Source organism: Amphiura filiformis, chromosome 6 (assembly GCF_039555335.1).
Source record: "Amphiura filiformis chromosome 6, Afil_fr2py, whole genome shotgun sequence".
NCBI lineage: Eukaryota > Metazoa > Echinodermata > Ophiuroidea > Amphilepidida > Amphiuridae > Amphiura > Amphiura filiformis.
Window position 1 is genome coordinate 75,204,777 of NC_092633.1, and position 255,819 is coordinate 75,460,595.

At 36.6% G+C, this 255,819-nt stretch overlaps 5 protein-coding genes across 6 annotated transcripts in view; 3 read left to right on the forward strand and 2 right to left on the reverse strand.

Moving 5' to 3' along the window:
• Positions 1–9,883, reverse strand: part of LOC140156036 (ragulator complex protein LAMTOR4-like) — a 14,217-nt gene extending 4,334 nt beyond the window's left edge. The window contains exons 1-3 of the mRNA XM_072179143.1: positions 9,773–9,883; positions 3,565–3,648; positions 2,170–2,287 (exon numbers count right to left, since the gene is read on the reverse strand). Coding sequence (XP_072035244.1) covers positions 2,170–2,287; positions 3,565–3,648; positions 9,773–9,775 — 205 coding nt within the window. The 5' untranslated portion in view covers positions 9,776–9,883. The remainder of the gene's footprint in view (positions 1–2,169; positions 2,288–3,564; positions 3,649–9,772) is intronic.
• Positions 9,884–29,252: 19,369 nt separating this feature from the next.
• LOC140156037 (F-box/SPRY domain-containing protein 1-like) lies at positions 29,253–158,386 on the reverse strand. The gene is made up of 2 exons (XM_072179144.1): positions 157,522–158,386; positions 29,253–30,269 (listed from the first exon to the last, which is right to left on the reverse strand). Exons 1-2 carry the CDS (start codon positions 158,179–158,181, stop codon positions 30,084–30,086), a joined length of 846 nt encoding a protein of 281 aa, XP_072035245.1. The 5' UTR covers positions 158,182–158,386; the 3' UTR covers positions 29,253–30,083.
• A 4,701-nt stretch (positions 158,387–163,087) lies between these two features.
• Positions 163,088–187,288, forward strand: LOC140156038 (ribonuclease H2 subunit B-like). Its single transcript, XM_072179145.1, has 10 exons — positions 163,088–163,305; positions 168,089–168,160; positions 168,790–168,897; positions 169,752–169,828; positions 170,462–170,576; positions 171,543–171,713; positions 180,659–180,740; positions 181,438–181,507; positions 184,340–184,426; positions 185,856–187,288. The coding sequence occupies exons 1-10, from the start codon at positions 163,167–163,169 to the stop codon at positions 185,958–185,960; spliced, it is 1,026 nt and encodes a 341-aa protein (XP_072035246.1). The 5' UTR covers positions 163,088–163,166; the 3' UTR covers positions 185,961–187,288.
• A 6,525-nt stretch (positions 187,289–193,813) lies between these two features.
• Positions 193,814–210,400, forward strand: LOC140156039 (solute carrier family 35 member G1-like). 2 transcript variants are annotated; one of them, XM_072179146.1, is made up of 5 exons: positions 193,814–193,987; positions 196,264–196,336; positions 202,644–202,948; positions 203,900–204,301; positions 209,677–210,400. In XM_072179146.1, exons 3-5 carry the CDS (start codon positions 202,666–202,668, stop codon positions 209,922–209,924), a joined length of 933 nt encoding a protein of 310 aa, XP_072035247.1. In that variant the 5' UTR covers positions 193,814–193,987; positions 196,264–196,336; positions 202,644–202,665; the 3' UTR covers positions 209,925–210,400. The 2 variants fall into 2 exon arrangements, with proteins under 2 accessions (XP_072035247.1, XP_072035248.1); XM_072179147.1 differs by lacking the exon at positions 193,814–193,987 and having other exon boundaries at positions 196,011–196,336.
• A 5,388-nt stretch (positions 210,401–215,788) lies between these two features.
• Positions 215,789–228,856, forward strand: LOC140156040 (solute carrier family 35 member G1-like). Its single transcript, XM_072179148.1, has 4 exons — positions 215,789–216,071; positions 218,884–219,188; positions 219,644–220,045; positions 228,226–228,856. The coding sequence occupies exons 2-4, from the start codon at positions 218,906–218,908 to the stop codon at positions 228,450–228,452; spliced, it is 912 nt and encodes a 303-aa protein (XP_072035249.1). The 5' UTR covers positions 215,789–216,071; positions 218,884–218,905; the 3' UTR covers positions 228,453–228,856.
• The last annotated feature ends 26,963 nt before the right edge of the window (positions 228,857–255,819 follow it).

The window sequence follows — 255,819 nt, forward strand, 5'->3', positions numbered from 1 at the left end:
TATCATCTTACCTGATAATCTTTTGAATGTGTCTGGTTTATCTGGGTTAATCTTCACTTTGCATGCTAGGTTCACCATACTCTTATCATCTTACCTGATAATCTTTTGAAAGTGTCTGGTTTATCTGGGTTAATCTTCACTTTGCATGCTAGGTTCACCATACTCTTATCATCTTACCTGATAATCTTTTGAATGTGTCTGGTTTATCTGGATTAATCTTCACTTTGCATGCTAGGTTCACCATACTCATATCATCTTACCTGATAATCTTTTGAATGTGTCTGGTTTATCTGGGTTAATCTTCACTTTGCATGTTAGGTTCACCATACTCATATCATCTTACCTGATAATCTTTTGAATGTGTCTGGTTTATCTGGGTTAATCTTCACTTTGCATGCTAGGTTCACCATACTCATATCATCTTACCTGATAATCTTTTGAATGTGTCTGGTTTATCTGGGTTAATCTTCACTTTGCATGCTAGGTTCACCATACTCATATCATCTTACCTGATAATCTTTTGAATGTGTCTGGTTTATCTGGGTTAATCTTCACTTTGCATGCTAGGTTCACCATACTCTTATCATCTTACCTGATAATCTTTTGAAAGTGTCTGGTTTATCTGGGTTAATCTTCACTTTGCATGCTAGGTTCACCATACTCTTATCATCTTACCTGATAATCTTTTGAATGTGTCTGGTTTATCTGGATTAATCTTCACTTTGCATGCTAGGTTCACCATACTCTTATCATCTTACCTGATAATCTTTTGAATGTGTCTGGTTTATCTGGATTAATCTTCACTTTGCATGCTAGGTTCACCATACTCTTATCATCTTACCTGATAATCTTTTGAATGTGTCTGGTTTATCTGGATTAATCTTCACTTTGCATGCTAGGTTCACCATACTCATATCATCTTACCTGATAATCTTTTGAATGTGTCTGGTTTATCTGGGTTAATCTTCACTTTGCATGCTAGGTTCACCATACTCTTATCATCTTACCTGATAATCTTTTGAATGTGTCTGGTTTATCTGGATTAATCTTCACTTTGCATGCTAGGTTCACCATACTCATATCATCTTACCTGATAATCTTTTGAATGTGTCTGGTTTATCTGGGTTAATCTTCACTTTGCATGCTAGGTTCACCATACTCATATCATCTTACCTGATAATCTTTTGAATGTGTCTGGTTTATCTGGGTTAATCTTCACTTTGCATGCTAGGTTCACCATACTCATATCATCTTACCTGATAATCTTTTGAATGTGTCTGGTTTATCTGGGTTAATCTTCACTTTGCATGCTAGGTTCACCATACTCATATCATCTTACCTGATAATCTTTTGAATGTGTCTGGTTTATCTGGATTAATCTTCACTTTGCATGCTACGTTCACCATACTCATATCATCTTACCTGATAATCTTTTGAATGTGTCTGGTTTATCTGGGTTAATCTTGACTTCGCATGCTAGGTTCACCATACTCATATCATCTTACCTGATAATCTTTTGAATGTGTCTGGTTTATCTGGATTAATCTTCACTTTGCATGCTAGGTTCACCATACTCTTATCATCTTACCTGATAATCTTTTGAATGTGTCTGGTTTATCTGGGTTAATCTTCACTTTGCATGCTAGGTTCACCATACTCATATCATCTTACCTGATAATCTTTTGAATGTGTCTGGTTTATCTGGGTTAATCTTCACTTTGCATGCTAGGTTGACCATACTCATATCATCTTACCTGATAATCTTTTGAAAGTGTCTGGTTTATCTGGATTAATCTTCACTTTGCATGCTAGGTTCACCATACTCATATCATCTTACCTGATAATCTTTTGAATGTGTCTGGTTTATCTGGGTTAATCTTCACTTTGCATGCTAGGTTGACCATACTCATATCATCTTACCTGATAATCTTTTGAATGTGTCTGGTTTATCTGGATTAATCTTCACTTTGCATGCTAGGTTGACCATACTCATATCATCTTACCTGATAATCTTTTGAATGTGTCTGGTTTATCTGGATTAATCTTCACTTTACATGCTAGGTTCACCATACTCATATCATCTTACCTGATAATCTTTTGAATGTGTCTGGTTTATCTGGATTAATCTTCACTTTGCATGCTAGGTTGACCATACTCATATCATCTTACCTGATAATCTTTTGAATGTGTCTGGTTTATCTGGATTAATCTTCACTTTACATGCTAGGTTGACCATACTCATGATGACACTCGCTGTCCTCTCATCATTCTCCAATTCACCTGAGGACTGCACAGATAGGATACAATGACAATTTCAATTAAGAATTTACACATAGCTAACTTTGGTTTGGTCACATTATGGCTCATTATTAAAAGAGGTTAGACTTGTATTTTTCATGTATTGTTCATAGGGTTACTCCACACTGCCATCAGTTTAATGTTGGTTTTTATAAAAATGGTAAGATGATCACTGAATATCTGTTACAAAAATTCCAAAGAATATGAATAAATTATACTCAACCAATCACTTATTTGTTCACAGCCCTTTTCTTTTAGCAAGTCAATACTGTAATCACCCAGGAGATTGATTTTGTTTGTTCACAACATAATCAAATTCAGAGTTTAAATGGTCAAAATGGTTTCCAGGTGGCCTGCCTAAAAAAAAATTACTCCCACACGCTGTTGAAAAACTGTCAGACGTAAAGTACTTGCTGCACTAACATATAATCTAAATCACAACCAGCAGAGTATCATGATCATGTATATTAAAGTCTTATTCAGATTCTCTTTTACAAATTAAGCGTACTGCTAGCCGTCCAGTGCGTATTATTTGCACAAGGTCCAATGCATACGCGCGCGTATACGCGATGGTTAAGCTGTCAAATGAAATCTGAATAAGACTTTACCAATCATTCCTCACTGCTTTAATAATTTGTTTGTGTACTAAATCATTTCACAGAGCAGCTAGCCCACATAAAGGTTAAAAAACAAAACAAAAATCAGTGTATCTGGCCAGATTCCAGCCGGTGACCTTCGTAATACTAGCATAACGCTCAGCAACAGAGCCACCCACGCTGGATTCAATTTATAAGGCTCAATTTATGTTTGTCACATTCCTAGCAGACTACATTAGAACTGCATCTATAATTAATACACGAATAGAAGCAAGGTCTTAGCCAGCCATGCGTCCACCCGTCTTTAAGACGGGCTAATCTAATTTTAGACGGGTGGATTTAATGGATTTTACAAATGTGATAGCTCTAAAACAGATGATTTTAAGGTTATATGAACTTGAGACTAATTCAGAGTGACATGTAAAGGCCAAATCATGACATATTTGACCCTAGTGAGTGACCCTTCCAATGGGTATAGACAAGTTGTTTTATATTTGAGGGTCAAATTTTGGTATCTGCTTGGACGGGTGGTTTCTGATTTCTGGCTAAGACTCTGAATAGAAGTATATAAATTTATTGCCTCCAACACAAAATTCATAGAGCTCATGGTAACAAAGAGGATATTAAGTGAATTAGTTCCTTTTGTGCTGAATGAGTTGGTAACACTTACAGACATAACTGCTCCATCTTCATTGATGATTAAATAACCAACTTGGTCTGGTATTCTCTCTAAATTATGTGGACCAGGACCACTCTGTTAGAAAAAAATAAATGCGTGGAAGAATATTATAAACTAGGCGGTTACCCGTATTTCGCGATTCTCGACTGTCATAGTTATTGGCTCTCAACCGTAGGTCTGACAAAAAGGTCACAATGGAACTTTTGTTTGTTAGTCCAATTTCCACCTACCCACCAAGTATGAGCTCCATCGGCAATTTGAAATTTTGACCTTTTTGACCTTTGTCCTCTTAACCGTAGGTCTGAAGAAAAGATCACAGTGGAAACTTTTGTTTGTTAGTCCAAGGTCCACCCACCCACCAAGTTTGAGCTCCATAGGAGCAATTTGAATTTGTTACCTTTCTTGACCTATGACCTCTTAACCGTAGGTATGATGAAAAGGTCACCGTGGAAACTTTTGTTTGTTAGTCCAAGGTCCACCCACCCACCAAGTTTGAGCTCCATAGGAGCAATTTGAATTGTTACCTTTCTGACCTATGACCTCTTAACCGTAGGTATGATGAAAAGGTCACTGTGGAAACTTTTGTTTGTTAGTCCAAGGTCCACCCACCCACCAAGTTTGAGCTCCATAGGGGCAATTTGAAATTATTACCTTTCTTGACCTATGACCTCTTAACCGTAGGTCTGACAAAAAGGTCATTGTGGAAACTTTTATTTGTTATTCCAAGTTCCATCCACCCACCAAGTTTGAGCTTCATAGGGCAGTTTGAAATTTTTACCTTTCTTGACCTTTGACCTCTTAACCGTTGGTCTGACGAAAAGGTCACCGTGGAAACTTTTGTTTGATAGTCCAAGGTCAACACAATGGCATGGCTAGATTTGCCATTTAAAGTATTTGAAATTAGACTTCAATTGGACTTGACCCCGTCCTTGACCTTTGACCTCAAGAAATATAAACTCGTTCATCCTCATACCAAGCTGCACCCACCCACCAAGTTTGAGCCCTGCACGAACCACGGTGGCCTCACATTAGCAGTCACAGACAGACAAACAGACAACTCTACAGAGAATAGCGTATTATTATATAGATTATAGAAACTACAATGTCCTTGTATGACCGTCATACACATCGGAGAGGAGGCAATTTTTTTTATTATAAATGATACATCCCAACAAATAGTTCATGTTCATTTACATGCAGAATCCATAGCAGATTTAATCTGCTTATAAAATATAAGATTGTACTTCTTGGTTCTACAATCTACATGCATTCATATCATTATCACAAAAACAAACCAAAACATTTTGATTACCGTACATTTTCCGAAAAAATCAAACACATTTGTCCAGTGGGTTAGCTAGCTTTTAAAGACCGGGAGTGGGGAGTTGATGAGGTGGAGGAGCACAAAATTGGAAACATATATTACAATTTTACATACTGATGGCTGATGGCCAGCGTTGGATGTACCATACTTTAAATTTTGCATAGCAATAGGCTCTCATTAAAAGTTTACTGCAAGTGCAAAACTCTTTAAGGGTTTGCCTTCCTACATCTCATCTATAATATTTTGCAGTAAACCTCTGACGAGACTCGAGAGCTTTTTAGTATTTTAGTACATCATGTATTTACTGCGTTAAGAAACGCACTTGTCGTTGTTTGATTGGCTGTCAATTCTGCTATTACCGAGTGGAAAATGAATTTATGTACATGATGCTAGCTCTTACTTTGCAATATCACGTATTACACGCTCATCAAAGGTAGGCAGGCTCACATCACACGCTATAGGTGGCATTATTTGTCCATAGTGAAGTGGAATGTGCCTGTACGGTCCAAAAATGGCTTTACTGTGGGGCTCAATGGAAAAAATCACTAAAAATTAAATTTGACAACCAAAACCTAAATGACTTTGACTTACTTTAGTACTGGCATAATACTGGATTTATAAACTATCACATAGTGCAATCTATGATCCACCAACTCGACACTCGTTAAAGCGCAAAAGCAATTTGTGTGTAAATCAAGACCATCCATAACAACTTTCTTACAGTAAAGAATAGGAGGTCATCTGGGGTCACATACAGTAGTGTACATTGTGTATATGTGCCTACTGTCACAATTTCACACACAGAATTTTGGGCAATTTGTTGACACTATTTTTGTCTGTAACTTCAAAATATGCACCGACAAGAAACATCATTGACCCCTTTGTTTATCTTTCAAATAAAAGAACTTTAAGCTAAAAATATTTAACTTCAAAATTTTATGAACATCCCTATCAAAGGTTTTCTGCAAAATATATACAATCATCAATATCAGAGATCATCAGAGATAGTCAATATGAATATACTGTACTACTAGTACTTAGGTAACCCAGGCAAACCTTAGTTAACACATTTCCACCAATCCAACACATTGAGGTGTCAACTAATGGTGTCATCAAGTTGTTGAAAAAGATCAACCCTCATAAAGCCACCGGTCCAGACAACATCCCAGCCCGTCTCTTAAAAGAACTCGCTGATAGCCTCGGACCCATGCTTGCCATTCTGTACCAGGCCTCTTTGGATAGTGGTATTCTCCCTGATGTGTGGAAGTCGGCCATCGTCGCACCAGTCTTCAAAAAGGGTGACCGGAATAAACCAGCCAATTATAGACCTATTTCACTCACCTCCATCTGTTGTATGCTCCTCGAGCATGTCGTACATAGCTCAGTGATGCGGCACTTCGAGTCACACAACATCTTGACTGACCACCAGCATGGTTTCAGGAAGTCCCGCTCATGTGAGTCTCAACTCATCATCACGGTTGACGACCTTGCTCACAACATGGATAAAGGCCTCCAAACCGACCTCATTCTTCTTGATTTCTCCAAGGCGTTTGACAAAGTGCCACACCATCGCCTCCTCCATAAACTCAAGTTCTATGGCATCCATGGGAGCCTGCTCGTCTGGATCAGCAACTTTCTCCAGGGCAGAGTCCAGAAGGTGGTTTTGGATGGAGAATCTTCAGACCAAACACCTGTGTCATCGGGAGTGCCCCAAGGAACAGTCCTGGGCCCACTACTCTTCTTGGCGTATATTAACGACCTCCCAGACTGCATCTCTGTTGACTCCCATGTGAGACTGTTTGCTGACGACAGCGTTATTTACCGTGTTATTAACAACACCGATGATGCAACCCAGCTCCAAAACGATCTTGACCCCTTGCAAGAATGGGAAAGGAAATGGCTGATGGAGTTCCACCCCGAGAAGTGCCAACTTCTTCGCATTACCAAACGCCGCAAGCCAGTGAATTCCACATCTTTTATCCATGACCATCCTCTGGAGGCAGTCCCATCCGCCAAATATCTGGGTGTTGAATTCACTGACAACTTATCCTGGAACAGACAAGCAGACTGCACCAGCAAGAAAGGCATGAAATCCCTTGGTTTCCCTACGACGCAACTTGAGCTGCTGTCCCCGTGACGTCAAGACCCGTTGCTACAATACATTTGTCAGACCAGTTGTTGAATATGCCAGCTGCGTATGGAATCCTACCACCAAGAGAAATATCACCAAGGTTGAGTCTGTACAACGCAGCGCTGCCAGGTACATCATGAACGACTACTCCCGAGAAAGCAGTGTTACATCCATGCTGAATGACCTCGGATGGGAATCTCTACAACAACGAAGAGCAATCTCCAAAGCCACCATGATGTACCGAATCATCAACCATCTCATTGACATTCCTGACAGCCAGCTGATACCCTCAAACACCACCACCAGGGGCAACTCTCAGAGATTCCATGTTCCATTCTCCCACAGCTTTACTGCAAGGCTCTTTCTTCCCAGACACTATCCGTCAGTGGAATGCCTTGCCCCAGGAAGTTGTCGAGTCGCCAACCCTAGACGTCTTCAAGTCCAGAGTGTGTGGCGTCTCCTTCACCTAACCAGTCCACTTTCCAGTCATCTTTTTAAGCTGCACATTCACCTTGTATATAGGATCAGCACTCTTTGTCTGCACTTACTTGAATGCACCACAACTAATGTGCGAGTATAGGCCTACTCCAGCGGAGGTTTCTGCACAGTATCGGAAGATGATGATGAAGATGATTTGCTAGTCAGCCAAATTCGCCGACAATGTCAATGCATTTTTACATAGAAATTTAAAACAAGTGCCCGAAGAAAGAAACCTACATAAATATGTTTTCTATACTTCACTTGACCCAAATATGTGATTTTTTATGGTGATAAGTCACCCGACATGGAATTTTAGAGGATTTGGATAGCAGTTCCATTAAAAAAAAGCTGCTATCATAATGAGACTTAAGATCTAGAAACACCCCCGAAATGAATTTTGCTAGCTGAAACTTTTTGATGAAAGTCAATCTTTGACAAGATGTAACTTTGCTACGGAAAGTGCTATGAAAAAATGGTTTTCAGTTTTGGCTTTGTTTACTCAAGGGCTTTAATTTGATATATGAAATGATGCAGTTTGATGGCAAATTTGAATTCACCTAGCATACCTATAGTACTACTACTAGACTATATTTCCTAGTACTAGTAGCGAGATCAGCGCATACGATGATTTACGCATTTGTATCTGTTTGTGTGTGAAACTTAGTGAAAACAACTCACCATTTCTCATCCTTTCAAAACTCCAAATACAATAGGAAATTATTTTTACAGAGTTTAAAGATGGAATTTTCCGATTATGTAAAGTTTTCCACAAAAAAGAACATTAAGCATGTTTTTAATGTCATGAACTTGTTGAAGTTCAGGAGTTACGACCGTAGCGACTCGTCGACGGGACGCCATTTTTTCGCTCTGCTTGAAATTCATGAAATCTCGATTTGGATTTATCCACGAGACTCCACGAGACTTACATCGATGATGTCATCATTTTATAGGGAATTTTGTGACCTTTGCACTCATACCAAACACGACGGGGTTTGTTTTGGGGAAAGCCCTTAATTTTTCAGTTTTTTGAGGTCTATTTTTTAGGTAAGATTTTCATGATTTTTTGGCGTAAAAAGTTGTTGAAATGGAGCAGAAGGAGGTCATTACACCTATATTACACCCATATAATATGAAATTTTAGAGTATTTTAAAGATGTTTGTGGTCATTCTTCTGCAGAAATCCATCGCGCATAGATGCATAAGCGAATTACTGTGATGACCCAGATTTGCAATTGGCCGTGAAAATCGACAACACGGGAGAAGTGGTGAGGTGGCGGTGCACGTGTTGTTCCTGATCGGGCTGACGCCGGGGTGGGAGATGTAGCGCATATCGGGTCATGTCGTATGTGGTAAAATGCAAAATGCACACTTAATTCAAGTGATATTATTTTTGTTACTACTTTTAATCAACTCTATGATACTTTAAGAATTTGTATAATTTTTTTCAATTTTTTTCACTTCCTTTGTATTTTTTTTTCAATACTAAAGTTGAGTAGTGCAGTGTCAGATGAGGTTGACAAGTAAACTAATGGCACTGGCAGAACATGTTCATGTGTTGCATGGGTCATATTAGATTATGATTACATATTCATTTGTTTATTTTTTTTTATTTATTCCTTTATTCATTCATTCCTAAATTTACTTGTTTATTTACTTACAATATTTATTTATTTATTTCTTGGAGGCAATATCATCGTCTCTAAAATAATGCTGTATTTATTGTATGCATAAAAACTTGACTCACAAAAAACCCAGTAAACTTCACATGACTTTAAATAGGCATAACCTCCCCATATTTTAAGTTATTATAGAGCTGATTCTGGCACCATTGTCTTTCTTTTTTAATGCCCTTTACATTGATACCAGGTTTGTAAGTGTTACTTGTAAAAATATTCAAGTGCTAGACAAATAAATCCAGGGTACCGTACCATAAACAAAAAATGACAGACAAATTCTGCTACCCTTCACAACTTCAAATAGGTATAACTCCCCCATACTTTGAGCTATAGAGCTGTTTTTGGTACCATTGTCTAAGTTTCTTAATGCTCTTTACAGTGATACCAAATTTGTAGATGTTCCTAGAATAAACCTAAAAAGTGTTGTCCTCGCTAGTACTAGTAGCAGTACACTACAAGGGCTTTACATGAAGAAAAATCTAAGCCCGTGTAGCCAAATTAAAGGGTACTTTAACATATTTAGTGAAATGCTTATTCGGATATAATTCTTAACTTTACATCGGATATCAGAATGAGACAAAAACTTACCATTTTAGCATGTATTTATGGTATTAAAAAGCTGGAAAAAAAACACTGATCACGAGATTTCGCGTAATATTGACTAAATGCAGCTCGTCGCCGTTTTCCTGACACTGGCACCAATCGACAGATGAGGGCTTCATTTTTGGCAGTTTCAGTTTCAGGCAGACGATGGTGGACTACATTATTCACTGTGGCAACAGCCAATATCGTAAACAAAACAGACAATATGACGGCAACACTGCCTGGACATTGGACGCCCCGTGCTGAGTTGTGTTTTTAGCTCTATTGGCCCCGTTACAGAAAAAAATGCACAAAATATATTTCTCAGTGAATGTATAAATTTTCACATAAAAATAAATATTTTTGGATTCAAAATAAATGTGAAGAAAAAAAAAATTATAGCCGGGAGTGAGCGGGGCTCGATCTCGGGACCCTATGCACCGCAGGCGAGACCCGTTACCATTAGACCAAGCGAACCGTGATACACAATGGGGGAAATTTTAGGTATATATCATAAACATACCGTGCGTTATTCATACAAAACATTCAAAAAACAGTACTTACAATGAGGTTCACTGGCGAACCTCAACGGATTTAGACCGATAAAATAGTGCTTAATAACATACGTACAGTTTTGGAATAATTTGAGACATTTTTGTGTTTACGTGTAAAACCAATGACAACGTCAAAATTCAGCCAATCTTGGCCGGCCCCCCCTGGTTTCAGGGAGTGTCAGTCCCAGGTAATTTCCTGGTCTGTGAAAGAAGATTGAGATGTACAAAACCGGGTACAAAGAAATAACAAAAGAAAGAAAACCACACCCAATTTGACTTTTAGTGCAGAGAGTTACAAGAGAAGGGAAAATTAATTTTGGTCAAGTAGAAAAGGGGCAAGGAAATTCAGTGGACATTTTTGTCAATGACCAACTCAGTTCCCAGTCCTCAAATAGGCCTAATATTATTAGACTGAGACTAAGTAATATTAGGAGGCTGAGACCAGGGGTTGAGAAAGCCTGGCACAAATTTTCACCTTTATTCATTTCCCCTGGATAAAGCCGTAACTAGCTAGTGCTTGTAACTCTAAAAAGTGACAACCCCAACAAAACTGCCCAACTTTTGTTCTGGAAGTTTCCACATTCTGAACTCCGAAAATAAAACTTTGATCCAATCGGGCATTTCGTGATCTACAGCCTCACCCCCCCCAACCCCACCACTTTTTCTCAAAAAAAGTTTAGATTTTTAATACCACTGGTACATAATGTTAATGTACCAAAAATTTCTTGCAGATTAATTCGTTTAGCAAAAATATCGCCAAATTTGAATTTCGTTCTGATACCAGAACGAAATTACAACAGTGGCCAATGGAGCCGCAGTGTAATAGGCCTACACATAATCATGCATAACTCGCAAACGCAAAATCGGAATCAATTGAAATTTTGGGAATAAGCTTTCTTAGCTTTTATTCTTGGATATCTACTGAAAAATGTCATAAAAAGAGGATGCTAGGATCACGAAATCCTCCTTTAAACAATATTATGATCATCTTGCATACTACCTATATACATGGTTTTATGTATTTGGGAAGTTATTTTGCTACACAATGGAAACAATCTTCATAGGCTTAGGAACCGGGGGCTTGGGGGCTCAACACCCTCAATAAATTTGGGTGGGGGCTGAAAGGTATTCCAGCCCCCCGCCCACCCCAATAATCCTAGGTGAGTTAAAAAATTGTGATAAAATAGAGGGAAAATGGGTTTTTGAGACCTATTTTTTTGCAAAATTTTATGGCTCCCAGGGGGAAACCCCCCTCGGGCACCCCCAGGGCGGCCCACCAAAAATCTTTTAAGTTTCAGCCCCCCCCATGTTGAAAATCTTCCTAAGCCAATGATCTTTTTGACACCTCAAATGGTAAAAAAAAAATGATTGGTCCATTTTAAGAATAGGCCTATAGTCCAAGTTTATTACGGTGCGAAAACTAAGGAATTGTCCCATCATTTTTATACCGGTATTGTTTCTCTAATTGCTTAGAACATCAGGAATAAATAAAAATTCCCTTTAAAAGGGAAGGCCAGCCTCAATGCAGAAGAGGTCTTGTAAATAGTTTGGGTCACCGTGAAAGGCATTTTTTAGGATCACGCTTACATCCATGTTACATGACAGTTCAACAAACCATCAATGGTGAGAACATGCACACTGAAACAGCAAAACACATTAACTCCTATAACTCCTGTCAACTCTTTAATTCATTACTCCAAATTGTTCTGTATTTTTGTCTTTACTGCTTTTTACCCATGCTTATTATTAAAATCAAGAAATACACTGCAGTTGTTAGTTAATTTGCTATGTTAACTCAACTTAGGCCTACATGCACATTTTGTTTTAAAATAATTTTATATTATTTCGCAATGTATAGTTTACTATAAAGTAGATAGTGGCAAGCACATGATAAAGGACTGATCATTCACTACAATCTTCACTTTTAAACTGTATTTTTTGAATGTGTTGATTGTTAGTCCGAAACTCCTGCAAAACTATGGACATGGCATCTTACCTACTCCATTCTGTAATAGTCTGCATTGTGTGTTTTCTCAGTCTTCAATCATTTTGTTGAATGTAATTTTATGAATCAAATAAAAAAAGATCGACATTGGCCTCACTTTAGTTATGTGTCATTTTACAGTACATGTATTTATAATTTATAAAGTAAGACAATAATTTATTTATTTTCTATAAGTGCATGTCAAAATATGGGATATATTGTTCAATATTATAGCTAGCCCTAAAAACTTTATTTTCAATCGGATTTTTCCCGTTGAAAAGACAAAACTGATGTTAAAGATAGCAATAATATCATCAATAACATTTTGAGTCAATTTTATCCATAAAACGATACAGGATAGGATAGATAATTACTTTGACTTCAATGTGGTCCATATATAATGAAGATTTTGATTCTACAACATTATTAGATCTGTTATCAACATATCAATTATGCACTCACAGGCAACCAAACATCATATTATGCTCTGTAGTCCACTGATATGACCTCGTGATCATTTCCCCGCTTTGACCATGGCATTTTTTTGATATGCTGATTGCTGAACAAGTTTATGTTTATATGTGTAGGCCTAACCTATGATAACTTTTTAAGTCATAATTAATTCAAACATAACTTTGGCAATACTCAATCGTTTTCGTTCGTTGAAACGGCAAAACATACTTTCTTTTCCTTCCAAATCGAATTAGCAGACATCAAAAACATTTCCACCACGAGAAGTAAAAAAAATAATTCATACCAATAGAAGAAGGCTATAATCTTAGCTAATCTTTAGTGTACACAAACCCCATCTCAGAATTTGGTACCAGCCCTATGGGCTGGCGAAAAGATAATTTTCATATTTTAATAGGCCTACATCAAAAGTCAAAGCTAAAAAGAATTGCCAAACCTTTACCGCCAAATGTCAGCTTGCAGCGTAAGCGAATCTACTACTGAAGGTCAGCATTCAGCAACATGCTCAATGGAAAAGATAGCCTCAGTTCAAAGTTAAAGATGTTAGGAAGCTTTTCAAGAATCTGCAATCAGATAAATCTACTGGTGCTGACGAAATCCCTGCCCATGTAAATAATTTTCTAAACCCATCGCAATCTGGGTTTCGTTTTCAATATTCAACTGCAACAACGGTTATTGATGTTGAAGATTTTATTCTTATGAACATGGATGAGGGAAAGGTAACTGGTGCCATATTTCTTGACCTTAAGAAGGCTTTTGACACTGTCAATCACAGTCTTCTTCTTAATAAGCTCAAGAAATTTGGCATCAGGGACTTTGAACTCAACTGGTTCAAATCCTATCTCAAAAATAGAATGCAGTCAGTAAAAGTAGGTAGTTCCTTATCAGATTTAAAACCAATTAACATTGGAATTCCACAAGGGTCTATATTAGGTCCTTTATTATTTATCATTTTTGTAAATGATCTTCCTGATAGTGTTATATGTAAAACAGTAATGTATGCTGATGATACGTCATTACTTGTTAGCTCATCAGATCCTTTGTGTCTTTAAAACAGCCTCAATCTTAACATGTGTAAAATTGCCAGTTGGTTTAAAAAGAACCACCTCACTCTGAATATCAGCAAAACAAAATTGATGTTTTTTGGTACCCCACAAAATCTTAGTAAGTACCAAAATATTTCTTTAATTTATGATGATGAGACTATTGAGAGAGTTGACAATTTCAAATATTTTGGTATTATTTTCGATAGTCACATGACTTGGTCACATCATATTGATTCAATTGCTTCCAATGTTTCTAAACATTGTGGTGTTATTCGTCGTGTTAAATACTATCTTCCAAATTATATTCTCAAAAAACTTGCTGATTCTCTTGTCATGCCTCATTTTGATTATTGCAGTCATGTTTGGTCCAACTGCTCTCTTACTCTGTCAAACAATTTACAAATTCTGTTGAACAACCTTGCCAGAATTATTCTTTCTGCTGATATCAGAACTAATATTGATTCAATGATGTCTTCTCTCAAGTGGCTCAAACTAGATAATAGGTGGAATAATAATATTCTTATTATGTTATATAAGTGCCTTACTGGTAGAGCTCCTGATTATCTTTGTTCCAAATTTTCATTTACCAAATCCACTCATGATCATAACACAAGAGGTACTTCCTCCAATTCACTTGTTGTTCCTCAATTTAACAATAACTCTGGTAAGAGATTGTTTCAGGTGAGAGCAGCAAATTTGTGGAATAGTTCTGTTGATGTTGACACTCGCAATAATTATATTTCATTGAGCCTAAGTGAATTTAAATCAAGAGCTCTCACAAACCCCACTGTTCATCGATTTTCACTTTTATATAATTTTTCATGATTCTTGTAATTTCTTTATAATGGTTTTGTATGTTTTCTTGTAATATTGTGTAATATTTAATTAAATTACACCCTGTATGTCACAGGGCCTCCAAGAATAACAGTGCTCTTACACTGAAGGAGCTACCCTGTATAAAGAAAGTTGAAATAAATAAACATCTCTCTGCTGTCACGGCGCAAGGTCATGGAGACAGTGTACAGAACCAACTTCAGATGTACCTCATTGGAAACCAACTGATATCAGATAGACAGTTTGGATTTAGGCCACACCACAACAAGCTGACGTACTTTACCATTCTGACCCAAGAGTGGTCCAACTCCCTGTGAGAGGTAATGGAGTGCGCCTGATTGCCCTGGATATCAAAGGATCATTTGACAAGGTCTGGCATAATGGCCTTAGCTCGAAACTCATGGCAAAAGGAGTATTCGGCAAGCTGCTCACTAAGATTAGGATAGCTACCTGACAGATCGGGATCCATCAAAGTTGTCTTATCTGGCCAGTCATGAGTAAAGTACTTCCTCCATCAATGCATCAGTTCCCCAGGGGTCAATATTGGGCCCACTTTTTTGTATTCAATGATGACCTGGGTGATGAGTGTGAAAACCAACTCTATCTCTACGCAGATTCCACCTTGTTTTTTTGAGATTACAACTAGAGACAACTGTGATGTGCGCATGTGCCCTGAGTGATTTAATTTGATTATGCATCTTTGTTTAAAAAAATTAAGTTATTTCATGAGTGATGACATTTTTTGGGAATTCCCTCTCATTCATCAAGCTGAACAAAAACAAATTGAATCATTTCCAATTTTGGATATTTGGGAATCGGAGTTTGTACACAGATTGCACCTGAGAACTACATTGTTATATGTACATATGAGCCCCATATATCACATAATATTGGCCCTAAATTGTAGATGTGCCTTTTGCCCATTTTGGCCCCAGATAAACAAGGCTGGGGGCCCCAGGGGCCCAAATGTTAAAACAAAGGACCGGCCGTTTCTCAGCAAATAAAATAGCTACAGGGTTCAGATGTGGTACACAGATAGGTCTTTAGTATTATATTGTCATATGTATATATAATCCCCATATGTCACATAATATAGGCCCCAGGGCCCCAAACGCTAAAACATAGGGCCGACGGTTACTCAGTAAATAAAGCAGCTACAAACCCCAGCTTGAGTCTACTGATAGCACTTGAGAATCATACTTCAACATAATTATGTACATGGGCCTCATAAGTCAAATATTATGGGCCCCAGGGCCCCAAATGTTAAAACAAAGGGCGGGCCGTTTCTCATCAAAGAAAGCAGCTTCCGGGCTCAGGATTTGTACTCAGATAGCACCTAAGAATTATATTGTTACTAACACCCACACACCCATCCACCCCACACACGTAGGACTAAACAGATAGATCGTATTATATCATAATTGGAAATACCAGCGTGAAGCGTTAAGGCTGTTCCAGTTAAATTACATACATATTGGCTGTTCCATTTAATTTACATACTCCCTCTGAAATGGCCCCAAAAAAGGCTGTTCCATTTCATTTACATACTCCCTCTGAAATGGCTGTTCCATTTAATTTACATACTCCCTCTGGAATAGTTTCCCCTGAATCATATTGCATAGCCTCACTGTGAGTAAGAGAGACTGACAACAGCAACCTATGGAGAGTAAGAGAGACAACTCCCCTGGGAGGGGACTTGTTATTGCTTCTTTATTTTAAGTGCTACGACAGTGCAACCTACATTCAATTAAAGCTTGTGACTTGGACTTTCACTTTTTACACATACAATTTCTTTATTTTAAGTCCTCAGCAAATAAGGACTGTAAGTTTGGGTAAACCGACAACATGCGGGTATAACCGTATTTGTGTACAAATATATAGCCTTCTAGTTTATTTACTAATTCTTTTTGCCGCCCCCTTCGTTTTTGCCGCCCCTGTTTTTGCCGCCCTTATTCTTCCGCCGCCTTCATTTTGGCCGCTCCCTGCTTTTTACCCGGGCTGGCGCCCAGGGACGGATTTAAGCAGTGGCCCGGTGGCCCGGGGCCAGTTGATTTTGCCTCGGGCCAGTAGACTTCAACAATACTATTCCGGCGGGCCACTAGATTTTTGATCCTGATATAACGCATATGAGGCAAGATATACTATCAGCGATGGACATAATTGGACACAGTTTCTGCTCCACATGTCACCTGTGTGTAATTTATATTTTTATTTAATGATATTTTTGTCCATTTATTCTTATCCTTGTGTTGCAAGCCAGTTGGAAATATATGGCCGCTTTTTACGGCGATGTAGGCCTACATACTATTTCCAAGCTCTTTCATGCTCTATCTGATGATGATAGCGATATCGCAAATACCGCATACTTGAACCTTTTCTTTTGTGCACTTTTGGAACTATAGATGACTGAACTTGTGTTAGTGACTAGTCTCTCTATATTGAATACGCTCAGTACAAAACAATTTAAAAAGTTCAGGTTTGCTTGAATTAAAGTTTGGTAACTGGTAGTCTCTAACTTTAAAAGTCGCATTGGAACGTGCAGGTCCAGAACCAGGATTTTTAAAAGTGGACTTTTGTTCAAAATTTTTTTGACCGACAAGGACTGAAAATCTCTATTTTTTCGCTTGCTTTTCGCGTGAATGGGACTTTTGGGTCAAAATAGGGGACTTTTTGGGCATTTGGCGAGGGGGTGTTCACCACCTGCCCCCTGTTTACGGGCATGGGAACATATTATATATCTTTATTTGCACTTTTTGGCGAGAACATATTGAAAAAGTTGGGCCAGTAAATTTATTGCAGGGCCAGTCGATTTGCCGTTTCACTGGCCCGGAGGGCCAGTAGAAAACTGAAACCTAAGTCTGTCCCTGCTGGCGCCCCCAAAGCCCCCCCAAAATATGCGCATGCTGAGCGCTCTGAGGAGAGTTGCGAATAAACTTGATGTCAGAGGCAGAGCAACCCTTTACATAGTGTTATGGAATATGTCTCACTGTCTTGGATGAGTGCCAGCGCCACCATTCTAGGATGACTAAACTCTATCCAGAGGAAGGCCCTTTGAATCATAGGCATGAGCGAAGAAGTATAGGGCTGAACATCACATCTCACCATTAAAGCTGTCAAGTGGCTGCAGCAACAGTACTCTACAAAATGCCCACCAGATCTGAAAGCTCTGCTATACCAAAGCCATTTGTAGTCAGAAGAGCTTGTCCATGCCTTGTCATGCTCTCACAGTACCAGTTTCTAGAACCATATCTATATCCACACTGCAGTTCATGCTTGGAATAACCAACCAGATGGAGAAGTTGAGATATTTCCAACAATGGTGCACCATCCTTCAAGGGCAGAGTGCATAAGCATCTCATTTTATTTGTCTGATGCTTTTCTATACCCCTTCACTCTTGTTGTTCCTAAGCTGCTGTGAACCACTGATTGGCCGAAGTGTTTTTTTCTTTTATAGTGCCTAGGTGCCTATATAACGAAGTTCACAGGCTATTGTTCACTCTAACATTTTATATAAAAAAAGGTCATGCGGCCTTTGTACCATTAATTTTGTTGATTTATCGCTAAGTCACCTATGCGTGTCCACTTTTCTTTAATTTCAAATTGTTTCAAAAGGGTCCAGACTTTGTTATCAACCAATGTTGACTTGTTTTAGACCTTGAAAAAAAAAATGTAAAAAATAAAACGGAACTGTCTGGTTTTGTCAACAAATAAACAACGGAAATTGTTAAATAAAGAATCAGTCTGCACACACTATCAATATCACACAATGACAAAGTGAAATTTTATTTGGATCACCAAATCCAATAATGCATTTTATTTTTTCTTAAGAAAATCTAATAATTCAGTCATATATAACAGTTGTGTATGATAATAATACACATAATAGAATTCCACATTAACAAATTGGTAGTATATGAAGTGATCACTATTTACACTGGGTGTGAGTGGATGTGATGTGATACAAGACAAACTTGTAGAATGGGGTCATGAAATCTTCAAAATTAGACAACTGCAAAAGGAGCACAAAATTAAGAGGAATACAAAAGTTAAAACCGGACATTAAATCAGAAACTTTGAAATTGATAAGTAGACAAAAAGATCAAGAATCACTTTGAATGAATGCAAGATTAAAGCCACAATGTACGATCATATCAAATCGAATTGGTTCATTTTTTTGTCAAACCTGATTTCTTAGCATGTACAAACTCCAACCTAAATGGAATTAGCCAAATTGGTTGGGTTTGTAGGTCAACAGAGCAATTTTATAATATAATGTCGTAATTGCAACAATAAATCCCCCATAGAAGTCCATGTTTAACAGTAAAAATAGTTGGTGAGGTTCATTTCATTTTACCTCATTATTTCTGCTTCAAATTGACAGAAACCCTTCCTGACAGTTATAACTAATTTATTTCATCATTTTTGGTAAAGAATAACAACATAAAAATTTGACGGAAATATTACATTATGGCTTTAAGTATCACAATTCTCTGTAGTCAACAAAGTTAAGAACTCTTGTCAACCGCTCTCCTGTGTAAATAGTGACCAATCCCTTACCAACATACTTCTCTATGTATCTCACAGTTATAACAAGTAAACTAGTGTTAGATCCATACAAGAAACAAGAAGGAAATGGACCAAATTAGGCTACTCAAATGTTATATTCATACTGTTGGGGCATTCTACCTTATAACTATGACATGGGCCAAACATTTCTGTGTACCTTGCTCAGTCATGTCTTTTACCACTGCAAATTAATATTACAAAGTGTGATACCTCACAATAACAAATGCAATGGATATAACAGTGTATGAAGAAAGTATAACATGTGCTTGATAGGGAAGCATATTTGCAAAACACATGGTTTAACAAATCACCCAGAATGTAGGTAATTTTGAGATCAGTGTTGTAAACCTGTAAGCGCATATGCAATCTTCAGTCTTACTGTAGTTCCAAGACCATATGTGACAAGATCTGGTCCATGGGGGCCAAAGGCGGGAAATTGGAAATTGAGATAAAGGTAAAAATATGGAGTCAAAACACAATAAAATACATAAGAAAATAGGCATCACAAAACTTCATAACTTTAGAACGAAGTGTGCTAGACCTTTGGTGTTTTCAGTATATGATAGCTTAATGTTTGTGTAACGTAATAATCATAGTAACTCAATTTTCAAAAATGCCTCCTTTGGCCCACATGGACCAGATCATGTCACATATAGACTTATATTCAGTAAAATATACCTGTAGACAGTCAGCATTTGATAAAACTTTTTGACCAAACAGAAATACTAGTAACTTGACATTTTGCATGAAGCTTCAGAGTGTTTAGTGCAACCACTATAATACTTGCAGCATACTAACAGTTGTGATACCAAATCAAGGGAATAATATATATGACCATAACATTACAATATCAGATGCTTGGAAACAATAATGACAGATGACAAACAAGTGAACAAAACTATCATATACTTAAAGTCTGTCCACTCTGAAGTACAAAGTAACAACGTGCGCGTATACAGCGCGTAAACAGTGTGCAGTGCTGCGACTCTGCTGCAGGTATGCGTGCCTTCAAAGTCGGCACAATGTGTGCGTCCGCGTCGGTACTTTGTACTTAAGAGTAGACTGACTGTAGAATTGAATAGTGCAATGAACTGCATTAAATTAAAGGAGGTTACACAAGATGAGTCCAGACTTCATAGTTTGATGTGACAATTAAAGGCGCATTTCATGATCCACAGCATCATCCCCTCTTTTCTCAAAAAAAAAAAGATGAGATTTGTATACACTGGAAACCTCTCGCTACATAATGTGTATGTACAATAAATTTCTTGAAGATTAATTTGTTTAGCAAAAATATTGTGAAATATGAAATATGTTCTGGAACTCCAGAACGACATCATAAAAAGAGGATGCTAGGATCACGAAATACTCCTTTAAGGAGCCTGGATTTATATGTTTCCTCGGCAGTGCTTTACTGGCTCTAGACAGGTTGAATAATACACAGTAGTAGTAACAAAAGTATAAATTGCAATGAATGTGTACATAAATAATATGTGACACGGTCAAGGGAAATGAGTCTTGAGTTACTTAATACAGATTTTGAGTTATTGGCAAGACAGGTGCCTAATTATTCTTCTTTTTAAGCAACTGATAACTTGGCACCAAGGATTTCAATTTTCAATGGGCTTGTATTATACAAATATTGACTGCTATGAGGGGCATGGTTAAAATTTTGAGATCTCAAAACCTTGGACCTATAATTTTAACCATGCCCCAAATAAAAAGCAGTCAATATGTTTTATATATTAAATCTTAAGATTCTGGTCATCTGTTTGGTTAAAAGCATAGAATTTGGGAAGAAAAATTAATAGTTTCAATGCGAACGGCACAGTTTACAATCTGCGATTTCCGCGTAATTATAGCGAGCGAAATTATTAACGTGTGCGTAATATCATTTTACGCTGGGAACAACGCACACGCAGAACTATGCCCGGGGAATAGTTACTTTTGCGGGCATAGTCAAAACTATGCCCACTCTTTTAACCAATCAGATGGTGGGAATCTTTAGAGGTATATAAAACAAAATATAGTTACGGTCCAGTTAAACTGATGTGAAAAAAACTGACTATGTTACTCGCTCATTAATACGATTCATTTGCTTGATCGTGTCATGTTTCATGTCCAAATATTGCACTATTGTACAAAGAGAAAGGGAAAAGAGGCAAAGGTAACTTTAATCTGATATTTTACTTCAAAACAAATGTTATACTTGATCTAAACCAGGGCTCAAAATACACAGGAGCTAATGGTGATTTGCTCCAGAAATGAACCAAAATAGCCCTTGTGAAAATGATTTGTCAATGACAATGAGTACTCACTCCGGCTACGTTTTGTAGAATTTACACCCCCTCATTTTTTGTAGAATCTACGGCCCTTGTTATCAAAAATTATTTGGGGCCCTGATCCAAATCCAGATCAATTTGACCAGGATTTTAGCAAAAGTTACAAACAAAGAAACCAGTGATCAACAGAAATGTGCCAAGATACAATTGTTGTAAGATGCAAGAGGTATTTCCAAACCTCGTAGTGTGTTGATGAATAAATAATTAACTAGAAACGTCACAGTTTTCAACACAAGGCGTCGATTGGGATGCCTCCACCATGGGGCAGTTTAAATTCAGAAAGATATTATAGCAGATAAATGTCAAACTGTATGAGTGGTAAACAAACAAACAAATATTACACTCAAATGACCTTTGACCTCATTATTTGACCTTATAACAAGCTTACCAACAAATATATGATGGTACCCATAATGCAGCTATGACCCAAGTTTGGTTGCATTATAACCAAAAGGCTTGAATAATGGTATTTTACAAAAGATCTTTGACCTCAGTATATGACCTGGAATACCCCCTTAAATATGGGGGTTCCCATAGTGTAGTTATAATCTAAGTTTAAAATAAAATTGGATCGATTGAGTCCATATTTATTGGTCGAGCTATGGGTTTTAAAATATTGGACGAGACATAGTCTAGTCCAATATTTTAACCAATAAATATTGGGTATAAAGCATCCAATTTTATCATTATTATGTGTTGGATCCAATATTTTCACACACTTGGATTCATCAAAACATAATAATGGTTGCAATAGGTTTAGAACTTTTCATATATTGGACAAATTTTAATTTACAAAAAAAGTAGAGTTTCTGACCATGGCCCACCTATCCTGAAATCTGAAGTCAATCTGCCTATCCATTCATGAGATACAGCATCCGTAAGTACGGTTATTGCAAAAGCAGTATGCCTCAAGGTGGAGGCATAAAACTCACCTGTCACGTGTCACCTATATAGAATATCATATGCAGAAATAATGCTGAAGTTTTGTCTACAATGAGAGATCCCTGAGCCTAGGAAAAGAAGGTAATAATATGGAATTTTGCCCTTCTAATATAAAAGAATTTGTATAAATTGTAATGGAAATTGTACAGCGGATATTTCTACATATATGTACTTATATGCTTTGGTTTTAAACTACAAAAATTGTCTTTAAAAAAATCTACAACTGACTATCAAAAAGTGTAATATTTTGTATAATGTTTGATATAACAAGTCAAGTGATATTCTGGTTAGGTAGGGGGTCATTAATATCATGATTATTACTAAATGTGATATCATCAACCAAAATCAGAACACTTTACCCAGGACACTATTAGAAGTGTTTGTATTATATAAATTTGTACAGGAGAAGTTGAGTTGAGAGATCTGCACTTTTTGGTTACAGTCAGTGTTCTTTTATGCTTTCAGAGCCCTGTTCAATATTGTGTGCAAAAATTATATTGAGAAAGTGAACATGTCTTATATTCAATGTGTGAGTTGTCGAGTTGTGGTGTGAGTTAAGAGGTAGATATGATGATACACAGTGTGTGAAAGTAACTGACGGAGTGAGATGACAACAAATAAGGTCATTACCAAACATAAAGACTGCCCTCTAGTGTTTCAATAGGGAAAATAAGGTCAGCGGCATATAAATGCGTATGTGGGAGGTGGTGATGTTGAATACTGTACTCTATTTATACAGTACAGTATATGTCGTTTTATAATAGTGTATGCAATAACACACAACACATTTAGTTTTAATATAGAGAAGGGAAAATGGATGAAAAATACAAATAATAAATAAATAAATAAAAAAAGAACACCAAATTTCACATTAGAATGAGAAATTAAAATGTTTCATTTAGTTGACAACATCACCTAATGAGGCCAGTGTTTCTTGGGGTACGTGGGACATTCAACAGGATTTTAATAGCCTATGCCGTATACACAGTAGGTATATATGCTGACTTTGACAGTCATCAGTTTGTGACAACCCTTGGGACATAATCTGATCCAGTTTAGCCAATATCAGTGTTTGAAATTGAAATGGGTAAAAATAAGGAGTAAAAATATAAAACCCAAGTAAACATGCATTTTGAAATATAACTTCACAGTCAAGATTACTAGAGATATGGTGTTCTCAGCATTGTGAAGCTTACCAAATGGCCAGTTAATGGTATGGTATATAATTTTCAACATAGCTGATATTGGCCTAATGGACCAGATCAGGTCATACATTATGAATAATGAATGTACCACAATTCTTTATATTTATAGTTCTATTTAAAGAGGACACTTTTTGTCAGTCATACTGCCATACCTCTAAAGGCTGCCTGCCTTGTGTGATTTGTTTTATTATTGTCATCTAATTGTGATATGACACACTATTTTGAGGTAACATCACAAAATTGCAATCTCATATCCATTCACAAATGGAAGAAGCCTGCTGGAATATAAAATAACAATCCCGGGATAACAATGCAATATTTTGTCACTTATGACAGAGTCATCCATACTTAAATTAAATTCTGTCTTCTATAAGGTACCATGGGCCAATACACATGATAAAACAAATAAAACAAGTGGCAGGTATGAATGGTTGTGGAATCAATCTACAATCAAGTGCAAATTTCCCTGGGACACTTGTTCATATTTCGCGCCCTCTGTTCAATAAAACCGGTCATATGAAGTTCGCCATATGATATTTTATTTGTATAGTTTCCAACCTATTTCGAATCCCCTCCCCTCCCTCCCCCCAATGTTGGAGCAAAAATATAGGCCATTTAAAAAATGAGGCGTTTGGTATACAACATTGAATAAGGGGTGCGAGGAGGGTCATTGAACTATGAAAGTGTCCCAGCAAATTTGCATTTGATTGTAGAGACCTGTTCCTCTGCTATCTTAAAAGCTACCTTAGAACTATCCTCAAACATGGCTGCCATTTCAATTGTTCAAATACTGTTCTGGTTGGCTTATTGCATAGGGTCTATATGAAATACAATAATGATAATAAAAATCACACAAGGCAAACCTTTGCGATACGAAAGTGTGTGATGCAAACAATGTTTTGTGCTGCAATTTTCATACCCTTATAAACTATAGTGCAAATAATCAAGCACATATTACAAAGAGTAAAAGGGTTGTAATAATGCGTAGATAACTAAAAGTTAACACGTTTTAAAAACACAAAAAAGGTGACATTGTCCCAATATGAAACACCAATTGCACAATAAATGTCACTTATGCAGCAGTTAGTTTGGATTAAAAAACAAAATCTTGGGAAATATTTTTGTTAGAATATTTCCCTCGCCTATTACAATATTTCTTTACTCCTTACTTTTTAATAAACATTGTATACATAATACCCAAATAAAGTAAATGGGTTTACTCTAATGCAGTCAGTGACATCAGTGATTATTTCATTGGCACAACTTGAAATCATGAATGTGAACAAACGCACATGTTCAAAGAAACCCCATAAATGTGTACATAAATAGCCACCTGAATGCACCAACGCCACTGGCTACAGCCTTTTCATCCAGGAACACTCTGATAAACTATCTGTTTTTCTTAAAACTAATAATACTGAAGTGTGTGTACAAGTAGAATGTAACAAAAACAAAACAGCACAATGAAGACAATGCTCAATGTGCAAAAAACAATGCTCACTCCATTTGGGAGGCAAGATCTGCACTAATGCGCAGTGTAAGTGCATATAACTTGTGTCGTCTGCACTCTAAGGAAGTCTACATTTATCTTGATTACAAAAATGTGCATTAATGCAGATCTAGGCTCCCGTTATGAGGGCAAATAATATTTCATCTACTTGGCTAGATTAGGTACAGGCTGTCCACTTTGAAGTACAAACCAAATCTGTGGCATCGGGGTCGATGCTTTGCATCACACGCACTGCGTGTTAAAAAAACGCGATGCATAAAGAGCGTGGTGCACTCGGCAATTACAAATTGCGCAGCAGTTTGTGTGCCAAAGAAGCATATACGCATTGCACTGAATCCCATACCTCCAGTTTCCGAGGTCTATTTACTTTGTACTTCTGAGTGGACGGACTATACATGATCTTCAAAGATCACAGTATTTGTGTGAAATGCATCTGTATATAAATGTTCGCATGATTACCGACACTTACCACATGGCTTTGTTGTTGAGTTATGGTACTAATTCTGTAATACTCTGATTTGGCACTTTATATTATTTTAAAAAACACATTTTTTTTAACTAAACAATTGCAATGAGTGGTTATTTAGACTATTCCAGTTAGAATCCATACACCCCTATTTAAGACATGCATTCCACACAGGGACTCCCAATTTCAAATGGGGTTACCTGAATGGGTGACTCCATATGAAATTTACACCCTGGTGTGGTAGATTAAGGTCATGTCTTCCACAGGGGGTATATGGAATTCAACTGGAACAGCTCATTTCTTATATAAGATGCTTTAATAAATTTTCACACAAATTCTGCAGAGTTTTTAAGCTTTCAAGTAAATGTAATTAATTGCCCCCTTTAACACATGTACATATCATCATTTCCATAGCACATTACATAAACACCTTTCTTCTAACAGTTATCAATTACAATACTGGTGACCATGATTACAATATATTGGTGATCAATATTTTCAAGACATAATTGGCTTGCATGCATCCATAATCATCATGTTTACAACATAATATGTTAGTAAAGATTAATCATTTCTAAAGATATATATTGTTTTATCTCTCTTCTATTGACAGCACTCTGTACAAACTATAATTCACTTCTATATACTTATATACATAAGAAACAGCATCACAACCTAACTGCCAACTTTGGACCCAAGATGAATCCTTGAGGAACCCCTATATCCATTGATCTCATTATCCAAAGAAAATGTACACTTTTCTTGGGTTGAGCTTATATAAATATAACTTAAACAAGTTGGTACCAAAATGGATCCTTGGGGAACCCCCTTATGAATGGCACCAATAGGCAGTGTTTGATGACTGGCTGATGACAATGTCCTCTTAATGCTGCGGATTCAATGAGGATGGAATTGATCTAGATAGAGTCCAATAACAAGGCAGTTGTGATGTGGCTCTGTATCTCTGAAAAAGGCTATTGAGGTTTCAACTTTGGAATAACCATCTGCATACATCTAGTTTCATATCTTTAAGGGGGTACTACACCCCTCGATAAATTTGTGTCAATTTTGCATTTTTCTCAAAAACTAATAACACAGTGGTAACAAAAGTTATGTATATTATAGGGCAAGGATTCCAATTACTACACTGGAATTTCAGTGACCCAAGACAAGCGGTTCGTTATTTATGATAAGAAATAAGGTACCGCTAGGGTGTACCTCATTTCCGATCATATATAATGAACCGCTTGTCTTGAGTCACTGAAATTTCCGTGTAGTAATTGGGATCCTTGCCCCAATAAACTACATAACTTTTGTTACCAGTGTGTTATTATTTTTTGAGAAAAAAAAAAAAATAGTCACAAATTTACCACAGGGGTGTAGTACCCCCTTAAAGAGAAGAAATATGGATTTCAAAAATGCTGACAAATTCACATTAGTAATAAATGTATTGGTTTCCTGATATCCCTGTGAGCCTGTGACATATTACTCACACCTGGTGGCAAAACAATACTTTCCTTTCATAAAATATTCTGTTCTATTCTGTTTTATATGAATTTGCAGAAAATAATTTATAGCCGAATGGTGAGCTTTGATAGTTAGAGTTGCAAGTAAAAATACATAACATCAATTTCAAAGAAAAAGATAATTTAGAATGAAAGAACAGCTGTCCTAATTACAAGTGATTTTAAAATTCTATCAGTTTTTGGTACCAAAGAGAAATGAGCTATGCATATCTCCTTCAATGCACATTTACATTCAAATGGTTCGAACAAATAGGTAGTTAGTTAATGTAACTAAAAATGTATGAGTTGTTTAAATAAAATCATAAATCACAACTCGTATACAAAATATTCATGTTTGTTTTCTCTTCTGAGCAACAATGATTAAGTTTTCCCATTGTAGAAATAGGAATTTCTCATAACAAAAATAGGGAGTTGAATTTTAAAGAACACATCAAGAGTCTGCACACTATTTAGCAGTAGGTCAGTCCATGCAAGTATCTGGAATGGCTGCCTTATGGTAATCTTGTGGCAAATTACACTATACTTTGATCAGCTTGTAATCGGTGAGCCTTATAACATCACAGATTAATATCAAAATATTTTATTTTGAGAATTTCTTGTGACATCTTGCCCTTAGCATCACAAATTATTAATTCAAGTCAAGTCCTATACTTTGTCTACTTTTTTTAACACACAAAATAAAGACCAGACATGTAAACTAATAACACTCTTAACGTGGATCTACTTTTTCGCGTAGTGGTAAAAGCCTAACATTTTCGCATATTACAAGCTGATCAAACTATATGTCAGTTAGTGTTTGTGATGGCTGCCTCATGGTATATCTTATGGCAAATTACATTATATCAGTCAGAAGAATGCAAGAACATCAGAAATGTCTTGGATTTTGACAATTCTTGGTGAGCAACACATCGCTCTCCAGCAAAATTAATGGAGAGCTTTCAGGAGAGTGATAACCCTCCTCACCTCAAAGCCTGTATTTTATTGTCTCTTAATGTTATTGCATTCTTCTGATGAAAACAATTAGATAATCCTAATACTTCTGGGTACTGTGCATATGGTTTGCGAGACATGTCTGTAAGTGATTCAGTGTTTGAATAACCATATCTGCAGCAGCTATCCAATGTCTGCACACATCAGCAGCTAAAACATCATTTATATACATAAGTACAAAAGGCAGCTATTCCAGACACAACTTCTTGCACTCACATGATCAATTGTTTTTGGGATAAGCCACAGATTTAATGAAAGGAGAGCTCTCAGACAGGACTTCTGACAATAGAGGTTGTCAGTCTGACATCCATGTCAGACATCTTTCTAGTGTACCACCAGCAACCTGTACTACACCTGGACAACATTCCATGCATACAGGTGGATGTAAGGTGATGGAACTATGATTTAATGCTAAGAAGATAATAGGCTGACAACCTCTATTATAGAAGCCACTTGACATGGCCACGATTGGAAGCAGACCTCGAATTAAGCTGTTGGGCATCACAATTTGCACTCCATAATTTGCCTGTTGTGATACAGCTTTCAAAGCGGAGTGATCCAACTTTAAATATGAAAAGCATTTTTTATTTGACATTGCACTTTGCACTCCCATTTTCAATTGATATTGCACCTAAACTGCAAAGTATGGTGCCAATTTGAGGTCTGATTGTGAGACTCTTCCATTGTGGCTGCCACTGTGAAAGAAACTATAGCACTAATCTGAGCCGAATTAAAAAGTTTAGTTTGTGTCTGATGTCAGGGCAAAGTCGGGGGCAAAGGTGTGGCGTGATTAGTTGCCGACCTGAGCAGTATGGCATTTTTGGTCTGCTTGTCATATCAGATGCAAACTAGTCTTTTTACTTCTGTCTCATGTCATATATAGGCAGCTTTCAGGAGCCCTGACACTGTTGTCGAAGCAAAGAGTTATCTCCCATTCATAGATATCTGTCTACCTATCTCAAAAATTAAATGGAATAAAAGCACATCCTATCTTTGACAAAATGAAGCTTTTTCATGTACCATACACATCCAACCAACTGAACAACTGGTGGGTGTGCCAAAAAAACAGCCTTGCATCGGATTTTGTATTGAGTTCCCAGAAAATTCATGAACTGCTTGTATTGATATATTGCACATTGCAGAAATAAATGGTTCACACACAAGTGTTTTTGTAGTTGTAAGTTGTAGCACCCCTGGAATTGTACATTAGTTTCTTCTCGGATTCATGTCGTTTTTTGCTTTTTGGGATCTAGTGTAATTCTGGGAGAACATCTTGAGGCAGCATGTATATATGTGGAACAACTGGCTCCAAGAAGATTGTATCCCATGATTCCTTGCATATCTCATAATATCCCTGCATTGTGGTGTTACCATGGTTACTAGGCAGCCATTTTGGATCTCTTGAGGTAGTCATCAGCCATTTTTCATCCTTTGTTTCTATGATAGGCGTCATATTCAAATGTCCACTGGTTAGCAACTGTCTCAGGAAAAAGAAGCTGCACACAATTTGTCTCCAACTGTGAATGATTTTATTCTAACTGCATCCTCAAGTCGACATTTTCCTCACTTCTCAAGAATTTGATTTCCTTACATTGCGGAAATGTATCAGAATGTATAACAAAACCTGTGGCTTATTTCTTATGGAAGTGTATTTCCATATAGCATATTTCATTTAGCAAAATATTACCATGTTTGACTCAGCACAGTCTGATATGCGCAAAATACATAATACACAAGTTTTCTTGTACATACTGATACTTTCTGATTTTCCCGCACAAGGAACCATCAAAACAGGAACCAGCATCATGCAAGGAACCATACATGCCTAGTAGTTTAAAAAGTGGACAAGTTTGTAATAAACCTCCCACAATGCAACATTCGTCATCCATCCAGCGGTTCACCTAAATATACCATAGTCACTTCTGTGTTTCCATAAACCGCTGATATTGCAGGATATAATTGTTCGTCTGGAAGACCACGGAATGCGACACCTAGAAATTCATATCCCCTCTCGAATGCAACATAATTGTCCTCCATGTCTAAAATCACCCGTATCTTTTCCCCGACCTGTGATAAGGAGAGACAAAAACAGATGGAGAAAAGTTAAGCTTCATATTTCATATCAGTTCACATTACATAAGTAATTTTTATAACTCACAAGTGTATACTGAAGGAAATGTCATTAATTCATCTACAAGCATAAATGCCTGTAAATGGTGGTTGTTTTAATGAAAGATATGAAAGGCAGACACCCTCCACAAAAGCATTATTTGGAGTTTGAGCAACTGATACAGGACCTATACAAACATGTATTATTGTCTTGTTTTTGTGGGTGTCTGCCTTATGTCTCTTTCATGAAAAAACTCACTAATTTAGACAGAATTCTACAGTATAAAAGCCCGCTACAAAAGTGTTCAATTTGGGTAACTTTATCCAAAGCCATCCAATATGGCGAAATTTTTCCTAGCTTAATATTTAGCTATTTTTATATTCCAATGGATAAGAACAGTTGCTGGATGAGCAGCATTGGAAATAGCTGGTATGGCGTAGCAAAATGCTACACAATTTGATCAATTTGCTACACAATTTTGGAGTTGAGTAGTGTTTTTATGCCATAGACTTACACGCTGAAGTATGTGAATGTACAGAGAGAAAAGTAATGCAGCAAATTTTGCTACGCATAAAAAAAAATGCTTACTTCCAACACTGTGGATGAGTGCAACAGAACATTTTAGACCTACAATATAAGTGGGCAACAGATACCTGTTTGCTTAACAAAAATACATTTACTAAATTGTTCCAGCATTTGATGATCACTCAATCATAAGTGTGTGCTTACAAAAATCTTCCTAAACCCAGAACACATACTTGTACAAATGTACATCTGGCAATAATATACAGTGTTGCCTATGGGTACAAATTGTGCAATATTTAGTGATTTCTGTCATGTCTTATTGGTATTTATGACACAATCTGATCCAATCATGCATTTTGAAAATTGAGTTGCTATCATCGGCAAATTTATTAGTATACAAGCTTCCTATTTCAGAAAAACTAACAATCCCACCATGCATGGTTCCAAAGATAAGTAAATTAAAATGTAAATTCATTTTCTTGCTTTCTTTCTTCTTATTTTTGTCCATGTCTTAATTTCACAGTTTCATCTTCGACCCGAGTGGATCTGATTGTGCCACATATTTCCATAAATATCATTTTTGGTAAAACTTATGCTGCTTGTCAATTTGTCATCATCAGATACCACTTCATGCAAATTTATGATCTTACAAAAATCAATAATTATTTGAAATTAGGAACCATCTGTAACATTAAAATCAAATGTGTGCTTATTCTACAGAACATTTATAGCAACACTGCCTATCTCCGTAATCATATCATCTCAAATGATTGAATTAATGTCATGCCCTAAAACTGAATCTCATCAGCATAATCTCTTAATCCTTTTATCCTGTCTCCGTGAAACCTGATCTTTTGCCCCTCTTCAACTAAGCCAGTTGTGAACCGTAAGTATGCTTCAAGCAAGCTTCTACTTCTGTATTTCTGTGTACGCATATATTTATGCGAGTTTGCAAAAAATATACAATTTCTAATTGGTACTTTGCATTTCTTGAAAGAAAAATCTGCAGTGATTTCTTTCTTCAAGCAACATTATTGCCATTGTGATTTGGTAATATGTATTTAAAATTCAGAACGCCCACATTTCACTGTTTGTACATGTACATAGAATCCGAAATAATTTTCACTATTTTACCTGATTTTCATATTTTGTTATTCCGATCCTTTTACATAAAAATGTGGAAATATTTATTTTTAGTATTTCTCTTCAGTATTTCAGTTGACATTTTACTCACATCCATGAATTTGACACCAAATGTCTAATTTGCAAAATTTTGCATCTATCTGATCAAAACCCACTAATTCAACCTCTAAAAAAAACCTATTTGCAAAGTAATCAGACTACAGATATTGGAACGCATTGTGATGAGACCCAACTATTGAAAACCAGGTCAACCACTGGTATTTTGATTCTCAAACAGCCATTTCCTTCTCCTTTTAGCTTTTGTTTCAAGAAAGAAAAAATCCTCCAAATCTAGGTCGGTCATTCTGTAATGCCCACAATCCCTCCTACATTATCAACAATTTAAACCTACCTACCCAGATTCCCCTAATTGCTGAACTGGTTTAGTCATCCCTTAATTAGTCTACCCCACATGTTATTTTAATGACCGACCATGACTAAAAACAATAACATCAGCTTGCGCTGGAGACCAAATCCCAATGGTCTGTTATGATTATACCTATCAGAAATTTATTGATCATTTAGCAGTTGATAAAGAAATCTCAGTGTACCTATGATTAGAGATTTGCAACCTGGAGGATTATTCTAGCCAAGCTGACAGTTTTTATGCTGATGGGTTGTTTTGTGAATGAATAATAATAAGTCTATCATAATGTTATCTTTCTGTCATCTGAAAATTTACTACAATAACCTAAGGCACCTTTAAGTAAACCTAAGAATTAAAGGTGCTCTATGCTGTTTTTATATTGAGAATTTACTACAGTAACCTTAACTCGAATGTAAGTTCATACAGTAACCTAAGGCACCTTTAAGTAAACCTAAGAATTAAAGGTGCTCTATGCTGTTTTTATATCGAGGTAAAACAGTGCTTTATGATCACAACTTTAAATAAAACTAGGGGATATTTTGACAAACAAGTTTCACAAAGTAACATTCATGCTAAAAATGCAAGGAGTATGGGACCAGTATATTGGAAGTGGTTCCAAAGTAAAACAAATGAGGCACCATTGAAATTGGTATGCAATGATGGTAATGTTTGGGGAATTAATAAAAGTGCCATTACTATTCAAATGAAAAAATTCACATTCAAATTCAAACAAAAGTACTTAGAAGTGCCTCAAAATGTCTGAACACCTATATTCATAATGTCGTAATGTTATCAACTCAAAATTAGAATGATCATGCAAACAACCACATTTTGAATAATATAAGATGCAATCACAAGACATTTTGACTCACTTACTGCAGGACTAATGGCTACAGAAAATCAAACTCTGAATATTTCTTTGTTTAGTGAGATTTAATATGCTTTGTTATTTTGATTCTATATATTGTGGGTCTTAATGTAAACTATGTCTCATTTTCTCTCCATTTCTGTTTTTTACTGTAGTAAATAAGACAAATACAAAACAAAAATTATTGTAAATTATTTTTGTCTAAAAAAAAAAAAACACATTGTAAAACAAAAGCACAACACTTTCAATCAGCATTAAATTAACAGACGCCCATGTTCCAAAACAAAGCAGTTTGTTGCACCAGGTGTAGTATGTTGCCAAAACAGTCACTGTTGTTACAAATAATGCTCCTAATATCAACACTACATTAGCATGTAAATAAAAGGTAAAAACAGCCTGGAGAAATATGCTAAGAAAAATGTTTAATATAACAATGATACCTCTGCTCCACCTGCCTTGTCTTGATTGACTTCAATTAATGTAGTATCATTATCGGGGAAATCTACCTGGCACTTTTTCCTGGTTTTTATAAATAAAGAAACATGCAGCTTTAACTATTGCGATCTAAGACTTCACACAATAGTGCATGGTGCATCAACAGACTCATTTGGTTGTTGCGATGTGTAGTATATATAATATGCCCCACAGCTTATATTGTATTGAGTATATAACCTACAGCCTATAATCATATGGATCAGCCTTCAGCATTGCCTTGAAGGTGCACTTAAGGTGAGTGCAATGGTAGGGGCCATATCTTAACCATTTTTAACCATTTAAATAAAAATCTGCAGTGCACTTCATAAAATTAATACAATGATCATTAGGCCAAAGAAAAAAAAACGGTTTGTCTCAAAGCTTGCGCACGCATTTGTAAAATTGCACGATTTAAAAAAAATAGAGATGCAGAAATTTTTTTATTAAAAATTTTTTTTTAGTTTTTTCCAGAAAAATTCAGCAAAAATCGGACTTTTTTCTCTGAAAATACCATAAAAATACCAAGTCCGGAATAAAAACAAAACAACACACATTTCACATTTCTTTTCAAACCACTCGTATGCTTTGAGACAAACCTTTTTCTTTTTTTTTGGCCTTATGAAATGCATCAAGGAATAAAAGCCAATAATGTATGAAAATGAAAGTTTGGGGCATGTTCCCCTCCTGAAAACAATCATGCACATGGGATAGAAATGACACCCTATACCAAGCTTTGGGATCTCCTTTATAGAATCCATACCATTCCCCTTGTATGTCTGCATTATTTGTACCCTAGGTCATGCTCCCTTCTGACCTGCCTTAAGATTATACTAATCCACAACTGGATCAGAATCAATCTGAACCAATCTGTATTTGTAGAGATCATGTAGATATCCCTAATTTTTATCAACATTTATCCTCTTCTTGCTGATGTAATTTACAAATTCAATGTCTTCATTTTATCAAATAAATGGTCAAAATTACTCAAGATTATTTTAAAAATAGTAACACACAAAAAAAACTGCAAACTGAGAACTAAGACTCAATGGCTTAATCGAGACGTATGTATTGAATTAGCTATACATCATTTGTTGTAAATTCTTGTATAGAATTCTTGTATTTAGTCTTGGTATGCATCTTTTCTTTTCCTTTCTCAGATTTTAACATGTAATTTTTTATACTTTTGAACAAAGATTTGCCCTCTGATGACCCACTTAAAAAGATGACAGTAATTTGTCTTATTGTTCAAAACATTTATAACCTGTCGACTTCTTTTGATTTGGTTCCAGTTAATATGTAATAAATGCTGCTTCTATTTCAACACAAAAACATAATTAGGAAGGGAAAATCCAATTTTCTATTCTTTTGTTACGCTCTCTAATTCAAAGCCAAGGTTCACAGGCTTGCTAATTGCAATCCATACATTACATTTCTTAATATTTGATCAAAACTTAATTATGTCTTCTTTGCTATTTAACAACACAGAAAGATAAATTTCCTTTAGCAATGGAAGCAATTACAATTGCATCACTAATGATATACATGCTTGATTGTAGCAATATACAGCTGCCTTAAGGGGAAAAAAAGCATAAAGCTTTATTTTGGCATGCATTAGAATTATCAGTTATGCAATGTTAATACAATGTCATGGCAGGATTACATTGCACATTATAGTTTTAAATAAGGTTACGGTTGCATTGGATTTGTATAGATACAGGTGAACACCCAGGTTAAAAAAAAGGGTTGAGAAATAGGCCGATTTGATATGATTTTGCCAATCTAATGTGTGGGCGAAAAAAAACCTGCAAATGAGTACACAAAAATAGCAGAGCAAACAAGGACACCTTGCAACCGAGCCCATCCATGCCTGCTCTACCTGCCAGTGTGTTGCAAAGAACATATAAATGCATATATAAAACAATGTCTTAATTGGCAGTGTATATCTCAGTTGGGTAGTAAAGAGGAGATAGCAATACATACATTATGACTTCCATAGAGAAATGCTGTCTTCAGTAGATAGCAATACAATAATGGCTTCCATAAAGAAATGCTGTCTTCAGTAGATAGCAATACAATATGGCTTCCATAAAGAAATGCTGTCTTCAGTAGATAGCAATACAATATGGCTTCCATAAAGAAATGCCGTCTTCAGTAGATAGCAATACAATAATGGCTTCAATAAAGAAATGCTGTCTTCAGTAGATAGCAATACAATAATGGCTTCCATAGAAGAGTCTGATTGGTCTATGGTTTGGAACTTAACTCAGGTGTGTAAAGTCCACGGTTAGATAGGAAAAAGTTGTAGGGCCTCATTGGCAGGTCTTTATGAGTATGTGCCTAGGTGAAAAGGGCCAATTTATAAACACTTTGAAAAATTAGGCAGATAATACGGTCTTACTATCCATATCAATCAGAATCACAGAATTCTCATCAAAACTTACAATGCTATTTACAACAATGTACGCAAACCCTCAAATACTGGCAGAATTGACCCAACCTGAAAGAACATATTTACATAGCAGCTGTTTGGTTCATTATGGCAACAGCATCTTTTAATTGCCGAACACACCAAATTCAAACACAAGATTTTACACATTAGTAATAATAATGCAATGCCTGATACATTAATACTTTTTGGTGCTTTGATTCCCGTAAGTGCATTATAGAATTTTTTTTAGAAGATAAAATTTCATATTGAACTATATAGTATCTACGTAATTTTATTTAAAAGCTTTCTACAATATCCAAGTTTCAAATATAAGGATGGCCCCAATCACTGCTTGAAAGTCTCGTACAGTATCACAAGAATGGCTGCCTTGTACATGTTGTAAAGGATTTGATTATTCTCCAATGCAAGAAAAAAGCAATAGCTGCCGTGAAGAAAGTGCCAACAGAATTACTGACATCATCAGTCGCCAGTTTGTCGTCTGCTTAGATTTAATCCATTCTGCGTATGTTGTAGAAAACAGCAGTGAAATCATGGGGTACCACAACCAATGCTATCCAATCACAGGAAAAAATGGTACTGATTAATTCATTCAGAAGTGTTAAAATACACAAACCATGAGTTTAAGGAATTATTAATATCACTAATGGACTATTCCTGTTGGAATCCATACACCCCTTATGGAAGTCATGACCTTAATCTTCCACACAGGGGGTATATTTCAAATGGAGCCAGCCATTCAGGTATTCCTATTTAAAATCTATACACTCCTGTGTGAAAGATTAAGGTCATGTCTTATAATAGGGTGTATGGATTTCCACTGGAATAGCCCATTGCATGCCTGTGGGGTGAACGGAAAGGTTTGCGCATAAATAATTAATTAGTGCTGTTTGTGTAATGAGCTACTCATCAAGTGACAGGAGGATAATATACCAAGCTAATTTATGTGTAAAAATTACTTGAATTATTGATTTTTGTACATGTGAAATTTGATAACGGTTTTCTGTTGGGGTGTTTAATTGAATACAAGATGTAAAACAATACTGGTGTAAAATCGATTGACAAAACAAATTAAAATCTGTCAATAACCAACAAACTGATAAACCAATTAACAGATGGCCAAAATGTATTCAAAATTTTAAGATTTCTTCGCTAACATTGAATGAAATTAGTAATTGTCATCTTTTTTATTAAACAATTTAAAAAAAAACAATTTAAAATTATTTTAAAATGTTACAAGATTTAAAATTTAGAATTATCCGCAAAAACCCAACAACCCAGGGTGGAGTGGACATGGTGGAGTGCCAAAGGTGCAATAATCCAGACTGGAGTACCAAAGGCACGACAGCGAGCAACTCATTTTCACCAAGCTATACTCCCACACACACATTGGCAGTAGATTGTGACACAGGCTACCACCACAGCTACATACGATTCTAAAAATATTTTCTCTCATAAAAGTAGGGTGATAAAACCCACTATTGGCCATCTTCTTCTTCCTGATTATTTCTTGACATTTCCATACAAGTCCAAGAAGCTTATACTGTAATCTTGGTTTCCACTTTGACAAAGCCCTGCAATCACATGTTCTAATTTGCTTTGACCTCTAGGCTTTATGCTGGACAATTGCAGATTGTGGTGAAATGGAAGGGATTGCGGCAAAACAAATTTGTAGGAAGATGCAATAATCTGTACTTGTACAAGCAATTGCCCTATGATATTTCTATGATACTTTGCCCTGATTTCAAAGTCTTGCAATGTAATCTACCTGGATTGACCTGGTCTTCTTCCTCAACTTGTACAAACCAATGGAAATGTATGAGGTAACAAAATGAAACAGAATAAATGAGAGAAATATGTGGGCAAAGAAATTTAACTTGTGTCTTTTAAACAAAATATGTGCATTTATATGGTGGTAATTACTAAGCCAGGTTTTATTAAAATGCGACAAAGAACTACTGATTTGTAGATTTTAATCATATAAAAGCTATAAATTTAGGTAGTTTTAAGAGGATCCAATGTTGATTTTGAAAGCAGCCAGCTGAATCAGTTTTATACAGCCTGTGTATCCGGACCTCTTTATAGGAATCTCTCTGTTATCCAGACAGGGAAGGCCCTGATTTTGCTTGTTTGCACCTCTGCAGGACCTCTCTTTTAACTATTTGCCACCTGTGATTGGGATTTTAGTTTTGCAATGCATCTACAACTGGTCTTGCCCATGTACAGATAATTTAATATAAAATGCTTAATTATCAATGCATTATCTTCTGAACAATCAACATATTATTTTCTTTAAATAATTGACAGAATGCCAAATTAGCAAGCTTACAATCATTGCAATTTAAATTTGATTGTGACCAAACACATTACATAAATACGCAAACCACAGAATTGTCGCATCTATCTTTAATACCAGCTCAAAATTTGTCATCATTTATTTATTTTCAATTTCACACCTTGGTTGGCTTCCTCCATACTGCACTTTAGATGTTGACGAAGACCTGACCTGACACTACAGTGAGTATTCAGGCTCATGGGATACAGGGCATCTCCAAAGGGTCAATTTTACGATTCATATAATTTGAACAGCCGATTGTCAAATGTTGTTACTGAGATGGGTTGATTTGATAAAACCTGAAGATGAATAGCATTTTATTTTCAAACTATTTGATCAATTTATGCATTGCATAGGAAATAGTCCTAAATATAAATTATTTTTACCGTAAGTGAAGTGGGTGCTGAGATGTGGCATGCATCCCAGTAATTTACCTTGCTCCCCCTCCCTCTAAATGAGCTCACAGGTTATACAAGTGCCAGCATATTAATTGCCTGCTCCTTAGAAGAAATTGGCCTTCCCTGCCACCCTCTCAAATTATGAAAACCTGGATTGGCGTAATGTTAAAACATTGTTAAAACACCACCATCAATATTTCTTCTATATGTAGGCCCTATGTATAGACTAAATATTTGTATAAAAATATTTCAAATCAAAACATTTTGCACCAGATTTTAATTATAAAGAACTCTAACACTTACTCCAGGGGCAAAAAAAGAATTTGAAAACTGGTCAACTTACAGGGGGACTGAGCGACTAAAATTGGCTGAAAGAGACTGATTTTGCAGATTTGCCAGGGGATTCCCCATTGCTCGTCTAGATCTGCCACTGTACTGTAGCCTTTAATTCACAAACCCTAACCAAAACAAACCTGCTAAGGTTATTTACAATTAGGCTCTCATTTGCCTATAATTGCTTGTGATGTCAAACACTATTAGCGATGCAACTGTCAAATGGAACTGAACACAATTTGTCCAACTCTGTAGAGTCCTTGCTCATTCACTTCTGCAGATGATGGTTCACTCACTGGAAATCAATAGAGAGTTCCCGTGTTTTGGGTTACCTGCCATCTTGGAGGGAAACCTAAACTCCGTTTACAATTTTCAGAATACCAACACTCACGCAATAATTAGCAAATGTTATTTTGTAGAATGTAGCACCAATAGGGTCATTGACCAAATCAAAGGAATGAGGAATACGGCGGTGCGAATCACGTTATAAACACTATTGTAGTCCGTTCCGCTTGATAATAAATGTATATAAATTGAATTTTAATAGCACTATCTACACTTTTAATTGTCTCATGAATTTATGATGACTAAACAACAGAGGGATAAATAAGTGTATATCTGAAGCCAGTGATTGCTAATCTTTGCTCAGTGTGTTACGGACATCATTGGAGTGTTCACTTGATTCAAGTAACAGGAAGGTGAGAGTTTATAGGGACAATGTCAAATGGTCACATGCCAAGCAGGACCTACTCCCAATTCCAGAAACACACAGCACTATTTTTTTGGAATTAAAAAAATATGATCTTGTTTTGCCAAATGAAACATAGCTAAATCCCAATCCTTTAGTTAGTCCAAACTAGCAATAAAAGTCAAATTTTACTATTTGGTCAATTTTTGGAAATAAGGGCCAAAAACACACATTTTTAGGGTGTTTTTCCTATACTGTGACAATCAAGTCTAAAGACTTGTACGAAGTCTAATTTCAATCTCTGCATTATAATTTTTGGAAAAGATATGTTTCATTCTTATAACCAATCATTTAATAAAAGTAACACAAAGAAGTGAAAATTATGAAATTAGAGCAAAATTGTGGCATAAACTTAAGATTTTGAATGCTTTGATTTTTGAGACTTGATTGTCAAAAAATGTCCCGAAAATGCATGTTATTGGCTCTGTTTTCAACAAATGAGTAAAATAGTGAACTCTTTCTTTTATCTCCAGTTAGAACTATGTTTCATTTGGCAGAACTTGATAAATTTTTTAATCCCAAAAAATTAGTGCTGCATTTTCAGGAATGGGGAGTACGGTACATACGACAGCCATTATGAATGCATGCGTTTTCATTGACTAGCTTTAGTAGTCTCCTCCATCGCTGTATCAGTTTGATTCCGCTCGTAGCTCAAATCAAATTGGTGGCAGAGATGATAATACTAGTTTTGGTCAGACGGTCGGCGGCTATCAAGCATACAAATAATATGGTGGCTATATACTTGGACCTAAAGTTACATACAAATTTATTGAATGGACCCACCCACCATAGTCTTTTCCCATTATTTTCATAATTCTAATTCCCCGGTTGAAAACACACACATACAATGTATCACTATTTATTGCATTTTTACCAAAAACATTTATGTGTCGCTCACACGTCCACATATTATACAGCTCAATACAACATACCATTATATGTGATTGACAAAACTTGATTAAATCAAACCTTCTCCCAGTACTGTGTTGCACATTAGTAAAGTGCAAATGAAACAGTTGGGTTGTCTGGTAAAAGCAGTGTTGGTAACACTACAGCAGACCAGTGTTTTGCCATGTTATCAGGAGAAACATGCTAGAAATCTCAGATATTGCAAGCATATTTGTCTTTGAAATGAGTATTTAGCCCAGTATGCCATTGGCCTTTAGGGCAACAAGTTGACACAATGGAAAAACAAAAACAAAAATCTGTGTTAGTTAATAACAGTCTGCTGCTTTATTTTCAATTTCCTCACCCTTAAGCTTCCTATAGCAACCTACCATAACCAGCCTGCATGCATCATAAATAAACCAACTTGCTCTAGCACAGTTCAGGAATCTTTATTCATTCATGTTATTTTAACATTTCACCTAGGGCTCCTATGTATGAGCTTAGATTACCCCAAAGCACAAGGTCAGATGATAAGTTCTAGACAAACACACAAAGTCTGAACTTAACCTGAGGGGATTTGTGATATAGCCCGGTTCATTACATTTGTTTGATTAGTTTTGACAAATCAATAGGATTGCAATTATTTGGTAATGATTTACAATGAATAGAAATTGATTGGAGGAAAGAATATAGACAATGCTACTGGTGGTCCAGATTAATATAATGCATTATCCTTTTTCTGGTGCATGTAAACCTTTTGTTTATTGTACAATAATATATTTTGCATCATTAGATTGTTTCCCTGATTCAAAAATAATCAACAACAACAATGATAAAAGTAACAATAATATTACTAACAACATTGCATGTTGTTCATAAACATGTCGTTGATTTAAATTAATGTTAGCCAATGTTTGTTACAAAAACATGTAACTGACATTTGTGGCATGCGTATCTACCTTATTAGAAGATATATTTCAGACCAAAATTCCAATTATTTTTGGCCAAGTTAAGAATTGTAAATATACTTGTGTGAACTTCACATGCATTTAGTTCAATCATACATTCTATGGTGCCAAAAATATTACTCTGGATAGTGGGCCTTCCCTACAAGACAGCTTTGCCCCCTTCCCCAAAATTTAATTTTGTAAAGCTATTGCTAAGGGCTTTATTGTTCTACCCCAGGTCATCAACATGGCCAACAAGATACCAGAAAATTTCAAGTATTAATACAGGGTGAGTCAAAAAAAGTGCAATAGAGAAAAGAATCCATTTTTGTTTAAGAACCGAGTTGAACTTTTTAGGTTTTAAAACATGTTATATATGGTATATCTATCAGTGACCTTGTGTGAAAAAAGTAAGGAATTAGCATTTACCGTTTTGTTTTTATAGCACATTTTATAGCGCTACCCAATTTTAATGTTTGTCCAAGAGACATCTAAAATGTGAATGTCAGCCCACTCTGTGTTAGGTAGATTTGGAACAACTGCTATTTTCTTAACCTCATTGGCATTAAAATAAAATGGAGCACCCAAAGTGTTATTGCCCTTGGTCTTGTTTAAGGAGAAGAAACATTATTTGTTGTTAAAGATGTTTATTCTCTATCAGAAAGACACAAATTTGTAGGCAGGCTTTTCAAATGTCAAAATGAAATGCGCGCAAATTGAAGTGGAGTGAATTTCAAAATATCCAAAAAGTTGGACATATTGGGATTTAAAAAAACGGGTGTTGGAGTCGAGTGAGGTATGAAGGACTTAAAGTAATGTTAGAAAGTTTGTAACACAAAAACAACCTTATTTAAGTTAAAGTCAGTTTCAGATCTGGTGTCTTTACCGTGCATTGTGTGCTCTCATTCAAAATACATGGTACCTCGTGGACAAATAACGAAATTGGGTATCGCAGCAAAAGGACTCATAAAAATTAAATGGTAGTCGCGATTCACTTCATATTTTCACAGAAGATGGCCATTGAGTGTAGTATTTATAGAAATTTTCAATATTTGGAAAGTTCGACTTAGTTTTTACATAAATATGGATTCTTTGCTCTAGTGCAGTTTTTTTGACTCACCCTGTATATCAGCATCACAGTGTCTTAATTTAGAACTGACCTCAACTTCCACGGTTTTTAGTTCAAATTGTTTAGTACTCACAAAATGCTATTTATAAAAATGCAACTGCTATTAACTGTCCATTGTTATAAAGGCAAAACAGCAAAAAATAATTATCAATTTATAGATGCCCACTTTGCACGAAAAAAGGTTGTACCTGGGTTGTTGCTAGGAAACAACGTTATGAAGCTTATAATACAGGCAGATGGTTACAAAGCATAAATTGTCAGTGAATTTCTAGTGCTTCTGTGTGTACAGGTCACTGTTCTCTTGGTCAATAACCTAAGTGGCTAAAATGCAGGTTTTTCTTTTCAATTAAAGAAATAAACAAATTGACAATAGCAAGCAAAAAAAAGGAAGAATTAAACAAAAAATAAATAAATAAATAAATATAATATTAAATGCAATTTCTAAATAAACAACACCATATAGCTTAATTAAACAAGAATCCAGGATGTTTTTACTTGAGAAATATCCGCACTTATAATCAACACATGGGCTTGGTAATGTTGCCAACTATCAGCAGATTGCAAAGTGGTCAATTTGTACTTAGTAATTCTCTACACATGACTTGGATTTTGACTTGATAGCATGCTATCTAATGAAGATAGAAATTCTCTGTACTGAACTTTGAATTTGATGTAATTGGTATACTATCTACTGAAGAGAGCAATTCTCTACACTGGACATGGGATATGATGTGAGTGGTATGCTATCTACTGAAGATAGCAATTCTCAACACTGAACTTGGGATTTGATGAGAGTGGCATGCTATCTACTGAAGATAGCAATTCTCTACACTGGACTAGGGATTTGATGTGAGTGGTATGTTATCTACTGAAGATAGCAATTCTCTACACTGGACTAGGGATTTGATGAGAGTGGTATGCTATCTACTGAAGATAGCAATTCTCTACACTGGACTTGGGATATGATGTGAGTGGTATGCTATCTACTGAAGATAGCAATTCTCAACACTGAACTTGGGATTTGATGAGAGTGGTATGCTATCTACTGAAGATAGCAATTCTCAACACTGAACTTGGGATTTGATGAGAGTGGTATGCTATCTACTGAAGATAGCAATTCTCAACACTGAACTTGGGATTTGATGAGAGTGGCATGCTATCTACTTAAGAGAGCAATTCGCTACACTGGACTTGGGATATGATGTGAGTGGTATGCTATCTACTGAAGATAGCAATTCTCTACACAGGACTTGGGATTTGATGTGAGAGGCATGCTATCTACTGAAGATAGCAATTCGCTACACTGGACTTGGGATTTGATGTGAGTGGTATGTTATCTACTGAAGATAGCAATTCTCTACACTGGACTTGGGATTTGATGTGAGAGGCATGCTATCTACTGAAGATAGCAATTCGCTACACTGGACTTGGGATTTGATGTGAGTGGTATGTTATCTACTGAAGATAGCAATTCTCTACACTGGACTTGGGATTTGATGTGAGAGGTATGCTATCTACTGAAGATAGCAATTCTCAACACTGGACTTGGGATTTGATGAGAGTGGTATGCTATCTACTGAAGATAGCAATTCTCTACACTGGACTAGGGATTTGATGAGAGTGGCATGCTATCTACTGAAGATAGCAATTCTCAACACTGGACTAGGGATTTGATGAGAGTGGCATGCTATCTACTGAAGATAGCAATTCTCAACACTTGACTTGGGATTTGATGTGAGTGGTATGCTATCTACTGAAGATAGCAATTCTCAACACTGGACTAGGGATTTGATGAGAGTGGTATGTTATCTACTGAAGATAGCAATTCTCAACACTGGACTAGGGATTTGATGAGAGTGGTATGTTATCTACTGAAGATAGCAATTCTCTACACTGGACTTGGGATATGATGTGAGTGGTATGCTATCTACTGAAGATAGCAATTCTCAACACTTGACTTGGGATTTGATGTGAGTGGTATGCTATCTACTGAAGATAGCAATTCTCAACACTGGACTAGGGATTTGATGAGAGTGGTATGTTATCTACTGAAGATAGCAATTCTCTACACTGGACTAGGGATTTGATGAGAGTGGTATGTTATCTACTGAAGATAGCAATTCTCTACACTGGACTAGGGATTTGATGTGAGTGGTATGCTATCTACTGAAGATAGCAATTCTCAACACTGAACTTGGGATTTGATGAGAGTGGCATGCTATCTACTTAAGAGAGCAATTCTCTACACTGGACTAGGGATTTGATGTGAGTGGTATGCTATCTACTGAAGATAGCAATTCTCTACACTGGACTAGGGATTTGATGTGAGTGGTATGCTATCTACTGAAGATAGCAATTCTCAACACTGAACTTGGGATTTGATGAGAGTGGTATGCTATCTACTGAAGATAGCAATTCTCAACACTGAACTTGGGATTTGATGAGAGTGGCATGCTATCTACTGAAGATAGCAATTCTCTACACTGGACTTGGGATTTGATGTGAGTGGTATGCTATCTACTGAAGATAGCAATTCTCTACACTGGACTTGGGATTTGATGTGAGTGGTATGTTATCTACTGAAGATAGCAATTCTCTACACTGGACTTGGGATTTGATGTGAGAGGCATGCTATCTACTGAAGATAGCAATTCGCTACACTGGACTTGGGATTTGATGTGAGTGGTATGCTATCTACTGAAGATAGCAATTCTCTACACTGAACTAGGGATTTGTTATGAGTGGTATGCTATCTACTGAAGATAGCAATTCTATCTATTGAAGATAGTACTTTTTCTACCTGAGTATCAAATTTCATGATTCTACTCCTTATTTTGACTATGAATCCTCACACCCAGCTTGCATTACATAGAGGCACTTGAGGATGAAAACGTTTTGTGATGTCAAAGGTGAAATATTATATTTGCAAATTTTCTCAATTACCATCAATGAATTTCAGAATTAGAACATCTAATTTAAACTTACTCAAAGTAGGTGTCACAAATTATCTTGCCTGTCAAATACTGTTTAATGTCACAAAAGTATTCAGCATCAACTATTTGTTACCAATTATCTAGACTATAAATCAGGCCTAAATGTTCTTTTTCATAATTTCATACTGAACAGGAAGACAAATACACCCTTAATGCAGCACCTATATGCCATGAAACTTGCATTGACAGGTTACAGCAATGCTGTGTACCTCTAAGTGTTGTAAGTCCAGTCACCCGGAACTGATTAACTGTTAATGACGTCTTATCTGAATTATTTCACAAGTGCAGTAGTGTGGGGTATTCCAGTGCTGCTACAATGCCGAAAATTGCCGATACTTATAAATAACTTATAAAATGAAATACAAAAACAAGCAGATAAAATACAAACCTGTTTGTGGGTGTGTATTTGCTATTATATGTTGTGTGTGGGGGTGGGGGTGTGTGGGTATATTGTGTAGGGGTGCATCTGTTTGCAACTTGAAACATGGTGAGGACAAAGTGAGGACATCCAGAATTTTTCAATCCTGTTTAATAATGTCCTTCATTCATTCATTCCTCTATATGTGTTGTACCTCAAATGTTTCCTCAAATGTTTGAGTTTTTCAAGGGGGTATAGAAGTCCTTGATTCATATGAATAGGGGTGGGGAGTGTGCAGGTGTGCGATGCTTATGTTGGTGTTTATATGCATGAGGGTTTTTTTTCAAAGCAAAGGTTGCTATCTTCAGTAGATAGCTTTTCTATCCTCAGTAAAGTAGCCATGCTTATTTTTCCTTCAAAACTTGTCTGGTTATAATAATGTGCAGGTCACTTTATGTATAATAGGACATCTTTGTTATTTATAGCCTACTTTTCCATACACTTGTTCTTTTCTTCAGTATTGAGAAATATGCATATTACAGATTACTATGTCTGCATGTGAAAGAACAACCCAATTTTAAGGTCTCTTTAAGGGATCTAAAATGAGCGTTTATTGCGTTTCGACAGTATTTTTTGTGGGACATGAGAGCACCTCAGACCTATCGAATTGCATTCTGAAATCTGAAGCATGTCTTTCTGATATCAAATAATTTTCATTTTTGAAAATCACAATATAATACAAATTTTATGACAAATTATAAAAATTTGATATTTTTCACATTTTGATATATAACAGTCCTCGAAGTAAATTATATAAATCTAATGATATATTCTTAAAGTGTATGTAGCAGAGAGGAAAAGCCGACGGTCAATTGAAAATTTTGACCTTTCATATTGAAGATATGGATTTTTTCCCCAAAAGACCTAATTTTTTTTGTGTTTTGGGAAAAAAATCCATATCTTCAAATATGAAAGGTCAAAATTTTCAATTGATCGTCGCTTTTCATCCCACGCATACACTTTAAGTATAAATCATCAGATTTATAAAGTTTACTTCAAGTACTGTTAAATATCAAAAATATCAATTTTAATGATTTGCCATAAAATGTGCATTAAAGTGCGAATTTCAAAAAATCAAAATTATTTGATATCAGAATGACATTCTTCGTATTAAAAATGCAATTCGATAAGTCTGATGTGCTCTAATGTCCCAAAATAAATACTGTCCAAACATTCATACCCCAGCCCTTAAGTTCTACCCTTCTTCAATTAAAAGGTTATGAATAATGATACATGCATTATCACTGGTATTTACACCAATTAAATCGGCAAAAGTATTGGCATATTCAAATAAATCTTTTAAAGGTGGACTGACCTGAGTGTATGTTGAGGTAAAGCCGGCTCATAAAACATTAACTATTATTTCTCCTGGCTATTTCCTATGTCTGCTTTCATCATAGGGGCTAATATATGATGCCAGATGTTCATTAAAGTTAAATAGAGTGGATAGAAGAAAGATAGAGACTATTTATTGGACTAGCATTCAGGGTGCTTGAAAAGGGACTAGTAATTAGATGAAACGATTAAATGAATTCTGAAAGGTCAGCAGGTGGGAATAAAGGAAAACTGGAGAAGAGATTTAGAGACAATTATTAACCATTCATTAACAATACTATACTACCAATGTTTTTCCAGACTTGCCTTTTGGATTTCAAGATAAGCTCGTCATTGATACAGAATCCAGACTTTTTTGAGGTTAGGGTGTGTTGAATAGATTATTTTTAATATATGGCTGCATTGAACTTAAAACAAGTGAATCAAGAGAGTTCTTGGTAAAGAGGAAAACGCAAGCAGAATTTCCCAGAATTTGCCACTATTAATAAATTTCCTTTGTGGTATTCGGCAATAAATACTGGTTAAACTTCCTCTACAGTATGCAGCAGCCATACCATGATTGAAAATAAAGGTTAGTCCACTAAGCACTTTCAGTCACACCTGCCAGTGTGTGTAAAGTTATCATTATATAAAACAATCTCCAATTCATCTTCTATTTAATTATTATTAATTTTCTTACCATCTGGTGATTAAATTTGCCAATCTTTGTTACACCTCATTCGTAATCTGATAATGTCATATCATACTAGGCTGATTTATCAACATACTTTTCTAATTCATGACTATAATAACAACACATACCTATGCATCAAATTCATACATTTCCGCAAGGTGGAATGCTCAATTCATCAGTTTGTAAAAAAACACATTCTTACAGGAAATTGCAATACAACGATTTCTCTATAATTTGATATATACGCATAAGCTTAAGTAGCTTCATTTTGATAACTGGGGAACCTACACAAGTTATGTTTTAATAATTTATACTTGCAATTACATATGACAATAATGTTCATGTCTGCATTTGAGATACATTCCTCCAGGTAGTGCAGGGTTTTCTTGTCTCGCATTATGTTCTACTAGATTTCAGCTTCTAATTGCCTTTCAAAATTTTAATTTCATATTTAATGCGTACAAAAAATGCTACCTTATCATTGTACATGGTAAGCACTCTTTAAAAAAGCACTCTTGGTATATACCCTTGGTAAATGTAATAAATTGTCATAAAAGTTTAGACATACTCTGTCTAATATTTTTATACACACAATTTGCACTCTCATATTCTCCACAGTGGCATAAATAGATGTTCATAATCAAGCAGTAGCAAGGAAAGCACAAAGTCCTCTGGCAAAATCAGGACCTTCGTATAGACACTGAATAAACTATACTTGAAGGAGGGTGACTTTACTAGGAGCTAATACTTTTGTCCTCTCTGCTTACATCACTGTCTGCATTAGCAACATAAATGTGTCTTAACGCCTGTGGACGAGACTGATGTTGGCAAATACAAATTTTTGATGTCCAAGTTTGACCGATCATAACTCTGTAACTGTAAATCTGACAAAGATGTTTGAGGTGTCATTTTAATCCATATCTAGTGATTTTATGTGAAAATGCAAAAATCTCAATTAACAAAATTTATGACATGTGCCTCATTTACTTGCGTTGGGTGACAAATATATATTATTTTGGAGAGTGTGACTCACTGGCTGGGTACTTGTCTCTGGTGAATGAAGTCCCAGGTTCAATTCCCAGTGATGGCAAATTGCTGGGGTATTACCTTGGATATAAACAGTCTTAATTTAGTTGACAACACCTGTATATTAAGTCAGACTTCAGCTCTCCCAGCGTGGATTGGCCCTTATTTCTAAAAATTGACCAAATATTAAAATTTGACTTTCATTGCCAGTTTGAACTAACTAAAGGATTAGGATTTAGGTATATTTCATTTTGCAAAACAGGATAGTATTTTTTTAATCCCAAAATGTAATGCTGTAATCTGCAATCGGGAGTAAAGAACAACAACGCCATTGCAAACGTTGAAGTAATCACCAAAATGTATCCCAGACAGGCAGGCATCAAAATGAATTTGGAATCCAAAATTGATTCCCTGCGACAAGTGACTATGTATTACATAATATAGCTCCATCACATCAGATATGCATACCTACAAGTCGGCAAACTTGCCCTGTTAAACATGACATTTACACAAATCATTTATCAGTCGTCTAACTCTTGAATGCAAACCCTTGGTGAGTAGTTTCTTCAAACACATCAACCATTAAGATTACCCTGTGTTTCACCTTGCCAAATGCTTGTCATATACTTGCATATTACGTCCCCGTCAACTTAGCAATAAGCCACACATTTTATCAGGTACTTTTCTTTTAATAGTATGTTTAAATACTCTGCCAGTAGTGGTGGAACCAACCATAGAGACTTAATCTTTAAGAGTTGACCAGATTCAAAAATATTTCTACATGGATGCTTAAAAAATACATCTCGACATACACACCCCACACACACAACACCTCTCAAGAAATACATGGATTTACTTTATCACACTATGTAGGTACACTGGGTTCATCAATGTTGATTTGTCAGATATCACAAAATCATTGCAGCTGTTCCAAGATATGTCAGTAGGCTTTTAAAAGGCAGGTATGTGGTTCTTGAGATATGGATCAGTACAGGGAAAATTATTTGAGCTGTATAAACTGAAAGAAACGCTAAACGTTCAACACTTCAAAGAAACAGTACCTTAAGCTACATTTAAAAAAATTAAAAAATCCTTCAATTTAATTTAAAAAAGCACGCCTCAATTCTTGCAATTGTAGTCAGAAATTGTTCAAATTATGCTCCATAACGTGAAACAAGAATCACACGTAAACAAACATTTAATAATAATCAACATCAATAAAATGATAACCATGCCTAAAGTCAAATAACTTTACCATGAAATGACAGCGATAACTGTAAATGTGCCTCCTTTTTTCCTTTCACTTTTTTTCACTTTCTTGTGTAAAACCATAATGTGAAAAGATACCTCACAAAAATTGATAAGCCAAAGTACATGCACCTTTTTGTACAAAATTTCTAAAAATAAATATCATATTTCATACCAAATTTGCTATAAATAATTTCATCAGCAATAGTGATATAGAATTGAAAAAAATATATTTGTTTCTACTAAAGACAAAAACCTGCACTTTTTGATGTCATGGCAATTAACAAAGCATACTAGGAGTCAAAATGAGCCTGGTGCCTGTGGCATTTATCAATAAGTTAATGCTTATATTGTGTAATTTCATGACTAATGAAAACATGTTCTTTACCTCGGGGAATAAAACATTTCTTTAAAAAGGCAAAGCTAAATAAATGATTGAAGTTGCACTTGAAATTTGGAAAATTTGAAGGATAAATAAAAAGAATTGAATGAAAATAGAATTGCTATATTGATGTGTCTTGTAGCATCAATCTTGAAAAAATATAATCATCTTCTATAGTTCTACAACAAAGTTTCTGTACATCTGTTCACATTTTCTTCCACTTATGAATACAAAATTGTGTTGCCAGAGGTTTGAGTTGGACTTCTTAGAATTGTTATTTCCAATTAATTTATGTTGCTACCTTAACCTTTACAAACACCACAGAGGAGTGTGTAATCAGGGGTGGGGGTAGATAGGGTGTGGCGCTCAGAATTTGAAAGGGGACCCATACCAATTTATAAAGGAATTTGGACCTATCTATGTACCAAAATTCAAAATTTTCGGCCAGATTTAACACAAATTGTCTTAATTTTTACAAATTTTCCTCCATAACCTATATTACCCGATTGCACATAATGCTGTGAAAGACCAAAAACTTAATATCCAAAACCAAAGTTATGTGACTGTTACAAAGTTTGATATCACATTCTGTACCTTAATAATGGTGATATTCCATGACCTTAAAAATCAAAAGCATACATCTTTTAAACTTCTTGTGGCTATATTATTTGAAATATTTTACTTGTATTAATATCCAACACAATTTCACACAACTGGTTAAGTAAGCTATATAGCTTACTCGGAACCATTTGAAGCTACATTATTTCAACCCACATATACCGTTAAGACTTCAGTAATGGAGTCAAATTACTTTTTATCAATTACCTATCCTGTAGTACTAGGAATTGTAATACAATACTTGTATGGCAGAACAGCATATCTTACATGTTCATTTCCCCATCGTATGCTTTCTTTTTCTATGGTTATGCCACCTCCATAATACGTGCAAAGAGGTTTCATCTATTGGGAAAAATTAAAGGTAGATTTGCTTCCTATTGCTGACGAAATAACCATTAAAAAAGAAATTAAAATGATGGGAATGTTCACACTATCCCTGTCATTTGCCCTGATGAATATTACGGTATATATCCCTGGTGTATACACTACCTCGGTAAAAGACAGTATAATTAAGCAAAGTGGATAACAAGGTACATCTTTTTGACATGACATGATGGTATATTCCAGGAGACCCATTTACCAATGTAAATGTTCCCTAGTGTATTCTGACACATCATACCAGTATGTGTACTGTCCCTAGATAATTTGCTGCGTAAATGCACTCTATGTTATTGATTCTTTCATAGACACACTCTACAAATATCAGCACCCGGTATATCTTGCCGAGATAATTCCTGGTGATGGGGTTACTTTTACCAGTATTTTACAAGGTGTTGATGTTTTAAGTGCCTAGACAAAAACAGGGGCAAAGTTACGAGGATAAACACAACAAATTGGGAAGGTAGCTAGGTGTGTTATGGGTTGGTAGCTGTTGGTATAAGTTCAAATTGGATTGATACCGTGGTGCATTTACATGTATATGATGCTTCTTTTAGTGATAAAGTTGCGATATTTGAGGCTGTGAAATAGAGCAGAAAACTACGTCAAAGTAACGCTGAATGTATGGAAAAAAACACCAAAAAGTTTATCAAATTTGATCCTAATAAGTGTTAAATTTGACATGGATTGAGTCAATTTGCCATGATTTCTGGTCCAACCTAAAATCATGTCAAAATTGATCCAAATATGTGAAAGAAATTGACATGGATAGACTGTTATAAGAGTTTTTTTTTTTATGTCAAGACATATCAAGGCATTAACAGCTGCTATAATTACGATAAAGCTGATGGGTTGGCGCCTAGATAGCTATTAACCTCCTTTTTGAAGCTGGTCCGTTTCACAATTCCAGGAATGTGAGGCGGGAGTGCATTCCATGTGCGGGCTGTAGATGGAATGAAAGACCGCTCATGACTAACAAAGACAACAACTTGAAGATCAATGGATGACAATATGAATCAAGAAATAAAACACTCCAGATGAAAGGATGAGATCAACATCTACTTGGGTATATAGGGAGGAATGAACTTGCAAAATAAAGCACCATATTGAACAATCTAATGGTCCTAGGTTGGGCAAATTTAATGCCGGAGACAGAATTACAGCTGTTGGAAATGTTTTACTGAACTCAGAAGTAGAAATAAAGGAAATGTTTGAACTCAATGAACCCTTGTAAACAAGTATATAGTGCAACATTTTTCCTGTGCATTTTCCCCCTCTGACCAGACACCACATTTTCGATAGGCTGCAAGTTTTTGCTCAAACAATCAGATTTGTATGGGGCTTTGTACTCCTTTTCAGAGTTTTGTGTAGCAAGTTTTAACCGGTGCGGAACACTCAGCGGAATATCTGCCTGGCAGACATTGGACTCTATACTTGCTTTAAACTGCTGAAGCTGGATTCATGCTCACAAGGTCAAATTTAGGACAGTACATTTTATTGTAATGAATGGCAAACCTGTGTGTTCATGGTTACATCATACTTTGTGATTTATGGGTGAAATCATACATGGCGATTTATTGCGTTGATGTATTTTCAATTCATATCGCCTTCGTAAATTAAACATCATCTAGTATACCTCTCTCATGTATACACCAAGACAATTATTCAACAATTAATTAAACGGCTACAAGCGGGAGCATACATAACATGAACTAACGCTGATACACCTGCAGACATCTCTATAGCTGCAGTACATTCATGTCTGAATGTTGGGCATCAATGACCTCAGTCTGTGGCTCTATTCAATTCACATTAATCAGGTTCATTCTGGGGCTACATATCCAAAGGGTCCCTTGATTACTTTTGTACTAATTTGCTTCTTTATTGAATTACCTTTGTAATAATTTCTTATTTGAGCGGTCAAATTAGCGCTAAGGTATGAAAATGGCATGTTCTTTCAAAAACAAATCTGAACATTTATACATGGTTATGTGTTACTTGATCCGGACTATGAAAGTCCAGATGAATCTGGAATTAACGCATTGTGTAGATGGCGCTTTGTAATCACACTTGATGTTTAGCGAGCCATAGTGATATCTTGAGTAGGCTGGGGCAATAGTTATAAATAACTTACTTGATATTATAAATGCTTAGGCTTACATTACAAACCAAACAAGAGCATATCAGGTTGGAGTTAGTGGACATATTACCTGTGTGTATGTATGTAATATCTAAAGTTTAGACTGCGTCGGCAATTAAATATGTAATATCTAATTGGATTCACTTCATTCTTAAAATTTGCTAGTATAGTGAAACAATGAATATATGCAAACCTGATTGTGTGTACATGTATTATGTATGTTTGTGGTAGGGAGAAGTGGAGGAGGAGTAAGCTTTGAGAAGTGTATATACATAAACCATTTGTGCCTATATCGTCAAATCTATGAGTTGTACTTCTTTCTCTTCATGAATGAGAAAAGCAGCCAACATTTTCAAGTCAAGAAAAATAAAAAGAGGAATTAAAAAAAAAGTCCAACAAGGCATTTTAGGAAACAACAAGAATACAGGATAAGATGCCCATTTTATATAAAAACTATTTAGTAAAGCAGTAAAAATAACAAGCGTTAGTGAATAACACGAAGATGAATTAACAATATGTCCAAATAATTTCTGATCTAATTATATCTTTATCTTTCTAAGCTATTTCTAACAGCCTTGAATACACCTACTCAGTTGCTAGGAATCCATCAAGTAAACCATCTCATTGCCTAATTCTAATGACTGTCATTTTCTTAGCTTCAAATCAAATTTGTTTTATTCAGCACTTTGAAAGATGGATTTGTTTTTGATTAATATGGCCTTACACTTAATTTACCATCAGTATTTTACATCATCTGTCTTGTAAGCTTACAATATTTGTCAAATTTATTCTTAAATCAAATCTGAAAGCAATTTTCTTCCATTTTCTGCATCAAACTAACATCACACATCAATTGCACAGCAAATTTAGCACAGATAATTGAGTAGTATGCTCATTTTAGATGATGACGAGTCTATGATTTGGAAGCTAAATTTTTATTTTGTGTTTTTATGTAATTATGATGGTTGAGTGGCATTTTGTCACGGTATGACTCAAAGTAACCTTAAGAGATTCAGGGTGCGTCAACTGCTGGATAGGTGGGGATTTCATTATCGGTCATCACCCACCCACCAACACTTACCAGGGTGTGGCGAATGCTGAATGGGTGGGGATTTCATTATGGTCATCACCCACCCACCAACACTTACCAGGGTGTGTCAAACGCTGGATGGGTGGAGATTTCATTGTGATCATCACCCATGCACATATTTTGGGGGCTTTGGGGGCGCGAGCCCCAGGGGTAAAAGCAGGGGGTGGCCAAAGAAGGGGCAGCAAAAAGAATTAATAAAGTAAAAAGGGCGGAAAAAATTTGAAAAAGTATAAAAATTGTAAAAAAAATGGTATTATATTTTTTTATCTCAAACCACCGAAAAAAAAATTTGGGTCAACCTTTTTGGGCTGATGAGGAAGGGGCGGCAAAATTTAATTTTCTTCAGCCCCCTGGGGTAGGAGCGGCCACGGTACGCCACTGTCACCCACCCACCAACACATGTGTACAAATCCAGGGGCAGGTGGCAGGATAACAGGGTAAATTGATCAGGGTGGCAAGGTACATTTAATATAGCGGTACAGGGGGCTGAGGAGAAGTCTCCAGAAGCTGTTACTTTTTAGAAGAAGAAATGTACATGGAGCACCTAAATTGGTGCAGGAATGCTGGAAAACTAGTTTAACTACTAAAATGAACAATTCTGTCAAAATACTTCCCCTTAAAAAATAGGGAAAGTGACCACCCTGTTTACTTCCCTGTGGTACTGACCCTGTATAAACCCATACATGTCTAAAAGTACACACATACCACCATGTACAGTGTATACACATACATGTACATACCATTGAAGAGTTGTCCTGTTAATTACAAAATATTTTATCATACTTTAATTATTCAAACATCTGGAGATACATTACACACTTATAAACACATTGCGTACACATTGGGTCATGTGTAAAATGCACAAAACCATTAAAAAAAAACATACAATGAACACAAACATTTAATACTGCACCAGGGTTAGAATTTCATCCCAAAGTGCAATCAAAAATCAATCTTGATTTGGGAAAATTGAATTTTTTTTTCATTCATCACTTGATCCTCCCAAATAATGCTAGATTTTTAAATTTGACAAGAATCAACTCTTTTTCAAAAAAAACTGAGACTGCCGATGTAAAAAATTGATGTTTTTTATGTAATTGAGTATGAGTATGATCTAATAGTGCACTTGATAGCCAAGCATCTGGAAACTGATTATTAAACCAACATACTAGCCATTGTTGCCCCTTCATTGCACTTCTACTATACCATGCATTCCACACATAAATGTGTGCATATAATGTGCATAGAATTTGCTATGTACTCATCAAACTATGAAAATGATGCAACGTAAATGTTCATGAAGTGGAAATAATGATTTTACACCATTCCCAGGAATATTCATAAATGTGCTCTTTTCAGCAGGGCATAAAATGACGGGTTTATTGTCGAGAACATTTTCTGATAGTAATTAGTATAGCCTTACTTTAATTTAGCACATAAATCTATAACAGCAACTCAAAATGCTAACTCAATAATGCTAATAATAAATAATAATAATAATGCTATCTTCAGTAGATAGCTGCTAATCTATTGTTTGAGTTGGTGTCACACAATTCTTACAGTGAGCCAATCCATAAGCAATTAGAATGGGTCATGTACGTACAATGCATATATGCCCTGTATTAAGAAAGCTATCTTCAGTAGATAGCTATTTATTTTCAGTAGAAAGCTATTAGCCTACTGCTGGCATATAACATTCCTACAATTAACCACACATACCAATACATAGGCATTTAGCAGAGATTCATGTTACTTCATGTATAACAACACTTCCTTAAATGAGGTCCTACAAATCTCATAAAAGTATCTTTAGTAGATAGCTAATAGAGTTTAAAATTATTTTTTCAATGTCAATGTGTTTTTCATGACTGCAAGGACCAAAACCTTTGGCTACTTCTGTATCATAAAAATGGGTGACACAGTCTTGATTTTATTTTGGCACCACAAAAAAATCCAATTCAAAATACAAATTATGATTATAATTATGCAAATACCTGGCCATTTCTATGCCAGGTTATCATCAGTGCACACATGTAGAAGAGTCATAGTATTCCCAGTGATGCTAGCAACCCACAGAGGATAGAAATCTGAAGCAAGAGTACACCACCTTTATGCTATTTGTTTAACACTTTGCCTGTGATGAAATATTTGTCATCAGGAAGCCTGTGGTGTCAGATGTGATGGATGGAAACAGGTTGCAATATCCTACAAAATACACCCATTTGGGCTGTTTTTAACTGATAAAACCTACAATTTGCTGGTGTCAATTTCACATTTGTGTGATAAAGCGCCCACTTGTACCAGTGTAAGTGGTTTCCCTTACTCACATTATGAGCTGCTATATTCAGTGGCATATTCTCAAGTTCATGTTTCAATGACCATGTATTGTTAGTTGTTAGCAAGATGAGCTAAGTGTCGGATACTTGCATATAATCGTTACACTAAGCCATGTTTTTATTGTGCACAGTGTTAGATGTAGTAAGATCTCAAAAATTCCTGTAGTCAAGAAGATTCAGCAGTGACTTTTATCATTAAGCTGAAAATGATGGTTTAACACTTTATCCGATGAGATAGGTTGTGAAAGGTGTTAGATGTGAAAGGCATAATTAACTGACCAGTTTCCGGTTCTTTTCTATTCTATGCAAATTTTCAGAACCTGATCCAAGGAGTACCAATATTTAAAGGGCTGAAGTAAACTACTCACAAGCATGACAAGTGTTGGGTAATTAGTAAAACAGTAACAGAATACAAAATAAAGAGAGCTTTTCAAGCCAGGCTTGTTGTGCTTAAGAGCGAAGTTAAAACTATGCTATAGCTACAGGGTGTCCCAGAATGATTTGTACCGTGTTTGCAAAAATAACTAAAAATAGAAGACGGGCAGTGTATCTATTTTTGATACCAGCATTATAATGTTGGACATGTCTCCTACTTATTCTGTTAATTTCAGCATGCTACCTTTATTTGTTTTGGCGTGCCATGCAATAATGTAAAATCGATGAAAAACGACTCGCATACCTTTGAAAAATGGCACGATACGAGTAAATGAAGAACGTGGGAGGTTTGGCACAGCATTTCGACGACAACAACTACTGTTGGGGTCACGCCTTTAAAGCTTGCGGACAGCTGCAATGTTCGCTCTAGTTCTTACAGTCTTACGAGCACCTGAAGCTTCACTCTGCCGATTCCTGACAATTCAGTGCTCGTCAAACTTCTTTACCTTATACACTATCGTCTAATGAATCTTCTTTGCGTCTCAACATAGCTGCCGGTTTGCCAGTAAGTTTTTGAAAGAAATCCACGCTACTGTACAGTAAATTGAGGAGCCGTCTTTTCTGTACCACAACCAGTTTGATCTCTGCAAGCATTTCAAATGACATGGACCTCACACCACATTAACTATATTTAAAACTACCGCCAAAGAGAGAATGGGATTAGGCCACAAATCCTTAATTCCATATGATGATTGCTTCAGAACGTCATAAATAATAGATAGATATCGGCTATTTAGTGGAAATATGAACAGGGCACAACTAAAATACCTGCATAACTTTTTCCAAATAACTTTGTGCTGAACGGTTAGTAATGTTACAGATTTTCAAAATAGGTTGCGTTGTCAAAACTTAGAATTCACCATTTTACGCAATCTTCTATAACTTCTACTAGAAACGTCCAATTTTAAAATCTAAAAATCTGAGAAAGCTAAATATATGTAGAACTAAAATGCAAGACAATATGACCATTCAACATGCCCTTCATACCTAAAAATTCCATCTTTCCGGTACAGATCATTCTGGGACACCCTGTATATGTTCAGTGCCAATAATGTCTTTCCTCACTATTTAAAAAAAATGTTTATGTCACCTATAGAGGTACTCTAACTTAAAAGATAATAGCCAACAAATAGGCAAATAGATAAAACCGGGGTACGACAGTACAACATAACCATACAGGGTGGGCCACAAACATGGGTTACATCTGCGGCAATTTGATACATCAATTACCTTTTTTCTAAGCAAATTTTCTTTGGCAATTTGCATTGAATTTGGTCAAAAATAATTTGGAATGTGTCCAATGTTTTTTTGAAAATTGGTAATGGATGGGCCCACTTACAAATTCTTAGCGGCACATCCACACCTAAACAAAACTTGAGTACCCCACCCCAGGTAAGTAAGCCAACACAACATATATGCCTGCTTTTGTTGTATCACACACTACTGAAGATAGAATGGTGGAACAGTCTACATGCTACCTACTGTATTTAAGTTTGTACTTCTGCCGATTAAAAGCTATCTACTGAAGATAGCATTGCCATACACATCCTACATGACCTTAACCTCCTCACATTGGGGATGTATGATTTCAGATTTTACTGAAAAGTTTTCAGATCTTTTTCTTCATTACTTAAGAGTGTATAACAGTATTTCACTCTACTGTTTTATCTGTGTACCAAATATTTACTGTGAATAGACCTTCAAGATGTTAACATCATGACCTAGATGCACTCAAACAAGGCATAAAATCTCCAGGGATTGCACCATTACCAAGAGATAGCTGGCTTCTTGAATTCAATGACGATAATATCTATGACTATTTCACACAAAATAGTGCCAGTTAAAAGGAGCTGATTAACATACAGAGCACCTATTTATATAGTATATGTAACAGATACTTGTGTCATATCCATTTGTGATGAGATCAAACCCAACTAGACTAAAAGCATCAAATGTGACTTTGAGATACCGGTATAAATCGGGAGTGGAAAAACAATAAGATGCAAAAGAAAACTGGCTTTATAAAGCTCATATCTTTGCAACCAAGTATGCTATGGACGTACGGATTTCAGTAATAGCACACTTGATTAGTGTGCAAGTTGATAATGATGGTAACTCATTTGTCAAAATGTCCTTCTTTGGCCTCCTTGGATCACATTGTGTCACATTTGTGACCATCCAGCACAACTGAGCCCTGAAGTCGCCAATCATCATTTTTGAGATATTCAACCAAAATATTCTGCTTGAAATTAGCTTTAAAATGATGTATATCATGTCTATAGTACTTGACATTTAAGTAGTGAAAAATCAATAAAACAGTCAATAAATCCTTTGTTTCCTAGTGTTTATTGTTAAGTTCAATAGAGCATATCTCAATTTGGTATGTTCATAAAATTTTGAAGTTCAATATTTTTAGCTGAAAGTTCTTTCATTTGAAAGAGAATCAAATTACCTAAACAATAAGGGGTGAATCATGTTTCTAGTGCATACTTTTGAAGTTACAGACAAAAATAGTGTCACCAAATTGACCAAAAGTTTGTGTGTGAAATTGTGACAGCAGGCACATGTACAATGTACACTACTGTATGTGACCCCAGATGACCTCCTATTCTTTACTGTAAGAAAGCTGTTTTGGATGGTCTTGATTTACACACAAATTGCTTTTGAGCTAAATCGAGTGTCAACTTGGTGGAACATGGATTGCACTATGTGATAGTTTATGAATCCAGTATCATGCCAGTACCAACATAAGTCAACATCACTTAGGTTTTGGTTGTCAAAATTAATTTTTAGTAATTTTTTCCATTGAGCCCCACTGTTAAGCCATTTTTGGACTGTACAGGCACATTCCACTTCCCTATGGACGAATAGCGCCACCTATAGTGTGTGATATGAGCCTGACTATCTCAATAGTGGCACTGGCGACATCCGGGCTCATTTATTTTATTTATTCGTTATTTATTCAGGAAATTCCATCAATACAAATGTACTGGTCTCCCTGGAAGACCTGATTAAAATTATATATATACATAATACATGAACATGATAATAACAAAATAAGAAATATATAATATACAAAATGAAAGAACCAAACATGCATGATACAAAACAAAATGCAGCAATGTTGAGCTCAAAATATAAATACAAAACTTACAGCAGACCAATTGCATTTTGAATCCACCCAAACTCATTGAATTAAAATTGATACGAAGATTTGGAGGAAGATTGTTCCAAGCAACTGAAGATCTGTAAAGGAAAGTTTTCTTTCCAGAAGAGGTTTTCCATATTGGAACAACCAAACTGTTTTGAGACTGACCCCTTGTACATTTGGAATGTGTAGAATGAGTGAAAGTAAAATGAGATGAAAGATAATTAGGAGCAATTTGTTGTGGTGGATGGTCACATTTATGCAGTAAACAGATACTTAGTGTATCAGCATTCTATGAAATATACTCCTCCTGTTAAATACCCATAAGGACAATTAAATTTATGAGCATTTGAATCATCACTTGCGCATTGTATCAATATATCTTCAAAAAGATGTGGCTGTCAAATGATGCCACAAGTTCAAGAGCTTTCAAGAGTGTAATAATCTTGGCCTTGAATATTATGCTTTATTTTGCATAATGGTACCAAAATGGTTTTCTTTGCAATCATCATATTTTATATGACTTTAAACTTGTTTAAAAAAAACCATGAATATATTTGCTTAATTATTAGGCCAAGTAAAATAAAAAACATGTTTCACGTCCGGGTTTTTGAAAAAAAGGAGGAAGAGGGTTTTTTATTATTTTTTATCGCAAAATCGGTGTAAATACCCATAATTTGAGCTGTTTTAGCGTATACAATAATGCCTGGAAAAAGGAGGAGGCCTCTTTTTATTTGTTGTTCTGAGAGATAGGGCCCCTCTAACTATCACAAAACCTTATAAAAGTGTTCCTTGTATATTAGCAAGGATGTAGAAAGCATCTCTATTTCCAAGACCAATTTTTGAAAAGTTATAACTGAATTTCAAAAAATAAAAATAAAATTGAAGAAACCTCAAAAAAGGAAGCGGGAGGGAACGTGAAACATGTTTTATTTTTTATTCGGCCTTATATACCTGGAAATTTTCAGGGTTTCATTAATGCTAAAGGAGCAAGAGGAAAATAACACCTTTCTAAAGCTAACAGAAGCAGGATTGTCACTAGTGTTTTATTAGTGTCGGTTGGTTTTTTAAGGAAAATGTTCATATTTCCAGCACAAAATACTACATTTTAAGGGTTTAAGACCAAAAATTGAAATATTCAGTATGTTCCGTCATATTAAATGCTGGTCGGGAAGGCTTCAGTAAGGGCTAAATGCTGGTTGTTAGCACTGAGTGCTGGCTGTGACCGACAGGCGTAGTGACATCCCCAAAAAGTAATGGTTGAACAGGACTCACTTTTGAAAAATGAAAGCCATGTTTACTAGATAGAACACAATTTAACTAGCTTGAAGTCAAATGTTGCACATCTTGTTAATGAAATGAGCAAACTTATGTATGGCATGACATGTACCGTATTCGTTCCAATAAGCGCCCGTGCCCTAATAAGCGCCCACCCAGGAAATTTCCAATTTGCTAAATTGGGTACCATCAATGTTGAAGTGACAAATAGACGTCGATATGGTGAAATAGCTGGATGACTACAAGTTCTATGTAAACTTGCAATACATTTTCTACATCAGAAAAGCTACTAAAACGTCTCAGGACTCTTTTAAAACATACGTAAATTTGTCTCTATTCAACACCCCTTACGAAAACATTAGGTAAACTAGGTAAAAAATAAGCGCCCACCCAAAATGACTTTGTTAAGCGCCCTGGGCGCTTATTGGAATGAATACGGTAGGCCTAAGGCTTCGGGATACACAATGTGGTCTGTTCATGTTACTTTATCAGCACCATTAACCCCATGAGAACTAACTGCCGATTGGCCAAAAAAGAGTTTTCATTATCAATTGGACCAATCAGCAACATTGTTAGAATAATTTCACCATGCAAAAAATTATGGTGAATTATTTCCAAAGCTCCATTCTGATTGGTGATTATAATGAAGATATCATGTAATTGACCAATCAGAGGCAATGTTAGATTTGCAGGTAGTGCTCAGGGGGTTAACAACATTCCTGTGAGTCTTCACCTTTGTCTGCAAAATCATGACCCTTATGATTGGCATCCAGCATCTTTGATCGCTTAAAAATTATCGATAAAAATAATCAATTTCCTCAGGTGCTTACCCTTTCAATTCAACATCCTTCCATTTTAGTCTCAAAATAAATATGAAATATTCATTAATTCTTACCCTTTTGTTTTCTCACCATTACCAAGGGAATCTTTTGCCTGATCATTGTGAGAATTTCCTGACAAACAAAACTACAAGCATTCCAATCTACCAGCTACTAAGTTCATTATCTTGTATGTATTGGCAAAGTTATAATGATTATTCTAGACAGCAAAACTCATACCCAAAAGAATGAAGTCAAAAGTCTGTATAACATATTCAAGCAAGCATTTTTGAATGGTGACAAGAGAGATGAGGTTATTCAGAAATGGCCATCTGTTGACTTATGACTCTACGAATCAATACTTTGCCTAAATCTACAGTCATTAAGATGCATTGAAAAAAGCAATCTTGTTAATGAGTGTACGTGGTAGCTTAAGGTCATGTATGGTGGCAATTCAGCAACAATCATCTCAGGTGTACTTTATGTGACCTATATTATACCATCCACCGATTAAAACATTTACTGATGAATAACTCTGAAGACTGAAAGCAAGTCTAACTAGAATTATGCGGTTCGTAATTAAGGTGGAAATAACCAGGTGTGCAAATAACAAAAGTTTGTAAATACAAATAATATGCAATATGCAAATAAACTCATTAATATTCATAAATATGCAAATAACGTGACACAAAACTATACAGCACAACAGGCTACCATATCCTATCACCATATTTTGTCTGAAGTTGATCATTTTGAAGTTGCACCTACATTACACCCGAACTTGAGGTGAACCAAAGTTAAGGTATATTTTGGATGCATCCTTAATGCTAAAACATACTATATAGGCTATGTCTTAATACAAACGATAGATCACAGTACTCTTTATTCATCAAACAAATATCCTTAAAAAAGCTTCAAGAATGCAGCCCCCACTTTGCTCTCACGTAACACATCAATTTTCTCATCATAAATTAAAAATATGAACAAATGTAAAACGTTTTTTTTTTGTTAAATACAAATGCAATTTACATCACCACTGGGTATTAATTATAATTTTATTTATAGATATAACACTCCAGAGAAAAAGAACTTCAATGAAGAAAAAGAAAGAAAACTTCAAGAAAGCAATAAATGTCAGCATCCAACAAAGCGAGCTCCTTGGTGCCTCTTGCACAACGGCAGATTTGTTGTTAGGTTGATGTATTAGAAAGATCTGCTAATTGCATACAAGTAAAGCTTAATGCCCAAATAAAGTACATGCAGAGTTATTCTACCATCCTTGCCATCATTCGTGTACTTAAGTATGCCACAGTGGCGTCGAGAAGCTTCAGAAATTGACTGACAACAAAATGCTCTACCTATCTGCTTGGCACTTATGCTTTTGTTTTATCAATCAACCTGTTTGTCTCTGAGTTTGTTCCGTAGGGATAAATTAATTGGAATTACTTTTCTCATACAGCAAAGTCTGAAGAAAGTAGCATTATATTGCCATTTTCATCTTATTTAATAAATTACCAGATACAATTTTGTATTTTTCTAGAATATCTGTGTCAAGAGTCTTACATGCATATCAGCAGCAAAACATTTTTAATAAAACAAACTAGACTATCATCACTGAGAGGGAGAATCAGTATTCGAAATAAGCGCTTGATATAAGCACTAGTCCTTTTGTCCGCTTGTCCAAAACTGTTCAACAGACAATCACTAGATTGTGATTAATGAAGTCATGTTTCAATGAAAAAGTGATAGCATAATCCTTAATTGTGGGCCATTCTATGAGCCATAGTGAAAAAAACATTTTTACTTTTAATATACAAACCCCTAGTTTACCTCAATTTACCTCGAAACTTGGGACTCATATTATTTTGGTACAGGCCTCAATGTAATGTACAAAACACAATATGAAAACATCTGACCATGCCCCTTTAATCAGCATGTTCAGTTCTTAATATTTTTCATTAATTGACACTCCCTCTGTACAAGTTTAAGGTAATGTCTTCCATAGGGGTGTATGAATTTCAACTGGAATAGCCCAATTTCACACAAATTGTCACAAGAATCTTTGGGAGGTTGATTTAATTCTTGGATTTGTGCTGAAACTTTAACATTGACAGAAAATGGAAATCTCCTAAATTGAGGACAAAATTCAATGTTTTCCATTAATATTTTATATGACTAAAGTATGAGACTAGAGTCTGCATTGAATGAGTATGAATATCATGTTGGTTATATAACACAATCTGATTCAATCAGACTAAAGTCAAAAATTGAAAATTGAGTTACCATTACTGTACTTGTGTCTAATCCTATATCCTTGCCATACTTTACATATGTTACAAAGTTGTGACATTTCATAATGTTAATTTCTGTATTTTTTTTACTTGTTTTTTTTGCTCCCTATTTTCACCTATACCTCAATTTCATAATTGCTAACTTTGGTCTGAGTGATTGGATCAAATTGTGTCATATATTATGTAGCCTAATTGGTTCAACAAGTGGTCAACATGATTCCTTATTTAATCATGGTTTCATGATTCCTAATTTCAAAAAAATCTTGTAATTTCACATTTTTGCTTGCCATGCAGTCAGAGCTCCCTTACCCTACCCTCCCATGTAAATCCCTTCATATCCCTCCTTGTAATTACATTATGTTCATTAACAGAGACTGATAAAGGCCACAGATAATGAAATTAAAGGCTCTTAGCTCATCTAGCGTTAAGTCAAACACTCTTATTAATTCAACCTATGTGAGTGGAGTCAGCATTAAAAAAGACCTAAGACGGTGTTTACTTGTATATCAGGCATATCCAACCTTCTATACTTTATAAATAAATAAAAGAAACCTTCAGAAGGGTTTACGGTCATATTCTTGGCATCCTAAATAATGATTATGTGCCAATTTGTTATCAACGTTTCCACTAAAGGTCACTCAAAAACGCATTTCCTTTTTCTGTTATAATTCTTATAACCTTAATTACAAATATCTTGTATTATAATTAAGACCTAAATATTCATGCTTACTCTATTAAACCTTGAAATAGCTAGCAAAAAATCCTGAAAATCACCACTTTCCTATATTTTGTACAGTGAAAGAGAGGAAATTGGGAATTCAAATCACACATCTGGTTATGTAAACTTTCATGAATCAACCATCTGTAAATGTATGGAGTGAGTTGGTGCACACTCTTTGCATACTTTCTGCCATGTTACTAGTGCCGTCGTCGACATGCCTTATGTCGACATAATGTCGACGTCGGCACGAATCCCGACATGTTGACATCAAAAAATTCTAAAAAAAAAAAAAAATTTTTTTTTTTTTTTTTTTCAAAAAAAAATATTTTGGCCAGAAAAGTAAGTTATAGGCCCAAAATTACTTGTTATTCAAGGTTGGAAACCAGAGAAATACTGCTACTAAAAAAAAAAAAAAATGCCAATTTTTTTTTACAAAGTTGGATAAATTTGTTTATTTTGATTACCTTTGCTTCTATTGAACAGTCAGGGACACATTGAATTAGTATGCATTGCTAGCTGTTCAATAGAAGCAAAAGTAATTAAAATATACAAATGTATCAACTTTGTAAAAAAAATTGGCATTTTTTTTTTTTTTGAGTAGCAGTATTTCTGGTTTCAACCTTGAATAAGTCATTTGGGCCTATAACTTGCTTTTCTGGCCAAAAAATATTTTTGAAATTAAAAAAAAAAAATTTTTTTTTTTTTTTTAGAATTTTTTTATGTCGACACACTGTCGACGTCGGTATACGAATTTTATCGACATGTCGACATTAAAAAACGGTGCCGACGACGGCACTACATGTTACATGATATAAGCCCCTGGGGGGAACTCCCTATCTGAAATGGCAGGGATGTGCCTCGGCCATGTTAAAAGTAGGGGGCATTCAAGTCAAATGTACAATTACAAAAATATGGGGTCATTCAGTACACAACCTGAATAAAAATGGGGTCATTCGGTATGAAACTCTGAAAAAAGGATGGTCATTGGGGTAACAAAAAGTAAAATGGGAGTCATTGAGTACAGCCTGGATTTGCCAAAAGAGTATCATTAAGTACACATAAATAAGTACCAAACTGCGTAAAAACAACTTGGCCACCTTGGAAATGTGAAAAATCTCATTATTTCTGGAGGAGAACACAAATACCACCTAAATTTGGGAATTAAAAGGGGGGTCATTGGGTATAGAAAATAGAAAAAGGGGTCATTGAGTACATGAATTTTTTTAAGGGGGTCATTGGGTAATAGGTAGGACCATAACACAAAAAAGGGGGTCATTGGGTACAAGCCTGTTTGAAAAAGGGGGTCTATCCCGAGGCACATGATGCATATCTGTTATGGAAATGCCCCCGGGTAAAAAAGCCTAAATACTTGTTCTCATTTCTTCTTGGTATAAAAACATGTCAAACAAAATAGGCAAGCATCTTCCTGCCAATTTAGTCATGATCATACTCTAACTCAAGTAGGTTGAGCGACTTGTGGAAATCAATTTAATTACACAACGACACTATGGATAGCATGGTCAGGCAGTAAGGCAAGTTGGCAGTCGCTATACCCAGCGGCAGATGGCTGACCGACTGACCGGCTAGCTGGTTAACTGGTTGAGAGGTGCTACACTTGTTTGTTTGTTTGTGAAACAGGGGTAGAGAATATCAATGATATATCATCAACTGGCTTCCAAGGACGACTTAATTAGATTTACATCATGAAAAGTGATACCTCTTGTTCTTTTTTGGCAGTGGCAGCACCAAGAATGTTTTTTTGGGAGGGGGCATTGGGTCAAAGTGAATTTCTTTTTTTGGGGAATCAACCAATTTTGTGCAAAATTGCCGCAAAGAGTGGGAAATTTCACCATTTTGGGTTTTTACTGGGGGAACTGAGGGGAAAGACAAGCCCCTATGGCACCACCACTGTTTTAGCAGTTTTTAATTTTGCTATATAATATTATACTTATCATGCCATTTCAAATGTTTACATTTTGAAAAAAAAAAGCATAAATGAACAATTAATGTGTATTTCAGTACATAAATCACAGCACCAATGGTGTTGGAGCCCATTGTTTTTGAGAAGCATTTGAGATCTTTTCTAAGTAAAGTTGATCACCCTTTTGTATGTATGAACTTGTTTGTGAAATAAACCCATTGCAATTTTTAAAACATGATTTGGATAGTTGCAAAATGCACTTTAAATAGCTTCATCCCATGAGGGAAAATAGAGTGATGAACAAGCTGAGCTGAATAAATCAAGGTTGTGATGATGGTATCCAGACAAGTCACCTTATAACATCCCATTATATCCTTGTTTCACTGACTTAAGCACCATGTAAGAGAGACTATAAATACTGACAATAAATTTTGAAACTATAGCTATTTGCCTTTAAATCATTGCAAACTCATATATCACAGGCATCTTTATTGGACAATTTTAAAATGCATAATTCAGGTACAATTGCTGCTAAGCCAGACGTTTCAGATTTGGACCAATCAAGTGTAATTAATTCAGGTGCCTTTAAACTTTCTTTTCTTACATGTATGGTTTGTTGGTTACAGGTCGATAATCCAAAGTGTCATTAGTCTGAAAACCCAATATTTTACATAATCCTATAACCTTACCTAACCCGAAACTTCACCCTAACCCTAACCTATACAAGAATCTGACTTGACACATTCCTACACTTCACTGGCGGCCATAGCTGGGGGCCTTCCATCCATTTTACGCGACGTAAGTATCATAGGTGTGCAGCGTTTACCACTCCTGTGCTATGCGCTCTGATGCGCTTGCAAAAGTGGGTGTCTAGGATCGCAATCCAAATGATCTAAGCTAGTTTGGTGCGGAAGGCCCCCAGCTATGGCCGACTTAATCCTGACCATTACTTGGCTCGTCGGATTCGTCTATAACTTTTTTCTTTCATATCTTACCTGCATATGACAACAACATGGCAGCAGACGGTGGCAGGCACATGTAAAAGAAAACACAAAAAAATAAAATAAGATATTAATGTATATAATAATGGTATGTACAGGATAACCTAATTTGGAAACAAAAGGTCAAAATGAAGATTTATGTATGAGGAAATTAAGCCCATTAGTATAGTTACATCATAGTAGCCTATAGAAATTGAAACCAAATTCAATATTATACGAGTGGATATTCATACGTAGTGGTAGATAAAATGATTAAAGAGTTTAACTTCAACACTACACTATTTTTCGCTCTCCTGGAACATTTTCACTAGTTCGACTAGCGTCTTCAGCAGATGGTGAAGGTTATCCCGATCGTAGACAAGATACCATCACAGCATCGCCATCTGCTGAAGACGCTAGTCGAACTAGTGAAAACGTTCCAGGTGAGCAAAAAATAGTGTAGTGTTGAAGTTAAACTCTTTAATCAAATTCAATATCATTGTTGGATTTGATCAAATTGAAATCATTTGAAATGTACATTGAAGTTTCTTGTTGTAAATCTACAAAGTCACTTTTTGAAGGAAGATATTGAAATGACAAATTTCTTTACCAATACAAAATTGCTATGGCAGTTAAAGGGGTACTGATTATAGATGGCTGGTACCGATGTGAAAATAATATGTGATCCTGTTACGGCTGTATAAGTCAGATACTTGCCAAATTTCCTTAAGACACAGATGATATTTTTTATTTTTTATGTGCTTCTTGAAAAATTGCATCAATTTCAACATGACGATAGATCCAGGGATATTTACTAGTTAAACATTAAATGTGCCATCCAGGGTGATTCCTATTAAAAATTTGTTATGTTAGAGGCAAATCCCGGCTATCACCTGATACCCTCAATGCAAATATGCCGCCAACCACATTACCCTTCTCAACAAAATGACGTCAAATTTTTTAATCGTCAAGAAAGTGTTGACACACAGCATTCATACCATAGAGAATAAAGTGGAGACCTAAGGTAAACAGATAGTTCAGCCTCATCCCTGTGCCATAGTCTAATTCCTTCTGTTCATTAAATAGAAATATGATATGACCTCAGCTTTTGTGGGTATGAGTTTCAATACACAAAAACAGGCACGGTTGAAATATATGTTTGATGTAAATATACCGCCCGCGACTTAGCTCACAAGAGATTGTGCTAAATGGTATGGAGTGGTATAATTAATTAAATCATCAAAGTAGAGATATGTCACAAGAAAATTGGCCATGTTCCCTCGAGGGTGTTCTTCAACAGATGCCATATCGGCAAGATGATGTCTTATTCTGCCGCTGTATATATAGGTAGAACTGCATAATGGTTTAAATGACATATTCACCTATCTTATGGCTGCGCAATATATTTACATGGACCCAAAAGTCCTCAGAGATTTTGTGCATTTTTTCTGAAAATCAAAAGAGTGGGTTGTAAATGCTTGGAATGTTTGTACTCATTTGAAATTATTTCTTATATGGTTTTCATGATATGGGAGTACACATATTGAAATCTGATCACCTTTAATATAGTCTTCACAACACACAAACAAAAAATGGTCTTGCATACAAGTACTTAAAAAAAATAGCATTGTTTTGAAGAACATACCTCATCTCAAAGAGCAGTGGTATTAAGAAGCAGTGCAGTGGTGAGGATGAATTGAGATTGTTTCCATAACCATGTTAGATGAAGTTGTATAGTGGTGAGGGGGATGTCCCAGAGTAAGGTGTGAGATCAAGTTGTCCAGTGGTGAGGGGGATGTCCCAGAGTAAGGTGTGAGATCAAGCTGTCCATTGGTGAGGGGGATGTCCCAGAGTAAGGTGTGAGATCAAGTTGTCCAGTGGTGAGGGGGATGTCCCAGAGTAAGGTGTGAGATCAAGCTGTCCATTGGTGAGGGGGATGTCCCAGAGTAAGGTGTGAGATCAAGTTGTCCAGTGGTGAGGGGATGTCCCAGAGTAAGGTGTGAGATCAAGCTGTCCATTGGTGAGGGGGATGTCCCAGAGTAAGGTGTGAGATCAAGTTGTCCAGTGGTGAGGGGGATGTCCCAGAGTAAGGTGTGAGATCAAGCTGTCCAGTGGTGAGGGGGATGTCCCAGAGTAAGGTGTGAGATCAAGTTGTCCAGTGGTGAGGGGGATGTCCCAGAGTAAGGTGTGAGATCAAGTTGTCCAGTGGTGAGGGGGAGTAAGGTGTGAGATCAAGCTGTCCATTGGTGGGTGGGAATTGCAATTCTGTTCCTGTGTTCATGTTAGGTCCTAAAGTAAATTATGTGAGATCAATATGTGCAGTGGTAACCTTCTTCTTCTAAATTTATGTCAACTTCATTGATAAAGGCTCAGACACGGAGTGTGTGCGGCGGGCTAACTAGTCTAACTTGTTTAGGGCTTCCTTAAATGCTGCTGGTGATGGTGCTTTGATGGAAAGAAGCTGCTTCAGTGGTAAGGGGAGGATTGTGATTATGTTACGTTCATGTTAGGTCCCAGAGTAATGTGCATGATTCTTCAGCCAATCATTTTATGAAGAAAATGCATCTCCAGAGAACACTGTTCAGCTATCTGTTTACAAAAGCAGGGCATCTCATGCCATGCATACCCACAATACAGTATTCATCTATAATCGATTAAGTGCCGGTTTTAAAAATCTGACATGGAAAGTGAGATTGTTAACCGCACACCGTCTCTTGTCAACTAAACAATTAATGTCGGTGAGTGCAATAACTGCTTACCACGCCAGCCATATATATGTCATGTTACATAGCCTGCAAGGGTTTTGACTTCACATAAATAGGATAGGTCCCCATCTCTATGGCCTACATATTGGAGGCCCTGTACATATCCACACAGCTGCCTTTTTTGATGTTATATCACGGGCAGAATGCACAAATATCATAACACTAGGATTCCAAACATGCTCATCCATCAGGACCAAGTTATGTGACCCCTATACGATTGACTGTACATAAAATGACCTTTGAGTGTTTTGGGTACAAAAACTCATACTCAACAACTTGAGGTCAAATTTTAAACAATGATAGTTATGAGGGTTATTGGACTATGTCATTAGTATGAGATGATTCTGGCTGATAATGCAAGTGCCTTTGTATACCATTGTCACTAACAACATTCTGGCATTTTCAGGATATTTACCCACTGTAATAGATGTCACCTCTACACATTACCCCGCAGGCTTGTACAACTTCCAACTTTTTGTCAAATCTCAAATTGATGTTATGGAGCAGGAGGGTTCATGGTATAAATAGCAAGAAGTTGGCTCACTGGATGTTGGATTGAGCTGATTTGTTAGAGGGTGTTTGCTTCATGTTGTACAGCCAATAAATCCCATGTTTTCAGTAAAATCAGAAGTTCATATACAATGTGTCACAGATATATTTGATAAAATACATCAAGATTGTGGATGCTACCTGTTAATCTGGCAAATTCAAAAAGGAGGATACAGTGCCATCTCCATACCATAAATTGATGGAAAAAAGAGTATAATATCAAACACCTGCAACCTAACATAGCCAGAAAGCAAATGTACAGGTTATAAATTGCAGCATTTACATTCACATCATATTCATAGCACCTGAGTCATGTAACCTTATAATGAAGAAGGGGGTATTTATGATAATTGAGAGGAAATATTGATGTTTCCCCTATTCCCTCTAGAAATGAGCATACAGGGTCAACTAGCGTGCAACAACTCAAGAAAAGCAGTACATCATCTGACTGAGGAAAGCGTAAACATGAACTCTTAAAACATCCAACTATAAATATCTCAATCATTGGACGAATATATTGAAGAACTAATTGATTACTGGTATTGTGAGTCCTGATGATTGTTTAAACCAATAGTAAACTTTAGTCAATGGAATGACTTTGTTGCAACCTGAATGTTTGCACTGAAAGTGATCTGTGTCAATTTATGGTAGATAGTTGCGTCATCAATGAATTTGGAAGAGCATAGTGGTTAGGGTACTTGCCTTTAGTGCATAACAGGGCCATGATTTCATCTTGGTTTGCGAGAATCAAAAGCCATCATAGTCGCTTCACTTACTGCATGATAAAATGAGAGAAGTTGATTCTCGCAACTGAATCTTACGAGAATCATTACGAGAATCAATTGTGTGATTCTCGTCGAAATTGAGGCCCTGCATATGGTCCCTAGTTCAATCCCTGGCAGTGGCAACTTGCTGGAGTATTGATTCAGATTAAAGTCTGTTTAATTGGCAACATCTGTAACTTTGATAGCTCCATCCTTGGGAGCGATAGCTGCAGTCACCAGTCAGGGTTGAAAAGAGTAGAGTGTTTGTTTCTAATTCATGACATGCTTACTTTGATTTACATGTAAATTTTAACAACACTGAACACAAATCTTCTTGGTTGTTTCTACATCTGCATTATTCATCAGAAACATTGAAGTGTAAGCAATCGTTTGTCTTTATCTTCCAAGCTACAAAATCTTGTATATGTCTTCAGAGTCTATGGTATATTATAACCTTCAATCTCTAGGGCCTCGTTGTCCGGCTCAGAACATGCAATTCAGGGCAAATGATTATGAAACAGATATTAAATGTGAAATTCAGTTTGAAATTGAGGCCAAATGCGAAGCATCACATCTACAAAACTATATTGAGTGTGAGTCCAACCTTAAGTGTATTTTACAGTATCGCCTACAGCAAGTCACCAGCAATACACCTTGTGCTTTGGAACACTTGTGTGCGGATAGTGATTTTATTAATGCCAGCTCAATTTCGCTCTTTAAGTTTGCCAGTTTTGATTCCCGAGTTGTTACGTTGCAGTTCAATCCGCTGGTGATATTTGTAATCAAGTCTTAGCAATTGGTTTTTAAGACAAAAAAATTAATGCATCCGAGACTTACATAATTTTGATAAGAGAAAGTCATAACAACATTTGATAAATAAGTAGGTCCTAGTTCATACGGGGTTCTTACTTGTTTATCTGCCTCAAGTGGCATCCAAAATGTTTGTATCGATAAAGACAGTACTGTGTGTGGGTTTTATTCAATACCTAGGAGGCCACATGAAAATAGCTTCTTTGGGCCTGTATATTTACTGGTAACTGTATGTACCAAACAAAAACTGTACAAACTTATGAAGAGGAAGCTGCAAATTTTGAGTTGGTTTGAAAAATACAGGTGCCAAGCACATTGCTCTCCTGAGGGTGTTTGGAAGAGATGTCAGGAGAGTTATTGGAACTGAATATCATCGAGTTTAAAATTTTCAGATGAGGAGAGTAAAAAGAGCTTACAGGAGAGTGTTGCCTCACTCATCTCAAAAGTCAAAGCCTAAAACTGTATAAACTTGCCTTTAAACTTTGATCACATGTTTTATGGACAATGTTACATTAATACAAGAATGTCATAATTTACATTAAAATACGAAGGCACTCTGTAGTATCACTAGCTGGAGAGGGATGATTCATGTGCCCCCCCCCCACCAGATCTCCCCAATAAACTGGTTGACCATACATATAGAGCTTTTGCACAGTCACATGAAAATTGGATACAGCAGCAGGTTGTCAGCTTTCTTTGTCGCATGTGAAATCATCTTCAAAATGAGGAAGAAACTATGTGTTTGACAGAGTGCTGACAAGGCCTTGGGTTCAATTCCTTGTTGTATAATGAACTTCATCAATCATTGCATGGTCACAAACTTTACATTCCTTGAGCACACTGACGTGATATTAAAGGGGGTCTCCGGCAATCATAACATTATGCCATATATGTTAGAAAAATAATTATCAAGCACGAATCACATTGTTTTATTTAAAACAAACTCATATTGACCATAAAAACGAATAAAAACAGTCGGCTCTCAACATGCGATATTCAAAATTCCTGCACCGAAATTGTCTAAGTACAATGACGTAATGGTTATTTGTGTTCAATTGTCGTTAGCCTTCATTGTATTACTGGGACGTCATTGCACTCGGCACACAGGAATTTTGAATATCGCGTGTTGAGAAACGGATGCTTTTATTCGTTTTTATGGTCACTATGAGTTTGTTTTAAATAAAACCATCTGATTCGTGCTTGCTAATTATTTTTCTCACACATCAGGAATAATGTTGTGATTACCAAAGTCTGCACCAAATAGTTGTGTGATACATCTCTTTTCAAGCACATTCACCTTTGTAGAAACTGTCTTGAGCACATAAAATAGGGAAACGTTTTAGCATAACAAATGAGTAAGGCCCAATTTCTTAGTGTAAAAAATATGGAGTGTGTCTCAGTTGCATAACAAGGAACAAATTTCAATAAGAGCCAATGCCATTTTTGAGCAATTTAGCTAATACCTGGTTTCTCATGAACGATGTGTTTCTACTGAGCACAGGGTTTGCAGGGTGATGTGAGGTAATATGTGGCAACAGTCCCAGTAGAAACAGATCAGGTGAAGGATGATGCCAGATGATGAGGGGTAACCTCACCATCATCCATCAAGCACCTTTGAGGTGGTTAAAAGTGGGCAATACGTGACAACATTCCAGTAGAAACAGTACAGGTGTCGATTTAGTGGGTAGCACAAGCTACAATACATCGTGCATGATCCAAACATGACTTAAGCAGCTTGAAGGTCACAAAAAGTATTTCTGTACTTCTGATATTCCCACTAAATGCATGGAATTGAATGGCTACCATGACTACCCTCCTTTTGCAGAGTACTAGAAACAACCCAGTTGAGGGTGACACACATCAAAACCAGGGGTGAATAAATGTGTGTTGATGCGATGTGTTCAATATAAACACGTTGACAGTGAAGACACAGTTATGTAAGTGTTACCATACAGCATACAACGACCTATATCATCCCATGTGATACCATCTCCACATACATTTTAGGAGCAAGCAATGACATTAGTAGAGAAACAAGAGACATGATACACAACTAATCAAATCTAACCCAGCGTATTATTGATTCTGATTTTCACTGCCTCGGGCCTGATTTAGAGCATACAAATTAGGAGGTGGGATATACAAGTGGCGTCACATGTGCTCTTGCCACCAAGTACATAAATCCATGTACCGGAGTGCTGCTACGTTTGTAAAAGGAGCACCATATCTAAACTTTGGCATTTTCACGTTAGTGCATAATTACATTAATACTGATAGAAAAGAAAAATAAACTAATAATTCCACCAGGGATGGATTCTCTTGAAGCTTAGACAGCTGATATTGTACCAATTAGGACTTGATTTATCCAATTTCATGGAGGGAAAAGTCAACATAAACATCCAACGCTTTGAATCAAATCAACCCTATAGTTTGGTCTTGAAAATCTGATTTTGAAAATGGTATTTCAAACATAATCCTTTGGGTTTTGGGAGAAATAACAACATTTTTGTGAGGCATTTTGTTCATTGAAATCCTCGTAACAGGCAGAGAAACGCTTTCACATACAGGATCATTTCATGCGCTGCATAAATTTAGCATGGCTTTTACATAAAATATCCCAATCGTTAACAGTCAAATGTTACAAACTTTAATAGCAGAAGTAACAACCCAAAAAATGAGTAAGAGGAAATTGACTTCTGCCATTGCTGTTGATGTGTAAATGCAAATACTTTTCAAATTAGAAATTAAAGAATAGCTATAATACCACTGTAATCACAACTTAGGTATGCGTATTTATACAGATAAGTAAAATTAAGATATGCACCTTTTATCCTAGTGAAATCAGAAATGCACCACCTTTAATGAATCCAAACTTGCACCTCAAGTGCAATGAAGATTAGAAACACTTGATATGCATCGCTTATCAGGATAACTCAAATCAAAAAATGTAAAAACTATTTATTAAAAACTATTCAATGATCTTGCCAGATTAGTCGCCTGAAACTGAACCAAAATGACATGAAAGTGGCTGGCAGGTATAAATGATTGCAATTAAAACAAGTGTGCCTCATATGATGGGCTACAAGATATTGAAAATGTACTGATAATACTTGTACTTCATTATACTCTATAAGAATGCTTTTACTGCAGGCTCTCATGCAATTTCAATGTTTGAATGGGTACGTTGTTCACATTTTCATCTGAAATGTTCTCATTTCACTACAGAGAATCTCATATTCCTTTCATAGATTAACAAGGGATGTGCCTTAAAATAGGCCTGTGAGTTTCTTGCAGGGAACCGTGCCTGATGATTTGGGTCTATATTGTATGCTTCAAGAAAACTGTCAAGGATTTGTGATAAGTTGGAGTTGAATTCAGATACCTGCGATATATCCGATTTCTCGAAGTAAAAAGTTTCTGTTAAATGACACAGGCCTTGTCACTTTAATGATGTTCACTTCAGGGTGTTACATCATGAAGAGTTCTGATGCTGTATATTTTTGTGTGACATATCCAATGTATCTTTTATCATGATTAGTTCAACTTGTCACAAATCATTGAAAAGGGTATCAGACCACATTGATATAAGGCATGGAAAATGGGATATAGGACTCTTGGTAAATTTTGGTCTGTGGCAGCTGACTTTTGAATGTTTTGAGAAAGGTATAACATTAGGAAACACCATTTGCTTAATACAAGCAAGCCACGAGATGAGTTGAATTTATATGCTTTGGCACTGTGTATACACAGGTCCTTGTGAAATTACAAATCAGAGGATGATTTAAGGAAGCCTCATCATGCACTGCAAACGATGTTATCACCAGAGTTTCAACTGCCACTTTACTTTTCAAATCCCATTGAATTCTGTGCAAAAGATGTTGTTTAATAATTGTGCTTGTGTCATTGTTACTTAGTCGATTTCAGATCTAAAGTGATGTATGCATGAAGGATAATTCACACCTTCTGTAGGTAACATAAAATGTGAAATCGACCAGCATTGTGAATGCGTTTTTATTGTAAATATATCAGTCCAAATTCAAATTTAACCATGTCCGTCAATGCAATGTGCGCGCAGTGGTGTCATGTTCACTCACACAGCTGTGCTAACCGCAAGTCAACACAGTGGCGTGGTGGGAAGTGCTTAAAAATCATCCTCTGATTACAAATGGACACATAGTAAAAGTTAGCAAAGTGCAACGCTGTAAAGGCTGTGATGCATTATAGATGCATAGACCAAATAATTTCTGCCTGTTTGGTATCGATCACAGTATATGGTGAGGCTTTAAATTAGAACCAGTGATGAAATTTGCCAACATTCTTATGCTAGGCTGCTTCACCTCATTTGTCACACTAATACAACCCATTCAACTTACGGGATGAGGAATTCATCACCTTACCACGCTTACATGATCTCATTTTAGTTGTTATCTTCGGCATTGCTGCTAAGCTCTACCTGCCAAATTTAGCCATAGAGGCTCATGAGATTTTGGGGAACAGATTTTCCAATTACTTCGTATCATGCATGAATGCTTGGATGCGCTGATGTAGAAATGTTTTTTGAACTTGCAGATTATCATAAATGCCATCAGACTTTCACAGATTCATATATGAATATGACCATTGCATATGACAAGTGCTTTTTGTTGTCTCATAATTGCTTAAGATTACATGTGTATCATTTAGAAAGGGATAGTAAAATGGGCTATATATTTAAGGTGACAACAGGTCCATAGTAAGGTCAAAATTATTGCGGCAACCATCAAAAATTGGGCCAGCCAAATAAGGTTTTGTGTAAAATTTGATATGATGTTCTAACTTCAGAAATATACATAACAAATTCATATAAACTGTGTGCAGCTATGGCCCTGCTTGCTATGGCCCTGATTGATAATGCACTTTGCCAACTTGAAAGCATTGTCACATTATACTCATCTCAAAATTTAAAATTAAATTCCTCTCTTGAGTGCACATATTTTGCTTTTTTTATAATAGCATTCCTAAAATCTGATTATGAAATTATACAGTGACTGGTCTCAAAATGGTAAACAAATTAATATGATTTAAGTGCAGGTTTGAATAACAAGTATAATACTTCACAATCCTCATTCACAATTTAACCCATTATCAATTTCAAGAATTGATTGATTTACCACAAATTTCTCAAGCAATTCTCAAATTTGTAGTATTTTGCATCCCTGTCTGTCCACCCACCTCTCTATAGCGTAATGAATATGAACCTTACAGCAATTCTTACACGCTATTCATCACCAGCCATACTTAAAATCTCTTAATACCATCATCTTGCTCACTCAACTATTACAAATCACCGATGCTCACTCCAATCACGTATATAGCAATCCTCCAGGCTATATACGTGACCTTGAAGTGACCTTTCAGTCGCCGGATGAAGACGAAATCATACTCCATGCTGGTCAGGGATTTCAATTCAAGTGACCTTGAACATGAATCAAACGTGAGTAAATTATCAAGTATCATACCCTGGGTATGAAGGATGTGACTGCTTCAGGTTTGAGTGATAATGAAAAGAATAGAAAACGGACAGGTAGGGAGAAATAAGAATAGCTTAGAGAGTGAATTTATTGGTCTCTTGACTCTGAAGATGTCACAATAATGTCAGGGAATGTTTCTCAGTTTGTGTAGCACATGTAGGACTTCTGCAATTCCTTCTGCAATAGAAATCTTGCAATTCAATCACTATTTTAATCACATTGTCATTGATAGCTACTTGTCATTGATGGAAGAAGTCAAATCAGATCATAAAGGAAAATAACATACTTGTATGTTTATGATAGTATCTGAGATTTCCTGGAATATGCATATAGCCATTTTGCAATGTGTAAGATTGCCACAGGCACACCCCACACAAACATGTACCCCTCCCACCCTCTACACACAAATCATCCTACATGAAGCATTTAATATGAAGAAGCACTGTGATGTACCATACTTGTGAGCCATTGACACAGTATTTGAATGAGCCAACAAAGTCCTTGCCCTAGTTTGACAATCCAGGCCATGGTTTAATAAAAAAAAGGTTGCATCAAACAATGAGTGATATAATTTGAATAATGTTGCCAGATTCAAACTGGGCTTGGCAATAGCCTTCATGTAAGTTTCTGAGCTCATACAGCTATGTCTATATTATTACATAAGACTACCATATATTACACCTTGAAGACACAAGATCAGGTAGCAGAAAATTCAAGTTTTCAAGCAAAATTGGACCAAAAGGTTTACTAAAAAATAGCAGGTAGAGACATGTGGTAAACCATTCTAAGCCAGCCTATTTGGGTTCACATCAACTGTACATTTAATATTAGCTATGTCTATGGTTGCATATCATCAGTTAAATGCAAGACGGCTGTAAATACATAATAAAAACAAAGCACTTACAACTATCTTACATTGAGCTGTCGATATAGGCTTGGCAGCCACCACACAGCCAGCGTATCTTCAAGACATGGGGATCAAGTAGCACAGAACCGGGTTGTGTTTCAATCAATGATGTTATATTGATTAGCGGCAAGAAGAGGATGGGCTTACCAACAGAGTACAACGGGAAATTACGACAACATAAAGAGCTCTGTGCAGCACCTATTAGCTTTACATGAACAAGTCAGATGCTGTGTTAGGTATAAATTGTCTGGCTCAAGATCCACTGGCCCTACAAATGATGACAAGTTAGTTTACTACGTATTCGCAATCAAATTAATAGGTGATGAACGCAGGAAGTTTGACATGAATGTACAACATTTTACTTTCAATATAAAAACATGATGATATGAGACTTCCACATCTGAGGACTGTTGCAAGAACCATAATAAAATACTGAGTACACCTGGGCTTATTCTTCAGTCCTATTCAGTTAATTCTCAAATTGATTGTGAAAATTCAGGATTTTGATTCTGTAAAAAAAATGTTACAAAACTGGAAGTTGCTAGGCAAAGTTGATATTCCATGGTAGTTGGTTAAAAGAGAACACATCTAAATAAGCAGTGTTTACATGGTAGGGGTTATCAAGGTTGGCAGAGAGGTCTTTGTGATGAACAAGGGAACTCAAGAATGCCACTTGGTTGTACAGGTATATCAAAATAGTGATTGCTCATTGTATTGTTTGTTTTATGTCACTTTTATTTTTATTGCTGATGGGTGCAATGTAAACGGCACATATTACCTTCACATAATCATTGTGAGGACTTGAAACGAGACATGGTTTATGCTCTTTATAATGTTGGATTACATTTCTTAACTTTTGATTTGTTCTTATATTTATGGAGCTGCAGGTTAATTATACTGTACTCTTGGTATCTAATCCTATAATACAAATTCCCACAATAAAATAACATTTCATGTCATTAGGCAACATCTAGGCTATATCACTACTCAGACATATGTACCTATTGCACAAAGCCTTTATACAGCCTGTCTCAAAAACAATTGTGCAAGTGAAAAGCGCCCTCTTTGGCAATTAGAAAATACCGTTGTGACATAATGCTTACATCAACGTCAAGGGCACAGTCTCACCTCTCAAATACCGTTTGTTCTGTTCAATTTGCTTTTTTAATCTCGAGATATGTTTAGTTAACAACGAAAGGGTAAAATCACAATTGTGCCACTTTTACTAGGGAATGGGGCTGTACATGTAAATCAATGATAGTTGATGTTGATGCGTCTAATGCACTCCCCTCTTCGGGCCTCGTGCATTAGACGCATCAACATCAGCGCGATGCATGTATTATTTTGCCTAATTTCATTAATTTGTCAAATTTCATGAAATTGTCTAAGTTCATTAACCTATAAGTGTGCAATATTTGTTTGTCTTTTAACATGTCTTGAGTGACAAAGAAAACAGTATTTACCATGATAAAATTATTAACATGCACATGTATTTAATTTTACAGCAGAATGTGAAATATATAATATCTTTTAATTTGTCGTAAGTGGGAAAAGAGAATCATTATACCTGTATCATGATAAAACAGTAAAAACAATTTTGTATTTTTGTGTAATTGATGCATTCTTTTGATTTCACGAAGGAACTCTTGATAAACTTGATGCTATCATTCATTTACATGTACAGCCCCCTTCCCTAGTAAAAGTGGCACAATTGTGATTTTACCCTTTCGTTGTTAAGTTAGCATATCTCGAGATTAAAACAAGCAAAATGAACAGAACAAACGGCATTGGAGACCTAAGACTACCCCCTTGACGTTGATGTAAGCATTATGTCACAACGGTATTTTCTAATTGCCAAAGAGGGCGCTTTTCACTTGCACAACTTTTTTTGAGACAGGCTGTATATTGTAGTATCGTATTATTTAGTATTAAAAATAATATATATTTTATAAAAATGTATGCATCTCCCAATACATTACAATACTTCTCATTTGAATTTTGTTGAGGATATCTAAAATCTAAATACAGGAGCAATCATTTCACATCGTGCATTCGGACCGTGGCTAGTCACAATTGCAGAGATGAACCCAAGTCTGCTGCAATTATGTTACGATCTAAATGAAGATGACAATAGAACCGCTACCCCAGGCATTGTGGTGTGGCCAATACCCTGGTTTTGTTATCTTTGAGGGAATTCTGATGACCCACATCTAGTGGATATGATCAGTGAGAACTTGATCAGTATCTTAGTCATGTTAGACAACCAATATTATACATCTGGTATTGCTATGGCTCAAGGTATATTACAAATGTCTAACCCAAGGCATAGAGAGATGTAAAATGGCAAACTCTTCTACCTGCCCATTAAAGGTATACAGTCTTATATGAACATGATGAAAGACCAAGCATCATAAAGATGAAACTGCATAGGTACCTGAGTCAATATAGAAGGGGAGCAGTGCCACTGTGGCTGCCACAATACAGCAATTTTTCCAAATCAACCTAAGTAAACTAATGGTGTTTCTATAGCAACCGCCAGAACCAGACCCACAATCTCCACCCTGTGTATGGATGGACAAATTAACAAAAGTAAAATGTTTCCATGATAATGCTTGTAAAGGAAGCTGAAGTATCTTCAGAGCTTACTGAGAATTGCACAAGTGGCTCACTGTATGATAGCCATATCAAATAAACTCAATCGGCATGGTATAACAATTGGAATGGCAGACATGTTGGTTTTAAGTTCTAAGTGTCAGAGAAACAGGTCTCTAGTTCAATTCCACAACCATTCATACCTATCACCTGTAAACTGCTCAAATAAAGAAAGTCTGCAGTTATGTAACCTGTCCTACACCAAAACCTGATCTTGTTATAAGGTTGTGTGCAGAATCTTGTTAGCTTTTGATACCAAATTAAACAGAGGGCAGAATTTTATTTAAATGAGGATGAGTGACATAGTATTCGGTACAGGGTCTATCGTTTCTAATCAAAATACTATCACTATCTCATAATAGCCATCAAACTGAATTCTTACATAATTTTCAAATTAGTTCATCAACCTTTCAATGCAAAGGTTATGATCTAATGTTCATATATTTAACCTGTAGACTCTCTAAATGAGGCCAGTCCAACACTTCAGTACCAGCAGAATCTTTTAAGATAAAAATACCATCTATAAAAACTACACCCAGTCATCATCCTCATCAGCGAAACCTAACACTACTCCATGAAATGGATTTGCACATAACTGATATGTGGAGCTTATTGAGTAACTCCCTCAGGGTGTTGCACATTAATGTTTCACATATCACAAAATAAGTGCTTGCATGATGTAGCCGTCTGCTGAGTGAGAGAGTATGTTGTTCATAATGTCAATATTTGCAACATTTTCAATAAGTGCATCCAGAAAATTGAAAATTTACCAAAATGATTGTTCCTATGAAGTAATCTGGAAAATATTATACGTTCTAAAAGAGTAACTTACAAACCATATCATTTTATGTAAGCCTGTAACTTATGCTTTAATATTCCGCAGACCCACCTAAACAGTTCATTTATTTATAGGTTGTACATGTATACAGTTTGCAATTTATGTACAATAATCATGTGTTAAAGGGGGTCTCCGGCAATCATAACATTATACCTTATATGTTAGAAAAATAATTATCAAGCACGAATCATATGGTTTTATTTAAAATAAACTCATATTGACCATAAAAACTAATAAAAACAGTCGGCTCTCAACACGCAATATTCAAAATTCCCGCACTGGAAGTGCAATGACGTAATAATTGTTTGTGCTCAATTGTCGTCAGCCTTCATTGTATTATTGGGACGTCATTGCACTCGACAATTTCGGTGCCCGGGAATTTTGAATATCGCGTGTTGAGAGTCGGATGTTTTTATTCGCTTTTATGGTCACTATGAGTTTATTTTAATTAAAACTATGTGATTCGTGCTTGATAATTATTTTTCTTTCATATAAGGCATAATGTTGTGATTGCCGGAGACTTCCTTTAATCATAATGAAGCCTAAAACACGAGTTGATTGGGATAACAGTTGCCTGACAGATATTAGGTTAAATTATTTGTTTGGTAATCCTTAGGTAGGTTTGCATGCCCAACTTAAAAGAAAAATTAAGCCCGATTCAGACTCCAAATCGAGGCCACGATATCGCAGCCACGACGAAATGTGAGATAGGTTTTTAAAAGCTTGGTGCTGGTCACATAGCAATGAGCTTTTTTAACACCAACTTTCTTATGTATTTTCTGCTTTTATACTCCCTATTTTTGAAAATATTTCAATATCACAATTGCTGCCTGGTTTGAAAAAAAACCACCAGCATATGTCACAAATCACGAATTGACTCACGGTGTTGATGTCCCTGGACCATCTTGCAATCTGCAGATGATATGTGAGCAGCATATTTTTACAATACAGATGACAGAAGACATCTTTTATCAAAATGCATTTATGTTTAATTTTGGTAACTGTGTGAAACTTAAAACAAGGACTGTAGAAAGAGACCACAGCAGTGTGTAAGGTGCTTGATGAGAAATACTGGTATTTTTATACATGACTTAATTGTCTATGCAATGGATGCAATTGAAGATTGTGGTCAAATACTATAAGTTCATTGACAAATACCATCCTATTTTAAACACTCTGTCAATTATAAAAAACAAAAAAACAAAAACAATAACAAAAAAAACCCCAAAACAATATTGAACTACTTTGTTTTGATCAGCAAATTCAGCTATTTTGTCTTGATCAGCAATGAACTATATTTTGTCCTGATTCAGCAAATTGGTACAAGGTATTAATTGATGAAGTCTCCTTTAGCACTTTCATGCAATTACAAGAAATTATTCCTCATTACATGTAGCCCGATTATATTTTATTTTGGTTGGTTTATTTTTAGCAGCCTTGGGATGCTTTTGTACATGTAGTCAAGATAAACAGATAGCAAAAGAGAAACAGGAATTTCCTGTTTTTCAGTTTAATGTGATTTTGTTTACCATTATCTAAATGTAGATTCTTCAGTGCAATTTGTGCATCCAGCAGAACTTGGTACAGGAAAGCCGTTGGGCAGTCGTTGTAGGGCAGCCAGCCAGCGGACACCCTAATATCCCATATCCAGTCTGTCACATTAATGGCTTAATGTAACAAGTTGATGAGTGACAGGTGGATGTGTGCAGCAATAATGGCTTGCGATTCAGATGACACGCTTTAAGGTTAAACAAAGTGTTGAAGGGCTTTACCTCCAGAAAAATATATTATTACCTTATACGTAAGAAAATATGTCTACTTATCATGTGAAATAAAAAAATCCGGAAAAAAATGTGTGAAAATGTGTTTTAGCCTATTTTTTAGCTCTTGTCAAGCACTATTATTCGATTTGTTTACAAGCGCCAAGCAACTGTCGTCTAGGAGAGTGATTGACATCTTTATTATTAGAGAAGAATGGAATCTGTATAGTTCATGAATATTCATGTAGTATTTATACAACCTGTATCCCAGCCATTTTGCTTAGCTATCATAATCGTTCATATACGACGCCCATATGATCTATGGTGTTAAACTGATATTCAGCAACTTTATATCTCTCGATCTTTGCGATCCGAAATATTGAATTTCAACTTTAGGCACATCTCTAGCAAGATAATTAAATACCTGTCACAAATAGAGGTCTTGAAATGTTACTTGCAACGTTAAAAATGTGAATAGAGAACAAATCGGGTTCAAACATGCTTCAAAAATATGGTAATCGCGAAGGTAATTGTCGCGCCTACTACCAGAATAGCGGAAGAGGGCAGACTTCATAAGGGAGTGTTCATAATATATTTTAGTGGGGACAAAGAATTTGGAAATTATTTCGGGAAATTTCCTGGGTTTTGGTTTTGTTTTTTGGGTTTTTTTATTTTATCTTCCTGTTCGGGTGTTTCGGTTGGCACATTTTCGGGTCATTTTCATGCACTTCACAGGAGTTTTTTCGTGGCTTCTCTGTAGCTGTCGTGTGTCTTTTTCCCCACGTAGGCCTACAGGGTATAAATAATAAATGAATAATAATATATGAAAAAAAGAATCTGGAACTTCAACGTAAAAAAACAAAACAAAAACAAGACAAACTGTACCCTGCTAAAAATATCAACCCCTATCCTCTCTGAGAATAAAAATAATAAGACTCCAACCTCACCTGCAAAAAAATATTTTTTCGGGGGATAATTTGGGATAAGTTCGGGCCTATTTTATTGCGACAATTTTCAAAATATATAAGGTGAAATACGGTGTCGTGGGGATGTGCGGCAGATTTGGGGTGCATTTTCAGCCATTTAGTTTAGACTCTGTTGTATTTTTAGCCATGATTTTATTGACCCTCAGTGTCTTGAAAATTAGGTTTAAGAAGGGTATTTTTCAATGATTTTCTCGAAAAAGTAAAAATTAGCGAAAACTGTCAGTCCAAAAGTTGATACAATTTTGGGTCTGTTTTATTCAAATTTGGTTTAAAATCGTACCGTAGTTTTTCGGAGTCACAGCCTCACATCCTTACCCAAACCAACTTGAGAAGGTTCCCCGGGGTGTGTGCAAATTTGCAATTTATAGGCCTACACTCATCATTTAAGCCTAAAATCAAAGTGTTAATACCATTAACACTACCATGGCCCGCTTTTGTCGTGATGACTGGCTTCCAAAATGTAGGCCTATTTTAAATTATAAATCTGGTCCCGCTTAGAGGTGTGTTTTTTACCGCGGAGGTCTCTCCCTCGGATTCGTGGATGTGCCACAGTTTTGGGGTAGGCCTACCTTTTCAACGACTATGATGGGTGGGTTTACAGCGAAGACCAACTTTTGGGCGCATTTTGGCAAAAGTGCCCAATAAAAAAGCGTCAAATTAGGCCAAATGTGGGTGACTTTGATCCCCATGGTACAAATGTTTTGAAGAGACCCGCCGAGGTGTTTTTATAAAAAAAATGGTCGGGCCTGCTAAAAACCTCCCGGAATCAAGCATGGGTAGGCATACCAAAATGCCTTGAGACCCCCCCAACCCAGCGCGGGACCTCCATGACATGATATTCTCCATGAGTCCACCAGAAAATATAACATTTTGATAGGCCTACTAGACCTAGGCCTATATTTGTCTGTAAACCTTTCTTGTAGTTGGCTACCGCGTATGTCTACCGTGATGACAGTAGCGTAGCTGCCGGGGGGGGGGGGGGGCAATTGAAAAAATTGCCTATTTGGGCCCCGCCCCCTAGTGCAAGGAAAAAAAGGGGAAGAGGAAAAAAAAGAGGGTGAGAGGAGGGGCAGAGAGATGGGGAATCCAAACGATATGCAATACAGCTCAATAGGCCTACCATATATACGATTATTATCAATAAGCCTGGCAAAAATTGTCTATTTGGGCCCCCGCCCCCAGTGGGAAATTTGGTGGATTTGGGCCCCGCCCCATAGGGCCTACAGTCTTGCCCCTCCTGGAAAAAATCCCAGCTACGCCGCTGCGTGATGATGTTGCAAAGTTGCGGAAGTTCATTCATAAATTTTCCATTTCCACTCGACAACAACCCGGGACAACAACAGGCCAGCACGCAGCGCATGCAGTAGCTAAATCCCGAGCTAATCAGAGACATGTGCGCTTCTCTTTCAACAGAAAATATGTGACCATGTGACTGACACGATGTACGCTTCAAATAATTATGCTCTCGGCGTCGAAAGTATGATAATGGCAAATATTTATAATGAACACTCCCTTATTTAGCCACACCTCAGTTCCTTTCTCGGGTTGCCTGGTATATCAGCAAAATCCTACACCTATCGCCTTCCCTTGGTAAAATCCCTGATAAAAACTCGCGCTGATATTGAAATTGAATTTCAGCGCCAGAACTTCCGTCATTCTAGCATCATGGATGGATATGCAGTGGCGCCCGCTAGGGGGGCAGTATTTTCCCCAATATGTTTTCTTTCCCACCCAGTTTTTAGGCAAAATCCCCACAATTATGTAATTTTCCACTTTTTGCGGCAATTTAGTGCAATGATTTCCAAGTGCCTCCGTCTCAAATTCCCTTCCCCCCAAAAAAAAAAAAAAAAAAAAATTCTGGTTCCGCCACTCACGGGTATGGCCATAGCTAGGGGGCTTTCCCACCCACCCCAGTTGCCCTTGGTTATGCTGGACGACGGTATGAGAAATTTAGAGCTTGTTCAATTCCACCAAATTTAGAAATTTTAAAGGTATATACAGTGTATATAGCCTATTAAAACGGATCACAGTCAAATAAAATATCGTAGCCCTAATAATTTTACCAATGGCATTTATTGAGCTGCTCCTATGGTTTAATATTGATATTATATAATTGAGCTCCTTGTCAAGCTCCTGAGTACAGGGACTAACTGAGCTCCCGCTATTTTCAGAAATGAAGGCCTGGCCTTAAATGAATAATTAAGATTGAGGCAGCCTTTTGTTTCATTTTACAGAACTTTTTTTTAATCCCCCAAAATTAGTGGGGTTTTTTTTAATGGGGAGTAGGCTTTTAAAACGAAATTCAAATTTGGCAATATTTTCCATTGCTTAACGAATTGATCTGCGTGAAAATTCCTAAACATGTGGCCAGAGCGGGATGAGTGGTATAAAAATCTTAACTTGTGAGAAAGGACGTAGGCCTAGGCCTATGGGGTTGTGGATCACGAAATGCCCCTTTAATGTGTGCTAGGTAGGCCTAAAGTCATTCTTCCTCCTTTCGACATGCCAAAATTTATTCCCTCCCCGCCCCGGCTTGCCAAAAATTGCGTTCTCGAAATCGAAGGCTGTGCAATCAGTAGGCCTACCGGTAGCCTACTAATTATAAGCCAAAATTTCCAAGCGACTCGCTAAAATCGCTTGCCTCCCGTCTCGCCAGCCAAAAATCACTTGTCCGCACCCCCCTGGACTGCCAAATTTTTTTTTGTGGCCCCTCCTTGGCCTGCCGAAAATGCCCCACCCCTTTTCCTTTGTCTTGGCCTTGGGTATTTGCCCATTTTTTGGGATCCCCAATTTTCATACCCATACCTTAAATGGATTTCTAAATATCTACCTGTTGCAAGCGCAGCAAGCATGAAAATGTGCACATTTTTTTTCGCGCCCTAACTACCCCCCAACATTTTCCCTCCCATGCACCAGGTTCATTACGCTAGATTTTAAGCTAGAAAATACCTAAATATTTTAAAATCCAAACTCGGCAACACCACTTTATCGGGCAAATAGAGCCCGTCAGATCACGTAAACAGCGTGTTTTAAAAAAAAAAAAATGAGAGTGTCACTTTTGTCCAAAAAATTTCGAATTTTGGCCTTGAGCAGCGACAATCAGAGGTAAGAAAAACACAGTATGACGCAGCTTGAAATATAGAATCACTATATCAATTTTGAAGTTTGTACTTCAAAGCACAAGTCAAACGAGGTGAAATGGTTCTAAAAAAAATTGATTTCGCTGTATCTTTTTATCGCGAAACTAGACAATTTGACAGCAGCGAGTCGGAAAAATAGCAAATATCTCAATTTTCTGCTATCGAAATAAAAATTTAAATAGCACCTGCATATAGAAGAGGGTTTATAGAAATAATGTAGGTCAGAATTTTGTCTATGAAATCGCACGGAATTGTTATTACTGGTTACAAAACGACATACAAGTGGAGGCCATTTTACTTCAAATTCGCAAACATGTAAGCTTACTAAAACAAATCGAGACAAGCAATATCAAGAATGAATATGCACATTCTTTTATTGACTTGTTTGTAATGTCGTCGTAGTTCCCAACAAAATCGCCACTTCCACTGAGAAATTATGGCCGTGTTCCCAAAAATCTTGATGCTCGGATATTGAAAAAAAAAAATTGAAATGTTTGAAAAGTACATTTCTTTTTGAGCCAAGTGGAAAATTCAAGCATAATAATAACCCTTACACTTTCAGCTTTTAGACGTAGTGTGCGTTTTCTCTCTACGATATTTATTTCCAGAAATAGATAATTTTAAAGGGGGCTACATGCAGTCTCATTCTGGATCGATCATTGCAAAGTTTAGTATAACCTTAAGCCAGAATCGCATCATTTTTGATGGCATAGTTCAATAATATATTAACCATAGCTTGAAGTATAATCTCAAGCTATGGAGTATGAGTTTTGGTGCCCAAGAATGTACAAGCATATTGAGGTTAAAGAACTTTGTCCTGGTAGATGAGGCTGTGTAAGATCCTAGTGTGTAGAGATAGAAGACCCAAATATCAAAGTATGTTGCCATACTAGCACTTTAGGCTGATGTGACATACAGGGTGTAACAATAAAATTTGTACAATTTTGAAAATTGAATGACACAGATATGTTTGGTTTGATATTTATATGTCTATCAAGATAATTTCTTTAGCCACCAGATATGCTTTGTTTGAATAAAATCGATGGTATACAAGTGGAGATATGGCCAATTATGTAACCTAGTCTTAAAATCGCTTGGGCCACTTTTGTCTAAGTGTTACAAAAGTGACTGAATAGAGTTGATCCATGGACCGGTTGGACGGTGCTCTTATGGTAGGTAGTTTTAAACAATGGGGTATTCAAGTGGTAGAAATGATACATTTTATGAAAGTCACAACTAAGCACTGACATAACAACCTCATTTGCTAGAAATCGTGGCTGCAGCTCAACAACTTCAACCCCAATTCTCCGTTGGAAGAGCGTATTTTTATGGTTGTGACATTCGGTATCACATGGAGCCAAGCAGAAACCATACGATTGTTTGTAGCTCATTTTCCAAACTCACGTCTTCCATCAAGGCATACAACTACATATAACTATGAGAAGTATCTAGAATTTGTTTTAAAACAGAATGCTGGCAATAGTGGTCGCCCCAGAATAGTTAGAAGCCCAGTTGAACTTAATTTCAAAATTTGATTGTTTTGTTCTTATGGATGCAAAAACTGTTCTCAGTTTTACCGATGATATCTCAGGGATATGAGAAATTACTTTATTTATAAGATTATTTGAAAGAAATTTCATGACTTCATTTATAGATTTTAAAGAAATATCATATTATTATTAAGGTTCATGCTAATCATATGAAGAAACAGCACTTATAATTCTTTTGTGTCAGTTCTTTGATGTTTAATGCACGATAAGCGTATCTACACGGTTCAAACTTGATATGCGCAAACATGACAAAAGTGGCCCAACACGTTTTCTGGACGATTTAATTAATCGGACATAACTTTTGAACCCAAGCTAGTAAAGGAACCAACTAAACGTCTTCTTTTAGCCAAGATATTACTGATTTTATTGCATATAACATTTGTGCCATAACTCATTTGGTTTTTTCCGGAGAAGTCAAAATGCAATTGTATAAATTTTATTGTTACACCCTGTATGCATACAGGACAGGGTAACACTTAGAGAATAAACGATAGGAATTTTTTTTTACTATCCTCTACCGGGTGATAGATGACAGGCAGGTCAAATATTTTGAGTAGAGGATGCCGGTATCCACTACTTCTATGAGCGTGTTACATTATTATCAACACTAATGATGATGTGGGGTCATCTACAGCCTGATAGATGACACCCAAAATCATGCGATTGTCCCAGGGGGGTCACTCCCATTGCGGCCTGTACACCATCCGCGATAATCAACTTTTGAAAAGCACCCTAAACAAGGATTTAACCCTTTTATTTATTCCTTGCATCCAATTTCATACCCTAAATTTCAATTCCGCATATTAGCAATTGCAATTTTGGTACCCTTTTTTCCAATATTTCATGTTTTTGACACCCTAAACGTGTTACGCGCATATCGTGCCTTCCCACGAAAAACTACCCTTTTTACGCGTTTTCATTATCGCGGATGGTGTACAGGCCACAATGGGAGTGACCCCCCTGGGGCGATTGTCCAATCAAATTATGTGTCTATGTAATAGACCACTCCCACTGACTAAGAATCAGAAGTTTTAAAACTAATAATTTGTTAATAGCTTTTTTTTAAAGATGTGACAAGCTAAGATGTTCTCTTTTGTTTCATCTTTGTTGTGATGTGATTAGCAAAGATGGTAAAACATCTTTGCTAAGATCTTAAATTTTGCTGAAAATTAAAGAATTGAATTTGATTGTCCCCCACAATTTGAAATGTTCTCCAGTGTGTTATTTTTAATATGGTAACACGTACACGGGGTACCTCTTTTTTTTGCCATAGCATGAAACTGAGCAAATGTGCCAAATTGTGCATCCATTTCAAGTAATTCCATCACATAGTTTTCTGATGGAGAAACCTTAAGGAGACATAGATTAAATTATCATTTTTACAATGAACACTTCAACTGACAAGTAATCTTCCATAAAAAAAAAGTACAGAGGTCATCCATATTTTCATCGGAATGAATCACAAGTGGTCATACACCTTGCATCACTATTCCTTGATTTCAGGTATAAATGTGATATTTACGCCATGTGCTGCCTTGAGTTATTTTATTTTATCAATATTGAGCAATATTATATTAATATTAATTGTTTCTAGATGTTTTTCAATTTTGAATGGACATCAGCTTTTAACACCATATTTACTGCATTCAAAGCCCCCCTCCCTGACTCAAGTTTGGTTTGGATAGGGATGGGCCACTGATAACTTGCAAGTAGACCCTACTATATAAACCAAATTATCAAGAAATTTGGTCCCATCGCTACATACAAAAAGTCACATTTTTAGCCAAATTTAATGAAAATTGCTACATTTTTCAGCAAATTTCCAAAAAAAAATTACCTCTCCATATACCAAAATTGGCCTAAAAAGAGGTCATTGGAATGGCCAAAAACGAGACCTGTGTTGTGGCACATCCTTGTATGGTCATGTACTGAGTATTCCCCACCCCTGGCCAAAGCCCTCCCTACACAGCCTCTACAAATGTATCTCTTAACATCAAATAACAATATTAATAAAACACCAAAAGGCAGCCCTTTGAATACATGATGCTTTGAATCTAAACCTTTCATTTTCATTCATTGCAATTTTATCACTCATAACCTTATGCTGCATTTCATTCATACGATTTCATCTTCCTAGATTACCACAATGCACTTAATAAAATTTAACACACTATGCACACCGTGCATCATAGAATGCGGGTCACTTGTACTAGCAGGTCAAGGTACGCAGAAGATGCCGTAAAAAGACAAGAAATTGTCACGTTCCAGCTATTCAACGTGCTGCTGTACATTTCAATGAACAGTAAAATCTGAAATTTATAGCAATTTGCTAAAATGTAAAAATCTATTTTGTAAATTGGCATCAATAAAATAGATTATGTACAAATTAATGTTTGTCGAGCTGCTATAACTGCCAACATCGATCAAACTGGTGTGGTGTCTTCTGGTGAAAACATTAGTTAAAATGAGATTTGCAAAACTGCTACATTCACAACAAAATTGCAGTCAGAATAAAGGTTTAATTTAGAATATTGTATGAGCTCTCAAAAAAGGCAAAATAACAATGGCAACTTTTATCAAAGACAAGAAGGCAAGCACAAATTCAGCAAATTATTAAAAGTGTATGTGACCAAAAATCGTGGAAAATGGATGGAAAAAGATGCAGGATGACAGTCTTCGATATGCAAAGGCAAATGTAGGTAAACTGTTTAATTGCCCATTTAGTGCTCATATGAAGAAAATTAAGCTATAACCACATCACAGTGACCAACAAAGCACCATTTTTAGAGAGCGGGGAGTGGATCCCAGAACACACATGGGTCAGGCTTTCCAATCATATATAGGCAAATAGAGGTTGGATGAACCCTATCTCTGAAAATAAGATCATGGACATCAGGACGAAGCATATTACTGCCACAGGCTTAGTCGCTTAAGTGTATTTTCAGGCAGAGAGGGAGCCTCGCTCATCCTTCAGGCTCTGTACAGACCTTTGGGTAACCCAGTTCTATGCACTAAGTTATATGGGCTGGTCATATACGCCAGCTGAATGAAGCAGAGGGGCAAGGCAGTGGATGAGCATGCATTCTATGAGTGAAGAAGCTACACTCAAGTATGTATGGGAAAACACCTGTTGACAGGAGTGAGTGAATTCACTACCAGAATGCTAATCGTGTTTGTGATTCAATCATTGTGTATCATTTCGCATTAAAGCCATGCCATAATATACGATCTTATATAATATGAAGTTGACAGTTGATTGTTTTTGCTATATTTGTAATGTTTACATAATTACACCTTTAATGGAATCAGTCAAATTTAGCTTGATGACATAGCAATTTCAAAATAATGATGTATTATAACATTTAGTCCCCCATAGAACTTCTTGTTAAATGGCCAAATTAGCAATTGGGGTTTCTTTCACTTTACCTCCTTAATAAATTTTGCTGTGCCCAATGAAATGTGCACTGACGTTACTGCCACATCTGGGTGGAAAATGGTATACCATCACATTTCCTGATATTGCAGACCCAGAGCATTTAACTTAACCATGCTCTTTTGAGCATAATTAGTTTCATTTAGTTTTCTAAAATATTTTCAGTTCCAAAGTGCAGTTTTTACATTCAAATGATAGATGCACATGTTAGTTTGACGTCAGCTGAGGAACATTAACCTGCAAAATGCCAGTACTTTATTCCGGGTTAATTTCTCCTGACAAAAATGGTGTCAACTGATTATGCATATTTTTGTACAAAATATATTGTGTGATGCTATTAATTATGCACTTGTTATACCGGTACAACTCCTTTTACTGTCTATAACCAAATCATATAAACCTGATGATGGAGAGAATAGGGATATTAATTTCAGTTAGAAATTATTTTTTCTTTGAAAACAGTAACTTTTGCAAAACTTGGCATAAAGTTGTTGTTTTTTTTTACCAACCATTAGCCACGGTGTCTGCATGGCGTTTACAACATTTTTATCAAAGTAAGGATTTCAGGTATGAGACCAAAATTAAAATGATTCTTATTACATCTGATTTGATGCTCACAGATGAAATACAAAAAACATCTTTGTAGTGGTATGTACACTTGTTCTCCCCCTCCCAAAAGTGATATGCAAACATGGCAAAGTACACTTTCTCCTATTGAATTCCTTGTGCTAACACATCGTTTCCCCTTTTTGATCCCACCAAATCTTACCAAGTCCTCTTTTTGATCCTTCCAGACAAGCTATAAGTAACAACTGAAACTGGGAGATTTCCTTAAAAACTGAACATCAAATCATTCAATATAACAGTGATGGCAAATATTTGAAAGTACATGAATGTAAGTGGGAATTGTATCAGGACTGGGAGACTACTGTGTTTATGCATGTATGTCACTGCTTGTACATGTAACCTTATTGCTAGTCCTATACTTTATATATCTACAAATTTATTTTTGAATTAAGGCTGGTTTAGACTTTTTTGTTTATTATGTTGAACACTGTCAACATGAGTTCATTATTCAATCTGTTTCAATTTATTTTTATCTTCTAACAAATGTTTGTTGAAAAAAAATATTATTTGGCGAAATTGGCGGCGAATAGTAATTAGCTACCTTATATTCAGTGGCAAATAGATCAGTTCAATTTATGATGTTTATTTCATCAAATTCGGTTCGGTTAATAGCATTGACAGAATCCGTTGCAAATGTTAATTTAAACAAAGAAACACACAAAACAAACAGACAGAAGAACAAACAAGGAAATAGACAGATACACACCCAGAACCCACACAAACAAACAAATAAAAACACACCAACAAATAAATACAAACAAATAAACACACCCAGACAAATAAACAATTTATTTCAGTCATATGTTTTCCCCGTAGATACATTTGCCATGGCCTTGACATTTACAAATACGAAAGGGGGAAATAAAGCACATACATTTGTACTTAATTCATGTTCATCACGCTGTGTGCATTATAACCTATATAAAAGGCACGTGCAAAATATTACCACTGACACTTTGAACAAAATTGGTTCTTACAACTTCCAATTACCTCCATATATCAAATCTAACACTAACTAAACACCTTGATATCAAAACACACATTTCTGTATGTTTTCAATCATGCTGTTAGCTTGATAGGGGAAAGAACATCCGGGGAATAAATGGTTGCACATTTATGCTGGATCTTTTTCACTGACATTTCTCTGTACGATCTATGCTCTCTGCTCTGGTGCTCGTCATATCTGCCTCACAGTCAAAAGCATATCAAGATATTTAATAAAATACATTTAATGATTTCAACATGTGTCTGTCTGTGGCAATTTTATTTATCACTCTGGATTGGGATGCAACATTCTTTCAAGGAAAATCAGATATATAACATCAATTGAAATAAAGATAATTATAAATTGACCTTTGCAAAACAAAGCAAAATAAGCAGCGAAAGGTATATTTTAAAACTGGTCAACAACACTCACTTTTTGAACCGAACCTCCCGTCATAAGCAGTGTAATGTTGTTAGTAGACTGAATGATGATTCTCCAGTGTTTCTAGATGTTGTTGACAATGTCCTTTTTGTCCTTTGTGATGGTGTTGCTAGAAGAGAATCATAATTCATATATTCTCCGTCCCCGTCCCCGTCCCTATTTAGGGTGGGCTTGTCTCTTATCGGTTCTAAAAGTGAGTGTTGTTGACCAGTTTTAAATATACCTTTGATGTCTATTCCCAACACGTATAAATCTCTTCATTCAGTTATATTTTGCTTTGTTTTGCAAAATGTTTGTTTTTCTCTTTTACTGATGGTTTAATTGCTTGCAGAGCTAACTAATCACAAAACAGAGTGTGAATAAAACAAGAAAATACTAAAGTGAACAAAGAATTCTTGAGGGAGAGAGAGACTATTATAGACTTCATATGGCATTCATGATATCAAGCCTAACGACTACAATGTATGCAACATTTATTTGGTTTACACCAAATTCCCATTAGAACCACAATAATGAGAAGCAGTTCTTCAACCTACATTTCTATACACACTGCCGTTGTTGGTTTCGTATTTTTTCATGCAATTGGTGTTTACACCTCCGCATTATAAAACATTTCTAAAGTTTGTTCGGCTTAAATAAGGCAGAAAAAATAAGACTCATAACACTGTGTATTGATATATAGAATGGTGTGCACGCTGTTGGGCGCAATGCTTACGCTAGGTATGCATTGTGTAATGCGTGACTAACGCATGCTTATGTGAATTTATGTGAGCGTGAGTTGGGACTTTATTGGCGCGCGCAGAAACAAAAACTGGGAATTTGTTTGGCAAATCCACACGGATGGTGTGATTTCAATACAGCATTTTACACCACAAAATGCCCAAAGTATTGCACAAAGTGCTTGTAACATGCAATGAGTAAGTGTAAAATACTGATGAGGATTTGTTTTAAGCAAACTTATGAATTAGACATGACCCTATACTCTGCCATGCTGCAACATGATGAAAGGGAAAATAGACTGCCTTTGGATTGTTTTGCCATGCCCAATATAAATTTGATGTTACTTTGTACTTCAATGTGTTCTATCATTAGTGATGTAGCCTTTAACCCAGGGTGTTAGCTCGCTATTTGTCCACCCATCATTCTAGACAGGCATGTTTGCTACTGACTGGGACAGGCAAAATTAATACATTGGACTTATGCTAAATTCTAAAAGTAATGCCTGAATAAGTTCTGTGAACTCAAAACAAGACCAGACTAATAAATCAAGGCTATAGCAACAGCTATTTGAACTGACTGAATCCTCAGAAGCAGGTCCAAAAGGAGCAGAGGTTTGGTTTATGTTTGCAGGGTCAAATTTTAGACAGGCAGTTTTGGTGAAAATGATGGGCACTTGTAAAATCCTGATACCTAGCAAACACAAAACACTTTCACAAAATTTTGAGTCGACAAAAGTTGCTAAAAATGTTCAAATGTTGGGTTACTTGTAATGTGCAATGACTCTCTGACATACATGTAGCAATAAGTATGATAAGTAAACTATAATCACATACTGAAATGTAATTGAGGACTGAGCAGGGAAGGTGATACACAAAACATGGCATATTCATGTTTAGTAGATCGATTACATTCAAATTTCCCAAATGCCTGCTATGATCATGGAACATATCAGCAAACCTGCCAATATCATGATAATATTACTTAAAAACCTGAGATGTACACACAACATCTGTAACTGGTTCTAAAGCCAACACAACAATGTGTTTTGTATGTTTTTAAGGTATCCTGAAGTACCCTGTGTTATTTTCACACAAAAACGAACTCTCTATAATGTAGCACGGAAAGATGATACACAAAACATGACATATTCATGTTAGCAGATACATTACATTAAAATTTCTCACATGCTTATATGAACATAGATCTTTGAACACACCAGCAGACAATATCATTGATGAGCATTGACTTTTCCTATAACTAGAAAACCTGAGTTGTGTACTGCATCTGTGTCTGGTCGCAGCTAACATAACAAACTGTTCTACAGCTCCATCGTTTTAAAGGCATCTTTACGAATTTATATGGTACGTAAAATAAAAACAACACTGGAGGTGTCATCACAGATGGTGTGTCAATATTGTATTGCCATCCAGAAGTAAATTGTTTCAAAACTTTTAAAATATCTGAGACCAAAATGAAATGGTCTGCTTCAGAATAAGGTTTTGAACCCTTGGGTTAAAAACCCGATTTTGACACCTGCAGAATTGATGCTTCGGTTCCGATTTGGTTGCCACAAGTGCTTTGTTATTGGCAAGTAAAAACTGTGATTTGAGCTTTACTTTATTTTAGTTACTGTATGTGCAACATGAGAGATTTTTTGGTATTACAATTTCAGCAGCCATTTTTTGCCGTAAAGCTGCCAAACTTTCCCGTTTCTTTTTAACAACAACAAGGTCAAAGTGGCTGATCATGTAGCGCTATGTATCAAATCAGGCCCATACGCAGGATTTCATTTGGGGAGGTGCTGATTTTGAAAAAGTGGACTTTTTTCCAAGGGGGTGGAGCGATTTTGTGAAAAGTGGACTTTCTTCTCAAAATTTGGACCCTTTTTGTCCAAAAAAGCATACCCCCCCCCCTGCGTACAGGCCTGTATCAAATACACATAGCTATGCACAAATGTTTATAAGACAAACCTTTTTTCTTAGCCCAATCAACAATAGAATTACTTGTATTCCACAAGTCCAACTTTGCTTTAAATCTAAACTCGACACTCCAGCACACTCCGCAACTCATCATAATAATCCTCAAGCCACCATTAAGAAAAATGACCAGTGGGCAAGCCAGTTAGCAACCAATGACAAGAAAACAAGCCATTGATCTTCCTCACCACTTCCCATTAGATAAATCCTGCCCATCCAAACAAGACAGTGTTACCTAAACCATGGATTAGTAGCCCAATTGGGCACCTACTCATAATTTTTCTTGCAACTTTTAACAGTTTCCTTCTCATAGATAACACTGCTTTAAAGAACAAAATCAGTGACTAAATCGGTGATAAAATCAATAAATTGGGGCAACTTTTCAATGATTTGACATCCAATTTTGCGATTTGGGCTGTAAAGTTCTGGCAACACTGGCCCTAAGTCCAATCCTGGGAAATGAACTATTGTTTTGATACCCATACTTTCCATCCTTCCTACAGGCATTGGGGATCCTGTAACGAGTGTGTGTAATTTCCCATGTCTACGAGCGAAAAAAGCTTCTTATTATATTTTCAAAAGAAAAGGAATTAAATACTGAATAGGCTAGTTTTATTGTTTCATAGGAAAATCAGTGCTAAATCAGTGCTAAGTTAACAATCAAAATACACTGGTGTGTGAACCTATAAAAAAAGTATAAACAAAATCGATTAATCAGCCTTTTTCTTAGTTTTGCACTGTAAAATAAAGGCAACAATCCTGAAAATAAAATAAAATTCTGAACAGATTTTCTTTAAATCCCTGATGATGAATTAAAGAATAAATCCCGCTATACAGAAAGAAGATACCTACAAGTTCAGTAATACAAGTCAATTCTTGTATGAGATTCAAGCGGGGAAAATCATATTTAATTCCATAATATAACTATTAAATCACAAGAATGAGCACTGAAAAATATTCAAATATCTTTGTACCTGTTCTCAATGGTATTTTAAAGGTATACTATTAATAACAAGCTAATTTAATTATGTTATCTTTACTTCATATTTGAAGCAGGAAATAAACATATCACTGAAGAAAATCAACTTAATAATCTACCATACCAAAGGCATGGTAAATTTATGTTGCTATATTATGCAATTTTATTTGTTCCCATGATAGATGCTTTGTGGCTATTTTTACAGTAACAATATTTGATAACTAGTAATCTTTATTCATGGATCAAAGATGCACCTGACATTCATGTAAATTACTGGGAGCCCATTGGGGTATCTAGTGTATCCACATGCTACATCTGAATCCACATTCATCTGAACCACTAAGATGCACCTAACATTCATGTAAATTACTGAGAGCCCATTGGGTTATCTAGTATATCCACATGCTACATCTGAATCCACATTCATCTGAACCACTAAGATGCACCTGACATTCATGTAAATTACTGGGAGCCCATTGGGGTATCTAGTATACCCACATGCTACATCTGAATCCACATTCATCTGAACCACTAAGATGCACCTGACATTCATGTAAATTACTGGGAGAGCCTGTTGGGGTATCTAGTGTATCCACATGCTACATCTGAATCCACATTCATCTGAACCACTAAAATATAGATCAGGTAGATTAGTTCAATTCAGTGCATCAGTGAAATATGTGAGTTCAGATGGGGAGAGGGGAACAAGCAACACTTTTTCCACAGCAACCAAAATTAGCCAAAAGAGCAAAAATGTATTTCAAGAGCATTTCAAGTATGAAATAAAACTTTCTGAAGTGGTTTTCATCTCAAATCCTTTATAGAGGCACCAGAAATACAATAATTTGTTTGATCATTTTGTGAGGAGAAAATCTTATAATTATTGGTAAGTGATTTGGTAGGTTAAACCAACAATTTGTTGGCTCACGGGAGAGTCTCTAAGTTCCATCATATAATGAATATAAAACTTCACCAATCTTAGATCTAAGACATCCCCATTAACGCAATAACCATAAACATAAGTTTGTTCCATCTAAATAACTAAATAACATTAAACATAGTATGATCTGCCATGTTCCATGAATGCATTTCTTTACAAATCAACTTTGAATTTGTCAGATTGTATTTTCTGTTGCCCTAGCTTTCAACATCTTCAAATGAAACTGAGCATAGTCCAGTTCTCCCTAAAGATGATCAAGTTTCAGACAATTTATAAATATTCATTTGCCTTATCTATTTATCTATTTCTATGTTGCCTCTGTGTATGAACATTTTATTACTGGTGATATCAATACCTATATTTTGTTTTTTCAAAGAAAAGAAGAAAGCGAATACTCTTACCTGAATTTCACAAAGATGATTGTCCAAGTGACAGCATATACATGAAAAGAAATAAAAACAAAGAAAATACATTGTTAGTGGTCTGAATATTATCAAGAAGAAATTGAATGCAGAGAAAAAACTACTATACACTTGTGCATTCTTACACAATTTTAGGCCACCATACATAAAACCATTATGACACTGAGTTTTACTGATCTTGTACACTGCATGGTCCAAATCTTGTGTTCTGTGGTTGGTTTATAGGGATGCCCATAGATTTCCAGGGGAGGCATTGAAGTCTTTTTGGGAAACATTTTGATAGCTGGTGAGACAGAAAATAAATTGCCGAATTATAATGTGTAAATTTGAAATAAAATAAATTTGCCATCAAACGCAGCAAAAAAACAAAATCAACCCCATGCACACAAACTTCCACCCCCTTAATAGCATAAACTTTTGGTATTAGCCATGCAGTTCCCTTGGATTATAGTATTTTGTCTGGATCTGAGGGGACCAAAATACCAGCATTTGGCCCCAAAAGGACTGATTAACATAATTTTCCTGGGTTTGAAAATAATTTTCCTGGGTTTGAAAATAATTTTCCTGGGTTTGAAAATAATTTTCCTGAGTTTGTCAGATTATTTTCTCTACAGTGACATTTTTCCTTATCAAGCCTTTAGGCTTATGATGTTGTGACAAAGACAAATCAGTTCATGATTTGTTTAATGGTGACAACAGATTCCACTGTTAAAAATTGGATCACACTATAGAAGTTGAATTAAAAATCATTTCAACTACATGTATATTTTACTTGGCACATTAATCACACAGCTACCCCATTTTTATATATAACCAATAAAGACAGTCTTGCATCTTCTTCAAATCTCATTTTGAGATTCTTACACACATTTCATAACAACTGCATTCATCTCTCCTCATCTGCTTCCTTTACCCTGTCACAAATGCTCAAATAATGACATCTATATAATGGAATCTGACTACAATAGATGAATTATAACCAACAAAATGTCACAGCCTCCTACAAGTCAAGTCTCTGTTTTATCAACCAAGACTGACACAAGATAAAAAGCGCAATCATGTGCCATCGTATAATTGCACAGCCACAATACCATTATACGTGAGATAGCTACCTTTGTTCTGATTTCATAGTTTTGCATATATTTATTACAGAACTCATTAAACATGAAGAAATTTCTTTAATGACTGTTGGATCATGCTTTATAGAAATGGACATTATATGAACTTTGTTCAATATGTTATGCCTATTTTAAAGGCCAGCACATGTCAATGTACAATTCTTCTATAAATTGACTGACTCTTCATATCAAGTTTAACTAAATTACCTCCAATCTTTCGATCTCATGCATGGCAGCTATAACTTACAAGGATGCAACTATATCCAAATATATTTTATACATCTCAATAATACCAATTTAAAGATAACAATGAAACCATCTTGTCTTGAATAACATCACTGCTTTCTTTCCTTCTTGGTACTACCACGATGCTCCTAATTGAGGAGGGTGCATTACTTCATCAGTTATCTACCGAAGATAGCTAGATTGATGGATGATACCTCCATGATCAAATTTAGGTAATACATGCCACAGTTTCATATGCAATATTAAACCATATCTGTCTAAACCAACTAGTTGTATGATAAGGATGATCTGAAATTGGAATGTCCTTTCCCTCCCAGCAGTTTTTGTGGCCTGCATATCTAGGGCACAATGTCAAACATGATATTGGTTAGGACCTGTTGAAACAGTCAAAGAGCATGGCATTTTTTGTGGGATTGTGTTGTTTCTTTGGACATGATATTTAACCTCATTTGACTCTTCACACCCTGGAGTAATGTGGAGCTGACAAGAAGCACAATATACAATGTAAGAGCCAATGGGACCAGCACCAATCAACGTATATCATGTTATCAGGCCTGTTCATTACCTCATCAAAAGATGGACCCTTGACTAACCTAACCTTGTATTATCATGGACCCTGGAAGTTTAATATGCCAGCACCATGGTAATGTACAAGATTCCACATATTGATCGTCTCTTTGAAAGTTTTACTATTTGCCACCAATCTTCCAATATCATGACAGCTGTAATACAACGATTAGACTATGTCTATAAATACATTTAATACCAATTTAAAGATATTGGAACCATCTTGTATTGAATAACATCACAGCTTTCTTTCCTCCTTGTTACTCCCACAATGTTTCTAATTGAGGAGGAGTGTATTACTTCATCAGTCATCTACTGAAGATAGCTAGATTGATGGATGATACCTCCATGATCCAATTCAGGTAATACATGCCACAATTTGATATGCAAAATTAAACCATATCTGTCTAAACCAACTAGTTGAAGTAAGGATGATCTGAAATTGAATTGTCCTTTTCCTCCCAGCAGTTTTTGTGACCTGCATATCTAGGGCACAACGTCAAACATGATATTGGTTAGGACCTGTTGAAGCAGTCAAAGAGCATGGCTTTTTTGTGGGGTTGTGCCATTTCTTTGGACAGAATATTTAACCCCATTTAACTCATCACACCCTGGAGTCATGTGGAGCTGACAAGAAGTACAATATACAAAGTAAGAGCCGATGGGACCAACACCAATATCATGTTATCAGGCTTGTTGTTCATTATACCTCATCATAAGATGGACCCTTGATTACCCTTGTATTATTATGGACCCTGGAAGTTTAAAAGGTCAGCACCATGTCAATGTACAAGATTCCACATATTAATTGTCTCTTTGTAAGTTAAAATATTTGCCACCAATCTTCCAATCACTTGGCAGCTGTAATACTCCCGATTAGACGATACCTATATAAATACATTTAAGTAATACCAATATAAAGATGGAACCATCTTGTATTGAATAACATCACAGCTTTCTTTCCTCCCACAATGCTCCTAATCGAGGAGTGGTGTATTACTTCATCAGTCATCTACTGAAGATAGCTAGATTGATGAATGATTCCTCCATGATCCAATTTAGGTAATACATGCCACAATTTGATATGCAATGTTAAACCATATCTGTCTAAACCAACTAGTTGTATGGTAAGGATGATCTGAAATTGTAACTATACTTTTCCTCTCGGCAGTTTTTGTGACCTAAAAATCCAGGGCATGATGTCAAACATGATATTGGTCAGGACCTGTTGAAACAGTCAAAAGAGTATGGCCAGTTGTGGGGTTTCTTTGGAAGAAGATATATAACCTTACTTGACTCTTCACACCCTGGAGTCATGTGGAGCTGACAAGAAGCACAATATACAATGTAAGAGCCTATAGGTCCAACACCAATCAATGTATATCATGTTACAGGCACTGTCTTCTGTAAGGAGCAAGGGTTCTTGTTGTTGGTGTAAAATGATTCTAATATATCAAGGGATTTATGCAAGAAGGCCCCATCTGCAATGTAGCTGCCCGGTGTTATATTTTTAGATATGTAAAAATATGGAAAGCAAAAATTGTCGAAATGTCTAGGCCTGTAGGCCAGCTATTGCAGATTGAGCATTCTCGTATACTGGTTTGGTACATTTATATGCTACAGTCAGGCGAAAAACACATCACTAATATAACATTCAACATAATACTCAATTTAACCTTTAGTCCTACACCTAAGTCTCTGTAGCAAATTATCATTCTTGCCTACCCAACCATACCCAAAAATGTTAATTGATAATCAAATGTACGCAATTATTATCCTCATTAAACATACAAACATACACATACAAGGCCAAATGAAATAGTGCACTGACAGTTCAAGTTCAGGCTTGAAAAGAGGATACTGGGTCAAAATTGGAAGTGAAATATTAGACTATACACCCATGTTGGAGATAATCTTTTCATTCCTGTTCATTTTCTGTAATTAAATAGAGTGTTTGCTTCAATATTTACAAAATCCTCCAACTGCATCAGGAAAAGGTCATCCATTGAACATCACCTCAATGAGACAGCATTCAAACCACACCTGTCATTTTTAATATGTACAATATCCATTTTGTCCGTAATATGCACACACAAAGTGAGATACAAAATTACGATGCACATCCTGATGTGCAGCAAAATTCCACTATCAGAATTCTAATGGTGCCAGTACTCAAAATACACTGGAAAAAGGGTGAATTGCCTCTAAACACAATGCCCCCCCATATAAAACATCAGGGGTAAAAAAATATTGTACTACTATGGCCCCTGTCGTAATACAGCTCTTTATAAAACTGACAATTTAAGATGCTATAAGCTCGCAATGTACTTGAAAAGTAACTCCTTTGAACCTTAAAATAGCCCTCTAAAACTATTGACAGGGGCGACTTTCTTTATAAAAAATAAAGAAAAGAAAAAAGCCCCTGTAAAAAAATAACCCCTGAGTAGTACTACTAGTCTGACTGTGATTTGTATTAATCAACAAAACAATGACTGGTCTAAAATACTTTTTTTCTGATATGATTGATATGTTTTAAACTTAAAGATTTGTAAAAAATACATAATTTTCACCAAATCATATCCAACCAAATGTCTCCAGAACATTAGTCCATGGAATATCAGTGTCCCACAGAATACATATGACAAAATACATACATGCTGTCTGTTTTAATAAGGGGAAGCTGCACCAGGATTGTTGTGAAATAGGGGTATTTTTGTCTTTTTATGTTTCTTCTAAATTAAAAATCTATAGAATTTGGGCCTTTATTTGCTTTTTATTTGATTCAAATCGGACATTTGGTTCAGAAGTTGCAAGTAATCAAAGGAACAGCGTAATGCTGAAAAAAAGTCATAAATTGAATTATGTCCTATACTAATACACGTAATGTATTTCTTTATGTATTGTATTGTTTTCAAGGGCGATATTTAAGGAATTTCTGGATAAAAATTAATTTCGAATAATGTAATATGTTTATTGCATATAAAGAGTGCTAATAATTAGCATAAATGTTATTGTTGACAGAACCATGATTTTATAATATTTGATATGCATAATTGCTGCCTAATTAACATATTAAGTGTTTCTAGACTTAAAATGTCATTTTCTGCCAGATGTCGTTTCGCATCATTTTTTACCTTGCGCGTCACTTTTCTTGGTAATGGTGCATCTGTCTGAGCTTATATTTGGCAAGTATGTTGGACATACCTGTATCTAAAAATTTACAGAAGGAAATTTTGAAAAACATCTGGTAACCATGGAACGACCCGTTTTGTAAATTTTCCGCCAAAATGCATAAATTTACCAATTTTAATGCACCGTAAGCGTAACCATACAACCTTTTTGAAAATTCCCCTGTAAATTTTTTAATTAGACCTAAATTTGTCAAATAAAACAAATTTCAGAAAAAAATACCAAAGAACAACTGAGAAAAATGGCGCGCAATGACATCATGTGAAAATCCAACATGGCCGCCGTTACCATGGCAACCGTTATAATGACGATCATTTTTTTGGCTGAAATCGCTAAGTTTGATCAGCATACACATTCCCACCAATTTACAAGTGCACAGGTCAAATACTTTAGAAAATCACTTTTTTCAGTGCAGCTTCCCCTTATTAAAATGATTTTGTAAATATTTTGAAAACAGAAAATAGTGTGATAAAAAATAGTCAGTAATAAAGAGATAAAATAATAAAAAAAACTAATAAAGACTCAGTCAGTGCTGCCTTTTCACACAGTTGAATTACCTGAATACTACAACGAATGGACAGCTTTAATGCATTGTGTTGTGTTCGTGGCCTTTTAGCAATGGACAATAGGCTCATAAAATTACAAAGAATATGTGATAAAAATAGGGCGAACTAATTTAATTCAATTTACTTCAGCATGAAATGTCTTACAAGAGATGGATTCAAAATATCACTAGTGCTGACAGAATTTTATCATATTCTATTCAAACTTAATGAAACTTAAAGCCATACAGGCATCAGGGTTATTTAAACTCTCCTCTCATGATTTAAACTCATTACATGTATATTCCAACAAAATCACTTGTCATATTTCATTAGTGATTTTAATAATTTCATCAATCGTTGAATGGAACAAATCTCTGCATGTTATGGCACAGGTTGAAGACACTCTTTAAGTGAGAAACTCTCCAGAGATACCGCCTCATCTTGGTTTCAATATAAATACCCTAACCAATGAACTATAGTGTGTACGGCTCATTGATTTTCATTAAATAGTACATGTATACCTTGCTATCTACTGTAGATGACCTGATTGATGACTGCTCTCTCATCATTTACACACATGTATAGGTGTTTGGAGCATGGTAATGGCATTCTCTTACAAAAGGCTGTGTCAGACAGATTTTATGTAAAAAAAATGTTTGAACTTATATGGAATTTGTAGAAAGATCATGAGTCAAAAGAAATCTCTATGTAACATTCTTAGTGGGAGTGGTTTATTACGTAAACACATAATCTGATTGGACAATCGCATGATTTTGGGTGCCGTCTATCAGGCTGTAGGCTGAGTGTTGATAACGCGTAACACGCTCATAGAGGTGCACGTATATCGCATTGTATGCATAGACGCAGTGCAGAATACTCGCACGCGCTAGCAGTACGCACAACAAAAGATGTGAAGTTGTAAACAAGTTTCGTTCAGTTTTATGACAGTAACTTAATTTTTGCTTTAAAAAATAGTTTACAGTTATTACCTATGATAGACAACAGGCAGGTCCAATATTCTTGTAGTGGATACCGGCTGCATCAGCATCCACTACTCAAAATATTGGACCTGTCTGTCGTCTATCTATAAAAATTCCTATCACATATTCTCTAAATGGACACACCATGGTAGGCAAAAGAAAATGACCTGTATATGTCCATGGTTGGACGTCCTCAATCCAGGATGTCCTCAGTTGTAGGTGCTTACATGCAGGGGGTGTGTGTGTAGGTAAATATCTGAAAAACAGGAAAAGTTCCTATCTTCAGTAGATAGCACAATGTCACATACATTTCATAACTGCCATTATCTTCCATCAAAACCTTGTACAGGTATGTTCTGCTATCTTCAGTAGATATGTTTCTCATGTATCTTCATCACTTGCCTGTTACTATGGTCTCATCAATAGAAACATGTTTGATAACAAATATTGACTGCTATGAGGGGCATTGTTAAGATTATAGGCCCAAGGTGATCTCAAAACCATGCTATGACCCGAGGCGCAGCCAAGGGTCATAGCATGGTTTTGAGATCACCTTGGGCCTATATTCTTAACCATATCCCGAATAAAGCAGTCGATATTTGTTTTATATACCGAATGGATACGTGGATGTTGCGATTGCGCAGTTTGATCGGGATGCACGTGACCGCACTGACCGGTCCATAGTTCATTTTGAGGGCATAGTTAATTCAATGACTGCACATTCAACCAATCAGATGACAGGAATCTATATATGAGGTATATAATTGTTTATACATGTACTATCTTCAGTAGATGTGCACAATATTTCCCAATGTATATTATGTAACACTCTTCACATACTATATCTTACTTCTCTATCATCAACTGGTTTGTAATTTGCGTAAACTAACAGCACAGGTATAATTTTGGAAACCACACATAGCTCTTGGGGCCCACACTATCATGCCTATTACGATAAGCTGAACTTACGATGTACCCATCTTGTGTTTAGAGTATGCAATTAAATGGCCAGCAGGAAAACTAATATCATGTCTGATGCACATACAACAGTTAATTACTGTACATAGATGGCAAGCATAACATGTTCAGAGAAATTAATCTAGTCTTAGGTAGACTTTGTCAAAGACTCAGCTTGGTGCGTGGATTAAAGGGAGCGTTTTTAGAATTTTAAATTGAAAGTAGTTTTAAAATCTGCCTCTGTAAACTTAATAATCATACTGTATATCCTCTAATAAATGCCCTGTGTGACGTGAAAAGGGGGGCGTTTATTAGAAGTTATTTTTACAATGATAATTCCCGGAAAAATCATTAGGCAAGCTTAAAAATCACGCCCAAATGACAAACTATGAAATTGGGATCAATGATTTCCGATTCACTTCTGGGTTTACGATATAATTTTCGCCAATACCAACACCATCATGTGTGGACTGTTAAGCTTACTAACACAAGATAGCATGGCAATTGTTTGTTTCCGAAAGAGTTAGGGGAGCATTTATTTAATTCAAAAAGACTGGAGGGACATTTGTTAGTGGAGGGGCGTGTAATAGAGGATATATGGTACAGTAGTTCTATTTCAACATATAGGAAATACCTATACAAAATGCTTTTAAAACAAAATTGAAAGCTGTCACACAAGACAAACGGTATAGGTAATGATAATTCAAAAGCTTATCATGATTAATTCAGATTTTGCTGAGACCTAGTTAAAATATAGGTCAATACCTGTTGGTATAAGTGCAAATGACAAGGTTGCCATGGCGATGCAAGCTGTTACTCCAACTTGTCATCTAATTGTGGTGATTAAACTATATAGGTTAATTAATAACTTTAGTGCTACATGTATACATACCAAATGCACCATCATGAATTGCAATTTTCTACACTTTTACTTAAATAGCAAAAGTGAGAAGCATTCTTTTATTTTTACAGAATCATGGCTGTTGAACACTTACATGAGATATAAATCATAAATAAGTTGACGTACATTCAGTTTGTAGAAGTCTAATGGTTCCTGGTTGATGCCCAGATTTGTGCAAGAAAAATAGAAGGAATTTCAGGAAATTAATTAGTTGATAGAGAAAATTGCAGCACAGATACAAGCATAGGTCTTCACAAGTTGAGGTGGCAGTTGCGTCTCAATTTGATCCACAAACGAAGCCAAACTTGACAAAAAAGTTATGTTACAAATCTCCAATTCCCTGACTCGGTGAAAATCCCTGATTAGTGAACAAAAGTAAGGATATAGCCCCTTCCTTATTTTTGTGCATGTATAAATACCCAATGCACCATCATAAATATCAATTTACTATATTTGCGCTTAAATGTCACTGCTGTGTAAATGTATTTTATTGTATTTATTTTATACTAAATTAAAATGGTGACATCCTGTTATGATGACAGGATCAGAAATTAGGAAACACGCAGTGAAGGTTTGCATCCACTTACGAGTTAACATAAGTTAACATAGATACTCCCAGCAGTTACTCAATTTCCCCCATCCCCTCTCTGACCTGGCCCATCCCCAGATACAACACTTTCTTTTGCCTCCATAGCAGAACACTAAAGGCTTTCCCCAACCTCAACCTCAGCAGTCCTTATAAATTCAAACTTCAGCCACATGTCCAATTACATCCAACGTGCTCAACTTTTCAAACTTTTTAGGACCAAGCAATGATGTAAAAATTTGACATGAAAAACATGATCTCAAGCCAAATGGGGCAATTTTAAAGTTGAGTTATTCTCATCAACTGCATCAGTTTGCAAAAATGTATACAGTACCCAAGCATCTACCAGGATACTCAGTAAAGTTACCAAAAGGCAATATTTGACTGACAAAAATACAAGCATACTTGGTTATAAGCTAACAATTAACTTTTTACTATGCTTATTTATTGTGGTTGCTTGTTTTTTCCTCCTCATTCCTACAAATATTTTGCTCTTTTATCCAATTTGAATTTTTTCCTTAATAAGTGTTAAATTGTACTATGAATGATAACTATTTCCTTAGGAAAACAAATTTCACCCTGGACTTGACATACATGCAGAAGACTCTTAAAATTTTATTGAAATAGTAAATGTCAACGAAATAGTCACATATTTTGCTTTTCCCAATTCATTTTGAAATCACTTGAAATAGTGTGCTGTTTAGCTCTGGAGGAAATCATTACGCAAGTGTGCATTATGAACTTGACCTGGAGTAGCTGCAACTATTTTTACCTTTCCAGGTGAAATAGTCGGCTTGCAATAAGCTTAAAATAGTATATTGGGAAGTGGGATATTTTCGCGAGGTTTTTATGTTCACAGTGTTTGTGGTGAATTTCAAAACAGGTGAATTTTAAAGGCTGCAAACATATTTGTCACCCATAAGATTTAATCAGTGTCTATGAAACCATGAACAAAATAAATTGCAAAACTACCAATTTACAAAAAAATGCAGACTGCTAAAATATCCTGATACACAATATAAATAGTAAAAAATGCTACACACATTGGACTCAAAGTCGCTTTCTTAAACACCCTATTTCTAGAACCACAGAACCAACTCTAGGCATTTTTATACACATCTGAATGTATTTTTCATATAGGTTTCAACCATGTTTGCAAAAACTAGATATTCTACATTTTAAACAAAAATGATACAAATTTGCAGTCTATTTATTACTCTTAACCATGTTAACATGCACTGGCTACCCCGATGTACAGATAGAGAGGCCGTATGCATGATATGCATTACAAGAACTGTGAGGACGGTAAAAAAATGGGACAACTGCATGCTCAGCCACAGTTGGCTATTTATAACTGTCAGGTGCAATGACTGGGCAATCATTGATACATATATTCAATTGTATTAGATGTTGATGTTGATTTTTTGTGACAGTTTTCATTGTAACTTGTCAGTATATGCCTGTGACCAGCAGGATCTCAAGTTGAGCAAATAATACGCAGCAAATATTACACTAATATTTCACAGTGATCTTGTCAAATATTGATCAAGGTCTCATCCCATCATTGAAATACACTCAACATACATGCCAAGTATGAAATTAGTTCATCCCGTCATGAGGTCTTTGCGACTTTACATGTATCTACAGATTCTACACCTTATCAAGAAAGTATAGTTATCACAATTACATTACATCTACACCTTATTTAATAAAATTGCAAAAATGAAGCGGTTATTCCCTTGACATTGCCTGCCTCCCCCGTTCCCCAAAAAAGCTATTCACTGAATGTCACTCTAATCTGTTTTTAAGCCATTTGAAAGCTTTGAATTGCAGAGGCTTTCTGCTGCAGCCACTGTTTTGGTCAGCTGTCCCTGTGCCTGTGCCTGTGGAATGGAGGATTAAGCAAGGCAATATCGTCAATGAAATCTAAGTCGTTCAAAACCTTGGCAGGATATAGCCTGGAACGGTGCAGATGTGTTTCAACACCACTTTCAGTCCCCTCAGTAGTCATCTTCATCAAATAGTCAATGAGAACAATAAATAGGAATGGAGCTAGAACATCCCCCTGCAATACTCCAGTAGTCACTAGGAAGGGATCCGAGATATTGCCATCTACCATTTCTGCGCTTTGTGATTTGGTATACATTACACATATTGCATTTATGATGCTCTGTGGGATACCATGGTGCAGCAAACAGAAAACATCATCTTACATGTACCGGTGCTATCAGAAAAATTTGACAAATTTGCCTACAAAACCCCCATACCATACCACAAAAAGTGAACAAAATGCAATAAAGAAATCCCACATTGTAGCAGATATTTTTTTGCTAATTGCTTCTGAGATAACCAATTTTTTCTCTTTTTTATATGCTGTCTAACACTCCTTAATCAGGTATGAGATTGCACTTTCCTAAAAAAAACCTGATAATGTGTGTGAAATTGTGGGGTGGGCAAAAAGTACCAATAACAGGCTGAAATTAAATAAAGATGCAGAAATTTTAATTAAAACCGAAAATTCTCATGCCTGCTAAATAGAGGTCAACCGAACAGGTTAATTTTATGGACGTTTAATTTGATTCTACACAAAGCGCTTTTCCTGATGTAAAATTCATCTTTCATTCATTCAATATTCATATATTGATTTTTAAATAACTGCATTCTTATTTCTTGTGATTTTTATCACCTGTTCAATCTTCAATATTGACCGATACTTGCATCCTCTCACCGCTTACAAAATCAATGATTTAGAATGTCGCATGTGTTCCTCACGTCTATCCTCATAAATCATTGCCATCGTCATTTAAAGATTTTCTTTATTCAATAAAGATTACGCTTGACCAATGGTGTGGCTGGTGTGGCCTTGACACCTCCGACATCGTTATGACCGTGACAAATGACCAAGGTAAATATAATCAATTAGTCAGGATGTTCAGTTGGACAGTCATATTGGTCGTCCCCTTGAGCTATATTTCAAATAATAAGGAGAGGTCATCAGCCGGTGTAGTGTCAGCTGACAGCAAAGCTGACATAGTTATTATTTTTTATTCATAAATGTAATAATTCATACAATCTTGTACTGTCAAGTGCCAATCCATGCATTAAAGCATACATACAATGAATACAATAAAACAAAAGAAGTCTTTGAATAAAGACTGACTTTATAATCAATTATAAGGCAAAATGAAACAGACATGATGCCTGGGTATGATGCAAGACATCCATGGGAAATACCTCATCATGCATTTATAAACACATCTTTTTATTTAGTACTTAAATATTAAAACAAGCAAACAACCCAGTTTGACCACCTTCAATATTTTGGTTATTTTTTCTATTATCATTTGAAGAATATTAAAAGTCATTTAAGGAGTCAATAAGTCCCAAGACATAATACATTAGTTGGATGAAAAGCAACAACATATTAGGCCTATATATCAATGGGACACAATCTGGTCTATGGAGGTGGCCAAAGGCAGCATTTTCTGAAAATTAAGTTACTATAATTATTACCAACGGTCTACATGTAGTATACTTGGTTCTTAAGTTATGAAGTTTTGTAATGTCTATTTTCTTATGTATTTTATTGTTTTTTACTCCGTATTTTTGCCTTTATCTCAATTTCAAATTTGCCACCTTTGGCCTTTGGTCACAAATGTATGTTAGAATAACCCATGCAGTGGTGCTTTATGCTATCTTTTAGAATCTGTAGGCAATTTCTCCAGTTTCATAAGTCTTTCATAATCATAATTCTTTAAACCATCATTGTGAAACAAACATTTTGTCAAATGTTGAAAACCCACAGTACTGTAAATGTAAAAATAAAAGTATACATTTTTGTCTTGCAAATTTGTTATTTACATCTCACATCACATGTAATGTACATAAATACACATGTATACGTTTACTAAGCAAGTTGTGTTTCTTACGTGCATGCATACGGCTGCTTGTCCCATGATCTGTTTGATAAAATACTGCCCATTGGCTTGCTGACCACTTACAACTGACCACAAGTGACCATTGCCGCATGCCAATCCACGTTTTACTAATGAGAATCCTTAATGAATATCTTAATTAATATCCTCCGGAGGAAAGCTGTTAACCCACATAGATTTTGATAATTGCCTGGGGGATTTATTAAAATCAGGTGCTTACCATGCAATGCCAAGGAGAATTGCCATCACATCTTGTATTCTTTGTCATTCCTATGAATGCAATATCTGATAGCTCTATTGTGGGATGTCACCTGACTTACGATACCTTATGTAAAGTGATACTAATTTTTTTTCTAAATGTGTGATTATGAATATTATATAATATTATTACATAAAATAATGATTGATTCCATTCAATGTCTTTTAATCAAGCCAACAAATAATTTGTATTTTCCTCCCAATGGTAAAATAATCAGGACGATTTGAATTGCTTTCAATATCAATTTTATTTAATTTCTTAGAACAATTTGCCATTCAAAAAACATACAAAGGGAGGTTACTATAAAAAAAAAAGCTGTATTTAACTGTCAATATTATAGAAATTCAATGTTTTAAATTGGGCCTAACAAAACGGTTTGGACCGCCCTTTCCGGCTGACTCAAAAATCTGATTTCCCCTATTTGAATTTTCATATATTTGCTATAATCGCACAATGTATTGCCTGTTTGTAATTTGAACCGTACAACCCCGATATATTAAAAAACCGAAGCGAACAACATGCTTTTTAAATATTTTTTGTGGCAAAACACTTTTTGTATATTTTTTTTAATTATCGACCAACCAACCCTGACTTTGGAGCTTTAAGGCCAATATTTTTTTAAGCCTTGTGTAGAATTGTCAATTTGAGCATGAATATGCATTAGATTTTTAAAATATATATGACAAGTGAAAAAAAAGCTCTTTTCCTGAAAATTCAAAATTAGGGTCGGTATTCAGTTGTACAGTTAAATATTTTTTGCCAACTTTCAAAATTTGGGGCAGTCATGGAGGGCAACATAACAGCTTTCATTTTTGTTTCTCGCCTTGAGCGAATTTTTGGTGTCACTAATAGACAAGTCGAAATTAATCAAAAACAGAGAATGTATACATTTTCATGTTTACATGTTGCATATCATATCACTGATAACCTGGTCTGAATCATAGGTAATTTATCCTGCTTTTGACGCCTCTTTACCAGGTCTAGTTACCATCATTCAAAATATTGTGATTTATTACCCATCATAATATTGAAAGGCCCATTTAGGGGTTTTGAGTGAAAAAACACTCTTTCACAAGTCTTGTTTCTGGTAATGATACAAGTAGGTTGAATGTCAGATTTGGGATTATTAGATTCTTGTATTTGTTCTACCTGTTTGCATGGTCCCACTCAGCGCTTTCCGTATGATTCTGCAAGATTGAAAACTGTCGCACAAAGCTCCTCTCTCAATAGTAGACTTCCCGTCAACTCCAAACATTGTGATCTTATCACTCTGTGTCATCTTTAAAATACTTTTCAGGATTGCTCATCTCCAAGCCGCGACCCTTTCACTCATCATCACCACTCAGGCCTAACACGTGATCATTTTGCAGCACAGGTAATAGGACAATCCCATGTAGGCACTACACTGATGTGGTGTTACAAGTCTGTTATTAGTATCACTGGAGCAAATATCATGATTGATGCAGTCTCTTTACAGAGCGTTTCTCTAATAATTTCCACTCAGTGATGGGTTTGTCTTAACCTTGAATACCGGTAATTAGTAGGTAATAGAAGGTAATAATAGGCATATCTTTGAAGTGTCTTCATCAATTTATACCATCATTAGAATAAATTACTTTGTATAATATTGGATACCATTTGCATTGATCATGATTTAAGCTCCATCTTTCCTCTGCCACTAATATCGGTTGTCTTTCATTGATTGCGGTGTCATTGATGGGCAGGTCCGGATCTTGGCTAATTAGTAAAGGATTCGTTGAATATGTCATAAGCTATCTGCATCAAGGGATGATACTTAATAGCACTATAATGTATCAGGTAATATTGGACATACCCTAATAACAAATGTAAAATACATATGTATATCTTCAATAAATGATTCATTCATTGTACATGTGGATATTTCCAATTTTGAAAATGGTTTAAACACAATTTTATGATGCATGAAGAAGTATGGTAATGCATGAGGAAGTATGGTACTCGATAAAAATGAAAGAAACAAACCCATCTGATACTAGAGTATTCGGATTTATTGCAAAATACTCTCATTACACTTATGAAACAAACTCGCATATTGCCTGCATCTGTACACCCTGATGCCATCAACAAATGCATTCTGACATGAAATATTCACGGCATTCTTGAGATTAGTTTTGCTCAGTCTTTTTGCAATGTGGTATATATTCTGCACATTCAAATGTTATGTTTACAAGTGGGAATGTAATCTGGTAAAAACTACTTCATCTCCTATACATATCAAATACTTTACGAGTTGGTATTTCATGACAAGTTTGTCAATTCCCTCAAGGAAACTTAACAAAAATGTTTAAAACATGACTTTCTTGAAAATAAAAAACGCACATTTGTAATACTTCTGTGGCAGTAAGCTGATACAAAGTAGTAGCTTTCTCAACGTTTCTCATCCAAATGAATTCCTTGTGGGCTTAAAATGAATCTATTTTTGAGAATGGAATATATGTATTTACGTCTTCTCAGGTGGTAAGCTGATAGTACTTAGTATTTTCCCTTATATTTCTAAATGGAGTTATTATGTGTTTGCTGTGCATTGAGACCCTGCATAAAAATAAAGTAAACCCAAATGTACTATTACCAGACACAGAAACAACACAATTTCTGATGCCAGGTTTAAAGCTTGATTCAAATTTATACATGATATCACAAGTCAGGGACAGACTTAGGTTTCAGTTTTCTACTGGCCCTCCGGGCCAGTGAAATGGCAAATCTAGTGGCCCTGCAATAAATTTACTGGCCCAGCTTTTTCAATATGTTCTACTGCAAAAAAAAGACCCTTTTTTTGGTGTTTTTGGGAAAAATCTATATGAGTTTTTAATCATTTGTCATGAAATGTGTATATCGCGAATTTAAAAAAATGTTATGATATCAGAAGGACATCCTCGTTTTCAAAATTCGATATGTCTGATGTGCTCTCCCACAAAAAAATATGTGGAAACTTTGCTATCCAAGCCCTTTAAAGTCAAGCAAACCTTAACATTTTAATTTGTTTTGTACTGAATGTACTCAATGTAGAGAGTGTAGTCACTAACACAAATTCAGTCAGTAGTCCTGCCTTTTTTAGTTCCAAAAGTTCACAAAGGTTCAAATATGTGTTTTTTGTGGTATCGCTATCATCATAAGATAGAGCGCTAAACTCCTCCCTCATAGAACGTAAGCCCACCGTCGAGGGAAAAAGCAGAGATCTAGGTTTCCAACTTGCTAGCAACACAAGAATAAGAATATAAATATACGAAAAATCATTAAATAAAGATATAAATTACAGATGACAGATGGAGCAGAAACTGTGTAAATATGGCCATCACTGATTATTTCTTGTCTCAAATGTGTTATATCAGGCTCAAAAATCTAGTGGCCCGCCGGGCCAGCATTGTTGGAAGTTTACTGGCCCGACGCAAAATCCACTGGCCCCGGGCCACCGCTTAAATCTGTCCCTGTCACAAGTATGTGTGTTCATTGCCATAATGCTCTTATTTCTGTCCTCATCAGCAATAACCGACCATTTAGTTGTACAAGTACACAACATATAATTCTGGTGTCCTTCTTCAGTATTGCTTTTAATTATCATTATTCAGAGAATGACTGATTAACCACATAGTTGTATACTCTGTAATGTACATTGTAGGTATCTTCTGAAGATAGCACGGAACCACAGTAATTTGATGGCAAAGTCAAAGCTTAATGTGTGTACATTGCAGCTATCTTCTGAAGATAGCAGGGAACCACAGTAATTTGATGACAATGTCAAAGTTTAATACACACACATTACTGCTATCTTCTGAAGATAGCAGGGAACCACAGTAATTTGTTGACAAGTCAAAGTTTAATACATGTACATTGCAGTTATCTTCTGAAGATAGCAGGGAACCACAGTAATTTGATGGCGAAATCAAAGTAAATGTACATTGCAGCTACCTTCTGAAGAGCAGGGAACCACAGTAATTTGTTGACAAAGTCAAAGTTTAATACATGTACATTGCAGTTATCTTCTGAAGATAGCAGGGGGATACAGTAATTTGACGACAAAGTCAAAATATATGTACATTTTAGCTATCTTCTGAAGATAGCAGAGGACTACAGTAATTTGATGACAAAGTCAAAATATATATATCTACATTTCAGCTATCTTCTGAAGATAGCAGGGAACCACAGTAGTTTGATGACAAAGTCAAAATATATGTACATTTCAGCTATCTTTTGAAGATAGCAGGGAACCCCAGTAATTTGATGACAAAGACAAAATATATGTACATTTCAGCTATCTTCTGAAGATAGCATGGAACCATATGAAATTTGATGACAAAGTCAAAATATATGTACATTTCAGCTATCTTCTGAAGATAGCAGGAAACCACAGTAATTTGATGACAATGTCAAAGTTTAATACAAGCACATTACTGCTATCTTCTGAAGATAGCAGGGAACCACAGTAATTTGTTGACAAAGTCAAAGTTTAATACATGTACATTGCAGTTATCTTCTGAAGATAGCAGGGGGCTACAGTAATTTGACGACAAAGTCAAAATATATACATTGTACATTTTAGCTATCTTCTGCAGATAGCAGAGGATTACAGTAATTTGATGACGAAGTCCAAATATATGTACATTTCAGCTATCTTCTGAAGACAGCAGGGAACCACAGTAATTTGATGACAAAGTCAAAGTATACGTACATTTGTACACTGCAGCTATCTTCTGGAGATAGCATGGAACCAAATGTAATTTAATGACAAAGTCAAAGTATATGTATGTATTGCAGCTATCTTAAATGAAAAAAATTAAAATAGCATGGAACCACAGTAATTTGATAATCAAGTCGAAGTTCAATAAATATATATTGCAGCTATCTTCCGAAGATAGCTGGGAAGCACAATAATTTGATAACAAAATCAAAGAAATTCCTACATATGCATCAAGTTAAATAAGCAACATACCTCTAAGCATTATGCATATTTGGCACACTTGTCATTCATTTTAACGTAATATATAAAGCTAGTGCTGAAATGAAGCCAATTATGTTTAAATTTTTAAATATGTTGTGATCCACTTTATTATCTGCATTATTCAATGTACTAAATGATGAAATTGTGGTTTCAATAAAAGGTAATTGTGAAACAATTAAAATATGGGTGAAATATAAGAAAATAAAATTATACAAATTAATTTTTTTTAATCCATCAATTAAGACTTTTTAGCATCTAAAAGACTTGAATTCATCAGATTTCCTCCAATCTAACCATTTCTGGCATCAGATGGAATATTCAGATGGTATCACATAAAATGAGAAAACCATGCATAAAAAGACAGGATACAAATGTGAACAGGCAGGATTCAAGTACATGATGATGTTAACAATACATGAACAACAACACTAATCATAATGACATTTATAGAAGAAACAACATCAACAGACTCAGAGTTGATTCAATCAAGCAGATTTTCTTACTTCATTAACGCCATATTATAACATTTTCAAACAAGCCCGTACGCAGGGGGGGTGCGGGGGGTGCGACCGCACCTCCCCAAATTTGCAAAAGTATGCAAAAAGTCCCAAAATTTAAGAATTTGAGGCGTGGCGAGCCAAAAATCAGGTTTTTACGTTTTTTTTGGTAAAAAAGGTTAAAATTTGGGGGGAAAAGTCCACTTTTCACAAAATCGCCCCCCCTCCTTTGGCAAAAAGTCCACTTTTTCAAAATCAGCACCCCCCAAAAAAAATCCTGCGTACGGGCCTGTGTTTAAACAAAATAGATTAGCATTTCTTTGCCATAAAATGTTAGCTTTTACTATCAGATATATCCCCTTTTATTTTTGAGCCGAACAACTACGGCAAATCAAAGAAAATTGGAATTTACTTCCAGCGCACATGTCGCCAATACGTACCACTCCTTTGGTCATGTTATAGTACGACCTTTTGTTGTGTATATCACCGTCCCGCACGCCGTCACATACTGTGTGTTATGAAAATTGTGTATGCGTTTGACTAATAATTCCATCGTAATAATAAAGCGCCGAATTCGGCGTTTTATTCAAAATCTCAGATTTTGACAAAACTACAGCACCTAGAGTCTTGATTTTTGCAGGCTATAGGCCTATTAGTTTAATAAAGTACAATTTAATCGTGTAAAAAAATGAATTAAAAAAATTCAGTGAGGCGTCCTCCTCATCAAATGTTATAATCTGGCTGTAACTTTCATAGTTCAAATTTTACAATGCAATGAATGTTTGGATATTTCCAATACAAAAAAAACTTAACTACTGGTTTTACTCTTTCCTTCCAAATTAGCTGATCATTAAATTTCAACACAAACAAAATGAGTCAGTCAGAAGCCTATGAAAGCTTTTATCCCTTGCTAATTTAAATCGACTATGCTATATGTTGCTGAACATAACATCAAAATGGAATTTGTTTTTTTAAAGATATATTTATTTAGTGTTCCTAAAAATAATAAAGCAAGCAAAAATAACAGCAAAATTGTCTGTCCTCTTTTTACTTGACTGCAGTGAATTTTAAGAATATTACTGTGCAACATTAAATTACAGGCATAAAAAGCATGAACAGTGCTCCTTTAGAGCTAGCAATGTATATCAATGATGAGTGTGTTAATGGTTGGCTACTCTCATTGGAAACACAAAACAGGTGTTACATTACACATTAGTATAATTATAGTAATATTTAATCTTTCACCAGCTTTACCTGCTAGCTGAGTGACTTACAATGCATTAGGCTGCGTTCACATAGAAGTATACTATTCGGGTATACGGTGCACGTTTTGCAGGTGCACGCGTATAGCTGAAATCGAGCAATGCAATTCCATAGTACCGGGTCACATAAGGCTACGATCAGATAGAAGTATACTATTCGGGTATACGGTGCACGTTTTGCAGGTGCACGCGTATAGCTTAAATCGGGCAATGTAATTTCATAGTACCAGGTCACATAAGGCACTATTCGAAAAGGCCGTATACCTGCGTATAGTATAGTATAGCATGTATAGTGGGAATAAATGCGTTTCGATTTTAGTGCAGCGTATACCGTCCTAATTTTAAAACTAAACCATATGTGGGTAAATTCATTTTTTTGTAATAGATGCACTATCTAATTCTGCACATTATGACACCTCATTGAATGCAATGTGACCTCAAGAAGTAAAGTTACAAGCATTTGATTAGAGCGAAGAAAATTGGTAAACTGACCTACAAATGTATATACTAGCTATCAGCTATCTGAAATCGCTCATTTGACCAGGCTGAGTTCACATAGTATACTCCTATATGAACTCAGCCTGATCGAATGAGGGTATTTCGTATAGCGAATACCGTATACCGTATACTTCTATGTGAACGCAGCCTTATGAGTGAAACCAGATTTGTTAGGGTGTTGGGGAAGGAGTTAAAAATGTCAATTACATTTCTAGTATACCCTTAAAACCTTCATAATATTTTCCCTTTTTGGGGCATATACCCCTGCATAACGAAATTCAACAATATTTAATATCCAAAGCAATATCCTCACTACAATAGGTCCCAAAAACATAAATCCCCCACCCCACATAATCGCAAATTCACACGAAAGCTTCATTCCCATTTATTTCATCCAAAAGCGGTCCTGTCATACACCTTCCCCAATCAAACACATTTCTCTTGCATTTGATCATCTTCTACTCTTCCCTAGAAAAATCATTATAATACCAAATCTACACACCATGGAATTCACCATCACATCCAAGCTCACATTGGGCGCCCCATTCCTTTTTTTGAAAGGAATTTTTATTTTACCCTATCCTTGTTTCATTACAGATAGGGAGGGTGGGGGTAAGCTTTGCAACAAAACTTGAATACATTTATATGGCTTTGTCAATCTTTTGTTTTGTTCTAACATTTCCCATGGTTTTGGTAAAATAATGAAACAGATCAATTCTACATCTATGGTAGATATTGCACATTATTCTATTGTACTATTGGGCTACACATTATGTATACATATCATGTATACATATCATGTATACCAAATTCAGGAAAACACTGTGTTTCATATTGTATGCAGTTAAATGATACAGACAATTAACATGTTTAAAATTAGGGGTTCATTCATATATTTTCATGACTAAACGATTAAGTCATGAAAATATATGAATGAACCCCGTTCATACATACCAGAACATTTTCTGATTCTTATTTCATCAAAATAATAACAAAAATTACAAGTAACATTATTAAAAATCATGATTTTCCTTCATTTTTCCTACCCGGCGATCGCACATCCGGGACATCGGGCATAAACGCTGTTTATGCCCGGCTCTCGACCAACCATGCGCGCCGTTACATATTGTGTATGTATGAATGATGGGTTTATTCTTCTGTGAAAAGGTAATAATGTTAACTTTAAGCAACACAACATGTATGTGTATTCCACACTCAGCAGATAATGGTATAATAGAAGAATTGAAGACATAGCAGCATTCTAAACATAGACAGTACATCAATTTTATAGTCCTGTCTTGAACTTGTTTGGCAGCTGTGTGTTACGATAATGTCAATGGTCAAATAGATTGATCTAAACTCCTCAACAAAAGTTTGGAAAGTTTTTTCAAGCATCTGTATCTCAAATTATTTGTGACATATTCATATCGTGTTGCATATCAATGGATAGCTTCAATACGCCCTTTACAATGATACCCCATTTGAAACAATGACATTTTTCACGGCTGAGTACACGCCTTGTGAATGTAGTGGGGTCTCAAAAAGAATTTGCCAAATTACCATTATTCTGTGCAGCAAGCTGCAATCCCATAACTTCACAATCTGGGACCTAATGCAATCCTCTAAGATGACACCGCTCGCCCCACATAACCACGGTAGTCAACGACTACCTTCAGAATATGGGAGTAGAGTCAAAATGGCCTGCCATCAGGCCAGACCTCAACCCGATTTAACACTTGTGTGACCAGCTTGATCGTGTTGTGCGTCCCAGAGAAGCCCATATGCAACCACATTGAATGACCTGCGACGAATCCTCGTTGAAGAATGGAATTCCATCCAACAGTAACGTGTAACCAGGTCGGTGAGCAGCACGAGGAGAAGGTGCATGACTATTGTGGCTGCTATTGAGGTTAGTGGCTAGCGTTGTTTGAGCACACAATAATGGTCAATTTGGCAAATTCTGTTTGAGACCCCACTACATTCACAAGGCGCGTACTCAGCCGTGAAAAATGTTATTGTTTCAAATGGGGTGTCATTGTAAAGGGGAGTATTGTAGCTATCCAGTGATATGCAACACGATATGAATATGTCACAAATAATTGGAGACACAGATGCTTGAAAAAACTTTCCAAACTTTTGTTGAGGAGTTTATAAGACTAAAAGGAAGACCAGCCTCAGACCATACTACAATATGTGGTCATTTATCATAACACTTCTGCAAATTGATGGGCATCTCAACTCGGCTTCATTTTGGACAAACAAGTGTCAATTCACTTTATCTATCTTCTGGGCTTATCTGGTATTGTATTATGTCAACAATAGTAAATTTTACAACATGATTTGGTAAAAGTACTGCTCATCATAATCACCTACTCATATCATTGTGAATGGTTTTCATATGAAATGAAGGATCCATCTTTACAATGAGCAATGCCCTTGTATCAAATCATGAGAATGTCATTATCACAGTGTTAGCAGTAGAAAGCAATTTTTGCAGTCGGCTCTGCGTCTTGAAAAGGGCACTTCAAACTAATATAGGGCTGGTTTATAATAGTATGTACATTGCTTTTCTATTATTATACATCTGATACAGAGCAGTTCTATCACAATAATCAAAACTAAGCAAAGTAAGATTATACCTTTTACTTGGATGGTTTTGAAAATTTTCTGGAGAGATAATTTTGTAATCTAGCAACAGGCAGGGGTTGCAAAGAGAAGGATGGTAGAGATTGCAGAGCACAAAAAAGAGAATAGATTCACAGAATTGTAATAATAAAGAAAAGAGGGTGTATGACAGAAGAAAACTAGATAGCATGAGAGACTGAGAAATAGAAAGATATAATAGAGAGAGAAGTGCTGAGAGAGTGAAAGGGAAAGAGAAAGAGTGAGCACTTTAGTTGAGAATGAGCCAATCAATCTAGCATCACTCTTGTAATCGGTCACTGACACTAAGCATAAGATAGTGACAACAATACCCTGTCTACTGAAGACAGCACAGAATACCACTTCACTGAAAGAGCACACACAATATGACAACAGATAGGTATTATTGGTGAGATGTATTTTTAGATCTAAAAGTACATCTCGGTGTGTGTTTTTTTTTATATGCAAAGGCAGTTTGAACTTCTGGACTGAAAAGGAATACTATTGCCTGGAAAGCAATGTACTTTTTGCATTTTTCTTATATTATTTTATCTAATGCTGATCAATGCAAATCAATGCAATTAATGTTGCTATGTGTATGTGTCAAATGAAGTTGTTAATTAATGTACACAGTGCATAATGGCTATTGCAATGTAGCACTTTGTAAAACCAACAAATATCTTCACAATATAAACTCCATTATATATTTGATAACAAATTCTTTTGCCAATTTTACTTGATTAGATATTCTTTTAATGGTTATTACAATTTTTACAGAAACTGAATTTCCAAGACTTTCTGTGACATCTTTGGTACCATCAATTTTTAAATTGATGTTAAAAACATTTGTATAATTTGCTATCTACTGAAGATAACATTTTCTTAAAAAGCTCAATTAATAACTATTTAACTCAGGGGACAGACTTACATTTTGTATAAATTGCAATTACCTAAGATCATCATGCTTTCAAAAAGTACAATGATAAATACACAAACTAATAAACAATACTGGGGTTTTTTTTCAGACAAGAATTTTTCATTTTATCCGTAAGCCAAATCAAGAGGTTTTTTTTGTATAAGACAGTCAAATTAAATATAAAAACAAGTATTGTGTTCAAGAATACATTAAATGTTAAAATATGTGTTAAAATAGATGCACACATGCATGCTGTTATTTTCAACAGCTCTCAAGAAGACATCTTGTTATTTTTGAAAGAATCTTGAAAAAACAACTGACTTGTGCATGCATAAAGTATAAAAGCAAAGTGCAAAACATTTGAAATGAGTTTGAAAAATCACTATGTAGAGAGATTCAATTCACGTAAGCCATGTGCTTGGTTCCGTAAAATGAATTGTGTCTAGAGGATTAAAGCTTCTCAGAATGAGGTCTCTCACACTCTCTAGTAAAGCATGTACTTGTGTTGTATTCCAGTGTTAAAGGGATACAGATTTAAAGCTACTTTTATCGGCTAAAATTTTAAAAGCTCTTTAAAATGAAGACTTTCATTTTGACTCCAAGACAAATATTTGTCTAAGATTTGAGTAGTATTAATGGTGGGCTCAAAAGGGTATTACAAAAGTACCTGCTTGAAATATCTGATTATTAAGGGTTGTATAATGTAAGTCACAGCAGCTATAGAAATGGGCTATTCAAGAAAATAAGTGCACGCCGCCTATAGAGGGAATTTTCAATAAAAGAAATGTCTGGGTTTCTAGGTTGCTTCCTGAAAACGACTAGAATTCCAATTGCCAATGTTACTGGAAAAGGTTTGGAAATGCAATAAAAATCATGGAATAGTCCGAAATGAGCCCCTCAAATTTAAGATTTTCAACTGTAAACTATGTTTTGCCGGATTTTTTTCTGTATTTTGACACTTTGAAAGTCTGGATTTCCAGTAATCATAACTGATCAAAAAGTGCAGAAATCTGAACTCCTCTATTTTCTGAAAAAGCCCAAACGTATGCATCAATATGAAATTACATTGTACACAGAGGAAAAGATCTGACATGATTCGCAATTTGTGAATGTACCTCCATATTATTGTTCATTTATGCCTGTTCATCATTTCTATTTATATAATTTTATATTTAATATTTTTGCAGGCATTTTCCTGTACTCATTCATCAAAATAACATGTGTACATAATTTTATTAAATACTACACTTAAATTGGCAAAAATTGGCCAATTAAAGAAATAAAAAAGCCCCAGAAAGTTGAGTTTTTATTGTAGCATGTTCAAAATGACGAAGAAAGACACATTACATATTCTCTCTTGACGTTATTGAAGGTTATATTGGTCTATACTGTACATTATGAATATATTTTATGCAATGATGGTTATTACGTATAACAATACACACATTTGACATGCTGGTCAGGTACTAAACGCAAAATTCAATATCACCTATTCATATTCTTTCCATTTCAAATTCACCTCATATAATATTTCTATAACAGCATAAATCATGCATATCTGAGGGGTATCAAAAGTTTTAGAAATCGCCCAGAAGTGAAAAAGCTAAATCAATGAAATTTTGTCAGTGCAATCACTGGTCCTTATGTACATTATGGTCCAAAAATGGTCTCATAGGTATGTTTACTTTTTTTACAGGTGGCACTAGATGCCAATAACCTGCTGCCCCAGTTACTGCGCATAAACTGCAAGATTGAGAAAATTGAGGCAAGCAGCATTATTAAGATCCTGCTTTTGAAGGGTTGCAGTGCCTAGAAAATTGATGATGAAATGAAAGTTATCTTCGGTGGTGATTGTGATATGTCATTGTCGCTTTTTGGAAAAGGAATTTTTATTTCATCACAAATTTTCTGGGCACTGTAACCCTTAGAATGGAACTTAATCATGCTGCATGCCTCATTTTTCTCCATTTTGCTGGTTATGCGGTTACATAGGCAGGTAGTGACATCTAGCTCCTGTAAAAAAAGTAAACATACTTATGAGACCATTTTTGCACCATAGTGTACATAAGGACCAATGATTGCACTGACAAAATTTCATTGATATAGCTCCTTCACTTCTGGACGATTTCTAAAACTTTTTGATACCCCCTCGTAAACACATGTGCAAATGATAAAATGAGAAATGCATTTTTTCTTTCTTTATTACCCTATGACTTTGTATTCGAATAACTTGTGTTTGACAGATGAATAATCTACCAATTCTTAGCTATAAAAAGAGGGCAATATTCATACACTTTAAAAAAGGCATTTTGATGAGCTAGCTATCATCTCTACACCTGTCATCCACAAAGAGATCGAGAAACATGAGTATTTGAATCTAGATCAGTCTAGATTGCCAAAGATCAGGAAAGTGGTCCAGTAAGTGGGTAGTACAAGGCCAGTCTGAAGGGTTGGACATGTGCACTTGCTGATGAACGAACAAGCATGCTCGCTGTTCTCCTTGGATAGTGAAAGCAACAGAGTTGACAGTACATATAAATGCTACAATGTAATGACATCTGCACCATTAAAAACAGTTGCCAAGAGGGTTTTTCATTATGTCATCCAGTAAGAACTCTCAAAGGTTCACAAAAGAAACCATATCAAGTATCAATATTGCATTAATTGCTGCAACTACAGGACAACTTAGATTTTTCAACTTTTGGCTAAATGTCGAATGCTGACGCACCTTCCAACTTTATTACTGACCAGGATCTTGAATGATGCAGATCCACATGGAACCAAATCAATCTGAATCACTAGTGTGGTATGAACAACCCTATCGTGATTTAGTCTCCAAACAACAGGCAGTCAACTGCACTAGATAGAGAAAAATCTACAATGTATTATTATTATAACCTAATTCCTACAGTTCTACTCAAAATAACTCATTATTTTCTTTTAAATGTGTACGTCATTTATATATATGTAGGAGAGAAATAAAACTATGTCTGACAGAATGTATTTGCTATTGCAGTGAAAGAGGATAAAGAATCTAAAAACCTTTTTTCATGAATATTCATGAATCATTGGTTCAGGTGTCCAAGCAATGTCACCTTCCAAGACCCACACTTTTCGATACATGATACAATATTTGGTGCCACAAATATAATTTAAACCCACACTGAGTGGTGAATTATCTGTGAGATCTAATTACATTGTCATTGTGTAATTTTATAGATCATATACTATGAATACAAAATTCAGGGTTTATTTTCACCAACAAAAAATAATTTGTTAAATTGTCTATGCAATTTTGGTCCAGATTATTACAGAAATCAGATTAAAAATGTACCACAAGTACATATCTCATATCTATAAATAGGCTTCTTTTGCACAATTAACATCATGCAATTGAATTAATTCATGCAATGGAATTAAGATTTCATATTGTAAATTAGCAAGAATCGTACATTTAATCGATCATATTTCAACAATGATACTCTTTCACATTTCTCTAAAATATATGTCAATCCTCCCTCAGTCCCATGTTTATATCCCAGGCACATTTCTGTGCTCTAATTATGATCAGGTGTTCGCGATCTAAAAACCTGACTAAACACAAAAATTTAATTAGTTTACTGCTCTACTTCTTTGTCATACTCCGTGTTTGTATCATAAAATTATTTAGACTTATTTCTAAAAATTTATCTCCCTTAAAAATTCCCCTACAGTTCTTAAGCATATTTAGATCAAATTTCCACAAGACACTAATTATCCCGATACGTGAAGAAAATTTGATATTTTGTAGTATCATCTTCTATTTTCTAGAGCGCACACACAAACACTGCATTCCAACACCCAAAGTCACAGTTAAGCAACCCATTTTACACTGGTCTCCATTACACAGGCTAATAATATTTACAGAACTTAGCCTGAAGGAATTGAGTTATTTATTATGTGGAACTGACAAATTTGACCTACATTTCAAGAAAACAACTCACAAACGTTGCCATGGTAATTGTTATTTTGACCAAAAATATGAATGCAGGATGCGAGTTAATCGGTTATTCACATCAGTTTTGACAAAGGAAACTTATAACATGTGTTGGGATATGATAGTCCCACACAGTCAGTCACACATCTTTGACATTGCTTGCAGAATGTAACTTGTCATGTTTTAAAAGTGCAATGTAGTCAATTTGTAATACAGGTACATGGTTATAAAGCCATCTTTCATGTATTATTTTGGAATGTTTGCACATCACTGCCACATCAGGGTGAAAAATGTTATACAGTCCAACCTCTTTTATCCGGCCATGATGGGACCAAGCATTGTCCGGATAAGTGAAAAATCCGAATAAGTGAATTACATGTAATTCTGTATTAAAAGTTCCAAGGACTGAAATTGTGACAACAAAAGATTGTGCTAATATGGGATAATAGCACTAAAAGACGGCTTTAGAGTGCTTTGTGCAATATAGATGTCATTCTAAGCATTCAGAGCATGGAATTAAGGTGTTAAATCATCAAAAACATGTTTTCCTCTGAAAATTTCACAGCCGGATAACAGAGAGATCCATATAAAAGAGGTCCGGATAAGAGAGGTTGGACTCTATTAAAATATTAACCCCATGGGCACTACCAGCAAAATTATCAGCTTCTAAATCTAAGAACTATTTTGATTGGTTACAAAGAGGGTTATATCATGTATTGAGCCAATCAGAGATATGGACAGATTTTATAGTCAATAGGATTGAGGGAACTAAGCTTAAAATCAAATGATACATTGCAATATAGAACATTTGTTCCAAATACATGTATGTATGATGTAAAGCAACAAAAAGACATTTTCTCATCCTAATAAAAATCATATTTGTCATTAAGTTATAATCAAAGAAAGCTGTTTGACAACAATGAGAGATAAATATTTATTCCATCACATATGGAAAATGAAGTACTTTTGAATATCTTGGATTTGTTATTCAATTGATTCAATATTTGCCAGACACATTGCCGACATGATGACATCTATGAAAAGATACCCAGCACCTTGGGAATGAGACTACTTGTGCATACCATTTAACTTGGGAATGAGATTACTTGCAGTGAGTGCTTGAGTAGGATTCTACTATCTACTGTAGATAACCCAATTACTCTGCGTGGGTGTGCTGTGTTACTCTCATTCCCACATGGAAAAGTTCTATAATAACATGGGTAATATGATCCCTTTAATTTAATATGAGGTTTTAAGAATAATGCCCAGTGGGGGTTAAAGTTATTTCCTACCCATGAGATGATTGAACTTTACATGTGAATTGAGGATACTGTTTCAGCATACATGATTGGGTTGTACAAGAGTAGTACACAGTTGCTGTCTTACAAATTATGTACGTACGTGCATTTGTTTATCGTCCCACTTTGAAGAGAACTGACCATTGCATCATGCCACTAGCCTTTTCTTCTAGAACCTATACATTCTGGTCACAAGATGATGTACATGTACAATGTAGACTATTGAATGTGATAAAAATGCAAAACACATAGATGTTGAGTTTCTTCTTCACTGCATAGTTTGATTCTTAAAATAACAGGTCCCGTTGAAGTTTAAACTAAATATATGTATTATTTTGTACAACAGTACAATGGCACATAAACCTGTATACAATTGTGTACACCGGTTGCAGACTTGATAAACTTGTTCTGGGATATTTGAATCAAGAGATCTCATTATTGGGACACCCTGTATGGCAACTATCTACCAGGTGGTTACTGGATGTTGATTAGGCTCAGCCTATAGATACATTTATTTTACTAGTTATGTATTATTTAGGCTATAGCAAGTCTGTACATGTAGATTTAATTCATATACCACATTGGTTGATAAGCATGCAATAACTATATAGCCTAATTTGTAATGGTGCATGCCGTAAAGCCGTTAGGGGATTTTTTGTTTCTGATAACAAATTAGTACAAGTTTACCTGCACTATCTAGAGCTGCATCCTAATGCTCCTCCTCCTTGCTGCATCATCAATGTTATCATCACCATCTTAATCCTCCTCCTCATCCCATCATCAATGTCATCATTATCACTAATGTCATCAATATCATCATTTATCAGTCATCAACACCTAGTGATAGTGTGATCAGACACAATTGAATACATCAATTGAACACAATTGAAAAACTCACTGCAATGAAGTGTATGGAATCACTTAGCAATTCTATGTACTCTAAAAATTAAAAACCCATATCAAAGTGATTCTTATCTGGATCAAATATAAGTTTATCTGATTCCACATCATTCTTTTCATCTGGATTCCTGTTAAAATTATTAAGTCTTAACCTGGATCAATCATATTTAATCTGAAATTTGAGTAGTGCTCTCCTATAGATCTAATTAAATATGTTACAAAAACAAAACACATTATTGAATAAAAATGAAGATGAACACATGAATGAGCACAAATGACATTCAGTATATTATTGACCATATTAAAATGTGGTTAGAAAATGATGATAAGAGCAATTTGACCAGACCTTGAACCGCAAATACTTATGGGGAGAGTGAATACAGATAATAGAAATAGTGACAATGAACGATGAGTATGAATGCTGTTCACTAAAAGACCTCAATACACTCAACTGAGATCATGTGCTGTGAATATAATCTTATTTTGAAATACCGTATAAGAAAAGGTTTGACTTTTTTTCGAGGTTTTCTGAAGATTTACTATTAGGCTATCACTTCTTCGGCGATAAGTTATCACCAAAGACCTATACTGACAACATGCACAGCGAATGCAATATTTTAATATTTATTTTTAGCAATGAAATGTGAGAAATGGGTTGATTGAGGTGTACTTACATATTGTGACTAAAAAGCCACAGCAGAGTGTTTTTATTACACTATTTCCCTCTCTGGTATATAAGACAATCATCAGATGGAAAGATGTTTTTGATTGCAATTTTCTGAAGAAAATGTACGTACACAAAAACAGAGATATGGCTCTCAAAAAGAGTGCTCTTACGTAGTAGATAAAGGGTGAGAAACAGACCATTATCAGAAATAATGGGCGTGTTGTTCATGACTGGTGAGATGTTAGTTGGTTTGAGGTTGAGACCCGATAGGGTCGAAACCTCAAACCAACTAACATTGAGCCAGTCATGAACAACACACCCATTATTTCTGGTAATGGTCTGTTTTGAACCGCTTATCTTACATATACTGGCGTAGCAAAATTAAATTGTTTGCATCAAAATATGTATATATAATTGTTTAAAAATAAGTTTAATGCCAAACTGTACTTTCTTGAATTAAAAACACTAACACCTCAGACGCCAGCATTATCAAATCAATAATAGTTATTGATCTCAATTTACATTTGTATTTGAAGTGGTTTGGTAGGTTATTAATCCGCTGGAGTGTATTCACCCGTGACCGTTGTTATTCAAATGATTAGTGAATAATGCAAAGAGTTGTCAACGTTTGTTCTAGGGTTTCAACACCATGAAATTTATATTTTAGAAAATGTGAGTAACCAGATATTTGAAACATCTAGTAACGTGTGTCCAATGGTGCTCCCCATTATGGGTAGGTCACAGTAAGGCTTTGCACTCCCAGCCTCTTGACTTGTAATGAGTACCGCAGGTTAGTTTGCGAAGCTCCCCTGGTCGGGTAGTATCCCGGGGTTCTTGCCTAGTAGCTAATTCGCATGGACCGTTGAGCGTTTTTGGGTTGGGCAAGGATAAAGACAGATTCCCTTCTAGAAACTAATGGCAAGTTTATATACATGCACTGAGTATACATTCAACGAAACGGTTACTTTTCATTTATGAGTATTACCTCGTTATGCTAATTAAATTTTAATTTGCATAAATTTAACTATCTTTATTAATTGAGCACCAGTGGTGTTCTATAAAATAGTATTGTTAATGTTATACGGACTGCAGTAGCCCTCTATAATTTTCTCTTGCCATGTAACATTTGCATTTAAATTGAGCTGTAAATGCATTTGTTTTCTAAGTCTACCTGAGACTAGTAACGAACTCAGATTCTACATGTATGTTGTGATCCTTTCCATAGTGTTTCTAGAATGTCCATGGTATTCCTTTTGATTAGCTCGCAGCCCGAGACCGTTATCTTGAGCTATTAGAGAGATTGCGAAATTTACGTGAAACGGGAACGCGAACGGCAAGCTACATTAGTCGAAAATCGGTTATTATGCCCTCTAGAGGGTGAAATCTATTGTGAATTGGTCAATCGTGGAATTACCGTAAGGCGATTACGTTGCGGTTGGTAGCAAAATATGACGTTCCAAAATGACAAAAAAACGCATTATCAAATGCAGAAAAATTTAATGTTTATCATGTTATGAAACGAATCAAAGTATCCTAATAGAACAAGTAGAGTCCGACATGTAATAAAATCCATTTTGGGGTTAAAATTTGATCTCAGATAGACAAGAAGAAGTGAACAAATTTCGATTTTTTTCACGCGAATTCGAATGGGTAGATTGCCTATTCATTTGTGTGTGGAAAATGCCGTCCAAAAATCAGCTTGCGAAGAGGCGTTTTAGGCAAGATTGTGTCGTGTTACGGCATAAATGCGTATAATTGTCTGTTTGGGACGGGAACAGAAGTTCGGTAACGCTATTTTTCGCCTTGCTTTTTCGTTGTGCATTAAACAGCTGTCAAAGTGTTTTGCTTATGGATACTATTCAGCAAACTCCAAAATGTTTTTAAAACATGATAATGCATGTGTTTTTGGTTTTAGTTAATACGCTTTGATAACATATCGATGTATGTTTATATAAAAATCATGAAAACTAGTGTTATACAGAAAAAATAATACAACAACATTTCAAGACAAATTGAAATGCTATAGTAAAATATCATTTGGCAAACATATTTAAGTGTCTATTGTGTTAGAACGTTTATCAGCAAGTTTAGAACAAAGGGTTTTTAATGTTATTAAAACTGTTAATGCCCTTGACCCTCACATAACCTTTAACCCGACATTTAACGTTTTCTGTAATATATTTGTGTTTGCTGGGTAGTAACTAGGCATATTAGATTATCTATTTTCATTTTGCTTTAGAAAGTAAACAGGGTATTATTTATATGATAATGGAGTTTGTTTCTTGTTATTCGAATAATATACACCAAGACTGCCTAGGCATCCAACACCAAACTCTGTTTAGATTATTTAGACAAATAGCATACACGTGTGAACATAGGCCTATACTCATTTTCCAATAGCCCGCACAACTCAATATCGCTAATCTGGACTGAATGCTTAGAGCATTATAGATACAGCCAGTCGTATTTGCATATCAATACCGAGGAAAGTAGTTCGATGAAAGAAGATAATCTTCTCTGGTTCGATGCACCCAAGGTGAATCAATGGGTGCTTCCTATTACCTTTAGATTATTTGTCTCAGCATAGCGCCATCATGATTGCAATTGCGTTTACACGTAGTCTTGGTTCAGACTCTATGCGGCTATCACGAACATACTAGGAACGACGAGCGTTAGGACCGACACAAACTGGCTGTGTAGGAGCCTAGTTTGGATGTGAACGGGACTATGACGTTCTACCGCAAAATGCAGAAATCCGTAACCCGTATGGCGTTTGCAGTGAACGCCTCTACGCAATCTCTCTATTGTGTTGATAATGGTCTCTGGGCAGCTAGCCACCTCCATTACTCTAGGTAATGGTGTGCGCAGCGAACCTTAAACAAAAGAAATACAATGGATAATCTGTGAATAGAAAAGGGCTAGACGTATTATGTAGGTAAAGGATTCTTGGTAGCACCTAATGGATTGGCATTGACAAGTGTTACACCTGACTCAAGCTAGTCTGGTATCATGTATGTTATTGAACTTGAGGATTAGATCAATACTTGATGAGAACCTACTGCCTCTAATTTAACTAATGGAGCCTGCTTCAAAAGGATAGATATAGCTTTGTGATCAATGCCTGCCGAGTGAATTATACCCAGATACATGCCAAGAGTGAATTGTATACAGCTCTGCCATGAATTGCCTGTGCACATGTGGAGATAATGGATTTCAAACTACATTTGTGCAGGTCTAATCAAGTATCGTACATCATTTGTGTCTTGCTAAAATATATAGGCCCTACAAATAAAATAATATCAGATATATGTCAATAAAGATATAATTTATTCCAATTTGTAATACATCAGGCAACATTTTAAATACTGGTCTTAATACTACTGGAGTAAAGGCAATATTAATGACATATTTATTTTTGTGGACATCCTGTACTGCAAATTCAATAATGCATGTGTAGCATAAAATATATAGGAAATAACAGGACAACAAAATGGGAGAAGTCCCAATTCGCCAGCAAAGTGTTATGTGTAATCTGATTATCACTATGTCAACTGGATCACGCTTTTGAGTTCTGCACCACGATCGACATGATCCAACACAAAGTCTATGGCATGTACATGTACTACCAATTCCAAAAGGTACATGATCCAGTTAGCAAGGAGTTATGTAACCACTTCGCTGGCTTATTTAGTAGTCTAGGAAACACAAGTGCCAAAGTACAAATCTTCAAGGACCAGCAACCATCCGTCAGTACATGTAAATCCAGAAAAGTGCAGTCAACGTTGTAGAATCTGCCATACCTTCACACAGAAACACAAATGAAATGAGTCTTCAAGTTTTTCAGAAACACAACAAACTTGCACTTTGTAAACCCCTTCTTCATAAATCGCCTCCATAGACTATCACAAAAAGGAAAAAATGGATTCTTATCATTTTTGATGCTCCCACACATCTATCCTGATCAAGCTTTACCATTGCATCAAAGGACACCGACTGTAGCTAACATCAACTAACCTCCATCAGTTCAATATGGTTTGTCCATACATTAACCTTGAATACATACTCAAACATTGAGCAAAAGCCTTTCAATCAATTGCTTCATTACGTAGATCCAGTTCTCTCCAACATACAAACAACATGCACATCAAAACACTGTAGATGTGTAGATGTTCAGATGGATTTTCCTTGCTTGAAAGAGAGAGTTCACATTAAATTGCAGTTCATTTTGGGAACCTCTTTTGTCCTACATAACTTGTCATTTAAGTGTATGTATTCGCTGTAGAAGTAGTAATGGGTTTACCCTATTTTAGAATGTATTGCACTGCACTATAATCAAGCCATACTCATCACCTGTTTAGGTGTACAATCATTGATTGAATACTGCTGTTTTCAAAGACACTAGTTTTACAGATGCGATTGAAATGTACAAATGGACTCAGCATAATGTGATATGTCTATAGAATTACGATCTTCGTCTTTATCTTTGTTCTTTGACAGTCAGTGTCATGACTAGTGCAGGGCAATACAATTAAAAATAGTGTTAACCCATTGCAATTGTAATTAATCCTGTTACATCACTACTTGTACAGCGAATTGCATTACAATGTTGCTAGTTGGTTTGTGTCAATAGGCACTCTGTTCAGAAACACACTATGTCAGGGCTGGCCACCCATCCACCTGTCATTCTGAACAGGCAGTTTGCTTCTGGGACAGACAAAATTAATGCTTGTGTGGGATTTTTTTTTCATATTACCTCATTATTTCGGCTTAAAATCATCAGAAAACCTCCTTGACAGTTGTTACTAATATTATGTTGTCATTTTTGGCAAAAAATTTTTTTTTTTACAGAATTCATACATTATGGCTTGAAATATAACTAAGCACATGCATTGCAAATGCAACCTGTGAAGTATTGAAGAATTAGCTTCTAAATTACTACCACGAAAGCCTCCTAGTAATCATAAGCTATGGAATGCTGTTGGTATCTCATTAAAAAATACCTTCCCCCATCTGGGTCAAACCATAGGCTCTGAATTGATGGATGAAACCTGTATGCTTTTACGACAGCTGACTATCATGGACCATGACATACAGAGATATTAGAGTCACGCGGTAGCTTGACCAGCAAGTTTTTAAAAAAACGACTGATAAAGAAGAATAAACAGATGCACCGCGAGACTATATTTACACGGAACAAAACGCTATTGTTCTATGATATTTTTCGCTGGGTACAAAATATATCTAAAACCATGCTAAATCGTATTTACTGTCCAAAGTGTCATATTTTAATAACTCTTTATTTCAAAAAGTTACACGAATCTTACAGTCAATCCGATTGTTTGATAATAAACAAACATTCTTGCTTTATTTTACGCGGTATTTCATAGCCAAAATTAGTGGCAAATCATAGCTAATCATTCTGATATCCACAATCTTTCGACACTGCTACAGCCATACATGGCTGTCACTGTCGCACTAATTTTTCAGATTCACTTTCAAATATACCCAGGCATTTTCCTGGATACCCTACATACAAATTCTGGACCCCATTCGCCAAAAAATCAAGTTTTTCACAATTCTTTTATTCTTTCCGGACCACAGCATATATTCATATTAATAAATACTCCACTTTCACACATCGTAATAACGGGACGCCCCCGTGGCGAAGTGGTTAAGGCCATGGACTTCTAATCCATTTATGAATTTTTGCTCAAGTTCGAAACTTCACACCACTTTTTTTAAATGTTTTATTAATCAATTTATTGTCGTAAATCAAGAATAACACCATTTCGAACATCCATTGCTATTGTGATATTATTATTTTTTCATCAAACAAACATGTTTGATTTTTTATTCACATTTAGGCCTAGGCCTTGGGCCTACTTTCACCATCCAGATGCTATCACCATGCCTGACTATCATGGCATCTTCGGGTCATTTAAAACACCAAAATTTATTTATTATTTATTATTTATTTATCAGTGGCTCTGTTCACAGCTCAGACTGAAATTATATTTGATATAAATATTATAAATGAAAATCACAAACCGCGAAAGATCGCCAACAACTGCCGCTGAATATTGATATCCAACTAGATTTCCCCACAGGGCTAAAGGGCAGGACTTAATTAGGGAATTAAAATCACAAACCGCGAAAGATCGCCGACAACCGCCGCTTAATAGGGGCATCCAACTAGATTGCCCCGCAGGGCTACAAAGAACTACAAACCGCGAAATTTGGATATCCAACCAGATTGCCCGCAGGCATATCGATTATATGGATATCCAACAAATTAAGACCACAAACCGTGAAAGATCGCCAACAACTGCCGCTCAATATTGATATCCAAGTATATTGCCCCGCAGGGCAATAAAGAACCACAAACCGCGAAAATTAGATATGGAACTATTGCCCCACAGGGCTTCAAAGAACCACAAACCACTAACTATGGATATCCAACAAGCTTAAACTACAAATTAGCTCCCGATAGAGAGCAGGAATTAAAACCACAAAACACGAAAGATTACAAAGAACCACAAACCGCGAAAGACTAGATTGCCCGCAGGCCTATCGATTATAAAGAATCACAAACCACTTAAATACGGATATCCAACAAGCTTAGACTATAAACTAGCTCCCGATAGAGGGCAGGGCTTGATGAGGGAAATTAAAACCACAAACCACGATATTCAACTATATTGCCCGCTGGGCTACAAAGAGCCACAAACCGCGAAATTTGAATATCCAATTAGATTGCCCGCAGGCCTATCGATTATTCGATTATAAAGAACCACAAACCGCGAACGATCAACAACAACTGCCGCTTAATATTGATACCAACTAGATTGCCCGCAGGGCTATAAAGAACCACAACCCGCGAAATTTGGATATGCAACTAGATTGCCCCACAGGGCTACAAAGATCCACAAACCACCAAATATGGATATTCAACAAGCTTAAACCACACATTAGCTCCAGATATAGTGCAGGGCTCGACGACAACCACAAACCACGCACGATCGCCGACAACCGCCGCTTAATAGGAATATTCAACTAGGTTGCCCCAAGGGCTACAAAGAACCACAAACCGCGAAATTCGGATAGTCAAGTAGATTGCCCCGCAGGGCTACAAAGAACCACCAACATTAAAACACGATTATCTGGGGCATTTAGACGCTCCGTAGTATAGGCTTAAATATATGCGCATTTACCAGTTCCGACATGAAGTAGGCCTAAATCGGATTTACTCTATGTGTGTCTCTCTGGCATTGTCAACATTGGGTGTGTGTTGTTCATATTTACATTTTATTTACATATTTACGTAGCCTTGAATAATTGAAGTATATTAAAATGTTTATTGATCATTGTGTACGCCTCTGAACATTACAGTAACGCGTGACGAGCAAGTTTTAAAAATAAACGACTGATAAAGTTTTGTTTAATTATTTATTGTCATGAATCAAGAATGGCAACTTCAAACATCCATTTCTCGTTTTATTCGCTTTTATGGTGCACTTCATAACCTGACTTTCCAAGCTTGGAGCTGCTTGGCTACATTCATAAAAGAAAAGAAATCTACCAAAAAACGTTGACAACGTAAAGAAATCAGCAAGTTTAAAAAACCCACCTCGGCTCACTTTTTTAAACTTGGTCCCATTTGAACACCAACAGCAAATCAGTGTTTTTATTTTATTTCAACAGAATACAGCGTTTCCAACAAGATTACAAACAAGCCTACTTGTTATTCGTTTAATTCAATCATTAATCATGATATTATAAAACAAAACACAAAAGATATTGGCTTATCATGCAAGAACAAGATAATAACCGTTCAGGTCGTTCCAGAAAGCTTACAAATTAATATCGCATCTGCACATTAAAGATACATAACACTTCTGGAAATGTTTTAAATTGATGTAAATATGATAAAGTTTAAATCAGTACCTTAATGGGACCAAGTTTCAAAAAGTGAGCCGAGGTGGGTTTTTTTAAACTTGCTGATTTCTTTACGTTGTCAACGTTTTTTTGGTAGATAATAAGATACTTGCATACACAAAAATGTTTTGAAAATGCTATGAACGTGTTATAAAGTGTGACAAGTTTTACAAATATGTTTTTGAATGTTATTAATTACCGTACAATGTTTTATACCCTTTATATAACCCGACATTAAATGTTTTCTGTAAAACATTTTGTGTTTGCTGGGTATAAGTTCATCAATCTGCATTAATGCAGCCGTCAAAGGGAATCTTGACCCTACCCTCCTCAAGACTACCATGTCGTTGGTGAAAATGCGTCTGATCTTGAACTTACTGGACAAAAGCATAGGGTGAATCTTGACCCAATGAGTTTTCAAATGCTGTGAATCTTCAACCAAACAAATAATCGCAAAAGTGAAACTTTGACTAATCTTTACCCTCGTGTAGATTGTTAAATATGCTTTTACATAGAACCAGCACTCACAGATCAGGTGAATCTTGACCTAATAATTTTTTTCTTGTGGTGAATCTTGAACTAATATTTTTGGACAGAAGGTGAATCTTTGCCTAAAAATAATTTTTGAAAGGTGAATCAAGGTGAACCCCTTGAGGAGGGTAGGTTCAAGACTACCTTTGACGGCTGCATATATACACTGGTTCGCTTCAAGTTTGGTAGTGATGCCAATGCTTTTTTTGCGGTTGCACTGCAAGCGTGAGGACAAACCACCCTTGTACGTGTGCAAGGGCATGTGATCTGAGGAAGCATCAGTACCCTATACCAAATTTGCTGAAGAGCTGAAGGCCCCCTTGCCCAGGTGTCTGTCCTCAGTCACAAATACAATGGTAACCATGGTGACTGAAGTGTGCTTCTTGGAGCCTGTGATATGAAGGAGATCTATGACAGCATTTTACAAAATTGATGAAGAAAATTGAAAAATCTGAAATGTAATAGCATCTTGAAGCCAACATCATCAAATTCATCATCATGCAAAAATGACAGCCTTGTGCAAACACACATTGGGCAGGTCACTATTAAGTGATTCTATAGACCTCTATACATTCAGTGTAATTATGTTGAGTAAACCTGACATGTTTGATTACTTTAGATGTCATTGAGCAAAATGAGTCACAAGTCGCTCTGAGAAAGATTAATTTTTGTTCAAGTTCCATCCTATAGCTACAATATCAGGCCTTAAAATTCAGGGAAGCCACAAAGGCCTCTGGTGCCCCTCATTTTCAGACATTCTTTGGTATCATTTATGCCCTTTGCTCACTGGCCTTGAAAATGAGTACCTGTACCCGGGGCCTGTATGGTACATTATGTAAAAAGGCAAAATGAATGAGAACCAAAAGCGCTCTATAAACTAAAAAGGAGCATGGTTCTACCTTATAGGCCAACATCATCACACACAATTGTGTACATACCGGTAGGCCTACTTAAAAGTTTACCACAAAAATGCTGTATTTTGAGCTACAAGTAGGGCATATGACTGCAAAAAGAGACTTTGCAGTCTATCATTTCCCAACCGACAAGAGACTGATTTCATTATGGATCAAAAATATTCATAAATGGCCAACTAGTCAGTCGGTTCATATCATAACACGCTCATCATAAAACAATCAATAGTGCCAATATTATGAACCACTCATACCATCTGGTTAATCATTGTCAATTTGATGTTGTTTTAATCCAATATTTCATCCCAGCATCTGCACGTCTTCAACCGTAACTGATGTTTTGAGCAGCAAAATATGACAGGCAATATAGTGGCCTAATGACCCAATTTCAAATGTCACAATCATCATACTTGAGAAATTCATAATAAATTGTCAGTAATTTTTACCGCCTCATATGTAATAACATGTTATAGTTCATGACTGCACTGTGCACCTTACTATATTTAATAAAGGTGTGATGTATATTTGATATTTTTGACACATTCACCAAAATGAATTATAAAACCTTTTTATGTCTAGGCATTTCTGGATTTTATACATTTGGGAAAAATGATCACATAATGTTTTACCAATCTAATGCACAATGATTAAGAATTAACAGAGTAGGGGAATTTGTAAATACTGTATTTCGTTGAATAGTCGCCCGCTTCAATTAAACGCCCCCCTCCTCCGGCTACTAGACCATTTAGTCAAACATAATTAATTGCAAGGAAAGGGAAGGGTTTTTAAAATTCATCTACAACTTAGTACAAGAGCAAAACAATTAATGTTTATAGGCCTCTAGAGATTGTATTACTTTGTATACATACTAGCAAAAAAGTGAGTTTTATCCTCATATAATGTGATTTTGTAGACCTGTGATATTGATACTTATCAATACTTAGCTAGTTATTGGCAAATATTTAGGCCTATTACCCCGGTACCAACAAGATGGTTTCAGCAGTGGACAGCAGTTTGACCTTAAGCAGAAGAGTCATGACCTCATACTAGAGGCAACAATTTCCCTCTGGAAGTAAGTTTCCATGACGATGCAGCAGCGGCTACCTAGTGCTGCCAACCATTGGATTCGAAGAGTCGCCAATTTAACACGGACTTCCACTGCACCAGAGCTGCTAATTACCACGTTACCCACTATTGAACAACAACCTGCAACCATAATCTAGACTGATATTTTTTGGCTATTTCCCAACAGACAATGTAGATTAGCTCCTACTCACCTTATACTTTAATATGTGATGTGATTTAAATAAACCAGGCCAAATGCAGCAACTCTGAAATTGGGATACTGGCAAATATAGGAAGAAAGACAATAAAATACAAAGGGAAATTGGCATTGCCCAAAGACAGAGAAATAAATTATGACACATGCTCATACCAAGTAGGGGCCTACATGTCAGCTACATGCTAAACAAATTCAGGCCCATTGCCAGGAATTTTTGCACAGGGTACAAAATTCAAAAAAATTGCTTGTATGCAAAAAGTGTACTGAATCCCCCGCCTCTATGGACTTTGATTGGGGGATTTTGAACAGGTTGACATCAAATAGTTGTCTCTCTGACAAATTCTATACAATACAAATTTTACCCTCATTAAATTAGGTTTGAAAACTACTTGGCTTTTAAATACAATTTCTTTTCAAATAAAAATTCCTTTAAAAAACGGATGGGAGCCCAATGGGAGCTTAGATGTGATGTGCTGAAATCCGGCAGGGGAACTCCCACTTTGGAGATGATGTGTATGCAGGGCACCATCGCTGTCACCCAAAGATCCCATTACCAGCATATGCCCTGTCACCCAAGGACCCCATATTTTTCCTTTAGATCTGTCACCCACAGATCTACACCCTTATATTTCCATATGAACAGCAACGAGTCTATCACTGTTTTGTTAATTCTTTTCAAATATTAACAAAGCCATTTGAAGCCATTTAGAACTAGGAAAGTACACATATTTATGACTTTAATTAATTAATCAAATTATTCAAAATTCATCCCAATCCAATATGAGACATTAGATGATTCTTGGCCATGCATAACTGTAAGGTCATTGTATGACATTGACCATGTGCACACATAGCAGATGAGCTCATGCATAGAGATGCATCTTTAAAGTAGGGATTGTGTGTTAGGTCACCTCCCTCCAGCTACAAACTACTCCATGGGAAGATAGTCATACCAGGACGATACCTAGATTTGTGTCTACATCGATGATCATTTATCAGTTAACAAATTAACAAGTAATAGGAATGATTGTAGATTTTCTGTATTAAATTAATATTTTGCCCAACTGCTTTTGTATTATCCACTTATAAAAATAAATAGGTAAACAAATTATGCTTATTTCATAAAACATCCTAAATACACCTTTTCTGAAAGTATGGATGCCTAATTGCCAGCATTGACCATGTAATGTTACCACATTCCATCTGCATGATTATGCATACATGTAGGCCTACTTATTCCTACCTTTATAGAGGAATCCAAATGCACGCATTCCTACACCTGACTAGCAGCCTTTAGTTGGGTAGCCATCGGCTACAATGCACTCAAAATGTGAAATGATTCAGCCTTGGTGGAAATTTTAAACTGCATTCCATCACCCGTTTTACACCTTCCGCGAAAACACAGGTAGACAAAAGAATAACACAATACAGTTCCCTTCGACAAAACACACAGCATGGTCTATTCGCTGTTGAAGTGACATAATAATCGGATTAACTACACGCGGTATCTATGCATTGATGTACTTGCGAACAAAAGGACTATGTATGAATAGATGCGACGGGATTATCTCCATTATATATTGGGTATCTGTAAATCTAGTAACGTATCGAAACGTATGGAAACGTATGGAAATGGATGGAAATGGATGGAAATAGGACAGGAATGGATCGAAAAGGATGAAAATGGGTCGGAATAAAACAAAATATGACTCGAACATCTCAAAATGAGTACAATAAGAGCTAAAATTCGTCAAAATGTGTTTCACCCATCGGTCAAAATACAGAGCTCGTCTCCGAAGACTTCACCACTAGTGCTAGGCGATACGTGATTTGTGATACCAATTTAGCTTATCGCATGCTTTCAGCGGCATGGAAACACTACCAAGTTTCTTCAACTTCATTTAATTATTTAATTCTCTCTTTCTCTATTTTTTCTTTCTTTGTTTCTTTATTTTTTCTTTCTTTATTTCTTTCTTTTTTTCATTTTTTCTTTCTTTTTTTTTTTATTTCTCTCCTTTCTTTCCTTCCTTTTTTTTCTTTCTTTCTTTCTCTTCTTTCTTTCTTTCTTTTTGATTTCTTTCTCTTTTCTTTTCTTTTCTTTCTTTCTTTAATTTTTAATTTCTTTATTTCTTTCTTTATTTCTTTCTTTCTTTCTTTCTTTATTTCTTTCTTTCTTTCTTGATTTCTTTATGTCTTATTTCTCTATTTCTTTATTTCTTTCTTTATTTTTTTTTCTTTATTTTTTTTTCTTTATTTTTTTTCTTTCTTTCTTTCTTTTTTTGTTTCTTTTTTTATTACTTTCTTTTTTTTCTTTCTTTGTTTATTTATTTCTTTATTTTTATTTTTTATTTCTTCTTTCTTTATTTTTTTCTTTCTTTCTTTCTTTTTTTTTTTTCTTTCTTTCTTTCATGGGGGTGGGGTAATACCTACGTTAATTTCTTTCTCATTCTCTCTCTCTCTCTCTCTCATTAAATTTTTATTCTTATTGCTTTTTTTTGCCTTTCCTTTTTCTTTCTTTCTCTTTCTTTTCGTGTCTTTTTTCTTATATTTGGTATTTTGTCTTTCATTTTACGTGTTCTTTTCTTTTCTTATCCTGTGTCTTCATTTGTTTTCTTGTCTTCCCCTATTTTTGAATTTCTTTCTTTCTTGCTTTTTCTTTTCATGCAAATAAAATTCAAATAATGGAAGGAAAAAAGAACAATAAGAAACTTTTATGTAATTATTAAAATAGAAAGAAAGAAAGAAAGAATCAATTTTCTTTTAATTAATCAATTAACGCAAGAAGGAATGAAAGAAAGAGCAATTCTTCTTTAATTAAGAATAAATAAATTGATTTGTATTGATGTTTAGATTAATATTAAAAGATATCAATTAATTAAATAAACAGTTCTTCTTCATTTTTCTCAATGACATTACTTAAATAGACCCCACGCATTCTTTTACCGCCCAAGTCTAAAATCATAAAATGATGACCTCGGTGACCTTAACCCACTAACCAAAACAAACTTTTGCATAATATAATGAAAATCCTCCGGTCACAATCCACACACTCTCCTCCATGCAATTACATGTAGCTACAATTACTGGATGGGCTCAATGCTCTGTACTGCTTGGGTGACGTGCTCTCCCTATCGCGCCGCTACCGGTGATTTGAACATTTCTTCGCTTTTAATATTTTATGCGTTTTGCAGTACCTTTGCATCAATTTCGATCCATGTTGGAATATTTTGACCCGTTTCCATCCATTCTTACGCATTTCCATCCGTTCTTACCCATTTCCATCCTTTTTCATCCATTTCCACCCGTTTCCATACGTTTCGATACGTTACCAGATTTACAACTACCCATTATATATTATTAGCTATTATTCTATTAACCCTCCTCGTCCTTGCATCTTCTCTAGGTGTTAGGCGGCTTTTATTTGCACAATTGGACGCTCAAAACACCAGGTTGGTGCTAGCGGCTACCCAAAGATGTCCAACCAAATCCTGACCATGACTTGGCTCCTTGGATTCGTCTATATTGTAAATGTCAAGATTTTTGATCTAATTGCTTTCACTTGCCATTTATAGGTAAAAAAAATTGTTTGGTAAAAATTTAGAGGGTCGGTAGGTCGATACTTTTTTTTTCATGAGCTCTTCCTCCATCTGCCCTCCATTTTGAAAAGGCTAGTATTGATTGATACTTGATCATTTTACAATAAAAAATGTGCGTTTTCGAACTAAATTTTTAATGGAAATACTTCTTGTTTTTAATCATACATGTATGAGTGAATAACAAATATAAAATGTCCTTGATACTGTCCAAATGTAAGGTTTCTTTTAAATAAGTGATTAGAAAAAAACAACAACAAAAAAACAACCCAAGATTTCTAATTTTTTCGCTTGGTCGCTGAGGGCAACCAAACATTTTTTTTGCCATAGCTATTCATTAGCACATAAAAGTTTAATATGTTCCAAATGTGCCAAATCTAAACCTTTGGCAAATGATATGTCTATTTTTAAGTCACATGGAACAAGTTCCAACATAAACAATAACATGCCAGATTTGCCAATCAATCTAGAAAGATGTATATTGTAAAAAAATTCCAAAACGATATTACATTTTTTAATTAAAAAAACAGGAAACACTAGCTGGAATACATCACTCAAGGATTTTGCAATTTAATTATAAGTGAGGGAGGGTAAAATTGAGAAGCCAAAAATTGTATGGCTAGCCAGAAAGGGGGAGCAATTTTTGGCAGGTCGAGAGGGGGAAGCATTTTTTGGTACGCCATTTGAAAATTTTACCTGAAGGGCCTCATCATTTATAATATTGTACAACTCCTCATCATTGATTTTGAATGCAAACATTTTTGAGATTTTATGCATATAAATAGAACCAAAATGGAGACATTAAAGGGGTGTATATTATTAGAGATAGGGTACTCAACATGTCCCAAACATTTCCCCTGTTTTCTCCAAGATGCATTAAGATCCGTCCTACAGTAGGACTATAATAGCATGGCACCAAGATTTCTACATTGGCACTAATACTATGTATTCATTCATAATATTACCAGGATGGCAAATTACATGCTGTTAATAGTGTTATGTTGGATGGAGCCAAATAATCACAGCAACACATTATGTACACAGAATGATATTTCTGTTGATATTATTAAACGCTTATTAATTTTAAGGCCAAGAGGAAAATTCATTCCTAATTTGAATTACTGACTGACTATATTAACTCATACTATAGGCTTGGCTAGCCTCCAACAAAACATGCCCTAGTAAAAATTTATATGTGTTTTATAACTTCCTGTATTTAGTAGGGATGATGTTGTGGACAATAAAAAAAAAAAAAAAAAATATACTAGTATATGAAGCATACATGTAGGCCTACATGCATAAAACATTATTTTGCTTTTTGTGGCACTTTGCAATGAATTCTCATGTACATTTTAAAATTATGGTTTTTTTTAGCCATTTAAAAAACAAATTTAATTGCCATACACATACTATTGTACAGGATCCAAATGTGTAAAATGTTATTTCTATACATGTGCTATGGAGTCAAGTTTATGTACAGTAGGCATGGTAGGTGCCATGTCTGTCAAACAGGAAAAGCTCTAATTCTATGAGCTACTTGCAGGAAGTTTCCCATCGTGCTGCTGCTGATTTTACTACATAATGTTAAAGTCTGTTCCTACCATGTCAATGAATTTTTGCACAGTGTACATAGGTACCAGCATATATTATACACAATGTTATTATTACAGTGATCACACTCTGACATGCATTTACAATGTAGTGGCTAAAATGGATAGAATAAAATTATAAATTTTCAACAACAACAAAATTCTGGAGAAAAAAATTAGTGTAAAAATTGAATCTGGTACAAAAAATATTTTTAAGCTTTCTTCTGATACCAAAATGTCAGTTTTGAGAAGAAAAATTGGGGGATGAGGCTGTTGATCAGGTCAAGGACCTTTAAATTGTTACTTAGAGACACATGACATCAAGTTGTGTAATATTGCATGTAATTTAATGGGAGTCATCATGAATAGGATGTTTGGTTCAAAATGAATGTAATGCTTGGGTCTTAAAACAAACACATTTATTACCCATGTTACAATTCATAAGAACTGCTATCTCTTGAAAAACAAGAGATGTTTGGTTCAAAATGAATGTAATGCTTAGGTCTTAAACAAACATATTTATTAGTATAACCCATGTTACAATTCATAAGAACTGCTATCTCTTGAAAAACAAGAGATGTTTGGTTCAAAATGAATGTAATGCTTGGATCTTATAAACAAACATATTTATTACCCATGTTACAATTCATAAGAACTGCTATCTCTTGAAAAACAAGAGATGTTTGGTTCAAAATGAATGTAATGCTTGGATCTTATAAACAAACATATTTATTACCCATGTTACAATTCATAAGAACTGCTATCTCTTGAAAAACAAGAGATGTTTGGTTCAAAATGAATGTAATGCTTGGGTCTTAAAAACAGACACATTTATTACCCATGTTACAATTCATAAGAACTGCTATCTCTTGAAAAACAAGAGATGTTTGGTTCAAAATGAATGTAATGCTTGGGTCTTAAAACAAACACATTTATTACCTATGTTACAATTCATAAGAACTGCTATCTCTTGAAAAACAGATGTTTGGTTCAAAATGAATGTAATGCTTGGATCTTAAAACAAACACATTTATTACCCATGTTACAATTCATAAGAACTGCTACAATGTATCTCTTGAAAAACAAGAGCTGTTTGGTTCAAAATGAATGTAATGCTTGGGTCTTAAAACAGACACATTTATTACCCATGTTACAATTCATAAGAACTGCTATCTCTTGAAAAACAAGAGATGTTTGGTTCAAAATGAATGTAATGCTTGGATCTTATAAACAAACATATTTATTACCCATGTTACAATTCATAAGAACTGCTATCTCTTGAAAAACAAGAGATGTTTGGTTCAAAATGAATGTAATGCTTGGGTCTTAAAACAGACACATTTATTACCCATGTTACAATTCATAAGAACTGCTATCTCTTGAAAAACAAGAGATGTTTGGTTTCAAAATGAATGTAATGCTTGGATCTTAAAACAAACACATCTATTACCCATGTTACAATTCATAAGAACTGCTATCTCTTGAAAAACAAGAGATGTTTGGTTCAAAATGAATGTAATGCTTGGGTCTTAAAACAAACATATCTATTACCCATGTTACAATTCGTTAGAACTGCTATCTCTTGAAAGACAGATGTTTGGTTCAAAATGAATGTAATGCTTGGATCTTAAAACAAACACATTAATTGCAGAGAAAGAATGAAATTCAAAAACACTTAAACCACCAGCACTCCAGCAGTACCATACATAGACACAAAACAAGGTGCAATGTGCATTCAATGTATACGGAAACCCATACACAAACTATACACTGGATAAATGTTAGTTTTCTTTATGGTGTACAGTTCTTGTCATTTTTAATCGCATTGAGATAATAATATCATTACAATTTACAATATTAATTAAAGAAACTAAATTGGACAACACTTCCATGCCACCAGTCACCCTCCTTGATGAGGATTTTGTTTCATTTCAAACAATAACATCTCATATGTACAATGTAGCTCCCAAACAGGGAGCCATTGTGCATAGTAGAATTTGCATGAGAATTTCCCCACATAAGTAAAAAATTGAAAATGCTCCGATCTTGTTGAGAGATATATATACATAGGGCTGCTAAGAATACGCAATTGCGTTATTTGCGCCACAATTTGCGTATTTTGGCTCCAATTGCGTTTTTTTGACATTTTTGAAAAAAATCTATTAAAAAAATCAAGTGCTACCGGTACCATCATTAAAAAAATTTTAATAAAAAAAAATTGTAAAAAAGTTACCAAAAAATTACAAGTTTGTATCCAAATTAATTAATGGGAGTCATCATGAATTGGGATGTTTGGTTCAATATGAATGTAATGCTTGGGTCTTAAAACAAACACATAAATTATTACCCATGTTACAATTCATAAGAACTGCTATCTCTTGAAAAACAAGAGATGTTTGGTTCAAAATGAATGTAATGCTTGGGTCTTAAAACAAACACATCTATTACCCATGTTACAATTCATAAGAACTGCTATCTCTTGAAAAATAAGAGATGTTTGGTTCAATATGAATGTAATGCTTGGGTCTTAAAACAAACACATAAATTATTACCCATGTTACAATTCATAAGAACTGCTATCTCTTGAAAAACAAGAGATGTTTGGTTCAAAATGAATGTAATGCTTGGGTCTTAAAACAAACACATCTATTACCCATGTTACAATTCATAAAAACTGCAATCTCTTGAAAAACAAGAGATGTTTGGTTCAAAATGGATGTAATGCTTGGGTCTTAAAACAAACACATCTATTACCTATGTTACAATTCACAAGAACTGCTATCTCTTGAAAAACAAGAGATGTTTGGTTCAAAATGAATGTAATGCTTGGATCTTAAAACAAACACATTACCCATTATAAATGATTTCATTTGAACAAAACCAAAATATAACTCACGATTGACGGTTTCGCCTATCATGGTCGATAGGCATCATCAGAATGATGGTAGTTGATCCTTACTTCCGTTTGGACGAATCCCGGCCGACGAGGGTGTTTTATCAGCCAGGAGAGGATCATACACGTGACTAAGGAAGTGGGCCCCTCGCCTCTGTTCATGACGTTCGGGCCTCTTCTCCTGATCCAAATGGATTCTTTGATTCTTCTTGTATTTGCATCGCACTCTTTGCACAAGATCTTAGCATTGTCCCAATTGATGACATGGTTTTGCTGGACCGCATGGTCCGCAATAGCGGACTTAGACTGTTCACTCGCTGATTGCTTGCGCGATTGTCGGGTATAGTTGGTTTTTGTCTTTGACACCCTAGCCGTTTCTTTTTGGTGCTCATTCAGTCTAGTTTCAAATTTGCGGCCCGTCTCCCCCACGTAGGAGTGTTTACAGTTAGTGCATGGGATCTCATATACGCAGTCGGTGGTACTGAGTGGGTCAACTTTGTCTTTAGGATGCACTAGCATTTTACGGAGAGTGGTGTTCGGTTTCATGGCTGTCGCTATACCATGCTTTCTGAAGATTCGATTGGCTTTCTCTGCAGAGTCCCTCTACGCACGGGATCACAACAAGTCCCTTTGTCTGATTTGCACTGTCTTTCTTGGTGATAGGCTTGCTCTGACTCTGTTTTTTCACCATTTTATCTTTGACTTGTTTGAAAGTCCAACCAGGGTAGCCACAGCGCCCGAGCGCCTGCTTGATCTTTTCTTCTTCCTGCTTCTTATCCTCCTCTTCTGTGACTATACTATTCATTCTATCAAGGAGCGTGCGGACAACACCCAGTTTGTGGTGGATGGGGTGGTGGGACTCAAAGTTAAGGTACTGGTCGGTGTGGGTGACCTTCCTGTATACTAACAACTTAACCGAGCCATCCGCTTTCCGAACAATTAAAGTGTCCAAAAATGGAATTGTGCCTTCATGTTCTTTCTCATAAGTGAACTGTATGCTTCCTGTGGGGTCGCTTTGATTGAGGTGGTCGGTGAGATTGTCTACCTGGTCTTTTTTAACAATCTCTAATATGTCATCGACATATCTCTTCCAAAGGGTAGGTCTATAATCCAATGGCGCCGATGCCAGTGCTTGTAGCTCAAGAAATTCTAAATAAAGGTTAGCCACCACCGGGGAGACGGGGCTTCCCATAGCTGCACCGAACCGCTGTTTGTATATCTTTCCGCGGAACAAGAAATATGTCGTGGTGAGCACAAAGCGTAATAATTCTATCACATCGGTAGCCGTTAGCAGAGTTCTATTTTTGAGAGTCTTATCATCCTCAAGCCGAGATTTAATCACTTCCAGCGATTTATCTATGGGTGTGTTCGTGAATAACGAGACAACATCATGGGAGTTAAAAATCTCCCCCTCTTCGATAAACACTTCTGCCATGCTTTCAGCAAGGTGCTTCCTTAGTCACGTGTATGATCCTCTCCTGGCTGATAAAACACCCTCGTCGGCCGGGATTCGTCCAACCGGAAGTAAGGATCAACTACCATCATTCTGATGATGCCTATCGACCATGATAGGCGAAACCGTCAATCGTGAGTTATATTTTGGTTTTGTTCAAATGAAATCATTTATAATGTTTACCAACAAACCTGATGAATCTATTTAGTCACATTACCCATGTTACAATTCATAAAAACTGCTATCTCTTGAAAAACAAGAGATGTTTGGTTGAAAATTAATGTAATGCTTGGATCTTAAAACAAAGATATTTATTACCCATGTTACAATTCATAAGAACTGCTATCTCTTGAAAAACAAGGGATGTTTGGTTGAAAATGAATGTAATGCTTGGATCTTAAAACAAACATATTTATTACCCATGTTACAATTCATAAAAACTGCTATCTCTTGAAAAACAAGAGATGTTTGGTTTCAAAATGAATGTAATGCTTGGATCTTAAAACAAACACATTTATTACCCATGTTACAATTAATAAGAACTGCTATCTCTTAAAAAACAAGAGATGTTTGGTTCAAAATGAATGTAATGCTTGGGTCTTAAAACAAACACATTTTCATAAGAACTGCTATCTCTTAAAAAACAAGAGATGTTTGGTTCAAAATGAATGTAATGCTTGGGTCTTAAAACAAACACATTTATTACCCATGTTACAATTCATAAGAACTGCTATCTCTTGAAAAACAAGAGATGTTTGGTCCAAAATGAATGTAATGCTTGGATCTTATAAACAAACATATTTATTACCCATGTTACAATTCATAAGAACTGCTATCTCTTGAAAAACAAGGGATGTTTGGTTGAAAATGAATGTAATGCTTGGATCTTAAAACAAACATATTTATTACCCATGTTACAATTCATAAAAACTGCTATCTCTTGAAAAACAAGAGATGTTTGGTTTCAAAATGAATGTAATGCTTGGATCTTAAAACAAACACATTTATTACCCATGTTACAATTAATAAGAACTGCTATCTCTTAAAAAACAAGAGATGTTTGGTTCAAAATGAATGTAATGCTTGGGTCTTAAAACAGACACATTTATTACCCATGTTACAATTCATAAGAACTGCTATCTCTTGAAAAACAAGAGATGTTTGGTTCAAAATGAATGTAATGCTTGGATCTTATAAACAAACATATTTATTACCCATGTTACAATTCATAAGAACTGCTATCTCTTGAAAAACAAGAGATGTTTGGTTCAAAATGAATGTAATGCTTGGATCTTAAAACAAACATATTTATTACCCACGTTACAATTCATAAGAGCTGCTATCTCTTGACAAACAAGAGATAAAAAAAAAAGGAAGGTTTTATTTCAAACTCTAATGGTGACCCGCAGGTCAAATTGCTAGAATTGTACATTAAATACACGTAAACAGACACAATGCAATTTGCAGGCAGCAGCTTAATCAGCGCCAATATTGCAACATTGAAACAAACAACTATACAAACATCCAATCCAACCCAACCACATCCCCCAGTAGGCAATGAGGATAAAGTGCCTTGCCTAGCGTCACAACATGTTGGCACGGGCGGGCTCGAACTCACAACCTATGTATTATGAGTCGGGCGCCTTATCCACTCGGCCACACATGCTCCCAGATGTTTGGTTCAAAATGAATGTAATGCTTGGGTCTTAAAACAAGCACATATTACCCATGTTACAATTCATAAGAACTGCTATCTCTTGAAAAACAGATGTTTGGTTCAAAATGAATGTAATGCTTGGGTCTTATAAACAAACATATTTATTACTCATGTTACAATTCATAAGAACTGCTATCTCTTGAAAAACAAGAGATGTTTGGTTCAAAATGAATGTAAGCTTGGGTCTTAAAACAAACACATTAATTACCGTACTCATAATACAATTCATAAGAACTGCTTTCTCTTGAAAAACAAGAGATGTTTGGTTCAAAATGAATGTAATGCTTGGGTCTTAAAACAAACATATTTATTACTCATGTTACAATTCATAAGAACTGCTATCTCTTGAAAAACAAGAGATGTTTAGTTCAAAATTAATGTAATGCTTGGGTCTTAAAACAAACACATTTATTACCCACGTTACAATTCATAAGAACTGCTATCTCTTGAAAAACAAGAGATGTTTGGTTCAAAATGAATGTAATGCTTGGATCTTAAAACAAACACATTAATTGCAGAGAAAGAATGAAATTCAAAAACACCAGCAGTACCATACATACATACGTGTAGACACAAAACAAGGTGCAATGTGCATTCAATGTATATGGAAACCCATACACAAACTATACACTGGATAAATGTTAGTTTTCTTTATGGTGTACAGTTCTTGTCATTTCTAATCGCATTGAGATAATAATATCATTACAATTTACAATATTAATTAAAGAAACAAAATTGGACAACACTTCCATGCCACCAGTCACCCTCCTTGATGAGGATTTTGTTTCATTTCAAACAATAACATATGTACAATGTAGCTCCCAAGCAGGGAGCCATTGTGCATAGTAGAATTTCCCCACATAAGTAAAAAATTGAAAATGCTCCGATCTTGTTGAGAGATATACATAGGGCTGCTAAGAATACACAATTGCGTTATTTGCGCCGCAATTTGCGTATTTTGGCTCCAATTGCGTTTTTTTGACTTTTTTGAAAAAATCTATTAAAAAAATCAAGTGCTACCATCATTAAAAAAAAAGAAAAATTGTAAAAAAGTTACCAAAAAATTACAAGTTTGTATCCAAATGGGACCAATTTGTAACGTGTGTTCACTTCAAAATCTATCTAAGATATAGACTTGTGTACAAAACCAATGCATTTTTATATCTTCAATAGACTATGCAGTGAACACAAGTTACAAATCGGTCCCATTTGGATACAAACTTGTAATTTTTTGGTAACTTTTTTCCAAATTTTTTTAAATCAACCACAAATGATTGCAGTACTTCACTCTAGGTCAAGGGACTCTCTAAATCCATAAAAAAAAAAAATTTTAAACGCAATTTTAATTTTTTAATTTTTTAATTTTCTGATTTTTTTTTTTTTTTTCTGATTTTTTTTATTTGATGGTAGCACTTGATGTTAGGTCAAGGGAAACTCAAAAAAAAAAAAAAAATTATTCATCTGATCACAAGGATTAAAACAATGTACAATTTGTGCTATCTTTAGTTTAATATCGTTATGGAGTTATCGTACAAAAACCACATTTATAGGTAATGTCACTTTTTTGGTTGTACTGGGGTAAAATGTTTGACTTGCTCCAATTCAGCATCGAAGTGGTTACGTAATTCTCTTGGTTACCGGATCACGCTATTTTGATATGCCTTCAAGTGCCATATACTTTGTGTGGTGATTGTTTTGATCGTGGTTCATAACTCAAGCGCGTGATCCCGTTGACATAGTAACATTACGTAACTTCGATACTGAATTCTGAAAACAGTGGTGGCAAATTGTTTGTGTAGCTGACAGGAATCAGAAAAAGAATAGTTTTGCCTATGTGATGTGTTCACCTTCTGAAATAGAAAGCAAACAAGGTCAAAGGCCATTAGGTACGTATCATCTCAAATTGAAACTAATTGAATCGTGTCCACACACGCAAGACAAGTGGTTCAGTCAAAAGCTGGACACGACCACAAGCAACAACACCGCTCCCCAGCCCTGCACCCCGTCTCCAACAGAGGACATCACAACAGGTGCTCCATGGCCTGTGGCCCAGCTCCACACACACACATTTCCGAATCCAGGCAACCCCATCCCGGCACCCACTGACACAGATACCGTTTGTGGAGTGGAAGACTGACAAGCCCCCCTTCCCACAAGGCAGCCCTGCACCCCCAGCCCGTACACCCCCGAGGAATTCAGTCAATTAGGTTCATGGCCAAACAGGCCCACAGGTCCAGTGACGACATCCTGTCACCACAGACCCCACACCACTGTGTCTGTCAATCCCAGTCCAAGACATCCAGCGACAAGATGGCAGGTGGAGGAATTGAGGAGTTCCCTCAGATTGTGATGTACATTGTACAAACAGCGAGTGATAATTTGTGTTCATGTTACATGTATACTCGATTAATTAATTAATGATTTCAATATATGCATTGAATTTGTATCCATTTTGAAATCATTTTTAGAGTATGACATGAACACAAATTATCACGTTGCCGATTAAAAATGTTGACCACTAACATATTTTTTTGTAGGTCAACCATGAATGATTCTAGGACCTAGCATTTAGCTTTAGGTCCAGGGACACTCCAAACCCCAAAAAGTAAATACGGTACATCTTTTAACTTTTTTTTTTTTAATTTCGAGATTTCGGGTATGGTATCATACGTCCGATTACCCGCCCGAAAAATGTGTCGGGTGCACTACACCCGGGTACAAAATTACCCGAAAATCCCTGCCTTAGTAGCGAGTTTGAACTTACCTCGTATTTAGGTGCATTATTGCATTGTGGGAAGTTTCCCTGATGATCTCCATTATGAATGAGGTAATTATCCACTAGATTCCATCCCCAACTTTGATCATTGCTTCCTAATAAGGCAACATAACCCTGACAGTGCATTGGTGCATTCTTTGTCGCTAATCCGACAACTGCTACTGTACCTAGTGGACCTTCCCACCAAACCTCCCATGCATGCCGACCAGATTGAAACTCCCGCCGTCCTCTTGCACCGCCTGTACTCTGTGCAACAGGGTTTCGATGCAATGTAAATCCATTCTGTTTAATATATACATTCCTTGAGCAGTCCCCAGGATTGAATGAATGGTAGAAAGCCCGTAACTTTCCTTTATACGTTGGAACGAGCGATAACAACTCTCCATTACTTGCTTCTTTGGTGAGTTTTCGCAGGCACTGTAGTTTCCACACTAGACTATTTTCATCGTTTAAACAATTATGCCATGCTTTGCATACAAGCGCACAGCTTAGTAGATCAGGAAGATCTAAATAGGAGAATATAACTTCCAGTACAGGGACTGGAAGACTTGCGGCTCCAGTGACTGTCATGGTTTCTTGCAAAAGCAAAATGATGCCAGCAGTAAGCTTATCCTGTGACGGAATACGCAAACGGCCCACAGGCCACATTCAGCGCAAGAAGTGCCATTCAAAATACATATTCACATAGTAGAAGACTGGTGTTCACACGCTGCAATGCCATCAAAATCTGTGGGATTCCTTGACACCGTTGCACAGAGATCATGAAGATTGTACAGATCTGTATGGCTCAACTGCAGTGGATTAGGATCCTGCACGTAGAATCTTCAATTCAACAACACAACATGCATTGCAATACACAGCATTTGACATTGCACTTTCCATTGCCACTTTTTCCTGCGATAATTGATTGGTCTAAAAGAACGTGCAGTTGCAGTAAAGCAAAATATAGCTGATTGGGTTTTCTCCTTTACATCATACAAAAATGTTTTGCACTAAATTTTATATTTACTAAATACTTTTAAAAATATGTCATAGAGTTTAATGATACAATTTTAATTATTGATATGTATCTAGTACATATTTTAAGTATTCTCAATCCGCTTTGGTTTTATCATTTTGTTCATTAACTGCATGGTATTTCAAGCGAGTTTTGACAGGTGGATTTACGATACACTGCCCTCTCACATTATAGACAAGTTAGTATTATCTGTGGTTTTGGTCACCTAGCTACAATCTTACAAAAGTGGAATACTTAGTTCCAAGACTTTTGTCCAAGATTGTAATTTAAACCTTAAATTTCTAGAATATTACTGTGGTGTTTTTTTGACTACATTACACATCATTCAAGAGAAAATGAGAATCATCTCCCAACTTTCTTGCTCCTCTCCTTTACTTTTCAATTTCTAGTGTTTTTGTTTGTTTGTATTTTTTTCCTTCTGAATTATTATCTTGTTTTAAAGTTATCCTGCCCTGGCTTTGTTCAAGTTACTTTGCTTAATTTCGTCATTATATCAGTATGGGTTTTTTATGCATGTAAGATGGACATAATTATCAAGGCATTAACAGCTGTTTTGATAAAGCTAACAGGTTGGCGCCTAGATAGTTGTTAACCCCCTTTTTGAAGCTAGTCTGTTATTCCTGGAATGTGAGGCAGGATGATCAGTACCCATGGAGCTTATAAAGCTCCCTGTCAGCACCAGAGAATGAGGAGAAAATCTGCGAGAACGAGTAGGCCTACTGGTATGGACTGGAAACCAAATGCAAATAGGACTATTATAGAAACTAGTGGTTTTTTTACTTGGCCTCCTTAATTCTGTTAATGTTTTTCAATACAATGCATTTCAATGCAAATCAGGGATAAACCTCAATTTTCTTCTCTGGCGGAGTCTCATGTTTTATATTCACAGAAATTTTTGCAAATGGTGAGAGTGCCCAATGTCTTGAATATAAAATTGCTGAAATGAAAAATACTTTTTGATCTTCTAACATCCTAATTTTTCATGGTTTATTTATTACTTAGTTGTTTGCATTATTTATTCTTTTGGCATACATTGACAAAGACTGAATAAATGATAAAATGAGATTTTACACAGACTTGTAGGCCCCTTTACTTTTTTATTTATTTTTTGGTGAGTGTGTTTGAGCATGACTCCCGGGAAATGAATGATGTATTTGATGTTTGGTTTGTGCTGTGTTGTGTTGTGCTTTGCCTGTTTTTTTTGGTTTTTTTGGGGTTTTTTTAAAGCATGTTGTTTAAGTTGTTTTTCTTTTCAGGAAACAAACCATTTAGGGCCCCTACAGTAAATATTAAGCCTTAAAACTGATGACTTCTTTAGTGGCTATCATTTTCTCTGAAGGGGGGTCACTATTACAAAAAGTCGGCGTCAATAAAATTGCGCCACCCAGGGGGGGCCGGCCAAGATTGGCTGAATTTTGACGTTGTCATTGGTTTTACACGTAAACACAAAAATGTCTCAAATTATTCCAAAACTGTACGTATGTTATTAAGCACTATTTTATCAGTCTAAATCCGTTGAGGTTCGCCAGTGAACCTCATTGTAAGTACTGTTTTTGAATGTTTTGTATGAATAACGCACGGTATGTTTATGATATATACCTAAAATTTCCCCCATTGTGTATCACGGTTCGCTTGGTCTAATGGTAACGGGTCTCGCCTGCGGTGCATAGGGTTAGCCCGAATCCTTCTGGCCTCTAATGGCGGCGCCTTTTTTACCCACAATCCTTCACGTTGCCTTATTCGATGCGTGAGTATTAGAGGACTGGAGGATCGAGTCTAGCATAGGGTCCCGAGATCGAGTCCCGCTCACTCCCGGCTATAATTTTTTTTTTCTTCACATTTATTTTGAATCCAAAAATATTTATTTTTATGTGAAAATTTATACATTCACTGAGAAATATATTTTGTGCATTTTTTTTTCTGTAACGGGCCAATAGAGCTAAAAACACAACTCAGCACGGGCAGGCCCAATGTCCAGGCAGTGTTGCCGTCATATTGTCTGTTTTGTTTACGATATTGGCTGTTGCCACAGTGAATAATGTAGTCCACCATCGTCTGGCGCCACCCCTATTTTGGCAACCCCCCCCCCACACGGTCGACGCCCTATACGATAAATATAAATTTAATACTCCGTTGGTGAGCGAGGCGAGTGGTAGTGAGCGACAGGCGAGTGGTATTTCACTGAACGCAAGAAAAGGAGTTCTATCTGATTGGCTAGCAATCGATCGCTTAGGTCGCTCAGTAGTCAACTACAAACTCATGCATTCAATTCGATTGAAATCGATTATTCTATTATTGACGAAGATAAAGAGCGTGATAGTGTGTCAATAATGTACATTGTATTGCACCTGGTTTTACCAGCATTCCTTTATAAAATAATTTTCTCAAAGAGTTGAATATTATCAAAATTTTTACAGCGGATTTCAAATGTTTTACATCAAAATTGCAGTTAAACATATCCACAGCAAAATACCGGTCCTCACCAATTAGTACATTTAATATCCAGTTAGTACATTTAAACGAAACCTGTGATTTACGTGACAACAAATAAAATTTTCTTACAATAGAAATATCATATGGGATACTGATATGGTAGGCCGCAACCGCCACAACGTGGAGCTGCTACGCGTAGCTGACTTTTTGTTCCGTGGAGCCAAATTGACCAATCATGTTAGAGTTTTTCATTACTCGGAGGTAAAACTGACCAATCAAGTACGACTTACTCATTACGTGAAGCGAATTTAGTCATTAAGAATTTGCCAGACGAGCTTCACGTGAAGTTGCAAGATATCCTCGGTCACGATAGTTATGATTCAAAAAGTAATTTATGAAAAGTACGAACCGACTTATTATTAAGATGGACATGCACTCACAAGAAACTCATACAGTATTGTACACAACTATATAGCTAGGCAGAGTGGTGGTAAACCATGCACACAATTCTGCGATCTGCAGTGTATCGCCGGGAGCTGATTTGTACATCTTGCGCGGCGTGGCCTGTGGAATTCGACCTTCAGCAAACCAGTTCGGATTTACTTTATATACTAGTAGTAGGCCATACATACTGTAGTTACGGTACTGCCCGTTTTCCTATACACAATACTCAGTGCGCTCACCATTGACGCGTGACCTAGTGTATGTTAGAAGGTTTTATGCCATTGCCTATATGACGTCACTGTGTAAAAAATAACCAGTCAATATTTAAAGTATTCTCTGAAATTCTAGAAAATATAGTTTTGTAACATTTCCTAAATTTTTAGCTAATTTAGGTGTTTGGAAATATTGGTACTTTTGTGTTTTAGGAAGGATATGTAAACGACAGATAACACCAAAAAATATGAACAAATTATTTCTAAACTGTGTTAAGTCTGCAAACCATTATGCTTCTCATTTTCAAGAACGCTGGTTAACAATAAGCAGACTATTGTCTCATTTCGTAAACAAAAGCCCAGACAGTATTGTTACCTTGCGTTCGCTTTATAATCATTCACCCAACTGAAACTATAATACCAGCTCATTGTTCATTGCACTGGTAAAACAGACACAAGTGCAGTGTGTATTTAACCAGAGAAGATCTGATGTAACATAGTTGAGCTGTTTTCATTGAGTGTTATCTTGGTTTAATAGCTTTTAATGTGGTTTAAGTCCTTCAAAGGTCGTGGTGAATTCTACTGTAGACATGACTGCATCATGATTATTTTAAAGTCAACAACATTCAACAATATGATGATCACCGTGATAGTATGACAGTATCAGTACCGTGGGTGTCAGTGATCCTGGCCTGACACAGTAGACAAACAAACAAACACGCCACACACATGGCACATGCATGCAAGATAACATTGACTATACACTAATCAAACAATGGTATTGATCCTGTACAACTGTTTGTGGTTTATTTACATTCGATTCATTTAAAATCCACATAGTAAACATTAATTTTGGCAAGAGTTTTTCTCTCTGGAACGATGATGCATCAACTGGCTCCGCGTAATGAAAAGATCTAACATGATTGGTCAATTTAGCTCCGCGAAGCGAAAAGTAAGCTACGCGTAGCAGCTCCACGTTGTGGCGGTTACGGCCAGCCATATACTGATCATGCGAAAATCGTAAAACATAGAATAGAAACAGTGTGGCCGGCTCTCAAAATCTCAAATTGTATGCATAGCCTGAGTCGCACGGCCTATCTCGAACAAAATAGCTCAAAATCACCATGCGTAGTTGTTGAAAAACGTGAGGATTTATCGTACTACCACGGCAATTTTTAAGACGAAGATATAGGGATGATGATGGTGTGCCCCCCCTACACCTTACCCTAAAATTGTTTTGAAATCAGTCGTTTTGAATAAAATAAACACACAGTCATATATTATAGCTGTAGTCATCTTGTCACTACAACTACATTTTGGTCATCAAATATTTTAGGACTCCCCCTCCCTCCCCATCCCCCATCCCTTAAACTCCTTCTATATCTGCTTATGAACTTTGGCATGTTTGGTGATATATCTTGTGTAATATGTTTTGAACCGTGCGCATAGAATGAGGCTACAGCGTGTCAAAGGTGAAGTTTATTTTGACCTCGTTAAAATCCCGCGAAAGCGGCTGCACTGAAAACATGAGAACATCTCGATCGAAGAGTAAGCTTACACAAAGTCAAACAACAGAATCTTCCACAAAACGAAACGATTCAAAAATGTCTTGTAATGGGAAGAAGCAGAAAAAAGATCAGAACCAATGGGTTATTATAGCACCAGGTAAGCTGAATAAAAATGTAAATAAAGTTGTTATAATAATCATTTTAAAGTTAATGTTTATGTTATTTTTTTAAACTAAATTTAAATTTTAAGCTTAACTAAAAAGCTGGCCAGCCCTAATAGCCAAAATAACAAATTCTCGATCATGAGAGGATGTACCTTCTGAGTCAGCGTACTTTTCATAGAATAACACGATCACGCGACCTGCATATGACCAAACAGCAACGACCGTCGACCGTGTGCATGTGTGATTGGTCAATTCTCAAAAGCTGTGTTTGCGCCATAGCACCGGTCTTTGCGTGTAATGCACGCTTGACGCAAATAACTGTGCGCACTCCAAGTTGGCTCTCATGATCGAGAATTTAATATTTTGGCTATAGTAATAGGGGCTGTCAGATTTATAAACAAATCCAGCAGCCCGGGCCAGCAGCCAATGAAAGGGGCACATTTTGTAGATCTTTTTTAGGTCACATTAGGCCGTATAAAATTAATGTTTTGGTTCTCGGCCCAGAGGATTTTCATGAATTGATGAGGAGGAGGTGTTTTTTTTTTTTTTTTTTTTTTTCAATGTAAAATTAGCATTGTCAGTAGTTTTCGGTCTTCTCCAACAGTGCTCGAGGAAACGATGAGGCCCTTTTTTTTTTTTTTTAAATGTGAGATTCTGAGGGATTAACCCCCTAGAGTACCACAAAAAGACTTGGAAGTGATGCTTGTTCTCTAATAAACTTATTTATATGTATGAAGATTTCATAAATCATTCCAAAGTCTTAAAAATTGAAAAATCTATAAAAAAAAAAAAAAATCTGACAAATCCCAGAAATTGAGGCGGGAGGGGACGAGAACCAAAATATTAATTTTACACGGCCTTATAGGTATGAAAGGTGAATTCAAATTTGCCATCAAACTGCATCATTTTATAAAAAATTAAGGCCTAAAGAAAGCCAAAACTGAAAACTGTTTTGTCATAGCACTTTCCGTAGCAAAGTTACATCTTGTCAAAGATTGACTTTCATCAAAAATATTCAGCCAACATTAAAATGCATCAATTAAGGGGTACTACACCCCTGTGGTAAATTGTGACTATTTTTGCATTTTCTCAAAAAAATAATAACACACTGGTAACAAAAGTGATGTATATTATTGGGGCAAGGAATCCAATTAATACACTGAAATTTCAGTGACTCAAGACAAGCGGTTCAGTATATATGATAGGAAATGAGGTACATTCTAGCGGTACCTCTTTTCTTACCATAAATAACGAACCGCTTGTCTTGAGTCACTGAAATTTCAGTGAAGTAATTGGATTCCTTGCCCCTATAAGATACATAACTTTTGTTACCACTGTGTTTAAAATTAGTTTTTGAGAAAAATGGAAAAATAGACATAAATTTATCGAGGGGTGTAGTACCCCCTTAAAAAACAAAACAGCACATAGTCTCATGATAGTGCAGCTTTTCTATGTGGTACGGGGGGGGGGCAAGATTGACTGAATTGAATAATGTCGTCCACCATCATCTGGGTTTGCATCTCATACCTATAAATTATTGAATTTTGATTTTGGTTTACAAAATAGGGTACCGTATCCTACACATTTTTAGGGTTAGGATTTTGGAATTTAGGGCTAGAAATATGTTTTGAGGTCAGAATTTGAAATTACGGTTTACAGTTCCAGAAGAGGGATTTAGGTTTTAGCTCCCTTACAAGACAGCAACTTTGAGGGGGCTTCATCAAGATCCAATGTGAAGTCAGAATCAAAGGTGTTCAGTACCATATCGGTACCTGTACTCTAACTTTTTGGCCACTAGCCAGTCGGGCAGGTACATGTATATAACTCATAAAAGTTAATACCAGCCACAGGCAGAAATGTTGCCAGCCCGACATCCCGGGCCCAACATTTGCCCGAGTCAGTCCAGAGTACTATTAAGAAGTGCAATTTACACAAAAAAAATAATGTACGGTACCCGGTAATCTGACATATCCACAGAGCTAGCTCGGGTGCCAGCTCAATGTTGCAATATTATCAGTTTATCATCCTCAATTTCTGAAGTACATCCCTGCAGAAGCATGGAAGATAGGAGAAAAATGCTAAAGTCCATAAAGACTGAACTCACTGAAGGTGTTATCAGCCGGACACAACAGTTACCTTTTTTGGGACCTTCCAACTGGCACTTTATGCCTACATGCAGGGTTTTCTTTAACCCTAACACTGGACCCTGCTTTTTGGGATCGGAAGTCAAAGAAGATCCGAAAAAGTCAAGGAGAAGAAGAATTTTGACTTGGCACTTTTGAGATTGAACCTTTGACCCCTCGCATGCCAAGCACACGATCACGGACCGGTAGCTACGGGTTATTGCTGCCCGGCCAGCAATTCCGTGCGCATATAACACTTAGGGTGATTGCGTCATCGCAGACCCTGGGATTCATACATGCGCAGATTTTTTCATCGTAAGATTTTGTAAGATTTTTGGGTGTTAGGGTTAAGCATTTTGCTGAAGGGGTATTTTCAAATTTTTTTGACACTTTCAATTGCAAATTTTTCCTCTGAAGGAGTCAAAACATTGCCCAAGGGATATTTTTATAATATTATTTTTGAAGACATTTTTAACAATATGTGTGTTTTTGGAGCCATAGGCATATATCCGGATTGGGGTGGTGGGGGGCATATGAATTTGTCCTGTTCACTCAAGCTTCATTATCTGCGCGACTTGTTTTCTGGTCAGAAAAGGCTTGAAAACCCTTGAAAAATGGCCGATTTTGCACGGTTTTGTTCTTTTGAATGGAAAGGTCTTTTTTCATGGACGAAAAGGGTTTGTTGAAGCTTAGTTTGTTACCGATCTTGTAGTATAAAATTTATATTTATATTTTGTAAAAATCCGCCGTCACTTAATTTTTTCTGTTCCCAAGTTTCGTCAAATTTCCTGTGGCATGATCGTTTTTAGTCCATAGCGACCGGCTTCCTCAGTTCCTCTGCATATAAATACTCCCGGAGTGTATCATTTATTTTGGACGAAAGCGCCATCGTTTTACTGGCAATCTTAGCCAAATGCTGATATAAAATTCTTTCCAATTGGTTAAAATAAAACACCGTCTATCGTAACAACCAATACGAAGCGGCGTAATATCAGCAATTTCCATAGCGTTTGCATGGGTGACAAACTTGGCCACGGGACTCGACTTCCTCCGATCAAAATAACCTTGCTAATGTAGATATATACACAATATTATATGTACAGAAAGCTGAAAATGTGTTTGTTTTCACTGTTGTTTTTAAATGTCATAAAAATAAATTATTGGGAGGCTATGACGAAAGAACAAAAATATGTTCCACAGTTTCTAACTGTTTCATGATCCAGTAACGCTGTGTAAAAGTGGAATTTCGATCGAACAATAGAAATGTTGTTTACATTGCTTTGTGTGTATTGAACAGTAGATGGTGGTCAGAAAAAATTGATAAATGTCCAGTGAATTTACTATACAATTTCACTGAACAAAATTGCCTTGGAGAAATTCATATGGGGGGGGGGGGGAATATCCCCCAATATTTTGCCATGGGGATGGTCCATACAATCATCCCCCAATGTTGACACCTGTATGTGGGTTTCTGACCAAATTAACCTCATATTTAGCCATTTTAGCCCCAAAAGTGCACATTTTTGCGCGCTTCTCGCGAATTTATTCCACTTTTGCACCATATTTCAACAGTTAAGCTTCAAAATGGCAAAATTTGTTGTACCATAAACTTATTCTTTCTCCAAAAGGTGCTGGATTCACTATACTTCAAGACACCCCTCCCCCGAGTCAAAAAGAAATCTATGCCACTGTTTGGAGCAGTGGCGGATCTACATGTAGAGCAGTCAGAAGGGGGTGGGGGCAATTTTAGAAGAAAATAATAATATTTAAAGATGCCCCCTGAGAAGTAAGAAACTTTTGCAAAATGAAGACCTAATTGAAGCAATTTGGTGGATCATTTTGGCAATATTAATGTGTAAAATTTTAGTTTAAAAAGCCGAACATTTGTGAAATGAGCAGTCCATGGAGTCTTTCGTGGACGGCAAATTTTCCCTATTATGGTAGGCCTATAAATTGTGTTAAACATAAATTGGCAAATGTCGAAAGCAGAAGTGAAAGTGGCCATTTGTTTATCAACTACGCAGGGTGATGTTCCCCCCTTAGAACTTGGAAAAATTTTGCAAAATGAAGACCTAATTGAAGCGATTTGGTGGACCATTTTGGCACTATTACTTTGTAAAATTTAAATTTGAACGGTTGAAAAGCTGAAAATTGTGAAATGCCGGTCCATAAAGCCTTTCGTTGTCCTACATATCGGGAGTATAGGTCCTAAATGCCAAAAGCCGAGAATAAATACACAATATCAGGTGTTTCTCTATTCAATTCTTGCAATATCCGAACGCGTACGTTTTCAAGATTTTGTATGCATTGGACTTTGGAACTAGGGATTTGAAGGAGTCAGAAAAGTGCCTGAACGCATAAATACGTGTGTTTTGTGCATTAAAGAAAACCCTGCCTACATGTACTGAGCAGCAGGGGTAGCGCTAGAGCGAAGTGCTTTAGAGTCACTACAATAATCACATATAATCATCAAGACCAGAACACCTTGTTTACCTTGTAAACCAATTTACCTTGTACATTTCATGTAGATAGGAAACTATAGTTATAAAATCATCTTTCCAAATCACATTGTATCAACTTATATGTTTTAGAAAGATGATTTTATATCTAGATACATGACATATTATTTTTTTTCCTTTCAAATCTGTTTCAGATAAAGCAATTCAAGTGGATGATAATGATACAGAGGATCCTGTATTTGTCCAATTACTGCATCCAAAAACAGGCAAGTATAAGCTGTTGTTAAAGTAATTGGCTTCAGTAGAATGATAACTGAGGTCCACTGATTTTTCCATAGCCTGCGGCAATTCTCTAGGTTCAGGGTTCGCAGGTTTTTGCCACAGGTGGAAAAAAACGTGGTTTTAACTGCTTGTCAAAAACAGTTTTTGCCTGCAAAAACTATAAAAGTGATTTATAGCTCAGTTTTTCATCTCAAATGCAAATTATTAAGATACCAAAATAATTTCCTGAGTGTAACAAGGCCAGGTTTTTGAAAATAAGTAGGGCCTACCGGTAACATATTAAGAAATTAAAGGCATGCGATTTCTTTGGTCAAGTGCATTTAACGGAAATGTGACATATATCAAATTCAAAACTTTTTCAGTTTAAGGACTTGATGAGACAAAAAAGTATGTTGAATGATTAATTAAAAGTTGTTGGTTAGTATTTATTAGCTTTTTGTGTTACTTTTTAATGTTTGAGTGACTTTATGTGAGTTTTTGCCAGTTTAAACCGGGCAAAGACAGGTTTTTGCCAGTTTTTGCCACTTTGCTGGCAAAAACTTAACCCTGTCTGGGTTTTCTTAGTTCTTTTGAATAATGACATTTCTTGTTATTTCTTGTTTACTCTCCACAGATCTGGGAGCAATGTTTATGTTAAATAGTGACGGGACACTTATTTATGAAGTAACAGCATTTAAAGAAAATTTCAGGTCATGGTTTATTAATCAAACAGTACAACAAGGTGAGTAGCGTAGTAGCCAGAGGTGGGGCATGGAGTAGGATGGAATCAAGGCAAATTTCAAGGGGGAAAACTTTGACAGGGATGGGGGGAGACTGCCCACTTGGCTATGCCACTAGGTGAGTATTTAAAGTTTACCTGATGCCAATTGCAAGTAACATATCAAGCGGTGACAATTGTCATATTTCTTCTTGCTCATGTTACATGCTAGCATATACTGAAATACTCTGGAATTTGTGTACATGAATGTGAAAGTAGGTAATGGTACCAACGGACGAGGTACAAAACACACCAAGGATCAAAGGATGATACAAGAGGATACCGAGAATATATAAAAAAAAGAAAGATTCAAGCCAGGTATACCAACTTGGTGTTAGGAACAACGACAAGATAAAAACTAATGCAGTATGTAAACCAGAATGGTGTACACTGTTACTGTACTAGAAGAAATCCAAAACCACAGGAATATTAGACAAAGTAAAGATTCTAGTACAGTAACAGTGTACACCATCATGGTTTTTATCTTGTCTTTGTTCCTCACACCAAGTTGGTATACCTGGCTTGAATCTTTCTACATGAATGTGACAAAATAAATGTTGTTTTTTTAACAAATGACCATATGGCCATATCTGTAATTTAGATTGTTTTTCTTTTATTTTTCAAGTTGTTTGAAATTAGCTCAGTTTGCATTCTTGAATGTTTGATATTTAACAAAATTAAGATTTTATATTACTACTACATGTATGTTAGAAAATTATGAATGCACCCTTGTCATTCACCAGGCATTTTGAATAAAACAAGTTGTATGTGCCTTCTGTATTCCATGTAACCATCTAGCTTTCTTTTCATTTGTACAGATGGTTCAATCAAGATGGTGACTCCAGTGGACCCACTCTTTCTTGTTTTACCATACTTAAGGAAATCAGACAAACAGGTAAGAGTTTAGGCCACGAGAATCAAAGTTTTAGATAAATTTGCATCCATACATTTTTCAAATGGCATGAGGCTTTTTTTTTTCATTATTTATTATTTATGTTTAGTATTTGTAATCACTAACCGCCTCAGTCAAAGAAATCAAGAGAAATGGAAAACTGCACTCAATCTTGCAGCAGCAATTGAAACAATAGACTATGTGCTGTACATATTGTGTGATTAACACACACTTTTGTGAATTTGTGTGGCATCAGTTGGGACATTATTGATGTGTACATTTAACAAAAACTTAATAATTCTTGCATATTACAAACCAGAGTCTTAGCCAGAAATCAGAAACCACCCGTCCAATTCTATACCAAAATTTGACTCTCAAATATAAAACAACTTGTCTATACCCATGGAAGGATCACTGGGTTCAAATATGTCCTGATTTGGCCTTTACATATCACTTTGAATTAGTCCCAAGTTCATATACCCTTAAAATCATCTGTTTTAGAGCTATCACATCTGTAAAATCCATTAAATCTACCCGTCTAAAATATTGGTTAGCGCGTCTTAAAGACAGGCAGACGTATGGCTGGCTAAGACCTTGTTACAAACTGATCACAGTATTATGTTTTTACCTTTTCAGATGAACAAATTCATGACATTAGACCAGATAGTAATCGATGATAATTACCCACAATGCCATAGGCTTGTAAATTGTAGTGGCCTTTCAAATCTGGAACACTGTTGTGATGTCAAAGGTAATTTGTATAGTACAAATTGAATATTTGTTTATTTTGTTATGCGGATGTCATTTAAAGCAGATGCTATCAGTAAATGGTGAATGACACCATGTGGTATACAGGCCTTGCCGTTTGAGGCGAGTGATCGCTCTCGCTCGCCACGGCTTGCCCAAACTCAATTTCTAGTGAGTGGTTTTCTACTCGCCATAAATACTAAATACCGCTCGCTGTGAATCACCAAAAATTGATTCCAATTAAGGCATACATTCAAGTTTTAGCACTTTTAATGTATTCGATTTATCGTAATAAATTAGCCTTAATCACTGAAAACCAAAGAGAAGGTGTCAACAGTGCGTAAGTGTTTTATATGTGATGCGATCAAGCAAAATCAGTCGGAACTCGGAAATATTGATTTTGAGATATAGCCAAACAAAGGCAATATTTCCTTTTGTTACCTATTGTTTTGGAAGCGCTTTAATTGCTCATATCTTTGGAACTGGTTGTTCAATTTCAGTGGGGGTTTCTGCAAAATCCAGCTTCGTAAATCCTTTTTACTATCCTATAAGAAACTGAAAATTTATTATTGCCGAGTTCCGACTGATTTTGCTTGATCGCATCACATATTAATACAAATGACTTAGAGAGTAATTCTACCACTAGTGTATGATTTGACCACTCGCCTAGCATCGTGCTAGCTAGTGATTGAACACTCGTCTTTAAAATCTAGACGGCAAGGCCTGGGTATGGATACATTGTAGATGTACACCTCAAAATATTACAATGCTTTCAATATAAGATTTTTGCTCCACCACCACAAGTGTGTAAAATTCCATGATTGAATATCTTGGTAAAATACCTGAACATTGTTGGTGTATACTCATTATTTTCCTATTAAATACTTGGCATACACCACACTCCTTACATTTTCAAATGTCCATTATGGTGTGAAAAGTATTAAGTCATTATTCTGTTTATCTCACACAGGAGATGATGATTTGAAAGTATATCGATACAACAACAAGAAAACATTGTCATGGTTACAAACCAAAGTTGAGCGGACAGCCACCACCCTAGAAGAAAACAGTATTCATTGTGCAGCCGGGTCTCAGTCAGCAACATTTGTTAGAAGTAGCAAAGGAAAAGAAACATCAAGAGGTAATGTTAAGAAATGAAGTGAAAGCTGACACCAAGATGGTCTGTCAGGTTTTGAAAATTCACATAGCAGTTGAGAAGTAGTAGCATTGAACATATCGAGGGAATGATCTGCACTGGAGATCAGCAAGGCATTGCTTTGACCTGTATTTTGTCTTAGTGAGCGTATTGCACTGCAAATGAAAGTGTGATATTTTACATAATTTCATGACATGCATAATTAATATGCTACAGTTGTTTTAAATGTCACAAACCCTGTTATTGCTTTTGTCTGCTTACAACTTGCACCACTTAGATGCAAATCCACAATAGATTTTCTAGCAGGACTTGATTTCCCAGGTATTACTCTCAGGCTTAGCCATTCTCAAGAGCTTGATTTTGCTGAAAACGTCATCATATTTAGGACTTATGGTTCCAGAAATATGCCTATTTTAGTGTTGCTCAGAACAAAGGAAGTTGAATACTATTATTGGCTATGTCTCAAAATCAATATTCCCGACATCCGACTCATTTTGCTTGATCACATCACATAATCGTCGGCTGTATTCCATAGTGGCGTAAAGTGATTTTTGGTCATTTTTTTGAAAATTGGCACATATGTTTTTAATGATGTTCTCTTTTATTTTTTCTAAGTCTCATCAGTCATAATTAGCTAATTAATCAATTAAATGTGGCGTATAGTTACAAAGTGACATTTTTTTTGTATTCCATAGTGGCGTATCGACCATACGCCACTTTTTATACACATTTTATAATTATGAAATATCGGCAAAAATGAAAAAATTGTATGTCATAGTGGCGTACGCAGCGTGTCGAACCTATCGCCACTATGGAATACTGAACGACGAAAAATAACGCATATAGGGATTGCACAGTGAGCGAGGTGGCGTCACGGTTAACGTCACGGTTAGGGTATTGCGTTTTGTTTGTTTTCCATAGTGACGTATAGTTTTATTTTCAGTTTGCCAGCAATAGTATGTACACCAGGCACAAAAAGAAACTCGTCAGTTATATTCATCATTGCTGTTCAATAACTTGATCAATTTGGATTATTCTGAAATATACATTTTGTTAATTAGACTTTGCTTTCTCATTTGACACCCTGTTCGTGAAAAACGAACAAGAATTGACCAAGATATGCGCCTCCAAAGCCTCAAACCCCAAAAAGAAAAGTTGCATTTTCAACGGTTTTCAATGGGAACGCATCGTTGTATTGCACACAACCACCACGGACCAATCAATAAAGCACACAGTGTAACAGGCACAATTGAATTGTTAATACTTATACATAGAACTACCCACCTTCAATGTTGATACAAATACAAATTGCATTAATCTACCGATTATGCGAAACACAAAAACCCTCTCACACAGAGATTTTCCTGACCTGTCCCTAAGACCGACCTATCGGCGCCCTTTGAGTTAGCGCATGCGTCTAAGCGATCCCTGTTCAAAATTTTTGTCACCGCCCAAGAAAGGCGTGTTGCTTATGAGCTCGGACGGTCGTGCTTGTTGGTGAACGATTTTGTGTACTAAAACAGCCGTGTATTGCAATCGGAAGGATAGCAGTTATAGCGGAGAGTGTTAAGTATCATGGGGAACTTTTAAACTCATTAAACTATCGGGATGTGTCCTTTAGTCGAATTTTTCGATTCCCGCGATCGCCCAAAACATGGCGGTCGCTAATCTTAGGATCGCCCTTTGTTACCGTGTGATTGCCTAGCTTTTAGGAAGGCATTGCTAGAGCGTCCGCTGTATAGTTTAATCACACAATTTATTCTATATATGATATCCGTAACTTGTTATACTCATATAGCGTTTTCCTGTTGTTCTTGGCAGTTGTTAGAATTAGACTAGTGACAACATACCAGAGGCGATACAGTAGGTGAAAGTTGTGTGATGGTGGATTGCTACTATCAGTGAAGCTATATCGAAGTCGAGTGACGGGTTTTTATAGTCATTTTTATAGAGATATATTCTATATAATCTCTATTTTGTGCCGTTCTCTGTGTAGATTGAATAAAATTTAATCGAAATCTAATTACCATAATAAAGATTATACCATCTTGCTAGTACTTTGAAGTGACCTGTATCCTCTATATATTATATAATATGTCTTCCCGTCGATGTGCTAAGTGCCCATCACCGGTTCCTGGCTGGGACCCTCATTTACTTTGTTATGTTCATCGTGAGTGTTAGCGTTCCGCCAGATGTACCATATGTATAGGGATTTCAGAGGAGCAGTTTGACGCTTTGGAGCGAGGTCAGCAAATTAGACCATCCAAGCAGAGACCTTCAAAAGGTGGTAAGTCGGGTAAGTTAGTTGAGAAAGCAGCAGCGTGATAGCAAAGGAGGCCGCTACCGCTTAAGTTAGGCGGCAAGGGGCTACCGATGCTAGGGCTCCTGCCCTTTTCTCTGGTTCAGGTTCCCCGGGAATCCTGAATTGGGGTCTAAAGGCTCGAGACACGAGTAGGGGTGCGACTGTAGTGCCACAGAAAATGTCAGAGTTGGGACCAGCAGTTAGTACAGGTGCGCAAGTGCCGGGGAACACAGCTGGTCTCGATACAATGAACCCAGTTATTAGTACAGGGGGAAACCCCAGGAAAGTGCAGGGTTCCAAAGATCTACCCATTAGTACAGGGGTGAATAACCCCGGAAAATAGGAGGATCTGATACTGGTTCTCTCGCTAGTAAACAGTATGTTCTGTTGAACACGGGGGGCCAGGATCTAGTGTTACTACCAGTAAGGGAGCGATCCCGAAAGTGACAAGGGACCCACTAGGCTTAGTTCGGAGTACAGGGGAAACCTCTCGAAGAAAGCGGAGCCAGTGGTAGACCCAATTTCTAGTAACGGGGTCCCCCGTGAGCGAGACTAGATCAGTAATGAAAGGATCGGTAGATGCGGAAGGTGCTACCCTCGAGCCTATCATTGGCACCCCGTTACATGCAACCCGGGATATCCAGGGTAGCGTGGACATGGGCGGAGCCCCCTGATAAGTTATTATCATCAGGTATTGATCCGACTGCTCAAGTTACTCATGAGCGGTCTCAAGAGGATGTTCATCCTTTTGATAGTCGATCACCTAGGGTCATGCTTGATGGGTCGAATTATTCAATGATGAATAACTCCCCAAGTACACTACATCAAGTGTTCAATCAAGCAGCGCTGACCTCGGATTCTCCCAATACGGTCGATAATCCTCGAGGTTATACTAGTGTTTATCAATCAACTAGTCAGCAGGGACCCAGCGGTCATTCAACTTTCCCAAGGTCGAGAGTTGCCAACCGCTGGCTAACCGCGCCCAATCCCAACTTGTATACTACTGTACCACAGACCGGACAGTGGCAACAAGCATGGGGGTGCCAGGAGTTGGTATACCCGTTAATCAGGGAATTTCCCCAATGCTGGGCCGTGGATGAATCCGGCAGCAATGTGGGGATGTGTTCCTCCTTGGTTTAACCCGCAGAGGTTCGGACTTGGACAGACTCAAGTTCAGAATACTCGGGGTTGCCGGGTAGGGGCGTAGAGCACCTAGGTCGGTACCAGTGCGACAGCAGCCGAGTAGGCGGTCGACACGTAACGGTAACTAAGCGAGCCTCGTTCCCAGTGACACCTAATGCATCGCAAGGTGCCGGCGTGTCCTCCCCTTCCGTTGGCGTTATGTCGGGTCTCCTATCAGGTTACACTGAGGGATCGACCATGACAAACACTTCTGAAACACAGGAGTATGAATCACAGATCGGTGTTGGGTCGGATTCAGATACCAGTGAGGGTGAGGAAGACTCTGGCGAGGAGGATCGTCACATGAGATGGCGTCATTTCCTCCGGCCCGTACTGAGGGGGCAAGTGAGTCAACGTCTAGTGGGGTAGATTCTATACCACCCGGTTTTCGAAGGAGACCCGGACACGTTACGTCGTCTAGCTCGTAACTTAGACTTGACGTATGGTCCTGAGGTAACCGAGGAGACACCAAGCGTCCTTCTAGGAGGCTTGGGGGGAGGTAGTGGACTACACACATTATCTGGTGTCACTCTTCCTGCCGAAATACTTGGCTATTGGCAGGCTCTTGATAAGAAAGGAGATCATCGTGGATCCTTGTCTTATAGAGGGCGACCCTACGGGAAAAGCGTTCCGTGTGTCTGAGAAGGACTATAACGGAATGTTCCGGTGCCCAGGTATAGAAGGGGCGTTGCTAAGTTCTTACCTCACCAAGTGAATAAGAACCACCCACAATCGTTCTCCCCATATTGGGAGGAACAATTAAAGTCGGTGGATAATTCTCTCAGAGTATCTACCAGACTTTCAGCCTTTTCTTCTTTGTTGACCTCGAGTGTAGGTCATCAAGTGAAGGAGCTGTGTGGGGAGGATTCCGATCTTTATCGGGATTGTGAGCTAGCGGCAAAGCTTTCCTCTACTATCATGGAGGAATCTATGCTACTGACTCGCAGAGCAGTCCTACTTAAGCGGGAGAAGCGCTTGTGCCTCGTTGAATCTCGTTTTCAACAAAGACTTGTCAGAAAAGTTGAAAGAGACTCCGGTGGCACAAGCCTCACTCTTTGGTGATGGGTTTTGTTCAGTGGTTGATACCCTCGCAACTCAACTCACCCAAGAGAGAGCTCTGCAGGAAAAGACTTCGTCTTTAACCAAGAAAGGCAAGTCTAGGAAGAGGAGGTCAAGAGGTCATGCCAAAGTCAAGGTGACCGGACAAGCCTCTTCCAATGTGACGCCACAAGCTCAAGCACCTGCCAGCGCCGCCTCTTCCGCCCCTCGGGGTAAGAAGAGAGCAGGCACAGGAGCGGCGGCAATCCTCCAAGAGCAAAATGCGCTCATGGGGAAAGTCGTCTCGTACCTGAGGGCACGGGCGGCCGCGTGTTCACCTTTACTGGTGAACCCTCCACCAGGGGTTTCCCCACAGGTGGGCGGCAGCACAGACATACGCCGGGCATGGGAAACCATCAGCCCGGGCTCATGGGTGCTTGGGGTAGTGAGCAGGGGTTATCAGTTAGAGTTTACCACAACCCCTCCGTCGCAGAACCTGCAGAGGGAGACAAGATTACCAGCCTCTCTAGTTCAGAGGCAGGTACTGCTCTCCGAAGTTTCAAATCTACTTCAGAAAAATGCCATAGTCCCAGTCTTCCCCCCCTTTCAAGGGGGTTTTGGTCGAGCTTCTTTCTGGCTCCCAAAAAAGACTGGAGACTGGCGTCCCATCCTGAATCTCAACCATTGCACAAATATATCAAACCACGAAGATTCAGGATGGAGACTCTGGCAACTGTTCTGACATGTCCAATCAAAGATTGTTGGGGATCGTCAATAGATTTCAACGATGCGTACCTTCATGTACCGGGCCACCCGAACGAACGGATATGGCTCAAGTTCAGGGTGAAAGACCAGACATACATGTTTCGATGTCTTCCATTCGGTCTTTCCACAGCTCCACGGGTCTTTACTCGTATAGTAAAGACAGTGGCGGCTTATCTCAGACGAAAGGGCGTCAATCTGTGCGTTTACCTCGACGACTGGCTGATATACAGTCGGTCGCGGGTAGAGGCTCTGCACCATATAAAAATGGTTCAAGAGACCGTGGCGAGTTTGGGTTTTGTGATAAATGTGAGGAAATCAAACTTCGTCCCGACCCAGATCCCCCACTTTCTGGGGGCCCGTCTGCACTTATCGGAGGGCCTGGCCAGGCCCTCTCCGGAGAGAATTATGAACATAATACAATGCGTCAAGATTCTCAGTGCAGAAAGTCACGCTCCAGCCACTGCTTGGCTAAGAGTGTTAGGACTCATGGCCAGTCTAGTAGACCTGATGACGAATTGTCGTATGCATATGAGACCAATTCAGCTGCACCTACTGGCGTTTTACAGACCCAGTTGCCACTCAGTTTACAGGATGGTTCCAATGTCGGAACTGATCCGCGACAAACTCAAGTGGTGGTCCACGACGGCCAACCTGAACATAGGGGTCAGATTTCCTGCCCCCCTCCCTCAGCTTACCATCACGACGGACGCGTCGAAGATGGGCTGGGGGTCATATTCAGGATCAGGCGGCTTCGGGCCTGTGGTCCCTAGCGGAAGCCAAGTCTCACATCAACTTGTTAGAACTCTGGGCGGTAGAAAGAAGCGATCCAGGCGTTGAAGATCAGTTGATGGGTTGCAAGTTCATAGTGCAGTCGGACAATTCGACGGTGGTAGCATACATCAACAAACAAGGAGGTACAAAATCTCCCTGTTGTGCATGCACACTCTTCGCTTGTTGAAGAAGTGTCACCATCGAGGAATGTCACTCAAGGCTATCCACATAGCCGGGTCACAAACATTCTAGCGGACGACCTCTCTCGAGGTCGAGGTGCGGGCCCGACAGAATGGGCACTGTCTCCTCAGGTGGTCCAAACCATCTTCCGAGTAATGTTTTATCCGACAGTGGATCTGTTTGCATCAGCAAGCAACCACCAACTACCAGTATATTGCTCCAGGATGCGAGATCCAAGAGCACTGGCGGTAGACGCACTACACTTGAACTGGAGAGGAATGACGGCCTACGCATTCCCTCCAATTTCGCTGCTACAGAGAGTAATACAGAAAATAGCCAGCGAAGATTGCAACATAATACTCATAGCACCCTTTTGGCCAAGGCATCTATGGTTTGGCCCATGGTGAACCTTCTCATAGGTACACCTCGGTTTCTTCCACAGTTACCAGACCTCCTGAGACAGCAGGATCTGGAGACAGTGGTGCCGACCATTCAGCTGGGTCATCTGAGGTTAACTGCATGGCCGTTATCAGGCAACGCTGCGAGGAGAGCGGCTTTTCACAAAAGCTGCTAACCTCATCGCCATACAGTAGAAAAGACTCAACACTCGGAATCTATTCTGGGCGTCTGGGTCGATACTACAAGTGGTGCGAAAAGACAAATTGCTCTCCTGCCAGAGCAACTCAGTCTCAGATAGCCGACTTCCTCACGGAAGTGTTCGACTCTGGCTTACAGGTAGCCACAGTTAGCAACTATAAATCGGCTATCGCAGCGATCCATAGGGGATTTGAGGACGGATCAACTCTATATAAGAATGACTACATCCGTCTTCTCCTCAATGGCATGTACAATTCTCGTCCCCTAAGCGTAGAATCGTTCCTGCATGGAATCTAAGCAAAGTTTTGGAGCTTCTCAAAGGAGCACCATATGAACCGATGAAATCTGCCACGTTACGAGAGATCACTCTCAAAGCGGTCTTTTTGGTAGCGCTAGCAACCGGCCGTCGTGGGTCGGAATTGCAAGCTTTATCGTTCAAAACTCTTGTTTTTTCACGCAATGGCGTCTCTATGACCTTTAAAGTAGGTTTCATAGCTAAAATGAACGCCAGAGCGTTTCAACACGGGTCCATCTTGCTTCCGAGGATTGGCACTAAGTCATCCGTGCGAGAAGATAGACTATGGTGCCCTGTGCGGACTATCGAACACTATATTTATAGGACCAGTAATATTAGGGGATCGACTGACCAACTTTTTATAACCCATGCTAAACCTAACAAGGCAGCTTGAAACAGACACTAGCACGATGGTTGGTTTGGCTCATAGTAGATGCTAAAGCGTTCGAAGGAACATGTGCCCCTGCGGCACATTCTACTAGAACAGTTTCAGGCTCGTGGGCATTTCAGAAAGGGGTCACTCTGAGCGAGATTTGCGAAACTATATCTTGGAGCACCGCCTCTCGTTTACTGATACATATCTGCGTAATGTCGGAGAGGGCGACTCCAGGGTCAAGTTCGCTAAAGCAGTCTTGACGAGGACTTCGACTAACAGACAATAAGGGTAAGATAACAATTAGCATTAATGTCTTAATCATTGATTGTCTAACCTTATTTGTTTTCAGGAATGACCAGGTCATAAGTGTATTGAATAACTTTACTTGTAGACATTCTTGAAATCCTATTGTCTTTTTAGTCTATGTTTTGCTTTTTAAGCAATTCTTGTTTTTGCTTTTCAAGCAATTTTCAGGGTTTTTGCTTTTAAGCAATCTTCTTGGTATCTTGCTTTTTAAGCAAAATGGGATTTTCCTGACCTCGCGTCTAAATAACAGACCGCACCTCTACCACCTATTAGCGGTGCTAGTCAATGTTAATGCAATTTGTATTTGTATCAACATTGAAGGTGGGTAGTTCTATGTATAAGTATGAGTAAAACAAGAGTGTTTTTTCATACTAATAATAGAAGTCTACCCACCTGAATATGTTGATCCGCCTCCTTAACCCCTTGCGGTATGTTATTTCTCTGGGCGGTGGGGAGTGAACAGGATCGTTGCGCATGCGCTCAACTCAAAGGCGCCGATAGGTCGGTCTTAGGGACAGGTCAGGAAAATCTCTGTGTGAGAGGGTTTTTGTGTTTCGCATAATCGGTAGATTAATGCAATTTGTATTTGTATCAACATATTCAGGTGGGTAGACTTCTATTATTAGTATGAAAAAACACTCTTGTTTTACTCAAATTGCAACTTTTCATATTGGGGTTTGGAGGCGCATGCATATCTTGGTCAGTTCTTGCTCAATGTTCACGAACAGGGTGTCAAGCGAGAAAGAAAAGTCCAATTAACAAAATGTATATTTCAGAATAATCCAAAATTATCAAGTTATTGAACAGCAAGGATGAATATAACTGATGAGTTTCTTTTTGTGCCTGGTGTATTTATTTCTTTTGAAAAATATATAACAATAAAATCTATTTAGTTTACTACAGAAATTTCACATCATTTACAAAATATAATGAATGTCTGATTTACACAAATTTTAAATTGGCATTTCTTCAAGACCGATTTTGTCGGAAAGTGGTGTATACGCGGCGCCGCCCTATACGCCACTATGGAATACGGACTGACGATATGTATTTCCTTACTCTTTCTAAATCTTGAATTTGAATATCCTGTTTTTGTTTTGTTATTTTTTCTATATCAGATGATTATGTGAGGTATGCAGCGGGTTTGATCAGTGACTATCTCCATCCAGATTTAAGCAAAGAACTTATCCAGTTTATGGGGTAAGACATGACTGTAATTGTAGGACCGATTACTGGAATTATTATGTTTTGATGAGTCCAAGTGTGTGAAAATATTGGATCCAAAACATAATAATGATAAAATTGGATGCTTTACGCCCAATATTTATTGGTCTCGCTATGAGTTTTATAATATTGGATTCGATTACATCTTGTCCGATATTTTAAAACTCATAGCTCGACCAATAAATATGGGCTTCATCGATCCAATTTTACATCAGTATAGGAAGTGATAAATAATACTAATAAATCGTAAAATACTACAAAAATGATGCAATAGGTATGTAGGTAACATATGACCATAACATTCTAAGCTGTTGCAATGATTGTAACATTCTTGGATGATGTTTTTAGTGCAAACACCTGTCACTTGATCAGAAAAGGTGATTGCTGATGTATTTCAAAAGTCGCTGTCCCAGCACCAAATTGCTACCAGTTGACTTCTATTCAACCCTCTAGGACATCACTAGTCATGACTAAAATGCTGGTATTGGTGTTTCACGACTAGCAATAGGGTGTATTTCTTCTGTAACTTTTCACCTTAGCCCTAAACATTATGCAACATACATGACAATACAAGATCAGTGCATTTTGATTTTTTTTGTAATATTTTATAAAAGCTTACTTACGATTTACTATTTGTGTATTCCCTTTTGTTTGTTTAATTATTTGTTTCCAGTATCAAAGAGGCTGAGAAAAAGAAAGAATCTACTCAGAATGATGAGAAATCTTCTGAACCACCTGCCAAGGTTAGTATGTTGTTTTGTGCTCAGACCTATATCATGATTGAAAATTGCATCACAATCATATTTATAATTCTCTCTAAGGATGATGAATTTTTCTGAACCTACAGACAAAGTATTGATGACTTTTCAACATAATTATATAATAATTGTTTGAAGTATAATTATTATTATTAACATTATATCACCATATACATAAGATATAATGAGGTAGAACCAAAGAGTACCAACCCACCTTGTTTTCATGTTGCTCATGCAGGGTAAATAGTGTACCTAGGGTAGAACCAAAGAGTACCAACTCCGCCTTGTTTTCATGTTGCTCATGCAGGGTAAATAGTGTACCTAGGGTAGAACCAAAGAGTACCAACTCCTCCATGTTTGCATGTCCCTCACGGAGGGCGAAATACTGTACCACCGGATAATTTAAATATATGCCTGTCAAACTTAAGATTCAAAATGTGGTGTTGTTTGCATTCTACATATAACATGTTGTGCCAAAAATGTGCACTGAGTGTGTGTAAACCTGTGCAACAAAGGTTCACTATTTGCCCTCCATGAGCGACAGGCAATTTTGAGTTGATACTCATTGAGTATAATCTCTTTGTAAAGATCTCAATGCCCAGGAATATGCTCGTAAGATATTCTTGAAGTTACCTGAAATAGGCACTGGAGAACACAATGCCCAGGAATATGCTCGTAAAATATGCTTAAAGTTACCTGAAGTAGGCTCTGGAGCCTCACAATGCCCATGATTATAAGATATGCTTGAAGTCACTTGAGGTAGGCACTGGAGATCAATGGCTATTGTTTTACAATGGTTATTGTTTTACAATGGTTATTGTTTTACAATGGCTGTTGTAAAACAGACATAAACATAAACCCAGCAAACACAAAACGTTTATAAAAAATATATACGAGTGGATAATCATACATAGTGGTAGATAAAATAATTAAGACTTTAACCTCAACACTGCACTATTTTTCCGCTCACCTGGAAAGTTTTCACTAATTCGACTAGCGTCTTCAGCAGAGGGTGATGCTGCGATGATATCTTGTCTACAATGCCAAGATAGCAAGTTGAACTAGTGAAAACGTTCCAGGTGAGCGAAAAAATAGTGTAGTGTTGAGGTTAAACTCTTCAATTAGTTTTAAAAATGTTTTATTTAATATAAATGATTCAAAACATTCTTACATAAAAATGATAATGTAAATTAAGAGTTGACAAAATATTTTGCACAAATGTTTTGCCAAGAATATTTTACAACTAGGCGGTTACCCGTATTTGGCGGTTCTCGGCTGTCGCGATTACCAGGCTGATGGTGACTGTACCCACCAAGTTTTATGCCCATAGGACAGTTTTTACAGTAATTTGACCTGAGATGACCCCTTGTGACCTCGAAATTACCTTCCAAAATTTGGCTCTAAATGTTGACTGTACCCACCACGTTTCATGCCCATACAACAGTTTTTAGTAATTTGACCTTGGATGACCCCAAAATGACCGTCAAAAAATTTGACTCTAAAAAGTTGACTGTACCCACCAAGTTTCATGCCCATACGACATTTTTTACTATTTTGACCTCAGATGACCCCTGGGTGACACCGGATGACCCCAAAATGACCGTCCAAAAATTTGACTCTAAAAGTTGACTGTACCCACCAAGTTTCATGCCCATACGACAGTTTTTACTAATTTGACCTCAGATGACCCCTGGATGACCTCGGCCCACTTACTGAAACAAACTTGGTTCTGTCTGAGGTCCAGATGCACCCACCCACCAAGTTTGAGGAACGTGCGACCCTAGTCTCCGAGAAAATAGGCGGAAATCAGTTGTTACTAATTTGACCTCAGATGACCCCTGGGTGACCTTGACCCACTAACCAATACAAACTTGTTCCGTCTTAGGTCAAGATACACCTACCCACCAAGTTGCATGCCTATATGACAGTTTTTACTAATTTGACCCCTAGATGACCTCTGGTGACATTGACCCACTAACCAATACTAACTTGTTATGTCCCGGGTCAAGACGCACCCACCCGTCAAGTTTGAGGATCGTGCGACCCCCAGTCTCTGAGAAAAACAGTTTTTACTAATTTGACCCCTGGATGACCTCGGGTGACCTTGACCCGCTAACCAATACAAACTGGTTCTGTCTGGGGTCAAGATGCACCCACCCACCAAGTTTGAGGAACGTGCGACCCCAAGTCTCCGAGAAAATAGGCGGACAGACAGACAGACAGACACACACACACACCCCCACCCCCCAGTCTGTGTTTGCCTCCAAACGTGGACATTGTGTTTTGCTATCTAACCGAGGATGTGTGTATGATGTTTTCATCGCCTAACCGTGGACTAAAATGGCGGATTTTTTGTGTGTATAATCTGAAACGGAATTTTAGCCATCACCCCTGCGGACGGTAGTTTTTACACGTGTGGTCCTCGGTTTCAGGCAAATAGCGTTTAAAGCATCTAGCATGCATTTGAGGTCTTTTGCAGCAGTTTGAGACCGAGGACAGTCCTCGGTTGGAAGTAGGTCCACAGTTTAGGGTGAAAAATCTTGTGTGTGTCCTCGTTTGTCGGCAAACACGTACGCAGACACACAGATAGACGATGCGTATTATTATATAGATAACATTTTGACAACATTTTTTAAATGTTGTAGCGTTTTTTCATATCAAATGTTTTCATGACCTTTTATAAGCCAACATTAAAATGTGATCTTATTTATAACACATTAAGAACATTTTTGTGTTTGCTGGGTATACATCTCTTGACAGAACATCATCTTAACCATCTCTCTTCACATAATTTATATTTGATTGATATCATTACAGAAAGCCAAAGTTGCAAAGGGTAGCAGTGGCTCAGAACCAGAGGAAGACTACAGTAAATACTTTGCAGATAAGAAAGACAAACCCAAGGTAAGAAGAAAAAACACTCAGAATTGAAGAGTTCAGATGCAATATATGCCATGTGGTTATATGACTTCGTGTATTTGTTATAAATATGCAGTTCTGATGCCTTCTGCTAGGAATGTGACGAACACCATTCAAACCTAATACCTATAGACTTATATCTTTCGCTCTTCTCCAACGTGCCTCTTTAGCTCAGTTGGTTAGAGTGTTGTGCTAGTAATACAAAGGTCACCGGTTCGTATGCGCTGGGGTTTTTTGTTTTGTTTTTTTCAACGTTTATGTGCACTGGCCTACTCTGGGGAAAGATTAAAATTTGTTCATGTGGTTGTATGACACATTTTCAGCTATTCGACCTTATAAGCCATCAAGCCCAACATATTTCAGGGTGTGATTTTCCGGATTTCGGATTTTTGGGATTAAAAAAAATCCGGATTTTCAAAAAAAAAAAAACTTCGCCTCTACCCCCACCGGGCGTTGCCCCTGGACCCCACCAGGCCCTTGAGCAGACCCCTGGTCGCAACAGGCGAGAGCTTCGCTCGCTCCGCTTCGCAATTTCATTGCCTTGGGGTTTTTTTCAAAAAGCACCAATCACACCCCTGATATTTTGTCTGCATAGTTAAGTTGTAGCAAGTTAAAACTAACCATTTGTTTAACCTGCCAAAAGTACTTGAAACATTTTTTTAATCAACCAAACCTATTTCCTTGCAATGCCCCCCCCCCCTTTATTAATGTGGTCTGCACCCCCAGCATTGAATGATGTGGGTAGAGAGGGGGCATAGCTATAGTATTTCTACTTCACCTCCAGACACATCCATCTACAGCCCATCATCTTCATTTGTTATAACACCATGCTTAATTACAAATTGTCAACTGCGTCTATGTCAACTGCACTAATATATAAACCAAGACGTACATGAATAGACCATCTGCATACACATCTTAAAAGGAATGCTGGGAATTTGTTAATGAGTCTACGCCAACATAACAGCAAGATTTATACGCTGGTGCATCCATGTCCTTGTCTCAGAACCATCCTTATTCCAATGTGAGTGTATATGCACTGAAAATTAGGGTCTCAGTTAGAAATTGAGTTTTGCCAGTCATTTGAATAAAATTCCCTGTCCTAATTTGCCTTTAAAACATTTACCAGACTTCTACAGCCACTGGGGGTTCAAAGACTTCAAATATGTATTGCTATGGCATTGTATTGCAAATCTGGTGTACTAAAAAGGTCTATAGCCTTTCACAACTCCTAAGACGTTAAAAGTGTATACCCATGGCCATGATTGTTTACACTGCAGCTTGGATAAATGTTAACAAATTACGGTGTGATAACTAATTTTTTCACAGGCTGTAGTCCATATTGTTATGAATGCAGGTACCCTCAAGTAAGTTATGTTTATAATTATATTTCTTTTTCTTTTTTTATTCGTAGGCAGCATCCAAGTTGACATCTGGCCAGAAAGCATTGAGTAAGGTGGACAAAACAGGGATGAGAAGTATAGCAAGCTTCTTTAGTAAAGGAGCAAAGAAGAAATAGGACTGAATTATATCTTGAAATCAGCTTTTGGAAGACCGAACTAAAATCTCAAAGATCTGTGCAAAATGCCAGTGCACATGCTCTAAAGGGATAGTGGACAAATGTAAAAACTTGATGCATGTTTTAGTCCTAATCACAAAACAAACAGATTAGTAACATCCATGGGGTTTGTTTGATTGAATTACAATTCCTGTAGTACTTGCAGCATTTTTACAAGTTGATGATAAACCAGCCTTTTCTAGTTTTATAACAGTGAAAATGGAATCCTTTCTTTTTTCTAAATAAAACTGTTTTTGTTTCTTCCAAAATCTGTAATCAGCAACAAGTATTCCGCATTCATATGTAAATGATGTGAAATTCAATGTGTCCACACTGTGACATTATTCAGGATGTTTTCATCAGTAGTTACAAAGTTATTACATGCAAAGATTTGAGCAGTCTCATTGACTGAAAAAGTAAGTCAAAGTTTATTTCAACAGAATGCCAATTGACCCTTGCATTTGCAATGATACTTTTGAAACTTAGATGAAAGTCCTATTATCCTATAGTCCATGATCTGCATGTTGAAAAGTTTTTATGTCACTTGAAATAATATGTTCATGCACTAAATAGTCCAAATTCTGGTATGTACATGTGTTAAGGTTTGGTTAAGATTTTTTTAATTGCTCCCACTTCCAATGACCAAGGCTCTGACCATGCAACTTCGACACAAGCGTCCGTGAGCAAATTAGGTGACCTATGTTTTAGGTCAAAGGTCATTTGAGATCATTTTCCAAAATTGATCAGAATGCTCCTTTGTCCACAGAACCCAATTGATTATGATTGGAGTGATCCTTGGGTACTAAGGAAATGTCATTTGGGGCCATTGATAAAATGTTGGTTAATATTTCTAAAATTGTTCCATTTCAAAAGTGTGAGGCCTATATCCATGCAACTTGGGACACATGAGTGGATATATATTTGACTATGCTTTAGGTCAAAGGTCAGTTGAGGTCATTTATCAAAATTATTTTAAAAGTGCTTTGTTGTGCACAGAATCCCAATGAATTTTGATGCAACTTTAGTGGAGTGATCCTTTGGTGATGGTTCCTCACAGTCATCTAGGGGTCATTTGGGGTAATTGATAAAATTGTACATGTATAAGTTTCTAAACTTGCTCCCATTTCCCAAGTTTATGGCCTCTGTCCTAATGTCCTTGTAACTGGGACACAAGTGCCCATGAGTAGTGAGGTATTGACTTTATGTCCCTCGGGTCATAGCATGCTTTTGAAATCACCTTGGGCCTATAGTACAGGAAATATGGGTCAAATTGTTTTGACAACCCATCATAAAAAATTAACAGTATGAATTATATACCAAAATGAAGCTTAGACCCTCTGGGTTCTGAATCCTGAGGGTCTAAGCTTCATTTTGGTATATAATTCATACTGTTAATATTTTATGATGGGTTACTCGCAAAATGAATCCGTTTGGCATGCCTTTTCCCCCCTACTATAATTGTAACCATGTCCCGAATATAAAGCAGTCAATATTTGTTTTATATACCAAATGAATGTATGTGGATGTTGCGATTGCGCATGTGTGTAGACACACACTGGTCAATAGTGTTTCCATGACAGGCATAGTTCATTTTGATGGCATAGCTAATTCAATGACAGCACTTTTAACCAATCAGATGAGATGTAAAAGAGATATGTTTCATATATTTCTTCTGATGTGTCTGGACCCGTTTTCTAGAAAAATAGTATTCTTCTCACAAAGCCTGCATTAAGGTTGGCTGTCCATACCCTTACATATAACTTAATGAAGGTAGTGTCTCAACTCACCCTTGTGAAGTAATTTGGTCCTATATGCTTTAGTGCATCTGTACTGCATCGAGCTCCAGGATTCAATTCCTGGCAGGGAGACTTGGTGAGGTATTGACTTGGGGAGGGGAGTATTAATCGGCAATCCGTCCTGCTATTGTTTGGATATTCATATTCTTGGTACAGACATTGAAGTGCATATTGCTGCATGCCTACATTTGAACTAATGTACAGTAGTGGTTTGAGGTGGTGTTCACATTAAGGGCTATAGAAATATGGTATATTTATATATGTATATAATACATATATAATATACCTCACCTATTGATTATTTACCTTACTTTAATGTAAAATACAAAAAAGAAGGGAAGTAAAGGAATGTAATTCCTTGTAAAATAGACAAGAAGGGAAGTAAATAAAATCATACATTTCTAACATATCAATGTCATTGCTGTTTTGTTGCATTTCAGGGGGGGTGGAAATGATAGGTACATATATATACACATATATGGGTCACATTTTCACCCTCTCGCTATGGTTGCAGAATTAAAGGGCATATCTATTGCAAAACAACTCCATTCGAAGAAAATAATTAATACAGTACAAGTTGACATTCTTTGCAATGCAATTTTTTTATGCGTATTTCTCCTGAAAAAGAAATTGTGTTGGTAAAGTTCAGCCTCGTACGGTCCTTCCCCGTTCGAAGCTAAATTAATGTTCAAGGCAGTGGGCTGAATGACGTACGTAAAATAACCTATAGGGGAGAATGGGGTAATCCTGAACATATTTTCATTTAAGCCTACTACACATTAAAACAATGTAAGATAGAATAAACCATACCAATATCAAGAGTGGGATTACCCGCCGTTCCCCTATGTTCACGATAACATAATGGCCTAGAGCGCTTTTCATGTTAGCTTGCCAATGATATGATGTTGTCCGAGCAATATATGCCCTTTAAATTAAGCTATGCTAAAAAAAAAGTGAAGTCGGGAAACATGAAAATGGGTGAAAATTTGTAACTTTGTGATTACATTAGTCATTTACATGAATTACTAATTGATTTACTAATTATTAACAAAGTCATAAATTCACCATAATCCATGTAATTTCTTATTATTTACAAATTGAATACTATAAATCATGAAAATATGTTAAAATAATGCAAATTAATGTGAAATGCTATTACTGCATTGTTTTTCTTGAATGACAAAATTATATCTTGTACGGTATGACTAATTTTAATTAGTTGAATTAGACCCTTATTTGAGTAATTAATTTTGACAGTGTATGACACGGTTTGTCCTATATCTCTGTAACCATAAGTCGTAGATCATTAGTAGAAACTTATTTTTAAATTCTTGTGACAAAAATGACGGATGATTAGATATGCAATTACAGTAATCATGGTAATCCAAGCATCCCCCATCCCCCTCGGAGTTATCACACACTTTTGGGAGGACATAGGAGCTTTTATTTTAATTATCTCAAAGAACCTATATCAACCTTAAACTCTTCCTTTGCACTAGCGGTCAAGAAAACCCTATGACCCTACTATCAGAGCCATACCCCCCAAAAAATCCACCAATGTCGATTTTATTCACCGTACTTTTTCCAATAAAAAGGTCCAAAATTGGGAGAAAATTTGCAAACGGTCCACTTTTTGATGGTTAAGGCATTCAAAGAATTCCAAAAGGGCAATTTTACGGGGCTTAGGTCCATGCTTTATACATAAAATACACACTTTTCATTGGGAAAAAGTACACTATTCGGAAGTCCCCCGCGACCCAGCGTATACGGGCCATTTTCAATATGTTTGATGGTTTGCTCAAAAAGTTGAATGTAATGCCAGACTGTAAAATCAAAGGAACAGTGCGTTACGTACTACTCCCTATTTCAAAAAATACAGCACTAATTTTTTTGAATAAAAAAAAAAGATCATTTTGCCAAATGAAATGAAACATATTAACTAAATCCTGATCTTTTTTATTGCATTTTCATTTATTTATATTAGTTAAAGGAGTGTTTCGTGATCCTAGCATCCTCTTTTTATGACATTTTTCAGTACATATCCACGAAAAAGCCTATTCCCAAAATTTCAGTTGATTCCGATTTTGCGTTTGCGAGTTATGCATGATTATGTGTATTACACTGCTCCATAGACAATGCGTTGTAATTTCGTTCTGGTGCACCAGAACGAAATTCCAATTTCACGATATCTTTGCAAAACGAATTAATCTGCAAGAAATATTTTGTACATAAACATTATGTAGCCAGAGGTTTCCAGTGATATAAAAATCTCAACTTTTTTTTGAGAAAAGTGGGGGATGAGGCTGTGGATCACGAAATGCCCCTTTAAGAAGCAAGCAAACACCCTCTTGATTAAGGTCCAGAATCAGTTTTAATATCATAATCTGACCTAGTAGTTCTAACTGACAATAGAAGTCAATTTTAATATTTGGCAAATTTTAGGAAATAAGGGCCAAAAACGGTGTTTTTTTTCGTATTCTGTGACAATCTAACCCAAAGACTTATACTAAGACTAATTTCGAGATATGCATTCTAATTTTTGGAAAACACATTTTTTAATATCTTGTATTTAATCAATTATCAAAATTAACATAAAATGTCAAAATGATGAGTAAGTTCATAGCCTGTAGGCCTACTCCAAAAAAATGTGAATGCTTAGACTTGTGCCAAGGTTGGTTGGTGGGTTGGATATCCCGCCTTTTATCAGGCGCACCACATAAAATATGTGTGGATTTAAAGATTAACATTAAAAGACCGATGCATACGAAGACGTTTGCCACACCACCACAACATTGTTAATGCTATATCAATAAAAAGTACATAAGTCATTGCAGAAGACCACCACCGAAGTAGAAAGTACAGGAGCAGGTTAAAGTTATACAGCCACCAGTGATATAATAAATTGAGTAAATTGTAGGCCTACATTTAGAGCTTGTGTGTAACATGAAATGTATGTGACTCATTCCTGGGGTTACCAGATCACTAGTGCCAATATAAACTCCTCAACAAAAGTTTGGAAAGTTTTTTCAAGCATCAGTATCTCCAATTATTTGTGACATATTCATATCGTGTTGCATATCAATGGATAGCTACAATACTCCTCTTTACAATGACACCCCATTTGAAACAATAACATTTTTCACGGCTGAGTACACGCCTTGTGAATGTAGTGGGGTCTCAAAAAGAATTTGCCAAATTGACCATTATTCTGTGCTCAAACAAAGCTAGCCACTAACCTCAATAGCGGGTGGAAAAACCACAGGCAGCCACAATAGTCAGGCACCTTCTCCTCATGCTGCTCACCGACCTGGTTACACGTTACTGTGTGATGGAATTCCATTCTTCAACAATGATTCGTCGCAGGTCATTCAATGTGGTTGCATATGGTATTCTCCGGCACGCACAGCACGATCAAGCTGGTCCCACAAGTGTTCAATCGTGTTGAGGTCTGACCCCCGGGTCTGGCCTGATGGCAGGCCATTTTGACTCTACTCCCATATTCTGTAGGTAGTCGTTGACTACCGTGGCTATGTAGGGCGAGCGGTGTCATCTTGGAGGATCGCAATAGGTCCCAGATTGGGAGTTATGGGACATCAGCTTGCTGCACAGAATAATGGTCAATTTGGCACATTCTTTTGAGACCCCACTACATTCACAAGGCGTGTACTCAGCCGTGAAAAACGTTGTTGTTTCAAATGGGGTGTCATTGTAAAGAGGAGTATTGTAGCTAGCCAGTGATATGCAACACGATATGAATATGTCACAATTAATTTGAGATACAGATGCTTGAAAAAACTTTCCAAACTTTTGTTGAGGGGTTTATAAAAGTGATAAGCATATAGTACATGTACACATCAATAAACTTAAATATAACAAATATACTAATAACCAAAGAGCTTTTAAATAGAAATAGAGTCGCAATAGATTGTATAATCTTTTGTTCGTTTGATGCCGATTAGAAGTTGCGACAGGCTATTCATAAAAGTGGTACCATTGTTTCGAATAAAGGGTTCCGCCATTAAATTGGTCACTGATCCGGCATCATATTAACGCTCTACACAACAGGCGAGTATCAATAAGTGACCACAATACAGTCATGTGTAAGGGCAGTCATGTGTAAAGTGGTACCATTGTACCCACGTATCCCAATGTGTGCTTGTGTGGGTCTGAGGTCTATAAAGGAGGCTTTAGCTGTCGATGCAATCATCTTTACCACCCACCTGACTGTAGGCGCTTCATTTAAATAAATTGAATGCTCTGTGCTGATCGATTAAACATTCGAATGTACGAAGGCTGCCATTTCCATCTATATTACACTATGGTAATCGCTATACGTATACATGTAAGTATAAGTATAGGCCTATAAAGGTTGTTTTTAAGAAATTTCCATTTAATTTTAAGTCTTGGGAAGGGGGAGGGAGGAAGAGGGGAGGAGGAGATATGGAGATTGAGAGAGGGCTGGAGGAAGGGAGAAATGAAAAGATATAATAAAGACAAGTAGATAAATAGAAATATAAGAAAAATGATGGGAATGAGAGAGGGAGGGTGAGAGGGGACAAGGAGAGCGAGGGAGTGATATAAAGTGTAGGCCTAGGAAAGAATACGTACAGAGAAGGGAAAAGAAAGGAATGATGAATACATTTAATAATAATTATTAGGCCTATATAATAACTAAACACATAACAGCACTGGGCAGCCATTCGATGATGTCAATGCCTTTATTCGTTACGTATTTAAAACACCCAGTCAGATGTATTTCACACCTGTCAAGCACAAGTCACCCAATTTCGAAAACTGGAGGTTGAATGTACAAACTCATGAATATTGATTGGCAACATTTTCCAATATGTCAGCGCTCTAATCGGAAACAATAGAACAATAGACCCTGCAGAGCGTTGCTAATAACCATGAAAACCAATAATACAGAAACTGATTGTATCGCATCGCACCGAAAACAAGGGCTGTAGCGAGGCAAGCATAACAAAGGCAACATGAAACGGCTGCAGCAACTTAATTCAGCTGCGATCCGATACAAGCTACATTTTGTAGCATAAAAAAATACATACAATCAAAAGCATTTTACGACAATACAATGCTGAAATGCTTTAGTAAGCAATAAATACAATGATCTATTCAATTGCAACGTGACACAATGGTGAAAAAAGAACATAGCCAGCATAATTACATGCCCGATTAGATGGCTGCTACATTCAGTAGAGAGATCCTCTTCATATGTCTTAGAATTTTGTGATTTAAATCGTAAGAAAACATGCAAACTTGCATGTTTTTGGCCCATGTTTTATCAAATTGCAAAAATTATTAAAATTAGACTTGTTTTGCCAGTTAGAAATAAAGGATTAGGACTTAGCTGGGCCCTATATTTTAATTGACAAAACCATGAAAACGGGATAATATTTTTTTTAATCTAAAAAAATAGTGCTGTATTTTTCTGTAATATGCCGTATAAAATTAATGTTTTGGTTCTCGTTCCCTCCCTCCTCAATTTCTGGGATTTGTCAGATTTTTTTTTTTTTTAATTTTTTAATTATTTTAGACTTTGGAATGATTTATGAATTTTTCATACATATAAATAAGTTTATTAGAGAACAAGGATCACTTCCAAGTCTTTTTGTGGTACTCTAGGGGGTTTATCCCTCAGAATCTAACATTTGAAAAAAAAAAAAGTGCCTCATCGTTTCCTCGAGCACTGTTGGAAAAGACCAAAAACTACTGACAGTGCTGATTTTACATTGAAAAAAAAAAAAAACAAAAAAACACCTCCCTCCCTCATCAATTCATGAAAATCCTCTGGACGAGAACCAAAATATTAATTTTATATGGCCATAAGTAGTGTAATACCTATTAAAATAGGTAAGTTATTTCTACCCCTGGCCTCGCCATCTCAGTGCCATGTGGTATGTAGCCAACTTAATTAAATGTTTTTATCAGCATGCAGCAGTTCCTCCATGCACACTGATGTAACAAAGTCTTGATATAATATGGTCGTCGGTTTACTAGCATTGCTTCACCATCATCATACGCATGCTCCAAACTACAGCTGCCTGATTGAACAGCTAAGCAAAAAATTGCTACTTCACAGTGATGTACTTCTCGGCACGGCCATATGCCATAGGCCTATGCCCTCCTTTCATTGAATGCGGCCGACTTTCTTTATAGCATGGTCTGGAGATGGTATGTATTGCAAGCAGTGTTCTTGTGACTGAAGCCATCATCAAGAAATGATGTAGCATGATTTATACGGATATCACTACAATATGCCTAAGTGTGTTAGTTTTCGTGATAGCAAATTTGCTATGCAGTACCCATGCAGAGCTACCCAGGATGCAGTAATGTAATATTCGGGGATGTTATTCATGACGATATACTTCCTTGCAGAGAAACCATATTCTTCATAGCCGGATACGCTTAACAGGAAAACCTACACTACGTTATTACTTGCATTAAGCTGTATTTGTCATTCACTGATCAAACTCATGTCATTTAAGGCCTCGTATCCATAGGCTGTTCCCTTGTGGCTTGTGCCCTTGTTCCGTGTTTACTTTTTCCCATGTGACCTGCCACACAGACAACGAACCTTTGTTTTGCTTAGTGGCCGCTACGGTTCGTTTTCTGTGTGGCAGGTCACATGGGAAAAAGTAAACACGGAACAAGGGCACAAGCCACAAGGGAACAGCCTATGGATACGAGGCCTAAGAGCACACATCAAGATACAATACGCAGCAAACACAAAAATGCTCTTAAAACGTTATAAACGTGTTGTAAACACGTCTTGGTTTTTTATCAAAACGTTTTAATAACATTTTAGACAAAGGTCATAACAACGTTTTTAAAACCGTTCATATGAAAAAACTCATAGGGCCAACAACAGCATTTAAATGTCAAAATGTTATTGTAAAATGTTTTTGGCAAACCATTTCGCAAAATATTTAGTCAACTCTTTAATAACATGTTAAAATGTTTTGCATCTAGCGTTCAAAAAATGTTTTTATAACGATTTTAACTGAATCGTTTTACCCTCTATTCGCTACTTGCACGGTTCCGCCATTATGCACTATGTGCGGGGAGAGCCTCGAACTGGCAGCATACATGAATGGGAATTGAACTAGTCATAACGTTCTGTGTAAAGTTACATAATTCTTCCTTTCATGTATGCTGCCAGTTCGAGGCTCTCCCCGCACATAGTGCATAATGGCGGAACCGTGCAAGTAGCGAATATAACCTGCCAATAAGACGTTTTCTGTAAAACGTTGTGTTTGATGGGATTACTCGCACACAGTCATATACCACCCCTATGTACCACATTTTCCAAATGGAAACCTACAGGATTTAAGGGATGGGGTATGAACGTTTGGTATTTATTGTGGGACATTAGAGCACATCAGACATATCGAATTGCAGTCTGAATACGAAGATTGTCCTTCTGATATCAAATTATTTTGATTTTTTGAAATTCACAATGTAATACACATTTTATGGCAAATGATTAAAAATTGATATTTTTAATATTTAACAGTACTCGAAGTAAACTTTATAAATCTGATGATTTATAGGCCTACTTAAAGTGTATGTAGGTGGGATGAAAAGCCGACGATCAATTGAAATTTTTGACCTTTCGTATTGAAGATATGAATTTTTTCCCAAAAACACCAGAAAAAATTAGGTCTTTTTGGGAAAAAAATCCATATCTTCAATATGAAAGGTCAAAATTTTCAATTGATCGTCGACTTTTCCTCCCAGCTACATATACACTTTAAGAATATATCATTAGATTTATCAAATTTACTTCGAGGACTGTTATATATCAAAAATGTGAAAAATATAAAATTTTAATAATTTGTCATAAGATTTGTATTATATCGTGAATTTCAAAAAAATGAAAATTATTTGATATCAGAAGGAAATTCTTCGTATTCAAAATGCAATTCGATATGTCTGATGTGCTCTCATGTCCTACAAAAAATACTGTCGAAACACTCATTCCAGATCCCTTAAGTATAAGCCTTGCGACCCGCCTTGCGATTATTATTTTCATATAAACACATTCACATACATACACACCACAGCAAACAATACGTGATCGATTCGTCACCATATTTTTATATATTAAAGTGCAGCAAGCCCTAGTTCATGTCGATGTTATACTTAAATGCGTACAGCTGTTTTCCCTGGCATTACGTGTCAACTTGAATTTGATCTAAACTTTGCTATGAACCATGCATGTTCATTGTTCAATGTTATTTGACTAGGAACCGAATCTACTGTCTAGACAGGTTTCAGTCAGTATTTAATAAGAGTTTCTAATAATTGCTTTCAGATTATGGACTTTGATCTATTATATTGTTGTCTGCTTTGGTATAGCTTGGTATATTCCGTTCCTGGCAAATAACGTTATTGCATGTACATAAATCTGTCTACATGATCTATGTTAATTAATTTTGCTGTTTCAGCTGGCATAGAACTTAATCGTTTTCATATCCACATAATGGAATTGCTGTTAAAGGGACGATACTGATTTAACCGGTAAGTGCATGAGTGTACGTGACCCGTTTCCTCCGAAAATTTGGCACCTGACCAGATGTTTTTGTGAGATTTTCATATAGGCCTAGGGGGGCCTAGATCAGAAAGTAAGTTTGAACACTTCCTTTTAATTTGTTCGTACGTAGTTCTCAGAATTAAAGCTGTGGATGTTTCAAATATTATTAGTAGGCCTAGAATGTGGCTAGCAGTGTCAGGCATAGGCCTGTATCAGAGCATTTACAACAGAGTTATGGAACGTCGAGTTATTCATGATATCGAGTCGGGTTATTTCTAGCAATATCTCTATCCACAGCTAGTTGAGTCGAATCAAAAGACTCGATAAAAATCTAATGAAGATATTAATTTTTTCGTTTCATTGTTTAATATGTTGGCACTATTCTGCGTCTCAGTTTCTGTAAATGCCGAGGGCCTCGACCCCATGGCCCCAGGTAGCTTGCGCTACGCGCTGCAACTATCCCGGGGGATTTTTCTATATTTCGTCCCCACTTTATACAACAGATCTACACCCCTTGGGGTCAGAGTTAGGGTATTGTAACGGGACTCGAAATTTATTATTGGTGGTGCGCGCCCTTAATTCATTTAATCTCAAGATCCGCGCAAAGCATTACTGGGATTGATGAGGTCAAATAAGGTAGGAACGTGGAAGCTACGAGGATTGTGATATTTTACCCCCCAAACAGGGCTGGGGATTCAGGTAATAATAAATTTGGATAAATAATTGAAGAAAAGGAACGGTTATAGCACCCGGTGAGCACCAATTCTTGCTTACCCTAAATCAGCAGGACAGTACATCCTGGACACAGATGCAAGTAATTTTGCAATCGGTTGTGTACTGTCACAAGAACAAGATGGAGATGAGAAGGTGATTGCATATGGTAGCAAGTCACTGAAAAGAGCTGAGAGAAACTACTGCGTGACGAGGCGAGAGCTGCTAGCAATTGTGGAGTTCTTGAAGAAGTACAGACATTACTTGGAGTAACGGACCTGCCACATTCGAGAGGCTGATAGACAATGTGCTGGCAGGTCTGCGTTGGGAAACGTTGCTGGTCCCTGGAAAGGTTGTCCTCGGTCATTGACAGATTTGGGAGTGCCGGGCTGAAGGTCAAGCCAAGTAAATGTTCCCTACTACAGAAAGAGGTCCGGTATTTGGGACACATTGTGTCCGAGAAAGGGATACACACAGACCCGGACAAGAAAGAAGCCGCCGACTGGTGTGCAACTTCTTCCCACTTGGGTCGTTCACCCCCAGATTCCTTCCACACTATAATGGGTGACATAGTCTCAGCAGCCATCTGGGCTGCTCGGATAGAAGTCAGTGAAACTTCAGGTATGGTAGTTATACGCCGTAGCCATACTTCAGTGTCACAGGTGTCACTGTTTCCTGCGGCTTCTGTCCCTTGTGTGTCCTGCATAACACCAACTCCTTCAACCACAGGAGTGTGTTCTTCACCGCTGTTATACTCTGTCTCAATGTTGACTTGGGCAATCTCTGCCCCTTCATGACTTTCCAGCTCATGTTCTGGCTCTGTCTGGATCCCAATTTCATTTGTGGCCATAGGGATCTCATCTGTAGCTGTTAATTCAGCCTCCTCAACTTCTGCTTCCTGTCTTTGGCTTTCTTCTGCTTCTTTGTCCATCTGCCCTTCCCATCGACCACACTGTTTACATGGGCGCCTGGATAACCCATCTGCATTCTGGTGACGTCTACCAGGGCGATACTCGAGATGGAGATCGAAGCTTTGCACTACTTCTAACCATCTGGCGTGTTGGCCTTCAGGATTCTTGAAGTTCGACAACCACCTTAAGGAGCTGTGATCTGTCCTCACTTTCACTTGGCCCCCTCCCAAGTAATGTCTGTACTTCTTCAAGAACTCCACAATTGCTAGCAGCTCTCGCCTCGTCACGCAGTAGTTTCTCTCAGCTCTTTTCAGTGACTTGCTACCATATGCAATCACCTTCTCCTCTCCATCTTGTTCTTGTGACAGTACACAACCGACAGCTGAACCGATTGCAAAATTACTTGCATCTATGTCCAGGATGTACTGTCCTGCTGATTTAGGGTTAGCAAGAATTGGTGCCGTAATTAGCGCTTCTTTCAAGGTGCAGAAAGCCTTCTCACAATCAATCTTCTTTCCACTCGAACTTGCACTTTTCTCTGTCAACTTGTGCAATGGTGCAGCCGTGTCAGCAAAATCACGTATGAATCGCCGATAATATGACGCCAGTCCCAGGAAGCTACGGACTTGTGTCTGTGTAACTGGTGTCGGCCAGTCCTTAACGGCTTCTATCTTGTCCGGTTCTGTGTGTATTAGGGTGGGGGCGAAAAACACTTTTTTTTCTCGGATCGACTTGGAACTCTCGGAGAATTTTACTGGGGTATTGTGCTAGTATTGTGCTGAAATATCAGTACAGTAAGATCGAAGCATGTTCCCCACATATAGAGGGAGAAGACGATACGATAGAGCCCATCACAGATGATCTCACGATTGAGGTTGGTCCTTTTAGTCATGAAGAATACACACAGGCAAAGACAGCAATAGCAGAGGGTAAGAGTAGTGGAGAAGACGGCATCCCACCAGAAGTCTTAAAGAGATGTGACCTGGATGACCTGGTGCTAGGAATTTGCAACGATGCATTGCTGAAAGAAAGAATGCCTGATCAGTGGTATATTCTTAACATAATCCCAATACCAAAGTCAGGAGACCTACGTCAAGGAGGTAATTACCGTGGCATGCCTATCCTCAATAGTGGCCAAAACCTTCAATAGGTTGATACTCAACAGGATAAGACCCAAAGTTGATGGACTTCTGAGAAACAACCAGAATGGCATCAGAGTGGGAAGAACTACTGTCAGCCACATACTGGCTCTTAGAAGGATAATAGAAGGAGTGAAGGCCAAAAATCTACCAGCCATTATAACATTCATTGACTTCCGAAAAGCCTTCGACACTATTCACCGAGGCAAGATGCTACAAATCCTCAGAGCCTATGGGATACCAAAACAACTTGTGGATGCCATTGGAAGGACATACAAGAAAACCAGAGCCAAAGTGATCTCCCCTGATGGAGAAACTGAGCTGTTTGACATCGTAGCCGGCGTTCTACAAGGAGATACACTTGCCCCGTATCTGTTTGTGATAGTGCTTGACTATGCCTTGAGAGTGGCTATAGATGGCAAGGAAGAAGCACTAGGATTCCAGCTTGAAAGGAGAAAGAGCAGACGAGTTGGGCCAGAAGTGGTAACCGACCTGGACTTCGCTGATGACATTGTCCTACTGTCAGAAGAAATAAAACAAGCTCAGGAACTGCTACAAAGGGTAGAAGCATCAGTCGGAAGAGTCGGATTAAAGATGAACGCCACCAAGACAAAGTTCATGTCCTTTAACCAAGATCAGCCAGTTAACATCAGCACAAATAATGGTACATCTACATCTACATCTAAAGAAATACTGGACAGGACCAATTGGTATCGACGTCCAGATTCTACAAAGCTAGATGAGGTGAAAGACTTCAAATATCTCGGAGCATGGGTGGCTAGCACATAGCATGATGTCAAAACACGCAAGGCAGCCGCTTGGAGAGCATGCAACAGCCTAAGTAAGATCTGGAAATCTGCTCTACCAAAGAATTTCAAACTGCGGGTCTTCAGTGCAACGGTGGAATCTGTGTTAACGTACGGATGTGAAGCCTGGACCATAACTCCCAAACTATCTAAAGAGCTGGACGGCTGTTACACCCGTATGCTTAGGGCAGTGTACAACATCCATTGGAAACAGCACATTAGTAACAAAGAGTTGTATGGAGACCTCCCAAGGCTATCAGAGAAAGGAGAACACGCTTGGCTGGCCACTGCTTCAGGAGCAAGTGTGAACCTGTCGCCAGCCTGATAAACTGGGCACCCATACATGGAACAAGAAACCCTGGTAGACCACCCCTTACATATGTAGATGTACTCAAGCAAGACACCGGACTGGAAGCATCTGACTTGGGAACGGCGATGCATGACAGGAGGATATGGAGAGCTGTCGTGGTTCGGGAAAACCACCCGAAATAAGCAAGTAAGCATGTTTCACCCAGGCAGTAGATTTTCACAAAATCCCAACTTTTTTACGATATTTTACTGTATAACTCTATATCAGTAGAAACAATCTGGGAAAGTAGGCATTCAAATGCCATCTAACCAATATTAAACACTTTGGGCAGTTTGTTTGGACCCTCTAAAACATCACCAAATAGCAAGTAGTCTCCAATTGGTTACCATTATTTTTGCTAAAGGCACATATGTTAGTTAAATATTAATGATATTTGAGTTGCTATATTAAGGGGTATGGGTAGCATTATGGAGCATTTCCCCAGTTCTCAGTCAAATTTACCAAATGTGGTATTGTTGCATAGATATGAACTGCAGCAATACCAAAAATAAATGATATATGATTTTCGGCAATCCATGTTTTGACCAGAGGTCAGAAGGTCAAACAGCCTTGAAAATTACTACAAATCAGGCGTCACATGACCCTTTAACCTCTGGTCAAGTCAGAGCTGCTCCAAAATTATATCTCATGTATTGTTTGTACTTCTGTAGTTCATATCTACCCAACAAGATCAAGATTGTGAAATTTGACTCACTAAAACCGGGGAAATACTCCATAATGCTACCCCTACCCCTTAATTTAGCAAATCAAATATCATCAATATTAACTAAATACATGTCTTTAGCCAAAAATAATGGCTAGCAATTAGAGAGTGCTTGCTATTTGGTGATGTTCTGGAGGGTCTAAACAAACTACCCAAATTGTTTAATATTGGCTATGATGTCATCTCAATGCCTACTTTTCCCAGGTTGTTTCTACTGATTTCTCTGTATAGAGTTATACAGTAAGAAATAGCAGATAAGTAGGAATTTTGTGAAAATCTACTGCCTGGGCGAAACATGCTTCGATCTTACTGATATTTTAGCACAATAGTAGTATGTACCCTAGTAAAATTCTCCAAGAGTTCCAAGTCGATCCGAGAAAAAAAAGGGGGTTTCGTCCCACCGTAGTGTGTATCCCTTTCTCGGACACAATGTGTCCCGAATACCGGACCTCTTTCTGTAGTAGGGAACATTTACTTGGCTTGGCTTGACCTTCAGCCCGGCACTCCCAAATCTGTCAAAGACCGAGGACAACCTTTCCAGGGACTCTTCAATTGTACGTCCAAATACAATGACGTCATCCAGGTAGACCAGTAACGCTTCCCAACGCAGACCTGCCAGCACATTGGCCATCACCCTCTCAAATGTGGCAGGTGCGTTACACAGCCCAAAGGGGAGTACATTCCAGGAATACAGGCCACCAGCTCTACTTGCCAGTAGCCTGGCGCAAGGTCCAAAGTAGAAAAGAACTTCGCCTCTCCTAGCGCATCGAGCTCACCGGGTGCTATAACCCTTCCTTTTCTTCAATTATTTATCCACATTTATTATTACCTGAATCCCCAGCCCTGTTTGGGGGTAAAATATCACAATCCTCGGAGCTTCCACGTTCCGACCTTATTTGACCTCATCAATCCCAGTAATGCTTTGCGCGGATCTTGAGATTAAATGAATTAAGGGCGCGCACCACCAATAATAAATTTCGAGTCCCATTACAGTATGATTAGAGTCAGGTGATGTGTTTAAAATGAGAGCTTTATTATAGTTAAATTTGAGATGAAGTTTGGGTTAGGGTATTGTGGTTAATAAGTAACTTTTGACCCTTCTGCCTATCGACCTGTAACCTGTCGATAAAATCTGATTCGAGTAATTTCATTTTTAAAATATCGAGTCACGAGTCATGACACTTTACAATTATTGATTTGATAAATGATTATTTTCGTAAATACTTTTCTCCCAATAAGTTGAGATTTATTGTATCGTCAGAAACCTAGAACTACATGCTGGTGTCATATAACATAGTTTCTTGCAGATTGCATCGTTTGACGAAGACGTCGTCCATTCACATTTTCTATCTGTAATGTAGATAGACTGAAATTACAACACAATGGTCTATATGGGGTACACAGAGATCTGTGATGGGGCATAACTCGCAAATTCATCGTAAGAATCCACTGAAATTGTGGAAATAAGTTTTTGTGTGGATATTTATTGCACCATGGGCCAACCCTAAAAATAAAAAAAAGGTTGCCAAAATCACGAAGTACCGGCCCTTATCAGACAATATCAGATCATATAAATGTGATGTTTAGATCATGTTCATATTTGCGTTTAAAACTTTTTGTTAACGTTGATCACCGATCATTTTTACCTTTGTAGAGAGACTCAATTCACGTGAACAATGATGTCACTGGGACTTGTTTTAGCTTTCTTGTCGGGTTGCGTGGTCGCAACAAGTTCGTTAGTAGTGAAACTAGCATCTGGTCATGCTACGGTACTACAGGCAACCTTATTCAGAAATGTCATCATGATAAGTGTGCTTGGTGTATTTTTGACCATTACCGGGGAAATGGGCAGTTTATTTCGGACACCTAGACGGACGATGGCTTGGATGCTGGTTAGAAGTGTGGCTAGTTTTTTAGCTCTCGTATCAGTGTATGCTTTGAATCGTTTGATTCCTTTAGGTAAGTATAAGTAGGGTGATCTTATTCTGAAAATATACAGCCAATCCCAAAGGGTGCAAGCCAATCACATCGCTATCACGATTGACTCTCGGCCTAGACCATGAGACAAAAGATTTTGAGTGGTCTCAAGCACACAAACCAGACTTTTACCTTCAATGCATAGGCATGTAGGAGATATTTTAGCGTGCCTCCTGGCACGTTCGTGCAGTGAGAATAAAAGTCCGTGCAGTGAGAACTGAAAATCCGTGCGTGCAGTGAGATTAAAAGTCCGTGCAGTAAGAATTGAAAATCCGTGCGTGCAGTGAGAATAAAAATCCGTGCAGTGAGAATTGAAAATCCGTGCGTGCAGTGAGATTAAAAGTCCGTGCAGTGAGAATTGAAAATCCGTGCGTGCAGTGAGAATAAAAGTCCGTGCAGTAAGAATTGAAAATCCGTGCGTGCAGTGAGAATAAAAATCCGTGCAGTGAGAATTGAAAATCCGTGCGTGCAGTGAGATTAAAAGTCCGTGCAGTGAGAACTGAAAATCCGTGCTTGAAATATTTCTATTCTATTCAAGTTTCAACCACACTAATAACCAGAAAATTAAAGATGTTCCTCCACAAGGTAAGACTGATCGAGTTAAAAAAAATTCGTATGTAACAAAGTTCAGTTTGTGGTAATCAGTCAAACATTCAGTTGCAAAAAAAAATCAACCAAATATTTCTTTGCAACTCCTCAACTCTTTTGCAACTCTCCCCCCAACTTTGCCATCACTCGTAGAGATAGGGGAGAGAGGATGAGGAGAGAGTAAAGAAATTGGGCGAGACTGAGAAAACAACATAAGAGAGAAGTGAGAAAAACACAGTGTGGAATGGGTTGTATATAATTATTAGCATTTTATTTTTACAAAAGTTTACTGGTTCGACCCCAAGTATAATACCGTGTATTAATTTTTCTTTCCGTTTACTGCAGGTGATGCGGCGGCAATAGCAGGTAGTGCACCGATATTTACTGGTTTATTTGGATTTCTAATACTTGGAGAAGCATGGACAATTCTACACATACTAAGTGCTATATTTTGCTGGTTAGGGGTAGTATTAGTAGTATATACCAGCGGTAACCCGGCCGAGGCGAACGAGAGTACAAGCACGTCTCTGTATCTGACGACTATATTATCGACTGCAGTACCCCTTTCAATAGCATTATCACTTGTACTTTCTAGAAAACTTGCTCAAAGAAGGAGTGTGTACCATAATATCGTCTTTACGTCATTTGGAATAATATGCTGCTCGCTAGTCGCAATGTCCTTGACGGAAGGAGTACATCTGCCTAGCGCTGCCACGTGGAAATATCTTATATGTGATGGTATTGGAGGTAAATATTCTGGAATATTCATTTTTTAAATCTTGTAGTAAACTTAAGATAGGGTCAGTTTATAGTGAGACGTCTTGCACGTTTGGGTCAGCTTTCAGACTGATTTACTCACTGATCAGTCACTAGATTTATAACTGTTACAATGGTCGCCCACCATTTGGGCAATTGAATTCATTAGCATGTTTTCTACCTTGTTTTCCGTAGTCTACTCGGAGTTCTCTACATGTATCCATAATTTATTATTTTACATAATATAGTCACTCAATTAAATTGCCGATTTAAAGCTGGTTTCATACTTTCTGCCGCTTGCCGCTGAGCGGCATGACGCTTCATCATGCCGCTTGTACTTTTCTGCAAGCGGAGCGGCACACCGCTAAGCGGCAGCGGCATGACTCTGAAAGCTACTCTTGCCGCTCAGCACCGCTCCAAAATCGTATTTTGTTCTCATACGTCAGAGCGGCACCGCTCCGAGTTGACTTGAATTCAACTCCCAGCGGTGCTGCCGCCGCGGCAAAGCGGTGGAGTAATCGATATATCGGCTTGCCGCTGGTCACCGCTAGCGTTTTTAGTGAGATTGCGCAGTGAAGTAAAATCATCTTCAGAGCGGCAAAGCGGCAAGCGGCAGGAAAGTATGAAACCAGCATAAGAGTTAATGATTTTCATACGGTGCTGCCATGCAGGTGTGGCATTTAATTAAATTAATATGATTACTGGATGGAAAATCTGTCATTAAAGAGAAATACTAATAGTATAAAGCATTTATCTTATCATACCCTTTATCACGGTCACAGCCTTGAAGGGTTCCGGGCCCTAATTGAAGACCTGCAAAAGCCCTGAGTCCTTCTACTCACACAGACCATTATTTATATACCTACAATGCACGGAATTTGGGTTTCTCTACAGGATTTCAACTTGTGCCGAAAATCCTTCCCATCGATAGATACAGTTAACAGTGTCAAATGTCGTTTTTCCAACACCAGGATGACCAGTAATAACAACGGTACATAATGTCGTTTTTCCAATACCAGGATGGCCAGTAATAACAACATAAGCTAATGTCGTTTTTCCAACATCAGGATGGCCAGTTATAACAACATTAGCTAATGTCGTTTTTCCAATACCAGGATGGCCAGTAATAACAACATTAGCTAATGTCGTTTTTCCAACACCAGTATGACCAGTAATAACAACAGTATCTAGTGTCGTTTTTCCAACACCAGGCACGGCCCTGCAAGGTGCTAACACTTCAGAGTGTTCATAGTTCTGGTCGCTAGGGTTCAAATCCCCGCACAGGCATGGAATCCTACGTAATATGTATCATGTTCGCTTCCATCTAGCGATCAATAATCTGAATAACCATTGTGTAATCAATTCAATGCACAAGCTCATACACATGTGGTTCTTTGATGTCAATCGCATACAATATAACCCGTGATCAATAATGAACGTTGGTCAAAAGACGAGCTTACTGAAGTGAAAAATTATGTACATGCAGATTCATCATTTATGCATATTGCCTTGAAAATCATAAAAAGCAACTGCTTGATCAACCCAAATGATTTTATTAGCATTATTTCTAAACCAAATTTCAAAACCACAAAGTGTTTTACCTGACTTTTGACCCAGAAATGTATGAATTTGATGAGAAATTGTGATGAAAAATAATATTTTACAAGTCAGATTCAGAATGAGAAAATCTCATTACACACGTTAATTACATCACAATCCAAACATAGATGGTTACGTTCATGGAGAATGTAACAAACTGTTGTATGTTTTGCCATATTGTTTTTCTATAGGGAATAATGTTTTATCGTTAAAATCGGACATGAAAACCTATCAAAAACACAACAAAAACGTGCATCGCTATGTGTATGCATGAAACAAATTATAAGAATTGTACAGAAGTGACCTAACACTTATGAAGACTGTATCTTGAGAAAGCGCATGGTCTGATACTAGAATCTTGGCAAGGACACTCTGGTGAAATAAAGAAAAATATATGTGATTGATTTTGTGTGACTTTTGAGCGTTAAATGTTTCAAAATTTAAAAATGAACAAAATGCGAGTAACTATGATGTCATCAACATGACAATAATATTAATGATAAATAATTATTGCTCCCTAAAAAAGAAATGGTTAACAAATGGTTTGAATACATCGCACGACCTTATAGTAACTGTATCTAGAAATTTGTGCAAGTTACTTGTCAATTTTCGCCAGAAACGAGCTTTTTCTGACCAGCTACTGACCAGCTCATTAGCGCGATATGGGATATTCTTTACCTCGAGTTTACTGCCCTCTGTTGACGACAGGGCTTCGAACTCTTATCAAGGCGATCTAAGAAGTGCAGGGCCGTGCAGGATGGCCAGTAATAACAACATAAGCTAATGTCGTTTTTCCAACATCAGAATGGCCAGTTATAACAACATTAGCTAATGTCGTACTCGTTTTTCCAATACCAGGATGGCCAGTAATAACAACATTATCTAATGTCGTTTTTCCAACACCAGGATGACCAGTAATAACAACAGTAGCTAATGTCGTTTTTTCAACACCAGGATGGCCAATAATAACAACATAAGCTAATGTCGTTTTTCCAACACCAGGATGGCCAGTTATAACAACATTAGCTAATGTCGTTTTTCCAATACCAGGATGGCCAGTAATAACAACATTATCTAATGTCGTTTTTCCAACACCTGGATGACCAGTAATAACAACAGTAGCTAATGTCGTTTTTTCAACACCAGGATGGCCAATAATAACAACATAAGCTAATGTCGTTTTTCCAATACCAGGATGGCCCGTAATAACAACATAAGCTAATGTCTCTTTTCCAACACCAGGATGACCAGTAATAACAACAGTATCTAGTGTCGTTTTTCCAACATCAGGATGGCCAGTAATAACAACATAAGCTAATGTCGTTTTTCCAACACCAGGATGGCCAGTTATAACAACATTAGCTAATGTCGCTTTTCCAACACCAGGATGGCCAGTTATAACAACATTAGCTAATGTCGTTTTTCCAGCACCAGGATGACCAGTTATAACAACATTGGCTAATGTCGTTTTCCCAACACCAGGATGGCCAGTAATAACAACAGTATCTAGTGTCGTTTTTCCAACATCAGGATGGCCAGTAATAACAACATAAGCTAATGTCGTTTTTCCAACACCAGGATGGCCAGTTATAACAACATTAGCTAATGTCGTTTTTCCAACACCAGGATGGCCAGTAATAACAACAGTAGCTAATGTCGGTTTTTTTTTCAACACCAGGATGGCCAATAATAACAACATAAGCTAATGTCGTTTTTCCAACACCAGGATAGTAATAACAACATAAGCTAATGTCGTTTTTCCTACACCAGGATGGCCAGTTATAACAACATTAGCTAATGTCGTTTTTCCAACACCAGGATGGCCAGTTATAACAACATTAGCTAATGTCGTTTTTCCAATACCAGGATGACCAGTAATAACAACATTAGCTAATGTCGTTTTTCCAACACCAGGATGGCCAATAATAACAACATAAGCTAATGTCGTTTTTCCAACATCAGGATGCCCAGTAATAACAACATTAGGCTAATGTCATTTTCCAATACCAGGATGGCCAGTAATAACAACATAAGCTAATGTCGTTTTTTCAACACCAGGATGGCCAGTAATAACAACAGTAGCTGATGTCGTTTTTCCAACACCAGGATGACCAGTAATAACAACAATGCCTAATGTCGTTTTCCCATCATCTATTTATTTATTTATTTATTTATTATTTATTTGGCAAAATTGACAACAATACAGAAAATAACAAATATGCAATCAATCATCATCACAAGAAACACACAACCAAGTCAATGAGCCAGGATAACCCATAAAGTTGGCTAAATATGCCAACTTATTTCCAATGGGGTCCAAAATGAAAAGGTGCCTGCAAAAGGGAGATGAAAACAGAGCCACAAAAGAGGGGACAAAAGAGAAATAAGTTAAACATATTCAGCCATTTCCTGGTTCATTGAGGTTGAAGATAAATGGGTTTTGACATGGGATTTGAAGGAATTCTTGTTGGTAATAGACCTGATGTGAATAGGTAAAGAATTCCAGTCAAGGGTACCCTGATAAAAGAAGGAGTTGGAAGCAAGGCCACTGACTCTGGGGACATGGAAATTATGTGAGCTAGATCTGGTACGGTGAGTGTGAGTGACAGTGGTTTTAGTGAAAAACTGATCAAAGTAAGTGGGACCCATTGCATAGAAAACATTGAGCATGTGATTGAGTCGGAGTTGTTTGACTCTATCATGGATTTTCAAAAGCTTAATGGAATCCAAGTGTACCTGACCAATATGCTCTCTGGGAGACAAGTTGAGAATGAAACGAGCCATTTTATTTTGGATAATCTGTAATTTGCGTTGATAGTGTTTGTTAAGGCCTGAATACCATGATGTGCAACAATAGTCTATATGGCATTGTAAAAGAGCAGAGCAGAGATTTTTCCGTAAATTCTGATTGAGCTATTGAACATGTCTGTAAAGAAATTTGAGTTTGCCAGTAACTTTGTTAATTATAGAGCTAACCATAATGTCTCCAGAGAGGTATTGGTCAAGTGTCACTCCCAAGTATTTGATGGACGTTTGAGCTTTGATAGTTTGATTATTGTAGGAAATCTGAAAATCACCGACCTTGCCTAATTTTGATCTGGTCCCGAATAGAATACACTCAGTTTTTCCCACATGAAGAGACAACTTGTTATTGATCAACCAGTTATTGCAAGAAGATAATTCAGAACTCAGGCTATGAGAAATGACCTCAGGATCCTTATGGGATGAAATAATCACACTATCATCGGCATACAAAAGAAGCTTATTGTGCACCGATGTTTCCATGTCGTTGCTATAGCAGAGATAAAGCAATGGTCCCAGCAAACTCCCCTGTGGAACACCACAGGAAAGCTGCCTAAGACTGGAATTAATACCATCGATGCACACAAGCTGCTGCCTGTTTGATAAATAAGAAATGAACCAAGTGGGGTCAATTCCCATAGCCTGAAGTTTCTTACACAGGATATGATGATTAACGCTATCGAACGCTTTTTGTACGTCCAGCAATAGCATCCCTACTAATTTTCCCTCAGAAATTTGAGACCTAATAAAATCAGTCAAGTAAATTAGACAAGATTCGGTTGAGTACCCTGAACGAAAACCAGATTGGACATTACACCTATTTGGCTACAGCAAATAAACCATTTTTTATTATTTGCTTCACGTTTGCACCGGAAATAATACCCATTTATGTTTTCAAGTTATATTCCGTTTTTAATCAACAATTGATTCGTACTTTTCTTTTTCTTTCTTTTTTCACCACACAGGACTTCTGAGCCAGTACCTCCTGACTAAAGCACTATCAATGGAGAGCGCCGCATCATGTGCACTTATGCGTAATTCTCGTGTTGTTGTAGGATTCATGTTTCAAATTCTTATATACAATCAACATCCAACTTTACAGAGTATGACTGGTGCAGGAATAGTTGTTGCAACAACGGCCGTTGTTTCAATACTTAAGTCTAAACAAAAAGAGTCCAGAAAAGAGCAACTGAAATCCGACCAGCATAGATAAAAAATAAGGCTGAAATATAGCCCAACATGGTGTGTGTGGGTTTTTTAGTTTTACCAAAAACGTCGACGAAGACCCGAGATGTGCTTTTTACTAATTGCTTAAATTTGTATGTTACAATGGTGTGGTGTATTTGTCAACTATTAATTTTCATGGTTTATGCCCAGGCTTTATGGCAGCACATTGTTTCAAATCACGATATTGATGATCAAATATGTTGCAAAGCAAGTTAGATATGAATTTTAATGAATTTTAAGACATTTTTATGATCGATTTTTCCAGGGGTTATTAATTTAATCCCGTTTTTAATCAAACGCAATAAATAACAATTTTCAGGATTTCTCAAATAAAAGGACAAAATCGGTAAAATATTAAATTTTATATATATGTGTGTGTGTGTTCTACGTCCCCGACCGACCCCAGATTGTGCGTTTTGTTGACAGATATTTTATGAAAATAAAATATTCAGATTTTTCAAACTTTCGTTGATTTTTAGGGTAGTTTAGTCTCTTCCAGAAAAACATCTGGCGACCGACTCTACTTGGTAAGTCCTGTCGGCCCCTCACATGTTTGATTTCTCCTGACATTAAATTTTCCAACAGGAAATAACAAAAGTTATAACAACCATAAGTTATTATAACCACATACCTTATAGAAAGGATCGTAGTATTTGCGGTGATAAAGTATAAACAAAAAGGTATGTGTAATTTAACAAAACAGGATAATATTTTTTTAATCCCAAATAATCAGTGCTATATTTTTCTGAAATAAGTGGTAAGCCCAAATAGGGAGCACTCCTGAAGCCTGAATCCAAGAAAATACAGCATCATTATTTTAGGATAAAAAATGTTATCCTGATTTACCAAATGAATCCGAATCCTTTAGTTAATTTTTATTGTTTTTAAGGGGACATTGGGGAGAAAAAAATGACAATTTTTGTTATATTTTGTAGATAGGAAAAACACATGGATTCAAGATAACTATTATAGGCATACCAAGAAAATGGAAAATGGCGCAACACTTTCAGTCGAGTAAAAATCCGCCTGTGAAGCGGTTTCCGGCAAAAGTCTATCACGCCTAATAGTAGTCCCAACTTTGCATAAACATTGTGCAAAATCGGTGCAATATTAACAATTTTAGTGTTGAGAATCGTGTTTTACTAGAACTTGTGAATGTCATCTCTACAATTTTTGAAAAGAAAACGCGAACATTTGAGTGATGTTTACGATTATGTGCACAAGAACACAAAAACGCGATTAGCAGTCGGATATAAACACGGGAAAATCGTGCATTTTTCATATCTAGGCCTAGCCCTAATCCCCCCCAAATGTAGATAGCACTACCGGACACCAAACAATTACACCATTTTTCTTAGATAGAAAAAACACGAATTTGCCATATTTTATACCATCATAAGAAAATCGCAAGACATGCCGTAATTTGCTCGATTTTGGTACCCGTTGTCTATTAAGCTCCTGCATTGATTTACATGGTGAATATTAAAATTGAAATATGTTAAGAACGGAATAATGTATGACACCTGAGCAAACTTTGAAATGAAGCCATTACATTGCCCTCTCTGTTTTAATTTATTTGATGTATGTTGAACTCGTGTGTTTTTGCTATCAACTGCAGATAGCCCAAATTTAACGGGTTATGTCAATATAAATCGACGTTCGAAAAGTTTTTTGATACATTCATTGATTTCTCAAAAAGTAAAAATCGCAGTTTAACAAATAACGGTTCAAATGAAAGCCATTATTGGGGGCTAATTGTTGTATCACTATGATAGGCCTGACACCAATATAAACACTTGTTTCAGTGACCCAAGTTCATGGTCATTTCTGCTCACGCACTTTTTTACAGATGGCCTGGAATTTCATATTTCGGTTTCAGCGATTGCCCGAAAAAGGTGGTATGTTTTTGAAAAGCGTTTCCGCTTGGAATGTAGATAGTTATTGTTGCTATTACTCTTCGCGATTTTAATTTATGCCCTCTTTAGCCGACAATTTTCAATGCATTTTACACAATAGATACGTCGCTTGCATAAATACCGCTATTTTTAACAGTATCGTTTTTGTTAACCAACATAACATCCAAAAGAGTTCTCCAGACTTTGATGAGACCATAGATACCAAATCGGACTACATGTGATGAACAGATTTTACACTAGAATCAAAAGAACCAGCGTAGGCCCTCTCAAAATGTACTTTTTTTAAATATCGCGTTGTGATAAAAATGACTGCCTTTTCCTTGTTTTTTATAACAAGGAAAAGCTTTACTTACCTCAAACTTCAAACGTAGTGCTGTCTCAGTGTCCGTTACTGGTTAGTATTATTCCGATTAAGCGATTTTCATGATTTAGGCCTACTTAGCCTACATTTGAGCAACTATTTGCCCACACCGTGTACGAATATATTCCAAATATGGCGCTGCATTCAGTATCACACTAAACGACAAGGTTATACTAAGATGTGTAAGACTTTCTGACACTATATTCACGGTTGTTCTAATGGCTATTCAAACTTATGACAAATTTGGCTGGTTTGCGTTGTTCAATACCATTTCACCTAGTCTTGGTACCAGCCGGTTTGTGCTCCTCCGTCACTAACGGTGACGGAGGAGCACAAACCGGCTGGTACCGAGACTACATTTCACCCTGATGTGACAGTGACGTCACATCCGGGGTCACGTCAGTATAAAGCTGGTTTCCACAGAGGAGTAAGATATCTTACTCCTCTGTGCTGGTTTCATACTACCATGCCGGTTGCAATGAGCGGCGTGGCGCACGCGCATTGCAGATAAACGGACACAATCAAGACTTGTCATTGGTTGAAACGCTCTGCCGCTTGCCGGGTGTTCGTGATCGCGCGCCATTATCGTGATGATCGGCGATTCCTTTTTTGTGATGAAGGCACCAGCCGAAATGTCCGTTTTCCAGAATGCAATGAACATAACTCTGTACTCCCCGGGGAGATGATGTATTTTGCGACACTCATGGCGGGAAAGAGATATGAAACGAATTTTATTAGGCGCAGCATCACTCGCTGGAGTTCGATGGCGCTGGTGTACATACGCACGCGCTTAAAGACACCGCATAGATGCGCGAGCGAAACAGCTGTTCACAACGCGTTGACATCACTGCCACATCGGGGTGAAAAATGGTATAGGTAATAGATGACTATGAAACCTCAAACTCGCCCCTCGATAAAGGTTGGCAATTGAAGCAGGCCTCAGTTTAGCGAACTTTGTCTAGTTTAATGCGATGCGAGTGCAAGCGCCGCTCAGACTGTGAAGGTTTCTGGATACCGAATATGGGTTTAGATTAGGCCTATATCATGTCCTCTAGGCCATATAATTTATTTTTGGAAAGGAAAGTCTAATCTCGGAGCCTATTCAATTGAGAAGGGACTGGATTTTGTCATAATAATATAAAAATTAATACTTAATGCCTCGCGATTTTTTTGATATCCAGCCATAGTATTTTAATTGATTAAACTGAACATAAAGCTATATCTTTACTAGCTTCATGCACTAATTTGCAGACCCGCTTGGCCTTCTACATGTAGTGAGTACCACATTAGATTGTGTTTACAAGAAATAATAAGCGCTGCCTCCTCGAAATTTCTTATGCCATCAGCTTTGATGATTAAATATTATTTACAACTCGGCACCTGTGTTCAAGGCCTTTCTTTTATCTATTGACCTCAAAAGAAAGGATTAGAATGATCAGAATGCCGTCCCTGACCCCATTCCACACATTAATAATGAGTCGGTAAGGGAACGTGCTACCGTTATACTTCAATGAGTACGTATGGCTACTACGCAGTTCAATGGCCTTATTGTGATCTGGCGGGAGTTTTAAAAGCACGGTCCCTGACTGCGTGGGCATATTTCCGGACAAGGAACAATAGAGACCAATTGCCTGGCAATGACGTCACATGTAATCCCAGTCTATAGTGTGATTAGAACATTATAGGCTGGTGGTCACTTATAGTACGATCAGTACGAAAAGTCCAATGCGATTATTAATGTATTTTCTAAAATTAAAAGAACCACTTTTTAGTGGGAATTTTTGTAAGTTACACAGCTGAAGTTGTGAAAGGGTTGAAAGACTACAATATTACGGCTTAAACAAGAATTTCTTTGTTTGGTCGTTATTCCTATAGACTCATCCCTTAAATGCGTGTTGGTTGTCGTTTTTGTCTGCTGAAAGAGATTAATCGATATAGAATCGTGTTACTGGTACTATATTCTGAAGATCACTTGTGTTGCGACATTTTGTTTTGGTTTAATTTTAAATTCACGTGGTTTTGTTATTCTTGTTTTCTATCTACTGAAGATAGCTCCAATAAAAATGTATGTTGCCATTTTTGTCTTCCGCGCGAGATAGATTGATATTTTAGAATCGCAGTAGGCCTACTGAAGATCAAATTCAAATTTCAAGCAGTGAAGACTTACTTTAAACACGTTTATTTACAATTTGCTTTAAACAATCTTTATTTTTGATCGCCATATCGCATAACTATAGCACAACTAACACGGCTCTAATGTATTAAGTTAACACACTGGAGGAAAAAAATGACAACATGCATTTAGTATGAGTAATCTTCAGGAGATAGGAAAAACACACGTATTCAACATAAACATAGAGATATGTGGCAACATTTAGAAATTTTTATTAGATTTTTAGCAGAAAGCACCATACTTGCAATTCTAAAAACATACGTTCAAGAGATATTACATTAAAAAATTGCATTAAACTTGAGCTATCTTCGGTAGATAGCAAATGCGCATGAAATGAAATCAATAAAATAGGAAAAATAAACTCGCTGCAAACGTTTGATGAGCAGAAATAAACAAAATACCGTCTTACACAACTGTTAATGAATACGGCTCTGACTGGGAAATAGTCGGTTTGTGAGCGAAACTTTTTCAGTAAGCCTATTATTTATATATTTATTATTTATTATAAAGAAAACAACATGCATTAATATATGAGTAATCGTCAGTAGATAGGAAAAACACACGGATTCAACATAAACATAGGCCTACCATAAGAAAATGTCGTAACACGTGTCTAAAGTACCGTACAGGTTTAGGTCAGAACACTTGATCAACATTTTAATTTGATAATTTTGTAGATAGCACCATAATCAAAATTTTAAAAACATCAATCTATTTCGTTCAAGAGGTAAAAATAACAAAATGCATTAAACTTGAGGTATCTTCGGTAGATAGCAAATGCGCATGAAATCAAGAAAAGAAGAAAATGTTGCAGCATTTAGAAATAATAACCTCATCGATGGCTTATTATAATAGCTGCTTATTAATATATCTCAGATTTGGTCAGAAATATTAAAGCATAAGAAGCTTAGATTTTTGTACGGTATATTAGTTCATCAAAGTACATTACAATAATTTTATTCAATATAAATTTCTGGAGTAAATGAGGGTGGTTCGCGAGTAAAAGGCGAAGCAGCATTACAAGTTTTGTTTGTTCTGAATGCCGTTCTGAATCTTATCTAAACGCTAACCTATATGAAACCGTATTAAAAGTCTAAAGTAAACGCTTAGGTCAGAATTATAATGACCGTTTGCGCCACAATTAATATAGACACGATAGAAGCGAAACGTTCCCACTGAGTCATTTTTAGTAGGAACACTCAACTGTATTGTGTGCTGAGGCTTGTGGATCAACGTCTAGGCGTTGTGCCTGTGCGTAGCGCACTATAAATCACTGCGCTTTTTTTTTTTTTTTTTTTTTTTTTTTTTTTGTATTACTGACGACGCAGATCTACAGCCAACTGGTGAATGAAGTATTGTACGTTTCTACTTAAAAAAAAAAAGTTATCACTTTCTTTCACGTGCGTGCGTGTGGGGAATGTCGGTAGTCTATTCGGGTGAAAAACGCTTTTTTTTCTCTGATCAATTTGGAACTCGGAGAAATTTACTGGGGTAGGCTACATATGTAAGGCCCATGAAATTTATGCAGGCTAAAATCTGTACATGTATGTCAAATGTTTTGTGAAAAATCAGCCACCCCTCACAAATTTGGATACAGTCCAGTGAGTTGTGAAGATGCTGAAATTGTGATGTCATCACTCTACTGAATGGCATCACGCATTATATTTCGTCCTTGCATTACAGGTATGTGCAAATTATTTGATTATTTTAATTAAAGTGGATTAAATGTGATTCTTATCATTAAAATGGATAAGGATATTCTGAAAGATGATTTTGAACTATTGATATGGTAAATTTGGAAACATAGTATGTCAGTACTGATATATCTATTTCAAAGTGTTTAGAAGTTTATGTTTGTTTAAGTTGGAAGTTGATCACTCATGATTATGTCTCAGGACCAAAAGTATAAAAGAAATAATATATCAGTACATGATGTACTTAACAAATTTAGGACATACTTCAAATGAAGTTAATATTATTAACTTCTGTAAGTCATTTGATGTTAGTCAGAAGACTAGTAGTCATGGTAATAATATGAACATGAACATGTAGGCCTTATAACATACTAGACTCTCGATAAAGTATTATTACACAGGCCTAATGTTTAAGAAAACTAATAACTATGCAAAGTTACTTTTTAATAAGATTGGATTTTAACAACCAGTTTATATAGATATTTTGGACCAACATCAAAGTGTGAGTTTCCATATGGTGAAAGCAAAACTTAGTAAAGTAATATGAAACAATATAAAAAGATGCTAGATGCTATTATTAGATAGGTATGGTTACTGCCACATAGGTAAGTAGGAGTAAATTGGGAGTATTAAGCACCCAAAATTAGGTGTATTATCTAAGGAATTTAAGTTTAAGCAGTCATGCATAGTGAAGCACCAGTAAAACAGAATAGTGTTGCCACTTAATACATACAAGGTGCATTGTTACACCCAGAAAGTATTAAGAGTAGCCCAAGGTCTTTCTATTGTAAGTAATTCAGAAGTTAGAAATCTCCTTTTGTGGCAAGATAATTGTATCAAAAACATTGGCTGGCTATTTTGAAAAGAGGTTTTTCTAGTCAAATAAGGGATTTGCATTTTAACCTACCATGATTAGTATGCATTCTAATACACAGATACATTTTTGATGTGTTGCTTATCTTCGAGTCTCGAGTCAAATTTTCGAGTTTCGAGTCTCACATTTCGAGTTTCGAGTTTTATACTTCGAGTTTCGGGTCTTATTTTTCGAGTTTCGAGTCTCATGTTTCGAGTTAAATTTTTCGAGTTTCGAGTCTTATATTTCGAGTTTCGAGTCTTGTATTTCGAGTTTCGAGTCTTATATTTCGAGTTTAAGCCTTGCGACCCGCCTTGCGATCATTATTTTCATAATACATTCACATACATACACACCACAGCAAACAATACGTGATCGATTCCATAACAGAGTAATGGAACGTCGAGTTATATTCATGATGATCGAGTCGGGTTATTTCTAGCAATATCTCTACAGCTAGTTGAGTCGAATCAAAAGACTCGACAAAAAATCTAATGAAGATATTAATTTTTTCGTTTCATTGTTTAATATGTTGGCACTATACGCCGTAGAAGTGACGTCATAATCCGATTAACTACCATAGCAATAGATGAATACAATTTTTGAATAGATCGCTCCGCACTACAAGCAGATTACCTCAGGTTAGCACACACATATTGAATACAATACCGCTCTTTTTAAAGAAACTAATCTTACAGGTGCAAGTGATCAGTCTTTCTTTGATATCTATGGTTCAATGCATCGGTACCGCGTTAACGTTGTAGTGCAGGGCGGTATTATAGTCAAAATTGTATTCATCTATTGCTATGCAGAGGATGATTTAAGCACTTCCCAGCAAGTCTTGCGGTTAGCACAGCTGTGTGAGTGAACATGACACCACTGCCCGCCTACTGCATACACACGTGCATGGTTAAATTTGAATTTGGACAGATATATTTACAATAAAAACACCTTCAAAAAGTTGGTCGATTTCACATTTTATGTTATCTACAGAAGGTGTGAATTATCCTTCATACATACATCACTTTAGATCTGAAATCGATCAAGTAATAATGACACACGGGCAATTCTAAAACAACATCTTTTGCACAGAGTTCAATGGGATTTGAAAAGTAAAGTGGCAGTTGAAACTCTAGTGATAACACTTTTACAGTGCATGATGGGGCTTCCTTAAATCATCCTCTGATTGCTATGATAGCTAATCCGATTAACTACGTCACTTCTACGGCGTATTCTGTCTGTAAATGCCGGGGCCCATGGCCCCATGTATCTTGCGTTACGCGCTGCGACTATCCCGGGGGATTTTTCTATATTTCGTCCCCACTGTAGGCCTATACAACAGATCTACACCCCTAATAGGGTCAGAGTTAGGGTAAGATTAGAGTCAGTGATGTGTTTAAAATGAGAGCTTTTATTATAGTTGAGATGAAGTTTGGGTTAGGGTAAGGATTGTGGCTAATAAGTAACGTTTGACCCTTCTGCCTATCGACCTGTAACCTGTCGATAAAATCTGACTCGAGTAATTTCATTTTTAAAATATCGAGTCACGAGTCATGACACTTTACAAGTCTAATTATTGATTTGATAAATGATTATTTTCTACTTTAGGCCTTACTCCCAAAAAGTTGAGATTTGTTTGTATCGTCAGAAACCTAGAGCTACATGCTTGTGTCATATAACTAAATTTCGTGCAGATTGCATCGTTTGACAGACATCGTTCGTCCATTAGGCAGAAACTACAACACAGTGTTCATGTGGGGCATAATTCGCATCGTCAGAATCCAATAAAATAAAATAAGTTTTTTATGGATATTAATGGGCATATACCCTACACGAAATGGCCATTTAAGGCAAGAATAGATCAGATAAATGTGATGTTTAGTTCATGTTCGTTTTGCGTTTAGAACTTTTTGTTAACGTTGATCACCGATCATTTTTACCTTTGTAGAGAGACTCAATTCACGTGAACAATGATGTCACTGGGACTTGTTTTAGCTTTCCTGTCCGGTTGCGTGGTCGCAACAAGTTCGTTAGTTGTGAAACTAGCATCTGGTCATGCTACGGTACTACAGGCAACCTTATTCAGAAATGTCATCATGATAAGTGTACTGTGTGTATTTTTGACCATGTCCGGGGAAATGGGCAGTTTATTTCGGACACCTAGAAGGACGATGGCTTGGATGCTGGTCAGAAGTGTGGCTAGCTTTTTAGCTCTTGCATCGGTGTATGCTTTAAATAGCTTGATTCCATTAGGTAAGTAGGATGATCTTATTCGTGAAATATGCAGCCCTATAATCCCAAAAGGTGCGAGCCCATGACATCGCTATCACGATTGTGACTCTCGGCCTCGACCATGAGACCAATTACATGTAAAAATTTTGAGTGGTCTCAAGCACACAAACCAGACTTTTACCTTCAATGCACAGGCACGTAGGATATATTTTACCGTGCATCCTGGCACGTTCGTGCAGTGAGAATAAAATCCGTGCAGTGAGAACTAAAAATCCGTGCTTAAAATATATAAAAAGTTTCCACCACACTAATGACCAGAGAATTAAAGAAGTTTCCTACAAAGTAAGACTGATCGATTAAAAAAATCGTATGTAAAAAGGTTTAGTTTGTGGTAATCAGTCAGACATTCAGTTGGAAAAAAATTCAACCACATTTTTTTTACCGAAAGTGTATTCATTTCTTTCCGTTTACTGCAGGTGATGCGGCGGCAATAGCGGGTAGTGCACCGATATTTACTGGTTTATTTGGATTTCTAATACTTAAGGAAGCATGGACAATTCTACACATACTAAGTGCCATAGTTTGCTGGTTAGGGGTAGTATTAGTAGTATATACCAGCGGTAACCCGGCCGAGGCGAACGAAAGTACAAGCACGTCTCTGTATCTGACGACTATATTATCGACTGCAGTACCCCTTTCAATAGCATTATCACTTGTACTTTCTAGAAAACTTGCTCAAAGAAGGAGTGTGTATCATAATATCGTTGTTACGTCTTTTGGAATAATATGCTGCTCGCTAGTCGCAATGTCCTTGACGGAAGGGGTACATCTGCCAAGCGCTGCCACATGGAAATATCTTATATGTGCTGGTATTGGAGGTAAATATTGTGGAATATTTATTTTTTAAATTCATGTAGTAAACTTTAAGATAGGGTCAGTTTGTAGTCAGACGTCTTGCGCGTTTGAGTCAGCTTTGTGTTGGTTAACTTTCAAACTGATTTACTCACTGATCAGTCACTAGATTTATTCAACTGTTACAATGATCGCACACAATTTGGGCAGTTGAATTCATTAGCATGTTTTCTACTTGGTTTTCCGTAGTCTACTCGGAGTTCTCTACATGTAGCCATAATTTATTATTTTACATAATATAGTCACTCAATTAAATTGCCGATTTAAAAATTAATGATTTTCATATGCTGCCATGCAGGTGTGGCATTTAATTAAATTAATATGATTACTGGATGGAAAATCTGTCATTAAAGAAAAAATACTAATAGTATAGAGCATTCATCTTATCATGACCCTTATCACGATCACAGCCTTGAAGGGTTCCGGACCCTCATTGAAGACCTGCAAAAGCCCCGAGTTCAACTTGTGCCGAAATTCCTTCCCATCGATAGATAGTTAACAGTGTCAAATGTCGTTTTTCCAACACCAGGATGACCAGTACTCACAACATTAGCTAATGTCGTTTTTCCAGCACCGGGATGGCCAGTAATAACAACATTAACTAATGTCACTTTTCCAACACCAGAATGTGGGATGACCAATAATAACATCATTATCTAATGTCGTTTTTCCAATACCAGGATGGCCAGTAATAGCAACATTAGCTAATGTCGTTTTTCCAACACCAGGATGGCCAGTATTAACAACATTAGCTAATGTCGTTTTTCCAACACCAGGATGGCCAGTAATAACAACATTAGCTAATGTCGTTTTTCCAACACCAGGATGGCCAGTAATAACAACATTAGCTAATGTCGTTTTTCCAACACCAGGATGGCCAGTATTAACAACATAACCTAATGTCGTTTTTCCAACACCAGGATGACCAGTATTAACAACATTAGCTAATGTCGTTTTTCCAATACCAGGATGGCCAGTAATAGCAACATTAGCTAATGTGGTCTTCCAATACCAGGATGACCAGTAAATAACAACATTAGCTAATGTCGTTTTTCCAACACCAGGATGGCCAGTATTAACAACATTACCTAATGTCGTTTTTCCAACAACAGGATGACCATTAATAACAACATTAGCTAATGTCGTTTTTCCAACACCAGGATGTCCAGTAATAGCAACATTAGCTAATTTGGTCTTCCAATACCAGGATGACCAGTAAATAACAACAGTGCCTAACGTCGTTTTTCCAACACCAGGATGACCAGTATTAACAACAGTAACTAATGTCGTTTTTCCAACACCAGGATGACTAGTAATAACAACATTATCTAATGTCGTTTTTCCAATACCAGGATGGCCAGTAATAGCAACATTAGCTAATGTGGTCTTCCAATATCAGGCTGACCAGTAATAACAACATTAGCTAATGTTGTTTTTCCAACACCAGGATGGCCAGTATTAACAACATAACCTAATGTCGTTTTTCCAACACCAGGATGACCAGTAATAACAACATTAGCTAATGTTGTTTTTCCAACACCAGGATGGCAAGTAATAACAACATTAGCTAATGTCGTTTTTCCAACACCAGGATGGCCAGTATTAACAACATAACCTAATGTCGTTTTTCCAACACCAGGATGACTAGTAATAACAACATTAGCTAATGTCGTTTTTCCAATACCAGGATGGCCAGTAATAGCAACATTAGCTAATGTGGTCTTCCAATCACCAGGGTGGGCAGTAAATAACAACATTAGCTAATGTCGTTTTTCCAACACCAGGATGGCCAGTATTAACAACATAACCTAATGTCGTTTTTCCAACACCATGATGACCAGTAATAACAACATTAGCTAATGTCGTTTTTCCAACACCAGGATGACAAGTAATAGCAACATTAGCTAATGTGGTCTTCCAATACCAGGATGACCAGTAAATAACAACATAAGCTAACGTCGTTTTTCCAACACCAGGATGGCCAGTAATAACAACATAAGCTAACGTCGTTTTTCCAACACCAAGATGACCAGTATTAACAACATAACCTAATGTCGTTTTTCCAATACCAGGATGGCCAGTAATAGCAACATTAGCTAATGTGGTCTTCCAATAGAGGGTATGCAATACGACGTCACTCATGACAGAATCATCCTCATTTAAATAAAATTCTGTCCTCCATAAGGTGCCACGGGGCAAATCGCATGATAATACATTAAAACAGGTGATAGGTATAAATGGATGTGGAATCGATCTAGAGACCTGTCCCTCTGTCATCTTAAGCTATTTTAGAACTGTCCTCCAACATGGCTGCCATCTCAATTGTTATACCGTTCCGGTTGGTTTATTGCATACACTCTATATCAGGATTACCAGTAATAACAACATTAGCTAATGTTGTTTTTCCAACACCAGGATGGCCAGTATTAACAACATAACCTAATGTCGTTTTTCCAACACCAGGATGACCAGTAATAACAACATTAGCTAATGTTGTTTTTCCAACACCAGGATGGCCAGTAATAACAACATTAGCTAATGTCGTTTTTCCAACACCAGGATGGCCAGTATTAACAACATAACATAATGTCGTTTTTCCAACACCAGGATGACCAGTAATAACAACATTAGCTAATGTTGTTTTTCCAATACCAGGATGGCCAGTAATAGCAACATTAGCTAATGTGGTCTTTCAATACCAGGATGACCAGTAAATATCAACAGTGCCCAACGTCGTTTTTCCAACACCAGGATGACCAGTATTAACAACATAACCTAATGTCGTTTTTCCAACACCAGGATGACCAGTAATAACAACATTAGCTAATGTTGTTTTTCCAATACCAGGATGGCCAGTAATAGCAACATTAGCTAATGTGGTCTTTCAATACCAGGATGACCAGTAAATAACAACAGTGCCTAACGTCGTTTTTCCAACACCAGGATGGCCAGTAATAACAACATTAGCTAATGTCGTTTTTCCAATACCAGGATGGCCAGTAATAGCAACATTAGCTAATGTGGTCTTCCAATATCAGGATGACCAGTAAATAACAACAGTGCCCAACGTCGTTTTTCCAACACCAGGATGACCAGTATTAACAACAGTAACTAATGTCCTTTTTCCAACACCAGGATGACTAGTAATAACAACATTATCTAATGTCGTTTTTCCAATACCAGGATGGCCAGTAATAGCAACATTAGCTAATGTGGTTTTTCCAGCACCAGGATGACCAGTAATAACAACATAAGCTAACGTCGTTTTTCCAATACCAGGATGGCCAGTAATAACAACATTAGCTAATGTGGTTTTTCCAAAACCAGGATGGCTAGTAATAGCAACATTAGCTAATATGGTTTTCCCTGCCAGGATGACCAGTAAATATCAACAGTGCCCAACGTCGTTTTTCCAACACCAGGATGACCAGTAATAACAACATTAGCTAATGTCGTTTTTCCAATACCAGGATGGCTAGTAATAGCAACATTAGCTAATGTGGTTTTTCAATACCAGGATGACCAGTAAATATCAACAGTGCCCAACGTCGTTTTTCCAACACCAGGATGGCCAGTAATAACAACATTAGCTAATGTCGTTTTTCCAACACCAGGATGACCAGTAATAACAACATAAGCTAACGTCGTTTTTCCAATACCAGGATGGCCAGTAATAACAACATTAGCTAATGTGGTTTTTCCAAAACCAGGATGGCTAGTAATAGCAACATTAGCTAATGTGGTTTTTCAATACCAGGATGACCAGTAAATATCAACAGTGCCCAACGTCGTTTTTCCAACACCAGGATGACCAGTAATAACAACATTAGCTAATGTCGTTTTTCCAATACCAGGATGGCTAGTAATAGCAACATTAGCTAATGTGGTGTTTCAATACCAGGATGACCAGTAAATATCAACAGTGCCCAACGTCGTTTTTCCAACACCAGGATGGCCAGTAATAACAACATTAGCTAATGTCGTTTTTCCAACACCAGGATGACCAGTAATAACAACATAAGCTAACGTCGTTTTTCCAACACCAGGATGACCAGTAATAACAACATTAGCTAATGTGGTCTTCCAATACCAGGATGACCAGTAACAACAGCAGTACCTAATGTCGTTTTTCCAGCACCAGGATGACCAGTAATAACAACATTAGCTAATGTCGTTTTTCCAATACCAGGATGGCTAGTAATAGCAACATTAGCTAATGTCGTTTTCCAATACCAGGATGGCCAGTAATAACAACATAAGTTAATGTCGTTTTTTCCAACACCAGGAATACCAGTAACAACAGCAGTACCTAATGTCGTTTTTCTAATACCAGAATGACCAGTAATAACAACAGTAGCTAATGTCGTTTTTCCAACACCAGGATGACCAGTAATAACAACATTAGCTAATGTCGTTTTTCCAATACCAGGATGGCCAGTAATAGCAACATTAGCTAATGTGGTTTTCCAATACCAGGATGACCAGTAAATAACAACAGTGCCTAACGTCGTTTTCCAACACCAGGATGGCCAGTAATAGCAACATTAGCTAATGTGGTCTTCCAATACCAGGATGACCAGTAATAACAACAGTAGCTAATGTCGTTTTTCCAACACCAGGATGACCAGTAATAACAACATTAGCTAATGTCGTTTTTCCAATACCAGGATGGCTAGTAATAGCAACATTAGCTAATGTGGTTTTCCAATACCAGGATGACCAGTAAATAACAACAGTGCCTAACGTCGTTTTTCCAACACCAGGATGGCCAGTAATAACAACATTAGCTAATGTCGCTTTTCCAACACCAGGATGACCAGTATTAACAACAGTGCCTAACGTCGTTTTTCCAACACCAGGATGATCAGTAATAACAACAGTAGCTAATGTCGTTTTTCCAACACCAGGATGGCCAGTAATAACAACATAACCTAATGTCGTTTTTCCAACACCAGGATGACCAGTAATAACAACATTAGCTAATGTTGTTTTTCCAATACCAGGATGGCCAGTAATAGCAACATTAGCTAATGTGGTCTTCCAATACCAGGATGACCAGTAAATAACAACATTAGCTAATGTCGTTTTTCCAACACCAGGATGGCCAGTATTAACAACATAACCTAATGTCGTTTTTCCAACACCATGATGACCAGTAATAACAACATTAGCTAATGTGGTCTTCCAATACCAGGATGACCAGTAAATAACAACATAAGCTAACGTCGTTTTTCCAACACCAGGATGGCCAGTAATAACAACATAAGCTAACGTCGTTTTTCCAACACCAAGATGACCAGTATTAACAACATAACCTAATGTCGTTTTTCCAATACCAGGATGGCCAGTAATAGCAACATTAGCTAATGTGGTCTTCCAATATCAGGATTACCAGTAATAACAACATTAGCTAATGTTGTTTTTCCAACACCAGGATGGCCAGTATTAACAACATAACCTAATGTCGTTTTTCCAACACCAGGATGACCAGTAATAACAACATTAGCTAATGTTGTTTTTCCAACACCAGGATGGCCAGTAATAACAACATTAGCTAATGTTGTTTTTCCAACACCAGGATGACCAGTAATAACAACATTAGCTAATGTCGTTTTTCCAACACCAGGATGGCCAGTATTAACAACATAACATAATGTCGTTTTTCCAACACCAGGATGACCAGTAATAACAACATTAGCTAATGTTGTTTTTCCAATACCAGGATGGCCAGTAATAGCAACATTAGCTAATGTGGTCTTTCAATACCAGGATGACCAGTAAATAACAACAGTGCCTAACGTCGTTTTTCCAACACCAGGATGGCTAGTAATAACAACATTAGCTAATGTCGTTTTTCCAATACCAGGATGGCCAGTAATAGCAACATTAGCTAATGTGGTCTTCCAATATCAGGATGACCAGTAAATAACAACAGTGCCCAACGTCGTTTTTCCAACACCAGGATGACCAGTATTAACAACAGTAACTAATGTCGTTTTTCCAACACCAGGATGACTAGTAATAACAACATTATCTAATGTCGTTTTTCCAATACCAGGATGGCCAGTAATAGCAACATTAGCTAATGTGGTTTTTCCAGCACCAGGATGACCAGTAATAACAACATAAGCTAACGTCGTTTTTCCAATACCAGGATGGCCAGTAATAACAACATTAGCTAATGTGGTTTTTCCAAAACCAGGATGGCTAGTAATAGCAACGTTAGCTAATATGGTTTTTCAATACCAGGATGACCAGTAAATATCAACAGTGCCCAACGTCGTTTTTCCAACACCAGGATGACCAGTAATAACAACATTAGCTAATGTCGCTTTTTCCAATACCAGGATGGCTAGTAATAGCAACATTAGCTAATGTGGTTTTTCAATACCAGGATGACCAGTAAATATCAACAGTGCCCAACGTCGTTTTTCCAACACCAGGATGGCCAGTAATAACAACATTAGCTAATGTCTTTTTTCCAACACCAGGATGACCAGTAATAACAACATAAGCTAACGTCGTTTTTCCAATACCAGGATGGCCAGTAATAACAACATTAGCTAATGTGGTTTTTCCAAAACCAGGATGGCTAGTAATAGCAACATTAGCTAATGTGGTTTTTCAATACCAGGATGACCAGTAAATATCAACAGTGCCCAACGTCGTTTTTCCAACACCAGGATGACCAGTATAACAACATTAGCTAATGTCGTTTTTCCAATACCAGGATGGCTAGTAATAGCAACATTAGCTAATGTGGTTTTTCAATACCAGGATGACCAGTAAATATCAACAGTGCCCAACGTCGTTTTTCCAACACCAGGATGGCCAGTAATAACAACATTAGCTAATGTCGTTTTTCCAACACCAGGATGACCAGTAATAACAACATAAGCTAACGTCGTTTTTCCAACACCAGGATGACCAGTAATAACAACATTAGCTAATGTGGTCTTCCAATACCAGGATGACCAGTAACAACAGCAGTACCTAATGTCGTTTTTCCAGCACCAGGATGACCAGTAATAACAACATTAGCTAATGTCGTTTTTCCAATACCAGGATGGCTAGTAATAGCAACATTAGCTAATGTCGTTTTTCCAATACCAGGATGGCCAGTAATAACAACATAAGTTAATGTCGTTTTTTCCAACACCAGGAATACCAGTAACAACAGCAGTACCTAATGTCGTTTTTCTAATACCAGAATGACCAGTAATAACAACAGTAGCTAATGTCGTTTTTCCAACACCAGGATGACCAGTAATAACAACATTAGCTAATGTCGTTTTTCCAATACCAGGATGGCCAGTAATAGCAACATTAGCTAATGTGGTTTTCCAATACCAGGATGACCAGTAAATAACAACAGTGCCTAACGTCGTTTTCCAACACCAGGATGGCCAGTAATAGCAACATTAGCTAATGTGGTCTTCCAATACCAGGATGACCAGTAATAACAACAGTAGCTAATGTCGTTTTTCCAACACCAGGATGACCAGTAATAACAACATTAGCTAATGTCGTTTTTCCAATACCAGGATGGCCAGTAAATAACAACAGTGCCTAACGTCGTTTTTCCAACACCAGGATGGCCAGTAATAACAACATTAGCTAATGTCGCTTTTCCAACACCAGGATGACCAGTATTAACAACAGTGCCTAACGTCGTTTTTCCAACACCAGGATGATCAGTAATAACAACAGTAGCTAATGTCGTTTTTCCAACACCAGGATGGCCAGTAATAACAACATAACCTAATGTCGTTTTTCCAACACCAGGATGACCAGTAATAACAACATTAGCTAATGTCGTTTTTCCAACACCAGGATGACCATTAATAACAACATTAGCTAATGTCGTTTTTCCAACACCAGGATGACCAGTAATAACAACAGTAGCTAATGTCGTTGTTCCAACACCAGGATGACAAGTAGTGCCTAATGTCGTTTTTTCCAACACCAGTATACATTACACCCATTTGGCTGTAGCAAATAAACACTGGTTAATTTTTAGTAACTAGCTTTATATTCGTTGCTTCATGTTTGCAGCGGCAAATTAAATTCAGTTTTTTTAATCAACAGATTTTTAATCAACAATTGATTCGTACTTTTTCTTTTTCTTTCTTTTTTCACCACACAGGACTTCTGAGCCAGTTCCTCATGACCAAAGCACTATCAATGGAGAGCGCCGCATCATGTGCACTTATGCGTAATTCTCGTGTTGTTGTAGGATTCATGTTTCAAATTCTTATATACAATCAACATCCAACTTTACAGAGTCTGACTGGTGCAGGAATAGTTATTGCAACAACGGCCGTTGTTTCAATACTTAAGTCTAACAAAAAGAGTCCAGAAAAGAGCAACTGAAACCCGAGCAACATAGATAAAAAAAATAATAATAAGGCTGAAAGATGGGCCAACATGGTGTGTGTGGTTTCTTTTTAGTTTTACCAAAAACGTCAACGAAGACCCGAGATGTGCTTTTTACTAATTGTTTAAATTTGTATGTTACAATGGTGCGGTGTATTTTTTTCAACTATTAATTTTTATGAGTGGTTTATGCCCAGGCTTTATGGCAGCACATTGTTTCAAATCACGATATTGATGATCAAATCTGTTACAAAGCAGGTTAGATATGAATTTTAATGAATTTTAAGACAACTATTATGATCGATTTTCCAGGGGTTATCAATTTAATCAAACGCAATAAATAACAATTTTCAGGAATTCTTAAATAATAGGACAAAATCGGTAAAATATTAAATTTTATATAGGGGGGGTGTGTGTGTGGGGGTGTGTGTGTGTGTGTTCTACGTCCCCGACCGTGCAGATACAGGGTGTCCCAAAAAAAGAGGCCCCTCAATGCGCCCTCTTTTTCTCCTATTTCTGAAAAGTTGATCAAATATATTTTGGTATGTAAAAAAACCTTGAGTCGTTAGCTTTAATAATCCAAAACAATTATATCAATCGGCTCCCAACTTTTGAAGACATGCTCTTTTAAAAAAATGTACCCGTTTTTCACTCTGTCCACGGAGAAGGTTTGAAAGATACTTCAAAGATTGAAAAGGAGTACACATACCATGTATGAATATCAAACATTCCTCAATGATAACTTTATAAAATAACTTTATTTATGGAATGGGCTTTACCTGTGGGTTTATGGGCAATGGATTTTGTTAATAATAGTGTCATTAATTTGTGGTTAAATGGATGCCGAATGGGACTTCTTTTGCTTTACTTGCAATTACTTATTTTTTCTTGATTATTTATGCATTTTTGTTTTATTATGTTTCTTACTTTCTTACATTGTTGTTTCTTGCTGTCTTTTTATTTACAACATAAATCATTTCTCTTTATAGGATAAAAGGTACCCCTAAAAGGCTGTTTGGTTTGTCTTTGGTTCTTCTGAAGTGAGTTTACTGTGCTGCTCTGCCCTCTACCTGGTTGCCTCCTTGGCGAATACAGGTTTCAGCCCTGGTCCTCATTGCATCAATTGCGTTGCGTACCACCCTTGTGCGCCGGATACTTGCGAACACGTTTGCGAAGATCTTGGATATTGACGCAAAGGAAAAAATCAAGTGGTGTGAGGTCTGGGGATCGTGCAGGCCACTCCACAGCATGAGCCATCCCAACCACTCTGTTTGCTATCCGTGGACAGAGTGAAAAATGGGTACTTTTATTCAAAAGTTGTGAGCCGATTGAAATAATTGTTTTGGTTTATTAAAGCTAACGATTAAAGGTTTCTTTAAATACCAAAATATATTAAATCAACTTTTCAGAAATAGGAGAAAAAGAGGACGTAATGTGGGGCCTCTTTTTTTTGGGACACCCTGTACCTGCATGTACATGTATCTCGCAGCCAGTTTCGAAAAGAGTAGGGTGTTAACCCCTGACTGTTCCCAACTCGTCCCGGTGTTCAAATGGACCCCAATGGAAATAAGCTTCAATAGAGGCTTTCTTGGGTTATCCAGGGTTGTCAAAACCCAAACAATTCAAATCAAAAGACCCCAGATTGTGCGTTTTGGGATTGTTGACAGATATTTTTTGGAAATAAAATATTCAGACAATTTTAAACATGTGTTTGCAAATGATTTTCAGGTTTGTTTTTTTCTTCAGATTTTTCAAACTTTCCTTGATTTTTAGAGTCATTTAGCCTCTTCCAGAAAAACATCTCGCGATCGACTCTACTTGGTAAGTCCTGTTGGCCCCTGACATGTTTTGTTTCTCCTAACCTTAAATTTTCCAACAGGAAATAACAAAAGTTATAATAACCATAAGTTATTATAACCACATACCTTATAGAAAGGAGCGTAGTCTTTGCGGTGATAGTGTTTTAACAAAAAGGTATGTTTCATTTAACAAAACAGGATAATATTTTTTAATCCTAAATAATCAGTGCTGTATTTTTCTGAAATTAGGAGTAGGCCCAAATAGGGAGCACTCCTGAAGCCTGAATCCAAGAAAATACAGCATCAATATTTTAGGATAAAAAACTGTTATCCTGTTTTGCCAAATGAATCCGAATCCTTTAGTTACTTTTTATTGTTTTTAAGGGGACATTGGGGAGAAAAAAATGACAAAATGCTTTTCATTTGGGTTATAGATGGGAAAAACACATGGATTCACGATAACTATTATAGGCATACCACAAGAAAATGGAAATTGGCGCAACACTTTCAGTCGAGGACAAATCCGCCTGTGAAGCGGTTTCCGGCAAAAGTCTATCACGCCTATAATAGTCCCAACTTTGCATAAACATTGTGCAAATCGGTGCAATATTAGCAATTTTAGTGTTGAGAATCGTGTTTTACTAGAACTTGTGAATGTGATCTCTACAAGAAAACGCGAACATTTGAGTGATGTTTACGATTATGTGCACAAGAACGCGGTTAGCAGTCGGATATAAACACGGGGAAATCTTGCATTTTTAGGCCTAGCCCTAATTTTCCCAAAAAGCAGACGGAAAATGTATATAGATAGCACTACCGGAGACCAAACAATTACACCATCAATTTAATCTAAGCTATGTTTCTTAGATAATAAAAACACGAATTTGCCATATTTTATACCATAAGAAAATGTCGCAAGACATGCCGTAATTTGCTCGATTTTGGTACCCGTTGTCTATTAAGCTCCTGAATTGATTTACTAAAATTGAAATATGTTAAGAACGGAATACTGTATGATACCTGAACAAACTTTGAAATGAAGCCATTACATTTCCCTATCTGTTTTAATTTATTTGGTGTATGTTGAACTCGTGTGTTTAACGTTTTTGCTATCAACTGCAGATGGCTCAAATTTAAATGCGTGTTGGTTGTCGGTTTTTGTCTGCTGAAAGAGATGAATGGATATTTTATGGAATCGTATTACTGGTGCTATCTTCTGAAGATCACTTATGTTGCGACATTTTGTTTTGGTTTGATTTTAAATTCACGTGGTTTTGTTATTCTTGTTTTCTATCTACTGAAGATAGCTTCAATGAAATGTATGTTGTTATTTTTGTCTCCCGCGCGAGATAGATTGATATTTTAGAATCGCAGTAGGCCTACTGAAGATCAAATTAAAATTTCAAGCAGTGAAGACTTATTTTAAACACGTTTATTTACTATTTGCTTTAAACCATCTTTATTTTTGATCGCCATATTGCATAACTATAGCACAACTAACACGGCTCTAAAGTATTAAGTTAACACACTGGAGGAAAAAAATGACAACATGCATTTAGTATGAGTAATCTTCAGGAGATAGCAAAAACACACGGATTCAACATAAACGTAGGCATATGTGGCAACACTTCGAAATTTTAATTTGATTTTTAGCAGAAAGCACCATACTCGCAATTCTAAAAACATCAATTTATTACGTTCAAGAGATATTACATAAAAATTTGCATTACACTTGAGCTATCTTCGGTAGATAGCAAATGCGCATGAAATCAATAAAATAGGAAAAATAAACTCGCTGCAAACGTTTGATGAGCAGAAATAAACAAAATACCGTCTTACACAAATGAATACTGCTCTGACTGGGAAATAGCCGGTTTGTGAGCGAAACTTTTTCAGTAAGCCTATTATAAAGAAGACAACATGCATATATATGAGTAATCGTCAGTATGCAGTAGATAGAAAAAACACACGGATTCAATATTAACATAGGCCTACCACAAGAAAATGTCGCAACACGTGTCAGCAGGTTTAGGTCAGAACACCTGATCAACATTTTAATTTGATAATTTAGTAGATAGCATCATAATCAAAATTTTAAAAACATCAATCTATTTCGTTCAAGAGGTAAAAATAACAAAATGCAATAAACTTGAGCTATCTTCGGTAGATAGCAAATGCGCATGAAATCAAGAAAAGAAGAAAATGTTGTAGCATTTAGAAATAATAGGCCCTAACCTCATCGATGGCTTATTATTATATCTCAGATTTGGTTAGAAATGGCCTAAAGCATATGAAGCTTAAATATTTGTACGGTATATTAGTTCATCAAAGTACATTACAATAATTTTATTCAATATAAATTTCTGGAGTAAATGAGGGTGGTTCGCGAGTAAAAGGCGAAGCAGCATTACAAGTTTTGTTTGTTCTGAATGCCGTTCTGAATCTTATCTAAACGCTAACCTATATGAAACCGTATTAAAAGTCTAAAGTAAACGCTTAGGTCAGAATTATAATGACCGTTTGCGCCACAATTAATATAGACACGATAGAAGCGAAACGTTCCCACTGAGTCATTTTAGTAGGAACACTCAACTGTATTGTGTGCTGAGGCTTGTGGATCAACGTCTAGGCGTTGTGCCTGTGCGTAGCGCACTATAAATCACTGCGCTTTTTTTTCTTTTCTTTTTTTTTGTATTACTGACGACGCAGATCTACTCAGCCAACTGGTGAATGAAGTATTGTACGTTTCTACTTAAAAAAAAAAAGTTATCACTTTCTTTCACGTGCGTGCGTGTGGGGAATGTCGGTTGTCTATTCGGGTGAAAAACGCTTTTTTTTCTCTGATCAATTTGGAACTCGGAGAAATTTACTGGGGTAGGCTACATATGTAAGGCCCATGAAATTTATGCAGGCTAAAATCTGTACATGTATGTCAAATGTTTTGTGAAAAATCAGCCACCCCTCACAAATTTGGATACAGTCCAGTGAGTTGTGAAGATGCTGAAATTGTGATGTCATCACTCTACTGAATGGCATCACGCATTATATTTCGTCCTTGCATTACAGGTATGTGCAAATTATTTGATTATTTTAATTAAAGTGGATTAAATGTGATTCTTATCATTAAAATGGATAAGGATATTCTGAAAGATGATTTTGAACTATTGATATGGTAAATTTGGAAACATAGTATGTCAGTACTGATATATCTATTTCAAAGTGTTTAGAAGTTTATGTTTGTTTAAGTTGGAAGTTGATCACTCATGATTATGTCTCAGGACCAAAAGTATAAAAGAAATAATATATCAGTACATGATGTACTTAACAAATTTAGGACATACTTCAAATGAAGTTAATATTATTAACGTCTGTAAGTCATTTGATGTTAGTCAGAAGACTAGTAGTCATGGTAATAATATGAACATGAACATGTAGGCCTTATAACATACTAGACTCTCGATAAAGTATTATTACACAGGCCTAATATTTAAGAAAACTAATAACTATGCAAAGTTACTTTTTAATAAGATTGGATTTTAACAACCAGTTTATATAGATATTTTGGACCAACATCAAAGTGTGAGTTTCCATATGGTGAAAGCAAAACTTAGTAAAGTAATATGAAACAATATAAAAAGATGCTAGATGCTATTATTAGATAGGTATGGTTACTGCCACATAGGTAAGTAGGAGTAAATTGGGAGTATTAAGCACCCAAAATTAAGTGTATTATCTAAGGAATTTAAGTTTAAGCAGTCATGCATAGTGAAGCACCAGTAAAACAGAATAGTGTTGCCACTTAATACATACAAGGTGCATTGTTACACCCAGAAAGTATTAAGAGTAGCCCAAGGTCTTTCTTTTGTAAGTAATTCAGAAGTTAGAAATCTCCTTTTGTGGCAAGATAATTGTATGACAAAACATTGGCTGGCTATTTTGAAGAGGTTTTTCTAGTCAAATAAGGGATTTGCATTTTAACCTACCATGATTAGTATGCATTCTACATTTTTGATGTGTTGCTTATCTTCGAGTCTCGAGTCAAATTTTCGAGTTTCGAGTCTCACATTTCGAGTTTCGAGTTTTATACTTCGAGTTTCGGGTCTTATTTTTCGAGTTTCGAGTCTCATGTTTCGAGTTAAATTTTTCGAGTTTCGAGTCTTATATTTCGAGTTTCGAGTCTTGTATTTCGAGTTTCGAGTCTTATATTTCGAGTTTAAGCCTTGCGACCCGCCTTGCGATCATTATTTTCATAATACATTCACATACATACACACCACAGCCAACAATACGTGATCGATTCCATAACAGAGTAATGGAACGTCGAGTTATATTCATGATGATCGAGTCGGGTTATTTCTAGCAATATCTCTACAGCTAGTTGAGTCGAATCAAAAGACTGGACAAAAAATGTAATGAAGATATTAATTTTTTCGTTTCATTGTTTAATATGTTGGCACTATAGGCCTACGCCGTAGAAGTGACGTCATAATCCGATTAACTACCATAGCAATAGATGAATACAATTTTTGAATAGATCGCTCCGCACTACAAGCAGATTACCTCAGGTTAGCACACACAGATTGAATACAATACCGCTCTTTTTAAAGAAACTAATCTTACAGGTGCAAGTGATCAGTCTTTCTTTGATATCTATGGTTCAATGCATCGGTACCGCGTTAACGTTGTAGTGCAGGGCGGTATTATAGTCAAAATTGTATTCATCTATTGCTATGATAGCTAATCCGATTAACTACGTCACTTCTACGGCGTATTCTGTCTGTAAATGCCGGGGCCCATGGCCCCATGTATCTTGCGTTACGCGCAGCGCCTATCCCGGGGGATTTTCCTATATTTCGTCCCCACTGTAGGCCTATACAACAGATCTACACCCCTAGGGTCAGAGTTAGGGTATGATTAGAGTCAGTGATGTGTTTAAAATGAGAGCTTTTATTATAGTTGAGATGAAGTTTGGGTTAGGGTAAGGATTGTGGCTAATAAGTAACTTTTGACCCTTCTGCCTATCGACCTGTAACCTGTCGATAAAATCTGACTCGAGTAATTTCATTTTTAAAATATCGAGTCACGAGTCATGACACTTTACAAGTCTAATTATTGATTTGATAAATGATTATTTTCTTAAATACTTTAGGCCTTACTCCCAAAAAGTTGAGATTTGTTTGTATCGTCAGAAACCTAGAGCTACATGCTTGTGTCATATAACTTAATTTCGTGCAGATTGCATCGTTTGACAGACATCGTTCGTCCATTAGGCAGAAACTACAACACAGTGTTCATGTGGGGGGCATAATTCGCATCGTCAGAATCCAATAAAATAAAATAAGTTTTTTATGGATATTAATGGGCATATACCCTACACGAAATGGCCATTTAAGGCAAGAATAGATCAGATAAATGTGATGTTTAGTTCATGTTCGTTTTGCGTTTAGAACTTTTTGTTAACGTTGATCACCGATCATTTTTACCTTTGTAGAGAGACTCAATTCACGTGAACAATGATATCATTGGGACTTGTTTTAGCTTTCCTGTCCGGTTGCGTGGTCGCAACAAGTTCGTTAGTTGTGAAACTAGCATCTGGTCATGCTACGGTACTACAGGCAACCTTATTCAGAAATGTCATCATGATAAGTGTACTGTGTGTATTTTGACCATGTCCGGGGAAATGGGCAGTTTATTTCGGACACCTAGAAGGACGATGGCTTGGATGCTGGTCAGAAGTGTGGCTAGTTTTTTAGCTCTTGCATCGGTGTATGCTTTAAATAGCTTGATTCCTTTAGGTAAGTAGGATGATCTTATTCGTGAAATATGCAGCCCTATAATCCCAAAAGGTGCGAGCCCATGACATCGCTATCACGATTGTGACTCTCGGCCTCGACCATGAGACCAATTACATGTAAAAATTTTGAGTGGTCTCAAGCACACAAACCAGACTTTTACCTTCAATTCACATGCAGGCACGTAGGATATATTTTACCGTGCCTCCTGGCACGTTCGTGCAGTGAGAATAAAATCCGTGCAGTGAGAACTAAAAATCCGTGCTTAAAATATATAAAAAGTTTCCACCACACTAATGACCAGAGAATTAAAGAAGTTTCCTACAAAGTAAGACTGATCGATTAAAAAATCGTATGTAAAAAGGTTTAGTTTGTGGTAATCAGTCAGACATTCAGTTGGAAAAAAATTCAACCACATTTTTTTTTACCGAAAGTGTATTCATTTCTTTCCGTTTACTGCAGGTGATGCGGCGGCAATAGCGGGTAGTGCACCGATATTTACTGGTTTATTTGGATTTCTAATACTTGGAGAAGCATGGACAATTCTACACATACTAAGTGCCATAGTTTGCTGGTTAGGGGTAGTATTAGTAGTATATACCAGCGGTAACCCGGCCGAGGCGAACGAAAGTACAAGCACGTCTCTGTATCTGACGACTATATTATCGACTGCAGTACCCCTTTCAATAGCATTATCACTTGTACTTTCTAGAAAACTTGCTCAAAGAAGGAGTGTGTATCATAATATCGTTGTTACGTCTTTTGGAATAATATGCTGCTCGCTAGTCGCAATGTCCTTGACGGAAGGGGTACATCTGCCAAGCGCTGCCACATGGAAATATCTTATATGTGCTGGTATTGGAGGTAAATATTGTGGAATATTTATTTTTTAAATTCATGTAGTAAACTTTAAGATAGGGTCAGTTTGTAGTCAGACGTCTTGCGCGTTTGAGTCAGCTTTGTGTTGGTTAACTTTCAAACTGATTTACTCACTGATCAGTCACTAGATTTATTCAACTGTTACAATGATCGCACACAATTTGGGCAGTTGAATTCATTAGCATGTTTTCTACTTGGTTTTCCGTAGTCTACTCGGAGTTCTCTACGTGTAGCCATAATTTATTATTTTACATAATATAGTCACTCAATTAAATTGCCGATTTAAAAATTAATGATTTTCATATGCTGCCATGCAGGTGTGGCATTTAATTAAATTAATATGATTACTGGATGGAAAATCTGTCATTAAAGAAACAATACTAATAGTATAGAGCATTCATCTTATCATGACCCTTATCACGATCACAGCCTTGAAGGGTTCCGGACCCTCATTGAAGACCTGCAAAAGCCCCGAGTTCAACTTGTGCCGAAATTCCTTCCCATCGATAGATAGTTAACAGTGTCAAATGTCGTTTTTCCAACACCAGGATGACCAGTACTCACAACATTAGCTAATGTCGTTTTTCCAGCACCGGGATGGCCAGTAATAACAACATTAGCTAATGTCACTTTTCCAACACCAGAATGTGGGATGACCAATAATAACATCATTAGCTAATGTCGTTTTTCCAATACCAGGATGGCCAGTAATAGCAACATTAGCTAATGTCGTTTTTCCAACACCAGGATGGCCAGTATTAACAACATTAGCTAATGTCGTTTTTCCAACACCAGGATGGCCAGTAATAACAACATTAGCTAATGTCGTTTTTCCAACACCAGGATGGCCAGTAATAACAACATTAATGTCGTTTTTCCAACACCAGGATGGCCAGTATTAACAACATAACCTAATGTCGTTTTTCCAACACCAGGATGACCAGTATTAACAACATTAGCTAATGTCGTTTTTCCAATACCAGGATGGCCAGTAATAGCAACATTAGCTAATGTGGTCTTCCAATACCAGGATGACCAGTAAATAACAACATTAGCTAATGTCGTTTTTCCAACACCAGGATGGCCAGTATTAACAACATAACCTAATGTCGTTTTTCCAACAACAGGATGACCAGTAATAACAACATTAGCTAATGTCGTTTTTCCAACACCAGGATGTCCAGTAATAGCAACATTAGCTAATGTGGTCTTCCAATACCAGGATGACCAGTAAATAACAACAGTGCCTAACGTCGTTTTTCCAACACCAGGATGACCAGTATTAACAACAGTAACTAATGTCGTTTTTCCAACACCAGGATGACTAGTAATAACAACATTATCTAATGTCGTTTTTCCAATACCAGGATGGCCAGTAATAGCAACATTAGCTAATGTGGTCTTCCAATATCAGGCTGACCAGTAATAACAACATTAGCTAATGTTGTTTTTCCAACACCAGGATGGCCAGTATTAACAACATAACCTAATGTCGTTTTTCCAACACCAGGATGACCAGTAATAACAACATTAGCTAATGTTGTTTTTCCAACACCAGGATGGCAAGTAATAACAACATTAGCTAATGTCGTTTTTCCAACACCAGGATGGCCAGTATTAACAACATAACCTAATGTCGTTTTTCCAACACCAGGATGACCAGTAATAACAACATTAGCTAATGTTGTTTTTCCAATACCAGGATGGCCAGTAATAGCAACATTAGCTAATGTGGTCTTCCAATACCAGGATGACCAGTAAATAACAACATTAGCTAATGTCGTTTTTCCAACACCAGGATGGCCAGTATTAACAACATAACCTAATGTCGTTTTTCCAACACCATGATGACCAGTAATAACAACATTAGCTAATGTCGTTTTTCCAACACCAGGATGACAAGTAATAGCAACATTAGCTAATGTGGTCTTCCAATACCAGGATGACCAGTAAATAACAACATAAGCTAACGTCGTTTTTCCAACACCAGGATGGCCAGTAATAACAACATAAGCTAACGTCGTTTTTCCAACACCAAGATGACCAGTATTAACAACATAACCTAATGTCGTTTTTCCAATACCAGGATGGCCAGTAATAGCAACATTAGCTAATGTGGTCTTCCAATATCAGGATTACCAGTAATAACAACATAGCTAATGTTGTTTTTCCAACACCAGGATGGCCAGTAATAACAACATTAGCTAATGTCGTTTTTCCAACACCAGGATGGCCAGTATTAACAACATAACATAATGTCGTTTTTCCAACACCAGGATGACCAGTAATAATACAATACAATATACGGAATTTATATAGCGCCTTAGCATAAGTATGAACAAAGCGCTTTACAATGATCTTAAAAGTACAACTTACACTACATCTTAGGCTACACTTAATGTACAACTTAATTAAAAATAAAAAACTTAGTTTGGAAACAAATAGGTTTTCAGGTTAGATTTAAAAGTGGCCAGACTATGTGAAGTACGAAGTTTTAAAGGTAATTTGTTCCAGAGAGCTGGCACAGAATTGCAGAAGGCATTATTCCCATATGTTGTGTGAGTTCTTTTACATTCAAGCAGACTGCCATCAGCATGTGATCGCAGGAACATACCATCAGAAAATGTGTGAGATTTTAGGAGATTTTGTATGTACAGTGGTGTTGTTTCATGTCTACTTTTATAAGCGAATGTGAGTAGTTTGTAGGTAATACGCTCATTTACTGGAAGCCAGTGAAGCTCTTTCAGCAGAGGAGTGGTGTGTTCCATACGGTTTGCCTTGAAAACAAGTCTGGCAGCTCTGTTTTGTATCTTTTGTAGTTTTTGTGTGTTTTTTACAGTTGTTCCATATAATAAAGAGTTACAATAATCAATTCGAGAAATAACAAGTGAGCGGACAGCATGGTTGCAAGTATCGTTATCAATATAACAGCGAATGCGTCCTATATTACGAAGATGATAATTTAAAGAGCGAGAGACAGCAGATATTTGAGATGACATAGACATGGTTGAATCAAAAAGAACTCCAAGGTTGCGTACAGAATCAGATGGTTTGATAATTGTTCCACATACATTAAGAGTTGGTTCATATATATATTTCAAATTATATGCAGAGCTAGCAACAAAGAATTCGGTTTTATCTTCATTCAGTTTAAGCTTATTTACATTCATCCAATTCTTGATTTCAGCAATACATGATTCCAATTTGAAAAGAGCAGTTACACTATCTCCAGGTATGCGGGGATTAAATTCTGTATATATTTGCGTATCATCTGCGTATACCGTATTCACTCGATAGTTAGCACATGTGCTTCCTATCGAGGGCTTTTGAAAACATGCAAAAACGAAAAAAAATGAACAGCGCCATCCACAAAAGTGACAAAAGTATAAAGGGTTTTGAACAAATCATCGATACACATAGCTATATACGAACAATTAAACCTACAAATTTGTGTGTCAACTTCATTAGCTCAGTTGGTAAAGCGACAGACTTTGAATCATCTTAAGAAGAGCGAACTGAGCAGGAGTTCGAGGCTCGTTATAAACTTTTCCGTTGCTTTATTTTTATTTTAGGGTTTGAGCTTTTCTTGATAAATTTAATCTTTTTTTTTCATTTTGTTTCTTTATTGTTTTTTATTTGCTTTATTTTGTTTTGTTTTTTCTTTTCTTTTCTTTTTCTCCTTTCTTTCTTTTTTGTTCTATTCATACTGGGGTCATGGGTTATTTATTCAAAACATACCTATATACGAACAATTCAACCTGCAAATGTATGTCTGAACCCCATTAGCTCAGTTTGGAAAACGCCGGACTTCGAGACTCGATGAAGTTCAAATCTGTTCAGTATTTCACTATTTAGATTTTTTTTTCTCTGCCATGTTTGTTTTACAGGTCTTTTTTAACTACGAATATAGGCCTACATTTGACAATTCTTGAAGGTTTTTTTGTGGGCTTTTTATTTATTTATTTATTTATTTATTTATTTTAACCAAAGGAACAATTAAAGATCAGTTGGATTAAAAGTGGAGTGGTTACATAACTCCTTGGTAACTGGATCACGCACCTTTTTGAAGGCAAATAAATACGCTCATTTCGTTCTAATAGACAAAGTGATAATCGGATTACACTCACACCCCACCCCACGCCGTTTCAGATAATACTCGGTCAAATAAAAAACTTTTTTTTTCAGTAATGTTGAATAAAAAATCTTGAATAAAAACATAGTTCTTGGATATACATTTAAAAAAAAATCCCGGTGTTAAAATTAGGCACGAAATTGTTTCCTGTTTGATTTTGATAGGACTCAGCCTCACCTAGATTGCGGAACTTAGTCCTCAATGATAGTCAGTCATTTATCTTTTGGTCGTTATATGACTATCATTTGAGGAGTATGATACATCTCCGAGGAGCAATTTCAGACAATAGCTTGGGATTACTGGGGCAGAGGTTAATTGAATCCTTTCATGACCACTGATGCATAGTCAAGTCTGACAAGGATACTCGGCACGAATTGAAAGACCATGTCACTCTCGACAAAAGAATGCATGCATGTCAAAGGTCATACGACACCAATTGGTGTTTGTTATGCTCCTCGAAATATGTACAGTAGGTCTATGTCTGGTTCCCTTCATTGTAATGTCCTTCCATACTTCTCCAACCCACTTGGTGATTGGTGATCAGAATTCGTCTTTGGCTTGCTGTTATGTCATTGTTGGCGTATTTTGGCCATTCAATCAGGGACTGGAAACAGATTATTAATAAGTATAGGATAATGGCCAAGGATTAGAACGTGAGTGGCTAAGAATGGCCATGGGCCGAAGGCCCCAGGCCATTCTTAGCCACTCACGTTCTAATCCGCGGCCATTAACCGACTTAATCCACACTTATGACGTCGCGCTATTGTTTTACCGCTCCATTATTTTCCACGAATGGAGTGTTATTGAAATTTGGTGCTCTTTACAAATTGATCAATTGCTCACACTGAATACACTATCAAATACACTAATAGAATGATCGTACTAGAAAAAAATAAAAAATACACGGACTCAGCTTTATGTAAAATTTCTATAGAATTACCCATCATATCACGATCCAGGTGTTTAGTTTAAATCATCCGTAACCACGTTCTTGAATTATAAAGATCTAAAATGTTTGTTACCCAAATTGAATAAACGTAGATTCGTAAAATCATTAAAGTGATTAGAAGTACAATCAATAGTTCTTTATGCCCACTTCTAATGTGTTAACTATTGACATGATTGAAGTAGTTGCGTTTTCTCTATTTTGCATAATAAAGAAAATTGGCAAAATGGTCATAGGTTAATATGAAATAGTTAAATGCAGATCATTGCCGTTTTGTACCTCAAGAAGGGTAGACCTACCGCTATACCTGAGCAATGATACTCTTCTCTATGAATCGAGTGTTCGATTTTGGACAACCTTGCAATTATGGACACTATTTATTTATCTTGGATACTAGTAATTATAATTGTGTGATGGAATCATTCCGAGGATATATATCGTTGATTCGCAGCAAGGACCTAAATCAGGTATGATTCTACTTTAAACCGAAGTAAGGTACGAACATTTTGAATGTGTAAACTTTGTTTTATTTGGTTGGCCTTATTACCTAGGCCTAATATGTCCCTGAACTTCGGCGGCAAAAAAAAAAAAAAAAAAAACTTCGCCGCTTCCCACGCGAAATAAAAGCTCAACTTCCAGTCCCCCTCCCGAAATCAACTGGAGCGTCCCTAACATTATAATATTTAATTATCGGATAGGTCTACTGATCGATGTAAGTAAATATTCAAACATGCCAAAATACTATCAGATGAAACATCAGATGTACTAAAGTGAAATAAAAATTATACCGAAAATAGACCTACTGTGGCTTTTATCATTATTAAACATGCCCAAAGCAAACGATTTAAAAATAAACAGATACATAGGCCTAAATACATGGTACATAATGTAGCAATGTTGCCCAAAATGTAACAAATTAAACGTTGGTCCCAAGCCACTGAAAACGTATAAAAATATAAAGAACAAAAAAAAATGATTTAAAAAACTGTAAGCGTAGAAAGAAAGGTCCAAATAATTTAAAGTTACGGGCTTACTAAGTGAAGCCTAAATAAGCATTTTCAAAGTGAGGGTAAAAACACATCTTGCATAATAATAATATACAACTTTTAACCTGCCCGTTTTGATCTTGCCTTACTTTTCACAGATTGCATTGTAAATTTATGTTTAAGGGCTCGGATAGCGACGTTTTCACGTGTAGGCCTCTATATATATTTTTGTGGGACCTGAGAGCAAATCAGACATATCGAATTGGATTTTGAACACGATTTTTATTAAATTCGCGATATATACATCACACATTTTATGGCAAATTATTAAAAATTGTAAATTGTAAAAAAGTAAATTGTATAAATCTAACGATATGCACCTAAAGATTATAAAGTTGGGATAAACGGCTGTCCATCATATGAAAATTTTGACCTTCATTATTAAGGGATCTAAAATGAGCGTTTATTGCGTTTCGACAGTATTTTTTGTGGGACATGAGAGCACCTCAGACCTATCGAATTGCATTCTTAATACGAAGCATGTCTTTCTGATATCAAATAATTTTCATTTTTTGACAATCACAATATAATACAAATTTTATGACAAATTATAAAAATTTGATATTTTTCAAATTTTTGATATATAACAGTAGGCCTACTCGAAGTAAATTATATAAATCTAATGACATATTCTTAAAGTGTATGTAGCAGGGAGGAAAAGCCGACAGTCAATTGAAAATTTTGACCTTTCATATTGAAGATATGGATTTTTTCCCAAAAGACCTAATTTTTGTTGGTGTTTTGGGAAAAAAATCCATATCTTCAATACGAAAGGTCAAAATTTTCAATTGATCGTCGGCTTTTCATCCCACCTACATACACTTTAAGTATAAATCATCAGATTTATAAAGTTTACTTCAAGTACTGTTAAATATCAAAAATATCAATTTTAATGATTTGCCATAAAATGTGCATTAAATTGCGAATTTCAAAAAATCAAAATTATTTGATATCAGAATGACATTCTTCGTATTCAGAATGCAATTCGATATGTCTGATGTGCTCTAATGTCCCACAATAAATACTGTCCAAACAAACGTTCATACCCCAGCCCTTAAAGATAAAGATTTTTCCTCAAAACACTAAAAAATGTAGGTCTTTTTGGAAAAAATTTTTATGTTCAATATGAAAGGTCAAAATATTCAATTCGGCTTTTCATCCCAGCTACATAGGCCTACAGTTTCATTACATATCATTTATTAGATTTATAAAGTTTACTTCGAGGACTGTTAAATAAAAAAATATGACATTTTAATAATTTGCCATAAAATTTGTATTATATCACGAATTTCATAAAATCAAAATTATTATTTTTTTTTTATATCAGAAGGACAATCCTCGTATTCAGCATGTAATTCGATATGTCTGATGTGCTCTCATGTCCCATAACAATAATGTGCAAATGTTGCTATCCGCTTCCTTAATTTATTGTATTAGTGAAAATCAATAGTTTTGTTGTTTTTCGTATCATTGTTTTGCATGAATGAAGTGATGATAACAATACTGCACTTTACGCAAATACATGCTTTTCGAAAGTGCAATTGTTATTAACACTACATTCGTTAATGTCAGTACTTTTTCCCTGAAAAGTATTTGCTTTTCAGAAAAAAGAGAAAGGCATTTACGAATGGCGTGTTATTGTAATCATCGCTCCATTCGTGGAAAATAATGGAGCGGTAAAACAATAGCGCGACGTCATAGGTGTGTATTAATGATAGCTATTGTCAAGCTATTGTTATAAGATTATCTTTTCGACCTTCGATTGTATGCGAGTTGCGCCGAGTGCGCTATGTTTGAATTTTATTATTTACTCATGTTGCCCTACTAAATATAAAAAAAAACCATCAAAATATTCCAATATCTTTTTTAAGTTATGTAAAATTGTGTAAAATGTCTATCCTTTGTCGAACCCAATTTCTGTGTAGCATGGAAAATCATTTACATAGGATTTTGAAGACAAAATATGATAATTTTGTGGAGATACAGAATGCTAGAACAAACAAAATTATATTTTTTCTGGAATGTGTACACCGAACGCTTGGTATTCCTACTGATTTCGATACTGAAATAATTCTTAAGGGGTACTACACCCATTGATTTTTTTTGCATTTTTTGCATTTTGTGAAGAAATTACAAAAAAAATTGGACAAAGTGGTATGCAAAATGAAGGGGCAAATCTTCTCGTTTTATTGGTGGCATCGGTATCAACGTAGCTTACATGCTTTTAAAAGTAGAAGCCAAAAGGTGGTACATCACTGATGATTTAAATTCACTTCATTTTGGAAAGCTTACTATCAACGGATTTCGTTAAAATTTTGGATATGTGTTGCTAACACGTTAGGGAAATAAAGTTGATATGTAAAATGGGAATAAGTGGTTCCTGATTTCTTTTATGACTTCATGAACTTGGTGCTCCACAACTATCAAAAAGGAACTGGTTAAAATGCTTCTATTTTCAATGTTGAGCTATATTTTGTATTTGTAACTTGCGACATTATTTCACTGAAACTTAATTAAGCCACAGGTAACAGGTTACCACAACCATACTACAGCAATGTTGAAAAAAATTTCTTGTCACCTATACCACCATATTGGGTAGTTTTCCGTAAGCTTAACGTTTGTGATTTTGGTAACTATTTTATATTTATTTGTGAAATCCACCTCAACTAGGCATTCTAAATTGTACTCACCATTTACATCCCAAGGTATATTAGTATATCCACCTTGCACTTCTCGATATATATCCAGTTAAAGACAGAATATCAAAATTATTCCTCATTATGATATCACAAACTCTCACATGCGTATTCAAAATTGATGCTTAAATTTGACCTGAACCAATTGACCTATAACCTGACATACGGTGACCTAATAGCCTTTTCTTCTCCTAACAACACATTATAGTATTATTGACTAATGCATGCATCCATTGTGTAAGTGTTTATATATTTTGCATGCACCACTAGATTTTCTATAGAGAGTATAACAAAGGATTTAATGTATTCTATTCATGTACCCTACTTGAACATGTTGAATAGAATAAATCATGGCTTGTTATGAAACACCATCTGAGTAACTAGGATACAGTAAACAAAATATATATAGGGCTAAAATGACTTACTACAATTGTTTAAAAGCACTTTTTTTTCTTCTTTTTTTCATTTTTTTTATTTCACATGATCCGTGCATATATCGCCTAGCTATAAATGAAAAATATTTATTTAGACCAATCAAACCAATATATGGGTGTAGTACGCCCTTAAGATGATGTTCTTTGAAGATTTATGTTGGCAATTATAGTAGGGATGACCAATGAACCATCAACTTGATTAGAACACTCCCATAGACATGCAGGGAGCTCAACTGTGCACTGCTTGCACATACATTTCTAAATTGATCTCATTCTTCTATTTTTCAATATTTTTCTGTAAATTTTGGGGAAGTTACTGCCAATTATATTTTGTAACTATCTTGCAAATTACAGCAACATAACTTATTTTGTTTTCCTGTAAGTGCGAGTCAAAATTGGTCCATCGCCACAGTGCGCTTAATTGCCAGTGGCTGAGTTTAGCACTGCTCAAGAATGGCACAAAATATTCAAATCAGTAAGATCAGGTGAAAAACGTGGCCTACTGAGCTGTAATTTGGCAGAGTTGCCAGTAATACCTCTATCATACCCTCTGTAAAAAGGTTAAAAAATTGAACAAGTAGATCTCGAGTTACAAATTAAATCACCAGCTTCCCTTTGGAATTTTTATATTCCTTTCAAATCATGTTAAGAAGACACCTTTCTGAACATAAATGTGAAGTTTCGTGCTCATTTGATGTATTGTTCACCTGATCTTAACCCTAAACGTTTTCTTATATTTAGGCCTATAACATCTACAACTTGCTGCTGGCAATACCTTGTTTAGGACTTTCAAAAGAAGTACCTGAATGTGCAACCATAACTGTTTCAAAATAGCCCGCGATAGTCATGCAGGTAACTCCGAGGTCAAGGATTGAATTGGTTTGAACAAAGATACTCATAATGTATTGAGTGCTACTTTGGTTTGAATGAGGAATACGTACAGGAATACACATGAGCATGATGAGGATAATCTCTATTGTTGTGAATGAGTCAATGACCTTCAAAACTTAAGATTTTGTTTACATACACCTACTAATTGGTCATATTAAACCCAATAACATTGAAATTCTTGGTTGTGAAAAAAAAGTTCACCTACTTAGTGCAATTTTGATTTTGTGCCATATCGGCTATCTTGGATGATTTTTGGCAAATGTCCTCTAAATGCATGATTTCAATGCCTTGGTTTGAAAAAATAAGTTATGCCAGTGACTAGTTAAGTGCCATTTCATAAGAAACCCTTTGATACTTTCACAATATGCTTGTTTCATGTTTGCAAATATGTTAAAATAAAGAAATATATAAAGGTAAATATATGCTTATGCCAATTTTGCTCCCAACTGCTATTTTTGGACCTTGTCATTTTATTTCGTTCCAATGACCGGTCAGAATGGGAAACTTTGATAATTCATAATTCGAAAAGTTTTTGACCGATTTTGACCATTTAACCACCAAAATACTTCTGTTGATTAGTTCTACTCAGAAAACAATCTTTTGTAGCAATAGGGTCAACATGAAATTTTGATGGTTATCCCTAATTATAGGCAAACATGTAGGCTCATTTCGCAATGTACAAGACAAGCCACGCGCTGTGTTGTAACTGTGCTTGGATTCGTACCAGGGTCTATTGATCAACGTATTATTCATGCTTGCTCAACTGAAGATAATTTGTAAACCAGCAACTCGCATGGTACAATGGGTGGAAGCCGTTTACAGTCCCTCCATATAGAGGCCTTGCATGTGACGTATCATCCCGTAAATATGGCGGACTACTCAAATGCATTCAATAAAAGCATGATTGCAATCTACCGTGACAGTTCGTCTCACACACATAACCCTGCACTACGATCAAATAGGTTGATGACAACATTTGATTGAATGGACTGCACTCCGCTATAACTACGGTGAAGGACACCGGTTCAAATCCTTTGTCTGGAGCCAATCGATAATTTCATGCAGGGCCTCTATACAAGGTCCCTGATTCAAAAAAGCACACAATGTAACAGGCACAATTGAATCGGAGCGGGGTTTTACATGTTACACAATTAGCGTGTTTATAGTGAGACAATCTTTCCGTTATTTAGCTAAACTACCGCGTAGTCTAGATTTGCAATGGTTAGTAAAACATAAACAAATATAGACTGCGTGGCAGTCCAGCTAAATACCGCATAATCTGGCTCACTATAAACACGCTCTTTGTTTTTTATTTTCGTATTGCACAAAATCATAAAAGTATAATGGATAAGGTTAAAATTATAAAATGCAAACGATTTCTTTGCGGTTAAAAAGCATGTCCATATCACGTTTAAGTCGCAGTTATTGTGTTCTTCTTGATGTAAAACGAAGTCAGTATTTTGAAATAGACTGCGGAACTCAGTCTTCAATGATAGTCATTTGATAGAAGGGAACCATCATCAGAGCCTTTGAAAAATATGGAATTTCTATAGCGTGTAATGGCAAAGAGGACCATGACCACCTCATTTTAACATTGAGGGCATACCCAACTACATTGTTGAATAAATAGCACATGACCCCAGTATGAATAGAACAAAAAAGAAAGAAGAAAAAGAAAAGAAAAGAAAAACCAAAACAAAATAAAGCAAATAAGAAACAATAAAGAAACAAAATGAAAAACAAAGCAAAAAAAGATTAAATTTATCAAGAAAAGCTCAAACCCCAAAATAAAAATTAAACAACGGAAAAGTTTATAACGAGCCTCGAACTCAGTTCGCTATTCTTAAGATGATTCAAATTCTGTCGCTTTACCAACTGAGCTAATGTAGTTAACACACAAATGTGTAGGTTTAATTGTTCGTATATAGCTATGTGTATCGATGATTTGTTCAAAACCCTTTACACTTTTGTCACTTTTGTGGATGGCGCTGTTCATTTTTTTTCGTTTTTGCACGTTTTCAAAAGCCCTCGATAGGAAGCACATGTGCTAACTATCGAGTGAATACGGTATGTGATAGTTCAAACTGTGTTTCTGGATAATTTTTCCAAGTGGGTATGTGTAGTAGCTAAACATCCCAGGACCTACCACTGATCCCTGGGGTAGGCCAAATTCCATTGTTTGAGTTTTAGAAAAATCACCACCTATACCAACTTGGCTATTGCGTCCTTTGAGGTAGGAGAGTATCCAGGATCGCACTTTGGCTCCATTAATGCCAAGAGATTTTTCAAGTCTATCATTCAAAATATCAAAATCAATAGTGTCAAAAGCTGCACTTAGATCTAATAATACAAGATAAACAGCTTTTTTGTTGTCCAGTGCACATAGAATATCATTTTTCACTTTCAGAAGAGCAGTTTCTGTTCCATGATTAGGCTTGTAAGCAGATTGGTAAGGCTCCAGCAAACAATTTGTACACATATGGGAAAACATCTGTGACATAACACATTTTTCCATAATTTTTGAAAAACATTTAATATTGGAGACAGGTCTATAATTTTTAAGTTCATTGGGATCCAGGGTTGCTTTCTTTATGATAGGGGTGACAATAGCTTGTTTCAAGGAGTTGGGAAAAGTGCCAGACTTTAGTGATATGTTAATAACTGTAGTTAAGGTGGGAATAATTGATGACATGCATTGCTTGAGTAGCCAGGTTGGAATAACGTCAAGAGAACAATTCTTATTTGGTAACTTGCATATAATTTTTCTGACGATTTCTTCCTCTACCAAATTAAATTCTTGCATTGACTGTACTTGATTGAGTTCTTGAACTTCTGTATGTATTCGGATGTTATTACCATTTTTGTCCAGATTATTTCGGATTTTGACAACATTAGCTAATGTTGTTTTTCCAATACCAGGATGGCCAGTAATAGCAACATTAGCTAATGTGGTCTTTCAATACCAGGATGACCAGTAAATATCAACAGTGCCCAACGTCGTTTTTCCAACACCAGGGTGACCAGTATTAACAACATAACCTAATGTCGTTTTTCCAACACCAGGATGACCAGTAATAACAACATTAGCTAATGTTGTTTTTCCAATACCAGGATGGCCAGTAATAGCAACATTAGCTAATGTGGTCTTTCAATACCAGGATGACCAGTAAATAACAACAGTGCCTAACGTCGTTTTTTCAACACCAGGATGGCCAGTAATAACAACATTAGCTAATGTCGTTTTTCCAATACCAGGATGGCCAGTAATAGCAACATTACCTAATGTGGTCTTCCAATATCAGGATGACCAGTAAATAACAACAGTGCCCAACGTCGTTTTTCCAACACCAGGATGACCAGTATTAACAACAGTAACTAATGTCGTTTTTCCAACACCAGGATGACTAGTAATAACAACATTATCTAATGTCGTTTTTCCAATACCAGGATGACCAGTAATAGCAACATTAGCTAATGTGGTTTTTCCAGCACCAGGATGACCAGTAATAACAACATAAGCTAACGTCGTTTTTCCAATACCAGGATGGCCAGTAATAACAACATTAGCTAATGTGGTTTTTCCAAAACCAGGATGGCTAGTAATAGCAACATTAGCTAATATGGTTTTTCAATACCAGGATGACCAGTAAATATCAACAGTGCCCAACGTCGTTTTTCCAACACCAGGATGACCAGTAATAACAACATTAGCTAATGTCGTTTTTCCAATACCAGGATGGCTAGTAATAGCAACATTAGCTAATGTGGTTTTTCAATACCAGGATGACCAGTAAATATCAACAGTGCCCAACGTCGTTTTTCCAACACCAGGATGGCCTAGTAATAACAACATTAGCTAATGTCGTTTTTCCAACACCAGGATGACCAGTAATAACAACATAAGCTAACGTCGTTTTTCCAATACCAGGATGGCCAGTAATAACAACATTAGCTAATGTGGTTTTTCCAAAACCAAGATGGCTAGTAATAGCAACATTAGCTAATGTGGTTTTTCAATACCAGGATGACCAGTAAATATCAACAGTGCCCAACGTCGTTTTTCCAACACCAGGATGACCAGTAATAACAACATTAGCTAATGTCGTTTTTCCAATACCAGGATGGCTAGTAATAGCAACATTAGCTAATGTGGTTTTTCAATACCAGGATGACCAGTAAATATCAACAGTGCCCAACGTCGTTTTTCCAACACCAGGATGGCCAGTAATAACAACATTAGCTAATGTCGTTTTTCCAACACCAGGATGACCAGTAATAACAACATAAGCTAACGTCGTTTTTCCAACACCAGGATGACCAGTAATAACAACATTAGCTAATGTGGTCTTCCAATACCAGGATGACCAGTAACAACAGCAGTACCTAATGTCGTTTTTCCAGCACCAGGATGACCAGTAATAACAACATTAGCTAATGTCGTTTTTCCAATACCAGGATGGCTAGTAATAGCAACATTAGCTAATGTCGTTTTTCCAATACCAGGATGGCCAGTAATAACAACATAAGTTAATGTCGTTTTTTCCAACACCAGGAATACCAGTAACAACAGCAGTACCTAATGTCGTTTTTCTAATACCAGAATGACCAGTAATAACAACATTAGCTAATGTCGTTTTTCCAATACCAGGATGACCAGTAATAACAACATTAGCTAATGTCGTTTTTCCAATACCAGGATGGCCAGTAATAGCAACATTAGCTAATGTGGTTTTCCAATACCAGGATGACCAGTAAATAACAACAGTGCCTAACGTCGTTTTCCAACACCAGGATGGCCAGTAATAGCAACATTAGCTAATGTGGTCTTCCAATACCAGGATGACCAGTAATAACAACAGTAGCTAATGTCGTTTTTCCAACACCAGGATGACCAGTAATAACAACATTAGCTAATGTCGTTTTTCCAATACCAGGATGGCTAGTAATAGCAACATTAGCTAATGTGGTTTTCCAATACCAGGATGACCAGTAAATAACAACAGTGCCTAACGTCGTTTTTCCAACACCAGGATGGCCAGTAATAACAACATTAGCTAAGGCCGTATAAAATTAATGTTTTGGTTCTCGTCCAGAGGATTTTCATGAATTGATGAGGGAGGGAGGTGTTTTTTTTTTTTTTTTTTTCAATGTAAAATTAGCATTGTCAGTAGTTTTCGGTCTTCTCCAACAGTGCTCGAGGAAACGATGAGGCCCTTTTTTTTTCAAATGTGAGATTCTGAGGGATAAACCCCCTAGAGTACCACAAAAAGACTTGGAAGTGATGCTTGTTCTCTAATAAACTTATTTATATGTATGAAGATTTCATAAATCATTCCAAAGTCTAAAAAAATTGAAAAATCTAAAAAAAAAAAAAATTCTGACAAATCCCAGAAATTGAGGAGGGAGGGGACGAGAACCAAAATTAATTTTACACGGCCTAATGTCGCTTTTCCAACACCAGGATGACCAGTATTAACAACAGTGCCTAACGCCGTTTTTCCAACACCAGGATGATCAGTAATAACAACAGTAGCTAATGTCGTTTTTCCAACACCAGGATGGCCAGTAATAACAACATAACCTAATGTCGTTTTTCCAACACCAGGATGACCAGTAATAACAACATTAGCTAATGTCGTTTTTCCAACACCAGGATGGCCAGTAATAACAACAGTAGCTAATGTCGTTTTTTCAACACCAGGATGACCAGTAATAACAACAGTAGCTAATGTCGTTGTTCCAACACCAGGATGACAAGTAGTGCCTAATGTCGTTTTTCCAACACCAGTATACATTACACCCATTTGGCTGTAGCAAATAAACACTGGTTAATTTTTAGTAACTAGCTTTATATTCGTTGCTTCATGTTTGCAGCGGCAAATTAAATTCAGTTTTTTTAATCAACAGATTTTTAATCAACAATTGATTCGTACTTTTTCTTTTTCTTTCTTTTTTTCACCACACAGGACTTCTGAGCCAGTTCCTCATGACCAAAGCACTATCAATGGAGAGCGCCGCATCATGTGCACTTATGCGTAATTCTCGTGTTGTTGTAGGATTCATGTTTCAAATTCTTATATACAATCAACATCCAACTTTACAGAGTCTGACTGGTGCAGGAATAGTTATTGCAACAACGGCCGTTGTTTCAATACTTAAGTATAACAAAAAGAGTCCAGAAAAGAGCAACTGAAACCCGAGCAACATAGATTAAAAAAATAATAATAAGGCTGAAAGATGGGCCAACATGGTGTGTGTGGTTTCTTTTTAGTTTTACCAAAAACGTCAATGAAGACCCGAGATGTGCTTTTTACTAATTGTTTAAATTTGTATGTTACAATGGTGCGGTGTATTTTTTTCAACTATTAATTTTTATGAGTGGTTTATGCCCAGGCTTTATGGCAGCACATTGTTTCAAATCACGATATTGATGATCAAATCTGTTACAAAGCAGGTTAGATATGAATTTTAATGAATTTTAAGACAACTATTATGATCGATTTTCCAAGGGTTATCAATTTAATCAAACGCAATAAATAACAATTTTCAGGAATTCTTAAATAATAGGACAAAATCGGTAAAATATTAAATTTTATATATGTGTGTGTGTGGGGGTGTGTGTGTGTGTGTTCTACGTCCCCGACCGTGCAGATACAGGGTGTCCCAAAAAAAGAGGCCCCTCAATGCGCCCTCTTTTTCTCCTATTTCTGAAAAGTTGATCAAATATATTTTGGTATGTAAAAAACCTTGAGTCGTTAGCTTTAAGGTTATACAGGATTTTGAACTCTTGTGTAGGCAAATTTGCTGCACGTAGCCACCTAAAATATTTTGTTTTTCAAAAAAATAAACATGGCAGGCCTAAAAAATCATACTTCATCTTAAAGTTGACACTCTAATGATTATTATTGTAATACTTTTAACGTCATAGCTCATACACAAATGTACTTTGTAAGTGTTTCAATTTGTGTTCAATTTCATGAGCATGAGGTTTTTTTGGGAAAGAGGCCAGGAAAATATGGGGATAGTGTCCGATTTCATTGCGATTTCGCATATGTGTTACAAACAAACCAATGAAATAATGTACCTATTTATTCTTTCGATAGGTCCTCCTGATTTAAAACAGTAAGCTTACATGTTCACAGAATGTCAATGAAAATGATGGGGTAAATGTCGTCTTTTTTGCAACAACAATATTAATTTAGTGTGCCAATATATTGACACAATTATTCCCTACATTATTTCTTTGAAGTATCAGCTAACACATGCATATCAAAATTTTATGAATCAGCTACGGGAAACATTCAAAATAATTTATTTCATCTCAGCATATCAGGCCAAATGGTCCAAAATGGAGTTCTGAGATATCCACACATTTAGTTTCAAGTACTCACATTTTCTGCTATTTCACAGTATCAATTCACAATCCCATAATATTCTAGGTACAGTGCTCCTGTATTACTACTGATAATCCTTACTGCATGGGAAGTAGGCTATCAATTGATTTTCACAAAACTTGCAGAAATTGACAAATTTCTGCCAAAACTTCCACACTATCTATTATCATGTTCAAACCATGTGCTAACTTGTTTACAATGCTAGTTAGTGTTGCCAGGGCCAAGGTGATAGTACTTATTTTATTGATTTTGTCTAGTATAGTGCTGGTTGAATACTCATGCTCCACTGTGCATATGCTTCAGTGATTTTAGCAATCAAATGAAAATGATAGGGTTGCCAGTTCATGCACTGGAATAATAATCACTATAAGGGGGCACATCACTAAATAAATGTCCCATTGAAATACATGTGAAAATACAATATTAGTAACTAGGTGCAGATTAATGATGGGTCCGGGGGGAGGGTAGAATGGGGGAGGGGGAGCAGTTGTTGGCAAACATTTACAGTGCATCTTTATAAGGCTTAGGAAACACTACAGAAACATTCAAATCTGCATCATAATATCTAGGCCATTTAAAGTTTCCACATTGGCAAAGTTAGGCTGGCCGAGAGCAGGGCCAGGGGAGGATGGCAGGAAATGTTGGCATACCTTTTAAAATCTAACCCACGGGCCCCCCATGTATATTTGGGATTCCCCCTTCCAAAGAAAATGATAGCCCCTCACACCTTCTCTTTCTTCCATGAGTTACACCAAATGCGGAAGGATTTAGTGTAGTGTCCCCTTAAAACAAGAACTGTCTTTAAAAAAGAATTAGTGCTGTGGGATATCTAGAGCAAATATTGATACACAAAAATAATTTAAAAAATACTTTGTTGATACAATTTTTTCAATCTACATCTCTGAGATGTTTAATATATACATATACTTCATAAATAAAAATTAAAAAACAAAAGACAAGTTGAGTGGAATTTTCACCCTCCGTAACCTTAATAATCCAAAACAATTATATCAATCGGCTCCCAACTTTTGAAGACATGCTCTTTTAAAGAAATGTACCCGTTTTTCACTCTGTCCACGGAGAAGGTTTGAAAGATACTTCAAAGATTGAAAAGGTACACATACCAAATAGGGAGCACTCCTGAAGCCTGAATCCAAGAAAATACAGCATCAATATTTTAGGATAAAAAACTGTTATCCTGTTTTGCCAAATGAATCCGAATCCTTTAGTTAATTTTTATTGTTTTTAAGGGGAAATTGGGGAGATAAAAATGACAAAATGCTTTTCATTTGGGTTATATTTAGTAGATGGGAAAAACACATGGATTCACGATAACTATTAAGAAAATGGAAAAT

What these genes read in the sequence shown, in the direction of transcription:
- LOC140156037 (XM_072179144.1), bottom strand. Translation starts at nt 158,181, where the DNA reads ATGTGGCCTGTGGGCCGTTTGCGTATTCCGTCACAGGATAAGCTTACT. An exon ending in ATAATGCACCTAAATACGAG is followed by an intron (nt 30,270 to 157,521) that starts GTAAGTTCAAAC and finishes TCCTTATCACAG; the next exon opens with GTCGGGGAAAAGATACGGGT.
- LOC140156038 (XM_072179145.1), top strand. Translation starts at nt 163,167, where the DNA reads ATGAGAACATCTCGATCGAAGAGTAAGCTTACACAAAGTCAAACAACA. An exon ending in TAATCAAACAGTACAACAAG is followed by an intron (nt 168,898 to 169,751) that starts GTGAGTAGCGTA and finishes TCATTTGTACAG; the next exon opens with ATGGTTCAATCAAGATGGTG. An exon ending in ACACTGTTGTGATGTCAAAG is followed by an intron (nt 170,577 to 171,542) that starts GTAATTTGTATA and finishes TATCTCACACAG; the next exon opens with GAGATGATGATTTGAAAGTA.
- LOC140156039 (XM_072179146.1), top strand. Translation starts at nt 202,666, where the DNA reads ATGATGTCACTGGGACTTGTTTTAGCTTTCTTGTCGGGTTGCGTGGTC. An exon ending in GAATCGTTTGATTCCTTTAG is followed by an intron (nt 202,949 to 203,899) that starts GTAAGTATAAGT and finishes CGTTTACTGCAG; the next exon opens with GTGATGCGGCGGCAATAGCA. An exon ending in TATATGTGATGGTATTGGAG is followed by an intron (nt 204,302 to 209,676) that starts GTAAATATTCTG and finishes TTCACCACACAG; the next exon opens with GACTTCTGAGCCAGTACCTC.
- LOC140156040 (XM_072179148.1), top strand. Translation starts at nt 218,906, where the DNA reads ATGATGTCACTGGGACTTGTTTTAGCTTTCCTGTCCGGTTGCGTGGTC. An exon ending in AAATAGCTTGATTCCATTAG is followed by an intron (nt 219,189 to 219,643) that starts GTAAGTAGGATG and finishes CGTTTACTGCAG; the next exon opens with GTGATGCGGCGGCAATAGCG. An exon ending in TATATGTGCTGGTATTGGAG is followed by an intron (nt 220,046 to 228,225) that starts GTAAATATTGTG and finishes TTCACCACACAG; the next exon opens with GACTTCTGAGCCAGTTCCTC.